This window comes from Acipenser ruthenus, chromosome 2 (genome assembly GCF_902713425.1).
Source record: "Acipenser ruthenus chromosome 2, fAciRut3.2 maternal haplotype, whole genome shotgun sequence".
NCBI lineage: Eukaryota > Metazoa > Chordata > Actinopteri > Acipenseriformes > Acipenseridae > Acipenser > Acipenser ruthenus.
In genome coordinates, this window is record NC_081190.1 from 105,281,715 (window position 1) to 105,486,162 (window position 204,448).

Sequence of the window (204,448 nt, forward strand, 5' to 3'; positions counted from 1 at the left end):
ATTATTTATATAATATTTTCTATCATTTGTTTAAATCTTGTTGATAGCCGCATCAGGCGTTTATTTTTTTATTTTTTTAACTACTGTTTGTTTGTAGATGATCAGTCTTTTGTTAGGTCTATATAAATTATCTGCTGGTTCCTGAAAATAAAATAAAAATCTACTGCATTGTTAATTACAGTGGGTTTTTTTTTCCCTTTTAGCCTTAATTGTGACTTCTATTAAAGTCTTATTTTTTCCTGTTCTTGGTCTTTGAACTTGGCTTAAATTTAGATTCAGGGACAACTTAAACTTAAATTTAAATACACATTTCAATTTCAGAGTACATCCGGTGTGTTTAATATATTTGTCTTATTTCAACATTTCACTTTTTGTATTTTTCTTTTTTAATGTATGAAAACCGAATGATTAAATGCTTTAGCCATGTTATCAATGGAAACAATACATGATGGCTGACATTCCTGTCTTTAATATTTATTTATTTATTTACATTTATATAGCGCCTTTAACCAAGGCGCTTTACAAATTTAAACAAAATGGTACAATCAATTAAGTTTTTTGGGCTGGTGGGGAGATACAGATTAGTTGCTTATATGAGAGCAGAGGGTCAGAGGCTAGGTCAGGGTCGGGCAAGCAGGGTCATAACAGGAGGTCAGGGGCCAGGAGTATCAATAGGATGGGCTAGGGAGAAGAGATGCATTTTGAGGGAGGAACAGAAACTACGTAGTGTGGGTGACTGTTTTATGATAAGTGAGAGTTTATTTCAATGAAGAGGAGCAAGAAGGGAAAAGGAACGGAAATGGGATTGGGCACAGGGCGAGGGTGAGACCAAGAGGGACGATGGGGATTGGGAGAGTAAGGGATGTGGGGGGAACATAGTAGGTAATCAGTGCAGCCAGATAAGGCGGGGCAAGACCATGGAGAGATCTGCAAGCAAGCTGATAGGTCGGGGGTAAAGGAGGGAAACAAAAATTAAATCTGGGTGTCGTCAGCAAAGAAATGATGAGGGAAGTGAAATGAGGAAATAAGAGCTTCAAGGGGTGAGATGTACAGGGAGGATAGCAAGGGTCCTATGACAGAGCCCTGGGGGACACTGACAGTCAGAGAGGAGGGGGGGAGTGAGGCTGTTGAAAGCAACAGCAGAGGTGTGTGCAGATAGGTATTACAGCCTGTCAAGGGATGTGCCAGAGATGCAGGTTAGAAAGAGTGAAGTGGAGGATGGTTTGATTGACTGTGTCAGTGGCAGAGGAAAGATCAAGGGGAATGAGAATTGAGGAGAAGCCAGCATGGGAGGAGTTGGCCAGATGATTCTGGACAGTGAGGAGGGCAGTCTCAGTGGAACGAGAGGGACGGAAGCCAGATTGAAATTGGGGGTAGAGTGAATTGGCGGATATGTAGTATGATAGGCACGAGTGGACTAGGCGCTCAAGGAGCTTAGAGAAATATAGGAGAAAAGAGATTGGGCAGTAATTGACAGGATCGAGAGAGGTTTTTTTTTTTAACAAAGGGGTGATGGTAGTTGATTTGAAGATGGCAGGACAGATACCAGTGGAGAGAGAGGAGTTAAAGAGGGAGACTAGGTAAGGGAGGATAAGTGGGAGGAGTGGGGGTATGAGGGAGGCAGAGACCGGGTCCAGGGAGGAAGAGGTAGGGTTGGCCTTGGCAATGATGGAGGAGAGTTCAGGTAAGGATGTGTGGAGGAAAGCAGTAAAGAGGGCATTAGGAGCAAGTGGAGGTGGAATGGGAAGCTGGGGGTGGGGGCTAGTCTGGGGGAGAGTCAGGTGTAGGCGAATAGTACTGATTTTGGTAGGTGAAATAGTGAGAGAGATCACTAGCAGTGAGGGTTGGGAGGGATGGAGATTTGGATGAGGGAGGGGGGCGTAGTAGTTTAATGAAGGTTGAGAAGAGCAGTGATGAGGGTTAGGAAGTAGTCATGTTTGGCTAGTTCCAGAGCAGAGAGGAAATTGAAGAGGAGGGAGAGGTAGGCTTGGAGGTTCAAAGGTGAAGGGGAGGACTTACAGAGCCGCTCAGCCAGACACAAGGAATGCCGGTCCGTTTTAAGGGAAGGGGTAAGCCATGGTAAAGTAATTGAAAAATTTGCCACAATAAGACATTGCAGAGCAAACTTTTTGTCTCGCTTCCAACAAGACCCCGCCCCTCACCTGCGTCTGAGATGTGAACACACAAAAAATTTTGTCCACCAGCCACAACTGCATTGTTGATACAGATGTATGCTTTTATTTTGTTGATAATATTTCAGCAATGGGTTAAGTGGTAATAAGGGTAAGTCATTAAGATATATTTTAGTCTCCAACTTAATATGTTGCAAGGTCAAGTGAGGCTGAAAATCTTTTTTTTTTTAAAGAAGCCTCACTAATTTAACAGATGTGTGCAGTTACATTCAACAGTGTTATAAACCTATTTTGACCCTCAGTAAACAAAGATTTGAATGTTATGTTTTTTTCCCAGATTTTCCCAGCTTGAGATGTGTGGATCCTGCGATCAGGGAATACTGAAAGACCTGATGGCCTAAAGCTGTTGTTCACCCTAATGAAAACAAATCCCTCAGCTAGTGCATAAACAGCCCATAACCAGGTGTAATGCATAATTCCCAACTAAACGAGCTAGAATAACACCTCTGGGACATTGCTTCAGAAAAAAAAAAAACACATGGAAGCAAATTTAAAAAGGGTGAGCAAAACATCATTTTAGTGCAAAAATTCACTGATGGAAATGCCAGCAATGACCAGTACTGGTGTGTGCTGGCCAGATATTGTGGTTTGCTGGTTTTCAACTTATCACGCTGGTTCTGCTGGTCCAAGATAAAAGTAGCTTTAGTAAAAATTATTTTTTCTGTACATTTCTAGTCAACTGTATGTTGTCTACTGCCTAAATGTATCTATTTTCTGTAAAGCTTGTCTTGAATTGTATCTGCTGGGGTGCTGGTTTATACACAGTTCCTGGAAATCAACGAGGAACAAAGACATGCAGAGAATAGTGGTCTACCCAAGAGCTACTGTATATTCTGGAGAAGAGAAGTGGGATGAGAGGAAGGCACAAATGCATTATAGGTGGTGGAGAGGAGAAGGGTGTTTTGTTTCTTTTATTTCTTTGGATGGGTTAGGGTTAGAGTTGCACTGGTTTTAGTGGTGCTAAATTGTTAAGGGCCATGATGGTGTGTGCACAACACTGCATTCTGCATGTCTTAAAGTGCCTTTACTTCGGCTATTATGACAACAAGCCTTGCTATGAAAATTACAGTAATTCAGGGTCATTTTACAAACTAGACAGTCTTCAAATGTCTAAAAGTGTCAGTCTGTTTACATAGTTCTTATAGCACTGAATATAATAATAATAATATTGAAAATGTAGCATAAACAATATGGGTTAATAATTGGATACAGTCATTCATTACAAATCCCCAGTTCTAAAACAATTTTCAACGGATGGCGCTTTGTTAGCTTAAGATAAATTAGTTCTGTTGGTCTTGGAGGGAGTCTCAGGTGAACAGGTGCTCAATTCTGCAAAAACAATAGCCAATAGCTGTAATGATCAACTACAGTACAGTCTGTTATCTGGGATTTTAAGTGCATTGTATTGTGATTATAAACATTAGCTGACTTACCTTAGGTTTAGTAATATTCATATTTTTCAAATATTAGTCACACCTCGGCTGTTAAGTCCTGAGTGACAAACAGCAGTTAGAATTATTATTTTGAGTGTTTCCTAAACTGGATTTGAAATCTGAAAGGCTAGCTCATGAGCACACAGTGCCAGGAAAATCTGTCTTATAGTTATTTTTTTGTCTTAAAAGTCATGCTACATTATCAGATTTGTTTTTCTACAGCCAGAACCTGTTTTTGAGGTGCCTGATTTGATTACCAAAGACTATTTTGCACAAATTACCTACATTATATGGAGTATGTTGTTTTTCTATTTTACCTTTAGCAATTGCATTTAAGAACATAAAAACATAAGAAAATTCATGAACGAGAGGTGGGCATTCGGCCCTACTAACCTACTAACCTAACTTTTTTGCCGGAGACCATCTCAGCTTTTCATGTTAACCAGTTGGTGGAATTGGAGGCTTCCGGGTCAATGATTTTGTGTACCGTAGCTCCACCCCCTTTCTAGATGGCCGATTTCCGCCGAAGCCTGGGAATTAATTGTCGGGCCATCCAGTCCAGGGTTCTCTGTTCCCTTTACACAGCGCCCTCACAGGTCAGCAGGGAGATCTAACACCAAGAATCATTCTTTCTCTGTCACAGTCTGCTACTGGGCTAAGTCCTAGGGATAGGCTTTGTCTAAGCAGCGTCTGTCTAAGTGGTTGACAGGCACAGTTAAGACTGCTTATGAACTCGCCAATCTGCCCCTGCCAGAGAAGCTCACTGACCATTCCACCAGGGACTATGTTCCAGGGTGTATCTGTCCAGGACATATGCACTGCAGCAGTGTGGACTTCCCCAGCATTGCATGATAATATAAATATAAGTTTATATAATTATGTCACAATATATAGAATACCATTACATCATGTAAGAATAAATCATGGATTTGAATATAAACAATAACAAGTAATCATGCTGTCAAAAACCTATAAATACCTCCAATGTTTTGATTCAAACACATGCTCCCTTAAGAGAGATATGTACAACATATCGAAACATTGGGCAGCTGGCTCTTTGAGCTAATACAAATATACATATATATATATATATATATATATATATATATATATATATATATATATATATATATAAACAAAATGCAAAGTGAGTGAACAGAAGAAAAATCTACATCAAATCAATATTTGGTGTGACCACCCTTTGCCTTCAAAACAGCATCAATTCTTCTAGGTACACTTGCACACAGTTTTTGAAGGAACTCGGCAGGTAGGTTGGCCCAAACATCTTGGAGAACTAACCACAGTTCTGTGGATTTAGGCAGCCTCAGTTGCTTCTCTCTCTTCATGTAATCCCATACAGACTCAATGATGTTGAGATCAGGGCTCTGTGGGGGCCATACCATCACTTCCAGGACTCCTTGTTCTTCTTTACGCTGAAGATAGGTCTTAATGACTTTCGCTGCATGTTTGGGGTTGTTGTCATGCTGCAGAATAAATTTGGGGCCAATCAGATGCCTCCCTGATGGTATTGCATGATGGATAAGTATCTGCCTGTACTTCTCAGCATTGAGGAGACCATTAATTCTGACTAAATCCCCAACTCCATTTGCAGAAATGCAGCCCCAAACTTGCAAGGAACCTCCACCATGCTTCATTGTTGCCTGCAGACACTCATTTGTGTACCGCTCTCCAGCCCTTTGGCGAACAAACTGCCTTCTGCTACAGCCAAATATTTCAAATTTTGACTCATCAGTCCAGAGCACCTGCTGCCATTTTTCTGCACCCCAGTTCCTGTGTTTTCGTGCATAGTTGAGTTGCTTGGCCTTGTTTCCACGTCGGAGGTATGGCTTTTTGGCCGCAAGTCTTCCATGAAGGCCACTTCTGACCAGACTTCTCCGGACAGTAGATGGGTGTACCAGGGTCCCACTGTTTTCTGCCAATTCTGAGCTGATGGCACTGCTGGACATCTTCCGATTGCGAAGGGAAGTAAGCATGATGTGTTTTTCATCTGCTGCAGTAAGTTTCCTTGGCCGACCACTGCGTCTACGGTCCTCAACGTTGCCCGTTTCTTTGTGCTTCTTCAAAAGAGCTTGGACAGCACATCTGGAAACCCCTGTCTGCCTTGAAATTTCTGCCTGGGAGAGACCTTGCTGATGCGGTATAACTACCTTGTGTCTTGTTGCTGTGCTCAGTCTTGCCATGGTGTATGACTTTTGACAGTAAACTGTCTTCAGCAACCTCACCTTGTTAGCTGAGTTTGGCTGTTCCTCACCCAGTTTTATTCCTCCTACACAGCTGTTTCTGTTTCAGTTCATGATTGTGTTTCAACCTACATATTGAATTGATGATCATTAGCACCTGTTTGGTATAATTGTTTAATCATACACCTGACTATATCTACAAAATCCCTGACTTTGTGCAAGTGTACCTAGAAGAATTGATGCTGTTTTGAAGGCAAAGGGTGGTCACACCAAATATGGATTTGATTTAGATTTTTCTTCTGTTCACTCACTTTGCATTTAGTTTAGTAACATGTCTATTTTTGAAAGCATTCTTACTTTACAGCATTTTTTCACACCTGCCTAAAACGTTTGCACAGTACTGTATATATATATATATATATATATATATATATATATATATATATATATATATATATATATATATATATATATATATATATATTTCATGCACAGCAAGTATTGGACTGGTGTTCCATTTACAAAAAGAAGACAGCCCATTACAGAAATATAGTTATTTTTGTTATATAGCTGGACACCTTGGAGGGTGAGTGTGGCGGAGTGTCCCGCCCCTATTTATTATTATTTGTATTTTTGTTTGCGGCGCGGGTAAAAGCGCCGCGTCTTTTATTATTATTTAAAAACCCCGTGAGGATGCATGGCTGATCAGCTACTGATTACTTAAATAGCTGACAGTCATGCATCCTTACCAAACGCGTGCAGACTCTGGCCGGGGGATAATAAGATAATTACCAACTAGTTAATCCCTCGGCCAGAGTATATAAACCTGCAGCTCTCTGCACTTGATGTTGGGGTGTTGGAGTAGAGAGTACGGGGAGCGGAGAGAAGGAATAATATTTAAAAAACAATTGCTAATACGTGCTGGATAATCCAGCACGGCACTTACTTGTTTGTTTATTTATTCGTTTGGCCCTCGTGCCCTTTTGTTTGTATTTTGTTTAAATATTTTGTTTGTTTATTATTAAATACGCTGAGTGCTTTTGCACTCAGTTTCACCCGCCCATCCACTGTTTTGGAGTCAGTTACTTCCTGGTCCGTGACGTCATCCACCACACCACTGCGAGCCAGACTGTCACATATGGTGTCAGAAGTGGGATAAAACAAACGCCTCCAATAGCCGGACCAGGAAAGAAAAGCTCGTTTTTTTGTTCGTTTTTTTTTTCTCAAAGTGTTTTTGTGTGTTTTTTGGGAAAAAAAAAAAAAAAAAAAAAAAAAAAATATGGGAAGAAGCGGACGGAGGAAGCAGCAGCTACAGCAGCGTGGGGCCGGTCGCAGGTCCCACTGTAGCTCAACCATGCTGGACGTCTGCCCCACCTGCTTGAAAGGTGAGGAGTGGTGCTTCGCTGTTGGGGAGGTGGGTCACATAGCACCCGACCAACCCCCTCCATGGCAGGAGAAAGAGGAGCCAGAGCGTCCAGTGAGGGAGGACCTGCATCCTCCAAAGAGGACGAATGCACTCTCCTCTGAGGGAGTCTGGGACTGGCTGGTGGAGCCGGGGAGGGATTATGAGGAAGCCCTCCCTGCAGTGATCAACCTCCTGTGGGCAAGAGATGGGGAGCGCTGGGAGGCCTGGGAACAGCAACACCACCCAGCTTCCCTCCCAGACATCGCAGCCATGGTGTTCAACTACCTGGCTGCGGATATGGGAGAGACCCTGCTGCTGCCGTCTCCAGCGCCAGAGGGAGAGGAGCCATCGCTGCCGTCTCCAGCGCCAGAGGGAGAGGAGCCATCGCTGCCGTCTCCAGCGCCAGAGGGAGAGGAGCCATCGCTGCCGTCTCCAGCGCCAGAGGGAGAGGAGCCATCGCTGCCGTCTCCAGCGCCAGAGGGAGAGGAGCCATCGCTGCCGTCTCCAGCATCAGAGGGAGAGGAGCCATCGCTGCCGTCTCCAGCGCCAGAGGGAGAGGAGCCATCGCTGCCGTCTCCAGCGCCAGAGGGAGAGGAGCCATCGCTGCCGTCTCCAGCGCCAGAGGGAGAGGAGCCATCGCTGCCGTCTCCAGCGCCAGAGGGAGAGGAGCCATCGCTGCCGTCTCCAGCGCCAGAGGGAGAGGAGCCATCGCTGCCGTCTCCAGCATCAGAGGGAGAGGAGCCATCGCTACCGTCTCCAGCATCAGAGGGAGAGGAGCCATCGCTACCGTCTCCAGCATCAGAGGGAGAGGAGCCATCGCTGCCATCTCCAGCATCAGAGGGAGAGGAGCCATCGCTACCGTCTCCAGCATCAGAGGGAGAGGAGCCATCGCTACTGTCTCCACCAGCAGAGGGAGAATGCCTGCTGGTTTCGCCTCCACAGCCTGGGGAGGAGCCCGAACGTCCTACGCCCGAGTGGGAGGAGCCCGAACGTCCTACGCCCGAGTGGGAGGAGCCCGAACGTCCTACGCCCGAGTGGGAGGAGCCCGAACGTCCTACGCCCAAGAGGGGGGAGTCGGTGCGTCCACAGCCCAAGAGGGAGGAGTCGGTGCGTCCACAGCCCAAGAGGGAGGAGTCGGTGCGTCCACAGCCCAAGAGGGAGGAGTCGGTGCGTCGACAGCCCAAGAGGGAGGAGTCGGTGCGTCCACAGCCCAAAGAGGGGGGAGTCGGTGCGTCCATAGCCCAAGAGGTGGAAGTCTGCGCTTCCACAGCCTTAGGACCCAAGCTGCAGTCCCAAGAGCCAGAAGGGGAGGAGTTACAGGCTCAACCCCCTGAATTTTTCTGGGGGGGAGAAGGGCAGGATGCTGGTGTTCCCCAGCAGCCTCTATTTATGCTGCTGAAGGGAGCACGGCACACACCAGCCCAGCCGCCACAGCAGAGGGAGCCAGCACCGCCACAGCCTCCCTCTGAGTGGCCAGCATCCGCCCCATCGCCTCTGCCTCCACCACCACCAGGAGCAGAGCAGCAGGAGCTGCCTCTGTCTCCACCACCACCAGGAGCAGAGCAGCAGGAGCTGCTTCTGTCTCCACCATCACCAGGAGCAGAGCAGCAAGAGCTGCCTCTGCCTCCGCCACCTCCACCAGCAGAGGGTGAATGCCGGCTGGTTCCGCCTCCACCGTCGTGGGAGGACTGCTTGCCCCTCCCACCTCCACCAGCAGAGGGTGAATGCCTGCTGGTTCTGCCTCAACCGTCGTGGGAGGACTGCTTGCCCCTCCCACCTCCACCAGCAGAGGGTGAATACCTGCTGGTTCCGCCTCAGCCGCCGTGGGAGGACTGCTTGCCACTCCCAGCTCCACCAGCAGAGGGTAAATACCTGCTGGTTCCGTCTCAGCCGCTGTGGGAGGACTGCTTTCCCCTCCCACCATCGCCATTGCCTGGGGATGGCTGTTCTGCATCGCCTGGGGCTGCCTTTTGTTCTCCACAGGACACAGGGTACGAGGGAGAAGTGGAGCTCCCGCTGCCGCCTCCATGGCCAGGGGCTCCCCTCCCGAGTTCGCCTCCCGAGGGTCCGCTGCGGCTGCCGTCGCCTTCCGAGGGTCCGCTGCGGCTGCCGTCGCCTTCCGAGGGTCCGCTGCGGCTGCCGTCGCCTTCCGAGGGTCCGCTGCTGCTGCCGTCGCCTTCCGGGGGTCCGCTGCTGCTGCCGTCGCCTTCCGAGGGTCCGCTGCTGCTGCCGTCGCCTTCCGAGGGTCCGCTGCTGCTGCCGTCGCCTTCCGAGGGTCCGCTGCTGCTGCCGTCGCCTTCCGAGGGTCCGCTGCTGCTGCCGTCGCCTGGGGTCGCCAGGGATCCTGCTTCGCCTGGGGTCGTCGAGGGTCCGGCTTTGCCTGGGGTCGCCAGGGATCCTGCTTCGCCTGGGGTCGTCGAGGGTCCGGCTTCACCTGGGGTCGCCAGGGATCCTGCTTCGCCTGGGGTCGCTACACGATGGCCGGAGCTCCATGAAAGGGAGCTGCCAGAAATGAAGAAAGGGGGGGAGGTCAGGAGACCAGCTCCCCCAGCCGCACTTTCGCGGCTGGAGATCATGTGGTCGGAGCCCCACGGAGGGGAACTGCCGGCCATGAAGAAGGGGGGAGAGGTCAGGAGACCAGCTCCCCCAGCCGCACTTTCGCGGCAGGATAGAGTGTGGCGGGAGCCCCGGAAGAGGGAACTGCCGGCCACGAAGAATGGGGGGGTGCCAGAGATTCCACCATGGCCACCCCCCAGAAGTAACTTGCTTCCCCCTCTTCCGGGACTTTAAGACTGAGGGGGGAGGTGGCCGTTGGGGCCATGTGTGCTGCGCACAAGGGGGGGCATGTGTGGCGGAGTGTCCCGCCCCTATTTATTATTATTTGTATTTTTGTTTGCGGCGCGGGTAAAAGCGCCGCGTCTTTTATTATTATTTAAAAACCCCGTGAGGATGCATGGCTGATCAGCTACTGATTACTTAAATAGCTGACAGTCATGCATCCTTACCAAACGCGTGCAGACTCTGGCCGGGGGATAATAAGATAATTACCAACTAGTTAATCCCTCGGCCAGAGTATATAAACCTGCAGCTCTCTGCACTTGATGTTGGGGTGTTGGAGTAGAGAGTACGGGGAGCGGAGAGAAGGAATAATATTTAAAAAACAATTGCTAATACGTGCTGGATAATCCAGCACGGCACTTACTTGTTTGTTTATTTATTCGTTTGGCCCTCGTGCCCTTTTGTTTGTATTTTGTTTAAATATTTTGTTTGTTTATTATTAAATACGCTGAGTGCTTTTGCACTCAGTTTCACCCGCCCATCCACTGTTTTAGAGTCAGTTACTTCCTGGTCCGTGACGTCATCCACCACACCACTGCGAGCCAGACTGTCACAGTGAGGCAATAAACATTTTTTAAAAGTTATTTTATTTTAAGTGCTTTGGCAACTGTGAGTCATGCTGTTCCTGCAAACAGCTTCAACAAATGCTAACTCTTCTAACTAGATATCTGCTGTTCCAGAATGATAGAGAAAGGTTAATTGCTCACATAGCTGGTTGATTCTGGCTCCTCTTCGTTATAAAGGGGCAGTATTCGTGCTTGAGAATCTTGAAGACCCCCCCCCCCCCCCCCCCTTGTCTGGAAAAGAACCAATCAATCGTCAAGTTCCATGGTGGATTGCCCCAGACACAAATACCTAATTTGTACTTTTGTACTGCAATGCTATAATGTATTCATTTTTTTTTTTATTTGGCAAGTTAAAAAAACATGCAATAGTCACACCGTCTGTAATTATACCCATTATCACATTCATATGAATGCATTTTATTTTTGCTATTAAATTACATTTATTTTCAGCAATATGTTTTTAATATGTGGAAAAGCCAAACCATGGATCCATTAAAACAGGCCTGTGATTTACAGCAGAGTAGATGCAAACACAGACCAAACTGAAGTCCTCATTTTCTTTCATATTGTATTGTATAAATTGTACAGATGTAGCGACCCCACTGAATACACAAGTTATTCCAGTCTTAGCAATCACCATTACAGAAACAGGGGGTAAATGAAGAACAGATGTATCCCAATCATTTTGCATAGGTAGAACATGGCTAGTAGTAGTGGTATTTCTGCAATTGTGGGAGTGTTAAGATTTCCCACATATCATTATTATCTGTTCAATATATTTAAGTGAGTAAGAGTGTGAAGTGAGCAGGGTAAAATATACAGATAAAAAGACCAACCTTAGCAATTAAATTATATGTAGTCCTGTCTTCCTGTAAATCTCATTACACTAAAATGATGTCTAAATAAACATGTTACAGTTCATTTGTTGTTTGGGCTACCTTCATGTAGTTCTGTTGACAAAAAAAGACAGGTGCACTCCATTAAAAAGTACATTTGAAAAAATACAGGCTTTTCATCATTTAGAGCTCAAACGTATTGCACAAGTCAGGGATATTGATCACTGCGCTGCAAGTGGATTTTCATCAGGTTCAGCAGGGAAATCAAACCCAATGAAGCATGCAACTAAATGCTTAGTATGTTGATTGCCTGGTGTAGCAATGAACACAAGACAGCAACAAATAAAATCAAACTGAAAACCTTGAGGATTATGAATTTGTTCCATAAACTGTCAATTTTGTGAAAGTAGGTCATGGTGATTTACATTTTGGCAGGAGATGTACCTAACATACCAGTACTTGTTTATTTTGCATTTTAAAAAAGATGGCAAGTGTCTTTGTGGAACCTGGATTAAATACTATTAAAATAGCAGCTGTGCCAGAATCACGATATGGTGTTAGACAAGCAGATTCATGTCATTATAATAGCTGTGGCGTGCAACTTTGAGCAGGGCTTAGTGGGGGTATGAATTTGATTTAATTCAGACCTTTATCTGCTAGGTAAAATAAATAACTGAAAATAACTACATTTAATAGATAATAATTAATACTGTCCAGAGCCTTATGGCGAACACCTGTAAATAATAATGTTGGAGTGATACAGCGGCGTGTATCACTCGGTATTTGTAAATCCCCAGGTTTGATCCGCAGCCAAAAAATCCAGTTTTACACACCAACACTAAACACAAAACACAAACACAGTTCCTAGTGATAGTGAAATAAGTGCAAGTGGTGTATTACAGTTCTCCGTGAAATGCAGGGGTGAAAGTGATGTCCTGGTTCATGCTGGCTTCTCCTACAGCTCTGGATCGTGTTATAGGAAGTCTAGTTTAAAACAAACAGACAGTTATAACAAACACTAACAGACAAAACAAACTCACGGTTTACAGGATGGTAACACAGGCTCCTTGTAGGTTGTCTCTAACCATTTACCAAGGAACAGATCACGTCAGCTATGACCCCTATTTATATCCTCGCTCATGACCCCTAGTTTAACGAGCACACCCACTCCTTCAATCCTCAGATGCCAGTGTAACAAGCATGTGTACCAACAAGTGGTTGATGCCCTCTCAGAAAGAGGAATAGAGTGCACAGTCCCACAAGCTAGGGACAAATTTAAAAAAAATGAAACAGTCCTACCTGCAGGAACAAGCAAGGAGGCGCCGTTTGGTAGAAGCAGGACGGTCCCGCAGAGCAATGCTTTTTGCTTCAGTTACATATGGCATAGCTATGTACGTGTTGCAGTGCCTCTGAACAAGGGAGTTGACAAACTTGTAAATACAGCGATGAACTGTGGTTTTATGCACCCCAAACACATTGCCAACTACCCTGTACTCAGCTGAGTAACCCTAACCCTGTACTCAGCTGAGGATGCCAGCCTATACAGTGCAATTGCCACTCCTGTTTTCCACTGGCATAGGAAACCGCACGTAATTCCTTTTTGGCTGCATATCTTCCTTTACCAGTTCCACTATAATGCTGAATGTTGCCCTGGTGACATGAAATGACTATCCACTACAGATCTATGAAAGAGTGATGCAGCACAACCTCTTCCCACCAGCAAGATGGATGAGTATGTGTCCTAACCGTCCTTTCGCTAGCCACTGGCATTAGATAACAAGGCATAAGGATTTGCTGGTAGAGGATGTTTGGCAGTTCAAGCTCCTGAAACAAAGAAAAAACTTCCACTGTTCCCAATCCAAGACAGCCTTGGGAGCATACGTGGGAGATGTGTGGCACAGAGCTTTAGAATCCTACATCTCTGCTGGTTTTCAGCCATGGTGATCTGCAATACCTGTGTTGGTCAGTTTCATTTTATACTTCCCAGTTAATTTTTAATGAATGAGTCGTAAGATAAATCAGTTGAAAATGGATTAAATACTAACAACATGCCACCCCGCCAATGATATTTTAAAAATAATTTGGGCAAGAGCAGTAAAACACATTATAAACCAACCAGGCACAAGGTATTTTGCTTTATTGCAGCAGCTTGGATTCACTCGCGTACCAGTTCTCTGTGCACGGAAACCACATTTTCACAACATTTCACTAGTAATCGTCAAAAACAGCACGAGTACTTTACGCATCGCTAATTTACATATCAAGCCCCACCTTTCCCCTTAATTTGCATGACGTCGGGTGAAAAGCCCTGTTTACTTGAGTAAAATAAACTGAGCGAATGGAAACCCAAAAAAGCATTTTACACGAGATATTTTTCTCGAGCAAATGTCTCGAGCTAAAAAAAAACATGCATGGAAACTCCACCATTTAAATGTACCCCTTTAACGTGTCCCACAAGTAAAACCATGCTTACTTTCTTATTTTTGCAATGAGGTGCACAAAACAGGGTTTCAAATTTACTGACAGGTTGGATCTGGTCATCCAAATGGTCGGTTTCTTTGTGATAGTAGTGTCGCTGTCAAATGTATTTTAAGAAACATTTTGAACAGCCTCTCAGTTCCTTGGAGTTAACAAACTGGGAAGAACTGAAACATACAAACAAGAAACTTAAAACAAATTGTTTGCAAGAAAGCACAACAGAAGAGTTCCCATGGCAAAGAGGTTTAATGGTAAGCTTCTGGCCATGACACCTTCTCTTACTTGATTATGAATTTAAGATCAAGTTACATCTAAATGTGTTTATTCATAACATGTTCTGAATTAAATTACACATAAGTAATACCATAGGGTTTAGGACATTCTTTAAGGGCTATATCCACGACTAATCTAATTTACCAGGAGTTCTAGTAACATAATACATATTATTGGATTGCTGAGAATTGAACACTCTGGAGAGGTCTGGTTTAAGAGACGCTGTCTGGAAGAAATGGCTGAAATCAAGTACTAGAAAGCAGAAGTGTAGTTTAAATTATACATTTGAAATTAAATGCAATTTAAAACAACGGTAAACAGTCCATTAGCTACATCATTGTTTTAGTGAAAATCAGCATTCATAATTAATAGTAGTGATTAAAAGTAAAAACATTTTTACCTTCATGCTGCATTTTTCTTCTGTCATGGCCTCTTTGTGCTGGTAAGACTAGATATTTTTTTTATATGTAACCCCACTTCTCCCAGATGACTTATTTTATTCATCAGAGAAAGCTATGGGACCTGGGTTCTATATTAATAATAATGGGTAAGTGTGGTATATTTCCCTAACCAAGCCCTCTCTGACCTATATAATTTAAAATATACAATACCAAAACCCAACAAGCATGAATCAATGACAATATAGCGTAGCGATGCCTCCACTTTACTGTCCCACTGATAAAATAAGGAAATAGTAGTAAAGAATTACAATTACTTATTAATATCTCTGCAAATTATGTATTATGTGTTATTTCGTGTTAACATTAAAGGTTCAAATAATAACTGTTTTTATTCAAAGTGAAAAATAATTGGGAGAAATAATGCAAAGGTTTAAGCAAAATGAAATAATAAACAATCTCAAGCACTGTTCACTTTCACTCACACTCACACAATGCAATGGGATGCAACACACAGGTTGTATTCATCCACATCACATTCTATACTAAATATAAAACAAACAGTCACTTTATTAATAAAGTTTCCCATTTATAAACTAAAGCTATCTTTTTCTTCTTTAACAGAAAATGTCCATCTTATAAAATAAAGTTATTGTTTCTTCTTGTCCCTGTCAAATCAATGTCTTCTATTCCCCTTTAAACAAAAATGTCTCATTTAAATCTATGAGTTCTCTTCAGAAACACGTTATGACACCCCCCAGTGCATGTGCACAATATTAAAGATAGGATATTCTGGAAAGTTCTAACCGATGATCATCATGAATTTATAATGGAGGAGGTCCCATTGTTGAGATTGATAGGCACGTTGTAGAAAGAAAGTCAGGAAATTCATTTTAAAGCAAGCCGATATGCACCGACACGATGTGCCCAATGTACTTAACTGAAGTTTGGCAAAACTGTCACTTATCCACAGACAATTTCAGACCGCAGGCCTCAAGATGATCTAAGACCTTCATCAAACGCTCCTCATGCTCTTCCAGAGTCCTTCCAAAAACAATGAGGTCGTCGAGGTAGACTAACACTTCCATGAGGTTCATGTCTCCTACTGCCTTCTCCATGAGCCTCTGTGTAGGCTCTGTAGCCTCTGTGCCTCTATGTAGCGGGAGCTCCAGTGACTCCTTGAGGCATCCGTTCAAACTAATAGAAACCCAATGGGCAAATGAAAGCTGCCTTCTCTTTATCAGCCTTCCCCATTGGAATTTGATAATAACTGCTCCTCAGATCCAGAACTGTGAACCATTTACTGCCATTCAAACAGTCAAGGGCATCATCTACTTGCAGAACAGTGTACTGGTCAGGAACTGTGCGCTTGTTCACTGTGCGGCAATCTACACACAGATGGACTTGTCCACTCTTCTTCCTCACAACCACAATGGGGAAGCATATGGACTTCGGGATTCGACTATGATCCCTGCAGCCACCAACTCCTGTAGGTCACATCGTCCACATCTGCAAGGGCAATATGGCAGGATATTTCCCGAAAAGGATGCGTGTCACTCATGCAAATGTTATGTTCCACTCCTCTTGCACATCCTACATCCCATTCGCTGCAAGAAAACACATTGGCTCTCTCTGTCATCCATCGCTAGAGCCGTTCTTTCCAATGCTGAAGGACAGGTGAGGAACCAAAGTCTAGGGTCTAGTGTTGATGGATAATCGAGATCTGTCTGGGTCACCAAATCTACAGACCACACATTTGCTATCTTGATTTTGGGCGGCAGTGTGACTGACTGAGTAGACTCATTCGTCACGTGCAAGTTCACTCTATGGGCTTTCCCAGGTTGAAATGTAAACACACTACTCATCATCAGCACCTGGCTTGGTAGTTCACTTGTCAGAGAGGGTTCCACTACCACAACCTGATGCTTCTCTCTGGTAGAAATCTCCAGCATTCCCTCAATTAGACACTCTGCTAAAGGTAGAAACGTCAATGGCTGGGTGGAAACTCATCTCTCCGTCCCAATCACCTCATCCATATCTCAATGAGGTTCTTTCTTACTCTTCCGATAGGCAGCAAGAAACAAGGTGCCGATAGGGGGGTGATCGCCCTCCTTGGCAGCTTCTAGCCGCTGACATAATTGTCCAAGAACAGCAAACATGTTAGTGTTTGTCCCTATCAAGATTGCCGATTCCTGGTGAGGGTTTAGGGCACACCAATGCTAAAGTTTCTATAGCAGGATGAGTGTCTACTACTTCTCTGGGAAACTCAATTGCCACTTCTATGTAACCATCATATGGGTAGCTGTGCTCACTCATTCCCCACAGGCTGAGTCCTTCTAGGGTCTGCAGTGGTACATCCGACAGGTGCTGTTGGTAAAAACGGCGTTTATTTGTTTACTTAGCAGACGCCTTTATCCAAGGCGATTTACAGAGACTAGTGTGTGTGTGAACTATGCATCAACTGCAGAGTCACTTACAACTACATTGTAAGTGACTCTGCAGGAGGTATGATGGTCATCTGTGATTCGCTGTCCTGGAGGTGGTCCAGGTTCTAACGATAATGTCTGAACAGGGTTTCTGTCCATAGGGTGGGAGCTTCTGCTTGGAGGAGGTCCATTTCGCTCCCTTACTGGCCTCCACTGGTGTTTCCCGATGTCTTCTGTTCTCGGCTGAAGTGCCTTGACGCTCCCTCTGGGTAGTTGGGATTCTGACAGTCACAGGCTTTGTGTCTAGTCTCCCCACACCTGTAGCAGATAATATCATTTCTGAATGGTGGTGGCCTCCCAATGGCCCATCTTCTGTTGTACGCCATTCAGAGGCTAGAAAAGCATTTAAACTATCAGCAAAATTGCTGGGAGACTTCTGAGAAGGAAAAGCAAGAGGTTCTTTTAAAGTAAACAGCTTCCAATGAATATCCTCTGTATCCTTCTTCGCCTCAGAAGGCACATTCAGATTGCTGATATAGACTGTGCACTCCACTAAAGCAGTGCGGTCCTGTGTCAATGGCTGACTTAATACTCACCTCACCTTCACTCTTCCAAAGAGGTTCAGGTTTTCCAAAACAGCAACCACCATGTTCATGTCTTGGTCTTCTTTAACTCCAGCCACTGCTACAGCTTTGGACAGGTCCATGCCCTCCCATTTACACCATGCAGTCAGCCTGGCAGCTTCCATAGTGTTAGCAGAACACAGAACTAGGTCAGAAAACAGGAACTTGGTAGATCCCAGCGGTGCCTCCAAATGTAACCCCACTTCTCCCAGATTAATTATTTTATTTATCAGGGAAAGCTATGCGACCTGGGTTCTATATTAATAATAATGGGTAAGTGTGGTGTATTTCCCTAACCAAGCCCTCTCTGACCTATATAATTTAAAATATACAATACCAAAACCCAACATGCATGAATCAATGACAATATAGCGTAGCGATGCCTCTTACTGATAAAATCAGGAAATACAAGTAGTAAAGAATTACAATTACTTATTAATATCTCTGCAAATGATGTATTAAGTGTTCTTTTGTGTTTCCTTTAAGAGAGAATGCAATTAAACATTAAAAGGTTCAAATAATAACTTTTATTCATAGTGAAAAATAATTGGGAGAAATAATGCAAAGGGTTAAGCAAAATCAAATAATAAATAATCTCAAGTACTGTTTACTTTCACTCACACTCACACAATGCAATGGGATGCAACACGCAGGCCATATTCATCCACATCACATTCTATACTAAATATAAAACAAACAGTCACTTTTTAATAAAGTTTCCCTTTTATAATATAAATATATCTAAATGATTAAGTCCTGAACTTCATTAAATACAGTGATCTAGTGTATTAGTTGCTTTCTAATTATTTCGTTTTACTCTTTCTGAGCCATTGAAATACTACAGATCTGCTAGCAGCAGACAGTACTCACGAACTCGACTGACTCTGTAGGTAAGTAAAGCAGTCACTTCCCCTCCATACTCGATCCACTCCAGGCAGGAACAGGATCCATTCTCAAGGCAATGGAACTGTGGGAACGCTGGCTCCAGGGTAAGTATATTTTCCTCTTTTCAGTTTACAAATTACAACTTAAATAACAAATATTCGAATCCTCGGAATCTCATCTTTTTCACCCGCAGACCGTAAAGCACCAGGTGCTCAATTCTCTCCCACTCAGCTCTCTCAGTCTCCCCCTCAGCTCGTTTCTTATGGCTCAGTTCTTTCTCTCTCTTCATTTCCTTCTGACTCAATTCACGCTGTTCTCTCCAGTCCTAATCAAAACTCCACCCCAATTCTTCAGAATTCTCTTCAGAAACACGTTATGACACCCCCCAGTGCATGTGCACAATATTAAAGATAGGATATTCTGGAAAGTTCTAACCGATGATCATCATGAATTTATAATGGAGGAGGTCCCATTGTTGAGATTGACAGGCACGTTGTAGAAAGAGGGTCAGGACATTTATTTTAAAGAAAGCCGCTATCTGAATCTTACCAGGTGGGCTACCTATAAATCGTTATTATTACTTCCGAATACTGGTATTTCACAAACTACTGTGGCTTGTGATACAGTAGTAGGAGCAAACACTGCAGACTTTGCCCTGACAAATAGTTTGAATTAAATTCATTTTTGGAATTGAATGCATGTAGATGTACCTGTCTTGGATAGTTTATGAAAACTTGGGCCTAGGTCGAACACAATTGGTATTACAATCTTTTATTTGAAACATCAAAAAATATCTTCTTCGTCTTATGTCATTGTGGCAAAGTGGTTAGCAGTGTGCAGGTGCAGGTGATCAACAAACAGACAGACAATTATAATCCAGGTGCAATGTTGTTTAATGTTTTTTAAAATCCAATGGCCTGATTGTAATCTGCGAAATAATAACAGTCCCGTTTTTAGTTCACCCACACGTAACACATACACAAACACAAACACAAACACAAACACCAGTCCACAGTGCATGCTGTAGTGCTCGTGGTGAATACAGTTCTTTAGTAACAACAAAAGTGCAGTGTTGTTGATCCGGGTTTAGTGCTGGCCTTTGGCGACAGCTCCGGATCGTGTTAGCCGTCCAAATAATTACAAACAGTATTATTAACGACAAACAAAAAACAAACAAAACACTCACGTTTCACAGCACAGGTTCTCCTTCTGGTCATTTAACGTAACCATTCACAAAGGAACAGATCACATCACTACGTCCCCTTTTTATAACGTCACCCATGACCCCTTAGTCAACGGGCACATCCGCTCCTCCTATCCGCGGATGCCATGCTGTTTCCCATCTGGGTCATTGCTTTCGTGTACCATAGCTCCGCTCCCTTTCTAGATGGCCAACTTCCACCTAACCCTGGGAATAAACTGTCCTGCCATTTAGTCCAGGGTATTCTGTTCCCTTTATGCAGCTGCTTCGCAGGTCAGGAGGGAGATCTAACACCAAGAATCATTCAATCTCTGTCACAGTCATCCACACCAATAAGCTCATCATTCCCTGGCTGTTTAGCACAAAACACTGAAAATCTTAAAACAATATCCAAATACTCCAACTATTAAATGCAACAATAACAATAACAAATTAAAAAATGAATTCACTGACTCAAGACAGAGGAAATGAAACAGAGCTGATGCATTCAGAAGTAATGTAATGGAAATGTTCATTTGTTGTGTAATGTGTGCAGTTGTCATGGATAACTACAAAAATTATTAAATAAGCCACTTTCAGTTTTGCAGGGGAGCATGGTATAGCAGCAATGTGGGTGTGACAGAGAAGGTGACAATGGCTCCCTCCATTACTACAGTACATAGAAACAGACCCAGGAACAAGAGAAAAGTTAAGGTTGGCTTAACATTACTGTATATCGCAACTTTGGGTGTATTTGGTTTCTGGGTTTAATTCTTGTTTAGAGTAATACTTGGTGATCCATGTGGAAGCAAGACCAATACAAATGTAATACAAAACAACAACAAAAAGTGAATCTAAAAAATGCGTAACCTTGACCATGATTCATGCTGTGTGTGAAATGAGATTAGTCTTTAGGATGGTTTAATTGCTTTACACCATGTTAAAAGCATAGCAAAATGTGTGCCATGGTAAGAAATTTGCCAGAGTTATTAGTTGGTTTAAAGGCAGCAAAGCTCTTTGTAAGCAATGGTAGTTCAAGATTAGAAATATAAAGGCTATAAATGCATGTTGTATTTATAATTGATGGTAATGATTTATGGAGCCCATGATAATGTTACAATAAAAACAGATCAATACAATTATAAGAAACAAAACTAATAGATGGATGTTTTGATTCTGGAAAAAGAACACCAATTAGTGGCATTTACTGAATTAATTCACTGTCTTACTGTAAATCCTTTGTTAGCAGAGTGGTAATGATTTTGAGTTTCCTGTGCATAATTGTCTAATGTACAATAGTGTACTATATGTTGACTTATCTTATGTGAAATTCCCAGTTTAATCAAGCCCTACCTGTCCTACCGTATAACTGCTTCAACATGGCATTTTATCATCTGGTGTAAATTCAGTCATAAAAAAAGCATTTTTAACTGCATTATTTCCATTTTAATTTTAATTTCTAGGCATACACCACAATGTAACTTAAGATTTTCACTTGCATTCAGTGCATCAGTAAACATAAAGGAAGGACTTTCAGGACTTTTTATTATTCAACACAAAGATGTTAGTTCATTTAAATCTGAGTGCTATAGTTTTTGTACAGTATAATTATTATGACTGAATGAAGAGCATAACTACAAGGTCCACTGTAAATTCAAACGTGTTGTTTATTAAATTGAAGCCTGGTTAAATCTCTGCATAATACCACAGTTTGACATAACAGTGCCTCATGAATGATTTAATGAGCCAATTTAATTGGCCTTTTTTTTTTTTTTACTCACTCTGAGATACTCATAAAAATAAAAGCCTAACGTGTGTAAAAGCATGGTGATATACACTGCTTTGACATTAACAGTCTAATGGACATGATACAGCTGTCCTTGCCTACCAACCTCCCTGGTTGGGAGTGCAGTATGACACCCATACCTTTCTAGCAAAAGCATACCAAAGTGTAATAAAGCATAATTAAATCATTCTAAAGCATGTACATAGGAGTTTGGTAAAGCATATGAAAAATGTGGCAAACCAAAATTTACTATAAGGGTAGCAATCCCTGAAAGGCAAGACTCAGTAAGGTAAAATATGGATTGTATTAGTATAAATAACCTTCTGACATAATTGAGCATTTCAGTTTTTGGGTGAAATCAATAAAAGCAGATTTATTTTTATATAAGAACATAAGAAAGTTTACAAACGAGAGGAGGCCAGTCGGCCCATCTTCCTCATTTGGTTGTTAGTAGCTTATTGATCCCAGAATCTCATCAAGCAGCTTCTTGAAGGATCCCAGGGTGTCAGCTTCAACAACATTACTGGGGAGTTGGTTCCAGACTCCCACAATTCCCTGTGTAAAAAAGTGCCTCCTATTTTCTGTTCTGAATGCCCCTTTATCTAATCTCCATTTGTGACCCCTGGTCCTTGTTTCTTTTTTCAGGTCGAAAAAGTCCCTTTGGTCGACATTGTTAATACCTTTTAGAATTGTGAATGCTTGAATCAGATTGCCGCGTAGTCTTCTTTGTTCAAGACTAAATAGATTAAATTCTTTAAGACTATCTGCATATGACATGTCTTTTAAACCAGGAATAATTCTGGTCACTCTTCTTTGCACTCTTTCTTGAGCAGCAGGTTACCAGAACTGAACACAGTATTCTAGGTGAGGTCTTACTAATGCATTGTAAAGTTTTAATATTACTTCCCTTGATTTATATTCAACACTTTTCACTATATATCCAAGCATCTTGTTGGCCTTTTTTATAGCTTCACCACATTGTCGAGATGAAAACATTTCTGAGTCTATATTATTATTATTTATTTCTAAGCAGACACTCTTATCCAGGGCGACTTACAATTGTTACAAGATATCACATTATTTTTACATACAATTACATTATTTTTTTACATACAATTACCAATTTATACAGAAGGATATCTACATCATCATATGGAAGGAAGCACAAATGGATGGATACACAGATGGATCACATTAGTTTACTGTAAAGCTATGTCTTAGTCGGTGCTTATCTTGGCGAGAGCTGAGTTCAAATCAGCATGAAGTTTTTTTCCATTACACTCTCGTGTAATGGAAATCATGAGTCCAGAGCGCTAACCACTACTCCACACTGCCGCCCACATAAACTCCTATATCTGTTTCATAGATTCCTTCTTCAATTTCAGTGTCTCCCATGTAGTATTTATAATGAACATTGTTATTGCCTGCATGCAGTACCTTACACTTTTCTATATTAAATGTCATTTGCCATGTGTCTGCCCATTTCTGAATGCTGTCTAGATCATTTAGAATGACTTTTGCTGCTGCAACGGTGTTTGCCACTCCTCCTATTTTTGTGTTGTATGCAAATTTAACAAGTTTGCTTATTATACCAGAAACCAAGTGTAGGGGGGTAGTGGGCAGAGCTTAGGGAAGGACCAGAAATGACAGCACACAGGAGCCGGAAGTGACGCTTAGTCCTAAAGCCCTGTACCAACAATAGCCATATCCTCCTTTGTAAAAACTTGTGAAAAGTAATCTTTTTATATTTTTGCTATTTTTTTCTCTTTGTCTATGATTTTGCCATTTGTATCTTTGAGATATTTTACCTCCTCTTTGAATGTTCTCTTGCTGTTATAATATTGGAAAAACTTTTTGGAATTGGTTTTAGCCCCCTTAACAATGCTCATTTCTATCTCTCTCTTGGCCTTTCTAAATTCTTTTTTGACTTGCGCTTGCAGTTCCAAGTACTCTTTCTGTGTACTTTGTTCTTGGTCCCTTTTAAACACTCTGTAAAGTGCCTTTTTTTCTCAGAATATTTTTTTAAATGGATCTATTAAACCATTTTGGCAATTTTGTTTTAGACTTAAATTTGTCTACTTTTGGGATGTAATTGTTTTGCGCTTCTAGTATTATATTTTTAAAAAACAGCCATCCTTTTTCCTTGGATGTTTTCTCTATTTTACCCCATTCTACTTCTGTTAGTCTCTGTTTCATACCTTCATAGTTTGCCTTTCTAAAATTGTAAACCTTAGCTTTAGTCATTACTTTTTGGGTTTTAAAAAGCATTTCAAATTAGACCATGTTGTGGTCTGAGTTTGCCAATGGTTCTCTGACCTCTGTTTTAGTTATTCTGTCTTTGTTATTTGAAAAGACTAAATCAAGGCATACCTCCCTTCTAGGCGGTTCCTTGACAAATTGCGTTAGGAGTCATTTGTCATTTCCACCATTTCAATTTCGTCTGTCGTGCTCCCCACCAGGTTTTGCCATTTTATATGGGGGAAGTTGAAATCCCCCATTAATATGGCTTCTCCTTTGCTGCACACATTTCTAATGTCAATGTATAACAGATTATTTTGCTTGGTGCCTGAATTTGGCAGTCTATAGCATGCCCCTATTATTATGCCCTTTGAATTTTTGTCCATTATTCTGACCCATATTGATTCTGCGTTGCTTTTTTCTTCCAGATTTAACACCTGGGCTTCAAGACTATTTTTGATGTATAGCACTAACCCTCCGTCTCTTCTGTCCTGCCTGTCTTTCCTAAACAGTGTATACCCACTAATATTATATTTGTCTCCATCACTCTCAGACAACCAAGTTTCCATAACACCTATCACATCGTAGTTACTTGTTAGTGCAGTAGCTTCAAGTTCTAATATTTTGTTTCGGAGACTTCTAGCATTTAGATAAATACATTTAATGGCTATCTTACCTGAGTTGTTGCCCTTGTTTTGATGTTGTCTCACTTCTGTTTTTTTGTTGATTTCTCCCCCCTTCCTTTCTAGTTTAAATTTTTCTGAACCTCCTCGAGGATCCTTTCTCAGAGTAGATTGGTTCCCTTTTTATTTAAGTGCAGTCGGTCCTGCCTATATAAATAGTCCGTGATGTAGAATGTGCTCCAGTGTTCAAGGAAGGTGAAGCCTTCCCACTTGCACCATGATTTTAGCCATGCATTTAGATTATTTATTTTCAGCTGTCCATATTGTCCTTTGTAAGGTGCTGGCAGTATCCCAGAAAATACCACAGTTTCGGTCTTATCTCTTAATTTCCTTCCTAGATCTCTGAATTTGTTTTACGGGGATTTTGGCCTGTCTCTTCCAATGCCGTTTGTACCGATATGGATGACTACTACTGGGCCGTCTCCTGTTCGTTCTAGGAGACTGTCCACGTTCTCAGTGATGGGAGTGATAGAGGCTCCTGGAAGGCAGCACACTGTTGTCATAAGGGGGTCCAGACTGTGCACTGAACCTGCTGTGTTTCTCAATATGGAGTCCCTGACAATCACAAGCTCCCTGTCTGGCCAGCACTCTTTATAGGGTCCTGGATGTTGTTCCTTTCATTCTCTTGATGTTGGTTTTGATCATCTAAATGTAGTTCAGTCCAAAACAAATGATTTATTAAAGTATTTTTGGTTCATTAAATAAGGTATCTACATTTTTGTTAAACAAGCCTACAACAAGCTGAGAGTAAACCATATTTGCTATCTACATATATCTTCTCAGTAACACTGCAACAAAATACACATTTCTCTTCAAATGACTTTTGGTTTTTATTTAGGGTCTTAATCAAATGTCGACATATTTCTTTTAAAAAATATCACCCAAATGCTTTACGTCTTGTTGTGCCTGATAAACTACTATACAAAATGTAAACTGTTTGAATATACAATTTAACAGAATCAGACAACACATACAGTATGTAATACTTAGACAAAATGCAACAATGACTGTTTTATAATTTCATTAAGCAACGGCAAGCCTTTTCTTCCTCGTTTTTCAGGAGATCTTCATGTAAAGGTAAATTCAATGTTATACTGTACTGTAGTAAAACAAATAACGCAAGATTCAAGACATACAATAAATATAAATAAACAAATGAAAGAGTCAGGGCCTATACTACTTTCAACAGCACTGTGGGAAAATAAGCTTTGATCTTTAAGTGATAGATGGGTGTGCTGTCAATTATAAAACAGTTGCTTGGTAATGCACTATGCAAAAGCCCCCACTTATAAGAAGGGGGTGCAAAATGATTTCAAATTAGTAATTAACTTCCCCAGCCTAACATTTGCATTATACCAAGAAAAAACACACACCTGCATTATTTCCTGCAAGGTGGCCACTGTAAGATTAGCCAGTGCCAGTTACTGTAGGTCACAAGAGGTCTGGGTAACACAGATACAGAATTAGGACTATCTACTGCCTTTTCCGAGAGGACCCAAACATTCAGGGCTGCCGACAAAAAAAAAAACATATGGGGCCTGAGCCTGACAGAACAGAATGTTTAAAATAGCTGCCTTATGATTTCATTACAACTCCTTATCATAAACTGAGAAAAACTGGTCATAGAAAAATGCAATCAGATATGTATTACCCCCTGTTGGAGATGCATAGTATGTGTGATGCCTTACGGCTTGCGATTATGATGACACGTGATTAAGACAGGTTAATAATATCAGATACTAGGGATATACAGGTCTGTCTGTCTATAGAATATGTCACACGTTTGTACATTACATGTACATCATGTAGGTGTACAGAAGGTCATGGTGATTTACTTTTTCATAATACTTTGAATTTTGTCTTTATAGCCGTGTTTATTTTTTCAGTTCTTTATCTGCGTGATTGTCTGATATCTGAAGTCTCATAATGTCTGCAGGGGAGTTTAGATCCCATCCAGAGGCTGCAACATACTGTCTACCTCCTGATGCCAAAACAGCAAGCCCACCAGCAAACCACTGTGCTGAGTCACTGTGGCTGCTTTCAAATCAATCACAGTTACCGGCTCAAGAAGAAAACCTCATTTGAACCTTTGTGTCAATTTGTCGTTTGTCAGATAATTTCATAAAGCATTAATCTAAGATGCCCACACAATCAGCTAGCTTTTTGCCTCCCTCAGTTATCTGAAGTTGTAATTTAAAAAGGTGGACTTTGGGGGCTCCCGAGTGGCGCATCCAGTAAAGGCGCTCCACGTGGAGTGCAGGATGTGCCCTATAGTCTGGACATCGCGAGTTCGAGTCCAGGCTATTCCGAGGACGGGAGCTTCCAGGGGCGGTATTCAATTGGCCGAGCGTCGCCCAGGGGGAGGGAGGGTTAGGTCGGCCAGGGTGTCCTCGGCTCACCGCGCATCAGCGACCCCTGTAGTCTGGCCGGGCACCTGCGGGCTTGCCTGTAAGCTGCCCGAGAGCTGCGTTGTCCTCCGACGCTGTGACTCTTAGGTGGCTGCTTGGTGAGTCCACAGTGTTAAAAAAAGTGGTCGGCTGACGGCACACTCTATGGAGGACAGCGTGTGTTCGTCTTCACCCTCCCGAGTCAGTGCAGGGATGGTAGCGGTGAGCTGAGCATAATAAAATAATTGGCCATTCCAAATTGGGTGAAAATAATAAAAAAATAATTGGCAACGACTAAATTTATAAAAAAAAAAAAAAAAAAAGGTGGACTTTATTAGCATTATACTATTGCCATGCTTTTTCAATAGTTGTGCAGTTTAAATTATATTTCATGTGTATTTTAGGCAAAATCTCTGATTCAGATTGCATATATGCTGGAGTTGTCAACTTAATTGACAAAGTGGATGTGACCTGAATGAAGCTTAAAACGTGCATTGGAAAAGATAACAAAAAAAAAAAAAAAAAAAAAACATCTGAATTGCTATTTATAGTGTTTGCAATCATTCTTAGTTATTCCTACTCTCTGTCTGTATACATGTAGAATAAGTGGGACTCTGCCATTGAAAGGCCACATTGTGAAATGATTTAAATGAAAAGAGGAAGGTTGTTCATTGCTGACATTTAGGGTGCTCTGTCTAGACAAGCGCAAAGATTTAGAGAGAAAAAATATGAACTCAATATTGGAACAGCAGAACTTGGAACCACTAAGAATTATTGCAAACACCTCTAAACAATAACATAAATGTAAAAAGGCATTTCAATACACATTTGAAGCAACTTACTCTTTAAACTTAACAGTTACTGGGCCAGCATTGTTGAAAGTACAAAGGTACCGATAATAAAGGTTTTACAGTTTCTAAAAGATTTGTTTTTTCTTTCTGAAAAACATCATTTTCTGAAGTAGACATTTTTTCAAATACAGTAACTGCTCCCTCATACAATGGGGGAAGTAGGAGTTTCTGCTGCAAAATAATTGTACACGTTCTCTTAACTAATTATATGAGGGATGCGAAACATGTAAAATGCAGAAACAAAGGCAGTCTATTTTTACATCCAGAGGTGAATTAGATAATCTTGCATGTGCCGTAGGTTATAACTTTACGTTTCTGAACTTCAATTAGAACATTAGTAAACCCAACTGAAAATGACATACAGATTTGATTTTTATAGGACAGACAAAAATATTAGACTAGTCCATTGCAGTACAATCATATTGATAATGAAGGGATCTCTTGATATGCAATCAGGTTTTACATGTAGTATATATAGGGGAGACCGGGGATGGTTGTCACACTTTTTACTCTTTTATTATTTTCCTCAATCTAGTGACATTCTGCGAGGTTCTCGTTATATTGAATAATAACTCTTCACGTACAAATTGATGTTTTTTATTTCAGCATAACTTTATTCCAGATATGATATTTAGACGGTTGAAAATGCGCCGGTCACCTGTGACAATCTGCCCCATACTGGGGTTGGGCGTCACAAAGTATGTTCTTGATTTTACAGTAGACAATACTGCAACATTTTTTTTTTAAATAACATAAAGTTTCTACTGTATACAATGACAGAAAAAGTTGTATTTTTACTTTTTATGTGAACATAAAAAATATCGATTTTTACTTTGGGTATGAAAAAAATGAAATATGTGCTAACCTTTATGTTAGATGGAATTGACCTCAAATTACAAGATGGCTGAGTTCCAGACAATAGAACACACATTTCAGTATTATTATCACCTGCCTGCGCCATTTAGTCTGACAACCAACAGGTGTGACAACCAACCCCGGTCTCTCCTACACTGATTTCTGTAAAACACCACTCAAGTGTGAAATTCTGTCAATATAAAACAATTAAAAAGCCACAGCACAGATAGAGGTATTGTGGGCACTAGCTCATGCCGCACACATCCATGTCACACAAGAATGTTTGAAGGCTCATATTCTAAAGGCTAAGCAGCAGGTGTTTTAAAATGTGGCATTTATTTGTGGAATCGATTCTGATCAGAGCTTCTTATTCATTAGTGTGCAGCCATAGCTGTAGCCTGCCTTTGAAAAGAACAAGGTAACCTTTAGTGGAGTTGATTAATGTTGAACCAGAATTTTGATAGGCTTACAATGATTGTTCCCATTCTAACTCTGGTGGGATCTTTCCACGGCTGTTGGCATGCTATGGGCTTTGTGTTTTCAACTAGCTGTGGCAGACCACAGAGCCATCGACTGGCCCAGGCATATTGTTGTTATGTCCGTCTTGCACTTTCCCCTGGGTGGGATTAGTCGTTTCGCTGTCAGGACTGGTTGTCTGCATGCTCTGTCCTTGTCTTCTTAACCTGAAAGAATATGTGATTGGATTAATAATGAACATTCGCTCCCACATGTTTTAACAATCCCCCAGAAACTTAACTATGAGTCTCAAAGAGAGGAAAACTTCACTCTCAGTTCAGTAGACCACCATTCATTTTGCAAGGTTGGTAATGATTTGAATACATAGTAGCAGTGAGTTAGAGAATTCCAACTTGCTGGAAAAATACAGCTACCAGCTACTCACAGCTACGTAAAATAAACCCATCTACATAAACTAGCATATATTGTAAAGAGGTGAGTATCAATTCACATACCTTGTTTTTAAGAATAATTCAATTGCACTTAAAAATGGTTATATGAGTTTTTTGAGAATTTGAAATATTTTGTGGGCAGTATCATCACTTAACTTTAGGCCACGAATCAGCTACATACAGTATATACAGTCTAGACTAAAGGAACATTGCAGGAAGCAATATATTCCCTATGAAAATGCACAGCGGCTGTGGAGACCACTGCAGAGACTTTTCATTTGCCTAGGTAAGATCTCGCAAAATACCACACGTTCACTGGGGACGCTAAATCAATAAAGAGTTTCTCTCTGATGTTTGATTTATAAACCAGTTCATTTCCTGGGGTTATTTACTTTGTGCCTGTGATGGGAAGAAAAATCCAATTTTTATCTCCACATTTGTTGATTGACAGTACTGTGTAAACTTGCAAAGATTATTATTATTATTTGTTTATTTATCCACCTTTATCCAAGGCGACTTGCAGAGACTAGGGTGTGTGAACTATGTATCAGTTGCGGAATCACTTACAACAATGTTTCACCCAAAAGATGGCGCACAAGGAGATTAAGTGACTTGCTCAGGGTCACACAGTGAGTCAGTGAGTGAGCTGGGATTTGAACCGGGGATCTCCTGGTTACAAGCCCTTTTCTTCAACCACTGGACCACACAGCCTCCTTTTCTTTAACCACCGAACCACACAACATACTTTGACAATTGGCTTACATTTCAGTTGTATGTAAGGGTAAGCATATATTGTAGACTAATCTCCAATATGTATTCTGTCTCAATATCTTTTGGAGGTTAGATATTAGTAAAAGTGAAGTCATTCCTTTGGAGCTTAGTACAATCCTGGTACCAAGGCAGCTCTTAAGCCAATTGTGATCCCCATATGGTCCCCACTGTGACAGTTATATAAAGGTGTCCTAAACAGTATTTTAAAATCAATTTTCCTTATTGGCACTACTAAATTCTATAAATGCCCCTCCCTCTCTGTGATGTTGAATATCGCTGGTTATATGCTTATATTTTATACTTAGAATATGCATATACTGAAAAGACAATGCTTAGGAGAAAAGCTGCCCTGCTTTGAAGGTACTTACTAACTTCAAGTTATCCTTAAAACAAGTTCACACCTTAACCTGACACCTTAAGAAATCTGAGTATAACTGTCCAATTTCTTTAATATTGCTTAGAAAGGCATTCATGTGCACAAATTAGGTCTAGGTTTATACTTTTTTTTTTTTTACATTACATAAAGTCACCACCAGTTTTCATTTGAAAAAATTGTGAAAATAATGGAAAAGTATAAGCTATGTTACTGGAATGACACAATACTGTTTCCTTAAAATCAATGGGAAAGGTTACAAAAGTACTTACTTTTCCCTGTTGAATATGATGAATTCCTGGCGTACAGTTTCCAGACACTGCTGCAAATGGGCAGGCTTTGAAAAGTCATGTTCGATGAACCGTAATCCCATCAATACGCATAAAATGAAGCAAGAATACAATATTATATATTTAAAAAAAGTACATGAAAACAATGTTTTAACTTTTTAGCTCTACCCTCGGAAATAAAGGTTCTAAAGAAATGTGTACTACTCAGTTACTACTACTATAATGTACAGGGTGTCATTTATTGTATAAGAAATGTCATCTCGTGCAGTTTGGGGATACCTTCTGTGTGCGGTGCTTGGGCGTCCAGCATGCCACCTTGGCCCTCAAGAGAGAGGTGGCCTGCAGTATCTGTGCGACGCATACTTTCATGTTCCCATTCGTCTAGAGCACAGGAAGGATCTCCGCTTCTCTTTTCAGGGAAGCATTTACGAGTTCGCTGTGGTGCCATTCGGCCTCTCCCTAGCTCCTCATACATTTTCCAAGTGCGTGGACGCTATCCTGGCCTCCCTGCAGCTGCAGGGGATCAGAGTAATAAACTCGACGACTGGTTGATTTATTCCCAGTCCCAAGAGGGAGCAGTGGCCCACACGGCGGTTGTGACAGAGCATTTGGTGAGGCTGGGCCTCACCATCAACGATGCAAAGAGTCAGCTTACACCGGTGCAGTGCATGATGTACTTGGGGCTCCGGCTGGACTCCAGGACGATGTGCGGATACCCGTCGGACGACAGAGTAGCAGCTATCCAAGGTCAACTGTTTCGACAGGGATCGCAGGTCAGTCTGATGTTGTGACAAAAACTGTTGAGTGATGGCCACAGCCATATTGGCCATTCATCTGGGTCTACTCCACATGCACTCGCTACAAGCATGGCTGAATGCGTTCCACCTACATCCCAAGCTTGACAGACACCGTCGCCTGGCGGTGTCTCATACGTGCTCGGCAGCCCTACGCTGGTAGAAGATGACCTCTCACCTGCGAGAGGGTGTGCGGATGGGAGTGGTGTTAAACCGCCAAATTGTGACGACAGACGCCTCCATCTTGGGTTGGGGGGCAGTCTGGGAAGGCAGAGGAGTGCGCGGATCCTGGCCAGACTGCTGGATGTCCCTGCATATAAACATACTGGAGTTGCAGGCCGTCTCCCTTGCTCTCCACCACTTCCTCCCAGTGCTGTAAGGTACACATGTGTTAATCTGGACGGACAACACAACAGTGGTTGCGTATGTCAACCACCTGGGTGGCCTATGGTCCCCAGGGTTGCATCGCATTGCCTTCAGGCTCTTAATGTGGGCTCAGAGGAAATTGCTGTCCCTGCAGGCCTCGGTGGAGATGACACACTGCCCCCTGTGGTACTCCATCGCTTAGGTGGTCCACTTGGTGTCGACGCCCTAGCGTTTTTGTACGGTTTCCTGCTTATACCGCTGCTCCTGGCCTGTCTCGAAAAGGTCCAGTTAGAAAAGGTGTCAGTTATCCTAGTGGCCCCCAGGTGGTCCAGGAGAATCTGGTTCTCGACCCTGTGCCAGCTTTTACAAGGCCAGCCCTGGGAGATCCAACTTCGCCTGGGTCTCCTCAGTCAGGCGAGAGGCACTCTGGCACCTGGAACCGGGCAGGTTCCAGTTATGGTCTGGCCCCTGAAAGGGACGGCTGGTTAGCCCTAGGGCTATCAGATGCGGTTGTGGGTACTTTGCAGAACGCTAGGGCAGATTCCACTAGGTCGTTGTCTGCCTACAAGTGTAAGTATTTCCAGAATTGGTGTCTAAGAGTCATGACCCAATTTCTTGCCCCATACCAGTTATCTTACAGTTTCTGCAAGAACTACTTGATGCTGGTAGGTCACCTTCCACTTTGAAGGTGTATTTAGCGGCTATTTCTGCATGCCATGCCCCCGTGGATTCGGAATCTCCAGGTGCGCTTTTTTTGGCTACCCGGTTTCTTAAAGGCTCGCTGTGATTATGTCGTCGCAGCAGGACTGTTCTCTCCGAATGGAGCCTTGATATTGTACTAGAGGCTGTCACGAAGGCCCCGGTTGAGCCCATATACTCCATAGAGTTGAAGTATCTGTCTATGAAGACAACCTTCTTCGTGGCTATCACCTCCGCTAACCAGGTCAGTGAGCTGCAGGCGCTGTTGGTGCACAGCTCCTGCATGCGTATTTGAGACAATGGCAGCAGGGTATCACTGCATACAAACCCTGCTTTCCTCCCCAAGGTGATCACAGCCTTCCAGTTTAATCTGTGGAACTGGTCCTTCCATCCACCCCCGTTTTCTTTGGAGGAGGATGAGAGATTGAATTTCCTCTGCCCAGTGCAGGCATTGAGATGCTACGTGGATAGGACAAGAGCTCTGCATCATTCTGACCAGCTCTTTGTCTGTCATGGGACACGGACCCTAGGACAGCCCCTCTCAAAGCAGCGTGTGTCGCATTGGATTGTGGACACGGTCTCGACTGCATATGATGGTGCCGGCTTGTCCCCACAAGGGTAGGGTAGGGTAGCCGCACACTCCACTAGAGTGAGTTACATCTTGGGCCTTCTTCAGAGGGGCCTCACTGTTCGATATTTGTACTTCCTTAACCCTTTGCAGTCCATTTATTAAGTGCATGTCAGGCATGTCAGGTCCAATTTATTTTCACACGCGCAGTTAATTTTAGACGCGCTGTTTAAAAGTATTTTTTTTCCACAGTCAAACGGGTTTAAAAGGCCCTGCATATCAACAAAGCACTCACTAGGCATCTCCAGCCCCGCCCCACCCTTTCGTTCACTATAGCTTTCACATATGCTAAGAAATAAATAATAATAATAATAATAATAATAGTCGTACATACCGATTAATCATCTCCTGATCACTTGTTTTATCACCAAACGCCTCAATAATGCGATCCAAGTCAATATTTTATTACTATAACATCTGAAAAAAGCTCTGCAAATGTCTGTGATATTATCTGAGCGCCAATGCAGTCACAGCCAGCTTGTTTCCTTATGGCCTCCATTGTCAGATGCCAGGGGCAAGTATGACTAAACATGAGATACGCTCTTTTTTTCCAGCTTGTCTCAGCTCCTGTCGCTCCCACTCGGCCATTGAATGGTTTTCTCGGCTTTTTCTGGAGAAAAAACGACTAGAAACCCGTTTTTTGCGTCTTTTTGATGATGTCGGACAGGGTCCGACATTGGACCGGATAGGAATAATTGCAATGTCAGACCAGGTCCGACATAGGACCGCAAAGGTTTAATGTGCTGCCTTCATTAGGCACGGGGGTCCTTGAAGGTGTAAGATCACACCGTTAACCCTTGGGTTAATGAGGTTCCGATGCGTCCCTCATATGCTGCCATTCCTTCTCCCTTGCAATGGCTCTGGTATACATTATCCCATACATAATGTCATTGGTGGTCATCTTCAAATTGAAAGGGAACGTTAGGTTACTTACCGTAACCCTGGTTCCCTGAAAGAGACGACGATCACCAACCGCAAGGTCGCATCAGTCGCCCTCATGGGTTCGATGGAAAAAGAGAAATGGCTTCCTCAGGATGACGGTTTTAATCCCTCAGTGGGCGGGACCGAGTGCGTCACCCCAGGAAGGGGCCTACCGGCAGCTCTGATATAAAGAGCTCAGCAATACCTACCCAATGGGCAGGCATATCCCCTACATAATGTCGTTGGTGGTCGTCTTCTCTTTCAGGGAACCAGGGTTATGGTAAGTAACCTAACATTATTTAGAGATATCGCTAAATGATTTAGAGATACCTGAAAATGATTTAAAGATATCTCAAAAACATTTTGAGATCTCCTAAAATTATTTAAAGATATCTGAAAATGCATTTTAGATATCTCATTTAAGCTCCATTTAAAGATATCTGGAAATCATTTTGAGATATCTTTAAATGATAATTTGTCTTGCCATAGAAGTGAAGCTGAGAGGTTCTGACTACTCAAACTGTGCGAAATGACGTCTCTTATACAACCTGACGCCTCCTTGTCATGAAATGGTTCAGTCCAAAATCAACATATAGTATTTCTTAAAAACAAAAGAACAGCCAGAAAAAAAGTGTTTGTAATGATTTTGGTAATATTTCATTTAAAGAAAGTAGTGTCAAGTGTATACAAATTTAAAGTAAGAGTGGAATTAATAGGATGCTCCATTTTATAAAAGGTACTGGGTATGTGTTTTTTTTTTGTTGATGATTGAACATTGGAATTGTGTGTGGTGTTCTATGATGACATCTGCACACAGGATAAGATCATTTGAGCACTTATTGATTTCTAATATGCGATTTATAACACTGCTTGTAAAATGGCAGCAATAGAGCAAGCAATCTTACTGGCTAACAAGTGTTCCAACCAGTGCAGATATGTCACCATAGCAGCACAGCTTAGAACTTTGGCTAAGTCCCTTGACAACCAATTCACTTTCGAAGGGGTGGGGTTGGGGTGCCATTTTATATTCACAAAAACACACTCTAGGATGTTCAAATAAGGTGCAATATCTGCAGGTCCAGGCTGTTTAATGGCACTTGGCTTCGCCTCATGCCAAACAACACCCATAGGCATGTGGATATTGGACCATATTTGAATACCCTTTCGTGTGTTATTGATTTTTAATTAGAATTTGAATTAGTTTTGCTTTGTAAAATACAAGCATTATGAAAGTCCTACTCACCAGTGGGCAAGATTCTTTAGTGGCATCTTTCGATTTACTTTTAGCTAATCGTTTCTTCTTTTTGTGGAGAGGTTTGGACTCCAGGATCATCTCTTCCAGTTCAAAAGTAGGATCACAGTTCAGCCTCCCCTTCTGAAGCAAAATAAATAGAACACAGATAGTCAAGCCTCCAACTGATTGCAACAGTTCATTGGTCTGTTTATAGAACAAATTGTTGAAATAAAACCAGTCAGAACAAGATTGCTAAGAGCGAACCTCCCTTCTATTTATTTAAATGTGTTGTAAGAAAAAAGAATACTGGTGTATTTTGGTAAATTGTTTATATGCTATATTTTCATTATAACCTTTTGAATAGAATAAGCAGAACTGTCATTTATCATTCTCCAGAAAACTCATTGTGTGAGCAACAGAACCCAGAACCACTCAGAATGATTGCAAACACCATACAATGACATTTGAAGCTACTTACTCTATAAACTTTATTAGCTGTTCAATGTTTTTGGAGATATAAATGTTTAGGTGTCATTTGATATAATTACTTTAATTGTCAGGCAGTCCCAAATCTTTTCTAGTAGAAAATGGATGAGAATGATCAAAATGCCTTGGCTAGTGTTCAGCGCACAACCTTTTTGTATTTCAGGGTAATGTCTGATCTCCTGTTCCTTTGCCATTTAAATAACCAAGCTATATCGATTGTCAATGGCTGTCATTGCGTGCTGTTTCAAGGAAGAAAATAACTAGTTTCTTTTTTCCACATGGGATGCATTAAAGGGCCTACATCTGGAACTTTCTTAAAAGAAACAAACAGGGTACAAACAACATGGAATTCGGCATGAAGATAAATAGACACTCCTGATAACTTTATGAGATTTTCAGTCTTTGTTTTGCTTGCAGTATTTCTTTGTTACAGACTCACTGACTGAATAAAACCCTAACATACTCAAGTTAATTGGGTTATTGGCACATGTTATGGGAAAGCGCGGTGCTCTAGCTACTTTCTTGTAAATAGTTTCTTTCAGGCAACATTGTTTCATTTTATTGGGGGCTTTTTATGTAAAGCAATTCTAGAGTATATCTATTATGAAAACCACATAGCTCAGTAGCCAAAGTGATATTAAATGTGAAGAATACAGAGGTTCCCTTTTATAGTCGGGAGCCATAGTTACGAGACTGTGCTATTTGTATTGCATCACAACAAGAATGAAAGTGCTTGTTGAATGACAGAAAAGGGCAAATTAAATATAATTGGTACCGTGGTATAAAGGGCTGCCTTATGGGGGGGAGGGGCAGTGCATAGATCTCAGTGCTTGTACCTATATATGGAAGTGTCTGTACAGCCTATTCAGCAGAAAAAATTGAAGTCACTACAACGCAGTTGACCCCGTTCCTTATGTATAACTTTTAAAGACTGTCTTCTCATGCTCACTGGGCTGCAAAGCTTTAGCTAAGTGGTTCTGCTGCCATCCAAAGAGCAAGCATGTTATTGGTTGTATATCATAACAGAGGGGGTCAGCACACCCTGATTTCTATTTCATACTGCCAATTGAACAGAAGTGACATTTAATACATTACATGATCAATTGTCGGTACATTCCTGTTAAAAACATAAATGATGAATTGCCTTAGTTACACAGTATGATGGAGACAACATGTAGAATCAAACATATTTGTAAAAATGATATGAGTAGAATTTATGTTTTATTTCATTTGTAGTTTGTCTATGTAACTCTTTTTTTAATGTGTTGATATATTAATGAATGTTGCTGGGTCTCCTTTTGTTTGGAGATGACTAGAACCAGTTTATTTAGTAAATAAACTAACCAAATCTCTGTATTTGTTATGTATGTAATTTTGATATATTCAAAAATCAAATATCTATACATTTATATTCCTGGATAAACTAATTATTATTATTATTATTATTATTATTATTATTATTATTATTATTATTATTATACATTTCTTTAGAAAACCCAAGGTTGTGGTGTTGTTGATATTAAAATGCTTCAAGCTTCATTTTGCTCACAGAGCAAGTGTTATCAAAGCTTTATTTTGTAAAGTGTTTTGACAGCCGATTCGAGATGAGAAAAGGCTACATAGCTGCTCAAAACACTATATTACCACCGTTAATACAATTGTGTTTGTTTCTGGAAACCAAGCGATATGTGTTTTGGCTAGATGTGCAAATGGAACTGATTATAGTTTTATGGCCATTCTATTCATTTTAACATAGAACAGAATCTAATCTCAACCCGTACAGGCTGAATGATGAAATCCAAACCACTGTTTCATCATTTTTACTGTGAGTAACAATAAAACGTTTTTTGTTTTGCAATGCAGCCTGGCTGGGGTCAGATCTATTCATAACTTTAAATATGAATTAAAACCTGCTGAAATCTGTTTTGGTTTTGTACTCATGAAATCCTTCTTCAGCTTGTTTTTCTATTCAGGTTATTCTGTATATAATGGTTGCACTGGGTGACTTCTACCCCTTTCCCCTCTGGTTGTCTTTTGTCTTACATTTTCTCAGTGAAGTCCATTTAAAGAAATCTCCATCTTCTAATTATAATTTTCAGATGTGTCTTTAATCAGCACTGGTGGATTGCCCTGCCGACTTAATCCGTCCCTACTCGGGGGACGATCGGCCAATTGTGCACTGCCTCCTGGGAACCCCCGGTCACGGTCGGCAATAACATAGCCTGGATTCGAACCTGTGATCTCCAGGCTATAGGGCGCATCCTGCACTCCACGTAAAGCACCTTTACTGGATGTGCCACTCGGGAGCCCAGCTATGTATTTTTGACATTGGATCTTTTTTGTGTTCCCTGAAAAAAATGGACAAGGGTTGGAACTGGCCAAAATGAAATAATCAGATATGCGTCACACTCGTTTAACCGTCACTGTAGTCAAAATTTTATAGGGTCGGATATGTGAGTGCTGACTGTATATAGTAAATATGGACTGGAGAGGAAGGCTACAGTGTAGTATTAGTAAACAGTTGTTTATTCTGATATTTGGTGTTTTTGGGGTTTATTTTTTAACACTGTAATGAACCAAGACGTGTATTTCAGTGCGCTGTTTCTACAACTATAGTATACATCATTTATCCATATACATATACTTGAAAATGTGGCTTTTCGCTAATAAGTGGCATCTACTGTATGTGTGTGTGTGTATATATATATATATATATATATATATATATATATATATATATATATATATATATATATATATAGTAGAACCACATTTATCCGTGGCTCCCTGACGAGTTATCTCTGAAATACAGTACGTTATTGCCAATGTAGACTTACCGTCCACATTGCGCTGACACACAGACACAGACACACACACACACAAACACACAGACACACACACACACACACACACACACATATAATGTCAGTGTAAACCCTGTGGAGTCGACATGAAGACAGCAGCGCTACAGATGGGAGGATTCATTTTTTGGTATGAGCAGCGGAAGGATGCCGATTGTTTTCCTGAGGCATTTACTTTGTGAATCCCAGCAAACATATTTTGCCTCACTGAAACAAAAGGACTATGATGGACTTTCTCAAGGTTCAAAATAATTATTTGCAGCAGTGAATTGTTTAAAAAAAGCTGTTACGAAAAAAAAAAAAAAACACTTCTGTTGGTACGTATTTTATTGAAATGTAATTAGTTAATTACATACCAGGTTTGTTTAATAGTTTTAAAGTAAAAAATAAAATAATAATAAAATTGTAATTTTTGTTTGAAATCCCAGAAAACTAGCAACACTTTTGAACAGTTTTGAAACTTATTTATGTTATTCGTTACATCCCATTCATAAATATGAACGTGACTCATATTTTTAATATTGGATCCCTTTCTACGTCATCGCCTTCTTCGGTGTGGAGTGCCTTCCTGGGCCGCTTTATGTAAACAGCCGCCATATTTATCACTAATTAAAACAAGCACTGTAAAGCGGACAATAGGCTGCATTCAAAACTAAGATATGGACAATTCTCAAAAACAAGCTTCACAGCAATGACAGAAGAATTTAAACAAATATTTTTAGAAAAACACTCACAATGTCATATTTGCGTTCAGCAACCTGAAAAAGACCTTTCAAATTATTCGGTAAAAAATAAATAAAAAAGCTTGGGGTGACATTGAACCAATTTCTATCTTTAGAATAGCAGCATAACCTGCACAGAAATAACTATGAATGCAGTACTTTCTACAGCAGCACGTTACAAGCAAGATTAAACTCTTAGCCAAACAAAAACAGCTTAAGAAAGAAGGTAAGAAACATATAAAATAATAATATGGGTCAGAATATATTACCACACAATTCTTTTTGAGCTAGCAATGCTCAAAACCAACTCTAGACATATAATTCTTTCGTAATATATTCAAAGCTAACAAGTAAAAATAAATCCTGTGTTTTTTGCACATCTTGAGTATGTGTGAAATGAGGAATCCGCTGGCTCTGTAGATTTGTATGTTAAAGTGCCCTGGCTCTAAGTTGACTTTGGGCCTGTAAGGGTGTGCGTAGCTCCTCAACCAAACTCCTGTCTTCATGACCACACTAATAGGAAGCATTGTTAATATAGGTGTGCAGATCACCATGCAGGGAGATAAAATAATCCGATGGTATAGGCTTACTTAATATTTTATACTGCTTTTAAAAGCATACACAGGACAAGCTGTACTTTGATTAATTTCCTTTCAAAATAGTCCATTTAAAATGGTGCTAAAAAAAGATAAGGTAAAACTCTTACATTTGGAAGAAAGCCAGGGGAAACAGTCTTCTCCAGAACAGCATCCCAGTTCACATCAGCCAGGTAGGGGGAGCTCTGGATATCTGTAACACTTGAAAGACGGCACTCTGGGTCTTTGGCAAGAAGCTATACATATATACATATAAAAAAAATCATTGCCTAAATCATTAGACGTGCCTATTTGGTTTTGCAATGCAGTAATGTAAAACTGTAAATTGTGGGATATCAGCAGCATGCCAGTGAACTCAATAAAACAAATACAAATAATCTGTGTTTAAACTTAAACAAAGAGATGTATTAACAACTTGGTATAATTCCCCCAGCTAGATTCCATCAAATCAGATAAGCTGCAATAAGCTATTGTAACTAACCTTTCTCAGTAACCACACCATGCCTGTGGACCAGGTGGAGGAGTAGTGCACTCGCTCTGCTCGGAAAATGTTGTGAATGTCATCCACTGGGGTGATGGAATGAATGTCGTAAGGTCGCTAATAGAAAAAATAAATACAAAATATTAACAAATCACATCATGGAATGCTACTGGTACCTGAAAACTGTCTTTCATAACTTTGCTGTAAGATTTTAAAAGAACAGTTTCTATTGAAATTTGAGACGATCTGTCTAACTTCAGATGATTTTCTTCGGTAACCCACGTGAGCACAAAGTTCAGACAAGATCAGCAATTGGTCCTCCTCTGGCATGACTCTCCCTGCACTTAGTGCTTCTGTAAGAGCAATCACTGGGGACCCCCAATTTACTGACCTTTAATATGTTCATAAACGCCTGTACTTTATATGTTCTGTTTTGCTCAGTTAAGTGACAATGTTTAAGTAACTATTCACAGAATATTTTGTTTCTTTAGTATCAGAGATGTACTTAACATAAGTTACCAAGCTTTAAAAAAATAACCTTGTGAGCACTGAACAATAACCCTTTAACCCAAAGAAATGACTAGTGAATACAGAAAACAAAGATGTTTTTGCCTTACAGAGCTATAGTTGTGTCATAAATATTCTGCTGAAATAGCCAAGCAGCTAGTTTAGAACTATGTCAAAAAGGTGGTCACGGTGGGTAATGGGACTACATTCCCCAGAATGCCATGGGAGTGAGGCAGGAAGAGGTTCACTTGGCTCTAATTTAATTTAGTGACACCTGCCTGGAATTACCAGGCAGGTATTTAAGCAGGTCAAACTGTTTGTAAAAGGCTGTCTGTGTGAAGCCTGTGAAGAGACCTGTGTGGTCGGAAGGAGAAAGGTACTGTGTGAACCTTGAATTGTATACTCTGTGGTTTGTTGAACTGGGAATGTAGTCCCCAGAATGCCACCAAATGAAGGTTATTCATCTTTTGAAGTTTTAAGCTTGACGTTAAACAGTCCATTGCCGGTTGACATTGATTCTGATTCTAACTCCTTGGAATTTTTTAGGCTACTGGATTCCTTAGATTATATCCTGCATGTCAAAGGTTCTATGCATAATCATGGCCATCTGATAATTTCTCGTGGTTTAGCTGTTAAGAACATCATAACCCTAGATCTTACTATTTCTGATCATCTTGCCATTCTTTTTTAGGTGAATCTGCCAGTATCTATAAAGACTGTGGACAGTACATTTAAATCCCAGGTAATTAATTCTTCAACTGCTGTTAAGCTTTCTGATATAATGAGCTCATTGCCACTCTCTGAGTCCTTATCAGTAGATGAGCTGGTTAATACCTACAGCACCAACATGACTGGTGCCATGACTGGTATACTGTAGCACCAATCAAAACTCAGAGAGTGCCTTTTAAAAAAAGCTCATTGTGGTTTAATGATACAACTCGGAAGATGAAATATGAGGATCATAAAATAGAACGGAGATGGCGGGAATCTAAACTGCATGTTCATTGCATCGCATGGATGGGCCATCTGGTTAAATATAGGAAGCTCTGGCATTGGCTAGATCATCAGATTATTCTAATTTAATTGAAACAAATTAAATAATAATTAATCCTTCCCCTAATAGTCCTACCCTTGACATTGGCTCCTCTCACAGCTACAATGATTTCTTACATTTCTTTAAAAATAAAATACTAGACATCAGAAATGAGATTTCACAGACACCTTCTATTAAGGAGGACTCCAGCACAATTTCACCAACTTTTTCTTTGATTACCTTATAGGAACTGACAGAGCTAGTTCAACATATGAGAGCTACTACATGCTCTCTTGATCTTATTCCTACAAAACTATTGAAAGATGTTGTTGGTGTTATTAATACCCACATTTTATAAATGATAAATATTTCACTTTCCTCCAGTATAGTTCCCTCAGCACTTAAGGTAGCTGTGGTAAAGCCTATGCTTAAGAAACACAATTTGGAGCCTAAAGTCCTCAATAACTATAGGCCAGTCTCCAACATACCATTCTTAGATAAAGTTCTACAGAGTTGCTGCAATTCAATTGCAGGAATTTCTAATAGTAACAGTAATTTCTTAACAGTATATTCAAGAAGTTTCAGTCTGGTTTTCATGCTGCACATAGCACCGAGATGGCCCTTGTCAGAGTTGTGAATGATCTGTTGATAAACTCTGACTTGGGCTTTCCATCAGTATTAATTCTTCTTGATCTAAGTTGTGTAAAAAGTAGCTTAAAATGAACAGTTGTTTAGAAATGTAGAACAAGAACAGCAACAAATAAAAATACACTTAAGGTTTGTGTCTTGCACATGTGCCATAAACAAAATGCTCTGAAAACTTAATGTAATTAATGAAGGGCTGTAATGCAGCAAAAAGAGCAAGAATTAAACAAACAAGGATGTGAAAAGGTTACCGTACCAAGCTGAAAAAAGTTGTCTTTGTGAACTCCAATAAACCAATGTTATCTTTCGCCAGTCAAATCATAGAGTGCCTAAATAAAGTTTTGAGTCAACACGAATAGATTTTTTTCATCTCTTGCGTCTTGCAGCCCAGTAGATTTTGTTAGATTGTTTACCGTCAGGAGTTTAAGTGATTTAATTGCACAAGATGGTTAGATGATGAGCTGATAATATCACTTCAGTCAAAGAATCAACCACAGTAATTTAAGAGCAACGTTACCATTATGTAAAACAGTGATTATTTCTACCTGCAGCCACAAACACGTGCGCATTAGTTCGTAGTGCTTTCGGGGCAAAAACAGTGTAATTAACCCTTTCCAGGGCCTAGAAGGCCTAGAACCGACTCTGAATTCTTCTAACCGATGTCATGCAACATATATATAGCTTTTTGGGTCTTCCAGTCCTGTTTGTCAGTTACAAATTATGTTTCTCTGTACTTGTTGATTATGCTTCGGATACCACACCTTGAAAATCAAGTGATGCAAGCTATTTCACTCAATGTTGTTCCTTCTTTAAACACTAGTGGAGGCTTTGAGTAAATTGTTGATGCTCATAATGCATCAGAGTAGAAAAATGCAACATGTCTAAGACTTTTGCACAGCAGTGTATATATATATATATATACATATATATACAATATATACATATATATATACAGACATGCTCAAATTTGTTGGTACCCCTCCACAAAAAACGAAGAATGCACAATTTTCTCTGAAATAACTTGAAACTGACAAAAGTAATTGGCATCCACCATTGTTTATTCCATATTTAATAGAAATCAGACTTTGCTTTTGATTTTTTATTCAACATAATATTGTAAATAAGAAAACAAATGAAAATGGCATGGACAAAAATGATGGGACCATAACCTAATATTTTGTTGCACAACCTTTAGAGGCAATCACTGCAATCAAATGTTTTCTGTAGCTCTCAATGAGACTTCTGCACCTGTTAACAGGTAGTTTGGCCCACTCTTCCTGAGCAAACTGCTCCAGCTGTCTCAGGTTTGATGGGTGCCTTTTCCAGACTGCAAGTTCCAGCTCTTTCCATAGATGTTCGATAGGATTCAGATCAGGACTCAAAGAAGGCCACTTCAGAATAGTCCAATGTTTTGTTCTTATCCATTCTTGGGTGCTTTTAGCTGTGTGTTTTGGGTCATTATCCTGTTGGAGGACCCATGACCTGTGACTGAGACAGAGCTTTCTGACACTGGGCAGTACGTTTTGCTCCAGAATGCCTTGATAGTCTTGAGATTTCATTGTGCCCTGCACAGATTCAAGGCACCCTGTGCCAGGCGCAGCAAAGCAGCCCCAAAACATAACCGAGCCTCCTCCATATTTCACTGTAGGTATGGTGTTCTTTTCTTTGAAAGCTTCATTTTTTCGTCTGTGAACATAGAGCTGATGTGACTTACCAAAAAGCTCCAGTTTTGACTCATCTGTCCAAAGGACATTCTCCCAGAAGGATTGTGGCTTGTCAATATGCATTTTAGCAAATTCCAGTCTGGCTTTTTTATGTTTTTCTTTCAAAAGTGGAGTCCTCCTGGGTCTTCTTCCATGGAACCCACTTTCGCTCAAAAAGCGACGGATGGTGCGATCAGAAACTGACGTACCTTCACCTTGGAGTTCAGCTTGTATCTCTTTGGCAGTTATCCTTGGTTCTTTTTCTACCATTCGCACTATCCTTCTGTTCAATCTGGGGTCGATTTTCCTCTTGCGGCCGCGCCCAGGGAGGTTGGCTACAGTTCCATGGACCTTAAACTTCTTAATAATGTTTGCAACTGTTGTCACAGGAACATCAAGCTGCTTGGAGATGGTCTTGTAGCCTTTACCTTTACCATGCTTGTCTATTATTTTCTTTCTGATCTCCTCAGACAACTCTCTCCTTTGCTTTCTCTGGTCCATGTTCAGTGTGGTGCACACAATGATACCAAACAGCACAGTGACTACTTTTCTCCATTTAAATAGGCTGAATGACTGATTACAAGATTGGAGACATGTGTGATACTAATTAAAGAAACTAATTAGTTTGAAATATCACTATAATACAATTATTTATTATCTTTTCTAAGGGGTACCAACAAATGTGTCCAGGCCATTTTAGAATATCTTTGTAGAATAAGCAATAATTCATCTATTTTCACAGCTTCTTTGCTTTATTCTATGACATACCAAAGGCATGCAAGTATACATGATAAAATAGCTTTTAATTTCATCACTTTTCAGGAGGAATGAAGCATTATTTCAATGAGCTGTAAGGGTACCAACAAATTTGAGCACGTCTGTATATATATATATATATATATATATATATATATATATATATATATATATATATAATACAGGCCAAAGTGAATGAAGCTATTGTGTTACCCAGCCTCTCAGCAGTTCATATGCCGTGATCCCCAGTGACCACCAGTCTACAGGATAGGAGTAACCAGGGCCTCCCTCCATAAAAGAGTGAAACACTTCAGGAGCTGTAGAGAGAGAAACAGAAAAAGTATTCATTGAGAAGGAGTCTAGAAGACCAAATAATTTGTATTATCTTTCATAGTTCCGTTTTTCACAGTTTCAGTGCTCTAATTAATCAGAAAGCAGATTGTGTTGGGAATTCAGATTGTTCACATCCGCTAAAAGTAGTATTTAGCTGTATAGGGACACAAGCTTTCTCCTCCTTGAAACCTGACTGCCACCTCTGTGGCTAAAATGTATTTTCTTAACAGTACAGCATCGGTTTAACCTGGAATCAGCAGTTATCTCGATAGCAAACACCTTGTGTTTTTCTCACTTTTAAGACAGAGTTTTGTAATCAATACATATTTTGTAATTGTTAAAAGAGATTTGATTGAGAGAGAGCAAGCAGAGATGTGTTGTGAAGTATCATAACATGCAAATGACACAACACTGAGTCCAGTCCTATAGTACTTGCCCTGGCCAATGGAACCCCTCATCTTCAAAGAAGTACGCGTTTAAAAGGTTAGCATGCATGAGTATCCTTTTAAATCCTTTCATGTTTAAGATATGAGCACATTCTTTTAAATACAGTAGAACGAATATTCTCCACACAGAATACAAAAAAGAAAAGCTGCTTTTTTATTCTTCAAAGGAAACCTATTAGGAAAAGAAGTGACACTGAACAGAATTTATCTCATTAATTGGATTTGAACTTTTGCATGAAAATATCATTCTCCAAGCAGACCAAAACTAGTTATTTTTTATTCCGAAGCGAGGACTTCCCCCAAGGGGAAACTAAGGAAGTATAGGAGGACGAACCAAGGTCTCTGGCTTACTGAGTCATCTAGTCGAGAAAGGTCAGACTCGGCTGACGCTCCGAGGCTGCATGGAGAGCCTCGCGATCTACACAGGGAGAACAAAAGTGCTGGAAAAGAGAATAAAGAAATAAATACATAAAGAGGGCTAGGGGTCTCTCCCCCCCTCCCAGCTGCAAGAGCCACCTTCAATAAGTGAAGTCAAATGACTAGCTTGAAAGTTGGGAGCAGTTTGCTCTCCGAAGGGGGAGAGTGGCACAGGTGCAAATGAATAGATTAGCAGGAGAATGGAAAATTAAATATAGTTAATTATTTGGCCGGGGGTCCCCTCTGGCCAGCGGGAACCTTCCTCTCGGGGGGCAAAGCGACGTAGTCGGCCTCTAAGGTCGGGAAGCCGAAAAAAAAAAAACGGAAGTGGATCTGAGCAATACGCATAGTCTATTCACCACAGACACAAACAAACAAGATTGCTGCTTCCGCATCCAGCATTCAAAGAATATCGCTGACATTTGCCAAGCTCTTTGAGATGTTATAGTAATAAAATAATGACTTGAGGAGTTTGGTGATAAAACGAGTGATCAGGAGATAATTTATCAGTATGCACTACTATGAAGAGATATGTGATAAATACAGCGAACAAGGAGTGGGGCAGGGCTGGAGATGCAGTACTGAGTGTCCTGTTGATATACTTTTAAACAGTCTGTGTAAAAGAAACAGCTTGTGTGAAAATAAATTGGACCTGACGCGCCTGACAGGCTCTGAATAAATGGACCGCAAAGGATTAAGATTTTTCTGCCAAAAAGAGCCCCAAAGATAGGTTGCGACAACAATAGGGAATCCTTCAAGTACGGCTGTGGATTTAAGCTCAGGAGGAAGATTATTTTTTTTGTATTATTTCTGGGGCCAGACATCTGAGAACCATTGATTAAGAGAATATCACCAAACCAACAGAAGAAGCATCCGTATAGAGTGAGAGGTCATGGGGGGTAGCATTGAAGTTATAGTAAAACAGAGGCCGTTGTAGGAGAGAGATCTGAAAGGACTGAATGAGAGAGTGAATGTGTTCCAATTTAATTTATTAAGATGACAGATGGAACCTGAATGAGCATCGACACAAAACTGCACATATGTAAAAAATAGCATCCTTTGGAAATGCAGAATAAGGAATTTATATTATTGCACAGCTGTCTGCCGCCGGAATGTTTGATGGGTCTTCAATGAGAATCTTTGCATGTTGAAAAAGCAGGCAGAGCTAGAGAATGAATAGAAGAAACTGCAGACGCACAATTCATAAAAATAAATAAATACATAAATAAATAAAAATGAGAGCAGGGGAAAATAATTTGAGGCTGTCCAAAAGCAGCCCCCTCTTCAGTCTCCTCATCAGAGGTAGAAAGGGTGGTGGAGTCACAGCCACGGATCCCGAGATTTTAGAGACAGATCAGACAGACAGATCTCCACAGTCAACTACCCTGTGGTCCAGAAATTCTGAGATCGCAATAAGAATCGAGACCAAATTAACGTCTTTACCTTCAATAATAGTGTATCTCAGTTGAGGAGAGAGTGAGTGCAATTAACTACTGAAACAGCAGAGGATCCTGAAGTAGAGGCGGTTGCTAATGAAGAGGAAAATTATATTCTATATGATATGTGTGTTCTATATGATACGTGTGTACCTTGTATTTCTATATACATTAAATTGAACGCGAGGTGCCTTTGAGACTGTAGCAAGCAGTGATTGCATGCAGCTGGCCCTTCGGGCTTGTGAACAACAGTGTTCCCCCATCCCCAGGACACCAACTTTGATAACTCAGAGACTGTCTCTGTCCTGATTCTATCTTGTGCTGTGATAACGAAGGATTGCCTGAGACAGGACAGAAGTTACACCACAGTCGACACCCCATCAGATCACCCTGGCCCCAAGAAGCTGGCTACGGTGTAAACAGGGTGACTGACAGGTAATTAAAGGTTGACTGACAGATATTTTAGCAGGATGACTCAGGAGAGGAGTCCTGGCTTTAGCCCCCCAAAATACACCAAGGTTCTACAAAAAGCAAGATTTTAGAAAACCAACCAAGCATTTAAATCTGCCATTGGGGGCCTTTAATTTGTAAGTATTCTCGTGATCTATTCAGAACTATTTATTTTATCGCCATGTTTAGCTAATATGGTTGCTTGGATTGCATTAACCACCTACCTGTCTGTAGTTATCAGGGAGTGTCTCTAAAGGTGGTTAATGTAACCCAAGAGGATTCACCAGTAAAATGCTCTAATAAAATCCAGCTATTTATCCATGTGTGGTATAGGTTGATCAAGCTTAGCCACACTAGCCACACAGCAAAATAACGTATGTTCACTGACAGCTAGGATTACCCAGGGTACTTGTAGTATTGTCTGCCATGAACATGTGCCATTGTCCAGATATTGTATGTCACAGGACCTGATTGGCCAAACTTGGAAAGGAGTGAAAAGGATTAACCTACATTGAAATAACCATGGATAACCAAGATGTATTTATCAGCTTACCCTGTTCCAACAGACATCTTTAAATACAAAATACTATGGATTGTCCATGGAGGGCACCTTCAAAGCTTAGTTTAGTTTTTCCATGGAATTATTCTATGACTGGCATCAATTCAATTTCCAGAAAAGAAAGTTATTCTTATGATAGTAGCTGTCAAAAAACTTAAGAAAAAAACAACAGCTTTGTGAGCTATCAAGTGTGGCTCGCATTGCTCTTTTTCTGGAAAGAGCAAACAATGCCAGAGCTGGGCATATGGAAGAACTCAATCTTATTTAATCACTTTTACATAGCAAGGTTGATTTATGCACTTGCATTTTCCATACAACTTCACAAAGTCTACATATAGAGAATTTCTGCAAGCAGATGTTCTCGCAAGAGCATACAGATTATCTTTAAATAGACAGATTGTGTTTTTGGCTAATGCATCATCATCCTAAATTAATAGCCTGACTAAATTAATAGCCTGACTATTATAGGCTGAATATTAACCCTTCATCAGCAGCAATAACAGGGCTCACATGGAAGGTGGAAAGGGGTACAAAGGCATCCCACACACATAAACACACATTATGGTTCATAATTTAAGAAGTGATCTACCTTTTCTACATCTCCCCGAGCTTCCCTGCTACACACAATAATTGATTCTGTCAGTAAGCACAAGCTTTGATTTGTGGTATGTGAAAAAATGTATATTTTTTTGCAACCCTTGGAAAGGCAGAAAGGGATGCAAAACGACCCTAAAACAATTCCATATTTATTTTGAAAAAGGACATGCTTGGTATCAAAATGAAAGTAATCAATTGTTGTTTAATCACATATAAGGATACATCTTCAAAAAGTTTTGGGATATCTTAATTTTAAACATGCTGGGGAGCAGCTTGTTTGCACCCTTTGACGCTAACAAAGGGTTAAGTAAATTCATGTAATTATTGTGTGAGCAGGTAATTTTTCATTATATATAAAACAAATATCATATTTAAAAGGTATCAAAATATAACATTGCAAATTTGAAATATTTCCCACATAGCCTGCAAAAAACTAAACTATTAGCTACTTCTACTGAACAAATAACTCAATTACTATTGAATCCCTTTGAAGTTCAGATCCAGACTTGTGCACTGTACATTATGTAGCCTTATTTAACTGAAAAGATTTGTATCTATTATGAGCCCGTTCTACCAACTCCAAGTAATTTGTTACTTAGAAATCTGGTCAAAATACATTTTGTTATTTATATGTATATACTGGTGTCAATAGGCTGACTTAAAAATGGGTTCATTGTATTGGAGACTGTAATGGGGAGACAATTATTCGGAATATCCAATTACAAGAACATTGACAATGCCAAGAAAGCGGTCATAACATTCAATTAAGGTTAGCGGGCCTATTAGAAATATAATTAGATGATACACTTGCACAGAAAAAGCTCCAGAGAAACTTATCAGTGTTATGCTGTCAAAATGATAAGCCAAGCATGCAGAAAATGGCAAATGTACAAGTCACTACACAATCAAAACAAGGGTTTATGCTGCCACCCTGTAATTGGTGGGCCTTACCATTTTAAATAGTAAAAAACTACTGATACATAAAATATGACTGAATTTATTGATTAAAAATATTTATCGAGGCTATAGACAATGCGTATAAACTAAGGGGTGGTTTAAACTGAATTACTGCAAAGGAGCTGCTGCCACATGGGGGGGGGGGGGGGGGGGATATGGTTTAATGCCTTTTTTATATTCCTAAAACACAATGAGCTTAGCTGTGATCAAGCAAAGTATGAAAATGTATCTGTTATGACTTAAATTAGGAGCACCTTAATACCATGTAATCAAGCATTTCTGATAAAAGTGAACGAACTCAGCTATTGTCTACAATACACTACATGAACCAGTATCAATAACTTGCTATGAATAACCTGGATAAAATAATTGAATGATTCTGTTTTTAGTAAATGCAATTCATGTGCGAAGATTAATAGAAATTAAAAACATAAAGAAGCCATAAATTAGACTTGGTTTACACTATAATGATATGAAAAAAACTTTTATTTTGTACTTACTGAATTCAATAGCATGCATTTATTTAATAAAATATTTAAGCAGGAAACAACTATTGAGATGGACATTTCCTCATTGCCAAATGATTGCTGGGGTTAAATGTGTTTACTATTACTGTCTTGTATGGGAAGATCCAATGTTAATATCCAGTGGTAATATCCAGTGTTAATAACCAATGTTAATATCATGCTCTCTGTGAAGTCTGTCTGCTTTCCTACAATTATCAGAGGATGGTGCCTCTTAGCATCAAACAGTTTCATACAAAAGTGTTACTACATTGCCATTGAGGATCGATAATGGTACTTCTAAGCTCTTGAAAAAGGCAGAAACACAGTCTGCTAAATCAAGGTTTTCCCCATGGAATAAAATAAATGCATTATTTACATACACATGCTTATGTAGTTTTGTGTTGAACAAGCAGTAAGTGGTATTTTGTTAAACATAATTAAAATCATGACATTGAACTATTTGTAATTTGAATGAATGAAAAGGAATCATTGAATGAAGAGTCATTAATGAAAGTGTGCTCTGACCTTTCCCTTATGTAAATATCCTTGCTCTTTACTTGCCCAGTGTGTAGGCAGCTTCAAGCTGGGCACTATAGCAATAAACAATCTAATAAAATAGTCTCCTATGATTTAACACTTTTCTTATTTTTTTTTTTAAGAGGGGAGAATTACATTGCTGTTTTCTTGTACCTTTGTTGTCATCTTGAAAGTAAATTGGTAACTAAAAACATTGTCACAGCATGGGAACTAGTAAATGGTTTGCTTTTACATCAAATAAAAACACCCACACATACATGAATAACAAGCCACTAAAGATTGCATACTGTGAAACTCTCAGACTTCAAACACAATACACGGTTTTGCACTAATGTGACTTTCTTTCAGTTTCTCAGCTAATTTGAATCAGGAATAACACATTTTTTTTTGTGGCTTTGTCCATGCCGAACTGAACAAAATGCTGGGATAAACAGTTACTTTTAATCATCGGTTTCTGTTTTTGTCAATACACCCTGGTGATTTTTTAAAACTCCCATTAGAGCTCTCAGAATCATGTCTAAACTCTGAGCACATGAAGCACACAGTGTAACCATTGACTCTACCCCTGCAACATCCCATGTGGTAGTAAGTAATACCACATTTACTCAAGTTAAAACCCGTACAACGATCAAAAGAAGGTCAAAATGTTTTGGATTAAATGTATGCATTATTTCATATAAATCTAGATTGAGTAACTTAGTTCCAGCCACAGATGCAGCCTTTTCTGAGTCTTTCAATACAGTGGCAATATTAAAGTCATTAATACATTATTTCATATAAATCTAGATTATTATTGTTTATTATTTTTTATTTCTTAGCAGACGTCCTTATCCAGGACGACTTACAATTGTTACAAGAGATCACATTATTTTTTACATACAATTACATTTTTTTTTTTGTGAGTAACTTACCCATGTAAGGCTTAGTTCCAGCCATAGATGTAGCCTTTTCTGAGTCTTTCAATACAGTGGCAATATTAAAGTCAGTAATATGCACATGCCCTGCAAAACAAACATATAGTAATATTGATCTATATACTCTGATTAAACATAAAAATTGAATCTCATCAATTGCAGAGCTTACAGGTTCTCCTTTGGTCCCATATTAACTTTACTATTTCAATACCTTTCTTATAACATTTCCCACAACATTTTTAAAGAAATATTGTTTGGTTGTTTGTTTTTTTTCTCCAACCAAATTATTATTATTATTATTTTTTCTAAATACTATTAGTAGTATGGCAAGACTTATACAAGTTCGAGATATATTTCGGAATGTTTTTTTTTTACGTTGTCAGTTTTTAATATTAGTCAAAATGCAATTAAATCCAATGATAAACTGACCAATATTGAAGCAGCAAGGTGACTGCCAGTTGTAGTTTGAGATGTCCATCAGGTAAGCATTAATAGACTATCAGTATGAAAAATCTGAATAAAACAATCCTTGCAGCTCATGAAATTGGCATTTGACAATCTGAAAAATTCCCTGCCCCTTCCTTACTTTCCTGTAAGAACTTCCTGATCGAATGATTCCACCAGAAAATAAGGTTACAGTATCACAGCATCTAATTACCCAGAGTGCTGTTGTTTGTTGAAGGTGCTCATAGCAGCATGAAAGGATTTTGCCTAATTCCATCTTTATTAAGTACTCAATTAATTCACCCAAGGGAATGAATGTGGACAAACATCAAAACTGATGAAGTGGTAAGCCAAGTCATATTAAAAAATCTTATTTGAATCAGCCACACTGGCACGCTTTCTTATTCAAATGTTACCAGAATATCTGCTCTTTATGGGTTTCCTGTTATATACAGTGCTAAGCAGTATATTCTATGCTATAGCTTGTTTAAGTGATGATCTTAACAGAAATTAACAGAACAGAAATTTCACCACCAGTCTATGTAAAAGAGAGTTACAGTTATAAGTTTTAGTAATACAAGTTTTGCTGAAAGCCCTTTTAGTCAGACACACTTAACTCAATATAAGAATGCAACCACCAGTTAGGTGTTATTTATATTAGCAGCACATGTATATTAGAGGCAACAAATCAATGATTCACTTATATCAGTCTCGATATAATTACAGATTGTTATATTGAAAACTGTTCACTACTTACCGTGTTCATCAAGAAGAATGTTATCGGGTTTAATGTCTCTGAAAAAATAAAGAGAATATCAAGTTTACAATGTATGTATATTACACCAACATGAATAGCATCTTAGAGAGAAAGTTCTGGTTAGTTTGTATAATGGGTTCATGGATGCATGCATGCATATTTTTTTTTCGGGTGGCCACTGTGTATGAATGCTTTGTTTACAAAATTACCTAAAAGAGAGTTTATAAGTAAATTGCTTATACCAGATGGGACCTTGGTTGTACTCCTTGGAGTGGGACATAGTTCTTAGGTATGGTATGCTGAGGTTTTGGTAGAACTGTGTATTATTTATAGCTACCTTCAATACAATTTACAAAAAAAAAAAAAAAAAAAAAAAAAAGGACTGCCCTTTTTATATAATCGTGTCCCCTTACCCACAAAACCTTGGATAGTAACATAAAACACAATATCAGATCATCTGGAAACAGCCAGCACTGCAAGTAAGTCACCCGACACCTCCTGACACCACCTGCCAGCTTTACATGACCCGGGATAGAGAAAATTGAAAAAAGAAAATATTGAACCAGACTACAAGACATAGCTTCAGTACTTTTTTTTTTTATTAAACACACGTTTAAACACAAAACCTTTTTGTTTGTATTTTGACGGTACCTGCAATATCAGAAATATCTGGACACAACCATTCCTGAAGTGGAACTAGAAACTTGATCCATCAGAAAACACAATGTACCATCACTGTATTATAATGGCCTGGGGGAGTCACACAGATTTCTGGAAGGTACAGTTGAAAGGGAGGATTCATACCAGAGGAGCGGGGAGGTGGGAGGTGGGAGGGGTAGTCTTGTAGTTTCACCATGGTACAAGGTCAGCAAAGTCTATGATTGAAAGGAAGGTAAAAATGTCCATCTCCTTCCGACGTATTTTTTTGCAGATTTTTGCAGACCCCAGGCACTTTTATCCATGCATATGTACATTACAGGGCATCTGAGTTTAATGACAATTAACTTGTTATGTCTACATGGAAATATACCAGGGAACACACTTATTGTGATGTCTATATAATTTATATTAAATTACTTATTTCTGTTTTAGAATGGAGCATTTTCCTGCAAAAAAAAAAACAAAAAAAACTATATAAATATATAAAAAGGTCTGGTATACGTGGGATTTGAATCTACAACCTTCAGTTGGCAATCGTCTTGTGTTAACTGTCATCAGTGCTACACGATTAGTTGAGACAAGCAGTATTTTGAAAGATGAAGCCAGCCAGCTGAGAATTCTCCAAACTGAGATTTTTCGAGCCATAATCCATCATCTTCATTCTCATTCTGAGAATTTGAGCTGGAGCTCTGAAAATTTTTGGTTTCCTGTGAGTGTAACGCTCATTATGGTCACTATTGGCACAAGGAGTTACGATTTCCTGTCTCTATACTGGTCGATGAGAATAACACTATTTGTGGTCCCCGCTGGACAAAAAAGGAACATCATTTCTGAGAATTAGCTACGCTGAAGGAGAGCCTATATATATTTGGTAAAAGTAAAACATAAAGGGCAGCAGTGTGGAGTAGTGGTTAGGGCTCTGGACTCTTGACCGGAGGGTCATGGTTTCAATCCCAGGTGGGGACACTGCTGCTGTACCCTTGAGCACGGTACTTTACTTAGATTTCTCCAGTAAAAACCCAACTGTATAAATGGTTAATTGTATGTAAAAATAATGTGTAAAACATAATGTAATTGTATGTAAAAATAATGTGATATCTTGGAACAATTGTAAGGGGTTGCAGAGCATTTGAGAATTCAACACCATCTCCTTTTCTTTGACATACATTAGTTGCTTAAACGATTTCCACTATCTTATTTAGAAAAATTGACATTTTAGTACTGATCTGTACATTCTACTTTGTCCCCAGCATTTGAATAATGCTGAAGACAGTTTATAGTTAATGTGTATTTTAACTATAAACTAATCTGCTTTAGAAACGCCATTTTTAATCGCATTGTAACTTGACAAAGTAGAGTGATTTAATAACTATGGTATTTAGAAGGAAAAAAAAATGTTTCGACACAAATATATTTATGAAGGAATAAGGTCACTCATCTAATATTTTCCAAATAGGTTTTTTCTTATGTCTGATCTGGAACAGAATTCCTTTTCCAGTTCAGTCAGATTGATGTCATCCAGAATGTCTTGGTGTGTGTGACAAGCTGCTACGGAGTTCAGTCTGCTTTGTGTCATGCTGCTGCGCAGCCAGGACTTCAGCCGTCGTAGGCTGCTGAGACTGCGTTCTGCTTGGGCTGAAGATGCTGGTGAAGCAGCAAACGTACAAGTTGTTCAACTTGTGGGAAAAGTCTCCTGACTTCGGTTCCTGACTAACTTAAGATACCATTGCTCTTGACGTGTAGTAGTACGTTTTCTAAAGCTTGGTAGTGATTAAGGTTGTTGCTGTCAAATCACTCTGACAATTCAGATTTTGCAGTATCTATAAACTCGAGATACTGTGGTCGGTAGTGTTCCAGTTCGGTTGTGGCATGATAAGCTGTAGCAGTTCCAGTGTACCTTGCAGGTGTTTTACGGCATCTTGGAATTGTTAACTGTTGTAAGTCAATTGGCTTTGAAGAATAACTTCAAAAGCAGTACACAGCAAACATCTCCAGTCTTGAACAAAATCCATTAGCTTTGGCACCAAGTTCAGTGCGATCTTGCTCAGAAGTCATCTGAAAAAAATTCCAGTAACTGAGCAAACAAACTTAGAGAGTGAGCCAAACAATTAACAAAGATCGCGCGAGGTTCAATTTCACGGACTTTAGCCTGCACTCCATTTCTTATGCCCGAGACATTACTAGCCCCATCAAAACACTGTCTCCTACACCTTTTTAAATCCAAGCCACACCTTGTTAGTACATCTTTGACAATGTTGAACAGTTCTTCTGCTGTTGTTTTAGCTGTCTTGTAGAACCCAATAAAGTCTTTGTGAATATCCAAGCTCTCTCTGACCCAACGAATACAAACAGAAACTTGTTCATGGGTGCTTATGTCTGCAGTTTCATCAATCATAATAGAAAAAAAAATCACAGCTCTGAATGTTCTTAAGCACCTTTTTCAGCACATTTGAAGTTAGTTCGCTGCATCCATTGATTTACTTCAGGAACATCTTCACGCCTTAACTTAAGCAAATTTAAAAAATTTGATCTGTCATGTGTATTATTATTATTATTATTATTATTATTTATTTCTTAGCAGATACCCTTATCCAGGGCGACTTACAGTTATAAACAAAAATACATTTCAAGAATCACAGTACAAGTATTAATACAATTAAGAGCAAGATAAAATACAATGACTTCGGTTCTAGCAAGTACAAGTATATGACAAAATATGATTCAATAACGTAGCAGATAACAGTGTCAGTGATAGTTACATCAGGATATAATTAAATACAAAATACAACAGATACAGTGCCTTGCGAAAGTATTCGGCCCCCTTGAACTTTGCGACCTTTTGCCACATTTCAGGCTTCAAACATAAAGATATGAAACTGTAATTTTTTGTGAAGAATCAACAACAAGTGGGACACAATCATGAAGTGGAACGAAATTTATTGGATATTTCAAACTTTTTTAACAAATAAAAAACTGAAAAATTGGGCGTGCAAAATTATTCAGCCCCTTTACTTTCAGTGCAGCAAACTCTCTCCAGAAGTTCAGTGAGGATCTCTGAATGATCCAATGTTGACCTAAATGACTAATGATGATAAATAGAATCCACCTGTGTGTAATCAAGTCTCCGTATAAATGCACCTGCACTGTGATAGTCTCAGAGGTCCGTTTAAAGCGCAGAGAGCATCATGAAGAACAAGGAACACACCAGGCAGGTCCGAGATACTGTTGTGGAGAAGTTTAAAGCCGGATTTGGATACAAAAAGACTTCCCAAGCTTTAAACATCCCAAGGAGCACTGTGCAAGCGATAATATTGAAATGGAAGGAGTATCAGACCACTGCAAATCTACCAAGACCTGGCCGTCCCTCTAAACTTTCAGCTCATACAAGGAGAAGACTGATCAGAGATGCAGCCAAGAGGCCCATGATCACTCTGGATGAACTGCAGAGATCTACAGCTGAGGTGGGAGACTCTGTCCATAGGACAACAATCAGTTGTATACTGCACAAATCTGGCCTTTATGGAAGAGTGGCAAGAAGAAAGCCATTTCTTAAAGATATCCATAAAAAGTGTCGTTTACAGTTTGCCACAAGCCACCTGGGAGACACACCAAACATGTGGAAGAAGGTGCTCTGGTCAGATGAAACCAAAATCGAACTTTTTGGCAACAATGCAAAACGTTATGTTTGGCGTAAAAGCAACACAGCTCATCACCCTGAACACACCATCCCCACTGTCAAACATGGTGGTGGCAGCATCATGGTTTGGGCCTGCTTTTCTTCAGCAGGGATAGGGAAGATGGTTAAAATTGATGGGAAGATGGATGGAGCCAAATACAGGACCATTCTGGAAGAAAACCTGATGGAGTCTGCAAAAGACCTGAGACTGGGACGGAGATTTGTCTTCCAACAAGACAATGATCCAAAACATAAAGCAAAATCTACAATGGAATGGTTCACAAATAAACATATCCAGGTGTTAGAATGGCCAAGTCAAAGTCCAGACCTGAATCCAATCGAGAATCTGTGGAAAGAACTGAAAACTGCTGTTCACAAATGCTCTCCATCCAACCTCACTGAGCTCGAGCTGTTTTGCAAGGAGGAATGGGCAAAAATTTCAGTCTCTCGATGTGCAAAACTGATAGAGACATACCCCAAGCGACTTACAGCTGTAATCGCAGCAAAAGGTGGCGCTACAAAGTATTAACTTAAGGGGGCTGAATAATTTTGCACGCCCAATTTTTCAGTTTTTTATTTGTTAAAAAAGTTTGAAATATCCAATAAATTTCGTTCCACTTCATGATTGTGTCCCACTTGTTGTTGATTCTTCACAAAAAATTACAATTTCATATCTTTATGTTTGAAGCCTGAAATGTGGCGAAAGGTCGCAAAGTTCAAGGGGGCCGAATACTTTCGCAAGGCACTGTAAAATAACACTTCTGACAGATTACAGTACTCTACAGTACAGGATTAAATGCAGTAAAAGAGGGAGCAGATAAGAGCAAGTAAAGCGCATTAAGAAAGAGTGATAAAGTGTCCAGAGGGAAAAGAGGAGTTCTACTGGTGCTGTCTGAAGAGGTGAGTCTTGAGGAGGCGCCAGGAAGGTGGTCAGGAACTGGGCAGTCCTGACATCTGTAGGAAGGTCATTCCACCACTGCGGGGCGAGGGTGGAGAAGGAGCGGGCTCTGGAGGCAGGGGAGCGTAGAGGAGGTACAGCCAGTCTTCTAGTGCAGGAGGAACGGAGAGGTCGAGTGGGGGTGTAGGGAGAGATGAGGGTCTGGAGGTAGCTGGGTGCAGTCTGGTCAAGGCATCTGTAGGCGAGTACAAAAGTCTTGAACTGGATGTGAGCGGTGATCGGGAGCCAGTGGAGTGAGCGGAGCAGTGGAGTTGCGTGGGAAAAGCGAGGCAGAGAGAACACCAGGCGAGCAGCGGAGTTCTGGATGAGCTGGAGCGGACGGGTGGCGGACGCAGGGAGGCAAGCCAGGAGGGAGTTGCAGTAGTCTAGGCGGGAGAGTACTAGGGCCTGGACCAGGAGCTGGGTGGCGTAGTTGGTGAGGAAGGGTCAGATTCTTCATATGTTGCTCAGGAAGAATCGGCAAGTGCGTGCCAGAGTGGAGATGTGCTGGGAATAAGAGGCAGGGGTCCAGGGTGACTCCGAGGTTCAAATTTGGATATGTCAATTGCATTATGCTGAATCAATTATTATATTTGTTAAAAGAAAAAAAAATCACTTTAATTTATGTGGCAGACTGCTGCTGAACATATGTAGCACCCGGGAGGGGCACTTGTTATTTCTGATCAGAATGGGATCAGCCAGGCAGAATACCAGAAGGAAAACATAAACTAGACAACACTACTATGTTGAGCAATGAACATTGTTTTATTAAATACAGGTGGTAAACTATACTTAAACAGGGCAGATCTAGAATACACATTCATGGCAAGCGGTTTGCACTGCCTGTTAATTAAAACAATGACTAAACACAGAATTACAATTTAAAACTAAAGGGCAGTGTGGCTCAATACCTGCACAGAGACAGGGCTCACGAACAAAAAAAACCAGCAATAAAACCAATATAGCCCATCTCCAGCACTCCTCTAAAACCCCTAAAATAGTAGTTTAAAAACATATACATGACAAAATGGAGTCTAAAAGCGCAGGCAAGGAGATACGCCTTTAAATTCGTCGACTCTTTCTTTCCTATTTGTCTTCCTACCACCTGCCGAATCAGATCGCCCCGCACTGGACGAGTAGGAGAGAGCACAGCTGGGGGTGTGACACCGGGAGAAGCTGTGTCGCTCAGAGAGGAAGTAGGATGAGGTCATCCAGGTGGCTGTCGAGTCGCTGCCGGAGAGAGTGCAGCAGCTGGCAGAGAGTCCCGCACCGCTAGAGGGAGAGCACCCCGTGCCGCCAAGGAGGATGTGTCCTATCCTGCCAGCGCCAGAGCCCCAGAGAGAGAGCCCAGCATCGCCAGAGTGCCCAGCGCTACCGCCTGAGAAAGAGAACCCCACGCCACAACTGCCGTCTGAAAGACAGTGTCCTGCACCGCCCCGGCACAGAGTGTCCCGCACTGCTCAAGAGAAAGTACCCCACACTGCCAGTGAGAACACGTCGCGCTGCTGCCGCCAGTGAGAGACTGCACAGCAACTTCAGCAAAAGAGTACCTCCCGCCACCCGGAAGAGTCTGTCTTACTGTACCAGAGAGAGTACCTCGTGCTGTCAGAGCCCCAGAGAGAGAGCCCTGTGCCACCAGAGCCCTAGAGAGGCAACTCAGCGTCGCCAGAGCCACAGAGAGAGAGCCCTGCACCGCCAGAGGCACAGAGATGGCGCTTAGCATCACCAGAGACCCAAAGAGAGAGCCTAGAGCCCCAGAGAGAGAGCCCCGCGCTGTCAGAACCCCAGAGAGAGAGCCATATGTCACCAGAGCCCCAGAGAGGGAGCCCAGAGTCGCCAGAGACACAGAGAGAGAGCCCCATGCCGCCAGAGCCCCAGAGAGAGAGCCCTATGCCACCAGAGCCCCAGAGAGAGAGCCCTGTGCTGCCAGAGCCCCAAAGAGAGAGAGCCCCTCGCTGCCAGAGCCTCAGAGAGAGAGCCCCACCCACCAGAGCCCCAGAGAGAGAGCCCTACGCCACCAGAGCCCCAGGGAGGGAGCCCAGCATTGCCAGAAGCCCAGAGAGGGCGCCCAGCAACGCGAGAGCCCCGCACCGCCAGAGCCCCAGAGAGAGAGAGCCCCACACTGCCAGAGCCCCAGAGAGGGCGCCCAGCATCGCCAGAGCCCCAGAGAGTGCCCCACGCCGTGGCTGCAGCACCCAGCCCTCACGAAGCCGGGTTCCGAGGTTGCTGTTGGGGCTGTGCTAGCTAGCCTCTGCCTGCTGTGTGGCGGCATCTCTATCTATCTATATATATATATATATATATATATATATATATATATATATATATATATATATATATATATATATATATATATATATAGGCATATTAACTTGGCTTGTGTTTTTCATGCATCATGCCTGAAAAACACAAGCCAAGTTAGTAGAAACAATTGGGGCAACCTTGGCCCCCATCGGTTTCACAGTTGTGCCTATTTGCTTTGTGCTGGGCAAGGTTGCCCCAGTGGTTTCTAGAAACTTGGCCTGTGTTTTTGATATCTCTAATTTAAATGACTGGGCACTTTTGATAACTTGTCGTTTTTTCACATTTCCAATGTGCTTTTGTTTCAGATTACAGGCACGCTGTCTCCAGACCAGCGTCAGTTTCAAATTCAGTATCAAAATACTTTTCAGCTTACCAATTCTTAAAAACAGATACTGACCATTTGGTTTGTTGTCTTGTTCTTAGTTCATTTCTTTGCAGTTCTAGGTTTTCAAGCTCATTCTCCGATATGTTTATATGACTTTCTGTATTATTACTTGTAGTACTGGGGTTTTGTAGCAGGTTTTCAACAGCAGTAGCTGGATCGGGTGTTGTAGGTGAGGATGGTAAATGTACCCACTCTGGTATCGATACGTGCCCAAATAAATCAAAACGTTCACAAATAGACAAAGTGTCATGTTGTAAGTTTAGCTGTAAGCAGAAATGTAATTTAAAAAAAAGCTGCTATACACGCAGATTGATTTTAAATTTGATTCACAGTTGGTGCTGAGACGTTCTAGTGGCTATTTACCGTCTATTAGTGCCCGCTAGAACTGGAAGCTGATTGGCTGACGGTACTGAATCGTTTTCTAATAATAAACAGACCTCAGCTCTCAACCTTGGTCTGCTCATTTCTAATCGTACCAACCCTCACACTTAAGCGTTTGCTGTCCTATAATCTTCTTTATTGTAGTCCAGATTTAGCACCCACACATAATGTAATCTGTACCTAACACTGGGCATTCGATTTAATTGTATTTTATAGGACACACTGCACAGATTTATTAAGGTCAAAGTGCTTTTATTGTTTGTGTGTTTTGTAAAATGAAAACTGTTAAAAACAACATGCTGCATTGAAAAAAGCTATTGCTACTATCTAAAAACATTACATATGAGCTACCCCAATGGTTTTTAAACAAATGACAAAGTGCCTGGAGGTATTATCTGCCAGCAGCATTTTATACTTCCAGGTGCTCACCTTCCCTTTGTCAGGTCTAATACATTTCCACTTTGTCAGAGTTTTCCTGTAACCATCTGCACACAGAGAGAGGTACTTGGGGTTATGTGCAATGAAAGGAAGCATCTGCTTCAGTTGATCATTTTTAATGCTAACATCCCAGTGATATTAAGCAATTGGTGGAAACCGCTGGAGGAACATTTGTGTTCTGTATCATACTATAGTGGTAGCAACTGAGGATACAAAGAGCAGAGACAGACACTGTTTGTATCCTGTAACTCAACTCAGTCAGAGTTCATTCCTAAGCTATTCAGTTGGCCTGTTGCTAATCAGATTTGGTTTTGATTTCTTTCCAGATTAATATGTATCTGGAAAATGTTTCATTTGAATATCAGTCCCTTATGGAAGCCCTGGTGTGTTGTTTTTCCAAATCAGTCAAGCACTTTCCGCACTTGTAAGGAGGGAAAATGTTTCTAAGTCACACACCTGTTTTGATTTACTGAGTATAGGGAACCCAGATGAGTTTTCCACAATTTTTCTAATAATACATATACAGATCAGTTTTCATAAAAGAATGTCATTTTTAAAGGGCCAATCATCACCGTTATGGGCTCTATTCACCAACTTCAAGCTATTTAAAGGTTTTAGCACTGTCTGAAGCACTGTTCAGTCCCTATTTACATAATCAATTGTGTCTGGTAGAGTACACTTGGCAGGATAGGGGTCCCTTAATGGATTTTGTGGGTGATTCCAGCAGAGCTGCTGGTGGCCCAAGTGGTCTGTATCGCTAGGATATCGAACATATTAGTATATCCACGTAATAAAATATATTGACAGTAATCTGGCACCTTGCACAATGCAACTAAAACACCAACTGATTACATGACATTATCCCTGTGGAATAATGGCATGGTATTTATTTGTTGATTTCCATTGTTAAGGCAGCTGCTATTTTCTGTTTACAATCACACTGAAGAAATTGCAGCGAAAAATGTTAAAAAAAAAAAGAAAGAAAAAGTCAGGTACCCTTATGCCTGGCAAGCTTGTTCAAAAGTTGCATGTACAATCATGGGGATGACCTGGTTTACAACCATCTTCAAAGATTCTGTGATATACAATACAATAGATGCCGTGGTTGACAAGAAATACTGGTCACGGTTTAAAGTATTTATTTAATACAGAATTAAATCACGTACATTTTGACAGAAATGAAATACTCTAAGCTCACTTTCAATTGCTTCTTCGGGGTTGGTAAAGTGCTCAAAATATGTTGGACCTAGTTGTTGTTGTTATTCTAACAAACGGATTGATCCTGGCCTAGCGTGATTTGAAGAGAGGGAGAATGCTCAGTCGGAGGCAGCTGTTTAAAAACAAGAGGTTCATTAATTAGATGAAAGCCTGGCACAAGTCCAATTTATATCTCAAAAAAGGTTTATTGGGCATCACATTACTAAATTATGTATGTGACTATTTGGACTACAGTAGAAGCAATGAGAGACATTTTATGTTGGCCCTATATCTTATTTGCCATCAAAACAGCATCTTTGTTACCCTAGCTCAATTTGGCTTGGAAGGCAATGGTTGTAAAAACTTGAGGACAGACTGGACTGGCCACTTGCATGTATGTTTTATTAGAAAATAGCTCCTTGTGGAGTACAGCTTACTGTAGGAGTGGAATCACAGTCACACGGTCACTTTGCTCGTGAACTATAGCTGATTCCATTGGATTTTGGCAGACATTTGATTGTTTTCAACACTGGCTGCGGTGTTGAAGACCAGCACCAAGAACAAATGAAAACAAAAAATTATTAAAAACCAGCTAAGCCTCCCACACATTTCCACTATCCAATGTGTCCATGCTAAGATGCATTCTTCATGAGCATGGTGCTTGTGAGCCTAACCGTAAACAGTATTTAAGCCTCATGAGCAGTAATTGATTTTACTGGCAGCAAGGTTCAGATTTTTATATAATAAATGTAATTATTTACCCACGACTTTAAACACAATATGTTAGCCAGTATGTCAGTAACTTGATCCAAAAATGTGTATAGCTTATCATAATAGTGGGTGAATGAAACAGGCACAAAGGGTTCCCATGTTTTTGGTCTTTGCTCAGGAACAAAATACTGTATGGGACTGGCGTTAAAGCATTATTCATCTTATTTAAACCACATAGAGATAACAAATCAAACCCAGTAAATCTAACCTAATATATACTGCCATCACTTTGCAGGGTTCACATTTTCTTGGTATTTCTCACAAAGCTATTATTGGAGGAAATGTATTGAATGATCGATTCAAACAGACATGCTACACTTCCTTGTCTTGTATTCTACACTATTACTATGAAGAAACGCAGTCAAAACTGAAAAAGTGTGAGTCATTAAAAGAGCAGAGATATGTTACTGGCATAAAGTATAAAAAACCTAAACATCTGATTTTTTTTTTTTTTTACTTGAACACCAAGCAACAATCAATACTGTGTCAGTAGGAAGTTGCTGGTTTGGCTCCCTTGACTATGGAGCAGCTTTTTCATTTGTACAAATGTGTTTGCCATAATGTGAGCATCATATAGGAAAATGTAAAATCTACAAAGTGATGGTAATACAGTAAGAATTACTGGATTTATTTTGTCAGCTATATCTATTTAAATTCCTATTGATGCGTACTGTGTATAGTGTATAGCGGTTCATAGTGCACTCAGTGGGATATTATTTAGGAGGAATGTGGCATTTCTATTTACCAGCAAACTGAACAATCGTTATAAAGATTTGCTGATGCACTTCTGGAATTCTCAATGGGGTTAGATAATTTTTTTAATAAGCTTTGTGAAAACAACAAAATCCATCAGATAAAAAAAAACATCCGACAAACAAACAATAAAAACTTGAACTTCCAAGAGAGAGTGTTGAAGTTAAAACTTTACTGAGAATCCATGTTAAACATTGTGAAAGATTATCCAGGACCAGTGTTGTCTACTGCCTCTGAGGACTCCGCCCTGTCGCAGCCCGGGGGAGGTGGGGAGCTGGCCTACGCGCTTAACAATTTTGATAAACAATTTCAGCGAGGAGCATTTCAGGCCCTCCCTGGAAGAGCAACTGGAGAGCATCATTAGTGGCGCAGCGCTGATGGCTGACTGTCGGGAGCGCATTGTGGCAGAGTGCAACACAGTGTGACAGGCCTTGCAGGATCTGCTGTCCAAGTGTTTCAGCTTGTTATCAGAAAAATACACGCAGCTGTTAGACTTTAAGCTGCAATGTTTTCTGATTAAAGCAATTCAAGATGTCATTTAAAGATGTATTTCCTCCTTTTTGCTTTTAACTGTGATGTACTTGTCCACGACTGTACTTCTCCCACGCTGACGCCTCACTCGCCTCAGCAAGGATGTCAAAAAAAAAAACACTGCACTGAAATGGTATTCTGAAGAAATGTCTTGCGCTGTTATAGAGCGCCTGACCCATCGCCACGGGTCGATATAAATTTCGGGGCGTGGTATCATTAACATATTTGTGGAAGCGATTCTGATGACAGTACAGTGGGGTTCCAAATAGACAACTGAGCACTGCGTTAAGACCCACGGAAACCAAGTTCAATCAGGAACTTTAACAATTGAACACACTATAAAAAGCAATGTAGTGCTAAGTAGCAACTGCATGCATTTGGACTGACAAAGAAAGAAAGAAAAGTAAAAAATAAATAAAATAAAACGACAAATACCATTAAAGAAAAATACTCCAAAGCGGTTAACTTTCTGTTTACTATTCACATGACTGTCAATGCATCTGTACCGGCTTTTCTGTGACTTGTGCTGTACAGTAGGAGGTGGGACAAAGTCAGTGTTGCATTGTTATTTTGATTTAAGTTGTTAAAATCTAGTTTTCAGCATTGGAGGTAAAATACCAGAAATGGACAACAAAGCAAAAAAATCTAAGTATATTTTCGGCTGAGGATCGTGTCAAGAAATTTCCCAAAGAAACTGTACATGCAGATTATTATTATTATTATTATTTATTTCTTAGCAGACGCCCTTATCCAGGGCGACTTACAATCGTAGGCAAAAACATTTCAAGCGTTACAATACAAGTAATACAATGAAGGTAAATTGTTTTGTACATCTTGTAATGTGACTTTGGAGAAAATATGATTGGTTGCTCTTTAGCTTCAGAATCACACAATAAAGGAAAGCCTACTACAAATGTTGCTAAACAGAAAGTAAAACAAATAACAGCTTTCAGAAAACAAACTTGAAAGTCAGCGCAGACAGAAAGCATTCCTGTCAGTTGTATCCAAGTTAAATCAGTACTACAGGTCTGATCCAGCACAGCCACCTCGCTTCAAACAACCCGCTGCTTACTCTTTAAACGCAGTTAGAATTTTAGACCCGAATAGGCACAGTACTAATAAAATGAATTCCTGGATGAGACAAACAACATGACAACGAACGTGCTGCATATATAGCTTTTTTAAGGAATGCCAGATGCCCTTGAGGGTAACCGAGTTTTGGGACTGTTTCTAATCGATTTCCACAACTTAGCAAGCCATTGCCTTACACTTCCAACCAATTGTGCAGTCTCAATGTATGGGCAAGTCTTTACAACACAGAGACAGAGAATGTGACAGCAACTGCTGGGGGATGTTGCATGCTTGCCTTTAACAAATGACAGCGCTCCACTTTAGTAAGAAAGTAAGTACCACTATTTTTAGGCTGTGTGGTCCAGTGGTTGAAGAAAAGTGCTTGTAACTAGGAGGTCCCCGGTTCAAATCCCACCTCAGCCAGTGACTCATTGTGTGACCCTGAGCAAGTCACTTAACCTCCTTGTGCTCCGTCTTTCGGGTGAGACGTAATTGTAAGTGACTCTGCAGCTGATGCATAGTTCACACACCCTAGTCTCTGTAAGTCGCCTTGGATAAATGTGTCTGCTAAATAAACAAATAATAATAATAATATCTACCTACAAAGTAAAAAAAAGCCTGGCTTGTGGCTGTTATTATTTTACGCTAAAGAGCTTTTAAAAAATAAACATTATTTAGGTTGCAATATCATGAATCCATTTGTAAATTAGACCTATTTTATGCATGAGACGAGTTAATTACGTGATGAGAATGCTACCCTTTCATTGGCACTTTCACAACGCGTTGTCAAACTTTCTTACGGGTTGTGTCAATACGTTTGTGGCCCCGATGGCTTGCCTCAGACTCTGCATATAATGCATGGTTCACAGCCTACCTCTGTAAAGTGATTTGTGATGGTGGTTTGCTATGAAAGGAGCTATATAAAAATTAAGATAATCACACTTTACTCTTGCATATAGAACTGAATTCTGCGTCTTCTCTAAACAACATTCTGATTGCTCATTCAGAAACAATGGCGACTATTTCAGCGTATCCTCGTTTCAACAAGCTCTGGTCTCCCCAACAAAACCAAAATACAACAAAAAAGACTAGAACATTTATATTGATCCCAGATCAAATAATACCAAATTCACCGTCCCGAGAACACGCTAAATGGTAGGGCTGAAAAAATACTATATTTACTCACATGTTGAGCAGTTCTTTGATTTGTGTTTATGTCATCTGTCACCAGGGGGCGCTGTGTTGATTACTGAGCCCTGTGGAAACTGTCAGACCTAGCCACAATGAGGTACCCTCTGCCAGTCACATTTAATTACTCTCCGAGCTCCGAGCAGAGAGAAGAGATAGACCAGTTAGTTCTGCCAGGGAACTTGAGGGTGGTTACAAAGAAAGCCCTTCATGATGACTTGGGTCATCTTGATTCATGAAATATTCTACTGGCCTCAAATGCACTCTGACATAAGGGATTGGTGCGAACGGTGTGAGATGTGCTGTCTTCGTAAGACTCCCATCTGCAAATCCCAGAGCACCCTTAGTGAATATCCATACATGATTTCCATTACACAAGAGTAGATGTTAAAACTTCATGCTGATTTGAACTCGGCTCTCGCCAAGATAAGCACCAACTAAGACGTAGCTTTACAGTAAACTAATGTGATCCATATGTGTCTCCATCCATTTACGTTTCCTTCCATATGATGATGTAGATATCCTTCTGTCTGGTGTTAATGGCTGAAGTGTAATGCTGGCTCCAGGGATCAGCTTATTTTGCCTCCCTGGCGCATCAGCACACACAACGGCTGCGATGCTGGCTCCGGGGATCAACCAAAGTGCGGCCTCCCCAGCGCATCAGCATGACAACCGTCTGGATTGAGCTAAGTAGGGTACATCTCTGGGGTTTTCAAGTGGGCACCTTCCATCCTCAGTGTTTCGTCGACTAGCCCACGACACCTCAAGAGGGCTCGACGGTGATTCTGGCGTCCCAGCATCACCCCCCTCCGCCCCCCACTCAACTCAGCCCAGCTTACTTACCTGTCCCCAGCCAGAATCTTTCCGTCTCAACCACAGCCAGTTGCTGCTCCTCTCTGCTGCTTCAGATAAGTTCTTCACTGTGCGACGCAACTCTTGGCCACTGAATCCGACGTCTCTGAGAAACCGGGTTGTAGAGTGTGCCACAAATCCTCGACAACCCACTTCCACTGGGTAAACCCGAACTCTCCATCCTCGCTGTTCCGCTTCAGTGGCTAGTTGAGCATACCGCAGTTTCTTCCTCTCATACGCCTCATCTACAGCATCCTCCCATGGCACTGTTAACTCTACCAGGTGAACAAGGCGTGCTGGTCCAGACCACAAGACAATATCTGGTCGAAGGTTAGTGGTGGCAATCTCAGGTGGAAAAATAAGCCGTTGACCAACATCTGCCAGCATATTCCAGTCTCTAGCAGCTTCCAGTTGTCCTGGGCGAGGATTGGTTTTAACACCTTTTCTTGGTGGTTGCTCTCCTGGGCGGAGGAATGTTGTCTTTTGTGTGTAATGTTTTGATGGAACAGGTGGCAACTTATTGGTCATGTTATGCTTGTCTTCCAATGCTAGCTAAGGCCAAACATCGCAGCACCTGGTCATGGCGCCAAGTAAACCGTCCTTGGCTAAGAGCCACCTTACATCCTGTCAAAATGTGCCTTAATGTTGCAGGTGATGAACACAAAGGACATGAGGGATCCTCTCCTACCCAGAGGTTTAGGTTCTGTGGTGATGGGAGAATATCATATGTTGACCTGATGAGGAAACTGATCCTGCTCTGTTCCATTGACCATAGGTCTTGCCAGCCAATCTTGCGTTGTTCCACACTCTCCCATCTCATCCATTCTCCCTGTTTGGCCTGGGAAATGGCCTTTATACACCTCATCCTCTCCTCCTGCTTTTGCACCTCGTTGACTACCAGCTTCCTCCTTTGAGCTGGGGCCGCCTTGTGCCATGTAGGAGGAGTTGAACTGAAACCAAGACCCCCTCTTCCATGCTGAACTTGCCCCATGATATCACCAATTCGAAGGGCAGCCTTTGCATCTTCCACAGCTTTCTTTGCCGCCCACTTTCTTCCAGTTTTCAACACAGGTGCTGCCTCCCTTACGCATTTATCGCGTGACTCTACTAATGTCATTTCCAGTCTGACCTTGGCGCACTTAAACTCCTCAGTTAGAGCAGAGACTGGTAGCTGCAGTACTCCTTTACCATAAAGTCCCACTCTGCTGAGGCAGCGTGGAACTCCCAACCATTTCCTGATGTATGAACTGATTAAAGCTTCCAGCTTCTCTACTGTTGTCAAAGAAACCTCGTACACAGCCAGTGGCCACAGCAACCTCGGCAGTAGACCAAACTGAAAGCACCAGAGTTTTAGTTGCCGCTATGGAACTCATTTGCATTGATTTTCTGATGCTAGAGAAATCTAGAGGTGGGATTGAAAACCTGCTAGTAGTCACAGATCACTTTTCCTGGTTTGCGCAAGTTTACCAAAGGACCAAAAAGCAGTCACAATTGCCAAAGTGCTATGGAGCAATTTTCTTTGTAGATTTTGTTTTCCAGCCAGAATTCATGCTGACCAAGGTCGCAATTTTGAGAATGCAGTAGTGAGAGAGTGTGGCAAAGTGATGAGTGGATACAGGTGAGTGCAGTGCAGGTACAAATCACATAGACAATTACTAACAGGTGCAAGGGTGTTTATTGATAAATTACTACAATGTCCAGAGCCTTAAGGCAGAACACCTGTAAATAATAATGCTGGAATAATAAATAATAATGCTGGAATAATAATAAGCCTAGTTTTATCACCCACACAAAACACAAAGACACAGACACAGTTCCTACGGTGCGTGATGTAAGTGCTTGAGGTGAAAAGACAGATCTCAGTGGAAAGTGAAGTGCTGGTGTCTGGGTTTAATGCTAATCTGTGGCTACAGCTCCGGATCATGTTAGTAATCTTTTAGACAAACGAAACAAACAAACAACGTTTACAAGACAGACTAACTGAACACTCACGGTTTTTACATGCAGGGACTCCTTTTAGGTTCTTTCCTAACCATTCACAAAAGGAACAGATCACGTCAGCTATGACCCCTATTTATATCCTCACTCATGACCCCTAGGTTAACAAGTGCATCCGCTCCTCCAATCCTCAGATGTCACACCATTTACCATCTGGGTCACTGAGTTTGGATACCGTAGCTTCACACCTTTCCTAAATGACCGACCTCCACCTACCCTATGGAATAAATTGTCGTGCCATTTAGTTAAGAGTACTCTGTTCCTTTTACACAGTGCCCTCACAGGTCGAGAGGGAGATCTAACACCAAGAATCATTCGATCTCTGTCACAGAGAGTTATGCAAAATCACCAGCAACGCTAACCCTTTGAGTAGTACAAACGTACCGGTATGTTTGCTGCTCTCTGGTCCCCAGGGAGTACGAATGTACCGGTACGTTCTGCAACTTTAAACTTGAATTACTGAGCCTATACAACTCCTGACCACATAATATTGTAACACTAGGTTTCTGTAACACCTTTTATTGGTCTCTTGCACCCTCTGCCAGATATTGACTGAATTACATATAATAAACCCATTCACAAAAATGTCAAGTGTTTGTAAACTGCGAAAATTGCTCAGTGAGAAAAAAGTATCAGTAATAATACTGAATTCAGACTCTGATTTAAATTCAAATACATACAATTTTTCCACTGAATCAGATGTCAGCGAATGTGTCAGTGAAGACATAAGCAAAGAATATTTATCATCAACATCAAGTGACAGCAAAGAGGCGGCGCCAAGCTCTGTGCGTTGCTCCATGCTTCAAGGATTATCATACACTAAAGCATTAGACTTTCCCACTCCCTCCGCCTCACCACCTGTTTACCCGGATATGATTTATTCATGTCGCTCGCTCACTCTTTCTCTCTCTCTCTCTCTCTCTCTCTCTCTCTCTCACCCTTTTTTTGTTAGGACGTGTTGTTGTGGTTCATACATGTTATTTTTTAGTCAAAACCTTTCCCTATGTCTAAATAAATAAATATATTTATTTGTTTTATTTATTTACGGTAAAAATGATTTGTCTGTATTTTGTCAGTGTTCATTACATACATACAAACATATAGCTTTCAGCTTGTTTGTACGCTGTACTCGTAATAATCAAGCGCATGCAGAAGACAGAAACAAAACTCACTCCCATAGGACCGGCAGTGCTTTTTAGAACTCACTACTCAAAGGGCTAAAACACATACTTCTCCCTATCACCCTCAAGGGAATGGGACCACAGAATGATTTAATCAAACAATAATGAATATGTTAGGCACCCTGGCTCCAAATCTCAAAACCAATTGGCATAACTATGTTGATACCATGAGACATGCGTATAACTGCACCCAGCATGATTCAACAGGTTAAGCACCTACTTTTTGATGTTTGGGAGGCACCCCAGACATTCCAATTGATATGATCTTTGGCTTGTCCTCTGGTGAAGATCCTACTGAGTATAGAGCGTATGCTCAAAACCTTCATGATTGTTTGTCCTTTGCTTTTGATCAGGATAGTCAGATGTGTAGACATGCAAAAGAGCAACAGACGAAGCAGTATGATAGCAAGGCCAGAGATGGCGAATTTCAAGGTGATAGAGTGCTGATTAAAATTTGCCATATTGAAGGTAGGCAGAAATTAGCTGATCAATGGGCGTTCCAGCCATTTGTAGTTATCAAGAAGCAGCCTGGCATTCTGGTGTATGTTGAGCACTCCGAAGAGGGGGAAAGGAACATGTTGCACACCACAATCTCCTGACCCAGTGTATGTTCTTCTCAATGGAACAAGAGCAACCACAAAAAACTAGAGCCCGGCCACCTGAAGCTGAAGTTTCTGACAGTGAGTCTGATGCCGATGTTTGTTTCTTCAGAAGTCAGCTAAGTTAGACTCAGCAGACATGCTGAACAACTGACTGACCTGTTTGATGACCGGAAAGAATCTTCTGAACCTGGCTCTGATTCTGATGACACCACTGAGGGAACACCTGCAATACCAATCCTTGATGTAAATACCATTGTAACAACACCACCTGTATCACCCACCCAAGATGATGGGGAAGGAACTGTATCCAACCTGATCCCACAGAGAGGAGAGCTTGAGTCAAGACTGCAACAGTCTGCAAATTTAATCAGTCTCCAGGGATGGCTTTACCCTTTCAGCCACTTGAACCACAGAGAAGGTATCCCTTAAGAGAAAGACACCCCCGAAACAAGCTATCATATAGGCAGTGAATCCCAGTTTTTGAAACTGAAAAGCAGAAAATAGAGAGAGGACACAAAATATGTAATAAAGTTAGACAACAAATACTTAGGGGAAAAAGTACTGTTTAACTTGAAATGAACATAAACCAATGTAAATGGCATTTTGTAAATAGCGGTGTTAATTAACTGAAGTTGATTTGATGACAAGGACGTCATCACCCAAAAAGTGGGTGGATGCAGATGGAGGATAGATTCCTGTCTGCCACCAGGGGGCACTGTGTTGATTGCTGACCCCTGGAGAAACTATCATACCTTCTAGTTACAATGAGGTAACCTCTCCACTCTGTTCTAGGTAAAGGGTTAGGGCCTTTGTTTTGATTATGAAAGTAATCCACATTTAATTACTCTCCCCCTAGAACTGTGATAAAATCTTTGTTAAAACTAGCCATCCGTTACTAATTTCACCTGAAACATATTGATAAACATTTGTTTAAACATGTGTGATGTATAGTAGTTGCATTAATGTTGCATTATTATTGAAAACAGTATGGAAAATGAAAATGAAAATGTGGGTTGTGATGCAAATGCCCCATCAAAAAAGGTCTATGCATTTATAATGAACATACGTATAAAAATAACATGATGGGCGCTGGAATGTTGTTTTACAAGATGCAATTTTTGTTTAATTTGATGCAATCTGAGTTAAAACAAATTGTCAGGTTGTTTTTATTTTACTTTAAAATCAAAACTAAAGAATAAGATGGCTACACAATAATAACATAACACAATGCAGATTCACTATACAAATGAAGGTCTGAATTCTATTCCAAAAGGAAAGGATTATACCCTTTACTAGTTTAATTTCTGTTTATGACTGTCATTGTCCTCATTGACACGGAGAGGCAGAGTTAAAGGGCCTCTTGATTTAGTAAGGCTACCTAGCCCGGTCTTACATTTTTGACAAAGTTTTACAAATTCAAAGGTGTTTGTACCATGGTTGGCTTCCAATAACTTCTGTCTCACTTGGATAATTTAGAGTTCAGTTTTCAACTTAAATTGAAAAATAATTTGTTTTCCATCGGGGAATGTCACATTTGTGATGTGTCTTTATTTTTTGTATGCCAAATATTAAGATTAATTGTATGTGTAATTGTATGTATAATTCTACAGTAAATGTGTCAAACAACAGTGCTACTGTACCAAACAGGAGTTCCCAATATGAACATTTTGATGTTGTTTCACATCAGTACAACTGACATATTCAGCAGAATGCTACTAGACTGTCACGGGCAGTAGACTCTGCATTGTATGACTCATTTTAAGTGTACGTGGTTTGAGATTGCAGATTTAATTTATACTGCTTGACATTTTTTTTTAAATGGTGTATTTGGAAGCAGACTGGATATCTGAAGTGGTCAGAAAACTGCAAAGGTAACACGTGTGAGTAATATTTCCAACACCTCACCCTGACCCTCTAAAAATGTCAGGTCTTAACTGTCTACTGTAGTTCCTTCAAAAGGAAAATTGAGTCCAGCTTTGCTTGAAAAGATTGGTGAGGTCTTAATAAATCATCTTTTGACTTGTCCTGGGCACAAACCTATGAGTAATGGGTGTATCCCCTCAACTAAACAATTGAGTACCAATCAATAGCAATACTGGGATATGTAAGAAATTATGTACAACAACTGGACTATAACTGGACAGCCAGCATGGTTTTAGGAAAGGGAGATCGTGTCTAACTAACCTACTTGACTTTTTTGAGGATGCAACATTGAAAATGGATAACTGCAAAGCATACGACATGGTCTATTTAGATTTCCAGAAAGCTTTTGACAAAGTCCCGCATAAAAGATTAATTCTCAAACTGAACGCAGTAGGGATTCAAGGAAATGCATGCACGTGGATTAGGGAGTGGTTAACAGGTAGAAAACAGAAAGCACTGATTAGAGGAGAAACCTCAAAATGGAGCGAGGTAACCAGTGGTGTACCACAGGAATCAGTATTAGGTCCTCTGCTATTCCTAATCTACATTAATGATTTAGATTCTGGTATAGTAAGCAAACTCGTTAAATTTGCAGACGACACAAAAATAGGAGGAGTGGCAAACGCTGTTGAAGCAGCAAAGGTCATTCAAAATGATCTAGACAGCATTCAGAATTGGGCAGACACATGGCAAATTGAAGAAGGGAACCATGAAAAAGACCTAGGAGTTTATGTTGACTCAGAAATGTCTTCATCTAGACAATGTGGGGAAGCTATAAAAAAGGCTAACAAGATGCTCGGATATATTGTGAGAAGTGTTGAATTTAAATAAAGGGAAGTAATGTTAAAACTCTACAATGCATTAGTAAGACCTCACCTAGAATATTGTGTTCAGTTCTGGTCACCTTGTTACAAAAAGGATATTGCTGCTCTAGAAAGAGTGCAAAGAAGAGCAACCAGAATTATCCCAGGTTTAAAAGGCATGTCGTATGCAGACAGGCTAAAAGAATTGAATCTATTCAGTCTTGAACAAAGAAGACTACGTGGCGATCTGATTCAAACATTCAAAATCCTAAAAGGTATAGACAATGTCAACCCAGGGGACTTCTTTGACTTGAAAAAAGAAAAAAGAACCAGGGGTCATAAATGGAGATTAGATAAAGGGGCATTCAGAACAGAAAATAGGAGGCACTTTTTTACACAGAGAATTGTGAGGGTCTGGAACCAACTCCCCAGTAATGTTGTTGAAGCTGACACCCTGGGATCCTTCAAGAAGCTGCTTGATGAGATTCTGGGATCAATAAGCTACTAACAACCAAACGAGCAAGATGGGCTGAATGGCCTCCCCTCGTTTGTAAACTTTCTTATGTTCTTATGTTCTTATGTAGAGTCTTTTGTACTGTCATAAAGAAAAGGTTATTGTATGTTTCAAACAAGTTGTGAGAGCATGCAAGCGTGAGTGAAACAGAAGCAGCTGGGGGTATTATTAGTACATTTTGGGGTAAATAGGATAAGTTTAGCAAGAACTCATTGATGTAATGGAAAGAATGATTTTGAGGAAATGAAGCTGATTATTCAGGCTTAGTAAATGATTAGATACAGGGCAGGTTATGAGCCTGATACAATGTAACCAATACGGTCATGCATGCTATTAAATGTGTGTGTTAAGGAAACAGGGGGTAATGTCATCCAAGGTTATAACTGCCAAATAGCTTAGGGCACGCAAATTATTTGCTAGCTAGTACATAAGGACAAATTAACCTGAGCATCTGGGAACTACTTGGGGGATTCCGATCCAGAGGACAAGACTTGCAAAAGAGTTCCTGGTATCATTAAATAAAACATAAATTGAATACACTGTAATCAATACTTGTCATTGTCTTTACTAGTCACTGTTACAAGATATAATATTTAGGATTAAGGTATAAATACCACAATTGCCTACAGAGTGATTTAATAGCAGTTTGGAAGAACATTTTCCTTTTACCCTGGACATTTTTACTCCTGTACTGGTGCTGTAAACTGACAAAACATGTTGTGGAACAAGCAAATGCTACTAATCTGTCCCATACATGTGATATTTCCTTTAGCCTAACTTAAGAGCTAATCATTTTGAGCTAATTATCTACTGCTGTGTATATTTAAAAAAAAAAAAAAGGTTAAATCATAGCCAGGATTATAATCCATTGCAGAAATGGGGCATTTCTATGGAAACATTAAACATTTTTTTAAAATATAAATCTAAAACAAAGATGAGTGGTTTTAGTTGGTTTAGTTGCTCAAGCGGTATCATTGCCATGTATGTAAAGTTTTGACAGCAACGGAGAACATATTTGCTAAATACTGTATTATGTTTTGAGCTCCGGAGCATTAACAATACAAAACCTGTCACTGGTTTATCTTAAATCTCTTCTGTCTTCCAGGAACTGCAAAGTGAATGTCATTATTAAGACTTTAAGCCCCATCTGTGGAGAATGGCAAATGCTAAAAAATCAATTGGGTGACCCAAAGAAAAACTCTAAAGGAGATAGAAAATAAGTTAGATAAATTATTCAGCAATGACATCGCACTGTGTGGTGTGCCAGAGGATGGGAAATACAGGGTTTCTTCTGGATGTTCTGAAGAATCAAAGTACACAGAAAGTCTATATTTCACATGAAATAATTCAGAAAGTATCAAACAGACTATAATGCAGTGCTTATTTCTGAAACTACAGTCATTGTTAGAATTAGGCTGGAGTTGTAGAAAGGATTGATGGAGGCAAAGTTAACATAATAAATGATGTCCATCAATCCCAAGAAATGGAAGTCCGGGTGTTGCCTCTTTCTTGCAGCAGATATACCATGTAGGACTTACTTGTAGAAGTATTCCCTTGTTGGAATATAATTGTGTAAGCATCCCCTGAAAAAAATGTCATTTTAAAAAAGACTGTCAAGTCCAACCATCAACCTCAAAAAAAAATCTATATTAGACATTTGCTCAAGAGAACACTCTCCATTTGTCTATTTTAATATTTTATAACATGAAGTAGACTTGCAGTGTAATATTGAAGTACACTTTATTTCTACTGGTGCCCACTGTAACAGGGCAGAGGCTGGGCTTGAACTGACGACCCCACACACAAGCATCTTAACCACTATGCCAAAGAGTTGTGTTTGTGATTATATATTTTTTTGCCTTATCTCATCTGATCAACTAGAAACAGAATCTGTGATGGCAGTGTATCACACAACACTGCGCATTATACTCTTTCCCCTTTTAACCTCAGCTGCAGCATGAGACAATACAATACAATACAATTTGTTTTTATATAGCGCTATTCCTGCATCACACGAAGCAGCAATCTTAACCACAATGCAAAAGAGCCGGGCTCCATTCATGGCAATATAGCTTTAAACTCATCACATCTCACCCACTCTTGTCACTACCTAGCATCATCATCTTTCTGATAAGGATAAATATGAGTTTATCAGAAACAACCCAAGCATTACAAAGAACAGTCCAACAATCTCAGCCTAACAATGTATAGCAGCAGATACTGTTCTTTAGAAAGCCACCTTCAAATAAAGGACCTTTAATGCACTCAAAGCAGATGGGCAAGTTATATCTCTCTTATATATAACATGCTTAGGAATTACTCCCCCTTTTGTAGCAGATGCAAGGTCATCAACTTAGCCAGAAAAATAGTTGGCTATTGAATTAATTTAAAACCAATTGGCTGGAGGCAATGGAGCACCCAGTACATCTGCTCCATATGTGGTGATATAAATAAGACAAAAAGTCCCAGTGAATCCACAACAAATGGTAGACATTGAACAGATATAGTTGCTGTAACCTAGTTATTTTAATAGGTAAGATTCCACATACTTCACCTTCTCTGTTGAGTTAAAATAATGTTAACCAGTGTTTTAAAATCATCTTTTTTCTGCTAAAAATATTTTGGCTGTTCTGATTTTACGATATGCAAACATCTCACAATAGAACACCATAGATAGGAATAGTAATAAGTAGTAATACTAAAACAAAGTTATGAAATGACAACCCTTTGGACTAGAAGGCTTTCTCAATGTCTGACTTATAGCCCGCTTTCATGAATTAAATAAAGTTTCATATTCTGAAATCTTTTTAGTCTGTTGTTGGTTCCTTCTAGAAAAGTTTCATGAATATATTTCAAAAGCTTACAAATGCCCCACCAAAAAAAGTTGGATTTTATTTAGAATTTGTTGTACCACCCTCAGCTGTACCTCCCTATGGTGAAGAAGATAATTGTTAATCATTGAACAAGAGAGATATATATTAAATATTGAGAGATTACTATACGAAGATATAGGAAGGCTGGGCTGCTTGACAACCATGTGGAAACCCTCATCATCTACAGGTAGTGAACAAAAAAATGGTAACACCTGGGTAAATGAGGGACACCAAGTATATTGAAAGCAAGGGCTTCCACCCAGGTGTGGCTCATGCGATAATTAAGCAAATAACATCCCATCATGCGTAGGGTCACGTATAAAAATGCTGGACAGGCCTGGTTGCCTATAATTATGGCTAGCGTGGCTGCAAGAGGAGACCTCAGTGACTTGGAAAGAGGGGTGATTGTTGGAGTGCGTTTGGCAGGATCTTCAGTGACCAAGGCAGCTCAACTTGCTGATGTTTCACAAGCAACGGTGTCTAAGCTGATGTCGGCATGGAACTCCGAGGGAAAGACATCATCAGCAAAGGGCAACAGTGGGCGGAATCGCATACTCCAGGATTGTGATATCCATGCATTAATTCAAAGTTCAAGGCAAAACAGGCGAGCAACTGCAGATCAATTGACTGCAAATTTCAACCTGGGATGCGAGCAGCCAGTTTCATCAAAAACGGTCCGCCGAGAACTCCACAGAGTGGGATACCATAGTGGCCCAACGCCCTGTTAAGTGACTTTACATTGGTGTTTCCATTTTTTTGTTCACTACCTGTACATTATAACTTATTAACAGAATAGTAAAAAAATGTATGCACTCTATATTTGTGTGTTTATTTATACATTTTCTAATAATTATTACCCTGTGTGATTAAAATTGTTCAATTTAAAGAAAACTGTAAAAAAAGACCATACAAATAATTATCGAAGTTTCATGAAAGTTTATTTAATTTGTGAAAATAGACAATGTTCCAGAGGATAATTGTTATATTATAGTTATGTAACTTATAACAAAAGCAATTCCAGTAAAATGTTGGAAAAGCTCTGTTAAATAACCAAATGAGTATGTGGCATACTCTTGATAAATCAGGCAAATTGCTAAATATAATAAAAGCACAGTCAAAATCCCTGTTTGTTAAATTATGTAAAGTATGATAGATGAAGACTGGTTTAATTACAGGTTATGCTTTTTTTTCTAAATATTTTTTTCAACAAAATTCCAAATTGACTAATAAGTATGAATGCCTATATGGTTTGTCAAGGATAACTGAACATGGATAATGATTAAACCAATTAGTACTTTGCACTGCAACATTTCTATTTTTTTTTTTTTATAAATGTAGTAGTCCCCAATTGATTTTACCCCTTTTTTCTCTCAATTTGAAATATCCAATTGTATTTTAGGCTCAGCTCACCGCTACCACCCCTGCGCTGACTTAGGAGCAGCGAAGATGAACACATGATGTTCTCCGAAGTGTGTGCCATCAGCCGACCGCTTCTTTTCACTCTGCAGGCCCGCCATGCAGCCAACCCAGAGCTACAGCGTCGGACCACAACAGAGCTCTAGGTAGCTTACAGACAAGCCCACAGGCGCCTGCCCAGTCTACGGGGGTCGCTGGTGCACGATGACCCGAGGACACGCTGGCCAACCTAAGCGCCCCCCTTTCAAACCTTTCAAACACCTGACCAAAAATAAAAGGAAAATAGCTTGCAAAGAAATAGAAGCTTTAGCTACAGTATATCTAGAGCCCCGTGTTTCTCGTAAATACGAAATAGCACAAAATAAAATGAAATGCAACATATAAAACAAAATAAAACAAAATGCAAATCAAATTATAATGCAAACATAGAAGACATTTTTAAATTGAGAGGTTTATACAAAAAATACTTATAATTACTTGCAATCGTAGTTGTCAAGGTTCAGCCGTTTGGGAATTCAAATTGTGATGGAAGAGAAGAGACGTTTGTTTCTAAAATGCCTAAACCGCGCATAACAATTAAACAACGCTGCAAAGACGGGATGTATGCAGCTGATGGTGACAAAATAATGACATGAACGACTCAAAAGATACAGTCATTAAGCATCAGCTGTTTATTCCTTTTGGGGAAAATATGGCTTGTTTGCTTATATTTTGTATTAGTATGATAAGTGCAAACTTTGCACTGGAGCAAATGCTGTTTTGGTTTTGAATGAATTTGAATGAATAAATCTGCTTTGCTTTGTGTTTAAACTATAAACTCTCTTTAGGACACTTTCCACCGCATATTGTTTGACTCAATAAGAGTATAAGTAAAACAGATGATGTATATGGGGGTTGGGTTTGTGGTTCAAGCCTGTGGATGGGATCGCATGTGCTTTCACATTCATGCTTTGAGGTGAAATGTTGTGCTGCATAAACAAACATTGAAACCTGTGGAAACATACTTGGTGATTGAGAACTGTCTGCGTCTACAGGGGTGCAAATTTGGTGCTATGGTGCTAGATTCTAGCACCAGGGTACCTCATATAGCGCCAGCAACATAACATTCTTGTGCCAGTAGACATGTTTTTTAATTCTTTAGCAACCATAAGATGATGATGGATTCTCATTAGGTCTGGACTACTCACATGACCCACCCACACTCATCCACATACACAGGAGAGAAGGTTTGTGTCGTGTGGGAAGTTGTGAGGGGGCATGATTAGGTCAGGGTTTGATAATTTATCATCTGTTGGCTCTCTGGTGCTAAACTTTCAAAACTGTTTCTCACCAATTTTCAAAATGATTTGTACCCTTGTTCTAATGGAGGGGAGCTTACATAAAGAACAGGAAAGAGACCATAAATGGTCCTGACATCCAACAGAACAACCATTAGAAACTTACTTGGTGATTGAGAACTGTCATTAAAAAAGTTGTTTTGAGAATTGTTATCCTTTGGGGTGTACTGAGAACTATTGTCAGGGATTGGACAATGCAACCAACTCGATGATAACAAAGGCTAATATTATGCCTTGCCCAATAGACGAAAGGATGCTTAATGCCAATCTGCATTTTCCTGCTCTTGCTTCTGACCTGAGGGACCTGAGTCCTTTGACATTTGTTTCTTCTCAATCGGACAATCACAGAAATCCTTCACACCTGCTCAGGACCTGCTTGAGGTGTTGACTTCGTGTCAACCATCAACCTGTCCTACTCCACAGCTCCACAAATCCTAATTATTATTTCATTTTGGGGTGTATTGGTAAAATACTTAGAACATCAAAAGTGGTTATTGTATAGATCTCCGAACCCAAGGAAGTAGCTTCTGAAATCATGGATGTAACTTTAACAAGGTTCTTATAATATAATAATGCTGAAATAATATTCGAACGCTCAACCTGTTGTGAGATGTATAATATTTTTAATACTGTTGAAATGCTGTGTTTGAACTTGGTCGATCTTTATTTCAGGTTCTATTGATGATTTATATTTTCTTTAACTTTTCTATCTCTACTGTTGAATTCACTTTTCTAAATAAAGTAGCACTTGTTAAGACAATTCCATTGTGTCACATGCATGCTCCTTGCTCAGGTAATTAACTTATGATATATTAGGTGTCCTATAAGATCTAAAGAAATATGTTTTATGTAAGCATACTTTGTCAAAAGTACCCACTTGACATTACAAACAGCCAAAAAATAAATACATCTTTGGATAGTGAAAAAATTAAATGTAATGGATTTTGCACATCAACAAAACAAAACAAAAACACTAGCTGCCAGTGGTAACAGATGCATTAAACTGGCTGTGTAACCAATCATTCCTGGATCATATTGAAAGTAATGGCATACAGTGGGTTTGTTGAGAACAGGGTATTGCAAATTACAAATGTATCACCAATATATGAAATCAAATTAAGAAATGTTATCAGCAACTGTATAAGAGTGGATAGCTTTTATTTGTATTTAAATCTTCATTTGGTGCTTTGAACACAATGCATGTATTAGCCTGTCCTGGAATAATCTTAATAATACTTATTGTCAGATGCAGCAGTGCTGCTTCTATAGTTACCGTTTGTGAACGTGGCGTGATATTTTTCTGCAGCATAATTTGTATTTAATGTGTGTGATGTTGTGTGACTGACTGTTACCCTGTCAATAAGTAACCCAATTTAAAGCAACCATAACTTAACTCACCGTTTGCTACTTTGTACAGTTTTGTTCTTTGATTGTTGTTGTTTTGAAATTAGAGGTGGCACAATTAGAAAACCTGGAGGTACTATTCATGAAAAAAAATACCTTTATGACCATGTGAAGCTCACATCTGGTAGCTTCTTGATAAATGGTTTGCGCTAAAATGACACCTGCTTTTGAAAACGAGCATTTTTTCAGTAATTATGTTTTTGGATGGAACACTAATACTCTTTGTTTGTCCAGTGTCTAGGTGTCTTTTGAATCCTCAGTACATACAGTTTGGCATTTTGTCTGGAGGGACAGGATCTGTAGCTTCACAATGGAGTTCAGGTTAGGGTTAGATTCAGATGTAAACATTGGGCAGTAATAACATGAAGTATAATAATTATGGTCTATGAAAGGTGCTGCTGTATATGCAGTATGATCAATTTAATGAGCCAACTGCTTAATGATTAAGAGGTGAAAAAAGAGTGCAATTTTAGGTCACATAACAAAGGACCCTGGCCCAAATGACATGCTGTAAAAGAGTTACATAAGAACTGTATTACATATTACATATGTGTCTCCTGTGGACAGTCAATACAAGTACCACTAGCAACAGGGAATATAAGCAAGTAATTGTAAGGTACTCACCTATGGATTATATGACAGCATTGCAAGTAGTATAGGGCCAGTGCTAATTCACAGATATACATTTTCACAGTTTCTTCTGTAAAATGTACATTCTGCTGTAAGTGGTAGCGCAGGTCCCCTCCTAGTAGAAGATCCACTACCATGAACATATCCTCTTCATCCTGAAAGGAGTACCTGCAAAAAAATAAAACATGATTTACAGTTCTACAATGAGAAACAGAATAAGTAGATAATCTCTTTTTAAAATAGCCCAATAACAGATTTTTCTCTGAATCTGTTCTGGCAGTTCATCACACAAAATAGCCCATTGCAACTGCAATAGGCAAACTCACAAGTACAGAACAATACATCAGTTTGGGGCTGGGAAAGACCACCACAACTCAAATGTACACATGCTACATTATACACATCACAAGAAACTAAAGGGGTCAAGTGCTCTTACATCACAGTTACAGGAGTGTCGAATATACTTTGGAATTAAAAGCATGGAGTAAGCTAGGAAATAGGGGGGATATTAAAAGTACATCAGGTCATTTTAAAAAGTACACCATGTGATCTAAAATGATGCCCTTACTGCCCCCTCCCAGGAAACATAAATCTGCTACAGAAACTAAGGTGCAGGAAATTGAAGCATTGAGATGTACTGTAATCTCTCTGTGCATTGAGCCAAGACACAATGGTGCAGTGCTTACGAAGGTACCACAGAATGTTCCTGTCAGGCCAACTGAGAAAGTCAACACCTCCGGTCATTTTTAAAAGTAACAAAAATGCTTATTCACTGCCAAACATGAACTATTTTAGATGTGTAATGACTGCAGTATAGGATACAGACCTTAAGGTTATGTTTTCGGTGTAGGGAGAGGATTATGCATTGTTTTATTAACAGTAATATGCTAGCCAATCAGAGTGCAGTGTCCTGACAGGAGAATTCCGTCCACAATGGCACAGGCAAAGGTGAAGAAGATGGTGCCTTTTGGAAGCTACTTTCTTTCTGTTTTGATTGTTGCAGTTTCTTAAATGTACAGTAGCTGAAGGTCAGCTCAGCAAATATAGGTATATTTCTCTTTTCTCACACGATCTACAGATAATTTCTGTATTGAAATAGAAAAGCAACAATGTAAATGAAAATGATTAAATCATCTTGCTTTAACATCTACAGTTATTTTATTTTATGTTGTAAAATATTGCTAGAAATGTAATTGCTGGTGATCTTGTTTGTAATCAGGAAATTGTTTGCACGCTTGTCAGCTTTACTGTCTGTGAGAATGAGTACATTTGCAAAATCATTTAATTGGAGGTTATATGACCAAGGAAATCACTCTGCCATTCACTTCCATTGGGATTCCAAATGCAGTAATCCTGCTATAAAACAATTTGGTAAACTTTGTTTAATTGGGAGTACAAGAACCTGTGCATCCTCCATTTCAGATCAAACCAATGTCACTTGACGTGTCATAAAAACAGAAAAAGACAAGGATAGCCGCCATCACATCCATTGGAACAAAAGCCTGGCCAACAACAGCTAAATAGGGCTTTACACCTCTTAAATAAGACAATGCTTGAGCAGAATGTGCTTATCTCTAGGTTTAATCATAATCCAAATATGTCTGTGCAAATGAAAAATAAAACTGTGTTGCAAAAAGAAGATGGACAAAATAGCAAGAGCCGTTTTTGGGAATGACTCGTCTTTGCTTGAATTTGAACTTCTGAGCTGAAAGACATCACATTGTTTAGCTCATGCTGGGGTGATGTATTATGTTAACATGATTATATTAGGCGTATCCCAATTTATCCTGCTCCAGAAGTAAATTACTGGTTACTTAATCACTCGCCAACTGTGACCAGGATGGCTTGTGGTGACGTCAGACTAGGAAGGAGAATGGACACAGATTGGTGAGTGAAGTGCTGATGCGCAGATTTAATAATAAACAAACAGGTTGTACAAAATAAATGGCACGATGGCCAAAACAGACACAGAACAAAGCAACAAGTATTGTGCTTATAAGTATAAGTACCAGGGCAATCCTGGCAGCGGAAATGCTGCTCTTGGCGGCGCTGGCAGCAGCAATGCTGACAGCGGCAATGCTGGCAGTTCCAGCAGAAAGGGGCAATTCCGACAGCGGAAAGGCTGGCTCCTTCAGCATTGGCGGTTCTGGCAGCGGACATGCTGACAGTGGGTGAGGTCCTCCTCCTGTGCCACTGCTTGCAGCGGAAAGACTCACAGCGATGTGGCAGCGCTGGCAGTGTTAATGCTGCCCTCAACGCGGGACACTCTGGTTGTGGCGGCAGTGCTGCATACTCCGGCAGTGATGGTGGCACTGGGAACGGTAAGGCTGCCCTTAGCGCGGGACACTCCGGCTGCTGCGTACTGCGTACTGCAACTACTGTGGGTGGAGGTGGTCTCCTCACCTCTCCCCCCTTCTCTGTAGCAGGCGGTTCCCTTTTCTTGGGCTCCGGACCCAAAATTTCTAGCATCGCAACTGCTGCGGGTGGAGGTGGGTTCCTCACCTCTCCTCCCTTCTCTGTAGCAGGCGGTTCCCTTTTCTTGGGCTCCGGACCCAAAATTTCTAGCATCGCAACTGCTGCGGGTGGAGGTGGGTTCCTCACCTCTCCTCCCTTCTCTGTAGCTGGCGGCCCCCTTTTCTTGGGCTCAGACCCCAGAATTTCTGGCAGTCCAACTGATGCGGATGGAAGTGGTCTCCTCACCTCTCCCCCTTCTCTGTAGTCGGCGGTTCCCTTTTCTTTGGCTCCAGCCCCAGAATTTCCGGCATCACAACTGCTGCTGCTGGACACAACAAAGCCCCGGCCAATGACAAGCAGGCATCCCTGGGCGGTAACGTGCAGGCATCCCCGGGCGATGGCGAACTGACCTCCCCAGGCGATGATGAACTTGCCTCCCAGGATGGTGGCGAACTGGCCTTCCCAGGTGATGGCAAACTTACCTCCCCGGGCAATGGTGAACTGGCTTCCCTGGGCGATGGCATACAGGCATTCCCTGGTGGTGCAGAACAGGCCACCCTGGGCAATGCAGGCTTGGCTTCCCTGGGAGTTGCAGGCATGGCAGCCCTAGGCACTGCAGGCGCAGCAGCCCTAGGTGGTGCAGGTGTGGCAGCCCTGGGAGTTGCAGGACAGGGTAGGAGTTGACAATTCCTGTGTTGGTGAAGGTGGGAGCAGCAGGTAGTCTCCCCCTGGCGGCTGAGGCATGAGCAGTGGGTAGTTTCCCTCTGGCAGTGTTGCTTTTCCCAGGCTTCCCATTGCTCCCCATCTCTGGCCCTCTGGATGGCCTCCATGATGTTCACCTTAGGGTTCAGCAGCCAGTCCTATATCTCAATCGAGGGTGTTGGATGCTCGTGCACACCCCCACGTGCTTGCTGGATGCTCGTGGGCGCTGGAGCTTGCACCGGCTTCTTCCCCTTCTTCCAGGGATGTCCGCTTCTCCCCTTTTTCTTCGGGCCCGGAGCCTCACTTAGCCCTGTTCGGCAGCCCCTTCCACCTCCTGGTGTGGGGTGTGGTAGTCAGGTGATACATGAACCATTCCTCCCCTTTTAGGCAGGTGAGTCAGACATCCATCCCTTGGTCCTTTCTCCTCTTTCAAAAAAAAAAAAAAAAATGTATCTTCAAAAAAACACTGTGTACCCACAGTACTGTTCCTGGCCCGCATTTCATGGTCTATTTTCAGGAGAATTCCAAAACCCTAAGGCTTTTCCCTTTTTAGCACACCATTCTGCTGTACTGGGGGAACTAATTTAAAAGCACAGAATCTTTCCCATTGTTTTAGACCCTACCACTTCACCTGGTAGGCTATTTCATGCATTTATCTCTGTGTAAACAAAGTGCTTCCTGCCTTTCTAAAATTGTTTCCTGTTCAAAACTTACTTTAACTCAGCTTCCATTTATGCCCTCTTGTTCTTCTCTCTGTGCTAAATTTGATGTAGTGTCTTGTGTGTATTGGAAAAATAATCTTGTGAAGCAGCAATCTGCGACCCTGTGCAGTCTGCAGCACAACCCCATAGGCTAACAACTGAAGTATGCATCATATGCTAACTCCAACTCAGAGCTGGGTGGTGGCAGCTGTGGAAAAATCTGTAGTGATGTCTTCAGGTGATGGGGGGAAGGCTGGAAAATAGAGTACACTTTGATGAAGGTCCTACATTTTCCTGTTATAACTCCAGCTGGCTAAAGATGAAAATAGCAACCTTGTATATGGTATATTTTGCATAAAATGTAATAAAATAAAATATGTAGGAGAGATAGGTACATCATTATAGAAAATAATGCAAAACCACCTATCAAATATAAGAAATAAAAAATAAATAAAAAGTAAATGGACCAATAGACATCACAAAGACATTACATTTAAAAATAAATACATGTGTGGTTACCATGGCATCAAAAGCCTATAAATCCATGTTTGTTTTCAAACACACTTTCCCTTGACAAAGGTATGTTAAACATACTGAAATGTTGGGAAATGTTGGGAAGATGGCTCTTTGAGCAAAAAATTATATATATATATATATATATATATATATATATATATATATATATATATATTAGGGTTGTTTGATTAACAGATCAAATGGACTGATTAATCAACTAAAGATCTGATCGCAGATTTTTTTATTTTACAATTTAATCGTGCATTCAGGTAGACAGGGAAATGCGTGCTGCTATTTAGGGAATTGCACTCTCTCTCACCAGAAGTGGTAGGACAGCTTGTATAAAAAGGGGTTAAAGTTGTGTAAAAATCATAATTGTTGCCTTGTTTTGTACAAGGATTGCGCAAAATTATTAGCAATGCACAAACACAGAAACAAAAACACTCTGATGTTTATAACTAAATCAACAGCTTATTAAGGTAACATGTGTTACATTTACTAAAGTTAAAATAATAATACAAATGGTTTTAAAAAGACCAAATTCCCATTGGGCATGTATTTATTATTTTATTTACAGTCTATTGATTGAAGTATTACTAAGCAGAATAGCCACTATACGATTGTTACCTTTATTAAAAATGTGCAGGGATTCATCTACCGATTAATCAACTAATGGCCATAAATTAACCGATCAAAATTTTTAATCGAGTGACAGCTCTAATATATATATATATATATATATATATATATATATATATATATATATATATATATATATATATATATATTAAGGTATAAACCACAAGAGCCGTGCTGTTCCCACAATATATACCGTGCCTGGGGTGGCGATAAGGCCTGAGGCATAAGCCAAGGGCCTTTAAGCACCCCAGCAGTGGCATATATCATTGGAACCGCACGGCCTGAAGTGGTTTATACTGCTTATAAGTCATTTGGGGGAATTAAAATAATGAAAATACTGAAAATAATTTAAAAACATTTTAAACTTTTATTGTGTATACATTTAATTTAATTTAATTTAATTTATTATTCACTTATTAAAAATAAATTGCACATCTTCGTTTATTGTGAATTTCTGCATCGAAAGTGGCATCTTGAAACTAGAGAACTGAGCACAAGCTAATGATGGTGATGGTCTGGGCGGAGTTTCAAATAACACTGTGGAAGGCAGGAGATCAACTGCGATGGATGCTGAAGCCGGATCTTGAGGTGAGTTTGTGTCCTCATTGTCGGTGAGGCACACATATTCAGGTCCATTTTCACCCTTTTGGATCTCAAAAGATGTTTTTGTTAGTTGTCAGACACCCTTGTGTCCACGTCGTGCCAGATGAAGTTTAAGATCGAACCAGACTTTACGCACCAATCTGACTGCGGTGTCAGGTACCAGCAGCAATGTTAAAATTTCTACTGTTAAAATATCTATTTAGTCCAGCTCTCAGTTGAACTTCTTGCACTGGCATAACATTCTCTTAATGTTGTTGAGATTTCTTGGACTTATTCCTTTACAATTAATGTCCATATTTTTTTCTTTAAGCCAGTCTTTAAGTACATTAACTGCACATGCTGTCGTGTGTGTTTTTTTCAATCTTTGTTTGCTTCTATTTCTTTAGCTCTTCCTCCTCTACTGTTATGTGTCTACTCTTGACAGTTGCTGGTGTACTTATTATTATTTTTATTTTTCTTCAGGTGGACTGCTGACTTCCCTCCGAAAGTTGGTGTTGTACTAGTTATCTGGAGTTTCATCCCCAAATATATTAAAGGAAATAGGTGGAATGTCACTCATTTTTGGCTGTGGTTTTGTAACTAATAACAAATAAAATGGCAGTTTGTCATGGAATTTAGAATGTAGTGGTGCATAGTGATTTATTCAGTGTGAAGTGGCTCATTGGTATGCAAGCCATGGTATACGCTATATACACATGGTCATGTGATGCTGTTTAACCAATCAGAGATTGTTATTTTGCCATGCCGTGTTTATATAAACACAGCTCGGAATCTCTACTGCTTTAAATGAACCCTTTTTGAAATAAATAAAAAGTAATTGGAAAATACGGGCAGTGTTCTGAAGCAATACAGTATGAAATTAAAAAAACAATTTATGGCAACAGCAGACTATAGCATAAGGCTGTTTCACTGCAGCTTTAATAAAGCTATACATTTTTCATAAACTCAGACCTTCGAACTGAATTTATATTGTATCTTACTCTTACTGTTCTTGATGATAAGGGGAAATAAAAAAAAAAATCTAACCTTCACCTATGAAAAAGAGATTCTTCAGGAAAATAAATCTGCAGTCTTTGTGGATAAATCAGTCACACTGCAATTACATTTTTTTTGTACAAAGCCTGTAATGTTACTTCCATAAACCTCTTATCAGCTCAAAGCAAAAAACATTGAAAAAAGACTTGATTGAATCCAAAGTAATTCAGTGGCTCCTTCCTCCTGCTGCAACACTTGAGACAGCCTACTGAAATGGCCTGTCGTAATAACAGGCAAACCAAAATGTGTAGGATTCTTTCAAGGTTTTCTTATAGTTTTTATAGTTCATCTAGCAAGATAATGTATTGGTAAAACCCAGTCTTTTAATCTAAATTAAATAAAACACTGCATTGCGCTACACTGAAGATTAAAATATATGTTTCAATAATGTTATCTAAATTCAAGAAAACATTTAAAAGGCCAATAAAACCGATAGATTACTGCAGAATATCTACAGATTGACTTTTGGTTATATCTATTTCCATCAATAGAGGTATAATTAAGTTAATTAACTTTAATTGCATTTGATATGTTATATGTTAAGATGTTTATGTTTGCCTGCGTGCACAATAGTAATACGTAATTTTATGAGCCAAATAGGTGTCTTTCTGTCTTGGTCAATGTATGAATATCTCTTAGAACTCAGGAAGCAAAATGGAAATTGAAAACGTGGTGCACATACATATTCCAGTGAGGTCCAATTTGCATTTTTCTGCAATTTGTATAGAGTAAATGTATCCTTTATAAAAATTAGTCGTGTAGTACCTTAGTTCAGTGATATGGCGTGAAACAGTGAGGTAATGTGATGAGTGTAATTGATTCATACGTTTATCCTAATGTATGAACGACAGTGTTTGTTACAGCAAAAGTAATTAACCTAATTTGTGTTTGTAAATCAGATTACATTAACATAATTTATTTCAAATCTTATGTTAATTGGGTCACACAGCATACTCTTCAAGTTACTCTTTATAATAATAAAAAATATAAACTTTGTGCACTACGATACTTTATAATTCATTGTAACACCATTAATATACCCTCAAAGTGTCAACAGGCTTTCAGAGATCTAAATAAAGGGGATTACACTTTAGTTTAAGTATCCATTAATAAGCATTTATAAAAACTAAAAGGTATTAAATATTTTGACAATTTATTTACATCAGAACTTTTGTACTGTCAGTTCCAGGCATATTACTGGGTGACAATGGTCCTATTTAATTTTTGGTGCCAATGTACGTACAGTATATAGAATAATCATGTAGGAGCGCCTGGTAACCAAGGGAATATTTACACACAGCAAGTGGCAACTGTCTGCGCTGGCCATGTCTAATAATTGCTGAGGCTAATAGGTGACACAGCTTGATTAATTCAAGTTGTATATGGCCTGCAGTTTATCTGGGCTGGGGAAATGTACAATAACATAATAATCATAATAATTAAAAAGCTTAACTTTCTACACAATGATATTTTATAATAGAAAGGACAGAATGTGAGCTCAGTGGTGGCTGGTGCAGTTTGGGTAGTACATATTTGTCTATATGTGCTTTGATTGACTAAAATGACCTTGAGCATTGAACAGTAACAGCCATTCTCTGCCGCCTGAACATCATGGGGGAAACACACCGGGTGAGATTCAGGGAGTACCAGAGGCCGCAGGACACCCGCCTCAGGGTGGTTGCCCAACTTTTGTGCGACCACATGGTACACTGGCTCACCCCCACCCAGAACGGACGAGGTGATAACCATGGAGCAGTTTAGCCATGTGGTCGGTGCTGAAAATTGTAGATACGCCACCACAATCCGGTCACCCTGGAAGAGGTGATAAAACTGGCAGAGGACTTCAGAGACTCCCTGGTCTCCGCCAAGACCAACTTGTTGCACTCTCCCTCTCCGCAGAACAGCAGAGGATTAACTCCTCTTTCCCCAGTATCACCCGGACTAGGACCGAGACCTCCCAGACCACCGACCCCATCAGGCAACCTTACCTCCCCACAATGGAGGCAAAGGTTGGCCCCCAGCTGGGGTATATTGGCTGACCCTGCCCCACTGCCATAGCACATAACTTCAGCTCCTTCTGCCCCTCCTATCGGTTTCAGGTGCCAACAACCGGGGTAACCCGCCCAGTTTTGCCCATTGGCAATGGAGTGTGACAGGGCGACATGTCACTTGACATCGGAATCGGGTAAGCGATGGGGAAATGGTCGGGAGCACCCTTGTATTTTTTATGTGGTGTGGCAATGTGTCCCGCCCCTGTGTGCATTTCTGTGTTATATGTTGCATGTGGTGTGTTAATGTTGGTGTATTGTAGTTGGTACACAGGATATAATGTGGGTAATGAGCATGAGTATTTAAAATGTATAATTGTGTAACCCCCTTCAGCAAAGCAGGTTATTTGTATAGCTACGGTAGAGTGACTGAGCTCTTTAGGACCGCAGGGAATCTGTGCCTCTGCCTGTGATGACGCCTGGGCAGGATGTGCGTTTCAATTTGGGCTGAGAAAGAGCGAAAGGGAAGGAGGAGACCCGAGACTGAAAACAGACGCCTGGCAGCTGATCGGGAGAAAATAAAAGAAAGACCCAAAACAGACGGTGGAGCGACGCTTTCACTGTTAAAACTATTACAGTTTAAATAAATCTGTAAATACCTAGTATCCAATCGCTGGATGCATCTACAAATGAAAAAGAAAACACCAGTTTGAATAAAACGACACTGCTCACGTTGCACGCCGCCTGACACGGGACAGTCACGTTGACTGCAGACTAGACGGCCGACCCTGCAGCTTGGCCCACGCTCGCCACAAAAGAGAAAAACAGATCTCAGGTCAGTTTGAATTGCGGGATATTCCTTTGTGAATAGTGAGAAAATATATTCGGAAGTGTATTGTGAATTTGAGGAAAATTACGTTTGATTGGAAGGAATAATTGGCAGCTGAAAATAAAAAAAAAGGAACGACAGTTTAATAACGTAAAATACCTGAAAGTCAATGACATTCACAAACCTCGTGGAAAATAAGAGTACTCCAACGAAATAAAACACAGAACTAGTTCTGCACAACAGGAACATTGACTGTAAAAAATACAACAAACAATACATGTGCACAGTGGGAGGGATATAGATTGAATAGCACCCTTTTTTCTTTAGTTTATAATGTTTGTTGCCCTTTAAGCTGAACTGCATTTATTTAGCCATATAATCTATATTACTATAATAAACCCAATCATTGTTGTTATAGTATACTATTGTTGTGTAATTTGTGTATGTATATATATATATATATATGCTAAGCTGGGTATAATTGTTAATACTACTACTACAGTAATATTCCCCTGTATAGTTAAATATATCCTGAGTTAACTATAGGGAAAAAAGGTTTGGGGTCATTATAATATTGAAGTGAAGTATTGACTGTGTTGCTGCACAATACCTCTTCAGAAATACAGCTGGAGAGTTAAGGTGGGGGAACCTATATTCCCCTGGAGGCACCACGTGTTCAAGCTGCATTGTTACACAAAAACCCAGGCCGCCGAGACCTCTACAACACCAGAGAGGACAGCGGGTAAGGGGCTCCTGTTTACCATCACACCTGCTGCATGTTATACGATACAAAAAATAATCCCTTACAAAATGGAGGCTCCGCTGGGAGGCTAATTGCTAAGCAAGCAGTAATTGTGCGACCATTCAGTTTGACCAGCATTGCTGTTGTTGTTTCTGAGCCATCAAAATGGACAAAATTAAGTTACTGGCATGGTGCGCTGCCGAAGGTGTTGCTCCACCACGTGCTTTCTGGGTAGGCAATCTCCCTGAGAACATTACCACACAAAAATTATTAGAAGTACTCCGCGCTAATGATGATTTGGGAAGAGTAAAGTGTTTGGGAAGATATTACAACCTGAATGATGATCAGTGGTTCGCATTGTGTTGCAGTGACAAAGATCTGGTTGAGGTGGACCTGACCGAGACCATGGATACAGATAGTGATAGTCCACCTTTGACGTTGCAGCAAGTACTTTTAATGCCTGACCCCCAAACTCCAACTCCAGATTTCAAAAAGAAGCTGCAAATGTTTTTGGAGACTGAAGGAAAGACACTGAACGATCTGCAAGAAGTAGCTGGAGTTCAAGCAGCCTCCTCAACGAGCGCTACAGATGACTTACTATCTACTATTGGGAAAGCACTTGAAAAAGCTCTGAAGCCATCTTCAGAAGGCACTTCCTACAAACGGCTTAGAGTGTTCTCTGGCGTCAAGCCCACCCCTAGCCAGGAGGATGACTATGACACCTGGATGGACCAAGCAGCACATATGATCCAAGAATGGCAGTGTGGAGAAGGAGAAAAGCGGAAAAGGCTAGTGGAAAGTCTGAGAGGCCCTGCTCTTGATGTTGTCAGACCTCTGCGTGTGGCAAACCCGGATGCGTCGGCTCAAGAATACCTCAGTACACTTGAGCACATGTTTGGAAGCACAGAGAGCGGAGAGGACTTATATTTACGATTTCGCACTACCATGCAGAGGCAGGGAGAAAAGCTGTCTATATTCTTGGCCCGGTTGGAGAAGTTGTTACAGAAAGTATATGTGAAGGGAGGCATAGAAGCCAGTGCATTAGGAAAAGCACGCTTAAATCAGCTACTTAAAGGAGCCATATACTCTGACATGTGCCTAGTTAAACTCCGGCTTAAAGAACGGCAGAAAAATCCTCCCACTTTTTCTGTTCTGATAAAAGAGATCAGAGAGGAAGAGGAGAGAGAGAGCCTCAAGCAAAACCCCCCCACAGCGCCCATTAGAGTGCATCATGCTAACACACCTGATGTCACACCAGCCCCTAATGCAGAAATGGATAGCCTAAAAGAGCAGCTACAGGAGATTAGGAAACAAATATCATCCTTGACTGTGCAGCAGCAGCATCACTATCAGGATGCCCGGCCACGCCAAGATGTCCGCGCAAGGGGTCATCAGCCATTCTACAAGAGGGAGAATTCAGCTGAAGGAACTGGACAAGATGGAACAACTCTCCACTCTGCTGGAAGGCAGCCACTTCCAACTACTATCAGAGCTCCATTCAGATCCTTTTGCTACCGTTGTGGATTGGATGGTCATAGGATAAAAGAGTGTGTCAACACTGGAAATGCTACTTTGGTTGCTGAACGTCTTGAAGCCATGTATGGGAATCAGTTGGGAAACTACGATGGGACCCAGTAAAGGAGTGCCCTGGGCCCCTATCGTCAAAAGCGCACTCCGATTCACAGGAGCTATTTAGCCTGGAAAGTAACACTGTGGGAAATACACCAACAAATCCATGGCCTGCTGGTCTGTGTGGCCCTAAGACAGAAGTAACTGTGCGAATAGAAGGTCGCCCATGCTGTGCCATTCTTGACACTGGATCACAGGTTACGATAATCTTTGAGCATTACTACAGGGAGCACCTCAGTCACCTACCATTGCACCCACTTACTGGTCTTGCTATCTGGGGCCTTGGGGAGGGACAGTATCCATATCTGGGATATATCAATGTATTCCTGGAATTCCCTGCAGATGTTGTGGGTGTGCAGCAGACATTAGAAACCTTAGCCCTGGTTTGTCCTTCTACTGGTTCTCCTAACCATATCCCTTGCCTAATAGGGACAAATGCCGCCATATTTGGGATACTGGCTCGTGTGTGTCGCGACCGAGCAGGAGATAATTACGCCAGGAAACTAAAGATTCATGCCTTGTGCCTCGATGCTTACATCAAGAAAGAGAGAGAACTCTTGCAGACAGCTAGAGGGCCAATAGGAACCATTCAGACGCTGGGTTGTTTGCCAGTGACCATACCCCCGGGTACCGTACAGGTGGTTGAGGGAAAAGCCCAAGTCTCAGATGATGGGAAAAATCAGCTGATTCTCATCGAAGCTCCTGAAGATGACCGACTGCCGAACGGTCTTTTTATTAGAAGGGGAGTAGCTCAAACGTCACACAAGACGACTGCCACAGTCCAGGTCCCCGTTTGTAATGCCTCAGCACATCCTGTCACAATACCGGTGGGCACACTGATAGCACATGTGTACCAGGCCGCCACCGTGGCTCACTCCATTCCAACTAAGCAGCGAACACCAAGTTTTGATATGGCTAAGCTGAATTTTGGAACTTCCCCTTTGCCTTCCAGTTGGAAAGAACGGCTGCAAACCAAATTAGCCCAAAGAGCTGATGTTTTCTCGACTTGTGATTGGGACGTGGGATGTGCGAGTGGAGTAGAACATCATATTCGTTTGAGAGATGACACCCCGTTCAGAGAGCGATCAAGACGACTTGCACCTGCCGATGTGGAAGACATCCGAAAACATCTTCAGGATTTGCAAAGGATTGGCATCATTCGAGAGTCTAGAAGCCCTTACGCATCGCCCATTGTGGTAGCTCGAAAAAAAAATGGTGATGTAAGAATGTGCATTGATTATCGCACATTAAATAAGCGAACCATACCTGATCAATATACTATGCCTCGGGTGGAAGAAGCTCTGGACTGTTTGTCAGGAAGCTGCTGGTTTTCTGTTCTTGATCTACGGAGCGGATATTACCAAATTCCGATGAGCCCTGAAGACATGGAGAAAACCGCGTTCATTTGTCCCCTGGGATTCTATGAGTTCCAGCGCATGCCACAGGGGATATCTGGAGCACCGGCAACGTTCCAACGACTAATGGAGCGGACAGTTGGAGATATGAATCTCCTGGAAGTCTTGGTTTATTTGGATGACCTCATAGTTTTTGGAAGGACACTTGAGGAGCATGAAGAACGTCTCCTTAAAGTGTTGGATCGCTTGCAGGAACGAGGCTTAAAGCTATCATTGGATAAATGCCAATTCTGCCAAACCAGTGTCAAGTATGTGGGTCACATAGTGTCTCAGCAAGGCATTGCAACTGACCCTGCTAAAATCGAGGCGCTCACTACGTGGCCGAGGCCGACCAATTTGAAGGAATTGCAGAGTTTTTTAGGATTCTGTGGGTACTACAGGCGTTTTGTACCGGGCTACTCCTCCATTTGTAGGCCCCTCCATGATCTGACCAAAGGCTATCCACCTACAAGGAAGGATAAGAAGTCTTCAAACTCCAAGGAGACGTACTACAAAACTAATGAGCCTTTTGCTGCCAGGTGGACGGAAGGTTGCGAGCATGCGTTCCGCACACTGATTGAAAAATTGACCAATGCCCCGGTCCTAGCATTTGCTGATTCCACAAAGCCATATCTCCTGCATGTAGATGCCTGTTTGGAGGGACTCGGAGCCGTCCTATATCAAAAATATCCTGACAGTTTGAGGCCAGTAGCATACGCTAGCAGAAGCCTATCTGCATCAGAAAGAAACTATCCAGTCCACAAACTGGAATTTCTGGCACTGCGGTGGGCAGTTGTCGATAGATTCCATGACTACCTGTATGGAGCCAAGTTCACTGTAAGAACTGACAACAACCCCCTAACCTATATCTTGAAGTCGGCGCGATTGGATGCAACTGGACACAGATGGTTATGATTTCCAAATCGTGTACCGTGCCGGACGTCATAACATCGATGCAGATGCCTTGTCAAGAAGGCCTCACCCCAACAGACATGCTGATGATGAGTGGGTTGAGATATCTGCCCCTGGGATCCGAGCCATGTGTAAGATGGTAACAATGCAATCAGAGAATGCCACAGTAAACCATCTTAGGGCTGTAGATACCCTGGGAGCACCCCCTGCTGCAATCCCAGATGCCTATGCTTACTCGTCGGAGCTGCAAGTAACATCGCTTCCCAGACTAAGTCATGGGGATTTGCAGAGAGCTCAAAGGACAGACCCCTGCCTCAAGGGAGTGCTGCTTGCAAAGAAACTGGATAAGCCTGTTCAATGGGTCAAGATTGATCATCCTGACACCAAACTGTTTTTGAGGGAATGGAACAAGCTCGTGCTCAGGGGAGGAGTCCTCTACAGAGTAGTTAAGGATCCCCCTCGGCAGCTCCAACAACTAGTGTTACCCCAGGAGTATAGAGAAACTGTTCTGAAAGCCCTGCACGATGACAGTGGACACCTTGGTGTGGACAAGGTTTTGGACCAGGTGAGAAAACGGTTCTACTGGCCCCATCAAAGCAAAGATGTGGAGACACACTGCAAAAACTGTCTTCGTTGTATAGCCCGGAAGACGCTGCCCAAGAGATCCGCCCCACTGGTCAACATACGAAGCCAAAGGCCCATGGAACTAGTGTGCATGGACTTTTTATCTCTGGAGTCAGATAGCAAAGGTCTCAGCAACATCCTGGTCATAACGGACCATTTCACCCGCTATGCTCAAGCCTTCCCCACTAGAGACCAAAGAGCTTGTACCGTGGCCAAAGTACTCTGGGAGAAGTATTTTGTACATTATGGATGGCCGGCCCGGATACATTCGGATCAGGGGCGTGATTTCGAGAGCCGAGTGATCAAAGAACTGCTACAGATGTTGGGAGTGAAAAAATCACGAACCTCTCCTTATCACCCTGAAGGTGACCCACAGCCCGAAAGATTTAACAGGACCTTACTAAACATGTTAGGTACACTGGAGAAGTGCAAGAAAATCCAATGGAGCCAGCATGTTTCGCACCTAGTGCATGCTTACAATTGTACCAAAAATGAGGCCACTGGATTTTCACCCTACCTTCTTATGTTTGGGAGAGAGGCTCGCCTACCAGTGGACATTTGTTTTGGTGTTTCACCTGATGGAGCTGGTACAGAAACTTACCTTCAGTATGTCAAAAAACTGAAACAAGAACTGCAAGATGCCTACCGCTTAGCCCTTGAGTCAGCACAGAAGATGGCCCAGAAGAACAAAGCCAGATATGATCTCAGGGTCCGGGATCAAGAGTTGTTTCCTGGAGATCGGGTGCTGATAAGAAGTCTAGGCGTGCCTAGAAAAAATAAACTGGGAGACAGGTGGAATGCTGAACCATTTGTGGTTACTGGAAAACTGCCAAACATACCTGTTTATCGTCTCAAGAAGGAGATGGGTCGGAGACTGATAAAAGTGCTTCACAGAAACCACTTACTACCTATTGGGCAGTTAGTGACCGTTCCTTCTGTAACTGAACCCAGTACATCTGTGTCCAGACCTAGGACTAGGGGACTGTTGGATCAAGCCCAGAAAACTAGCCAAGAAGAACATCCGCTCGAACAGTTAAATTCAAGTTCTGATTCAGAATCAGAGGAAGGTGAGGTCACTCAGATCTTTGATTATTCTGGGAGTGACAAATTACAGAGCCCAGAACCCTCTACTGAAACTGAGAATATTGTGGAGAACGATGCAGACTTACCCGTGGAGGCAGACGTACCACCTGAAGGAGAGGATGTTAGTGTGCGTGCAGATAGTGAACCTGAAAGTGTGGTGGATCCTGTTGAAGTAGATCCAGCACCGGATACAGAATCTGAAGAGGGGAGAATTCCCTCAGTTTCAGAGCCACAGACCTTAGAGCCAAGACGAAGTGGTCGTGAAGTGAAGCCGATTGTCCGCCTTACTTATGATTCACCAGGTACTTCTAGGGATGAACCGCTACATGTCGTTCGAAAACATACACAGGGCATTTCCTACTGGATCATGACCAGACCAGATCGGTACCGATCGTGTATAGAAGTTAATCTGATGGGGGCATCAGACATTTTAAAGAGGGGAGAATGTAACCCCCTTCAGCAAAGCAGGTTATTTGTATAGCTACGGTAGAGTGACTGAGCTCTTTAGGACCGCAGGGAATCTGTGCCTCTGCCTGTGATGACGCCTGGGCAGGATGTGCGTTTCAATTTGGGCTGAGAAAGAGCGAAAGGGAAGGAGGAGACCCGAGACTGAAAACAGACGCCTGGCAGCTGATCGGGAGAAAATAAACAGAAAGACCCAAAACAGACGGTGGAGCGACGCTTTCACTGTTAAAACTATTACAGTTTAAATAAATCTGTAAATACCTAGTATCCAATCGCTGGATGCATCTACAAATGAAAAAGAAAACACCAGTTTGAATAAAACGACACTGCTCACGTTGCACGCCGCCTGACACGGGACAGTCACGTTGACTGCAGACTAGACGGCCGACCCTGCAGCTTGGCCCACGCTCGCCACAAAAGAGAAAAACAGATCTCAGGTCAGTTTGAATTGCGGGATATTCCTTTGTGAATAGTGAGAAAATATATTCGGAAGTGTATTGTGAATTTGAGGAAAATTACGTTTGATTGGAAGGAATAATTGGCAGCTGAAAATAAAAAAAAAGGAACGACAGTTTAATAACGTAAAATACCTGAAAGTCAATGACATTCACAAACCTCGTGGAAAATAAGAGTACTCCAACGAAATAAAACACAGAACTAGTTCTGCACAACAGGAACATTGACTGTAAAAAATACAACAAACAATACATGTGCACAGTGGGAGGGATATAGATTGAATAGCACCCTTTTTTCTTTAGTTTATAATGTTTGTTGCCCTTTAAGCTGAACTGCATTTATTTAGCCATATAATCCATATTACTATAATAAACCCAATCATTGTTGTTATAGTATACTATTGTTGTGTAATTTGTGTATGTATATATATATATATATATATGCTAAGCTGGGTATAATTGTTAATACTACTACTACAGTAATATTCCCCTGTATAGTTAAATATATCCTGAGTTAACTATAGGGAAAAAAGGTTTGGGGTCATTATAATATTGAAGTGAAGTATTGACTGTGTTGCTGCACAATACCTCTTCAGAAATACAGCTGGAGAGTTAAGGTGGGGGAACCTATATTCCCCTGGAGGCACCACGTGTTCAAGCTGCATTGTTACACAAAAACCCAGGCCGCCGAGACCTCTACAACACCAGAGAGGACAGCGGGTAAGGGGCTCCTGTTTACCATCACACCTGCTGCATGTTATACGATACAAAAAATAATCCCTTACAATTGTATTTAGGCACTTCACGTGCATTTAAAGTATTTAATATGTGAGCACGAGGTTACACATAATTAATTCACGTGCTGGGATTCAAGTGAATAATTAATTAGTAATTGAATCCCGGCACAACAGTATATATAGATGCACATTTCATTCACTGTGTCCTGTGTTTTGTTCAACCTTTTATTTATTTGTTTATTAAACACTGAGCGCTGCCGCAACTCAGTTGCACACAGTATGTCTGTCTCTGTGATTCTTTCTGGCCTGAAGTCCTCCCTGCAGCTAGCCTGTCACATGTGGTTATAGGGAATGTGAAAACCCATGCATTAGTGGACACAGGGTGTGCGCAGACTGCTCTATTGGGCGGTGTGATGTGGCAGCCACAAGGCTACTGTCCGACATTATCAAAAAGACGCAAACCACAGGTCTCTAGTCGTTTTTTCTCCGGAAAAAGCCGAGAAAACCATTCAATGACCGAGTGAGACCAATAGGAGCTGAGAGAAGCCGGAAGAAAAGGGGGCGTATCTCATGAATACTGATAGACCCGACACCACATAGATAACACGGACATAAACAAACAAGATAGCTGCTTCCGCATCCAGCGCTCAAAGAATATCACAGACATTTGCAGAGCTTTTTGAGATGTTATAGTAATAAAATAATGACTTGGATCGCATTATTGAGGAGTTTGGTGATAAAACAACTGATCAGGAGATGATTTATCAGTATGCACGACTATGAAGAGGCATGTGAAAAATACAGCGAACAGGGGGTGGGGTGGGGCTGGAGATGCAATACTGAGTGTCCTGTTGATATGCAGTGCCTTTTAAACCTGTTTTACTGTGAAAAAATACTTTTAAACAGGGTGTCTAAAATAAACTGTGTGTGTCAAAACAAACCTGACGCGCCTGAGACATTTCGAAAATTTCATGAAATAAATTTTGTTGGAAATGTGTAACTATTACCTACGGTACAGTATAACTAGTATTGATGTTTTATAAGAATCATGGATGGTTTTATAATGCAGGGGCTTTGTGCACTGTATATGTATTCAATATTGTAAATACAATGTAATAATACTGTACCTTTACTTTAACGTATACCCTTAATTGTACAATATTCATGTGATGTTACAATTACTGTATAATGATAATATGCCCTTTACAGTAAATAACATTACATATACAGAAGAGGTGAACAACAATTAGAATTCAGTATTAATAGATTCACTGGTTAAAAGCAGCAGCTTAGCAGGGAATCATTTTCCATTGCCATTTCTGTACAGCTGACCTTTAGACGCTCCAAATGGGCTTGTGGGACTGATTAAACTATTTTAGTGCTTTGTTGCTCAATCCAAACCATCAGTTCAAAGGTACTAATGAGGAAATTAAATGTTTAATGAGGGTTCAATGGAAAAGTAAGACCGTGGTGATGTAAATTACCTTTAATAGACTGTTAAAAAGGAAAACAAATATTTTTTGGGGGAAAACTGCCAGCTGTGATACTTTTAGATACCAGTACCATATGTCTTGATATATTTTTCCTGAAGCAAATGAAAAATGAGACAACCATCTGAAAGCAAGCTTATGTAGGGCCGTCTGGACTTTAACTTAAAAATACATGACTAATAATTTAGCACTAATCATTTAGAAATGTAATTGAGTATACATTAGAAAAGAGTGTGGGACACAGTAAACACAGATCTCTGTTTTGCATTGGAAAGGTTAGGTGGAAGAGTTGAAAAGAAGCTGGATAAATTTGGGGATACCATCTACGCATATCGAAGCGAGAGGTTTGGAGTTGAAAAAAGAAAAGAGAAAGTACAAACTATTCCTGTAAAGTCTAGATGGCAGCAGGAGATTGAGTGCTTAGTTACAGAAAGGAGGCAGCTGAGGAAGCAATGGATGAGAGCAGAACAAAGTCAGAAGGAGGCACTCAATCTATTACAAAGGGTCTTAAAAGATCAGCTAGCAACATTGCGCAGAGCTGAGCACCTATGGAAATGCTGCAAAAAGAAAGAGCATGCGAGAACTAACTTTTATAAAGACTCATTCAAATTTGTAAAGAAGTTATTCACCAAGGGGAAAAATGGCACACTAAAAGCAACTAGGTCTGAGCTGGAGAGATATCTCAAGGAAACACACAAAGATTCAAAAAGGCAGGAGCCTATGTCGAGTCCTTCAGACGTCCCACCTATCAATCCACCAGAATACCAAATGGAGGACTGCGTACCTGTGGAAAGAAGTAGAGCAAGCTCTGAAAAAGGCAAGGGCATCATCATCTCCTGGGCCTAATGGAGTTCCATACAGTGTACAAGAGTGTCCCTGGCGTTTTATGAATCCTGCGGATATTGATGAAAGTAACATGGGAAAAACAGATTGTACCAAGAGCATGGCGCCGAGCAGGTGGGGTCTATACCCAAAGAAAAATATTCTATGAGTATCAGTCAGTTTCGCCCTATTTCCCTGTTAAACGTGGAAGGCAAGATTTTCTTCAGCATTGTTGCTCAGAGATTGTGAGCTTACCTATTGAACATAAGAACATAAGAAAGTTTACAAACGAGAAGAGGCCATTCAGCCCATCTTGCTCGTTTGGTTGTTAGTAGCTTATTGATCCCAGAATCTCGTCAAGCAGCTTCTTGAAGGATCCCAGGGTGTCAGCTTCAACATTACTGGGGAGTTGGTTCCAGACCCTCACAATTCTCTGTGTAAAAAAGTGCTTCCTATTTTCTGTTCTGAATGCCCCTTTATCCAATCTCCATTTGTGACCCCTGGTCCTTGTTTCTTTTTTCAGGTCAAAAAAGCCCCCTGGGTCGACATTGTCTATACCTTTTAGGATTTTGAATGTTTGAATCAGATCACCGCGTAGTCTTCTTTGTTCAAGACTGAATAGATTCAATTATTTTAGCCAGTCTGCATATGACATGCCTTTTAAACCCGGGATAATTCTGGTTGCTCTTCTTTGCACTCTTTCTAGAGCAGCAATATCCTTTTTGTAACGAGGTGACCAGAACTGAACACAATATTCTAGGTGAGGTCTTACTAATGCATTGTAAAGTTTTAACATTACTTCCCTTGATTTAAATTCAACACTTCTCACAATATATCCGAGCATCTTAGAGTTGGCCTTTTTTATAGCTTCCCCACATTGTCTAGATAAAGACATTTCTGAGTCAACATAAACTCCCAGGTCTTTTTCATAGATTCCTTCTTCAATTTCAGTATCTCCCATATGATATTTATAATGCACATTTTTATTGCCTGCGTGCAGTACCTTACACTTTTCTCTATTAAATGTCATTTGCCATGTGTCTGCCCAGTTCTGAATGCTGTCTAGATCATTTTGAATGACCTTTGCTGCTGCAACAGTGTTTGCCACTCCTCCTATTTTTGTGTCGTCTGCAAATTTAACAAGTTTGCTTACTATACCAGAATCTAAATCATTAACCCTTTGCGGTCCATTTATTCAGCAAGTGTCAGGTGCGTCAGGTCGAATTTATTTTCACACACGTAGTTTATTTTAGACGCGCTGTTTAAATTTTTTTTTTCTTTCACAGTAAAACAGGTTTAAAAGGCACTGCATATCAACAGGACACTCAGTACTGCATCTCCAGTCCCATCCCACCCCTTGTTCGCTATATTTTTTACATACCTCGTAATAGTAGTACATACCGATAAATCATCTCCTGATCACTCGTTTTATCACCAAACTCCTCAATAATGCGATCCAAGTCATTATTTTATTACTATAACATCTAAAAAAAGCTCTGCAAATGTCTGTGATGTTCTTTGAGCGCTGAATGCGGAAGCAGCTATCTTGTTTGTTTATGTCTGTGTTATCTATGTGGTGTCAGGTCTATCAGTATTCATGAGATACGCCCCCCTTTTTTTGGCTTCTCTCGGCTCCTATCGGTCTCACTTGGCCATTGAATGGTTTTCTCAGCTTTTTCCGGAGAAAAAACGACTGGAGACCTGTTTTTTGCGTCTTTTTGATGACATCGGGCAGGGTCCGACATTGGACCGGAAAGGGATTATTACGATGTAGGACCAGGTCTGACATAGGACCGCAAAGGATTAATGTAGATTAGGAATAGCAGAAACTCTAATGCTGATCCCTGTGGTACACCACTGGTTACCTCGCTCCATTTTGAGGTTTCTCCTAATCAGTACTTTCTGTTTTCTACATGTTAACCACTCCCTAATCCATGTGCATGCATTTCCTTGAATCCCTACTGCGTTCAGTTTGAGAATTAATCTTTTATGCTGGACTGTCAAAAGCTTTCTGGAAATCTAAATAAACCATGTTGTATGCTTTGCAATTATCCATTGTCGATGTTGCATCCTCAAAAAAATCAAGCAGGTTCGTTAGACACGATCTCCCTTTCCTAAAACCATGCTGACTGTCTCCCAGGATATTGTTACCATATAGGTAATTTTCAGTTTTGGATCTTATTATACTTTCCATAAGTTTCCATATAATAGAAGTCAGGCTTATTGGACTGTAGTTACCTGGTTCGGTTTTGTCTCCCTTTTTGTGGATCGGTATTACATTTGCTTTTGAAGAACTGCTTCATTGACACTTAAGTACAGAAAGCCAGTATTCCAGATTTCCCAGGATGCTTAGAGCACATCAGTGTGCTTTGGCAGCAAATTCAAAGAGCTAAAAAGGAAAGGAAGGAGCTCCATGCAACATTCTTGGATTTAGCTAATGCATATGGTTCAGTACCACATGAACTTCTTTGGGCAGCATTTGATTTGTTCAGTGTCGAGGACAACAACAAACTTAACGCCTACTTCAGAGATTTGCAATTTTGCTTTCCAACTTCAGAATTCACCACTACATGGCAGTGTCTAGACATTGGAATAATGGCAGGAAGCACCGTTTCTCCATTGGCTTTTACCATGGCAATGGAAGTAATTATCAGGGCGTCAAAATGGGTAGTGGGAGGAGAATGCTTGGCTTCTGGAATGCGACTGTCACCAATTAGAGCATACATGACATGACAATCATGTCTACAACAGTAGCCTGAACTAATCAGTAATTGGGCAAATGCAATTCAAGCCCACTAAGTCAAGGAGCATCTCTATAATTAAAGGTAAAGTAGTGGATAAGAAGTTCTACATTAATGGTGAGGCAATACCAACAGTGTCTGAGAAGCCTGTGAAAGGTCTTGGGAAATGGTATGATGGGGACCTAAAGGACACAGATTGTGTGGGAGAAGTGAGACAACAAGTAGTTCAAGGGTTGAAGAGCATAGACAGCAGCGCTTTACTAAGCAAACTTAAACTCTGGTGCTTTCAGTTTGGTCTACTGCCAAGACTTCTGTGGCCACTCACTGTGTATGAGGTTTCCTTGACAACAGTAGAGAAGCTGGAAGCGTTAATCAGTTCATACGTCATGAAATGGTTAGGAGTTTCACGCTGCCTCAGCAGAATGGGACTGTATGTTAAAGGGATACTGCAGCTGCCAGTCTCAGCTCTAACCGAGGTTCAATTGGAAATTACATTGGTAGAGTCACACGACGAATGTGTGAGGGAGGCAGATCCTGTGTTGAAAACTGGAAGAAAGTGGGCGGCAAAGGAAGCTGTGGAAGATGCAAATTCTGCCCTTTGTATCAGTGATATCATGGGGCAAATACAGCATGGATGAGGAGGCCTTGGTTCAGCTTCTCCTACATGGCACAAAGCAGCCCTAGATCAATGGAGGAAGCTGGTAGTCAATGAGGTGCAAAAGTAGGAGGAGAGGATGAGGTGCGTAAAGGCAGTTTCACAGGCCAAACAGGGAGAATGGATGAGATGGGAGAGTGTGGAACAACGCAAGATCAGCTGGCAAGCTCTATGGACAATGGAACAGAGCAGGATCAGTTTCCTCATCAGGTCAATATATGATGTTCTCCCATCACCATATAACCTTAATCTATGGGTAGGATAGGAGCCATGGTGTCCTTTATGTCCTTAGCATTAGAAGACAAGCACAGCATGACCAACAGGTTGCCACCAATTCCAGCAATATATGACACACAAACAACAACATTCCTCTGTCCAGGGGAGCAACCACCAAGAAAAGGTATTAAAACGAAAACTCATCTAGGACAACTGGAAGCTGCTGGAGACTGGAAAATGCTGGCAGATGTTGGACAACTGCTTATTTTCCCACCTGAGAGTGCCACCACTGACCTTCAACCTGATATTGTCTTGTGGTATGGATCAGCACGCCTTGTTCACCTGGTAGAGTTAACAGTGCCATGGAAGGATGCTGTGGATGAGCCATATGAAAGGAAGAAACTTCGTTACACTCAACTATATGTTGAAGCGGAAAAGTGAGGATGGAGAGTCCAGGTTTACCCAGTGGATGTGGGTTGTCAAGGATTTGTGGCACACTCTACAATCCAGTTTCTCAGAGACATGGGATGCAGTGGTCAAGCATTGCGACGCATAGTGAAGAACTAATCTGAAGCAGTAGAGAGGAGCAGCAACTGACTCTAGTTGAGATGAAAAGATTCTGGTTGGGGGCCTTAAGCACAGTAGAAAGAAAGCAACGTCGATGGAAAGGAGCTTAGCTGAGTGGGGGATGGAGGGGGGTGATGCTGGGACGCCAGAATCACTGTTGAGCTCGCTTAAGGTGTCGTGGGCTAGTCGACGAAACACTAAGGCTGGAAGGTGCTCATTTGAAGACCCCAGAGACGTACTCTACTCAGCTCAGTCCAGACGGTTGTCATGCTGATGCGCTACGGAGGCCGCACTGTGGTTGCTAGCATTGCAGCCATAGTGTGTGCTGATGTGCCAGGGAGGCAAAATAGGCTGATCCCTGGAGCCAGCATTACACTTCAGCTGTCAGTACCTGGCAGACTGATATCTAAATCATCAGATGGAAGGAAATGCAGATGGAACACATTAGTTTACAGTAAAAGAAGCTATGTCTTAGTTGGTGCTAATCTTGACGAGAGCTGAGTCCAATATCAGCATGATGTTTTAATACCTACTCTCATGTAATGGAAATCAGTGTTTATAAACATCTTCCTCGGTTAAAGGGTTCTTTAAATGTTGAGAATATGCATATAACCCTCTCTAAAACAGTTGGTTTTGTGGATTGTAAATAGTCCTGAACAAAACATTCCATAAAACAGTTTAATCTTATATGTTGTTGTTTTTCTCAAGCTTATACTGAGCGCAGTATTTATGGTGCTCTACCTATTTTTTTTATTTTTTTTTATCATGTTGTAATCATACGTATTTGTGCTTTACTGCTTGCCTGTGCTTTCCTATGTTTTCACCATATGCCCAGTTTTTGTCATGTAGGTGCAGAAACTAATTGTTAATTACACGGTTATTACCGCGTTACTACAATGTTATGTATGCCCCGTAGTCTAAAGTACTATGGGAATTACTTTTCAGAAACCCGTTTTTTAAAAAATTCTAGAATTTTAGAGTGCGTTACAGCACTGACTGTAAACAGTTTCATTGTCTTAGTTACTGGGGTATAAATGTTGGGAGTTGATTGCACTAAGAAAATATAATTTTCCTACTCACCAAAGATTTACAAGGAAAGGGTGTTCCAGACCTTGCATAATCTGCAGCTCTCTGAAGACATTCCGAACTTCATCTCTTTCAATGCATTTCTGTTTATTCATGTATTTCATTGCATACATTTTCTTGGTGTCTCTCTTCTGCACAATGCAGACCTAATTGTCAAAGGGAAGACAGAAAAGAAACACATTATGAATAAGCAAGCAGCAGAATGCAGAAGCCTGCATACTTACTAGTCACAGGCCTCAAGGACTGCTGCATTCTTGACTCTTGATAAACAAAGATTTAATAAATGTCAAAAGCTGTATGAATCATCGCATTATACTCAATAAAGATATTTAGTGCACTGAGTTGTGATGGCTGTACAGAATAGAAACAAAAGATGAACCAGGTTAATTAGTTGGACAACCTCCAAAAGGTTCAGTTTAGCAGAAAAAAAATATTTTGAATTAAGATAATGGTGCCCTGAAGAGTTTTCATGAATAGAGCAACATAAGTGTGTTTTTCTGAATGACCAGATGAGGGAATTGAGTAAAGTTTCCTCTTTTTCCATATATATTTTTAAGATGCTTTAATGAAATACATACCTGACTACCAACAGAGGACCTTCACATGCATTATTCTTATTTAACTTCACTATGTATTTGTGGCAAGGATGGCGTTGTCAGACCAGGAACAGAGACACACAGTACTACAGGGATGAAGCGTTGATGCTGGTATTTGTTGAAATGAAATAGTTTTAACAGAAACACAAAACACTGATAAAAAAAGCAAATGGTGCGATGGCCAAAACAAACAAGCAAGTACCATACTGTCAAAATCCAGCACGAATAGCAATTGTAGTTATTTCTCTTTGTAAATGTACTCCTGTCTCGTTCTTACTCCCTGAACATCCAACCCCGACCAGCAAAAGCTGTGGGTTTTTATACATGTCACCATCTACGGATTAGCAATAAATTAATCAATCCAGAGATGGTCACATTCTATTTGAGAATTTTTACTCTGCATGGCTGACAGCCAACATGTCAATAATCACTCGCTGTTGACCATGCATTCTCACGATTTTAGCTGGATGGGGCATTTTAATCCCATCCATGCTGTAAAACAATAATCATGTTTTTACAAACTAAACAATACATTCATATCATAATAATACAACACAAATACAAAATAAATCAAAATACACACAAGGGCGGAGTGTACCCCACCACAGTGCGAGTACATTGTGACCTACCCAGGTTGACTCAGGTGTTGAAGGAAGGTGTACGGTCGGTGGAGAGGAAAATGGTAGATAATTCGACCCCAATCACTTATCCGTATTACTCTATAAGGAATCAGTTGCTATAGCTGGTATCCCGAGTGTTAGTCACGGGGCAGGTAATATATTAGTTGATGGTTCTACTGTCTTTTTGGACAGAGGTGTTCAGGCTGGCCCATGCCATTCTGTGTGCGAGGCCCCTTGGCCGCGAAAAAACTGACGAAAGGATCCTGGCAAGATTTTATTGGCTCAGGATCTATGGGGATATATGGAAATATGTGGCGTCATGTTCCAAATGCCAATTAACGGCCTCAAAAGGAGTGAGGCCGGCTCCATTGGTTCCACTCCCACTTGTTTCTACTTTGTTTGATCACATTGGGGTAGATATCGTGGAGCCCTTGGATGGAACAGACTGTTCTTATGCGCAGAATCTGTGCAAAGTCCATGGAGGACGAATTGGTAAAAATGCTTTCTCACGTGGGCATACCGAAGGAGATACTCACTGACTAAGCTACTTCGTTTATGTCAGAGTGTATCCAGCAAATGTGCAAGTTGCTCAAGGTACACTCTATTGCAACGTCAGTGTACCACCCGCAAATGGACGGTTTGGTAGTGGGTTATAATAGAACACTAAAACAAATGCTGAGATGCTTAGTGGAGATAGATGCAAAGAATTGGGTTAAAATGCTTCACTTCTGTTTATGCTCGAATTCGTTCATTACAATCAGGCAACTGGGTGTTACTGCTTCTCGGTACATCAGAGTGTAAACTATTTGCAAAATGACAGGGAATTGGAACTGTAAATTAAAAAGTTTGGCAGCCAGGGCGACGCCAGGACAAGCAAATTTACTACATCAATTTACTAAAGTGTGTAGAAAGAGAGAGACATTGTGCCTGATTTGGGTCCCTGTACATCCACTGAACAACAAATAGACATCCCGATGGGGGAGAATCTAACTTATGGGCAGAAAAAAAGATCTAAAAAAAGTTAATAAATCCATTTGCTGATGTTTTTTCAAAGAAACCGGGTAGAACAAATCTAATCAAACAAGCCATAATCATAACACCAGAGGTGAGGGTGAGAGAAAGAATGTATGGGGTACCAGAACGACAGAGGGATATCGTAAAGGAGGAGGTGGAGGCTATGCTAGAGCTTGGGGTGATCGAGCCATCGCGGAGCGAGTGGTGCACTCCGGTAGTGTTGGTAACTAAACCGGATGGAACCATTCACTTCTGTGTTGATTTTAGAAAGGTTAATTCCCTCTGTAAGTTCAACGCATACGCCATGCCCTGGGTAGATGTTCTGCTGGATCGACTGGGATCGGCACAATTTATATCCACGTTCGATCTGGCTAAAGGTTATTGGCAAATACCATTGACTCTATTCCAGCGAGAAGACAGCTTTTTTCACTCCGCAGGGTCTTTTCCAATTCCGCACAATGCTTTTTGGTCTACACTGACCTTTTCGACAGGATAGTCATCTATAGTTCGACATGGGCGGAGCACCTACAGATGCTGGCAGCAGTACTGACATCAATAAGAAAGCTGGTCTCACGGCTGATGTGGGTAAATGCGCCTTTGGAAAAGAGGAGGCAAAATATTTAGGTTATGTCTTGGGAAGGGGGATAGTGAAGCCAATTGTAAATAAAGTATACGCACTATTGGAAGCCCCCATTCCCAAGACAAAACATCAGGTCAGGTCAGTGTTAGGATTAGTGGGGTATTTGTCACTGCAACCCTTCTCCTTTTGAGTAGAACACCGTCCAGGTAAGCTTCATGCTAACACAGACTTCTTCTTGAGTGGAGGGGTGGGGGGGGGGAGCAGGGGGTTGCCAAGTGTACCATGGAGCAACTCTGATGCCACTCTAGGGGGTGTGTGTGGCAGGGTGAAGGATGGTAAAAGGAGTGATATCTGGCTTCCCGACAGGTGGAGGCATTACAGGGAGCTGCTTGCACGACCTCACCAAGATGGAGCACAGGTCAGGTTGTGGCAGCCATCTTGGGAAGCGCGGAAACACGTGTTTCAGATTGTGCTGATATCAAAGATGGGTTAGGTCACAAGCATAACTGAGTAGCGGTTAGCTGGGATGGATTGATAGAGGCATGGCCTGGGGTACATAAGGGGACTGTGTGGAATTGTGAGGGTTCCCTGGTTGGAGACGGAGTCTGGATTTCAAATTGAGCTACAGTTTGTATGCAAGCGAGCTGACGGGTTTGTTGTTGTTCTCCAGCTGCCTCCTGAATACAGGCTCGGGAGGAGGAGCTTGAGAGACTGGAACATGGCTGGGAGAGCGACTGACCAGAACCCCTGCAGTGAGTGAGAGAGTGGCGAGGCTGCCAAGGCATGACGGGACTGTAAGTGTATATATATTTGTAAATATGTGTGTGTATGTGTCACCAGCACACATTTGGAACTAAAATACACAGTTTGTTACACTGGACTCCAGAGGTTGTGTGCGGTTCTTCTGTCACTTCCCCTCTCTCTCACAAGTGGATCACAATATTGTTCAGTACCATGTTGAATTGCTCAATTGTGCATTACTGTAAGCTCATTCATGATTACTTTCTTAATGGAAAATGCCTATGCTTTGACATATATTGTTCGACATTAATATTTTTTCATAATGGAAAATGCGTATGCAGAAATAAATATATTTTTTGACATTATTATTATTTATTTATTTATTTATTTCTTAGCAGACACCCTTATCCAGGGCGACTTACAGTCATAAACAAATACATTTCAAGAATCACTGTACAAGATAAAATACAATGACTTCAGTTCTAGTAAGTACAAGTATATTACAAAATACGAATCAATATCAGAGGCAGGGGAGCATAGAGGAGGTACAGCCAGTCTTCTAGTGCAGGAGGAGCAGAGAGGTTGAGTGGGGGTGTAGGGAGAGATGAGGGTCTGGAGGTAGCTGGATGCAGTCTAATCAAGGCATCTGTAGACTAGTACAGAGTCTTGAACTGGATGCGAACGGTGATCAGGAGCCAGTGGAGTGAGCGGAGCAGTGGAGTTGCGTGGGAGAAGCGAGGCAGAGAGAACACCAGGCGAGCAGCGGTGTTCTGGATGAGCTGGAGTGGACGGGTGGCGGATGCAGGGAGGCCAGCCAGGAGGGAGTTGCAGTAGTCTAGGCGGGAGAGTACCAAGGCCTGGACCAGGAGCTGGTTGGCGTAGTTGGTGAGGAAGGGTCGGATTCTTCGTATGTTGCTCATTAAGTTGCTTAATGTGTGTAGGAACTGTTAACATTAATGTTCTATTGCGTTCCAAGAAATACTGTCTGTTTCAACTTTTATGGCTCAAGGGGTTTTGTTCATACAGTTATTATTATTATTATTATTATTATTATTATTATTATTATTATTATTATTATTATTTATTTCTCAGTAGATACCCTTATCCAGGGCAATGTGTTTTTGCAATGTATTTCATAATGACGTCCTATACCATGCCAGTTCCAATTAAAGACAATATCATTGGCCCAGAATGGATCCCTAAACACAACAACTTCCAAAATCAATTACGAAGAATCCCCATTGACACTGTAATCTATCTGATAAATAGGAAAAACAGCCCAGTTCTGGGCTGTACCAACACATTCCAGTAGAATGTAATGATTAACATTGTTAAAAGCGATGTGTTAGACTGCAACACAGATATGCAATTTGTTTTGGTTTTCAAAGGTTTTGTAAAGTTCCAGTTCATTTAATTAAAAGAAAAAAATGCTGAATATTCTTTTGAAGAAAAATACAATTATAGAGAAATGTGATTAAGCATAAACATATAAGCAAAAAAGATAAGTCTATTTTCCATTATGGACAAATTGCCTGCTCCATAACAAATGTGTGAAGTGGGAAACTTGCCCACAGTGGAAAATCAGGCCCAACATGTTGCAACATCTGAGCTGCATGCTTGCTTTTTCTTTTCCACAGTACTAACAGGGACTCTGTACAAGCATATTATATTATATTTAACTACATTCAGGTGTGCAAAATGCTAAACATAATGAGGATTAAAGACAAAACATACTCATGGTTCCTTGTGACTGTACAGCCTGAAAATACAACTACTCATTGCAGGCAACAAATAATTAAATACTAAGAAACAAATGTTTCATTTTATTTCTACTCCAAAGAGACCTCTAATCCCACATAGTATTGATGTAATTAGGAAATAGCAAACAATGCTACACTTATAAACATGAGCTATTATCATTGACTCAGGGCAAACATATACTATAATTAAGTTTCCTTATGTTGTTATTAATTATCCTAAATAGCCAAACAAAAAACTGTATTATTATAAATCACCCACTAATTGATTCCAGATAAAATTGCTCTGGTATAACTGTTTAACTATTTGCAGCAGTTCAGAGCTAAGAATGTTTATTGAACGGGTGAGTCACATCAGGTCAGCTGTACTTTCTTTCCAAAGCAGCTCAGTTCTAGTCTTTACAAAGCTTTCCCTGTGGTGTTCACTCAATTCTATTAACACACTGTTCCTTTTTTATGATATTTACCTACAGTATATACATTGATGTTCTGCAGTACTACCCAGCAGAGAAACTGGATTCAGAGCGAGCCACATTGAGGTCAACATATTCAGATTTCTCTGATGCAGGAGGAATGTAGTGACCTGAATGCAAGCTTGTAGTCTCCTAGTACAGTAAACACATAGTACTGTACCTGTGCTGGGTACTGCTTATTTCTACTGAGACTCGAAATAAACTATTTAAACAACTTTAGTTTAAAGTGAATGGTAAAACACAGACTACACAACAGTGGCAGCTGATTAGAGGAGGCACTGATTGTTCAAACATTTTGAAATAAATAAGCTTTTATTTATTATTATTATTATTATTATTATTATTATTATTATTATTATTTATTTCTTAGCAGACGCCCTTATCCATACAAATATATATATATATATATATATTTATTTATTTATTTATTTATATGTAATATAACAATAAATACATAGCTTTGATGCAGAGGCAACCACCCAATCCAAATCCTCCATTCAGTAACCACAGTATGTTTGGAGGAGGCAGATGTGCTCTTGTCTCCTCTGTAGTTATGATTAGCACTTTTATTTGCCAATCATATTCTTCTATTTATTCATCTGGCTTGTATGGATGATGAGTAAAGCCATCTAAAAAAAATCCAATGGTGGCAAGCCTCGTGTGCCCTCCCAGATTGATGACCTTGGATGCTAATACTGACGAGAGTGAAAGGAACGAAGCGCAGTTTAAATATATATATATATATATATATATATATATATAATTAAAAGTACTGTTTCTATTTATTTCATCGAATTGTAATGTAACTTGCTCCAGAATTAAAGTTTGGCTGAATTCCTCCATTTTTATGAAATAGCTACGTTACATGTTGTAGCGTTGGGTCAAACGAGAACGAGGATTGGGACTTTGTGTGTTCTGTGTTGAACTTGCGGGAGGAATGGGATTATCGTTTCTGTGGGTAGGTCTGTTTTTTTTACTATTGAAATGCTGTTATTTTATTGTTGTGTGTGTATGAGCTGTTGCTGTTGTTATTTTTGTGAATGTCTCTGCTGCCTGTTGTGTGTGTGTGCTCCACCCCTTGAGTGCGTGCTGTGCTGTGTGAATGGTGTGGGATTATGTAAATGAGTTACTGTAACCTCAGCCAATGAGCATTGCTGGGGAGTGTAAAGGAGCTAAATCCATTTTCTGAAAGAGCAAATATTAAACGGCACTTTTAAGAGCGAAAAATAATTCCTAGTAGCGTCTTCATTACCGCTGCTGAGAACCCACTACACGCCGCCGCTGCACAAGGAACCCCTATAGAAAAGGGTAACACTTTACATTATGTCTCAAATAATTGTGTATTTACATAATAATAATAATAATAATAATAATAATAATAATAATAATAATAATAATAAACTTTATTTTGTATAGCGCCCTTAATAGCAATCATCTCAGAGCGCTTCACAAATAATAGTACAGCAATAAAATAAAACGATTATACATAAAAAAAGTACAAGGAAATAAAACAATCATAAAAATCATAAAAACGCCTTCCTAAAAAAGTAAGTCTTTAAATTAGCTTTAAAAACACTCAAAGAAGCTGAGTCCCTGATCTCTAGTGGAATAGAGTTCCATAATTTGGGGGCATAACAACAGAAGGCCCTGTCGCCCATAGAGCGCAGGCGAACAGACGGGACACACAACAGTCTGAGATCAGCAGAGCGGCGGTTGCGAGTGGGAGTGTAAAAAGATAAAAGATCTGACAGATAAGTCGGAGCTAGCCCATGAAGAGCCTTATATGTCAGCATTAAAATTTTAAAATCAATTCTAAACCTGATAGGCAGCCAGTGCAAGGCCTCCAAGACAGGAGTGACCGAGACAAAATTCTGGCTGCAGAGTTTTGGACAAATTGAATTTTAGTGAGGATGCTATTAGACACCCCAGCGAGCAGGGCGTTACAGTAATCGATCCTGGAGAAAACAAAAGCATGAACCAGTTTTTCAGCTGCAGGTAGAGAAAGCATGGGACGCAGTCCGGCAATATTTCTAAGGTGAAAAAAAGAAACCTTGACAGTATTCAGCACATGCGATTCAAAAGTTAACCCAGGATCGAAAATCACACCCAAATTTTTCATCTTATATCTGAACTCAAGCAATGTTCCATCAACAGTCAGATTTAAAGCATTGGTTTTTCCTAGCTGGCGGGGAGTACCTAACAGCATTACCTCAGTCTTGTCACAATTAAGATGTAAAAAATTTTGCAACATCCAATTTTTTATATCAGAGATACAGGCAGCTAGGGCAGAGGCAGCGACATTGATATCAAGTTTAGAATTAATATAGATTTGAGTGTCGTCTGCGTAAAAATGATAGCGTATGCCATGAGACCTTAAAATGTGGCCGAGAGGAAACATATAAATAGTAAATAACAGGGGGCTGAGGATAGAGCCTTGCGGGACGCCAGAAGTTACTGGCCCAACCTCAGAACTAAACCCACCCAGGGAAATAAATTGTTGACGTCCTGTTAGATATGATCTAAACCAGTTGAGGCCAGTGCCAGAGATGCCAAATAGACACTCTAATCTATCAAGTAGGATCTCGTGATTTACAGTGTCAAATGCCGCGCTAAGATTCAAGAGGATTACATTTGATAATGCACCTGAGTCAGCAGCCATTAACAGATCATTAGTTACTTTGACCAGGGCAGTCTCAGTGCTATGAAGATGCCGAAAGCCAGATTGAAAGGGTTCAAAAAGATTGTTAGCAGTGAGATGCCAGTTTAATTGCCTAGTGACAGCTTGTTCTAGTAGTTTGGCTAGAAAGGGCAAATTTGAAATGGGGCGAAAATTATTAAGATTATCCAAAGCCATGTGAGGTTTTTTAGGCACAGGCGTGACTGCAGCAGTTTTAAAAGCAACCGGGACCACACCAGACCTCAGGGACTCATTTATAATAATTAACACCAAGGGACAGAGCAGCTCAAAACAGGACTGAAAAAGAACAGAGGGGATAGGATCCAACAGGCAACAGGTGGCTTTCATACGAAGGGCCAGATCTGTAAGAGAATTAAGAGTGAGAGGTGTAAAACAGGATAGAGAGGACCCCACAAAGCCAGACAGACCGAGAGACTGTGCAAGAGGAGTCTGAGAAGAAATACTAATATGTAGACGAATATTGTCAATCTTCGACTTAAAAAACTCTAAGAAACTATTGCATAGCTGATGTGAAGCCGGTAATGTGGACGGGCAGTTAGGCTTTAACAATCTATCAATAGTAGAGAACAAGTGTCTAGGATGGTCTTCATTATTAGAAATAATATTTGAAAAATAGCTAGATCTGGCAGTTGCCAAAGCAGCCCTATATTCAACCAAAGATTCCTTCCAGGAGTGTAGATGGACAGTAAGACCAGAATCCCGCCATCTACGCTCAATTTTACGACAGCCAGTCTTGAGAGAGCGCAGCTCCATGGTGTACCATGGAGCACGGAGGGTGTAAGAGACGTACCTAGACTTGACTGGGGCCAGGGAGTCTAGGGTATTGGCTAAGGAGCTATTGAAAGACTGCACCTTTTCATCCAATGTGTTAGGAATAGGAGAAACAGAGAGAGAAGAAAGGACAGATTCAGAAAACTTAACATGATCAACAGAGCGCCAGTTTCTAAAGTTGACTGTACGCTTTGGAATGGAAAGAGAGGCAGTAAGTTTTAATTCAAATAAAATGGCCAGATGATCAGATATTCCTAAATCTAAGTTACTCATGAGAGAAGCCGGAGGACAGTTAGTGATAATTAAATCCAGTGTGTGGCCTTTATTGTGAGTTGGAGCATGGACTGTCTGCTTAAGGCCAAAACAGTCCAAGAGGGCTAGAAAATCCCCTGCTAGGGTACAGTGATCAGAGTCAATGTGAATATTAAAATCACCTAGGATTACAATCTTGTCAAACTTAAAGCACAACAAAGATAACAAATCAGAAAACTCACCTAAAAAGGCAGCATTGTCTTTAGGAGTTCTATATATAGTAATAACAACCAATGGCTGGGGAGCAGAGACTTTTAGAACCAGGCATTCGAATGAGGTGTAGTTGGGAGTAAGAATAGGGCTCAGGCTAAATTCTATCTTATAAACTAAAATAAGCCCACCACCACGGCCGACAGAGCGGCATTTTTCAAACAGTCCAAAGCCAGAAGGTACAATTTGATTAAACAAAAGGTTGTCATTTTGTTTGTGCCAGGTTTCAGTCAGGCACAGAAATTCGAGATCCTTGTCATTAATAAAGTCGTTTAGAAGTAGTGCTTTATTATTTAGAGAGCGCGTGTTAAACAAAGCAAATCTAACTGGTCGCACAGAGGCACAGTTGTTGTTGAGAGACGGATGTTCGAGACTTGACAGTACGCGTAGGTTTTTAATGTTAATTCCAGTCCGAGAGGAGACAGTTCGCCTCTGAAACAGGGGTTGATAAACAGAGTTCAGAGAAGTCGTGATAAGACTGCGTCCAAGGCTGCGATGTATATATCTGGGTCTGTGCAAAATCCCAAGTTCATAACAATTACTGTAGACAAAAGGAGCAAGAGTGAAGTTATGTTTATAGTGCAGTAGTAGAGAAGAAGAGTACCTTAATACCATAGTGCAGATGACCAAGTCGAGGGGGTCAGAGATCGGAGATCCACAGTTGAAAAATAGTGAGTGACCGAACCAGCCACTGAAAGACCAGGGACTCCTCACAGCAAGGCGCCGGCGATGAGGGGTAGCAAAGGCCAGGCCACACACAGAGAGCAGCAGAACTAACAACACAGCCCGCAGTGACCACTGAACAAGCCGTAAAGAAATACCCAGCCAGCACCCAGCTTACCGGGCAAGCAGGAAGGAGCACCTTTCTAGGGACCGATCCAGCAGAGATAGCACTGCAGACAGGCAGGCGGAGGCAGCCGAAGGACGGGCAATCACGTTAGGCAGGTAGCAGCGGTGAGCGAGACAGCCGGGCAAAGAGACAGTTGCCCAGGCAGGCAGCAGCAGAGACAGCTGGGCAAAAAGACAGCAGTCCAGGCAGGTAACCGCGGTAGACAGGGCATCCACGAACAGACAACCAGCAGGCAGGAGTTGGTGAAATCGATAAAATTGGAAAATAAATAAATAAATAACTCAATTGAGCATAAAGACTACTAAAAAGGCGAAAAACAACCAAACGTGAACAGGCGGAGAAGCGGAAACCAGGACGTGCACAGCGTACTCTCAGACATTGTAATTACTTAGTAAATACAGGTGTATGTACACATAATTACAATGTTAGTTACCCATGCATAATAACAATTATGTGTAAGCATACATGTATTTACTATGTAACTGCTATGTAACTACACAATAATTGGAGAAACGTAACGTGCAATGTTACCAAGAAAAGTGCTGCAATATTTAGTGTAAATTAGCTTTACAGATGGGCACTGTGGCAGGATGGCTTGCAGTGGTGAGGTGTGGTGACGTCACGGACCAGGAAGTAACTGAACCAAAACAGTGGATGGGCAGGTGAAACTGAACGCTACTGTGGTCAGTGTATTTAATAAATAATATAATAATACAAAACAAACGATTTGAACAAAACAACAAAACAGAAACCAAAGGGCACGTTGGCCAAACAAATAAACAGAAACAAGTATATCTAAATATAGCAATTGTTTGTTATATTCTCCTCGCTCTCTCTCCGCTCCCCGTACTCTCCTCTCTACACTCAACCCCAGAGCACGGACAGGTGCAGGTTCTTATACTCTGGCCGAGGGGTTAACTAGCTGTTAATTATCTTATTACCCCTCGGCCACAGTCTGCACGCGTTTAGTAAGGATGCGTAACTGTCAGCTAGTTAAATAATCAGTAGCTGATCAGCCACGCATCCTCATGAGGTTTTTAAAATATAAAAAACAATAACAAAAGACGCAGCACTTTTATCCGCGCCGCAAACAAAAATACAAATAATAATAAATAAATATATTGGGGCGGGACACTCCGCCACAGGCACCTAAAGAACATAAACATAAAATGTTTTTGATATTTCTAGGCAGTTTTTTTACCCAGCCGTGACTTATAATACTTTGTAGTTTATAGTTTAAATTATTTCAGATTCAATTAAGTATCATGTTGTTTCATTCCTTGTGTGGTTTGATTATCCAGTATGTTAAAACACTAAACACAATATTTGAATTTAAAGACATAAATAAATCTAAGGTTTAAAATGTACTTTATGTTTTGGAGCTCTAAAGGTGGTCTTTTGTATTTGTTAGCTTTTCATTCATTTATAAAATGGGAATAAAATCGAAATTATTGCAAGCTGCATTAAAGTAAGGATAAATGAAAAAGCAGATCTTCAAACCCCATGTGTCTCAGAACTGAGACTCGAAATAAAACCCTTTTGGGGAAAGAATCAGTTATCGAAATAAAAAAATGAATGTTGTTGAAGCATTTCAATAGTTCTGCTTATCTCCTATTAAGCATGACATTTTTATCAAATGTTGCGGAAGATTGGACTACAAATCATGCCCCCGCCTCCCCTCTTTGTGGAAAAAAGCAGTGGCATTTATTTAAAACAGACAAGTGATGTGGCAATTGATAAAGGAAGATACAAAAGCACAGTAATTGACAGGGTAATTATGGATGCGGATGCAGCTCCAGGCTGGCAGTTATATCAGCCTAACCAGCTTCCTGAACCAGGGAATCTGTTTTCAGCAGTTTCAGCTGCACCTTACAGTGTATAAACAGTTAATGCAACCTTTGCTTTTATTTTGCATAGACACAGCCAGGAAGCAAAACATTTAGACAGTGAAGGTAACAGAGCTGGGTTTCACACATCTTGAAATGTTACAGCACTCTGTTGAAAAGCCATTACAACAGAAACCAGACAACCTTCCTCCAGGCAGTATAAAGAAGCACCCAGCATGTATCTTATAATATGGATTTATAGATTTAAAAAAAAAATGGTAAAATTGGCTGCTATTTTTAATAGTTGGTATTTGTGTCTGATTTGGGTCATTTTCAAAGTTTTACTTGGAGAGGACCCCCCTCACCAACCACTTGCCCCCAACCCCCATAATAACACAGATCTTCAGACTTACCTTCCCAAAACTCCCTTTTCCAATGGCTCTGAGTATTTGAAAGTGATCAAAGTTAACTGAAAATGGAAAACAGAAAGAAAGATTATAAGAAACTTCAGACAGGATTTTCAAAAGGTCGTACATGATAACTCCAGTGTTAATCAAGAAATCGCTATGTAGCATTGAGTTTGGCATTTTAAAATGGTCGTTATGTCTATTTCGTTATTAAATGATTGTCCTAATGTGATTTCCGAAAATATGTTGATTTACGAAATAATGTTACTATCTTAACGAGCAGTGCTTCTTGCTAAGGTTTCTTTTGTTTGCTTGGGAAAAAACAAATCTGTGTTAATTGTCAGAATTTATCAGGAGTTAATTTGCACTTGGATAAGGAGGGTTTTAATTAACAAAAGACTATAACTCACCTTGAAACAGAAATTGAACAGACCGCGGCTGTGATGCCAACGATACAGAGACTACCTAGATAATTCAATATTTGTAGTTATGGAAATATTTTAGACTTTTATATACTTGTGGTTATGAATGAGATTTGTTCACTTGTTTTAACAATTTGTAACCTTAACCCTGGAACATACTGCACAATGACATTGCAGGAAGGGATGCATGGATGCATAAATTACAGTGGTAATGGGGCAAATCAATAGGTGAAAAGATAAGGCTATGGCAGTAATACATATCTACAATTTTGGCTAGAACTTAAGGCGATGTGATTGTGAAAACCACATATGACTGGAGACATGCATGTATTCTCTCTCTCTATTAAACACACACATACACACATACACACACATGCATACTGTACATACATACATACATACATACATACATACATACATACAGTACATACATACATACATACATACATATCTGTCACAAGGCTGGCTGAGTGGTGACACATCAGACCCGGAAGAAACACACAGACAGACGGTGGTGATGAGTAATGCTGAGTGCAATGGTGGCACTCAGGGTTTATTAAACGAAATAAAAGGGTTTTAAACACAAAACACAAAAACAGGACACGGCACTTACGCCAAAATAAATATATAAACAAAACGGACTAAACAGTAAACAGACAAACGAGCAGACAAACACGGTGAGTGAGAACACTTATATTTACGTTCTTATTATTTTTACAAATATTACCTCCGTCTCCTATCCCGTTCTCCACTCACGAACACCCAACCCCGAGTGAGTGAAATGTGCATCTATATATACTGTTGTGCTGGGATTCAATTACTAATTAATTATTCACTTGAATCCCAGCACGTGAATTAATTACGTGCAACCTCGTGCTTAAATACAATTATATCTTAAATAACTCGTGCTGCACACACCCATTTATATCCCATGCAGCCATCTCTATACACCAACATTTACACACAACACGTAACATATAAACAAACTACGCACAAGGGCGTGGCCACATTGCCACAGTCTCCCACAGAGAATTGTGGGAGTCTGGAACCAACTGAATCTATTCAGTCTTGAACAAAGAAGACTACGCGGCGATCTGATTCAAACATTCAAAATCCTAAAAGGTATAGACAATGTCGACCCAGGGGACTTTTTTGACCTGAGAAAAGAAACAAGGACCAGGGGTCACAAATGGAGATTAGATAAAGGGGCATTCAGAACTGAAAATAGGAGGCACTTTTTTACACAGAGAATTGTGAGGGTCTGGAACCAACTCCCCAGTAACGTTGTTGAAGCTGACACCCTGGGATCCTTCAAGAAGCTGCTTGATGAGATTCTGGGATCAATAAGCTACTAACAACCAAACGAGCAAGATGGGCTGAATGGCCTCCTCTTGTTTGTAAACTTTCTTATGTTCTTATATCAACACAGTATTCCATTGGTTTGTATATAATGTCAGTACTGGTATTTTTTGAAAACAAGACCGGCCAGCCCCACATTATACTTTTTAACTATTAGACAAAATATTTACAGAATATTTAAAAACTGCTGCTATAATCATGATTCATTTATTATTAATAGCGTCATCATTAAATAATACCAAATCACATTATTTATTAACAACTACAAACACAAATGACACTTCAAACTTATTTATTTATAGCCTACAATCGTACATACTAAAATACAGACAAAAGAACAGAAAATAAAGTCCAACTAATATACGTGGATAGCTCACCCTTGCCCCATCCAAAAAAATTAATTATTTTTTATTTATTTATTTATTTTTTTTAAATCTGTGCCATCTGATTTTTACCCACATGCTAGATAATTATAAATCAGCATTGTATACCAGGCATGAAAATAAAGTTATCACTATTATAACGCATTTATTTTCGAAAAAAAAATAAGGTATATAAATGATGGACATTGACTAAATGTTTTTTGGTTTCTTTTTAATCACTCGATCATTCATCCTAGACCATGACACGCTTGAGTGACTATATCTGAAGCATATGCACTTAATCACCTAATGAGTGAGACAGTTGATTGGACACTGGATATGGAGTGATTTCAGCTGTTGAATTGCAAGCTTGAATAAAAACAATAAAGAAAATCACAGAAACAAAACAATATGCCACGTCTGTTAAGAGAGCAGTGCCTTTGTGCAATCGCCATGTTGGCTGGACTAGGGCAGCATACTGTGGCTCGCAGTCTTGGGTGCTCACAGCCAGCAATTTCATAACCTGGCAAGACGGTATAACCAGACACACTTTGTCAATTACAGGCCACGAATTGGGAGACCAAGAGTCACACCTACCCAAAATCGAATGATCATTTTGCAGCATCTTCGTGATGTCAGTTGTTAATCACAACAATTAAAAAGTCACTGCACCTGCTCTAAAACAAAGTTTGTCATTTTTCACAGCTAGTGAATTTTATTGAAATATAAGTGATATGTTTCTTTTGATGCTCAAATATAAGTGATACGTTTCTTTTGATGCTCAGTATATATGTGAAGTTATCTAAATAAATGTACATTCTGCATGACAAAATGCACAATTTTAAATGAATTTATAAATTATACACAAAATAGATATTCCCATTATTTTTTATTTCATTTTTATTTGGCTGCTGGTTGCAGGTACAGCGAGAGCCATCTCGCTGTACACTAGTAGTTTCCATAACAACGAATTGTGCTTCCATTCATTTTTCTTGATCTTGTTAATATGCATTTTGATTAATGAGTTCCCCTTATGTAGTCGTTGAGACAGCAAGTGATGTATGTGAATTGCGACAATTAATCTTTTTAACAAGTTCCTATATATTATAGAAAGTATAGTATAATTTGTTTTCTGTATGTTGTGGTTTGCACTTGCATAAACAATCAGAAAATTGTTCATTTGCTGTCACATAATAGATGTACAAAATGTTGCATAATTGACTTTCTCTTTTGCATAACCCTGAGGGTTTGTAAGAACAGCTTGTTCTCTAATGTTTAATATTCTGAATTATCACTGCACTGTAACTTAAATGGCAAATCCTGAAACAGGTGTATGGTTAGTCTTTTAAAACATTTTTAGGAATGAAGAATTAAGATACCTCAATATGTATTCTTGAAATTCAATTTCTCTCCTCGAGTTACTTTCAAATTAAATGTTTCCATCTGTTGCTACACCTGCTTGACATCAAAGCTGCACTTCAGGGCTAAAAACAGGTCAGTTAACTATGCGGTGTTTACCAGCTTTTCAAAATGGTTGGATGAGTTTGCTGTGCTGTGACTCAGAATACACATTTGTTTCTTCATTCTTCTCCTTCCCTTCGATTAAAGAATGTATCTTTAAAACAGTTCAAAAAATGCAACTGCTGTGAGTCATAATAATTTTTCACCAACTCAATCACACACTGCTATATCTGAGCATCATAAATAATGCTACAAGTAAAATACAGTGCACATACAAATTCACAATTCTGTCCTAGACCCCTTAGACTTAAATACATCACGCTAAACACCTACTGATGTGATGGAGTGGCAGATGTACTATAAGATTCATGAAATTATTTGGTAGTTACAACCCATTTAATCTTAAAAAAAGGCTTACATGAGGAGACTTTGCCTTTAAAGAGGGGTCCTGCTAGTCAGGTAGCAGTGATTGACTAATGTATTACAGAATGCCTTTTTCTTTCCTTCGGAGGTGTTTAGATGCAGCATGCTCTTAAATACGTATTACATTAAAAAAATAATATACTGGAATCCACACATCAGAGATATTCAGCATTTGGAGTAAAATGAATACTGAAACACATAATGAATATGTTGAGTGTTTGGCCTCACCACCAGCAACAGCAATGTGCCGTGATTGAATAACAGGGTCTTGTCCAAATCTTTGGACAAATCTGAGCTGGCAAGGACCATGGGGAGTGGGGCTGAATTTCAGTCAGTCTCAGCATTCACATCACTAATTTATAAGAGCATTTACAGAATCAAATGTGCCGACACAGATGAGAAAGAAATAAACTAACACTAATGTTTACTGGTTTGGGATGAATAGGCTTTATCAAGTGGTCAATGGCAGGTGATAGAACCGTAATTGAAAGGACAAGAGCTTTGAATGTGACCAACCTTTAGTCTTGTCTAATCTTGACTCATCCATGTTTACTTTTATTGCACATTGGATTTTATCAAAGCTTGGTCGGGTAAACAATTTTAACATGTTGACCAAGCAATTTGATCTACTATTAACATATTAGTGTTTGCATGATCATAATATAAATTATGTAAAATTGAAGCTCATTCTTTTTTTTTCATGCCAAGAAAGTGGCAAATAATGACTAAGATCAAGGGAGACCCACAATAGCAGTCTGTGGTTTGTTCATTGAAATGGTGTTTTGGAACAGATACGGAAAAAGAAATGCAATGCCATCAGTGAAAAAAATACACCTAACAAATGTAATTCACTTGTTCCTCTGAGCCAAAGGAAACACCTCAAGAATAAACTGAAGTCACATTTTAAACTGAGCGACAAAGCTGATTAAAGTTTTATACCAGCGAGGGTGACTGTTTCTCCTAAGCACACTAGATGTCTCCTCCGTTGCCTTTCATCTTTTAAGGTCCAGGATTTTAATGAATAAAATATACTTCAACCGTTTACAGGTTTACAGGATTTGTAATCCCAAAGAAAGTGGTAGAGAAAATTAGGTATATAATTCAGAAATAAAAAATACATTAAAGCCTATGAAATAATCAAGGTGTAAGTCTTTTCAGCAAGTCCTGCTGATGCTGGTGCTCAACATTGTTATCTCTCCTGCTGACGACACTCTCATGCAGAGCAAGGAAATGAAATGATGCCAGCTGAAATGTGGTACAGGAAACAGCGTTCTCATGATTCAGAATGTGCAGATACAAAGTATCTTAATTCATTACATATTAGTTCTAGTATTACTGACACTGGTTACCCCTTTGGGTCCAAGTATGAGAAAACTAGAATCAATTTATATCGGACTGGAGATGACAGTGCTATTCCAGTGACCCTTTGCTGTAGAGACCTTAGGCAAAGCCACAATGAATGTCACAACTTATGGAAGGCAATACACAGCAGATTGAAACCTTGACCCTTTTCTCAGTATTTAAAACTTTCTATATTGCCTATTTGCATTAAGGTTTACTTTCTAACAAAAGGTAGAACTTTTTTCCAGTGTAAGTTTACCACAAAAGAATCATCAATGTACTTTTTTTCTTGCAGTGCATTTATTGATAAGAATGTTTGAATTTGTTGTACAAGTTACCAGCAAATGGAGTTTTTTGCCTGAAATAGTGGTCCCTTTTATCAACACTTTTATCAACATTTAGATCATGTGTTCTGGAATGAGTAAAAACATACAGTATATATATATATATATATATATATATATATATATATATATATATATATATATATATATATATATAGCATTTTCTAGACATTCATAGAATTAGGTTCTGCATTATCATATTGAAATTTCTAGCATCTTGTAGACAATACTATCATAGAATCATGAATGAGTTTTGCAAAAAATCAAATTCTGAAATAAATAATTGTACACATCTATTTCTTGTAACTTCTTTTCCTCATCCACAAAAGCAAACCTTTTGCTACAAAAGATTTTTCTTAAAATTCTTTGTTTTTTGAGAAATTTCTAGAAATTATACATTTCCACTAGGGTATGTAAACTTTTGACTACAACTGTATATATATATATATATATATATATATATATATATATATATATATATATATATATATATATATAGTAACAGAGGCTTGCCACACAGACTCGCTCGGGTTCTTTTTCCTTCTATAAACACAACCCAACACACAATTTTAAAAGAAAAGCGCTGACGCACACTTTAATTATTACAAAATAAACAAAATGAAAACAAAACCTAGCTCTCTTTGAGCACTAACTATACATTTGCCGGTTCCCTGACTCACTCGCAGGACGGCTAAGCCGTTTACCTGACAAATAATACAAAACACACTGTTTTTCAAGACACGAAAACAAAAGGTTTCACACAGTACCTTTGATACGATTGAGCACACTATCAATTGGGTTCTTCACACAGCTGAGCCCAGAAGAGACTGGCTGTTCTCCTTTAATACTCTGCACCTGGATCTAATTTACAATAATAGCAAGGAGCAGGTGATAATTAACAATTAACAAATAATAATCAAATTAAGGTTTTTCAGCCCGTGTCCTTCTGGGAGGTGTAGTCCTCTGTTTCCCCAGACTACACTTTCTCACATATATAATGTATGCAGTTCTATTTATGAAGATCTCTGAGGAACCTGTACAGTCCACTTGATCTAATTATGTGTTACACTTTAATCTGAGACATTACTAACTACATGACAGGCTGCTGTTGAAAATAACTGGGTTATTCACACAACTTATATGAAGAAATCATCGAACTGGAATATTTTTCCTATGGGAGATGTTTGGCTCCACTAAAAGCCTATGTAGTTTTTCTAATAAAACAAATAAACAATATAAGCAGAAAGCCATTTGGAAGGATGAATGGAATTCTTTAACCTTTTGAAAAAACAGTAATGACAGCTGTGGTAAATGTGGTTGAATTCTCCTCTAGAGTCCCTCTGGGTCTTTCTAGTACTGATCGAAAGCAAGCTGCTTTAGTGCTGTCAGGTTGGATTCCACTGACTGGATTTGTTTTGGGCTTAGGTCATGCACGTGAACAAAATCAAAGCATACAGTACAGTACACATGAAGCCACCACAGCTGTCTTAATTCCTCTCACAGCCTCTTAAAGAAGTGCAGGATGACACAGACAGCAGTTCCACTTTGCACAGTTCAGCAAAGCAAAGCATTGGATGGAGGTGATGACACATAATTAATACCTTCATTAATTTTAGTTAAGTAATCCCTTGCTGGAATTTGAGAGGAAACAAAAGCTTGGGTGCTGTTGCTTGTCTCTGTTGCAGCACAAATACTGTATAGGTTGCTGTCATTATATTTTTATTTTTTCTACTGTACAGAAGAATCAACCCCCCCTTGGACAAGTGTTATATTTTTAAAAACCTCATCTGCCATCATCTCACTCAGGGTCAGCAGTATCTATTGAGGCAGTTACATAAGTAGGCTTTCAGTTCTTATTAATACAGACAATACTTGCATTATACTTCTTGCCTCAAAAGAAGCCAGAGCATCGTGTCAGCTGTTCTTAGGTTATGAAATGCTCTCCGACAGAGGGTCCTGCACTTTGCGGTCTCAGAAAGTGTTCATCAAAAAGAAATAGCAGCTTTGTATTGTTGCAGAACAGGAGACAGAGCCACCATGAGCCATCTCTGGAGGCTACTTACCCTCTTAAACAATGACTAACACTGGTTGAATGGATTTCCTGATGGCCGTGCTATTTCATGAGTTTTACTATGGTTCAAAAACTGCCTATGCTGCAATAACAAGAGAGTAAAGTTAAAGCCTGATTCGATGTAATTTTTCCATTGTCAATGAAATGTTACACTATATTAATCTAGTTGCTGCTTTAATCAAACTGGTTTTACTGTACAGTACTGTTATATAATGAAGGAGGGCATTGCCACATCAGTGCAGAAAAATACGAAAGGGAAAAAATGAAAATATTGTATTGATGACAGTCCTGACCACACACAAATGAGGTACCTGAGGCCAAGGCTGACTTGTTGTACAACCCCCACAAGTCCATTGATGAAACCGGAAAAGATTACAGGCACTGGAGTCAAGCCAAGATACCTACACTATAGCATGCCGCATAACAGAGCTAATACAGTCTTTTTATCACCACCATGGATTCACTTCACAGCCCGCTCCATTCTGAACTGTCACTCCCGCTTAGCTCATCTATTTATGCTCTCCTATCTCCACCCCCAGCCACCAATAGCGCATGGGCCCTAATCCTTACGTGTTCTAACTTGCGTGTGAACCCAAAATAACCTAGTAAAACAACGCAAACCACAGGGATTATTTTAGCTTTCCCCTCTCACTCTAGTTGGATGGTGATTCCAGGCCGGAACTAATTTCAGGGCCTACCATGACTGGCCACCCATAGAAGTCACATAGTTCTAATGGGGCTATCCCCCCAGGACCATTACAGTAACTTTACTATTACTTAAATGGGTTTCTATCTGGCAACAACAGAAGACAATACATACAAAGTCACGCATTTTACATTTCTACATTGTGCAATGCTCCGTATCATACTTCTCATTACCCGTACTGATTACAGGCATGTAGACCCCACCAGACACCACATAGTAGGGTCCTATTACCTATAACACAGCAAGTAAACTTACAGCATCATGGCAGCACCTTACAATCGTTTAGCATTGAAATAACAACAGAAAGAAAAAAAAATCTAATTTCACCTTTCCTTCAGTACTTATCGAGCTGTGATCTTCATGCCACCCCCGTTTCATAAAATAACTCAGCAGCCGACAACACCCAGATGGGATTATCCCAGATGAAATACATCTAAAGGCAGTTACTTGTGTGTGGTATTTTTATTAAAACCTAAAGCTATCAAGATCAGTTGTTCTGTATGAGTTGTTTAGCACTTCAATTCATTTGACAGCTTTCATAGATCTGATTCATAAAACACTTTTCCAAGAATATAACAATCTTGACAACTGTGAAATCTTAGAGGAACAATGTGACATCCTGAAAGCATCTGACTGTGTAAGACAACCCACACACAATCCCGACACAATAACACAGCTAATATCTGTGTCTCACAAATTACAACTAAAATATAATGTACAGTATGTTTATAAGTGTGCGGTAGTTATCTCTAATCCAGTTGAGAGTGTATGCTTTGTCATTGACATGCTGAGTGTGAGATCTACACTCTCAGTGAGATTATAAGTGGAGTTTGTTGCTCACAGGTTCCAATGAAGATGTGATTTATAATATATATTATAAATAACGGAATTTCCTTACACCAATTAGGAAGGTGCATTATAGGGCACTACCACAGTGTAGCTGACTGGATGACTTTCAGATATACCATCTTAACTTTAAAACAAGCAAAACAGAAGAAACATAAATAAGCCTGTGCTTAAAGTAACAATACAGGAACTGTTTAAGGACTACAGCTCAGCCTCTACCCTTCCCCACATGGTCAATTTCCAAGGTAATGTCTGATAATCACCGTTCTATTGCTTAAATTACTGTTTGTATTATTTTGTAAAGCTACATAGAGCTACTCAAAATTGAATGCTGGAGTATGTAGACATGGAAAAACAAAAACCTTCAGTAATGCAATTTTATATGTCAGGTCACTGAAGACTTAACCTGCAGTTACTCAACAGAAAATGTTTTTTTTGTTTGTTTGTTTTTTTGTTACATTACAAATACAACTCAATTTTATGAAAATACAGTAAGTTATAATTGTTCATGAAAAGACAAGTCAACATTATTATTTACTTCTTAGCAGATGCCCTTATCCAGGGTGACTTACAATTGTTACAAGATATCACATTATGTTTACATACAAATACATGATCTTTTTTATATACATTATTTTTACATACAATTACCCATTGATACAGTTGGGTTTTTAGTGGAGCAATCTAGGTAAAGTACCTTGCTCAAGGGTACAGCAGCAGTGTCCCCCACCTAGGATTGAACCCACAACCCTCCAGTCAAGAGTCCAGAGCCCTAACCACTACTCCACACTGCTGCCCCATGATGTTGATATTAATGGTATTAAAGTAATAATATACAATAGACTTAACTTAGAAGGTTGAGAAACATAAACGGGATTATTAAAGAATGTATACCCTGTGGGGAATTTTAAACAAAGGGAAATTGGGAGTTAACTAAATCTAGACCTTGATGGCTGTTGAAGGTACTTGAGGAACATGGTTGATTGAAATCCTTACCATTTATTCACAGCTACCATTCAATGTCATGCCATTTTAGTCAATTGAACAATTAACATTACAGATAAAATAACACAACAAAAAACAAAGGTAAAGTGGAAACCAAAAATCATAAAAGGATTTCTTTTTTTTTTTTTTACATAATGAAGATTTTCTCAAGTTTGTTCACCATTTATCATAACCAATAGGCCCATAATATCAGAAGCAAGCACTGTCTTTGAGAAGTATAAATCTCAGAGACCTCCGAAGTGAGTGATGCGCTAGGATTGATGAGCGTAAATATTCTATCTCACATTGCTAATTGTAATCCATTAGAGATGTATTTAAAAGCTTTTCGAGAATCATTCATCTTAATAAATACATTACAGGGGCTTTAGAGTTTGAATAGGGTTGTAACTAGCTTGCCAACAAAATAAAATGTTATTTTTGTTAACAGTTAATTATTATATAACCTATTTGTAAATGATTAACAAGCTAATCTGAAACTGTTAATCAAATCGATCACATCTTTGAAATGTTGTTATATTTTTCAATTACACTTTTGACGATTTTACTGTGGTAAGGTTTAACAAATATAATTGTATTATATCTTAAATTGTATTACTTTTAAATGTGTTAATATATCTTAACTAAATATTAACATAAAATGAAAATAAATAAGCAAGTTGATGTCAATTGTTGACCAAAAAAGCATCCCTTAAAATAATGTGCCCCCCCCCCCCCCCCCCACACACACACACACACAAAAGTAAAATGACATTAACATGGTTGTATTCAAATAGAATGGTGGTTTTCAATGAAAAGGGTAACATATGTTATATTGGCATTTTACATTTTTTGACATGACATCATTTCTTTGCCATTCAAATAAGATTACTTTCACTGCAATAAACCCAGTGGAAGAAAATTATGATAATGATAACAACTAATTTTAGATGTTCTCAAAGACAAGAAGAGCAGGGATAAGTAATGCTTTAATATACATGCCCAATGTGAATGTGAGTATTTAAAAGTAATATGGTAATCTAAGACATAAAACAAGAGCTATTGCGTCCATTCAAATGGGGTTATTGGATAATAGCGTACGCAGTTGGAAACAATAACACAATTCACAATTCATAAAGCTATCGGTGTGTCCAGAGTTTCCTAGACATGTGTCTCGACAGCAGCCTAAATCCAGCTGGTTGACACGAAATTAAGTTTTAGCAACTGGGACGGAAACGTTCGTGTCTCTTGGAACCTGCTTTCGGCTTTTATAAATGTATACTACAACAGCATTAATAACAGGTTATAAATGACACCGTCCAGCAAAACATACATAAACAATAGCTATTACTTTCCAAATGTTTACCTAAGTAGCGGCCACATGGGCCACTACACGCTACACATGAGTAGTCTTTGTAACCGATGTTCAGTACAGGTAGCTGATCTGCAGGTCGATTAGAATTTGTCACCTGCTCAAAGCTGTAAACAGTTTGACACTTTTGCCTACAGATCTTTTAGTAAGTTGTTGGCGATAAGTATATATATATATATATATATATATATATATATATATATATATATATATATATATATATATATATATATATATATATATATATATGATGTGAAATTACAAGACAAAAAATGAGTAAACACAACTTTACAACTTCGGATGTGTACGTTGTTTAAGTAATTGTATTGCTGGTCTACGATAACATTGATCTGCGAGCTGTAACTCTTTAGTAAATAAACTGAACAAAAAGCGAGAAATTATCATTTAAATAAATATTAAATTTGGATACTGTTACTGAAAATCTTGTTGTGTGTGTGAAATGAAACGGTACAGCTTTAAATAGAGAACACACTACAATACAAGTACAACACACTTCTTATAAACAGCACATTGGACAGCTCCTTACCGTCTTCATTTTCATCAAATACTGGAGTTTTGTGGGAGTGATTAGCGCCCATGTTCCTGAGCTTCTTCCACAACTCCAGGAAAATCTTCGTTAATTTGAGTTACGGGCATCCCACGAAAAAACAGCAACTTGTAGTATGGTTCCTTTTACAAAAGCGGTATACCAGGATGTTATGCGATGTCTTTCTTTAATATCGTTGTTACAGCGAAAACGAAACCCACGCCTCTTTGCCCATGGTCTCGTAACCTCTCTTCCAAGTCTAAACCATGAGATTCTAATTCTGTAATAAAATCCCGGGTTTGTTTAAAATTATTCTCGGAAATGAGGGCGATCCATCTAGATTTGACGGAAATCGATCCTGCTATTTACTAATTTGATACATTTTTCATAACAGTATTACAACAGCGAATCAGAGACAGCCAGTCTGCAGGTTTGCATTTCAAAGAAACGACTGAAAGACTCCTTTCTCCCACAGTTACTGATACAGTGATAAAGAAATTCTTGGCACCCTACTGGCAGGTGCTGCGGGCGCGACTTGACGGCGTGTTAACCCTCTGGATTCTGCTGCAATATAATAATGTCTAACAGTACTTTTCAATAATCACTCAAGCGAGGTGTACGTTTCTGTTCAGACGCATACAAATACAATATGTGGTACACGGGTATGCTGTAAGAGACAGCAGAAGATATCATGCCTACTACCTGAACAACTAAAATGTACACAAGGCATTTTCTGAACACATTTCATTGCCCATGATTACTTATGAATCTTTAATGTCAATTTTGTGCTTGAAGCACACAAGACCTCTTTATCTACCCTTCCTACTATATATTTGCCTGACCTAAGCACCTTGCACTATTGCATTACATTGCTGTAATCCTAACTTGTTGCATATTATTTGATATTGTACTTTAGTAGTATACTTACTGTAAACTATACTGTATTTAAATATTGACCTTGCACTGTAACCCTGTAAGTCGCCTTGGATACGGGTGTTTGCCAAATAAAAGATACAGTAATAATAATAATAATAATAATAATAATAATAATAATAATAATAACAACATAAATCTAGGATGTGACTGGCAAAACAGAAATATTGAGTTCATAAACAATGTTTTCAAATACATGTGAGCTGTTACTTCAGGAAGCATTGTTGATTGTAGCATTTGCAATCTCCTTTTTATCTGGATTTTACTTACAGTATATACACATCATGACCACCTGTTATCTGCCATGCATAATGAGAGCATTTTGATTATTTTTTGTTTGTTCTCAGTTTCACTTTATTTCATATCTTTTTAAAAACCCGTCCAGAAGTTGCCTCTTCCCTTGACCCAAATAATAGTTGATTCAGATTAAGACACAGAGCCTACTGCGATTTAAAACGTGTCTTTGCTAATTTAGGACTGACATTAGCCTATGATCCCATGGTAGCAATATTAGCACAATAATAATTTCTTATGACATGTTATTAAAACAACATTTGACTCTTTCAGTGTATGCTTTGCTTCCTGGGCTAAGACATGATTATTAACAATGGTGTTTCGTGTTGGTTTTAAGGTCACTTTTAATATTCCAGAATTTCTGAATTAAAGTTGTAAGTCCATCCAGCCTTTAAATAGTCATCAGGGCCAATATAGTGACTTTCACCTCAATGAATAAGTGATGTATGGTTATGTGCTTGGGGAAAACCACTATTACAGCAATGGCAACATCATCTGCAATGCTTTATTCCTTGAAGTACAATCAATGCAGATTTGCCAGTGGGTTCCTTTAAATTCATAGCACTGTTACATGAATCAAAAGATTGCCTTGAATGTGCTCTCCAGTTACAGCCACAGTGGTAGAGAAAGACAGAAAGGAAACAATAGATCTTTAAAATGAATTGAACAGCATTAACAATGAATGGCTTTAAATGTGTACTTTCTCACAATTCACATCATATCCGCGAGGGATTGTAGCACACTCTTTTTCCTAAATAAGTATTCTCTCACATGATAGATTATTGTGTTATGTCCAACCATTTTGGTTAACAGAGCCATATTGGTGACCGGGGAAGTCAGGGAAAAAAAGAAAAACAAACACAAAATATATTTAGTTTACTAAAACTAAATAGCTGACTGAACAATAGTGAAGAAATAAAAAAGAGAGTAAAATGTGATGTAGGTTTAACCAGACTTCATGGAGACACAGCTTCAGTATCTTCATGCTGTGGAAAACCAGTCCCTAACAACAACAGTTTATGGCATTTTAACTGTTCTGATAAAGACTACCCATTTGTATGTAGTCTTTTCAAACCCATTACGCCTTGAATGGTATATTCTGGATCATATTTGTAAAGTGCTTATGCCAGTCCTATTTTTTGAAAGAGGTTAAATAACACTAAGTTATATATTTGAAGTTCTGTTAAGCACTAGCAAGTTGTTTTGTATCTCATGTTATTTTTATTAGAACAAAACTATGCAAAAAGGAGCTCCACCTTTTATTTTCATTCATACCATACCATGGCCTCCCCTTTCATCTTTGAGTTGAAGTTTTATTATTGGTGAATTGAAATGCTTTTGAATGTAAATAGCTTTCCTCTAAAAAAAAAAAAACAGGGAATGGTAGAAATATCCCATGCATACTAGTCAAATCTAATAGTACATTATCATCTTCTATTTACAATTATGCAAATGTGAAAAAAAAATGATCATTGCTAAAAATAAATAATTAAGTGTCTTCAGACTGTACAAACATAAATTCTGCACATATGGTTGGTTGAAAATACATAAAAGTTGTACAATATACATAACATTAGTCAAAACTGAGTGGGATTTACACTATTGAAACACATTCTATAATCATTATTAACTCAACAAAGTTGGTAATCAGATCAATGTGACCTTTAAAGGATCCCTGGGTACACATTTGCAACACCCTTGATTCAGCTGGCCTTCCAGCATATAGTTACACAACCTGTTATTTCTATATTTTACTAAAGGGATAATAACAAGTTCACCCAGAACCATTAGTACAGGCACACTATCATGAAAGAGGTAAAATTAGCTTAAAAGATTACTGCAAACCTGAATGGGTGCTGCACAATAGCTAGTAAAATACCATTGAAATGTCTAAAATCATTCCTTCAGTTGCTTTGATATTTCCAAGTCTTCAAATGAGGTATTTCCAAGTCTTCAAATTAATATTTTCACCCACACTGTGAAACTTTGCCTAAAAATAGTTCAGGTTCCTATTCCCCATATAAAATATTATCTAAAAAACAAACAGTTTTATACAAATGTAGTAAAACTCTATGAAATGCAAGCGGTTATGAGATTCTCAACACTGTTAACATGTACTATTGTTGACCTTTTATTCTGAAAGGAAAAACAACGATTGCCATTAGTATTATTATTCTAAAATAAAATAAATCAAAAATAAAGCGCAGTAAGACAATGAAATTAAATATCTGAGTTGTTTATTTATTGTTTTGTAACTACTGGATGCATTTTTCTTTTTGAAACCCATTTCTAAATATTTATTTAAAAATGCATATATAAACACTGTATATACCTTTTACAGGACTGGGTTAATGAAACCCAGATGAACAATATACTAAGACCTGGTTGGGAAAGGGTCCTGTGTAGAATGAACTGAAAGAGCCCCAAGTGAGCACCACTAATATAGAGCAGGGATGGGCAACTGGTCTTTGTTTTAACTATGTTGTTTAATTCAGTCAATAAACCTCCATTCAGAGGTAAGCAGTGTACCTGTCAACCTGGTGTGGAATCATTCTCTAGGACAGGAGTTGCCCAGTACTGTACACAATTGTGAACTCACATGCAGCTGTCCAATATGTAGACAGTTTGCTAAAAGGACATTCCGCAGCACAGAAGCAACAATAGCACCGCCAGATAAGCAGCAGCAATCATACATTTCAGAAAAGTTTCCAGGTCATCTGTCCAAATCTGGTTGATGGTGTATAGGTGTTTGTTGTATATCTGATTTGGTGGGTAGCCTTGGTCTGATCTTCTATCCAAAATGGAAACTGTCTTTTGTGTCCCGTTTCTGTGGTCAATGTGTTTATTCTCTTCGGTGGAGAGGGACAAACCTCTCCCTCTGTTTCTTGGAAATAGGGACTTTTTAAGGAAAAAAATAAAGCTTTCCAATAAATAAAGCTTTTCCAGGTTAAATCACTTTGCCTTTATCACCCCATATTATTCCTTAGTCTTAGGTTCCCATATTTGAGATTGTTATTGCTATGTATAGTTGAATACAGGTCAATAGAGGAATACAGTTGAATAGAGATTTTAATACAGGTCTGCAGTACTGCATGTAAGTTTAATCTTTTGCACATTTTAGGTGAAAATACAAAGGCTAAAAATATACAAATATTTATAAACACCTGAAAGTTAGTGCTCACTTAAGAGTGCCAAGTTAATGTTTGTTCATATTGAGAATGCACCTCAACTGAGCACCAAAACTCTAGTTTTCTTTTCTTTTTTGTTATTTTTTTTCTGAATAGAGCTCAAACAGTATGATAAAATTCTCACTGAGTGATGCAAACACACGCTTGCAATCAACACCAACCCTACTGTAGGTAAACAGAAAGAACAGAAATTGAGCACTGAATTGCAATGTAAAAATCTTTTGGGTCACAGAAGAGACAGCTCCAGAGCGACACTTTGTGGCAATGTTAGGTATCTTCTAAATTGTTCAGTTTAGTACCATTGTATTATTATCAATGTGTTATTGAGCTGGCTTGTTGATTTACAAGGTTTTATACACAATTTATATACAAGTTTGATGTAAAAAAAAAAAAAAAACTGTCCCTTGACTTTGTATGATGATAGAATAAATACTGCATAATTTATCACAGCCTTCTAGCAAAGTCAAACAACTAATTTAGGATTCAGAGACACTGACCTGTTAGTCCTATGAGAATTGGTATATGCAACTAATCGAATTCATTTTAAAAAGTTAGGTATAACATACACTATGGATTTGACATGGTTCAGTGAGCAAGCATGAATGAAAAAGAGCATTCTGTGTAATGAATGGTATTTCAACTCCCTAAACTCTTGCCTTACAAATCCAATACTTGATTTGACAGTGGCCGTCTTGGTAGAGGAAAAATGCACATGTGTTACAGACATCATTTCCTTGAGTCATTGTTAGATTAGCTGCACCTGTTCCTTAGGGATAGGTACAGGACTGATTCAAGGAGTGGTTTGGAGTATATCGGGGAAGCGTGCGTGTTAGGGAGTTACAAATTGCTTGCTGTCTGACTTTGTGCTGTGAACAGTATTTGCAGGATTGCTGAGGACATCGACCCTGCTTCGGACTTGATACACGGAACTACCCGAGTGAACTTGTGGTTGGATTACCTGGCTGCCGCCTCCTGCGTTTCCTTGGATCCCTTGCAAGTGCCATTGCTGGTACTTGGACTACCTCGTTTCACTGGCTGTTAATGTCAGTACTCGGTGTTACCGGTGTGTTTATTTTGCCCCACCCCTGTAAATATCCCTGCTTACAAGACCTGGATGGTCCAAATAAATGTTTGTTTTGAACTGCAATGTTTGACTGTCCAGTTTGTGTATGTTGTTCTCCACTCACAAAAGTGCAATCTCCCACACTTGCCTGTAGTTTTCACTGTGTTATTACACTCTACACATTGCAGTGGTACTGTATACTGCAGTAAACCTTATAAGCATTATTGCCTCTAAAATGTTTTATATTTATAGAGCTTGTGTATTACCATTACTGATTGTCTAAGAGTTCAAATCTACACTAGAAGACAACCCTTTTATTAAGGATCCAACATTAGTTAATTGGTTAATTCAGCATGAATGTTTCATGAATATGGACAAATATATTGTTGACTTATGATATAAGATTTATTTGCATGGATTTTTAGAATAGTGTAAGTAAGTGTTAGTGTAAGACTGGTCTGTTGCTCCTTTGTGTGCACTAATAAGGCATTCAAACTAAATGGAAAAACAAGGCAAATACAGCTGCCATTGTGAGCTCAGAAACATTCCACTTTGAGCTGGGCAATTTCCATCCCATGGAGGTGAAGGTCAGCTAGGCTCCTTTAACATTCCATTGAAGCACCCTGGTCCACCAAATGTGTGGGGAAATGTGCTTCAATTAGCTGGTGGTTAAGGTTAGGGTAAGGGTTAGGGTTAGGGTTAGGTTTAGGCGTAAGAGCTTATTTTAGGGTTGGCTTAAATGGATATAAGTAGACTTAAATAATTTAGATGAAGGAAAATGCACAAAGATAATTAAAGTTAACATATATTTACAAGACCATGGTTTAAGTGTTAAGTGAATAATGACTGTTTAAAGTTTTTTATTATTATTTTACTAAATTTCACAACAGTGAGTTGAATAAATGTGCTAGACAATCTCATGGATTTAATAAACTGCTTGACATACCATTCTTCAATATCATCTTAGAAGAGCCAAGAAAAAAAGTGTTTGCCATTACAGGCTACAATGTGTTTTCTATTGAAGTAAACACTAATTTTATTTTAGTAGTTCAAATACAGTCCTACCAAACAGTTTATGTCTGATTGTTGCCTACCTTCATACAGTAATTGTATTAGATTTAAAAGGTTTAATACATAATTATATACAGTACTGCTGTAGACTATTTAGTTTGCGCCTGTGACTATTTCTACATCCACAGTGTCATTGCACTTAAGTGTAAGTAACGGGGTTCCAAAAAATATAGTGTTACACGTCCTTACTTGTTGCTACAACAGTTTAAATACTGTACCTGTAATTTATTATTATTTTTCATAATTGTTCACTGTTAGCACCCTGACAACTTTTTACACTTATAACTTTAAAGTCTGTTTTAGAGATCTTTTCAAAATACCTGCTCTAGTGCAAGGATTTAAACTGATAGTGTAAGGACTTAAACATAGCAATACTTATTGTTATGTTTTAGGGGACATATTTCAAACCCCAGTGCACTAGAGCAGCCATTTTAAAAAGAGCTTTGAAACAGACTTTAAAGTTAAATGTAAACAATTGTCAGGATCAGGATGTTAACAATGAAAATAAAAATTACAGGCACGTTATTCGGAACTCAACTTACTCTTTAAGAACGTTTACTGAGGGGAATAAGTAAAAATAGCATGACCTAGTTGAAGCAAAAGGTACAAAAAACAAAACAAAATGCTCAATGAAACTACAGATGCAGCTATATTCACTGGACTGCACACAGCGTATACTTTTCAAAGTGTTTTTTTTTTTTTTGTACATATAACTATTAGTAGTTTATGCAAACAACCAGCAAATCGAAAAGAAAACGAATGTTTACAATACTGTACACATGAGGCTGGGACCAAGGTGACGTCATTATTGTTTGTGTCTCCAGCTGTTAAAAAGCAGAGAGCTGTGAGACAGGAGTCAGTCACAGAAGTTTTTCTTTACTTTGCATTTGGTTTCTCGTTTTTTTTGTTTGTTTGTTTGTTTGTTTGTTTGTTCACCATGAAGCTTGTATGGGGTTTGGTTGTTATCCTCACTTTGTTTTTTGTTGTAAACTCGGCTCCACCAACATGCTATTCCAGAGTATTAACTTTGAACAAAGAAATTATGGAGTCCCTGGACAAGCTACAAAAGTATCGACGTACGGTAAGTAATTTACTGTAAACTCGTATAATAGTTATACAACAAACGTCAGTATGTCTTAATGACAGTAATATATTTTTATTATTATTGTTTTTTTCAGAAACACTGTATGGAGGTTTTGCCCAAGATGTACCTTGATGTTCACGTGAGTTAAACCTTTAATACATCGTCCTAGATCATTTCTAATGCAGTGTCATATTTAAATTTTCCTCAGAGAACATTTTAGGTTATAGTACTAGACAAAAAAAGATGCCAGATTCTACCCGTTGTACAAAGTGTTTGAATTAATTAACCTAAAAACTGCGGGGATTAACAAAAAACGTGATTATTTATTTTAGAACACTTAACAGTACCTTTGAATCCACCTGAATTGCATAGACGTTTTTTTTTTTAAAAAAAAAATGTTTTCCAATGCATTGCAGACCTGGGTAATTCCCCACTGCTGTACAGTTCTAAAAAAAAAAAAGACAAAAAACAACTGGTTTATTCCGTGTGGGCATAGATTGATTTAATCTTTCATATGCGTTTCTGGAGTCCCGTGCAAAATGGTATTACGATAAACTACATACTTTGTAGAGAATTAGGTTTGAAAAAGTTTTTATTACAGTCTATTAATCTATACCATTGTATAATCTCCAACGCGATATGTTTCCCCCCTTAGAACTCGTGTGTAATGACCAAACTTCGAGATGTCATGTATATTCTGGAAAACCTTCCCACTCCCCAATGTAGAGAAAAACCCAGAATAATTGGATTGAAGCGCAAAATCAGAAGCTTGTACACCATTATCAACAAAGTGTGCTACAGGGTAAGTAGGCTACACATTAAAGTTAGCGTATATTTCGATTTCCTTAATTTACATCGTAGGGTATTACTTAAAAAAAAAAAAAAGAAATACATAAATAAATAATGTATTATTGTTATTTCAACAGGATTTGGTATTTTTTACCGATGATTGTGATGCCTTGGAAACGGGTCATAGCACTCCTAGACAAGGAGAAGAACAGCTTCAACTTCTTAAAGAGAGATGAAAAAAGCTGGATATACTTAGTGGCTCATCGGGTGATTTGGAACTGTTTGTATTAGAGCATATACATGCAGCAAACCTTCTACAGGAAATTCATTGAATGCCTTTCATTCCTCAGAAACCTGAATGCAAAAAAGTACGACGATGCTTCTCTGTATTGCTGCCGAGTTACAGACGAGAGGTGCTGCGCTGGCTTTTAACAATGAAACCTTTTGTGCATGTGTATGGTATGAAGAATATATCTTTATGAAACCGGATTTAATACAGTGAATAATGAATGTAACTTGTGTACGACTTTTAACTGAAGGTTGTTTCATATGTAATTCAATATACAACCACAATTACCTGTAGTGATGGCCGTGCTTATCTTTGTAAGTCATCGTCACCTATATCTCCCTTATTTAAAACGACTTGTATAACCTTAGTGATTTAGTCCAGAAACGTGTAGAGTTAAATTACCATGAGCTGTGTTGGTTTCATTACACTACTGTTTCCAAAAAAAGTATTAGGTTTTTAAAGTTGAATCTTTTAGTATTTGTCTTAAGTCGTTTTACAGTGTGCTGCTTGTAGACAAGTTTAAAAAGGTATGTTGCTTACTGTTGTATTTTCTTTGTATTTCTGACTTATTGTATATATATTTTTACAATAAATAAAGTCCAATGGGTATAGTGAATCTGTCTGTACAGTATATCGTGCTTTGTTATACTTTGTATGTATTGTTATGATTTAAAGTAGATTTAAATAACATTATCAGGTACCTTTGTATGATGTTTCCAGTCATTCTGAGTCCTTCTTTTTGAAATCACAAATATACATCTTTGTTATTTATTGTCTTTGTTTAGGTGCTTGTACCTGAGCCAAAAGCTGCTTTGTAGTTCTAGGTGTCTGCCATATACATATGTAATATAGGATAGGATATAGTAAAATAGTGCATATATTAGTAATTGCTAGCATATCAAAACAAAAGGAAACCTGATTCAAAGTGGCTGAACACTAGATGATGCTAGCTCTTACTATAAAAACATGTTGGCTGACTTCCTACAATACATAAATCTACAGCTATGGCCAAAAGTTTGAATCACCTTTTTGCGTATATATATATATATATATATATATATATATATATATATATATATATATATATATATATATATATAGGAGAACCAATTGTAGTCTGAGAGGGGTTGCAGGACTACAATTCACAGGCCATGGGACTGCAGAGGAAAGAGTAAGGACCTGAGGCAAATTAAGCCCTGCATAAAGGGAAAGAAAGCCCTGCAGTCAAGTCTGAAAAACAGCGAGCGGCAACAAGGCTGCAGAAGGACAAGTCAGCTGCCGAAGAGATTTAAACCATTGAGGTATTGTGATTGTGTGATACGTGTTTTGGTTCCCTTTCAATTCGAAGATGACCACCAACGACATTATGTATGGGATATGCCTGCCCATTGGTAGGTATCGCTGAGATCTCTATACCTCGCTTGCGTGGTAGGCCACTCTTTGTTATCTGTCTGTCATATTTGAGCGACTGCCTGTGCAGTCACCCTCGCGAGTGGTTGTCTATTTCTTTCTTGAGAGTACACAGTTCCCCCATGGGGCCAAGCCTTGCCGCATCCCCGTTGTTGAGTGACTCTTCCAGCCGTGCTCTCCTCCACGGGGCTAGGCCTTGCCGCATCCCAGCTGCGTAGGTCCACCCATCTCGGTGGGTCGGGCCTTGTAAACAAACAGTGTGCTCTCCCCTATCTATTCTACCACAGATTTCTCTGTCGACTTCCAACTCACCCACTGCGGCTTCGGCCCTTGTGTCCCCCTGGTGCATGCTATGCGCTGACCAGGTGTGTGACCGCGCGGTTAGGGTAGGCACAATTGCAAAGCTGCCCCCCGGTACTTCGGTACTGTGGCGCTGTGACAGAGATCGAATGGTGCTTGGTGTTAGATCTCCCTCTCGACCTGTGAGGGCATTGTGTAACAGGAACAGAGTACCCTTAACTAAATGGCACGACAATTTATTCCGTAGGGTAGGTGGAAGTTGGTAATTTAGAAAAGGGGTGCAGCTACGGTATCCAAACTCAGTGACCCAGACAGTAAACGGTGTGGCATCCGAGGATTGGAGGAGTGGATGCGCTCGTTAACCTAGGGGTCATGAGCGAGGATATAAATAGGGGACTTAGCATACGTGATCTGTTCCTTGGTAAATGGTTAGTGCTAAAAACCTACAAGGAGTCTGTGCTGTTTCGTGAACCGTGAGTTTTGTCATGTGTTTGTTAGTGTTTTGTTAACTGTCGTCTGTTTTTAATAGACTACCAGTTGCACAATCTGGACCTGTAGCGAAAGCCAGCATAAACCTGGACATCGCTTTCACCCCTGCATTTCACGGAGAACTGTATTACACCACTTGCACGTATTCACTATCACTAAGAACTGTGTTTGTGTTTTGTATTTAGTGTTGGTGTGTAAAACTGGACTTTTGGTTACGGGTCTAACCCATTACAAATACCAAGTGATACACCCCGCTGTATCACTCCCACATTATTATTTACAGGTGTTTGCCATAAGGCTCTGGACATTGTTAATTAAATCAATAAACACCCTTGCACCTGGAAATCATACTCTGTCTGTTTTATATTCGCTCTGCACTGCACTCACCTGTATTCACTCACCACTTTGACAAAGGCACACACATAGCCCTTGGTACTTCTCGGTGCGCAAGGTGCTTATTGCATACGGCACACGGTGCCCAGCGCTACAGCGTTAGTGCACAGACACAGTGCCGCACGGTACACGGTGCACATTTGTGCCCATTGCTTAATGCTACTGCAAGAACGCACAGTGCTGCAAGGCACATAGTGCTACAGTACTTGGTGCGCACAGGCTCGGTACGCACGGTGCAAAGGTACTCTGCCCTATAGCTTGGAGATTGCCGGTTCAAATCCAAGCTATGTCACTGCCGACCGTGGACGGGCATTCCCAGGGGGCGGCGCACAATTGGCAAAGTGCTGCCTGGGCGGGATAAGGGTTAGGTCAGCTGGGGAGTCCTTGGCTCACCGCACACCAGCAACCCCTGTGGCTGGCCAGGTGCCTGCAGGCCAGCCTATAAGCAATTCAGAACTGCGTGGTCCTCCGACACTGTAAGTTCTGAATATGGCTGATAGGCAGGCTTGCAGAGCGAAAAAAAGCAGCCGGCTGATGGCACTCATTTCGGAGGACACAAGTGCTCATCTTCGTCTCTCCCGAGTTAGTTCAGGGGTTGCAGCAGAGAGCCAGGTTGAATAATAATTGGACATTCCAAAATTGGGAGAAAAAATTAAAAAATTAATTTAAAAAAAATTTAAAAATATATTTTAGATTTTGGTTAGAGAAATCATCAGGCTTCTTCAAGTATTCAATGGAAAACTCCAATCACGTTCTTTTGTGTATTGTTTTTAATAAAGGTTTGCATCTTGGTTTTTGACCATGGACATTCATCTTGTTCCGTTATCATTGAATTGTTTGATTGTGGATTTCTTGACTATCTTCTCTCAATTCTTGTGTCAAATCTTTTGCAGTAATCCGAGTATTTTGCCGGACTGTGCGAATGATTCTTCTTCCAGATTTTGCAAAATCTTTCTTGGCAAAGTGGTCATTAGTGTGCAGCTGTAGAGTAGGTGCAGTGCAGGTGCAATAATCCAATAATGAAAACAGACAACAAAGTACGGGTGAAATGGGTTCTGTTTATTTGTAATCCAAGAGTCCGATGACCTAACAGTAAACAATAGGAGGGCTGGCAATACACAGCGATGTGTATAGCGCAGTGATTTAAACTATGGGTTGCAGTCCCATACAATACAAACACAAAATACAAACATGGTCACCAGTCCAAAGTGAGTGCTGCAGTGATTGTGGTGAGAGTATAATTTTAAGTGAACAGTAGTGCAGTGTTGTCCAGGTTTAGTGCTGGTCGTAAGCAACAGCTCTGGATTGTGTTAGCCGTCTAGTCTATTGAACAAACAAACGGTGGTTTTAGACAGACAGACTAAACAGACAAAACACTCATGGTTCTTTTCAGTATACAGGTCCTTTCGGTTTAACGTAACCATTACAAGGAACAGATCACCTTGCTATGTCCCCTTATATACTGTCAACCATGACCTCTTGGTTAAAGATTGCAACTGCTCCTCCAATCCGCGGCTGCCACATTGTTTCCCTTCCAGGTTGATGATTTAGTGTACCGTAGCTCTGCCCCCTTTCTAGATGGCCAACTTCTATCTAACCCTGGGAATGAATTGTCGGGCCATTCAGTCCAGGGCACTCTGTTCCCTTTACACAGCGCCCTCACAGGTCGGGAGGGAGATCTAACACCAAGAATCATTCTATCTCTGTCACAGTCTTCCACACCTGGAGCTAGTTGCAGTAGTTCATGTTCTCCTGTGTTTGTCAATAGCCCACATAGTGCTTTTCGGTAAACCGAGTCTTTCTGCTACTTTTCTGGTAGTTTCTCCTTTTTCATTTAGTTGTATTACTGCCATTTTGAGATTGTTGCTGCACTCTTTACTTTTAACAATTTTTGTTGCTTTTTGTAATCACAAATTTCCAATTTTTTTTTTAGCATTTGTTGATTATGTATTTATTTATTCTATAATTATCATCAGGTGTTGGTTTTCAATCATGATAATTGTAAATAATTAGCAATGAACGGGTTTCAATTAAGAGCTCGGGTGGAACGAGCCAGAAGACACTGCGGCCCTCCAGGAACTGAGTCTGACACCGCTGCTTTAGGGGTTCAGCAGTAATGAGGGTAGCAATGTGGAGTAGTGGTGAGGGCTCTAGACTATTGACCGGAGGGTTGTGGGTTCAGTTCCAGATCGGGGACACTGCTGCTGTACCCTTGAGCAAGGTACTTTACCTAGATTGCTCCAGTAAAAAAAAAAAAAAAAAACTGTATAAATGGATAATTGTATATAAAAATAATGTGGTATCTTGTAACAATTGTAAGTCGCCCTGGATAAGGGGGTCTGCTAAGAAATAAATAATAATAATAATAATAATAATAATAATAATAATAATAATAATAATAATAATAATAATAATAATGAGCTCATTGAAAGGAGACAAATACCAACCAATCAATCCATGAACTTTAAAGATCTTTGTTATCCATTTATTACAGTGCCTGTTCTATTGGGCTGTTTCAGAAAACATTTGAATCCTCAGCAACCCACTGGTGACTATACATGCTGTCTGCAGTGAACCCACCTACTGTACCCGTTAAGCAGTGTGTGCTGGAAAGCCTTGTCAGAACATGGGTGAAGTAAGAACGCAGTTGTAAAGGTGTGTATGCGGGGAGGGGGAGATCGTTTGGGGATCATAGTCAGGTGCATGAGTGTGTGTGTGTCTGCCGGTGTGTTTTGGGGTAAATGTGGAAACGAGTGTGGGTGGGGTCGTATGTGAGGCTTCCTGTGAACCCCCTCCCCCCATCTTCAAGGGCTGTGGTAGTTCCTGGGGTCAGAGGTTAGTCAGCAGGGGTGCAGCGATTGGAGGGGAGGGGATCACGTGGGATGGAGCTATAAATAGTGACCTCAGGGTCCTCCAGGCTTAGTGGGAGAAACGTCATACTAAGAGAAGCTGTATTGTGCTGTGACGAACCAGATAAACTGGGAAAAACACTAGACAGCTTGTTGCAGAGTGGCTGTGGCTGTGGCTGTGGCTGTATGATAGGAAACAGCCAGTGGTTAGATATAAGTTTTTGTTATTTTCTTTTGGCGTAGGCTTGGCCAGCAGAGTCCTTAGTCTGTTAGGGTGAGGAAATAAACCTGATCTCAGTGAATACTACAATCTTGGCGTCTGCAAAGTTTTGATTATTTTAGGTTAAGTCGATAGCAACTGATAACGCTACAATATATATTTATACCTTGTTTAAAAATGTACATTGATTTAAATGGCGTCATTAGGAGAACGGCACATTTCCATACAATCGATTCAACCATTTCATCGCTTAATATAAACTAGATAATAGCCTAATAATCATGAACAACAGGATCTCCCACATATTTGTAACTCCGTTAACTAGGGATTTCAACATGTAAGAAAACTGCTGGGGTAAATCACATACAAAAAAAAAATTGAAAAACACTTTTAAGAGCTGTTGTTCAAATGCAGCTGCCCTGGTGTATTCACAACTATACTGTATGTATTATTATTATTATTATTATTTGTTTATTTAGCAGACTCCTTTATCCAAGGCGACTTACAGAGACTAGGGTGTGTGAACTATGCATCAGCTGCAGAGTCACTTACAATTACGTCTCACCCGAAAGACGGAGCACAAGGAGGTTAAGTGACTTGCTCAAGGTCACACAATGAGTCAGTGGCTGAGGTGGGATTTGAACCGGGGACTTCCTGGTTATAAGGCCTTTTCTTTAACCACTGGACCACACAGCCTCCTATGTGCATCATAGCTGAGACGGAAGGAGGGTTCTGAACATAAATGATCAGTCAAATGCTGCAAATCCATAATTGTTTGTAAGCAACTTATTACATGATTGTTGTGTTCGGAAACAAACCCTCAAACATTTGGTAATATTAATTATCATGCACGTTATATTGTTTGTAATATGTTATCGTACACAATATATTAGTATTACAAATATAGATCATTTATGCTTATGTTTTAAAGTGTATATAATGTATATAAACTAAATATATACTGACTAATGCCTTGGCTGTAAATATTTAAAAGAAGTACAATTTAATTCGTTGCTACATCAACTTCTGGAGTCCCCATTGGAGACAGCGCTGTCAATCCTGGTACTGCATCCGGGGTTTAGCGTAACAGACTGAGTTAAGGTCAGAAGCATTGTCACAAAGACGGCCAGAGTGGGTGGTGTCAGACCAGATGCAGGAATTCAAACACAGACGGAGACGGTGGTGATGATGAGCTGAGTGCAATGGCTGCACTCAGCGTTTAATAACAAAATAAAAGGTTTAAACAACGGAATACAAAACAGGACACGGCACTATAGCCAAAATAAACAGACAGACAAAACGGATTAACACTAAACAAACGGTGCACGGAGAGACAAACAAACACGGTGAGTACAAACAAAACACTTCTCTTTACTTTTACGATCTTAATTACTCCTCTCTCTCTCACCCGTTCTCCTCTTCCGAACACCCAACCCCGACTGAATGAAAATGTGCATCTATATATACTGTTGTGCTGGGATTCAATTACTAATTAATTATTCACTTGAATCCCAGCACGTGAATTAATTCTGTGCAACCCCGTGCTCGCATATTTATATTTTAAATGCACGTGCGTGATGTGCAATCCCGTGCCTAAATACAAATATACACTTTTTAAATACACGTGAAACACAGACCCGTTTATATCCCGTGTACCAATGACTATACACCAACATTAACACACCTACGCATACAAATGCACACAGGGACGGGGCACATTGCCACATATACCCCACCTTCTGCGCAGCACACATGGCCTCAACGGCCACCTCCCCCCTTAAAAATCCAGCAGTCCAGGACAAAGTCTCGGGCTGGGAAGGGAGGCTTCAGTAGGCCCATGGCTGGCAATGCTGTCAGCTCCCCTGCCTGTAGTGGCACGGCTGACAACATGCTGGTCCCGTCCTGCAGCGAAAAAGCTGCGGGGGCAGGTGGTCCCCCGACCTCCCCCTTCTTCGTAGCCGGCAGCTCCCTCCTGTGGGGCTCCGGCCACAAGAACTCCTGCAGCAAAACTGCTGCTGGGGAAAGTGGTCTCCAGACCTCCTCCCCCTTCTTCGTGGCCGGCAGCTCCCCTTTCTGGGGCTCCGGCCACCGTACTCCCTGCGGAGGTACGGGCAGCAGAGGCAGCTCCTGCTCCTCTGCTCCGGGCGGTGGCGGAGGCAGAGGCAGCTCCAGCTCCTCTGCTCCTGGCGGTGGTGGAGGCAGAGGCAGCTCCAGCTCCTCTGCTCCTGGCGGTGGTGGAGGCAGAGGCAGCTCCAGCTCCTCTGCTCCTGGCGGTGGTGGAGGCAGAGGCAGCTCCAGCTCCTCTGCTCCTGGCGGTGGTGGAGGCAGAGGCAGCTCCAGCTCCTCTGCTCCTGGCGGTGGTGGAGGCAGAGGCAGCTCCAGCTCCTCTGCTCCTGGCGGTGGTGGAGGCAGAGGCAGCTCCAGCTCCTCTGCTCCTGGTGGTGGTGGAGGCAGAGGCAGCTCCGGCTGCTCTGCTCCTGCCGGTGTAGGTGGCGGAGGCAGAGGCAGCTCCGGCTGCTCTGCTCCTGCCGGTGAAGGTGGGAGCAGCGTGTAGTCTCCTGCCGATGGAGGTGGGAGCAGCGTGTAGTCTCCCCCTTTTCCAGGGGACTGGTGCTGCTCTGCCTCTCTTGCAGGGAACTGGTGCGGCTCCGCTTTTGACGGGGAAACCAGCAGGCATTCTCCCTCTGCTGGTGGAGGTGGAACCAGCAGGCATTCTCCCTCTGCTGGCAGCTTGGGTCCTAGGGCTGTGGAAGCCCCGACTTCCCTCTCTTCGGGCTGTGGACGCACCAACTCCTCCCTTTTGGGCTGTGGACGCCCCGACTCCTCCCTGTTGGGCTGTGGACGCCCCGACTCCTCCCTGTTGGGCTGTGGACGTTCGGGCTCCCCCCACTCAGGCGTAGGACGTTCGGGCTCCTCCCACTCAGGCGTAGGACGTTCGGGCTCCTCCCACTCAGGCGTAGGACGTTCGGGCTCCTCCCACTCAGGCGTAGGACGTTCGGGCTCCTCCCGCTTGGGCTGTGGACGCAAAACCAGCAGGCATTCACCCTCTGCTGGTGGAGATGGGGACAGCAGGTACTCCTCTGCTGGTGGTCCTGCTACCTGGGCTGCTGTTCCGTTTATCATTGCCTCCAGGTAGCTGAGGACCAACCCCACACCTTCCTCCCAGGTGCTTACGGTCTGTTCCCTTGCATAAGCCTCCCATCGTTCCCTATCCATAAACTCCAGGAACTGGACGACTACTGGGATAGACTGGGCCTCCAGCCCAGCATTTTCCAGCATCCAGTCCCGCACTTTGATCGCGTCTTCTGCCATTTTTCTTCCCCCTCTTTTATTCTCTCTCTTTTTTTTTTAATCCAAAAATGCTGTCCCTGCTCTGGCCTGAGTCCTGGAGGCGCTGTAGATCCCACGCAGGACACCACGTGTCACAAAGACGGCCAGAGTGGGTGGTGTCAGACCAGATGCAGGAATTCAAACACAGACGGAGACGGTGGTGATGATGAGCTGAGTGCAATGGCTGCACTCAGCGTTTAATAACAAAATAAAAGGTTTAAACAACGGAATACAAAACAGGACACGACACTATAGCCAAAATAAACAGACAGACAAAACGGATTAACACTAAACAAACGGTGCACGGAGAGACAAACAAACACGGTGAGTACAAACAAAACACTTCTCTTTACTTTTACGATCTTAATTACTCCTCTCTCTCTCACCCGTTCTCCTCTTCCGAACACCCAACCCCGACTGAATGAAAATGTGCATCTATATATACTGTTGTGCTGGGATTCAATTACTAATTAATTATTCACTTGAATCCCAGCACGTGAATTAATTCTGTGCAACCCCGTGCTCGCATGTTTATATTTTAAATGCACGTGCGTGATGTGCAATCCCGTGCCTAAATACAAATATACACTTTTTAAATACACGTGAAACACAGACCCGTTTATATCCCGTGTACCAATGACTATACACCAACATTAACACACGCACGCATACAAATGCACACAGGGACGGGGCACATTGCAACAAGCATTTAAAAAATAAATTGAAATAAGTCGTAAAAAATGAAATGGATAAAGTCAGGATCCACAAAAACCACAAGACTCAAGTGACCTAAGGAATTCAAATTGAATTACCCAGAGAGAATTATTAAGATGACGAATCCCCACTAACTTACTCTTGGTGGTGGAGCCTGACTGTGCATGCGTATCTTAACAGTTAGCAAAAAATAAACCGTGGCATGTGCGAAGGAAATTTCCAATAACTCGTTAAATACTTTATCAATTGTTTTGGTTCCAAAAATAAAGGCACTCCTACCTAGCTAGTGAGTACTATCCGCCTGCCCGATATGGTGTTTAAACACGCAGCAGCCGTTTTTGATTTTTTTCCCCTTAACTTAAAAACTAATGCACGCGTCACACGGACACGGAGCATATGAAATGCTGTCCCGATCCGTTTTGAAATGGCTGAGAAAACGTAGCCCCTCAAAATCGAGTTTAAACAGCTCTGCCAGCCGTTCTAATACATGGACGTTCTAATACATGTAAGTTCTAATACACGTACATTCTAATACAAGTACATTCTAATACACATAAGTTCTAATACACTGTTGACTAGAATCTTTAAGTTTATTTGGTTCAATTTCATTGCAGTCACTACCATTTCCAGTTAGATGTCAAACCCATGATTTATGGCCCTTGTCTTTGAAGGGGTAGACTTCTGATAAAAAGACAGAATGCAAAAGATAGATTAGTCCCATTAATATTGGCAATGTTAGCATTTGTGCTATACTGTTATTTTTAGAGAATGTAAAGCTCATTTGTCATTATCTATGCAGCAGTTGTATCTACAAGGAAATTTTCTGCAAGAGCTACCAGTGGATTTATTTGATTGGCTGCCAATGTTAGTTTGGCTGGACCTAAGAAGCAACAGGCTTCAGACAGAGCCTGCAGACATTGGCCAACACAGGTTTGTATTTAAAAAGCATTTATATATTACCAGAGAAATTGCACATAAATGCAAACACATTTACAGCTGTTAAACGGCTTGTTAGAAACAAGCCGTTTAAAGTCGTTAGATTGTGCAATACATTGCTAATATCCAGATGTTTATAATCATTTTAAAAGATATGTCAAATATAATTGCTGGCTTCGCTAATAATATTTTAAACCATTTTGGTTGTAGGTAATAAAGTCACAACATTTTTTTGTGTAAATTCATATATATATATATATATATATATATATATATATATATATATATATATACATACATACACACAGTGCCTTGCATAAGTATTCACCCCCCTTGGACTTTTCCACATTTTGTAGTGTTACAACCTGGAATTAAAATGGATTTAATTGGGATTTTTACCATTTGATTTACACAACATACTTAACACTTTGAAGGTGCAAAATATTTTTTATTGTGACACAAAAGTTAATTAAACAAAAAAAAAAAGACATTTGTTGGTTGCATAAGTATTCACCCCCCAAGTAAATACTTGGTAGAAGCACCTTTGGCAGCAATTACAGCTGTGAGTCTTTTTGGGTAAGTGTCACAAAGACGGCCGGAGTGGGTGGCGTCAGACCAGAAGCAGGAAATAAACAGACAGAGATGTGGGGTTTGGTGAAGCTGAGTGAATGCTTTCGCTCAGCATTTAATAAACAGAACAGAAAATAAAAGGTTGGAACACAAAAACACAGGACACGGCACTTAAATAGACAAACAAAACGTACTAAACACTTAAACAGACAGACGAACAAACACGGTGAGTGAAAACACTTATTATTTACTCTTTCTTTCACTTTTACCTCCGTCTCCAATCCCGTTCTCCACTCACCGAACACCCAACCACGAGTGAATGCTACGTGTCTCTATATATACTGTTGTGCTGGGATTCAATTACTAATTAATTATTCACTTGAATCCCAGCACGTGAATTAATTCTGTGCAACCCTGTGCTTACATATTACATTTAACCAGCACTTGAAGTGATTTGTGCCCTCCTCGTGCCTAAATACAAATCTACACTTTTTAAATCACACGTGAAACACAGACCCGTTTATATCCCGTGTACCAATCTATACACCAACATTAACACACGCACGCAACATACAACACATAATATGCACACAGGGGCGGGGCACATTGCCACAGTAAGTCTCTACCAGCTTTGCAAATCTGGATCCTGCAATTTTTGCCTATTCTTCTTGGCAAAATTGCTCAAGCTCTGTCAAGTTGGATAGGGACCGTTGGTGAACAGCAATTTTCAAGTCTTGCCACAGATTCTCAATCAGATTGAGGTCTGGGCTTTGACTGGGCCATTCTAAGACATTCAGGTTCTTGTTTTTAAACCACTCCAGTGTAGCTTTGGCTGTGTGTTTAGGGTCATTGTCCTGCTGGAAGGTGAACCTCCGCCCCAGTCCCAGGTCTCTTGCAGACTGAAACAGGTTTTCCTCTAGAATTTCCCTGTATTTGGCTCCATCCATCTTGCCCTCAATCCTGACCAGTTTCCCAGTCCCTGCCGATGAAAAGCATCCCCATAACATGATGCTGCCACCACCATGCTTCACTGTGGGGATGGTGTTCTCAGGGTGATGAGCAGTGTTGGCTTTGCGCCACACATAGCGTTTTGCGCTGCCAAAAAGTTCAATTTTGGTCTAAACAGACCAGAGAACCTTTTTCCACATGTTTGCTGTGTCTCCCACATGCCTTATGGCAAAATCCAAACAGGATTTGATATGGGTTTTATTCAGCAATGGCTTCCTTCTCGCCACTCTTCCATAAAGCCCAGCTTTGTGGAGCGTCCGGGTTATTGTTGTCCCATGGACGATTTCTCCCATCTCAGCTGTGGATCTCTCCAGCTCCTTCAGAGTTACCATTGGCCTCTTAGTTGCTTCTCTGACTAATGCCCTCCTTACCTGGTCACTGAGTTTTGGTGGACGGCCTTTTCTAGGCAGAGTCGCGGTTGTGCCATATTCTTTCCATTTTTTAATAATGGATTTAACGGTGCTCCGGGGGATGTTCAAAGTTTGGGATATTTTTTTAGAACCCAACCCTGATTGGTGCTTCTCCAGAACTTTATCCCGGACCTGTTTTGATAGCTCCTTGGTCTTCATGATGCTGTTTGTTTAGATATGCTCTCTAACAAACTCTGGGGCCTTCCAGAAACAGGTGTATTTAATCTGAGATCATGTGACACTTTAATTGCACACAGGTGGACTCCATTCAACTAATTAAGTGACTTCTGAAGGCAATTGGTTGCACCAGAGCTTATTCAGGGGTGTCACAGCAATGGGGGTGAATACTTATGCAATCAAGACTTTTCAGTTTTTTAAAAATATGTAGATTTTTTTCCCCACTTCAACATTATGGACTGTTTTGTGTAGATCAGTGAAAAGAATCTGTTATATATGAAAATATGTTAATGAAGAGAGCCTCAATATAATTTAAATATTTGTTGTGTCTTCTTAGCGGGAGCTCTAGCATTATACATTGCGACAGTCATGCAACATTGTTCCAATAGCGGGACTTTAAGGGCACGACTTTAACGGCAGGGTCAATCGCTTTCTCACGATAAAAATAGCTGTAAAAACCCATGTAAACCGGAGCAGGAATTGTGCTTGTGGCTCACAAGGTTTCAGCAGTCAAGATCCCATTCTTCTGACTTAATCTCACCTAATCTCCTGCAGAAAGGCCATACAAAACACACACACACACACACACACACACACACACACACACACACACACACAAAATGTACATTTATGGACTACTTTAAAGAACCGTCGTTACATTATAAACATCATCACTATTAAAATGAAAGACAAACTATCGGATACAACAGTTTTATTCAAGCACATCATATCAAACATCTGCACAGCCGAACAATTAAACATAAAAGGGTTTATTTTCTAACTTACCACATATAACGCACTACTTCAAAAAAATGAAAAACTATAATAAAATATACATTTCAAAACAAACTAGTGTGTAAACAGGTTTATGTACATACAAAACTGTAAAAACAAAAGTAGTTTTTAATCTAAAACGAAAGTAACAAATGAGATCTGTGTGTCACTCGCAGCACAGAATCCAGGTTGAGCTGCTGCAGCTTTGCAGTTTTCTGATCGACATGTTTCTGCTGAAACGCTGTGGCTAGCTTCAAGATGAAATCTCTCCTATTGATATTTTAATCTCTCCTACTGATATATATTTTCCCTGGTGCATTCTTGTACAAAAGAAAGGAATTGATGACTGCCAGGTCCAGTAGAGATAACAACAGGCTTGTATATATATATAGAATATTGTAGTTTATATTCAAAATAAAAGCATGTATTGTTAAAGGCAGTTCCAGTGTGAATGAAATTGAACTTTTAGGTGTTTACAAACACACACACACAAATATAAATTGTAAGTAGTAAAACTTGTACATAGTAGAAATTATATTTTATATAATTGTGTGTGTGTGTGTGTGTGACAATATTAACAAAGCTTTTCATGCCTTAACATGATAATGTATAAAAGACAAATTAAGTTAACTCCCCCCCCCCCCCCCCACACACACACACATTTTTGTGTACAATGTTCTCTCTGTTAACAGGTCCCAGCAGTAAAGAAACTGATGGAAAGCCAGTTAAATTCCTGAACCCACCCAAGGAATGTTTTGCAGACTAAAGAAAAAACATACTGACAAGGCCAAGACAACCATTGCCATTTTTTGATGGCCCGACTGTAATATCAATGAAGAAACCCATTCGCTTCAGTCAATAGAGAGCTCTGAGAATGAAACAAGTGACAAAGCCTTGAAAAAGTAAGTGTTGACTTGGATGTCATTTTTGGGAGAGTCACAAACAAACAAAATTACCCAACATTCCTCTTTCAGCATTGGTTTGCTCCCGGTAATCTAGTTGTATTGAGATCCTTTCCAAATAACCCAACACACTGAAAATAAGTCTCATCTTTTTCTCACTTTTGGCAGTACTTTCGGGTTGTGTGTGTTTCCATGTAGTTTTCCTTTAGCCTGAATGTCATAAAAAGTCAAGCACTCACCAGGTATCTGCTGTTAAGCTTATATATTTATTATTATAACATCATTATAAAAAAACAAAGAAGCGAATTCATGCAAACGCGTTGCGGCCACTGGCCTTTGTCAACGCAGTAGCATAATTTAAATTTTTTAGCCTGAGAAATTCTCCTTCCAAATGCAAATAACCTAATTAATATTAAAATACAGGAGAGTATCTTTAAATGTTTCTGTCTGAGTTCCAGTTTGGCCGTACGTGACTTCTGATATCATGCAGCTTTCTTAAAGTGGGTTTCCAGAAAGTTTGTATGTTGTGTTGAAGCACTGCAGAATGCAGCCGGCCTCATTTGGCCCCCAAAAAAATGCAATAAAAAAGCACAGGGAAAAAAAAACATGGATTTACACAAGTAATAATAATACAAAACAACATTCCATAAGAAAGCAGAGACAGGAATTCAGGGTCTGAACTCAGATTTTATTAACAAGCTTAGAACTAGTTGAACTGGCAACCGAGCGCTGTGTTGTTCAAGAACTCTTCAGGCTGGTGTAAGCTGCAGCCGCACTCTATTGTCCAGTCTCTCTCTCTAATTGTCAACACTGTTCCGCTTGTCTCAGTAGGTTGGACTCAAGAGAGCGAACATCTCCCCTGTTTCTCCTTATGAAGAGCTGACTCATCCTCTCTTCTAGCACCCCTCCAATCCCTGCTGCTGTCTTAACTCCGTGACCCCTTTTTGGGAGGGTACTGCTGCCATAACCCTGCCCAGGATTGGCACCCCGCTGTAGCTAGCGCGCTGCTGTCAATCAGCCTAAGTGGGCGTAGGGGGGTCATAGGTCATTCTGTCCGGTCGGCGCGATGTCTTCAGTTCTGCAGCCACTACACAGCGTCCCTCTCAAGTCCCTGCATCCTGAGGGGACTGATAAAGTCAAGAAACCAGTGAGGTGTACAGCGGCGGTGCGTTGGCCGAACTGGCAAGTCAGGGCCCCTCACGCCCACTGGCGTTGAATCAGATCCTGGGTTAACAGGCCATGGTGGTGGAAGGTTCCAGGACCAGACTTGTGGCATTCTTGCGGCTGCACATCGACCAAGACGCTTTCCATGAGCTGCTCAAACGTCGGGGGTGTATTGCAAAGCATGAATGGCATTACTTTGAACTGCGTCCTCTGCCAGTGGAGAAAGCTGTCTTGGGACATGCGGCCAGTGTCAAGGCTCTCTGGTAGTAGCCGCTTCTGAGGTCTAGGGAGGAGAACCAGGACCAGTCTGCCACCAAGTCCAGAGACTCATTGATACGAAGGAGGGGGTACAAATCCTTCTTTGTCACCTCATTGAGGCGACAGTAATTGATGCACAGTCGCCAAGCCCTGTCCTTCTTCACCATCATGACCGGTGCTGCCCAGGGACTGTCCGAGGGCTCGATCATCCTCATTTCTTTCATTTCCTTGAGCAGTTCTTCAGAGGCGGCATATCTACTCACAGGTAGGCGGCGAGGCCGCTCCAATCAAGCTCCCCGTATCGATTTGATGCTGAACTAGGTGAGTCAAACCAGCTTGTTCAGGCTTGTTAGAAAAGCTGTAGTACTGCTCTAGTAGCAGTTCCCGCAGCTTAGCCTGTTGCTCCGGGCTAAGGCCCTTACAATTCTGGCGCCAGACAGCAGTCACTGCAGCTAGAGCAGCATCTTCAGTGCTGTTGACTGGCGTTGGTGGCCGGTGGTGGTTGAAATATTGGTCTGGTGGCTGGGTACAGGGGGGTTGGTGGTCACACGGTGGACTCTGATGAGGTTGAGCCCGTATTAGCCTCCGGTTCATAGATGATCCAGAGGTTGGGGTGCTTCAGTAATGGCTGTAGTGGTGTTGGTGTGTAGCAACCTGTCCAGGGGACTCTGGGTTACCTCTAAAGGTGGGTGGTTAGTGGTGGCTCCCCCTTGGGAAGACAGCAGTAGTACGGAGCCCCCTCTGAGGCGGAAAGTCCAGTTCTCTCCCCATGCTCCGCAGAAAGTCAAGGCCCAGGATGCAACTGTCCTGGACTGCTGCTACCCATACGGGGTGGTGCATCAGCTTGTCAATGACCTGGATTGCCATGGAGGCCTTGCCCTTCATTGGTGACCAGCATGACGGTCGACCCGGTGCCAACTAGAGCTGTGCAGGGGACCCTTTCAACCTGGACAGTGACATAGCAAAAGTCCCCCACTGAAGCCCGCCCCATGACTGCTGTGGCCCCTGTGGGGGGTCGGGTTGGTTGAAAAGCAGGGGCAGGCCTGATGGCTGCTGGTTGCCAGGCGGTGGTTGGAAGATATACCTCAGCAGCTTGGGAGGTAGTGGTAGGTGTTGGAAGCGGTGGGGGGCCAGTGGTAGTCTTGGGGAAGCGAGGCAGGGCCCATGCTGTCCCATCTACATGGACCAGAGCCGTTTCCCGATGGTGGGTTTGTGGATCCTGGAGCCTGGGGGGTGTTTGCCTAGGACACTGGTTTTGCAGGTGTCCAGCCTGGCCGCAGGTCCAGCAAAGTCGAAGGAAGGATCGGCAGGGCCTGCGGTACCCCCGTAGTCACAGCACGTCTGGGGGTGAGGGGGGGGGTTGCTGTTGTCCCCTCTTCAGCGGCAGCTTGACGCACCTCGGTCCTCCCTGTTCAGCCACCTTCTCCCAGTCCGTAGCCATCCGCAGTGGGCTCTGTAGGGTCTGTGGCTTCTGCAACCTGAGGTAGCTCCACAAGGGGCCCAGCCCGAGCGTCTTGACAAACTGGCATTGTCTTCCTGCTGTCTTGGGGTTGCAGTTGCAAAAGCCTGCCGACTCTCCCTCTCTAAGTCTGAGGCCAGCATTTCTAGTATCTCCCCAGGCTGGCGCAGTCGCCATCTAAACTCGAGCCTGACGCTGCACCTCGGTGAGGGCCGCGTAACTCTCGCATCGAGCAGGGGGAAGGTTTAAGAGAACCAGCTGCATGTTCCCCTCCAGTGCCGCTGCTAGCCTAAGCAGGCACTCCCTCTTACTCCAGCACTGGAGTCCAGCCATCAACTCTGTTTGGGCCTTAAGGCCTCCCAGCTTCCAGCACCGTCAAAGCTGGGGATCTTAATGTAGCTGCTGGGTCCTCCTATCCTCCCGCTAGTGGCATACAGCCCCTCTATTGGCACATCTTCATTATTATCCCTCCATAAAATAAGGTTTCCACTCGGCCTTACCATCGTATCACTGCCCGGTGGGAGGAGCTTCGGTTGCGGGCCTCCATCTGCCACCAGAGCAGTGTAGAGATAGCATAGTAGGGGGCTGTGGGCCCTCCCTCATGTCCGCAGTGGGCGCCGCCATCTTGTTTAATATGGGCTCCGCCATCTTGTTCAATATGGGCTCTGCCATATTGTTTGATATGGGCGTCGCCATGTTGTTGTCAGTCTTCTACTTATGTTTAACATACGGTATGTATTCAAAAGACTGATATCAAAAGCATTTATTTCTTGTGTGGTTACAATAAATACATGTCTCTAAGATTTTAAAAGGGGGCGCAGTTTAAAGACGGAATATGTTTAAAAAGTCAGAAATACTCAATGTTACATCATTTTAATTTTGTTAATGTACTGTATTGGTTCATTGGCTTCTTGGGTGTCTAACGATAAACATCATATACATATTTTATATAAAAAAGTAACAAGGAACCACTGCTTAAAATGGTAGCACTGCTACACAAAGCATTTATTTTAAACCTAAGCTACTTACATATGGGGTGGGGAAAAACATTTTTCCCTTAAGTAACTTCATCCAACACAGGTTAGCTTTCTTCTGCCAATGGATTGCAATAACAAACATTTTCATACTTTTATAAATAAACATCACACAAAGTACAAAATGAACCCACACTTCCTATCCTTTGATAAAAAAAGTAGTTTAAAAAAAATAACTTCTTTGAATGGTGTTTTATGGATCCAGTCATGAAGGAGGCTATTATAAGAAAATCATTAGCGTTTGGGTTATAGCTGATTAAAAATAAACAATTCCTCAACTTTAAAACATTGCGAAAGGTTTAATGGCATCAAGAAGCCAAGAGTGATAAAGACACATTTTTCAAGTATTTTAACAGTGTGTCTTTAACAGGATTACCTGTACCAGTACACGACATTTTACAAAAATAGGAATATTAGTGTATGCTTTGACTCTGTAACTTGAGGGTCACATATGGGATATTCTTTAACATACTTGATTTTGGAAAAAGAAAAAGTGAAAATCAGGCCTATAATAACAATAGTATGCTTCATATCATGGTCAAAGAATCTAAGATAATTCTGTCTGTGTTAGGCTTCATTGATACCATTTATAAAGACTACAGAGAAAAATGTTGTTTTACTCCCAAGAATTAATCTCCAAAGATGCCAGTGTTTCGTGTAGCTTTTAGTTGTAACCCAAGTCAGTGAAGTTACATGTAGTTTTGATAGATCACAGTCATGTTAACACAGAAAAGTGCTGTTTTAAGCTAAAAAGCACTTTTCAGGAAACTTGTACTCATGTACACATAATTCATATAATGTTTCTCTCTGACGTTGATGTTTCTAAACTAATCGAGCTTCATGCTTAGAGATTGAGTGCAGCAGAGTTTATTATTGCTATTTAACATTAACATATAACATTTCAAACAACCTGAAGAATCCATAGCATTCCTTCCTACATAAAAATGAACTTGGAATTTAACTATTCCATTGATAGCATGTTTTTAGCAGTTGGAAATGCTAAACATATCATACGCATTGTTCCATGACACAGATGCTTTCAAATCTTTCATGTTGTTTTCTAATACTGCTGATTGCCCCCTAGTTGTAGCAATCAAAACACATCTTCCTTTCTCAGCGTACATGAGTAGAGCATAATTAGAGGCTAGTATTCCAATATTCACTTATCTAAATCTGCCCTCTAAGCAACAAGACTATTCCAGAAGTAATGACACTTTTTGCATCCACATTGCATTGTGAGAGTGCATAGTTGATAAAGCTGCCGGATTTAAACGGCCAAGTGCATATGGTCTGCTTCTATCATTGTAATCAGTAATTTACTCAACACACTGATTCAGTCAATCACAGCACTTCACAATGTAATTAGACGTTATTATAAGTTCCCAGCAAGATAGAAATGAGACCCCACATGACCCGAGGAGGCAGTGTCTCCAGAGCTCTCCTTATTGGTACATTATGAGGGTGTAAAATGACATGAACTGGAAAGGTTAAGAAATTGAAAAGTGTTGATGTCTTTCTGTAGAGCTGCTCTTGAAAAAACAAATATGACATCTAAAGTACAGTGCAAAAATGTGTTCTAAGGGTTCTTTTTAATTTGTAAAAATTAGTCTTAGAACATTATACAGGAAACAACATAAAGTCAAAGAGAAATGCCTGAAAACCACAGTCTCAACCCAAGTCAAGCAATAGCTGATGGTTGGCATAGTTTGGATACTTTACTGAAATGTAACCTTGTGGTTTTTAACATTCCCTCTGTGGTGTAAACATATTATTCAAGCAGTGAATGGTCCTGTTCTTCTTAGCAGCGGGGTTACTGAGCTAAAAACAAATGAGAGCTACAGTAAGCCAGATGAGAAAAAGATGGAGAAAAACAATTCCAGCTAATATGAAGTGTATAGTATATGTTGTAAAATGAAAAAAATTAATTACCTTAAAAAAATCCAAATGACTATATGTGTGGCTATATAACTTTTTTTTTTATTAGCTGGCACTTTGAATTTGTGATCATTGATTTCCTCCATTCCTGAAAGCTCCTTAAACTAGCACACTGTATAATCAAAACCATACTACTTTGAACTGCATTGTACTGTACTGTAGTGTACTGTACTGTATAATCATAGAGGACATTGATAGGCTGTTTTATTCCAGAGATCAAGAGACAATGCAGAAGCTTTTAGAATTGTTGCATAACAATAAAGAACATATACAGACGTGCTCAAATTTGTTGGTACCCTTACAGCTCATTGAAATAATGCTTCATTCCTCCTGAAAAGTGATGACATTAAAAGCTATTTTATCATGTATACTTGCATGCCTTTGGTATGTCATAGAATAAAGCAAAGAAGCTGTGAAAAGAGATGAATTATTGCTTATTCTACAAAGATATTCTAAAATGGCCTGGACACATTTGTTGGTACCTCTTAGAAAAAGATAATAAATAATTGGATTATAGTGATATTTCAAACTAATTAGTTTCTTTAATTAGTATCACACATGTCTCCAATCTTGTAATCAGTCATTCAGCCTATTTAAATGGAGAAAAGTAGTCACTGTGCTGTTTGGTATCATTGTGTGCACCACACTGAACATGGACCAGAGAAAGCAAAGGAGAGAGTTGTCTGAGGAGATCAGAAAGAAAATAATAGACAAGCATGGTAAAGGTAAAGGCTACAAGACCATCTCCAAGCAGCTTGATGTTCCTGTGACAACAATTGCAAATATTATTAAGAAGTTTAAGGTCCATGGAACTGTAGCCAACCTCCCTGGGCGCGGCCGCAAGAGGAAAATCGACCCCAGATTGAACAGAAGGATAGTGCGAATGGTAGAAAAAGAACCAAGGATAACTGCCAAAGAGATACAAGCTGAACTCCAAGGTGAAGGTATGTCAGTTTCTGATCGCACCATCCGTCGCTTTTTGAGCGAAAGTGGGCTCCATGGAAGAAGACCCAGGAGGACTCCACTTTTGACAGAAAAACATAAAAAAGCCAGACTGGAATTTGCTAAAATGCATATTGACAAGCCACAATCCTTCTGGGAGAATGTCCTTTGGACAGATGAGTCAAAACTGGAGCTTTTTGGCAAGTCACATCAGCTCTATGTTCACAGACGAAAAAATGAAGCTTTCAAAGAAAAGAACACCATACCTACAGTGAAACATGGAGGAGGCTCGGTTATGTTTTGGGGCTGCTTTGCTGCGCCTGGCACAGGGTGCCTTGAATCTGTGCAGGGCACAATGAAATCTCAAGACTATCAAGGCATTCTGGAGCAAAACGTACTGCCCAGTGTCAGAAAGCTCTGTCTCAGTCGCAGGTCATGGGTCCTCCAACAGGATAATGACCCAAAACACACAGCTAAAAGCACCCAAGAATGGATAAGAACAAAACATTGGACTATTCTGAAGTGGCCTTCTATGAGTCCTGATCTGCATCCTATCGAACATCTATGGAAAGAGCTGAAACTTGCAGTCTGGAGAAGGCACCCATCAAACCTAAGACAGCTGGAGCAGTTTGCTCAGGAAGAGTGGGCCAAACTACCTGTTAACAGGTGCAGAAGTCTCATTGAGAGCTACAGAAAACATTTGATGCAGTGATTGCCTCTAAAGGTTGTGCAACAAAATATTAGGTTAGCGGTCCCATCATTTTTGTCCATGCCATTTTCATTTGTTTTCTTATTTACAATATTATGTTGAATAAAAAATCAAAAGCAAAGTCTGATTTCTATTAAATATGGAATAAACAATGGTGGATGCCAGTTACTTTTGTCAGTTTCAAGTTATTTCAGAGAAAATTGTGCATTCTTCGTTTTTTGTGGAGGGGTACCAACAAATTTGAGCACGTCTGTATCTGTACTAGAAAAGGTTATACATCCAATGCAGGTATTTTTCAATCCCTCTGTAAACTGGTATTTTCAATATAAAAGCAATATTGTGATTAGTGAACGCCCTTAGTAATACCCAAGATTCTAGCTGTTATCAGGATAATGGTACTTAAATCTCTCAAGATCCTGGGAATACAAAATAGAATATTTGCCTTAGCAAGTGGAGAAGGAATAGTGTTTTCTGTAAAGAACCATTCTTACGAAGTACTAGAATTATAGCTGAATAAGAACAGTTTTTCATAGAACCATTAGGGGCTCGTTTTACCACAGCACGGGCGTTCAGGCAGGCAGACAGGAACAATAAAACCTTGACCAACTGGCTGAAACAGAAAAGGGGCAAGCCTTCCTGGGTACACCTTGATTAAGAATCCTCTTCTGGTGGCAGGATACTTAAGTGCAGTGGAATCCTGAAAGTTATCAGTTTACTACCAATGCAGAATAACTGTTTGTCTTTCTTTTAACCTCAGAAGGATGTACTTAACTTTATTATATGCCTTAGGTATGTGAGGAAGTGGTGAAGAAGCAGACAATACCACCTCAAGTGGCAAGCAATCATTGACTAAGCAAGGAACCTACAATACCCACGTAGTTTTTATGACATTTCTACATACTGTAGGTGTATATTCCCACCGTAATCATTTAGAAAACTTATAAAAACAACAAAAAAAAAACAAAAAAAAAAAAAAACAGGGATATCAGGAATATTTTCAAAAGTTATTAATTTATGTTGAGTAAATCGATATTAAAGAGTTGTGGAACATCACAGGAAGCGGCGCTGTTGCTGTATATTTAATTTTGCGCATTTGCGTGAACGAACCTCAGCACGAAGGTTTAATACCTTATTTGTGACTGAGGTTACCAATCTGGAAGACGATGTTTCCCAGATGTATCTTGGAAAGAAGGACCCACGGGAATATCTTTTTACCGCCGTCTGGCGAATATTCACCTCACACATTTTATAAATGATCGTCGTGCTGTGACTGGATGTACCGCTTGACTTTTAGTCAGTTCATGCATTTTCAAAGTGTGTAAGTCTTGTGCAGTTGCATGTAATTTACTAAAAAGAAAGTTGTTGTTTGGTTTGTTTTTTAATTACAATAAGTCACGTGAAAATTGTAATTCCCTTTTACTGTGTGAAAAGAACAATCTGAATTATAATTTTCCCACAAGATGACCAATAAAAGACAGAAATTCCTGCTTCCAATGTAAAACCAACGACCTCCCTCATAAATAGCTTTGAGATTCGATTCCATGTATAAATGTAATACAGGAGTAACACAGTCTTCAGATTTAAATAAAGGCCATTTTTCTTGATTTGCAGTACCCCCTGGTGGTTTTTATTCGAAAACACCTTTTATATTACTGGATCCTAACCTATGGTATTTTTCCATACACATTTATCATTCCTTTAAACTGTAGCCTCATCCCATCAGGTAACTGCCTGTCCTCATAAAATTTTATTACAGTATTTTGACACTGTATTTTTGCAGTTTTATCATGCTTTTCCCGTGGTTGTACTATGCATTTACTATAATTTACCCTGGTTTACCATGCTTCTTAATATGATACCGCGCTATGCTTTACCATGCTTCACTATTTTGTATTACACTTTGCTATGCTTTTACTATGGTACACTTTTATAAGGGTGCCACTGTCTACAAACTGCATTTGAAAGTGAAACACGCTGACAATTGCTAGGCAGAGATGCAGTCTGTTACCAGGCAGAGACGGAGTCTAGTACTGTCAAAACAAGTCCAAGCTTTTAGAACTCTGAGCCAAGAGCGGCAACACTGACCAAATCAAGTCACAAGCATTGGAATTCGTAATTAAACTGGCAAGTCCACATCTGTGTTTGTGTTGCTCAAGTCCACAGAAATATAAATCTCTTTTCCTGAGTCAAAACAACTGGTAATAAGGGGTGAGTTTTAACAGAACAGCAGAGAAAGCACACTGTGAATTGAACCCATAATTTTAAAAGGTATTTATTTTAATGACTTTTCTTCAGCTTTTTTTTTTTTCCTGCTTGCTATGAATTTGTAAAGTGCATCCCGTGAATGGGTGTATTGTTCTAGATGTGGCAAACTCCACTTTAAAGTACAATTTGCCAGTTCTGACTTCTGAAGGTTTTGGAAGGTTTTCGGACTTCTGGAATGCTTAAAATACCCTATTCAGTGTATACTGTATCTTGTACACATTTTAACAAATGTTTTTCAAATTGAATATTTCCAATTATTAACCGACTTAGACGTGATTATTTTATGATAAAGTATTGTATAATACATACAGAGTATATAAGCAATGTTTATAGACTTTAATGAAATATCTGCGAATAAAAGTCTTTATTTAAAAAAAGACAATAGGAATGTGTAAAATACAAGGTGCTTCATGTTTCCAACATTATCACTTCCTAGCGTATCATCCTGCCCCTCTACATCTATATAGACAGAGAGTAGATGAGGCTGCCCCTATAACAGTTTCCTATAGTAAAAGCATGGCAAAATGTAATAAAGCTTTGTGAAAGCATGGTAGAGCTGGTAAGCTTTGTAAAGCCCAGAGAAGTGTGGGAAAGCTCAGTACAAAACAAAGGCAAACCATGGTAAACTAAGGTAAATGCATAGTCTAACTATGGGGAAAATTACTGTGCAGAATTACCCGGGTAAACTTTTATAAGGGCAGCGTTCTTGAAAGGTTACATTGTAACATGATGTTAATGGAATGAGGATGACTGTTCAGTCCCGGCACTTAGCTCAAGTTCAAAGTAAGTTCAAAGCCAAGTAAATGCAGATTTAAAGATAAATGTTGATTCAATATAACAGCAACAGAACTAATCAAAATGATTGCAAACACCATACAATAGTAAGGGATAGTGATGACATGTGAAGTTACTTACTCTTTAAAATATACACAGTTTAAATCATGTTTAGCTTTAATCTGGTTTGAAGTATTATATAATTTACAGAGCTGGCCTTTTCACATGCAGATGACATCGATTCAGAAAAAAAACCCAGCAGGATATGAAATTCAAATTGGAAGCGAAACGTAACCCCTTTTGCCTATAGAGGCTTATAAATACTTAGACATTTTAGACATTGAGTCTTGAGAGCTAATAAGAGGGTGGTTACTAACAACAAAATAAATAATTCCATGTGTGCTGTTACTTGAATATTGAAACATGTTTCTACGACTGAGGATAAGGGGCTAACTACTCCAGATTATGATTAGCCACATTTTTTCTCAAACCAATAAACAAGAAATAAACTCAGACTTTTAGTCATGGGGCTTGTAAGTAGTCTTAAGAATTTTTTTTTTATTTGTGTAGTTGTAATTGAATTTGGTAAAACGTAATTGTTTTTATTTGTGTAATTGTAATTGGTAAAGCATAACTGTTTTTGGCTTTCAGGGAAAAAAAAATTGCTAATTGCCGATTTGTAGTACATAGCTTTCAGAATATAGGAATATAGCTCATTGTTTATCCAACGGCTGACATTGAGTGACCCAATTTGACAATTTTTACCTTCCATTTTCTAATAAAATGAAGCAGATCCTCTTCCTTCAGAACAACAACTGTTACGGATTGTATGTGCTGTTCTGTGTGTCCCAGTGAGCATGATGACTAACGTGTTAATCCCTGTATAATTGTGCCAAAGGATATTGGAAACCATTCACATTTATCATACCATGAGATAGACATTCAAATGGACTCATACCGAATATGTTGTGATCCATGGTGTACCAGGTTTTTTTTTTTTGGTTTTTTTTTATTGAGGCTATGTGACCGAAAATAACATTTCTTTATTTCCATGCCCAGGATTAAGTGCCAAGTGTTTATTTGCTCAGACACAACTTAGTGGTTTAGGCATAATGCAGTTTATAGAGTGGGGTTGCATAACCCATATGTCTGGGTTTGATTGCCCTCCAGTCCCAGCAACACATGGAGACAGTTTGATTTCAGCACGCTCCAAACCTGTCAACTATCTGGACTTTATTACACAAACACCGTTAAGTTGCATAAGTTCGTAGGCAGATGGATAAACAGATAAATACTGTTAGCTATGTTGTGGCTAAATGCTTCTTATTCATGCTCAAAGCCAAGCACGTATCGAAGTATTATACTTGCTATTACAATTAAATTGGATAAAATGACCCAAATCAGGTTAATAAAAAAAAAAAAAAAAAAAAAAAAAAAAACACACAGACACACTCTCACATACAAATGGTTTACAGATTCTATCTGCAAAAATTCTGACCAACTTATTAACACCTTGAGTACAACCTTTCATTTCGTTTAACATAGCAAAGTATAGTAAAGTTTAGGGAAATCATGGCAAAGAACAAGCAAACCACAGATGAGTATCTATGGTAATGTAACAATATGACCTCTGGCATTCCCACCTGCTCTCTGTCTATTTGTTACATGATTTCCTCAAGACTCGCCAGTTTAAACTGCACTTGTAGATCTCTTGATCTACCCCTTCTACTATGTCCTGTATTCACCTGACCTGCGCACCACATTACTGGTTCCTCAGCTAATGCACTGTTCTTGCATTATTGCACTACAGTTATGTAATTGTAGATATAAATAGTGGTAGTCCTAAAGTGTTGCATCTTAGTAGCATAATTTGCACTTACTGTAAACTATACTGTATTTAAATATTGATTTTGCATTGTAGCCCTGTACTGCCCTGTAACACCTGTAAGTCACCTTAGATGAAGGTGTCTGCCAAATAAATAAATAAATAATGATTTAAAAATGATAATAACTCAATATTGGAGCAACAAAACCAAGAGCCACTCAGAGTGACAGCAAACATCATGATGTAAAAATGACAAGCTACTTCCACTTTAACAGTGTGTTTTGCTTGCTTATTATTTACCATCATTCAAACCCTTACCCTCCACCATGCATTGATGTGGTAAACTTACTTTCTAATCACCCTGTATATCACCAGTTCAAACAGAGCAGGACACTAGTTTTGAAGTAGAACACATTTATTGAAACTTGGCACTTGGCACCTGGCACCAAGGGCCACCTTTGACCAACTGGCAGAAGATACAGATGGGAAGAGAATATCGCCTTGGCACATGGGCACCCACACTGACTCAGCCAATTGGCAAGATAGGTGTAGACATGGCCTAGCCCTTTTATAGTGAGACAGTCTCCTGAGGGGGGATAATAACCTTAACATTATTGCAGGAAAATCATATTAATGTATTTCAAGGTACTGTATACCCAACACCTGGGATTTTTAGACAGGCTATAAATTTGAAACCAAATATTGCACTCTAGTGGTCAAGAATGAAAATGTGTGACACTGTTCAACAAAAATGTACGGTGGCCCTGAAGTGCAAAACACAAATACAAACAGAAAAATATAAATCCCAAAAATCACAAATACAAATATCACAAATACAAATCAAAAACAAATGCAAATTGAAAAACACACAGATAAATCAAAAAACACAAATGCAAAAAACTGAAAACACAAAAACAAAAGCACACAATGTAAAAATAAAAGTAAAAAAATGCAAAAGCAGGAAACACAAATACAAAAACAAAACACAAATACAAAAAGCCCACAACAAAACAGAATCATTTCACAATGGAAATACATCATGATGAGACATTGGTATTGTACTGCAGTGGTAGGATCTTTAAACAGAATCATTTCACAATGGAAATGCATCATGATGAGACATTGGTATTGTACTGCAGTGGTAGGATCTTTAAACAGAATCATTTCACAATGGAAATGCATCATGATGAGACATTGGTATTGTACTGCAGTGGTAGGATCTTTAAACAGAATCATTTCACAATGGAAATGCATCATGATGAGACATTGGTATTGTACTGCAGTGGTAGGATCTTTAAACAGAATCATTTCACAATGGAAATACATCATGATGAGACATTGGTATTGTACTGCAGTGGTAGGATCTTTAAACAGAATCATTTCACAATGGAAATGCATCATGATGAGACATTGGTATTGTACTGCAGTGGTAGGATCTTTAAACAGAATCATTTCACAATGGAAATGCATCATGGTGAGACATTGGTATTGTACTGCAGTGGTAGGATCTTTAAACAGAATCATTTCACAATGGAAATGCATCATGATGAGACATTGGTATTGTACTGCAGTGGTAGGATCTTTAAACAGAATCATTTCACAATGGAAATGCATCATGATGAGACATTGGTATTGTACTGCAGTGGTAGGATCTTTAAACAGAATCATTTCACAATGGAAATGCATCATGATGAGACATTGGTATTGTACTGCAGTGGTAGGATCTTTAAACAGAATCATTTCACAATGGAAATGCATCATGGTGAGACATTGGTATTGTACTGCAGTGGTAGGATCTTTAAACAGAATCATTTCACAATGGAAATGCATCATGATGAGACATTGGTATTGTACTGCAGTGGTAGGATCTTTAAACAGAATCATTTCACAATGGAAATGCATCATGGTGAGACATTGGTATTGTACTGCAGTGGTAGGATCTTTAAACAGAATCATTTCACAATGGAAATGCATCATGATGAGACATTGGTATTGTACTGCAGTGGTAGGATCTTTAAACAGAATCATTTCACAATGGAAATGCATCATGATGAGACATTGGTATTGTACTGCAGTGGTAGGATCTTTAAACAGAATCATTTCACAATGGAAATGCATCATGATGAGACATTGGTATTGTACTGCAGTGGTAGGATCTTTAAACAGAATCATTTCACAATGGAAATGCATCATGGTGAGACATTGGTATTGTACTGCAGTGGTAGGATCTTTAAACAGAATCATTTCACAATGGAAATGCATCATGATGAGACATTGGTATTGTACTGCAGTGGTAGGATCTTTAAACAGAATCATTTCACAATGGAAATGCATCATGGTGAGACATTGGTATTGTACTGCAGTGGTAGGATCTTTAAACAGAATCATTTCACAATGGAAATACATCATGATGAGACATTGGTATTGTACTGCAGTGGTAGGATCTTTAAACAGAATCATTTCACAATGGAAATGCATCATGATGAGACATTGGTATTGTACTGCAGTGGTAGGATCTTTAAACAGAATCATTTCACAATGGAAATGCATCATGATGAGACATTGGTATTGTACTGCAGTGGTAGGATCTTTAAACAGAATCATTTCACAATGGAAATGCATCATGATGAGACATTGGTATTGTACTGCAGTGGTAGGATCTTTAAACAGAATCATTTCACAATGGAAATACATCATGATGAGACATTGGTATTGTACTGCAGTGGTAGGATCTTTAAATAGTTTGACACAAATGTACAGAAAGAAACAATACACGCTGGTAATCCATAGTAGAAAACTATTTAATACTTGTTCCAAATGCATTGTTTCCACTGCTGGTAATGATGTTCAAAACATGTTAAAAACATGTTAGAAAGTTCAAAACTCTTAACACAAAAACCAAAACTATTCACTCCAGCAGCAAAAGCCTCGAACACGTACAAAAACCAAGTTTGGGGGTTTGATAAGTACATCTTGCAAAAGCATATACTGCACCAAAACACCAAATAATTAGAAATTTTGAGTTTAATCATCCAAGCAAAATAACAAAAATAAATCTTTGTCAAATATTGTTACCTAACACTAAATAAAAGTAAAATAAACACAGGATACATCAATCTTTTTCAAATTACAAATGGCTAAAGGGCTCTAAATTATAGTGAACAAAAGAATATAAATACATTATAGCAAATAAGGTCTAATACAATACTATGCAAATGCATAGATCAATCATCCCTGAGCATAAAGCCTCTATTGTGCTTGTGGCCACAGATTTTCATTGACATCGCATCTAATGTCTTCATTTGCAAGACAGCGTAAAATAAACCTTCTTGAATATCGTATCCATCCCTGGCATTGCTCTGTTGTAATGTCGTCACAAGCTTCATCCATTGCCTGGAAAATGGTGGCTTGCTCATATGAATAGCGATCATACACCTTCCATCTCCAGGCTGAAAAGAACTCCTCGATAGGGTTAAGGAATGGGGAATAGGGTGGCAGGAACATCATTATGAATTGAGGATGTGCTGCAAACCTCTCTCGCACTACAACTGCATGATGGAAATTTACATCGTCCCACACCACAACACATGTGATTACTGCATTTGGTTGTACGAGGCGATTGTGCAGGACATCCATGAAATTCAGCAGATGTACTGAATTGTATGCCCCTAGTAATGGGCTTCGTGCCTGTGACAGAAAGACAATGATTCTTGGTGGTAAATCTCCCTCCCGACCTGTGAGGGTGCTAAGTAACGGGAACAGAGTACCCTGGACTGTTTGGCCTGACACTTCATTCCCAGGTGTAACGGGGGGGGGGAGGGGGGGGGTGGATCGGGACTGACTATCTGACACATGCGTGGGACTGCAGGTAGAGGGCAGCAGGACACGGAGAGGTGGGGAAGAGGGTGTGTGTGCTTTCCCTGTCTCTGAGTGGCTGAGGGGCGGGCCTTGGGAGACTGCTCGGCCCATAAGAACTACGCTTGGTTGTGCACTCAGGTGGCCGTGTTGGGGAATGAACTGTGACACAGAATAGGTCAGTTTAAAGACAAGGACCAGGCAAGCCTGGTTGGGGAAAACAGCCTGCCTGAAAATAATTAGAAGAAAAACAGAAGAAATAAGTACGTACCGAGGGGACGTTTTCTAGCTATATGGGGAACCCTGGCCATAGCAGTGTATAGGAATACTGAGCGTAGATCGGAGGCTCGTTCTGATCGGCTTAGCGGCAGTGGGGGTATTGCGTAAGCAGCACTTTTGTTTGTAGTTTTAGTTTTAGTTTGTAGTGTGTTTTATTTTCCCTTTTTCTTTTACCTTCGGTTTTCGTTATTATTTTCGAGCACTTGTATGTGCACGGAATGGTATACCTGTATTGGTAACCCCGTTGTCCTGTTTTACTGTCGACAGTATACAGACCACGGACAACAGCAACCTCTGCGGGCTAAAATAAATAAAAAAAGAAAAAGAAATAAACCTGGGCACTGTGCGGTGTTTGCAAATAAAACCTTCTGTCTCCCGTGTCAGTGAATACACTGACCCTTCCACACCAGGGTTAAAAGGAAGATGGTCATCTAGAAAGGGGACGGAGTTTTGGTTCACTAACTCATTGACCTGGAAGGGAAATGATGTGGCAGCCGCGGATTGGAGTTTACCAAGGGGTCATGCGTGATGGTATAAATAGGGGACCAAGCAACGTAATCTGTTCCTTCGTTTTGGTTAGAGAACAACCTGGAAGGACGTGTGATTTGTGTAAGAAAATATATCACGAGTGTTTGTTTCTTGTTATTAGTAGACAGCTAACACATTCAGGAGCTGCCCCAAGGGACAACACAAACTCGGAACAGCACTGCACTTGTATCCCGAATAAATTGTATTTAGACCACGAGCACTAATTCACTCACTAACGGCCTTGTCTATTTGTTTTGTGTTTCATGTGGGTGTACAAAGAATAGGATTATTATTTCAGGACAAACCCAGGGATTACAACATGAGTAATACATGCCTCTGTATTACTTAGCATCATTTAGTGTTTATCTTTTGTTTTGCCGTCAGGCACTGGATTTACAAACTCATTAAACAACATTGCACCTGGATTATAATTGTCTGTCTGTTTATCAATCACCTGCACCTGCACACTGTTAACCACTTTGCCACAGTGCCACAACACCATTCTCGGAAATGGCGGCACACATAGTGATATTCTTACCACGCTGCCTTGGCACATTGACTGTGGCACGCTGGCCTTTGAGGTTCCGACCACAGCATCGACGTTTGGCCAGATTGAAGCCAGCTTCATCTATATAAAGGAATTTATGTCTGTCAACACTGGCATCAAACTCCATCCACCTCTGTGAAAAATAAGATGTTCAGTTGTGATTACACTTTCATAGAACTATGGTCACCACCCTCCTACTGTACTGTAGAACACAGCTCACATACCTACAGTAGTATAATGCAACTTACTGTTCATACCATTACTGTAGTACTTATAAAATAACTGTACACTTACTTTAATATATTGATGTCGCAATGGCTTCACCCTTTCCTCATTTCTTTGAAAAGGGACCAAATAGATTTGCTTCACTGTGATTTGGTGCCTTTTCAAAATACATAAGAACATAAGAATATAAGAAAGTTTACAAACGAGAGGCCATTCAGCCCATCTTGCTCGTTTGGTTGTTAGTAGCTTACTGATCCCAGAATCTCATCAAGCAGCTTCTTGAAGGATCCCAGGGTGTCAGCTTCAACAACATTACTGGGGAGTTGGTTCCAGACCATTTTCTGTTCTGAATGCCCCTTTACCTAATCTCCATTTGTTACCCCTGGTCCTTGTTTTATTTTCAGGTCAAAAAAGTCCCCTGGGTCGACATTGTCTATACCTTTTAGGATTTTGAATGCTTGAATTAAATCACTGCGTAGTCTTCTTTGTTCAAGACTGAAGAGATTCAATTCTTTTAGCCTGTCTGCATATGACATGCCTTTTAAACCCAGGATAATTCTGGTTGCTCTTCTTTGCACTCTTTCTAGAGCAGCAATATCCTTTTTGTAACGAGGTGACCAGAACTGAACACAATATTTTAGGTGAGGTCTTACTAATGCATTGTAAAGTTTTAACATTACTTCCCTTGATTTAAATTCAACACTATATATCCGAGCATCTTGTTGGCCTTTTTTATAGCTTCCCCACATTGTCTAGATGAAGACATTTCTGAGTCAACATAAACTCCTAGGTCTTTTTCATAGAATCATAAAATACGTCCGATTGTGACTGTGCTTATCAAATCAATCCCTCGAAACATGTTGTCAGCAACAATGTTCCTTTGGATTTCCCGGAGGCAAATGTCATTCTTGGCTTGGACCATTTCTATTATGTCCAGCTCCTGCTCAGCAGTGAGGATACGCCGCTGCCTTCTTTCCTTTCAATTTGGAGAACATAGAGTACAGTAATGCATATGTAAAAGATTTCACAGCAACACTACTGTAAACATACACTCCAGTAATTACTGTAGTACTGCATGTATGTGCATGCAGTGTAATTCAATACGGTATACACTTGACTTGCCGAATCTCAGTACACAATGTTCGGATTATTGAGGCTACAGTTGACCTCTTCAGATTGGGTTGGACAACCAGTCCAGCTGCTCTCAATAACAAGCCTCTGTTCACTACATGGTCAATTATGGTTGCTCTGATTTCACTGGCGACAATGGCACATCTTGGTTGTTGTTGACCTTGATGTCGACCACGACCAGCAACTTCTGCAGCCTGCTCCATGTTGTCACAAACTACTACGGTTTCCTCACAACCTTTTATGTAGTAATTTATCAATTATGTTTCTCTGCATTCTCACATGGACAAGGCCATTTGAAATAATGAGCACTAATCGTTAGTAAATGAAAATAAAATTAAAGTATTTTAAAAGAGTAGATATTAGCATTTGAAATATTGTTGTGAGGGCTAGGCTGGGTTTAAAAATATAATTTATGGTAGCAGTCTACCATAACTTTAGGTTGTTAGCAAGTACAACACAAAACACACAATAAAAATGCCAGGGATGTAAAATAATCATTTATTTAAAATTGTTTCAATTCTCATATTACAAACTAGTGCTGTCTGTTAGTGTTTCAGCCAAATACTTCAATTCAATACATTGCTTCAAGGGTTCTGTTGTTCTTTCTCAGGCATTACACCGTTATATAGTTTAATATAGCAGCAACTCATTTAGAGCAAGAATACCTTGTTTAATTTCTCTCTCATATTCAGACACATACACACAGCACTAGACAAGACAAGAGGTTCCCAAATATAAACAAAACAGCGCTCAACATAAAAGTGAAAAAAAAGGTAGGCTTGCCCTTGGAATCTGGGACGGCAGTGGAGCTACAGACATCACCGTTATGGATAACCAAAATGCACAACATCTCACAAACGGGTGCTTTCCAGCTCAGCGCGTACTTGCTCAGCGCGTACTGCCTCTTAAATCGCTCAGTTGATTCTCTGCAGCCATCCACTCCAACCGTGACTCCCAGGGTGAGTCTAACACACAAAGGGGAACATCGTGAATCTTTTCCTGGCCAGCTTTTAAAAGAAAAAGGAAGTTACGACAAAAAAAAAAAAAAATCACCCAATCACATGAGGACTACCACAGTCTGAGGAACAGGCTTTTCCCCCCTCTACTGAAGCATTTTAAAAGAAAATATACATAAAATTGACAATACGCAGGGGAGGATATGCATACACAAAAATAAGGTGCTCAATTCTAAATCATAAAATGTGAATGTAAAAATAACAAAGTGCAAAATATAAATATTTATAATGTATTTCTGAAAACAGTTGTGTCCTCACAACTACTAAAATGTATTAAAAGAATACAATAGTGTTCCTCCAGTAAACAGACCACTGGGTGCAGCTCCCGAAGTCCCCATCCTGGACCTCCGCCACTGCAGCACTCGACCAGTCCAGGGATTGGTCTTCGTGGTACACGCCACATTGCTCTCCTGTCTTCATGGTTCACGCTACATACGCTCGAGGGTGTCTTCAGCCTATTCAGGTTGCTTCCCTACTTTTTGGGAAGCATCTCCTAAAAAGTTACACTCCGAGTCCTCCATCCCACCTGCAGGTGGAGTACAAGGGACAGATAGCCAGGACAGGAACCTCTCCAATAGTACAGTTAAAAATACCAAAAAAGAAAAACATTAATCCAAATAAAACCTTTGTGCTGTACTGGTCTTCTCTGGTTAGTTCCAAATCCTGCTGACAACACCAAAAATTCTGGTGATGTAACACTTAGAGAAAGTTATAATAAACGATTTCACAGTGCTTTGTAGCCGACTACGCTATCCAAAAACCCAATAATAAACAAAACAATTCAAATGTGCATTTACACCAACAATCAGTGCTTTTTCAAATATAAATGAAAATAAACAGTTGAAACTAAACTGCAACAGCACTCTAGTTAGCAGCAAAAGTATACATTAGCAGCAATAATATAAATTTGCAGAAATCTTTTTTTTTTTTTTTTTTTATTTAGTCGTCGCCAATTATTTTACCCCGATTTTCACCCCAATTTAGCATGCCCAATTATTATCTGTATCCCCGGCTCACCGCTCACAACCCCCGCGCCGACTCGGGAAACGGAGGCTGGAACACGGTCCTCCGAAACGTGCTCCTGCCAAACCGTCATTTTTCGCACTGCAGATCCACAGCAATGCCACCAGACCTATAGTGCCGGAGGACAACACAGATCTGGCGGCTCTGCTGCAGAGCCACAGGCGCCCTATCGGCCACAGGGGTCGCTGATGCGCGGTGAGCCGTGGATTCCCCTGCCGACCTAAGCCCTCCCTACCCGGGCAGCGCTCAGCCAATTGTGCGCCGCCCCCTAGGAACTCCCGGTCACGGTCAGCTGTGACATAGCCTGGATTCGAACCTGTGATCTCCAGGCTATAGGGCACATCCTGCGCGGAGCGCCTTTACTGGATGCGCCACTCGGGAGCCTAATTTGCAGAAATCTTAATTAACAATACCAGTTGCCCTGCAGAAGCAATCTCATACTATAGTAGACATAAGACTTTAATAACCTGCCCCCTCAGGGATACCTCAAACAAATATATCTAAAAACAATCCCCAAAAGTAAGGCACAAAAATACATACAACACACATACAGTACAGAGATAAACCTGGCAGCACTGATCGAATGGAACTGAAAGCGCAGACAGAGAGAAAGAAAATACCAAATGCAATCGCCATGTACTTTTCCTAACCAAAAGTAAAATGTCCAAACAAGGGACCGGCTCACCACCTCTTTACCACGAACATTATCTTGTACAGGTGCAAATACCAGTGAGCGCCGCCTCCAAGTTTTGCTTTCTTTAAAAGTATACTAATCACTCTCGTTCGCTCTCAGCTTCCCACAAGTTCCGTCAGTCCGCCCAGTTACAGAACAACAGCTCCAGAACAACAGCTCCAGAGCAACAGCTCCTTTTTCTTCTTCTTCTGGTTAATCTATAGGGTGCATTCCATCTATTATTTTAGATGATTAGCGCCCTGTAGTCCTTGTCTGTCTTTGTTTTACTTTATTTTTCTGTCATCTTTATTTATTATCACTTCCCTTCTTTTCCTGTTTCCTTTATATATTTCGTCAGTATCCTCTCTATTCAGTCTCCCTTCCTCTATCCCTTTTCCCAGCAAGTTCTTTATATTGACCTCATATACCTCCATTTCTCTCAGCCTCCTCTCCATTTTCCTTCTCTGCTCCTCATATTTCTCACATTTTAATAATGTTCTACTGTTTCAGCTACTTTACATTTTTCACACTTTCCATCATCATGTTTCTCCAGTCTTAACAGATGTTCATTTAAAGAACTATGCCCAATCCTTAATCTATCCAACGCTCTTTCCTCTTTCCTTCCCAATTCTTTGTTCACCCAACTGTTGTTCACCTCTTTCTGGATATTATGATAAAACCTTCCTTTTATGCTTTCATCCCATCTCTCCTGCCATTCTTTTACAAGCTACCATTTCTGCAACATATACTGATAAATGGTCTGATATCCTCGCTATTTTACAGATATTGAATTCTGGGATACACCATTGCCACTCTTCCTGTTTTGGGATCCTTGAATCCATCTGTATATATACATAGTGCCTCCATACTCTTCTCCTCTACAAAAGCTTGACTCTTTCTTTTCAGTTCCATTTTTCCCCTCCTTTCTTCACTTGCTCACTCAATTCTATACAACAGTTTGGTTTTTCCATCAACCATCCCGGAAACACATTTATATTAACATTCTTTACCAACTTCAGATTTTCCATTCCCAGTTCCTTTATCCATTTTTGCATCCAACACCCCAACGTGCCCCCATTTGTTTCCCACCTCTCCTTTTTATAATGATTAATCCGCCTATCTTCCATGCCTTTCCGAGGAGGAAATTCTGTATGCAGAGAGTTAGCCTTTGCCTCCTCCTTTTTTTCGCCATATCCCCTTTTTAAAAGGGAGATTAATCAGTCAATCGCAAACAGGTGAGGAAGGTGAGATCATCTTGTGCAGGTAATTGACCGCTGTGTGCGTGGGGGAGGGGGGGCTGCGGGGGAAGAGATAGTAAAATGAACAGGCTGACAGCATCAAGCATGAAACGGGAGGGAAATGTAAAAAACTAATAAAAAATCACTCTAATATAATACATAAAGCCAAATATAAAAAAAACCCCAATATAATAATAAATAAACACACATGTTACAATATGTCTTTAAGAGAGGTAATAGCACTTAAAGAATTGAGTGGGTGATTAAGAATTTAGCATTTTGTATGTAAACGTGAATATGTGTTACGAGTTTAGAATTTTGGAACTCAGTTTTGTTTTTTGTGTTAAGTTTTGAACGTTTTGATAATCTTTTGAATAAAGTGTTTTAGCAATCTTACAAAAAAAAAAAACTGTAATGGATCTGGAAAGCATACTGTTATTACAATGATATCCCAAAGTTATTGTGCCTGAAGAACTAGCCATTATTAAACAATTTAGAATCCAGAATACACACGTTATGTGAATAGTAGACTGGAAAAACTGTGTTAACACATGACACATAATCTGTACTTATACTCCTGGATTGCATTCTGGGACAAAAATTGAACTGGTGTAGGTGTTATTCTTAACATCTGTTAGCAATCATGTTTATAGAAGTTGTAGATTTTAAAAAAGAGGCAGTGTGGTCTAACAAGAGGCAGTGTGGTCTTCTTTTCACTAGAGGAAAGGAATAAGAGTCAATAGATCCTAAGTTTGAGTTCCACATTCCAGTCCCTTGATTCAATGTGTTCAGTTTTTGTTCTGTCTGCAGTAGTGCAGTTTGCTTCCAAGGTGAAAAACAGTGTAAATGTTAAAATGTTAAAGTAAGAAACACCGCGTTAATATACAGTGCCTATAGAAAGTCTACACCCCCTTGAACTTTTTTCACATTTTGTTGTGTCAGTGCCTCAGAATTTCATGCATTTAAATAAGGATTGTTTTCCACTTATCTACACACCATACTCCACACTGTTAAGGGGAAAAAAGTTTTTTATTGAGAAAAAAATTATATATTAAAAATACAAAACTGAAAGATCATAACTGGATAAGTCTCCACCCCCCTGAGTTAATACTTGGTGGAAGCACCTATGGCAGCAATTACAGCTGTGAGTCTGTTGGGATAGGTCTCTACCAACTTTGCACACCTAGATTTGGCAATATTTGACCATTCTTCTTTACAAAACTGTTCAAGCTCTGTCAAGTTCCTTGGGGATCGCTGATGGACAGCAATCTTCAAGTCATGCCACAAATTTTCAATTGGATTTCGGCCATTCAAGGACATTTACCTTTTTGTTCCTTAGCCACTCCAGTGTAGCTTTGGCTGTGTGCTTTGGGTCGGTGTCATGCTAAAAGGTGAACTTCCATCCCAGTTTCCACTTTCTTGCAGAGGGCAGCAGGTTTTCCTCGAGGACTTCTCTGTACTTTGCTCCATCTATTTTCCCTTCTATCCTGACAAGTGCCCCAGTCTCTGCCGATGAGAAACATCCCCATAACATGATGCTGCCACCACCATGCTTCACAGTAGGGATGGTGTTCTTTGGGTGATGCGCTGTGTTGGGTTTGCGCCAAACATAACGCTTTGCATTTAGCCCAAAAGTTCCATTTTAGTTTCGCCAGACCACAAAACTTTTTGCCACATGGCTACAGAATCTCCTGAGTGTTTTTTTTTTGCATATTTCAAACGGGATTCAAGGTGAGTAATGGCTTCCTTCTTGCCACCCTACCATACAGGTCAGATTTGTGGCGTGTTTGGGATATTGTTGTCACATGCACACTTTGACCAGTCTTGGCCATAAAAGCCTGTAGCTCTTGCAAAGTTGCCATTGGCCTCTTGGTAGCCTCTCTGATCAGTCTGCTTCTTGCTCGGTCATCCAGTTTGGAGGGACAGCCTGATCTAGGCAGGGTCTTGGTGGTGCCATACATCTTCCACTTCTTAATAATCGTCTTGACCGTGCTCCAAGGGATATTCAAGGCCTTTGATATTTTTTTATACCCATCCCCTGATCTGTGCCTTTCAACAACTTTATCCCGGAGTTCTTTTGAAAGCTCCTTGGTGCTGATACTTACAAAAAAAACAAAAACGCTATTAAATACAGATTTGTGCGATTAGCGGGTTGTCAAAGTTTTGATTTGGTCCCAGCCCTAGTGTGTGTTCTGTGATTCTCTGTTGTGGTGTTGTCTTAGATCATTATTTGCCATGCTTACTTACTGGTCCAGCAAAAATTGCTGCTAAAAAGACTAATTAATCATATCAGTATTGCACAGGCTTCACTGCACAATGCCTCACCTATGGGATTCTTTCGGTCTACTGCAACCCTATTACACATTCCCAAATCACTTCCCCACAAGCAGATTTGAGGGGTCTTATCCAATTTTCTTTGCTGGAATAGTTGGTAAGCCTGACTTAAAATGATCAAAGCAGAAACAATAAAATATAATTATAAAGGTCACATATAATGCCATATTAACAGGCAGGACATTCAATATTAGATAAAGGGAGATGATGTAAAGTATCCTTTTAAGACCAGTCTGGCTACACAAAGCAATCTGTACTGGCTGTAAACTTGAAAAAATGAGATATATTAAATGTTTCCATCATGATACATTTTGAAAATATAGAAACAGTGGCATTCCTCATTTTAACAGTCTTGTACTGGAGCAATCTAGGTAAAGTACCTTGCTCAAGGGTACAGCAGCAGTGTCCCCCACCTGGGATTGAACCCTCCGGTCAAGAGTCCAGAGCCCTAACCACTACTCCCCCTCCTGAACTAGTAAATATGGAACTTACGACAACACTATAATGTTTATAATACTATAAAAACAAAATTAAAATGTTAGTATAAATCTTTTTTGTTATTATTCCCAGGGTGATTAAAAAAAAAAAAACATTTGCAAGAGCACAAAACAATTTTGAATTAATAGTCTGTGTTTAGGTGTAATGGAATCAAACAAAATGTAATTACAAAAACATGCTTGTTAAAAAATTCCATTTTAACTGTCAACATATGCTACTTTTAATTCTTCCAATCCTGTTATAAGAAAGAGGGCATAATTAGTTTGCTGATTAATGGACATAACAAGGAAAATTGTCTGGTGTCCAGGTTTTATTTTGTGTAGCACTGCCAAAGAAACAGAAAACCGTTTAAGCAGTAGGGGTCAAATAATTCTACATGTTTTATGGTCTGTAATAGTGGAATGAAAAATGTATCGTACCGCATTGTAAAATGCAATCATTTCGCCAAAGGGGTGACAAAAACTATTTTCTGTTTGGTAAATTAAATTAGCCAGTAAAACAAAGATCACAAAATTGTTTATTTCTATCAAAGCCTTGTTAAAGTTATAAAAAAAAAAAAGTTTTTACAAGGGTTTCAGGCAATTTTCCGTCATATGTACAGCTTTATGATGTCTTTTAAAAAATGACTGTCTCCTTAGCTCACTTAACAAAACATTTCCCTTACATTTTTAAAGTGCAGTCATCTCTAATAATTGCATTTATACCTCTAACACATTTTGTTATAATTAAGACTTCGCAGTAATGTTTGACTTGTGCATGAGCCCGGTAAAATGATTGGCCTAATGTAACACACTCATGTTTTATCGATGGGATTTGTTATATACTTGCCAGTCCTGGGGCTCGTTTCTTGTTACAATGTCGTATCAGGCTAGTACGGCTTCGGAAGCACATAGATAGAGGTATAACTTCTATATAACGTTGCTCACACTACTTGGTCATATTATCTGTTGTATTTCACCAACACCAATTTTCTTGGCATATAAGTATAACAGGAGGACCACAGTCATTTCCCTCATTGCACTTTGAGAACCATGGCTGCTCTAATTTATGCTTTGTATTTAAGGCATAGGCTGAGTCAATTAGAGCGACAGAGGGCATTGGAAGAAGTGTGTGCAGGGTCTTTGACATGGTTTCTTTTTTATTTATTATTATATATTGATATTGTTATTACTATAATTACACACCCTGCCACACGGGCTTCACTGTAGGTATTTCATTTTTCTTTTGTTTAAAATCAGACCTTGTAGCGGGGCAGGAGAGAGCCCTGCACATAGTTAGTGGGGCAGGGCGGAAAAGCCCTGCTAATAAAATGTATTGTTTGGTGTTTATTTGTGATGGGAGAATGTGTGTTATGATTTAAAATGTATTGTTTATGTTTATTTAAGTGGATAACAGCCAGTTGATCCCTCAGCCATAATATAAAAGACCTGCAGCTTTGGCTGCATGGGGATAGTGTTTAGCACTACAGAATGGGAGTAAGAGGAGATACAAGAATAATACAAATAAATAATTGCTACGCGTGCTGGTTCAAAACCAGCACAACACTTGTTTTAGTTATTTTCTTGTCTGTCTGTTTTGTTTGGCCAACGTGCCATTTTGTTTTGCTTGTTCTGTGTTCCCGTTTTGTTAAACCCTTTTTATTTTTGTTCATTTATTAATAAAAGCGCCGCAGTGCCTTTGATACCCCAGTCTGTCTGTCTGTGAGCTGCTTCACCCTGCTCTGACATCATCACTGTGTGTGAGCTGCTTCAGCCTGCTCTGACGTCACCACTGTGTGTGAGCTGCTTCAGCCTGCTCTGACGTCACCACTGTGTGTGAGTTGCTTCAGCCTGCTCTGACGTCACCACTGTGTGTGAGCTGCTTCACCCTGCTCTGACATCACTACTGCGTGTGAGCTGCTTCACCATGCTCCGATGTCACCACTGTGTGTGAGCTGCTTCACCCTGCTCTGACATCACCACTGTGTGTGAGGTGCTTCACCATGCTCTGACGTCACCACTCAAGCCAACTCTGTCACAGACCTGATAAAGGAATTTCAGGAAACACAGATAAATGAAAGACATTTGTTTTTGTAAAACTTGTCCAAGTAGTTGTTCTTCTTCTTGTTCGTTTTGTGTTGTTGGTCATTGTATGTCTTTGTGTATGCTGCATCATGAAAACCTGCCCTTGGGAAGTGTGCTACAATGCTTGTGGGCATTATATTTTCATATACAGGCACTGGATGGCCACGGTCTTGTGTATAGTTTAAGTCATTAACTATTTCGTGGTTGTTTTTATATTCAGTTAACTGAATTAGTCTTTTATGTATATTGTTATTTCCTGTGTATTGTCTTCATGTTAGCCTTTACAGTGCTTTACCTTTAAAATAACAAGCTCATTAAAGAGAATGGGGTACACCTGTACAAGTGGGCGGGGCTAAGCAGGTATAAAGAGGGCGGATTTCCACCAGCAGTCAGTTCTACCCAAGAGCTCAGTCGACACAGACCATTGCTGTGATATGCCAAAGCTAGGACTATAGGGAAGTACAGTACAATCTATACAAACTTATTTTATTTTGAAAGTTAGTTATTTTTGTTTATTTCTTGATTTACATTGTTTTGTTATTTTTATTTATTTTTCACAGTAAATATATTTGCAAAGTGGTTTGCTGCATTGGAACATGGACATTGTTTCCTTTTATAAATCAACTGAAAAGAACTTTTGACTTCGGATGGTTTTCTTTATTTAATCCTGGGAACCTGGATTAGCGCTCGGGTAAAAAGGGACCCGTGACAGGTGTGAGTGTGAGCTGAAGCAGAGCAAGGAGCAGCAAGCAGCAAGACGTCCTGACACCAGCATCCAGGACTTTCATGCGGCTCTGGATGTGTTAAACTGAGAACCAGGAGACCATACAACCCCAGCCATGAGGCGGGCAAGGGAGCGACAGACCGTGGGAGAGCTGAGTGTTATGATGGAGTCGCTCATGGCCGTCCAGAGAAACCAGCTGGAGCAGCAGCAGGTGCACGCACAGCAGCAGGAGTAGAGAGAGAGGCGAGTGGAGCAATTGCTCGCTGAGCAGAATCAGCGCTGGATGGTCCTGGAACAGCAGCTGGAAGCACTAAGCAGAGCCAACAAGTTGGCAGAGATGTTAGCAGAGCAAGAGTGAAAAGGAAGCCAGATTCCTGATAAGGGAGATGAGGCAGCAAAACCCTGAGCCCTGAATGCATCCTACGTTCCTAACTGGAACCAACCAAAAATGACCCGTCTTCTAGAGTGGAATGACATTGAGCATTACCTGGCCACCTTCAAACAGCTGGCTACAGCATGCGGCTGGCCACAGAAACAGTGGGCACAACGTCTGGCAGGACTTCTTACGGGGAAAGCCAGGCAAGCATATGCAACAATGCCCATTATGGAATGCCAGGACTGCTCACAGGTCAAGGCCGCCATTCTCGCCAAATACGAGATCAATGCAGAGAGCTATCATCGCAGATTCCAAGAGGCTCAGGTGAAAAAAGGAGAAACTCCGAAAGAGTTTTATACCCGCCTACATGAGATCCTGGAACAGTGGCTGAAACAGGGAGAGCAGCCTATCGATGTGATTGTGGAACAGCTACTCATGGAACAGTATCTGAGGGTCTGCAGTCCAGGGGTCAGAACCCGGATAAGGGGACACAAGCCCACAACAGCAGTCAAAGCCTACAAGTGGACAGAGACATTTATGGCAACCCAAGGCAAAGGGGGCAGCTACACCTTTGGGAACGGAACACCCCCCGCCCACTCCCCCAGCCCCCCAGCCCCCCAGCCCCCCAGCCCCCCAGACCCCCAGCAGCGACAAGACGGGGGTTGGATTGTAGAATGCCTTTTAACATGCCTAGAAAGCTGAACCAGGTCTATAATAGAAATATGGAGAATAGGAACATTGCTAGACCTGTTATTTGCTACCCTAGTGTACAATGAGAAACATGAAAGGAGCGGGTAATTTGTGTTATTATTATTATTATTATTATTTATTTCTTAGCAGACGCCCTTATCCAGGGCGACTTACAATTGTTACAAGATATCACATTATTTTTACATACAATTACCCATTTATACAGTTGGGTTTTTACTGGAGCAATTTAGGTAAAGTACCTTGCTCAAGGGTACAACAGCAGTGTCCCATACCAGGGATTGAACCCACAACCCTCCGGTCAAGAGTCCAGAGCCCTAACCACTACGCCACACTGCTGTTATGTGAGGAGGTAGACAGTGACAGCAGAATAAAGAACAGGTCTGTGCAGCACAAGTGAATGGCTGACCGGTCCAGGCGTTAATTGATATTGGAGTAGTACGACGCTCGTAAGGTTTGATTTACTGGATAACAGGGAAATTAGGGCTCCAAGTATAGCGTTAGGTGTATCCATGGTGATGAGAAGTCATATGCTACTGCCGAGGTGTACTTGACGGTGCTTCAACAGAAGTACCTGATGACAGTCGGTATGCTGGACACTCCCATGTGAAGTTATTTTAGGACAGGATTTACCGGTGTTATCTAAGCTAGTGAGAGACTAGTAACATAGCTGTAACACAAAGTCGTGCTAGACAGTTACAGAGTGTAGACCTTGATGGCTTACAGCTGTTACCCTTTTCACAATCAGAAATGGATGTAGAACTGGGGAAAGAGCATAAAGCAGAAGAGGCTGGGAAAGCTGGTGGACCCAGCACCGTTTAAAATTAAGTGAGGAAGGGGATATAACGCCACAAATACCTAGCGGCACCTAGAGTTGCAACAGGCAGATGAGACTTTGAGTGTTGTTTGAACAAGTTGTTGAAGCAGATTTGTAAGGTGTTAGGGGTAAGAGGCATTCACACCACCCCTATCATCCTCAGCTGGACAAGCTAGTTCAGTGTTTTAACCAGACGCTAAAAATGATGCTGAAAGAGTTTCCGAACGAGAAAGAATGGGACTTCTAGCTTCTGTATCTTCTTTTTGCTTACAGAGATGTTCCCCAAACATCCATTGGACATTTTTAGCTGTCCTGAATGCGCGAGAAGTCAGCAGAATATACACTGCTGGTTAAACAAAATCTGGCCGAGGCACAAAGGGCACAGAAGACTTGGTACGACAAGCAGGCCCTAAATGGAGTTTTGTTGTTACTGCCCACCTCAGAACACAAAGTGTTGGCAAAATGGAAAGGCCCGTATGAGGTGTTGGAAAAATGTGGTCTGGTGACGTACAAGATCAGTACACCAGACAAAACTAAAAAAAAGCAAATCTTCCACATCAACCTATTGAACGAATGGAAGGAACGCCCAAACCTGCAGACACTGTTAGTGAGGAGAGCAAAGGAAGAACAAACAGTAGAAGAATTCTTCCCAATAAGAGAGGAAGAATGCCCTCCCAATCACTTACATCTCAGTCAGAGGCAGCAGCAACAGATGACAAGGTTACTGGAATCTTTTCCCAGCTTATTCACAGAGAAGCCCAGACAGACCACAGTCATACAGCAACGCCACCAGACAACGAATGTATCAGATTCCAGAAGGACTCCTGGACACCCTGAAGGAGGAAGTTAATGCCATGCTTTGCACTAAAGTCATCGAGCCTTCTTCCAGTTCTTGGAACAGTCCTGTGGTCCTAGTATCAAAGAAGGATAACTCTATCTGTTTCTGCATTGACTTTTGGAAACTGAACACCATTTCGAAATTTGACAGCTATCCAATGCCATGGGTAGATGAGCTGCTGGAATGCTTGGGGAGGGCCATCTTTATCTCCACTCTTGACCACAGCAAGGGATATTGGTGAGTACCACTGACCAACAGATCTAAGGAACTAACAGCCTTCCGAACACCCTTCGGACATTTTCAATTCTGCGTCATGCCATTTGGTCTGCACGGGGCACTTGCAACCTTCCAGCGAATGATGGACAAAATCCTCGCCGGATGCCAAGATTTTGCAGCAGCCTATTTGGATGACATTGTGATTTACAGTACCAGCTGGGAAAGTCACTTATATAACCTAAGGACTGTCCTGGAGAGGATGAAGGAAGCTGGCTTAACTGTCAACGGGGTGAAATGCGCCATAGCCAAATCCAAAGTGCAGTACCTGAGTTACACCTTGGGCAATGTTGTCCTGAAACCCCAGGTGGATAAAGTCAGAGCCTTACGGCACTGTGCACAGCCAACCTCTAGAAAAGCTGTGCACTCTTTTCTGGAGCTGGGAGGCTGGTATCGGCACTTTATACCGCATTTTGCTGAAATTGCCTTTCCCCTCACAGAGCTGACCAAGACAAAAGGAGAAAATGTTTCAGCAGATGCCTTTGATTTTCCTGTCCGGTTTGTCTCCTAACACACCCCATAATTCTCCTTAATAATTAGGCTCATTATATTTTGTTTTTTAAATGTGTCACATGTGTTCTAACATATTTCATGATTATTTAGTTACATATTAAATTAGACTTGTTAAATAACTCTTTATTAGTAACACAATACTGTGTTTATGGTGGAGTTCCAAACGTGTATGTACATTACATGGAAATACAAAATATCATAAACAGCATATATATAAAAATTGGATGTTAGATCACAAACCTATAGTCATATGACTAATGATTATGCAAATGTAATTTCCAAGACCATTCCAAATACATTTCTTGTGTTGCATGGTTAATGTATTTTCAGACATGGCTAGTCTACCTGTTGTATTGAAACATGACACCAACTACGATTTGACTTGAATAAATAAACAGGTGATAACTGACCGAAACATCTATTGTATTTAAACTTACAACCTTGCAATATAGAACCGAGCCCCAGATCTGAATTCTGTATCACAGTAGAGAAGAAATAGGCTTAAGTGTGAACCCTAATCAACTGATGTCTGTCTGTACATGATTAATATAACACTTGAAGTTTCAAGAATCTTCATCAAACATTTTTAAACATAATGTAGAGCAGAACTTAAACCTAAATGTGAGACACCTAGTTTAAGCTCCTTTGTAGTTATGTATTCAGTGTATATCTTAGTGAGAAGATATACAGTCCAGTGGTTAAAGAAAAGGGCTTGTAACCAGGAGGTCCCCGGTTCAAATCCCACCTCAGCCACTGATTCATTGTGTGCCCCTGAGCTAGTCACTTAACCTCCTTGTGCTCTGTCTTTCGGGTGAGATGTAATTGTAAGTGACTCTGCAGCTGATGCACACACCCTAGTCTCTGTAAGTCGCCTTGGATAAAGGCGTCTGCTAAATAAACAAATAATATAATATTAAAGTTGTGATTTGGAAATATTAAAAAATATATGTTTATTTCCTTTTATTTTATATTCAGTACTGCAAATGTGTGTAGGCCTAGTGCAAGCTTTTCCAAGTGCAAACCGCTGTGGATGTTTTTTTTTTATATAAATGTAAAACATTATTTTTTTTAGGTAAAGCCTGTTTGTAACAGGTGTATTTTTGTATAACTATTCTTTTTTAAAAAATATGAGCAATGCAAATTCAGCATTATACAAAAACTGCATTCTTTGTGGATGTGGATGTATAAGTAGGCTGCACTATGACTTGCCTAAAAAAGTGTGTCTCTGCTGTGAGAAAAATATTACCGTGCACCCAACATGCACTTACCATTAAGCTATATGCAGCAATTACTATTATTATTATCATCATTTATTTCTTAGCAGACACCCTTAGCCAGGGCGACTTACAATTATTACAAGATATCACATTCTTTTTACATAGAATTACCCATTTATACAGTTGGGTTTTTATTGGAGCAATCTAGGTAAAGTACCTTGCTCAAGGGTACAGCAGCAGTGTCCCCCACCTGGGATTGAACCCACAACCCTCCGGTCAAGAGCCCAGTGCCCTAACCACTACTCCACACTGCAGATCTAAAGCAATTGATGAGTGAAAAGCTTTTAAAAAGTCAAACTCGACATTTTATAAACAAAGAACTTAAAATACTGTCAGTACACAATAATGTTACAAATTACAAGGTACTGTAATCATACCACATGACATGTCTAATGTGTGTTAATGTGGACAAACAAATAGGCACATGTGATTCACCCATATAGTTTTGGTCAGAAATTGAGATTTTTACTTTGAAAAATCTGTAAAAACAACAAGGCATAAATAATATGGATAGGAACCACACTACAGATTACAAAAATATATACATAAAACAATAACTAATCTGTTTACAAAGAAAAAACACAATGAAGGATACTAGTTTCAAAAAATGTGCTTAAAAAATGTAATCTTTGTCAGAATATTCCTTTAGGTAGAATATGCAAAAAAACTTAAAGCACTGAACAATAACAAAAAAAAAACATGATTAAAATAACTTCCACTAGAACCCATTGGGGTACCTGAAGCTTCAGTGTGGGTTGAGCTGATCTAAAGGTAAGATTTCCTTGCTGTTGCATATTCATTTGTTCAGACTATGCACATTTTCATAAATACACTTACCGCACATATAGAGTTGTGTGACCAATTGAATGGCATAATCAGATATTTTTGTAAAGTGAGTCTGAACAGTTTAAAATTAAACACAAAAGGATGTTGGACAACAGTAACACAGACATTTTGTTAAACCACACATCTTTTTGGCAGTGGATGTATTTGGTTTGGACTGTTATGACTTGTATTTTATAACATTCCTGTCATACAGTAGATATTTTTTGTATTTCTTGGAAGTTATCACTTGTTTAGAACTTCAAGATCTTTTCCATCTTTCTTTAGGTGTGCTTTTCAGGCTACAAATGAATAGTTCTGTTTGGGTTGTTTGGGCGCTTTACAAAAAAACTCAAAAATAAAAATAAAAGCCAATGGCCAAGCAATTCAGCTCAATTCAGCTCAAAATTAAGCTAACTCGAACAGATATGTTTTTAAAAGTTTAAACTGTGCCAAATAGCTTCATAGTAAAACAGGAGAACAAAATGACGAAGAACAGTCCGGAATACACTTTTTAACGATTACAAAACAAGTTGCTTGTGTAAACACAAATCCCAACGCCCAATTTGTTATTAAAGTAATTATTAAAACTTGTTTGAAACAGGTAGTGAAATTATCCCCGTGAGGTATTTTCCTAATGCTTGTCAGACAACAAATGATAACAGTTGTTTGCTTAGTTGAAAAGCATGCTCATAAACTGACATTAAGCATATATGCTCCAGGGCAATTTGGAAAACACATACTCAAAGTATGAAGACTGAAAACTGCCATTTGCATAAGTAAATGCTATTAAGAAAAATTGTGCCAAACAACCTATTTTTAGGTGGTTTGGCAACATTTATTTCAAAATAGTTTGACTTATTGTACTAACTTATGTCAAGTGACATGTTCATTTATAAGAATAACAGATCAAAAAGTTTATGCCAGATTGTTCTTGTGTAGTCTAATCCTGGTTTTGAAATAACTAACTGAAGTGAAAGAGGTTCATAAATGAAACCACTCTGCATTCGCATTGCCTAAAACCCAAGTGTCTATGTGTATATAGCATAACTGCAGAATATCACGTTCAGTCAAGCAAGATACAGCAACATTTAAATTGGGATTTATTACCTTATGCTTAGTTAGTTGTGCAGTTTTGTGTTTTTAATGCAATGTACGAATACATTTGTTTGATGTTTAGATCTGTCCAACCATTAAAAAATGAACATGACAACTTATCACTGAAGCTTTACTTTTTAATAGTGCTTTGTGACAGACAGAATGATTCTTGGCGATAAATCTCCCTCCCGACCTGTGAGGGTGCTGTGTAAAGGGAACAGAGTGCCCTGGACGGATGGCCAGACAATTCATTTCCCAGTGTTAGATGGAAGTTGGCCACCCAGAAAGTGGGCGGAGCTACGGTACACCAAGTTAATGTAGCAGCCACGGCTTGGAGGGGCGGTTGCAATCATTAACCAAGGGGGTGTGATTGACGGTACATAAGGGGGCGTAGCGAGGTGATCTGTTCCTTTGTATGGTTTACGCTGAACGGAAGGAGAACATAATTGTTATCGTGAGTGTTTTGTCTAAAATCTACTTGTTTGTTGTTATTAGATGGCTAAGACAATCCAGAGCTGTCGCTACAGGCCAGCTAAACCGAGACAACACTGCACTTGCTCACAATAAATTGTATTTTCACCACGAGCACTACAGCACTCACTTTGGACTTGTGACCATGTTTGTGTTAACTGTGTGTGTTTAAATACCGTGTTTATTGTTTAGGGACTGAACCCGTGGATTTAAAGCTTCAGAGCTAAGTTGGCATGTCATGAGCAATACACATCGCTGTGTATTGCCAGTTGTCTTTATTCTTTACTGGTGTCATCAGACTTTGGATTATAAATAAACCACCATTTCACCAGTACTTTGTTGTTTGTCATTGTCATGAGCACTGCATCACCTCTACACCTGCGCACTGCAAACCACTTTGCCACATGCTTTCTGTGGTATTTACCAGTACTGTACATCGCTCTGGTGTGGCCCTGACACAGGAAGAGAAGGTGATAACTACAGTGGTTCATGAGTTCATACAAGTACAATATGGTATTTTTATTAGTGCCTTTGAACGGGAGAGGATGAGCCTGAACTGTAAATCTACCTCCCGACCTGGAAGGGCGCTGGGTAAGGTTGATGGTACACCTTCACACGGATGGGTCGACTCAATGGGAGGAAGGACCTGGAAGTCGGCCATCTTGGTGAAAAGACATAGCTATACACGAGTCAATGCGCTGGCAACATAAATTGTAGCAACGTGTTGCCTGTGATGTCACTGCGGGGGATTTGACCTGTTACACGATACAACTAACAGTTAACTCGCATTCGATACAAATTGTCTTTAATCCAAGCAATATCCAATCATATTTAAGAACTACGTCACATGGTTCTGGTTTTCAGGTCATATACTTACAAATACCAAGCATCAGTACAACTATTTAGTATTACTGTCATCTTTAAATAATTGAACAACTAATAATTATAATAAAGTAGTAACGTTTACAGAATAAAAGCAAATAAGCCAAATATGTAAAACTCAATTTAACGTACAGTACTACACGTAGATAAAAAATGAACGATAATTCTTCATTTCTTTGAATGCTGTAAAATATATATCAGTCATAATAAAAAAAAAAAAACCAGCCTTTTATGGTTATATTATCACAGTGCTGCGGAGTAACGGTTTAAAAAAAGGTAACAAAAGAACCTGAAAGGGTGAGGTGTAGAAGATCCAGAATTTTTTTTTTTTTTTGTACAAATGCATCTCTGTATCATTAAACTGCACTTAAAAATGATGCTGGAAAAAAATAACAGCCCCTATGACAGCCATACTTCTACTTGGCTATACAGTATTAGTACAGAAATTAGTCACATGATGATTTATGAAAAGGAAACACCCTAGTCTCCTATAAATATTAATAAAAAATTTGATTCATATAAAAAACCAGAACTAAAAACACTGCAAAACTCAAAGCAGGATGAGTTTCCTCCATACCAATCCTCTCTATTTTTGTATCAAAACAAACATAAAGTTGAAACCAAAACCACAAAGGATCAAAATCAATGTAGTATGCCTTGTGATAAAGGCTGTCCTGGTACCTAAATTTAGCATGAAGAATCGTATTGCAGACATTCACATTTCTACGTCTACTAGAAATGTTCATATTGATGTGAGCTGTTGTGCTGTTGTAAGTAATTGTTCCGTTTGGTATAATCGTAAATACTGTTAATTGCATTTTTATGTCTAGTATTTAACAGAACTTCTGGCAAAATAGTGTGCCATGTTTAAAGAATTCAATAGAGAAAATATAATTTGCTAAGCAAACTCACATTGAAGTAATGTTGTGCTTTGCACATTTCTGTTCATATACTACAGCAGGTCAGTAGGTATTAGAAAAATACTGAAATTCATAAATACGATAGTAATAAACGTACCTTGGATGAAAATTGGTACTTTTTACAGTGTAAATACCGTAATCTGGGGATATTTTGGACATCGTTAAACACTGGACTGAAATAAAAAAAAAAGTTATTTTTTGCAATAAAACACTACGTTTTACTTTTTAAATATAAACAAACTATACGCCGTTTAAAAAGCCCTGGTTCTTAACGTTCTAAAGAGCAGTTTAGTTTTGTTCTATTCTTGGGTTTACCTTCCTGTTTTGTATGATTTGTGCGAGGAGAGAAAATGACTATCCAAACGTTGCAGTCAATCTTTCATCTGTACAGCCCAGCCTGAAGCTCACAGGCAGATCTGCTCTGTATTATCAGAATCTGAACAAATCACTGATTTGGGGACATATTGTATTGTTTCTAATCTATAGCCCTTTCCATGGCCAAGAAAATGACATGTCCAGTGTTATCTCCAAGTAGGGCGACTTCTGTGGGGTAACTCTGGACAGAAATAGTTCTGCATATGTACCAATGATAATAAAATTATTATTATCCTTGATAATATATACTAACGTTACTATACCGCATCTACTTTACCGCATATCACTTGTTTTTCATCTTGTCACTGATCATGTGAGGCTGATAACATTAAATCTCGCGATAAGAATTTCAGACTAGAAAATCCTCATCCTTGAAGTGCATTAGAATACAGAGAGAGTAGAAATGGTTCGAACGTATAAAAGTAAACTTGGTGCTCGAAGGTACCATGATTATACAGAACTCGCCGAAGAGGCGCTGTCCAGTTTGAAGAAGCCCTGTTGATGGACTTAGTGTTCAGGGAAACTTAAAAAAAGAGGACCCAAATATTTGTTTGCAGGTTAAGATTACTCAAGGGGGGATTTGAAGCGGGGACCTCCTGGTTACAAGTCCTTTTCGTTAACCACTCGACCACACAGCCTCCTATGAGTTTTACAAGCAAAATACATGTGTATTCTGAACACAAATCTTACCTGGCTTTAGCAGTCTAGTCCAGAGATGTGGTGCATGGAATGCTCTTCATGTGGTGTGTGGTGATGAGGCTATTCCCAATGTCGATACCCCAATTGTTGCATCAGTTCTAGCGACTCCCCCAGTATAAATCTGTTAGACAATTAGTCTAGGATAGACAATTATAGACAATCACACTGATTATCAGAGTTATAGCAATAATATTTGGAGTGTTTCATTGAGAAGTGATATCAGAAATTAAACACGCAAACATTGCTCCTGTACCTTACCTTATGCTGAGGTATTGAATTTGTCAAAGTCGTCAATTGTAGTAAAACAGAATTTCAAGTTTCATTACAGAGATCACAATGTATATGTCAAATATGTTTTAATGCATATTTGAATATATTGTCCCTAATTATAGGAATGGAAGATATTTAAACAGCAATACAATGAGACACACTTTGTTATCCCAATTATAGCCATTTTAGCGTGATTCTGTTTTTCAGAAATCTTACACAATGCCGGTGCTCGAGAAGGGTAATTGTGTTAAAAGCGTGTTCCTTCTGTGAACAGCAGGGGGCACCCTAAGCACTTGTTCAAATTATTAATGCAAACGCTGTACTTCAGGGACAAGAGCTTTAAAAAAGATAAACTGGTAAAAAAAAAAAAAAAAAAGATTATTATTATTATTATTATTATTATTATTATTATTAATAATAATAATAATAATAATAATAATAATAATAATAATAATAATACTGCTAATAATACTTCTACTAATAGTAGTGGTTAGGGCTCTGGACTCTTGACCGGAGGGTCGTGGGTTCAATCCCAGGTGCTGCTGTACCCTTGAGCAAGGTACTTTACCTAGATTGCTCCAGTAAAAAACCCAACCGTATAAATGGGTAATTGTATGTGAAAAATAATGTGTAAAAAGAAGAATGTAATTGTGTGTAAAAATAATGTGATATCTTGTAACAATTGTAATTAATAATAATAATAATAATAATAATAATAATAATAATAATAATACCACTATTAATAATAAAGAATCGAAGTTAGTCTTTTGTTTTACATGTTACGTACATAACCTAGACTTTTCAAATAAATTCGTTCTTGTATGTTTAAAATACATGTCATGAACGTAACATATTTTAAACGTAAGATATATATATATATATATATATATATATATATATATATATATATATATATATACTGTGTAATTGGAAAATAATGTATTAATTATTTTAAATGCCACAAGACAAGAGGTTTATAAAACAAAAATGCAATAAAATAAATAAAATAAACGAAAGCCTATAAATACAACGTGTGTTATGTTTTCAAGCTCACCATTTAATAAACACGTTTTATGATGATACAGAATGTAGGTATAGCGCTAGTTTAGTATGTTGTTTGAGGTACTCTGTAGATCGTTTCCAGATCCCTAGATTAACGACGAACGGAACAGTACATTTTGTTCACTTTGTAAGCACTTTCACGTCCTCCCTTTGCTAGCAATCGCTTTCCTTTTCGGTGCCGATCACGCGTGTGTACTTTCACTGCGAGGGCTTTTGAACATCTGTATTCAGGCTGAGCTGTTTTTGTCGTATTGTTTGGTTTAGTTTGCTTGGGGCTAACTACAATTGTCAAAACTATCAGGTGCAACTATTGGATTTGCAAGCTTTTATAAATGCGTATTTTTTAACGTTGTACTGCAATTTATATAGACAACAAACTAAGTTATATATATATATATATATATATATATATATATATATATATATATATATATATATATATATATATATATATATAATGAAACAAACTAGGGCCTGTGTTCTTAAAATATCTTAAAGCATGGAAGTACTGCAAGTTTATCAAATACAATAGTTATTTTGAAAGTTGTATTTCCCTACTCAAATTATATTCAAAGAAATGCAATCTTTAAGTTAACGTGTTTTTTTTTTTTGCAATATTTATATGGTAGCCAGTGTATTGTTTATCAAGAGAAAATAAAAACACATCATTGTAATTATTAAGACTAGTTTGTGAAGATATGATTTTTTGAAAAAGTTATTAAACATAACCCTTATGAGACTTAATTATTGTTATTATGGTGTATTGTATGTGTGTGTTTAAAGTACATTCTCAAATAATACAACTGTAAGTATTAAATCTGTAGCGTAAGATTAATTATGAAACATTTAGTATTTAAATAAACACAGAGCGGGATTGTTCAGTTTTTATTTTTATGTAGTTTGAACACTTGAAAAATCGGGTGTAATTTATACAAAATAAAGCAAATATATCCGCTTCTTAAGAAAGAAAGTCTTTAGTGAAGATGCCATTCAGAAGAGCTAAGAGTTTTCAGCACTGAGGAGATGTGATTTCTAATTATGCTGTTTTTACTCTCGCAGTTCATGGGGTTATATGCATGGCGTTATCAACCAGAGTTAAAAGGAAAACAGTGATTCTCGCTACGAACAACCCGTTGTGATCTTTAAGATGTTAAAAACAAAAGTGAGTTTTGTTTGTTCTTAAGCCATGGGCAAGAAAAAGAAAAGGCGGCCCCTCTTGAAAAGAGCCGACAAATCCTTGCTGCTCTTTTGTGCGAACTTTTCCCATTCAGATTGAGCGTTCATCCGTGTGATTCCCAATTTATTGCCATTATTTATTTATTAATTGTTCTCATCTGTGTGTAATTGAGCAACGAAAGACTCCAGACCAGAGGGAGGATACACTAGTGCCCACAGCAAAGTAACGGAGTTGCTGTCTCTTCTTTTGACATCTGCCAGTCAGTGACTGATCATGTTTAATTCCAATATCACGACATCAAACAAGGCAAACATAGTTAGCAAGATTATCAAGATTTACGCGCTACTGTACAAATAAGTCCCACTCGATGCCAACGGGTGTGCACCGATTATCGTTGAAAATACAGTGGTGTCTGCTGAGATTGCATACGTGTTCAAGAGCAATAGGCTATGGGGAACATCAAGACGAGCAAATGATGTCCATATGAACGACGTGCTTGGCTCTCCATTGACTATTCGTGCCTTAAATATATAACTAAAATAACAAAAGAAAGCGAGAATCAGGCCAGGCTATAAGTCGTTCATTGAGTATTGAAACACTCATTGACGTTTTAGGAATGATAGAAGTTCCGCGTTGCCCCCAGCTACAGTCTGACTGGAGCCACAGCGCGTCTGCAGAAGATTGCATTTGCTCATTACAGCAATTATTTTCTTCCAACTTAGCCTCAAACTAAAAGTTTTAAATTGCTTGAAATTAAATATCTTAGTCTTTAAAAAGCGAGGAGATACAAAATCCTAGGTAATTATTTTGCTATGTTGCTAGTAAAAGCTTTCACGAGTAAGCGGCCCCAATTATGTATTTTATAGCATACACAACCTTAACCAGTTACACGAAGCTCCAAAGTAGGTACGAAATGCGTAACATACATAGACATGTAAATAAGTGTATCTGTATTTGCACATTGTGGTAAATGAGTAACGCTAATAGCCCTACTCGTTTTGTCAATGTCTATAGCTCAGTGTAATGTTAGAGATTAAACTATGACATTTCCATAGGTCTGTACCCACTGCCTTAGTTAATAATGGTAGGCCTAGCCAGACCTCAATCAAACTGAACTCAATTATAAGGTCCAGAACTGCTTGAAGTTTGTGAATTTTGCTGCCCAGGAACTTGACAGGAGCCAAAACCTGAGGTTTCTTCAAAGCAATAGTTACCAGCTGAGGAAATATTTCAGTTATGTTCTGTCAAATGAGAAATGACTGTGTAAATACACCGTGTAACACCTGCCCATTACAATTAATAACTTAAAGGGCGTCGTTTACAACCTTTAAATACACATTCTGCCTTATGTTGCTTTGGGGGCATACCCCACCAATTAAATTGCGACATGGTTACCTTGTTGTTTAATGCTCCAAAGTTAGAGTTCACGTTTATTAATCTTCAATATGTAACAAAAAAAGTATATTTTAATGTTAATGTAGATAGAGATATCTGACCAGTGATATACACTCGTTTATAGGCACATACAAAATCATATGAATTATCTCAACTTTTTGTTATAAAAAATATATTAATTTATGATTTCTGTGTAAATGCAAGCCATAAAATAATAAGTTTCCTGTAAATAACTGTGGGTTAAAAAAAAAAAAACAAAAAAATTAATAAACACAGAACAGGATCCCATGCTAGCAACCATACATAAAGAGGTATTAGGTGATATGTTAAGTCTTGTGAGTTCAGCGTAGTTCTTTCTGTTATTAATATACACTGTGTTTCTTAACATTTACTCTAACCGATATCAAATTTCAGAAAAGCAGTTGTCATCATTATGTTTATATTAAACGACATTTGAATTAAATAGATGTAGGCATTATAAATAGCTTAATAATGACTATAAAATAATTACTGTCAGTAATATACAAATGATTGAAGTGGTATAGTGTGGATTGTTGTAGTTTAGAAATGTGATCAAATCTGATCAATAATGACGTATCTTAAGGAACATGAATAAACATCGTTTTTATTGTTAATTAATTTATTTAACAAATATAGTCATAATATAAATGATAATAACATTTCAAATATACATTATATTACATTGTACACACATCCCTTCCAAAGGGAACATTGCAAAACACACAGCAGACAGTGCTGTCAAATACAAATGCTATTGTTTCCGTTCTCTGGGTTGTTTTTTTTTTTTTATCAAAGAACACAATTTTACTTCTGATAAATTGCTCATCATATCAAAATTAAATCTTCCCACATTCCTTCAAATACAATACTTTCTTTAATATATATACCAGTTGTTTCTGGTGGATTTGTTTGGATGCCAAAATCATTCTTGAACTATGCACTTAAAGAAATGAGTTGTCATTGATATTAAGCGTGGCTCGTCTTTGTGTAGCACCAAGTTCCAAACTGACAAATAACTCGAAAAGTTATTTGGAACATATTTATAGTAAATACTAAAAGTGCCCAAATAATTGATTTTTCAATAACTGTGGTAGTAAGTATAGCCCCTTCAAAACCAATGTACCAGTAACCAATTGTGTACTAGTCTAGATGGCTTATTTTTTTCGTTATAGAACGTCTTTCTCTCACCGTAAAAAGAACAAGCATTTCAGGTTCAAAACAAAGCTTCTGAAATGGTAATCTTTTTATCTGACACTCGACTGTTACCATGTAAATGTTTGAGAAGATATGATTTTGGAGGTATTTCAAAGTCACTGAAGGAAGGGGCCGTTTCAGGCCAGGTGATACATGCTGTATCCGACATGAGCGGCATAAAGTCCAACGGGTGACATTGGTAGTGATTGTCTGTGGAAGGGATGGGGTGCCCCGTAAAGTGAGGTCGCAGGCACATGTGCACCAAGAGGAAAGGATATCCCAAAAGCTGGTGGCAACATGGGTTTGGCTGCCATTTTCAGTTTCTCTAGCTCAGCTTCTTGCAATCTTTTTGCTTTCGCTCTCCGGTTTTGGAACCAGATTTTAACCTGTGTTTCCGTCAGATTTAGAGAGTTGGAGAATTCTGCTCGCTCCGCGATTGACAGGTACTGTTTCTGACGGAATTTTCTCTCCAAGGCCAACAGCTGAGACGTGGTAAAGGGAGTCCGGGGCTTTCTGTTAGTTTTGTGCTTTCTCAGAGGACAAACTGGGGGACTCAGGCGTCCTAAAATAGTAATATAAAAATATGCCATTAGTTTTCCCGTATAAGTTTAAACCACAAAGATAATTTAATATAGATACATCATCCCTTTTTAATTAAGGTACTGAAACAACCTAGTGTCTATTCATTTTCATATGTCCACAAGCGTGACTAAATTGTACCTAGGCTACTGTTATAGCTAAAAAAAAAAGAAGACAGAACGTCTTTTTGATTTTACAAAAAACACAGCATATACGATTGGAGGTGTTTTAATAAAACACACTGTATTCAAGATATTATATAGTCAAACATGAATGTAAGTTGACTTTAAAAGCGCCATACAGAAACTCGTGTAATGTCTCATTTTTGAGGATATAATCTTTCAAATATGAACAAAACGATTACACTAATGAAACTATTTCATATTAAAACAAAAACAGCCTTTAGACTCTACAGGTGTGCATACGTTTTAATATGAGTGAAAATCAAACATTAGCGGCAGGCAAAATTTACCGATCTAAAACAATGTGATATATAATTTATTGTGGAAGTATAAGTCAACTCAAGTAATTATACATCCTATAGTAAGACACAACAAAATGTATTATGCTACATCAAGTATTTTTAATAATTCAATAACACAGTCCGGAATACCAGATTTTTTTTTTAAAAAAAGAAAACACTTACTTGGCGGAGGAGGCGAGAACCTTGAACTTTGTATCCATGAATTGTGTTCTTGCCTGTCGGGGCTCTCAGATTTGACAATTGCATCCTCTGGCATTTTGATTAGTCCTGCTACAGAGAATGTCGAGCTGATGCTCACGGCAGAGCCTGGCATCTCTGGAGCACTTAGCGCACCCATTCTGGGACTGAGTGTGTGCGACGCTCCTGCAATAGCGGTCACTTCGGAACTCGATACTTCTCTGGTAGGTTTTTTATCTGCCATCAATGCTTCAACACTAAATGGAAGTATAGCAACTTTAGGCTTCTCCACCTCCTCGTCGCCTGCCATTTTCAGGTTCGTTTGCATTTCACTTCTGTTCAAAACAACACGTGAAGCCTCTTCAGTTTTTAAGCCGATCGTTAAAGAAGTCATGTCAACAGTTGGGGCCATACAAAGCCAATCCTTTCTGATCACAGCGGTCAACAGGAACAGTTCAACACGGTACAACAAGACTTACAATAAAGCAAGATCCTTCAGCTTTCAGAACATTGTCACGTTTAGTCAACACAGTAGCAAGAACTTGCTAATAAGGCAGGCGACAGGAGGACGCTGTCCAATCAGCACCGAGAGGGGAGGGACACACAGATATGCCATTCGCCTGTAGGTTTCTGCGAGCTGTCAGGAACGGCCAATAGTAAATTACAGTTAAGGAGGTTCTTAGAATTAACATTAACACATTCTTATATATTAAAACATATCCACGATGTATTTTGGCTAGTGTTTATGCTCCAAATACATACATTGATCAACAATTATTTTACTTGTATTGTGCGCAGATTTGTTGAGCAACAGCAGTGCCCTGTGATTCCTTAATGTGATTGGCCCCTTGCTGAGAAAAGTGTATTGATAGCTGCGGGGCTCTAATCTCATAGAAACACACAAGCCCTTGCAGTCATTTAAGGGTAATTATATGGTTTGGGGGAGGAATAGTTGCATTTTTTTCCTTTGACTAGATCCATTAAAACCAGAAATGATGTGCATTTAGATTAAGGAAATGAATAGTCGCAAGCATATTTTTCTTAAACTGGTCAAAGATATCTATATATAAAAACAAGTTATCTTAATAGTATCATATTTGGTAAATGCATTAAATATTTCCTATATTCAATTAACTTGGTCCATGCTACTAAGAAAATATATATTAAGAATATGTAATCGCCATCATTATTGGCTTACCTATATTTTTTTACTCTAATGATTTCAAAACTCATATTTCAAAAGATTTTCTACCCAACGCTATCAAATGAGAATGACATTAACAATAAACAATCGTACAAATTAAACACACCATGCCTAAGTTTTATTATAAACTGCCAGTCTGTTTAAGACTTTTGAGATCTTATCGCATCTAATAAAATATATAATAAATGTGCATATAAATCTAAGTGCATGAAGAGCAATAGCTAGATGATCTTTCTGTGAGGATTTAGTGCCTTCTCTGGGAAGCGTCTGCGTTGCTAATTGCTAAGTATAAACAATCTGTCACGATTAGTCAGTGACTCTAATAGGCAGACAAGTTATGTTGTTTTTAGGCGCCAGCAGCGGCCTCATCAAAGGACTCAACTTCAGGGAGACTATTGAAAAACTTTAACCCGCATCAAGAGAGCAACCCGCCCTCTCCTGCCCGCCCTAGCCCTGGGACATTAGGCTATTCAGTCTGAAAAATTAGCTTTCTCAGTCGATCGCACGCCATTTTCCAACTTTTTCATACCGACTAGTTAAATAATACCCAAAAGAAAAGCTCGTTGCACCCCACTAGTGATCACGAGAGCACCGCAATGGAAAGGATGCTTGGTATTGAACTTCTATCTATTGAAGTAATGAAATACGGTATTGTCACTCCAATACTGGTTTATAGTGTATTTAAGTGGATAATTGCACCTATATTGAATGCAATATATAAACAACCAAATATTTCGGTAGATTATCAGGTAGCATATATGGTATTATACATAGAAACATTACACATTTGATATCTGCGTAAGCATGTCATATACACACGTTTTCTAAACCACTTTTACGGTAGTAACTCATTTCTAAATGACAGGGTGAGCTTGCTTACATTTTTGTAATATTTGGTGGGGCTCTAACCCTGTCATTATAGCAAGCTGTAATTGGTTCTAAGTAAATGCTATAAATTACGCGCAAACAGTAATTTCCAATTTCCTTAATTTTATATCTGGCACATATAAGAACCAAGTCGACAATTACGAGCAGGTCGACAGTAATAGTCTAAATTTTAGAGAGAGACTGTGTGTGTGCGCGTGTGTGTTTGATTAAGGGCAACACAAATTTAGCACAATATGTGTTAACACAACATTCCTTAATCAAACACAGTCTGTATGTTTTAGTGTATAAAACCTATCCTTTTGAATATTTGCCCAGTGTACATTACTGTGCAGCAAGGGACAATAAAACGATTATTGCTAATTATACCTCGTAGACTCTCAAGAAGTAGGTTACCAAACTGCTTCCTTCTCCCGAGATCCAATCAGAATTCCCAATCTGACATGTCTAGAGTGTGTTGCTTTATTAGTGTATGCTTCAGTGGGTTGTTTGTATTGGGAAACGAGGAGCGTAGGACACTGGCGCTAGATAACAATATTGGGCAATTAGCATCCCAAACAGTGCCTTTTAAAGTAACG

General features: G+C 39.9%; 4 protein-coding genes across 5 annotated transcripts; 2 read left to right on the forward strand and 2 right to left on the reverse strand.

Moving 5' to 3' along the window:
* Positions 1-22,446: 22,446 nt before the first annotated feature.
* LOC117408347 (serine/threonine-protein kinase 32B-like) lies at positions 22,447-134,155 on the reverse strand. Its single transcript, XM_034013265.3, has 12 exons — positions 133,662-134,155; positions 121,433-121,488; positions 108,566-108,717; positions 83,481-83,654; positions 53,662-53,699; positions 52,458-52,547; positions 45,522-45,625; positions 40,665-40,781; positions 40,294-40,419; positions 35,528-35,659; positions 30,859-30,923; positions 22,447-29,217 (listed from the first exon to the last, which is right to left on the reverse strand). The coding sequence occupies exons 1-12, from the start codon at positions 133,711-133,713 to the stop codon at positions 29,079-29,081; spliced, it is 1,245 nt and encodes a 414-aa protein (XP_033869156.3). The 5' UTR covers positions 133,714-134,155; the 3' UTR covers positions 22,447-29,078.
* On the forward strand, positions 92,715-96,335 carry LOC131702902 (paraneoplastic antigen Ma1 homolog). 2 transcript variants are annotated; one of them, XM_059005424.1, is made up of 2 exons: positions 92,715-93,695; positions 94,064-96,335. In XM_059005424.1, the coding sequence occupies exon 2, from the start codon at positions 94,101-94,103 to the stop codon at positions 95,331-95,333; it is 1,233 nt and encodes a 410-aa protein (XP_058861407.1). In that variant the 5' UTR covers positions 92,715-93,695; positions 94,064-94,100; the 3' UTR covers positions 95,334-96,335. The 2 variants fall into 2 exon arrangements, with proteins under 2 accessions (XP_058861407.1, XP_058861398.1); XM_059005415.1 differs by having other exon boundaries at positions 92,715-92,959; positions 93,572-96,335.
* Positions 134,156-141,043: 6,888 nt separating the features above from the next.
* On the forward strand, positions 141,044-142,988 carry LOC117408367 (cytokine-like protein 1). The gene is made up of 4 exons (XM_034013303.3): positions 141,044-141,291; positions 141,389-141,433; positions 141,950-142,096; positions 142,221-142,988. The coding sequence occupies exons 1-4, from the start codon at positions 141,148-141,150 to the stop codon at positions 142,317-142,319; spliced, it is 435 nt and encodes a 144-aa protein (XP_033869194.1). The 5' UTR covers positions 141,044-141,147; the 3' UTR covers positions 142,320-142,988.
* Positions 142,989-199,935: 56,947 nt separating this feature from the next.
* Positions 199,936-202,314, reverse strand: msx1a (muscle segment homeobox 1a). Its single transcript, XM_034014489.3, has 2 exons — positions 201,767-202,314; positions 199,936-201,103 (listed from the first exon to the last, which is right to left on the reverse strand). Exons 1-2 carry the CDS (start codon positions 202,191-202,193, stop codon positions 200,679-200,681), a joined length of 852 nt encoding a protein of 283 aa, XP_033870380.1. The 5' UTR covers positions 202,194-202,314; the 3' UTR covers positions 199,936-200,678.
* Between the last annotated feature and the right edge of the window lie 2,134 nt (positions 202,315-204,448).

Excerpts from the sequence above, each read along its gene's own strand:
- msx1a (XM_034014489.3), bottom strand. The coding sequence starts at position 202,193 with ATGGCCCCAACTGTTGACATGACTTCTTTAACGATCGGCTTAAAAACT. Across the intron at positions 201,104-201,766 it reads GTTCTCGCCTCCTCCGCCAA|GACGCCTGAGTCCCCCAGTT; the intron begins GTAAGTGTTTTC and ends TTACTATTTTAG.
- LOC117408367 (XM_034013303.3), top strand. The coding sequence starts at position 141,148 with ATGAAGCTTGTATGGGGTTTGGTTGTTATCCTCACTTTGTTTTTTGTT. Across the intron at positions 141,434-141,949 it reads AGATGTACCTTGATGTTCAC|AACTCGTGTGTAATGACCAA; the intron begins GTGAGTTAAACC and ends TTCCCCCCTTAG. Across the intron at positions 142,097-142,220 it reads TCAACAAAGTGTGCTACAGG|GATTTGGTATTTTTTACCGA; the intron begins GTAAGTAGGCTA and ends TTATTTCAACAG.
- LOC117408347 (XM_034013265.3), bottom strand. The coding sequence starts at position 133,713 with ATGGGCGCTAATCACTCCCACAAAACTCCAGTATTTGATGAAAATGAA. Across the intron at positions 35,660-40,293 it reads CCCCTGGCTTTCTTCCAAAT|AAGGGGAGGCTGAACTGTGA; the intron begins GTAAGAGTTTTA and ends ATTTTGCTTCAG. Across the intron at positions 29,218-30,858 it reads ATCATATTCAACAGGGAAAA|GTTAAGAAGACAAGGACAGA; the intron begins GTAAGTACTTTT and ends ATATTCTTTCAG.
- LOC131702902 (XM_059005415.1), top strand. The coding sequence starts at position 93,861 with ATGGACAAAATTAAGTTACTGGCATGGTGCGCTGCCGAAGGTGTTGCT.